The sequence below is a fragment of the Microcaecilia unicolor genome, chromosome 11 (genome assembly GCF_901765095.1).
Source record: "Microcaecilia unicolor chromosome 11, aMicUni1.1, whole genome shotgun sequence".
Lineage (NCBI taxonomy): Eukaryota > Metazoa > Chordata > Amphibia > Gymnophiona > Siphonopidae > Microcaecilia > Microcaecilia unicolor.
Window position 1 is genome coordinate 123,021,968 of NC_044041.1, and position 249,962 is coordinate 123,271,929.

The 249,962-nt window shown below is 44.4% G+C and overlaps 2 protein-coding genes across 8 annotated transcripts; one reads left to right on the top strand and one right to left on the bottom strand.

The window, feature by feature from the left end:
* Positions 1–39,284: 39,284 nt before the first annotated feature.
* On the top strand, positions 39,285–102,355 carry LOC115480516 (inositol-trisphosphate 3-kinase B-like). 5 transcript variants are annotated; one of them, XM_030219249.1, is made up of 9 exons: positions 39,285–39,358; positions 43,684–44,470; positions 72,688–72,772; positions 73,820–74,033; positions 83,712–83,916; positions 85,876–85,977; positions 97,084–97,155; positions 97,463–97,707; positions 101,803–102,355. In XM_030219249.1, exons 2-8 carry the CDS (start codon positions 44,021–44,023, stop codon positions 97,700–97,702), a joined length of 1,368 nt encoding a protein of 455 aa, XP_030075109.1. In that variant the 5' UTR covers positions 39,285–39,358; positions 43,684–44,020; the 3' UTR covers positions 97,703–97,707; positions 101,803–102,355. The 5 variants fall into 5 exon arrangements, with proteins under 5 accessions (XP_030075109.1, XP_030075110.1, XP_030075108.1 ...); XM_030219250.1 differs by lacking the exon at positions 101,803–102,355 and adding an exon at positions 100,821–101,786; XM_030219248.1 differs by lacking the exon at positions 101,803–102,355 and having other exon boundaries at positions 97,463–99,159.
* A 16,531-nt stretch (positions 102,356–118,886) lies between these two features.
* On the bottom strand, positions 118,887–233,434 carry ATG2A (autophagy related 2A). Of its 3 annotated transcripts, none has more exons than XM_030217736.1 (42): positions 233,185–233,434; positions 224,251–224,413; positions 222,381–222,536; positions 221,078–221,180; positions 218,640–218,808; positions 218,090–218,263; positions 217,286–217,382; positions 215,753–215,914; positions 215,009–215,151; positions 214,541–214,628; positions 213,890–214,142; positions 199,678–199,822; positions 199,409–199,507; positions 196,846–197,022; positions 195,893–196,157; positions 195,476–195,578; positions 194,989–195,151; positions 185,333–185,475; positions 184,216–184,379; positions 182,416–182,570; positions 182,181–182,331; positions 177,412–177,605; positions 176,973–177,053; positions 175,880–175,986; positions 175,684–175,776; positions 174,979–175,049; positions 174,484–174,560; positions 169,405–169,575; positions 169,105–169,234; positions 168,726–168,937; positions 160,894–161,123; positions 160,110–160,245; positions 159,126–159,335; positions 147,635–147,736; positions 130,927–131,011; positions 130,300–130,489; positions 123,101–123,173; positions 122,663–122,745; positions 122,213–122,334; positions 121,467–121,621; positions 120,372–120,524; positions 118,887–119,900 (listed from the first exon to the last, which is right to left on the bottom strand). In XM_030217736.1, the coding sequence occupies exons 1-42, from the start codon at positions 233,353–233,355 to the stop codon at positions 119,664–119,666; spliced, it is 6,156 nt and encodes a 2,051-aa protein (XP_030073596.1). In that variant the 5' UTR covers positions 233,356–233,434; the 3' UTR covers positions 118,887–119,663. The 3 variants fall into 3 exon arrangements, with proteins under 3 accessions (XP_030073596.1, XP_030073597.1, XP_030073595.1); XM_030217737.1 differs by having other exon boundaries at positions 168,726–168,886; positions 215,009–215,154; XM_030217735.1 differs by having other exon boundaries at positions 215,009–215,154.
* Between the last annotated feature and the right edge of the window lie 16,528 nt (positions 233,435–249,962).

Consider the following 249,962-nt stretch of genomic DNA (forward strand, 5'->3'; position numbering starts at 1 on the left):
CCCCCACACACACCTGCTTTGGTCCGGCATCTGCTTACCTCCATTCCCCTCCCCCCAGTCCTCCAAATACTGGTGGGTTGCAACAGAGGCAGTGCTGAAGGCTGCTCTCTGGCAGAGCCTTGCCTCTGCCATGTCATGTCCTACCCAGTGGTGTGTTGCCACAGAGGGGCCTGGGCACCTGATTGAATGACTAGCGAGAAAGCCAAGCTCCGCCAGCTAAAGAAGTCTCCTCCACGAGTCCCGTCTGTGCTGTCTGAGCAGCACGTAAGTCAGCAAGTGCACTTCGGCCTCCGATGCCAGCTCTCTTGTGTATGTTCAGGTCAGCACCCGAACTGGGCATGCGTGGAGTGCCAGCATTGGTGGCTGAAATGCACTGCCTCCTCTGCCAGCACGGGTGAGACTCACAGATGAGACTTCTTCAACAAAGGTATGCTGTGGTTGAGAGCAGCCTGCAGTGGACTGGGGGGGGGGGGGTGGTATCGAGATAGGCAGACTCCGGACCCATGTGGGTGCTAATGCAGTGGAGATGCTGGACCTTGGTGCATGGGGGGGGGGGGGGAGAGGAGAAAGAGCCTGGGTCAAAGGAGAAGGGGAAGAGAGGGAGAGAGATGCTGGCCCTGGGGTGGGGTGGGGTGGGGGCTGAGGGAAGAGAGAGAGGGAGAAACCTGGAGCAAAGGGGAGGGGGAAGAGAGGGGCAGATGTTGCACTGATGGGGAGCAGAGGGAAGAGAGAGAGAGGCAGAGATTAGAATGGGGGAGATACATTGGCCCAATTGGAGGGAGAGAGAGAGATGCTAAACTACTGAAGGTGGGTGGGGTGGGGGGGGGGAGTCGGGGGATCAAGGGATTCAGGAAGAAGGGAAGAGAGAGGAGAGATGCTGGACATGAGATAAGGGAAAAAGAAGATGCTGGCACTGGAGGGAGCATAGGGATACAGATACAGACACAGAAGGGAGCCACTGGATAAATGGATAGAGACACATAAGAAAGATGGATGGTGGACACGGAGAAGAAATGTCAAAAGGCAAGAGACCCTGGAGAGAGTTAAGAAAAAAAGCAGAAGAGAGACACTAGGACCAAAGCAACGCTCAGACAAGAAAAGTAAAGCATTTTTTCTGAATATATTCATTGTAATATGAAATGTATATCCTTCCCCCCTCCCCCCTCAGTCCCCACTACCTTGGGAATGATGGTGTTATAGGAAGGCCCCATCTCAATTTTTCCACCCAGGGCCAATTCAGTCCTAGCTATGTCACTGCCCTACATGTGTGTAATATGCAGTATGGCAAGAACATCATACATGCATGCCAGTGTGTTACAGCACTACAGGCACACACATATACTAAGGCATACATGTTTTATGCATCACTTTAGTGCACATTCTGCATGCATACTACTACATACAGAAATAAGCAGCATATACCCACCGTCAGCATGTTGTTCACTTTCAGCACCGCAGAAGCACGCTTTCTTGTACTGTATAAATATTTTTAGTTCAAGTATTTTTAATACAAATAAAAGAAAAACACCATAAACCAACTATAGAGCACAATAGAAGTCAGTAGAAGTAGGGAGATGAGATCGTGGATGCCTGTCAAAGTGCCTTGTTCAGACAAATGGTGACGGAACCCATGTGGGAAGGGTTGACGCTGGATCTAGTGCTCACAAATGGAGGCAGTGTTTCCAATGTCCGGGTGGGGGCCCACCTAGGCAATAGCAATCATCACACGATATGGTTTGATATAAGAGCAAAAGCGGAGTGCAGCTGCACAAAATCCAAAGTACTGGATTTCAGATGTGCCGATTTTGATAAAATGGGGTAATACCTGAAGGAGGAGCTGATGGCATGGGTAGGCATAGGTGAAGTGGAAGCGCAGTGGTCCAAGCTGAAAGCTGCTATACGTATGGCAACTGATCTTTACACAAGGAAAGTAAACAAAGACAAGAGAAATAGGAAGCCTATATGGTTCTCCAAACAGGTGGCTGAAAAAATAAGGGCAAAAGAGGCTTCGCTCAAGAAATACAGAAGAATACACTCAAAGAAGCCAAGCGGGAAATACAACTAGCGAAAGTGCAGGCAGAAGAAAAAATGGCTAAAAATGTAAAGAGAGGTGACAAGACCTTTTTCATATATATTGGGGAAAGGGGCAAAGATAGGAGTGGAATTGTAAGTCTGAAAGATGCTGAGAATGGCTTTGTGGAAAGTGATAAGAATAAAGCAAACGTGTTGATCAAATACTTCTGTCTTCACAGAGGAGAACACTGGAGAAGGACCACGGTTAGCTTCCGAAAGTATATCTGGGAATGGAGTGGATATTGCACTGTTCACGGAAGAAAGCATTCATAAGCAGCTTGAAAATCTAGCAGCGGACAAAGCTATGGGGTCAGATGGGATACATCCCAGGATACTGAAGGAGCTCAGAGAAGTCCTGGTGGGATCTCATAAGGATTATTTAATAGATCTTTAGAGACAGGAGAAGTTCCTCTGGACTGGACATGAGCTGATGTGGTCTCTCTTCACAAAAGCGGGAACAGAGAAGAAGTGGGAAACTACAGGTCGGTAAGCCTCATGTCGGTGATAGAAAAAATAATGGAGTCACTGCTGAAGGAAAGGATAACTTTCTGGAAGCCAATGGATTGCAGGATCCGAGGCAACATAGCTTTACTAAAGGAAAATCTTGCCAAATGAATCTAATTGACTTCTTTGACTGGGTGACCAAAGAATTGGATAAAGGACATGTGCTAGATGTAATCTACTTGGATTTCAGCCAAGCCTTTGATACTCTCCCTCACAGAAGAGTCATGAATAAGCTGAGAGGGCTGAACTTAGGACCCAAAGAGGGGCATAATCGAACGGGGATGACCATCTCTAAGGGTGCCCATCTCGAAGGACATCCCGGGAAGGGGCGGGGAAACCGCTATTATCGAAATAAGAAGGACGTCCATCTTTCGTTTTGTTTGTGCTTTTCGTGCCACGCCTCCAGAGTCTCTAATCACGGCTGGGCACTACTCACACAAATACAATCCCCTCGACCGGTACCTTAAAAGGACCAGACAGCTGGTAGCACTATTTTAGACTGCAACCAAGACAAAAAGAGACCAAGGAAACGCTTCCTGGGGTTAACACAGGTTTATTTAATTATCCAGAGATTAGGATAAAAAAATAAGAAAATATTCAAGTATAGTCTAGTATAGAAAAGAGGAGAAAAAACATGAAAGGACAATGGAAATGGTCAGGTCAGGCTCTCCATCCCCTGGCATGGGGCAGAGTGCACTAGACACTGACCAACTTCTTATCTGACAAAGACATAATATATAGAACTTTCTTTCCCTTACAGTACAAAAGAGCAAGAGAGAGGAGAGGGCTTCCCACAGTTAGTCAGGATCTCCCGTCAATAAAGAAATACATAGCATCTGTTTTGAGGAAAACATTTGGTCTGTTTGTCCATCTTTACAGCTTTTCTCACACAAGGATATATTTCTCAGAACCTATGATCTTTTATCTTAGTATTTCCCCTTATTCTAAAAGAGGAGACAAAAGTTAACTACTGCTTCCTTATAGAGGTAGGTGTTAGATTTCTTTCTTGCCAGTTTATGTCATGTTGCTGCCTGTCATAAAACCACTACCACTTGGTTCCACAGTGTTTGTTTCTCAGAGAGAGACACAGTGTTTGATCTCTTCTGCAAGGTGTTTACCTGCTATGTCTCCACATAGTTGAAAAGAAGGTAGTTCTCTCCTGGATTGAAGAAGCCTTACTTCCAAGGGGCATGGGAAAAGAATTCTGTCACCTGAATTTCCCTGAGACCGGTCACACTTAATGAGTGAGATTGGGGGCAATTCAGATTTACAATTCACCTGGCTTGGCAAGAGGGGGGAGGTAAACTGTGTAATTGCTATTCCAGCAAGCTCTGTTTCTCATGATTTGGAAGGAGAGAAGCCTTCATTCCTCTCTGTCCAATATGAGAAAATTAATTCTGTATATTAAATATTTGGAGGCCTTCCACCTCTATATTAAATATTTGGAGGCCTTCCACCTCCTACAACAATCCTACAACAGTTTCGATAATACGGTCGGGGACGCCCAAATCTCAACATTTAGGTCGTCCTTAGAGATGGTCGTCCCCGGTTTTCAGCAATAATGGAAACTGAGGAAGCCCATCTCAAAAATGACCAAATCCAAGGCATTTGGTCATGGGAGGAGCCAGCATTCGTAGTGCACTGGTCCCCATCACATGCCAGGACACCAACCGGGCACCCTAGGGGGCACTGCAGTGGACTTCACAAATTGCTCCCAGGTGCATAGCTCCCTTACCTTCGGTACTGAGCCCCCCAACCCCCCTAAAAGCCACTCCCCACAACTGTACACCACTACCATAGCACTAAGGGGTGAAGGGGGGCACTTACATGTGGGTACAGTGGGTTTGTGGTGGGTTTTGAAGGGCTCACATTTATCAGCACAAGTGTAACAGGTGGGGGTGGGGGTGGGCCTGGGTCCGCCTGCCTGAAGTGCATTCCATCCACTAAAACTGCTCCAGGGACCTGCATACTGCTGTCATGGAGCTGGGTATGACATTTGAGGCTGACATAGAGGCTGGCAAAAGATTAAAACAAAATTTTGTTGAGGGTGGGAGGGGGTTAGTGACCACTGGGGGAGTAAGGGGAGGTCATTCCTGATTCCCTCCAGTGGTCATCTGGTCAGTTTGGGCACCTTTTTGAGGCTTGGTCGTGAAAAAAAATGGACCAAGTAAAGTCGACCAAATGCTTGTCAGGGATGCCCTTCTTTTTTCCATTATCGGTCGAGGTCGCCCATGTGTTAGACACGCCCCAGTCCTGCCTTTGCTATGCTTCCGACACGCCCCAGTGAACTTTGGTCATCCCCGCAACAGACTGCAGTTGAGGACGCCCAAAATCGCTTTCGATTATGCCAATTTGGGCGACCCTGAGAGAAGGACGTCCATCTCCCGATTTGTGTCGGAAGATGGGCGCTCTTCTCTTTCGAAAATGCCCCTGAAAGTGGTGAAATGGATTGGAAACTGGTTGGTAGTGGGGTGGTAGACTTAGGAGTAATGTCAGGAAATTCTTTTTCACAGAGAGGGTGGTCGATGCCTGGAATGCCCTCCAGAGGGAGGTGGTAGAAACAAAAACAGTGATGGAATTCAAAAAGGTGTGGGATGAACACAGAGGAACCCTATTTAGAAAATAGATGGTAGAAAACATGTGGAGAGTAATTTTATAAAAGGTTGCCTAGGTTTGAAGCTGGAGAAGGCACCTATATTTAGCCTGTTTTATTTAGGCATATAGGACTAGATTCAGTAAATCATGCAAAAAAATTAGCGCAGACAAAATTATGCATCAAGCACTATTCTATAAAGGGTATCTGAACTTTATAGGATAGCACCTAATCTGCGCCTAACTTAAGGCACTTGCTGAAACTAGGTGTAAATGCCAGCACCTAAATTAGACTCGGATCAAGCATATTCTATAAAAATGCACATAACTCATAGGAACACCCCCTAAACATGCCTCCTTGAAATTACGTGCTATAAGAGTTATGTGCACATTGTTGTAGAATACGATGTGTGCACCACTCCCAATTAAGTCCAATTAACACATAATTAATTGATTTAGAAGTCAATTATTGGTGCTGATTGGCTCATCAGCTCTGCATTCTGACATGTGCACATAACTTTAGTCACCATATACAGAACCTGCGGGATAGTGGCCCTTTTCCAAAGCTGCAGCAAAAAGTGACCTTAGCGCTCCCTTACGTGGGTCTTTCCCATGCGCTAAGGTCACTTTCTGCCACAGCCAGAAAATGGCCGCTTTGATGTTTTCCTCAAAAATGGTCAAGCACCAATGTTGCCATTTGCGCGTGGCCAATAGCGCATGGGACTAACAGCCATTTTGTAGGCAGTGAGGACTCAAGCATCAATCATGTGCTAATCAGTTGGGGGCCCTTTTACTAAGGTGTGCTAATGGATTTAGCACGCACTAATGATTAGCGCACACTAAATAATAACAGGCCTATTGTATTCCTATGGGTGCCATCATTTAGCATGTACTAATCATTAGCACACCTTAGTAAAAGAACCCCTTAGCTCAGACACACCCACTCTCCAGCCCCCCAGACACGCCCCCTCAGCCAAAATGTTTTTATTTTTTAGCACATGGGTAGTGCGTACACATCGGGATTTTACCTCAGGATACGTTAGCGTACCCCACAGTAAGAACTTATAATCTGTCATGGGATAGGAGGCAATGATCTGCTGTGGATTAGGAATTGGTTATTGGACAGAAAAGAGAGGGTAGGGTTAAATGGTCATTTCTCTCAATGGAGGAGGGTGAACAGTGGAGTGCCGCAGGGATCAGTACTGGGACCAGTGCTATTTTAACATATTTATAAATGATCTGTAAAACGGAATGACGAGTGAGGTGATTAAATTTGCAGAAGACACAGAACTATTCAAAGTTGTCAAAATACATGCAGATTGTGAAAAATTGCAGGAAGCCCTTAGGAAACTGGAAGACTGGGCATCCATATGGCAGATTAAATTTAATGTGGACAAATGCAAAGTGATGCACATTGGGAAGAATAATCTGAATCAGAGTTATCTGATGCTAGGGTTCACCTTATGAGTCAGCATTCAAGAAAAAGATCTAGGTGGTGTTGTAGACAATATGCTGAAATTTTCTGTGTGGTGTGCGGCGGCAGCCAAAAAAGCTAACAGGATGCTAGGAATTATTAGCAAAGGGATGCAAAAAAAGACCAAGAATATTATAATAGCTCTGTATTGCTCCATGGAGCGACCTCACCTTGAGTATTGTGTTCAGTTCTGGCCGCCAAATCTCAAAAAAGATATAACAGAATTAGAGAAGGTTCAAAGAAGAGCCACCAAAATGATAAAGGGGATGGACCTCCTCCCGTATGAGGAAAGGCTAAAGAGGTTAGGGCTTTTCAGCTTGGAAAAGAGAAGGCTGAGGGAAATATGATTGAGGTCTATAAAATCCTGAGTGGTGTAGAATGGGTAGAAGTGAATTGATTTTTCACTCTTTCAAAAAGTACAAAGACTAGGGGACATTCGATGAAATTATATGGAAATAATTTTAAAACAAATAGGAGGAAATATTTTTTCACTCAAAGAAAAATTAAGCTCTGGAACTCGCTGCTGGAGGATGCAGTAACAGCAGTTAGCATATCTGGGTTTAAAAAAGGTTTGGACAGGTTCCTGGAGGAAAAGTCCATAGTCTGTTATTGAGATGGACATGGGGGAAGCCACTGCTTGTCCTGGGATTGGTAGCATGGAATGTTGCTACTAATTGGGTTTCTGCCAGGTACTTGTGATCTGGATTGGTCACTGTTGTGAGCAGGATACTGCGCTAGATGGACCATTGGTCTGACCCAGTATGGCTATTCTTATGTTCTTTTTTCACGGAGAGAGTGGTGTATGCTTGGAATGCCCTCCCACGGGACACACCCACTCTCCACCCCCCCAGAGGAAAACAGTAACGGAATTTAAACATGCGTGGGATAAACATAAAGGAATCCTGCTCAGAAGGAAGGGATCCCCAGAAGCTTAGCCGGTGGTGGGTGGCAGGGCTGGTGGTTGGGAGGTGGGGATAGTGCTGGGCAGACTTATACGGTCTGTGCCCTGAAATAGACAAGTACAAATCAAGGTAAGGTATACACAAAAAATGGCACATGTGAGTTTATCTTGATGGGCAGACTGGGTGGACCGTGCAGGTCTTTTTCTGCCGTCATCTATTATGTTACTATGTTAACCATTGTCATGTTGAGTCAAACTGAAGGTCCATCAAGCCCAGTATCCTGTTTCCAAAAGTGACCAATCCATGTCAAAAGTACAAGACAAGATCCCAAAAGAGTAAAAACAGATTTTATGTTGATTATCCCAGGGATTTCTTCACTCAACGTGTAATTAAACTCTGGAATTTGTTGCCAGAGAATGGGTAAAAGCAATTAGCTTAGCGGGGCTTTAAAAAGGTTTGATAACTTCCTAAAAGAAAAACCCATAAACCATTATTAAGATGGGCTTGGGAAAATGCACTGCTTATTTCTAGGATAAGCAGCATAAAATCTGTTTTACTGTTCTGGGATCTTGTTAGGTACTTGTGACCTGGATTGGCCACTGTTGGAAACAAGATACTGGGCTTGATGGACCTTCTGTCTGTCCCAGTATGGCAACGCTTATGTTCTTACAGTATGTTCTCCCTGAATGCCCCCTTTACCCATCGGTCATCTAACAGTCCAACTGATTCTTTTACCAGTTTCTTGCTTCTGATATACCTAAAAAATTCTTATTATGTGGTTTTGCCTCCAAGGCAATCTTCTTTTCCAAAAAGAAAACCATAAGAAAATAATAGTATATATATATTTTTTATTATTTCTTTATTCATATATTTCAATATATCATCACAATACGTGAGTATGCAATCGGCATTTATACAAGAGGCAAAAAAAAAAGAAATAAAAGGAAATATCATTAACAGCCTTTCTGTCCACAAGTTAACAGTAGTATATTTTTAATGACATCAAATAAGAACATAAGAGTTGCCATACTGGGATAGACTGAAGGTCCATGAAATCCAATTATTGGTGCTAATTAGCTTGTTATTCAATTAAATTGCATGCCCAAATTTGAGCACACAATTTTTGGCAGCTTGCATGCCCAACATGTTTCAGTGTGATGTCTGCTTCAGGGGCCTCATGGAGACTAGGTGCTACAATGACGTCAGGGCAGTATATTATGGGGCTCATTTTCAAAGCAATTAGACTTATGTGGAGGGGCATAATCGAATGTTGCTGGCGAAATAGGTCGCCAGCGATCTATTTTGGTGGTGGCGCAACAGCTGGCAGGAACCGTATTTTCGAAAAAGATGGCCGGATATCTTTTTTTTTTCGATAATATGGTTTAGCCCAGCCAAATGCCAGAGTTCGCCAGGTTTGAGATCGCCGGTTTTGTTTTTCAGCAATAATGGAAAAAAATGCCGGCCATCTCAAACCCGGTGAAATCCAAGGCATTTGGTCATGGGAGGAGCCAACATTTGTAATGCACTGGTCCCCCTGACATGCCAGGACACCAACCGGGCACCCTAGGGGGCACTTCTAAAAATGTTTAAAAAATACACAAATAGCTCCCAGGTGTATAGCTCCCTTACCTTGGGTGCTGAGCAGTGGCGTAGCCACAGGTGGGCCTGGGTGGGCCAGGGCCCACCCACTTTAGACTCAGGCCCACCCAAAATTGTGACACTCTTGCTATGGCTGGTGGGTATTCCCAAACCTTGCCAGCTGAAGATTTTCTGTCCTTGGGCAGCCAGTGCTCTTCCAAATGTCAGCCAGCAGCACTTGCCTTGAGCTGATGCTAAGACCGCCTCTTCTGCACATGCTCAGTTTTCATACATGCAAAAGCACTGAGCATGCATGGCCTGCTGGCAGCAGCATCAGTTTGAGGCAAGTGTTGCTGGCTGCCATTCGGAAGAGTGCTGGCTGCTCAAGTAGTAGGAGGAAATCTTCAGCTGGCAGAGTTTAGGAACCCCCACCAGCTCAAGTATTTAATATTTGGGGTTTGTGGGCAGGAAGGGGTGGAGAGAAGAGCAAACTGGAGGGGCCCGGGGGGGGGGTGAAGTCCATGCCCACCCACATTGGGCTCAGGCCCACCCAAAATTGGCTATCTGGCTACGCCCCTGGTGCTGAGCCCCCCAAATCCCCTCCAAACCCACTCTCCACAACTCTACACCCTTACCATAGCCCTTATGGGTGAAAGGGGGCACCTACATGTGGGTACAGTGGGTTTTGGGTGTGTGTGGAGGGCTCAACACTTAGCACCACATGTGTAACAGGTAGGGGGGGGGGATGGACCTGGGTCTGCCTGCCTGAAGTGCACTGCACCCATTAAAAACTGCTCCAGGGACTTGCATACTGCTGTCAGGGAGCTGGGTATGACATTTGAGGCTGGCATAGAGATTGGCAAAACAGTGTTTTATTTTAATTTTTTTAGTGTGGGAGGGGGTTGGTGACCACTGGGGGAGTATGGGGAGGTCATCCCCCATTCCCTCCAGTGGCCATCTGGTCAATTGGGGCACCTTTTTGAGGCTTGGTCGTGAAAATTAAAGGACCAAGTAAACCCGATGAAATACTGATGAACTCCGCTTTTTTTTCCATTATCCGCAAAAGCCGGCCATCTGGTAGCCACGCCCATGCCCGCCCATGTCTCACCTTCGCTTCACCGCCAACACGGCCCCTTGAACCTTTGCTGGTGCGGCGATGGGAAAGCAGTGATGCTGTCAAAAATGCCACTTTCGATTATACCGATTTCACCGCTTTTGCGAGATCGCCGGCCATCTCCCGATTTATGTCAGAAGATGGCCAGCAATCACTTTCGAAAATAAACCTGAAAGTGTCCTAGGTTGCAATGCAACTTTATAAGTGCATTAAAAGTACGCCTCTATGTATCGGAAAGGGCAAGGGGACCTTCTAAATCCAATCATGAATAAACTAGTATCACAACCACATATGCAAGAAATTTCTCAGCTGCAGTTCAATAAGGTCTCCAGCCAAGCTCAGTATTGATAATGTTCCTAGATAAAATTAACGACTGCTTCATGGAATCTGCAATGGGGAACCCACAAGAGGAGGAACCAGGGGCGTAGCCAGACCTTGGCGGGAGGGGGGTCCAGATCCCGAGGTGAGGGGGCACATTTTAGCCCCCCCTGGCGCCGCAAACCCCCCCACCAATTTTTTGACCCCGCCCACCGCTGCTATGTAGCGTGCAGGACGTCAGGAGTGTACTGCTATGGATCTATAGCCTGTCTCACTGACACAAACTACTCAATAATTACCGTGGATTCTTTTGGATTCGTATTAGATACTTGAAACCTTTATTAGAGGTGCTAAATTCTACAATGATTAAGGTATATACAGTGGGGGAAATAAGTATTTGATCCCTTGCTGATTTTGTAAGTTTGCCCACTGACAAAGACATGAGCAGCCCATAATTGAAGGGTAGGTTATTGGTAACAGTGAGAGATAGCACATCACAAATTAAATCCGGAAAATCACATTGTGGAAAGTATATGAATTTATTTGCATTCTGCAGAGGGAAATAAGTATTTGATCCCCCACCAACCAGTAAGAGATCTGGCCCCTACAGACCAGGTAGATGCTCCAAATCAACTCGTTACCTGCATGACAGACAGCTGTCGGCAATGGTCACCTGTATGAAAGACACCTGTCCACAGACTCAGTGAATCAGTCAGACTCTAACCTCTACAAAATGGCTAAGAGCAAGGAGCTGTCTAAGGATGTCAGGGACAAGATCATACACCTGCACAAGGCTGGAATGGGCTACAAAACCATCAGTAAGACGCTGGGCGAGAAGGAGACAACTGTTGGTGCCATAGTAAGAAAATGGAAGAAGTACAAAATGACTGTCAATCGACAAAGATCTGGGGCTCCACGCAAAATCTCACCTCGTGGGGTATCCTTGATCATGAGGAAGGTTAGAAATCAGCCTACAACTACAAGGGGGGAACTTGTCAATGATCTCAAGGCAGCTGGGACCACTGTCACCACGAAAACCATTGGTAACACATTACGACATAACGGATTGCAATCCTGCAGTGCCCGCAAGGTCCCCCTGCTCCGGAAGGCACATGTGACGGCCCGTCTGAAGTTTGCCAGTGAACACCTGGATGATGCCGAGAGTGATTGGGAGAAGGTGCTGTGGTCAGATGAGACAAAAATTGAGCTCTTTGGCATGAACTCAACTCGCCGTGTTTGGAGGAAGAGAAATGCTGCCTATGACCCAAAGAACACCGTCCCCACTGTCAAGCATGGAGGTGGAAATGTTATGTTTTGGGGGTGTTTCTCTGCTAAGGGCACAGGACTACTTCACCGCATCAATGGGAGAATGGATGGGGCCATGTACCGTACAATTCTGAGTGACAACCTCCTTCCCTCCGCCAGGGCCTTAAAAATGGGTCGTGGCTGGGTCTTCCAGCACGACAATGACCCAAAACATACAGCCAAGGCAACAAAGGAGTGGCTCAGGAAGAAGCACATTAGGGTCATGGAGTGGCCTAGCCAGTCACCAGACCTTAATCCCATTGAAAACTTATGGAGGGAGCTGAAGCTGCGAGTTGCCAAGCGACAGCCCAGAACTCTTAATGATTTAGAGATGATCTGCAAAGAGGAGTGGACCAAAATTCCTCCTGACATGTGTGCAAACCTCATCATCAACTACAGAAGACGTCTGACCGCTGTGCTTGCCAACAAGGGTTTTGCCACCAAGTATTAGGTCTTGTTTGCCAGAGGGATTAAATACTTATTTCCCTCTGCAGAATGCAAATAAATTCATATACTTTCCACAATGTGATTTTCCGGATTTAATTTGTGATGTGCTATCTCTCACTGTTACCAATAACCTACCCTTCAATTATGGGCTGCTCATGTCTTTGTCAGTGGGCAAACTTACAAAATCAGCAAGGGATCAAATACTTATTTCCCCCACTGTACAATGATTAGCTATATAAACACAATGATTAGCTATATAAACAATCATTACATCACTGGTCTCTACATCTAAGCAATGCTAAGAGTTCTTAGACCAGGAAAAGAAGCAATAATACACTATACATACAATCATCACTGGTCCTTACATCATCCAGGCTCTTACATCATCCCAGCTGGGGGGGGGGGGCGTTACAGCGAAAGCCAGGAGCTTTTTAGACCAGGAACAAGTCCTCTGCGCAGTACGTACGTTCCTCACAGATGAGCTCCCGATTTCACTGAAAGAAACTCCCCTTTTTATTAGGCTCAGAACTCATGTTCAGAGCTAAGGAAAATTACAGAATGCTTCTCTGTTTAGGTAAACAAGCCATACTGTGGGAACGTGGTCACATGCTTTCCAAGTCTAGGTGGCCAGGCTGAACTTCCGAAAACAAGAACCATCCTACCAAATTAATTAGAGCTGTGTCTTATCTTCCACATTCCAACTTCATTATTGATCAAAGCAGGGTTGAAAAGCAATCCTTTACATCTTCCATTACAAGGAGTCAAGTCTCACAGAAACAGATCAGCGAACGCGCTGGAGACCGGCGCTGAAGAGGACTTCATCTGGCAGGGGTTGGGGACCCCCACCAGCAGAGGTACCTGGCAGCGGTGGCGGGGGAGGGGCGGCAGTGGCGGGAGGGGGGGGGTTGAAAGTGATGGGAGAGGGGCAGCGGTGAAGGGGTTGAAAGTAGAGGGTGCCAGGGCTAAATCTGTAGGCCATGCCCCCGTGGCCCTACTTAGCTACGCCCCTGGGAGGAGCTATTATAGATCTTGTCCTCAGGGTGGTGCAGGACTTGGTGCAACAGGTAATGATACTGAGGCCACTTGACAATAGTGATCATAACAGGATCAATTGTGACTTAATAACTGGAATGAGGACACTAAAGAGATGTAGTTCAATAGCATTTAACTTTCAAAGAGAAACTATGATAAAATGAGAAACATAGTTTAAAACAAAATAAAAGCAGCAACTGAAAAGCTTAAGAGTTCACATAAGGTGATGCAGGTAATTCCGATGAAACATGGCCGTGCTTCTTTATAAAAGTTTTGTTTGTTTAAGGTCTATTTTCATGATTATGTCATTTTTCTGTTAGTTCATGGATGTTTGCTGTAGAGCTTGCGTTTTTTCTGAATAAACACCTGTTTTCACAGTCGTCTGTGTATCTCACTCAACCATGGTAATGCCTTCACTGTTTTGTTTGCTTTTGTCTTTCTGTAGGCACTGTGCCTTTTCTGTTTGCATTTCTTCAGTCTACACCATCCGTAAGATGTAGTGCCAAGCTGCCACCAATTTGGTCTACCCTGTCACTTTGGTACCATTTGTACCCTGCTTTCACGGTGTCTCACTGGTTATTCTCCTTCTACCAGCTGTCTGAGAAGCCTGTTATGGAAATGTCTTAATTTAATGCCATTCTTTCTAACTCTCACATTTTGTTTTTACTTTTGGGCATTTACATACAGACGGTTAAAACTATGTTACCTGCCCTAGGGTTCATATATTTTGGATGATATTTGGATGACAATTGTGTAACTCTTTTCTTCAATTTCTATACCAGCATTTTCCAACCAGTGTGCCGTGGCATATTGGTGTGCCGCAGCTGATCCCCAGGTGTGCCGCAGAAGTTGGGCCAGCTTAATTTGCGCTAGAATGGAGTAATATTTCTTGTCTCTAGTGGTTTGTGGCAGGGATCAGTGATTCATACAGCCTGCTCGCACCAATCGCCTTCTGTCTGACACTTCCTACTTATGTAGAAGCAAGAAGTTACATCAGAGAGAAGGTTCTGGCATTGGTGCAAGCAGGCTGTATAAATCTCTGCTCCCTGCCACAGACCGCTAGAGACAAGAAAACTTTTAAAAGGTACATGGCAGGGTGGGGGGGGGGGGGGGGGACAAGGGGAGATGCCTGGTTGCTGGGGAGAAGGGGACAGGAGGGAGAGATGCTGAACTATTTTTGTGAGGGTGGGGGGAGGAGGGAAGGTAAAATGCTGGACTTTTTTTGAGGGGGTGTGCCTTGACAATTTTAGTGCCGTGTAAGTGTGCCATGAGATGAAAAAGGTTGAAAATCTCTGCCCTACATCCTCACTGTCAGATATTGTTTTTCACTCAGAACTCACAGTCTTGCAACTACCGCCTCCTATCAGGAGATTACTAGACATTTTTATTTCTATGGTTCTGCAACAAATTCTGGGTGATTGAAAGCATTCTGGAGAACTCAGAGCCGTTTTTTGGTGGAACATAGTTTTGCTACATTATACATATGAAAGATCAGCTGCATGTAAATTGAATTATTTGCGATCTGTGGAAAAGATACAGCAAGCAACTGAAAGCTTCTTAGCAACATCGTCTCCTTAACTGTTCTTTGATCTGGGCTTGTGACTTGGTTTAGATAGTTTTATAATGACCAACATATCATTTTTTTTGTAAGTCTCTCAAAGTTGTCTGTACAATCAGATCAATGCTGTTTTTTGTAGAAACCACTGTTTAAAACAAATGTGGTGGAATCATTCTCTATTTGGATCAGAGATGTTTTACCTTCAGTCCAGAGAAGTGTTTTAACTCGTGAGTTGTGTGCAACATATTGGTGGAATGCTCTTCTTCCCACCGTGATTAGAGTTTTTTCATGGAATGATTGTATCTCTTATGACTCATTTGCCATTGCCAATAAATGCCACCTGGCACAATGTGGATCAGAACATTCAGTGCCAAACTCACCTTAGGACCAATTGAATGTGTTAGATGTTGGGGTGTCTTGGAATGCTACCAAGTACAGTAATTTATTAAGGGAAAAGGCAGCGTTCCAGTTGTTCAAGGTTTTGACTTGTAGCCCAATATATAATATAATGTGCATTTGACATGTGCAGGGTAGATCTATTGCCTCATAAGTGTAATTATCCACCTTCACATTTCTTACGCCCCGGGCGCAGGCTTCCATCAAATTGGTCTGTTCAGGACCCCTCCCCAATTGCTAAGGCTGGCTCTACTTGAGAAAACGGGGGTGGGGGGGGAGGCTTTGGCTGGGCCTAGATTCTGGATTTCCATTTCCTAAAGGGGTAAATTTGGCTTCCAGAAACTCTCTACTGCACTTTCCCATGTTTTTGCTATCCACATGTACCACAAAATACAAAAATTCACTCCTGCTGTATGCTCTGTAGGTTGATGCAAAACCATGAACAATATTATATAATATATATAGAAATCAAGTAGCCTCAATAGCCCAGGGAACCTTAAATTAGGACTCCACTGAATTGGCCAGCATCATAGGCTCCTCCTCCCTTCCGAAAAAAACCCACAAGTGCCAAAAAAACTCCCTATCTTGGGGAGAAAAAGGCCCTGTGAACCAAAAAACGGAAAGTGGAGTATTTCAGTTAATTATTAAGAAGTCCAGATAAATGCTCAACACTACAGAGAATACTAAATGGAAGAAAAGAACTTATATAATTACTTCAAAAACCTCTTAATAGTGTGAAAGAAATTTTTTAAATGGAAACACATTTGAATAATGGACTCATCTAATAGAATCCACTCTAGTATTCAAAAACAAACACTTATCTTGAAACGTGGATACTTTTGTCTCTTCTGTGTCTAAGATGTCCTGATTCCACGTTGTCAACAAGTGAGAAGTTCAGTTCATATGTTCAATGTTTTAAATCACACGTAACTCCGGTTGTAAAGTTGAATAATTTCAAAGTGGGCAATACTGAAAGGTATTGCTCTCACTCGCTTTATCTTGCTAGATTTCCCTCACTCGCTTTATCTTGCTAGATTTCCCGACAGCAAGGGACCCACTGTTTCGCAATCTTCGTCAGGAGAAATGTTGAAAAACAAAAACAAAAAGTATGTTTCCTTTCAATCCATCGCGATGGATTGAAAGGAAACATACTTTTTGTTTTTGTTTTTCAACATTTCTCCTGACGAAGATTGCGAAACAGTGGGTCCCTTGCTGTCGGGAAATCTAGCAAGATAAAGCGAGTGAGGGAAATCTAGCAAGATAAAGCGAGTGAGAGCAATACCTTTCAGTATTGCCCACTTTGAAATTATTCAACTTTACAACCGGAGTTACGTGTGATTTAAAACATTGAACATATGAACTGAACTTCTCACTTGTTGACAACGTGGAATCAGGACATCTTAGACACAGAAGAGACAAAAGTATCCACGTTTCAAGATAAGTGTTTGTTTTTGAATACTAGAGTGGATTCTATTAGATGAGTCCATTATTCAAATGTGTTTCCATTTAAAAATTTCTTTCACACTATTAAGAGGTTTTTGAAGTAATTATATAAGTTCTTTTCTTCCATTTAGTATTCTCTGTAGTGTTGAGCATTTATCTGGACTTCTTAATAATTAACTGAAATACTCCACTTTCCGTTTTTTGGTTCACAGGGCCTTTTTCTCCCCAAGATAGGGAGTTTTTTTGGCACTTGTGGGTTTTTTTCGGAAGGGAGGAGGAGCCTATGATGCTGGCCAATTCAGTGGAGTCCTAATTTAAGGTTCCCTGGGCTATTGAGGCTACTTGATTTCTATATATATTATATAATATTGTTCATGGTTTTGCATCAACCTACAGAGCATACAGCAGGAGTGAATTTTTGTATTTTGTTGTATATTATTGCACTCCAGACAATTGAAAAAAATTTTTGACTATCCACATGTACCACCACAGCTCCTTCCCAGAGTTTTCTAAACTCCTGTCTAGGGGAAGCATGATGTCTGCTACGTTTGCACAAGGCAGACAAGTTATGTTCATGTACATTTATGTTTATTTAAAATCTGATATACTACCTTTCAAATAAAATCAAAGCGATTCACAATTAAAATAACTTTGGCAACAGTTTGAAAAGAACCACAATGTCAACAGGTCAGATATAGAAGAGGTAGAAAGCCAAACAAAGTCAAGAGTTTAAAAAAACAAGCCAAAAGAGAAGGAAGCCTAAAACTGGAATTATATTTAGGGTCTAGTGAGTATATTTCATGTATGTAAGGTTTTTGTCATGTTGTGATATGATATATTTTTATTGTTTTTTATTATATTTTACTATGTATGTTGATTTGTTCACTGCCAAGTACTTTTGGATTGTGCAGGTAATAAATATTTTAAATAAAAATAAATAATGATCTGCTAGTAAGGCAACTCCCAACCCCCTCAGGGAATGCTAGGGTAAAAACAAGGGTCTTTTATAGGGTTCTAAATTTAGAGTATGTCTGGAATGAATATCTGAAGGCAAAGAGTTCCAAAGTGATGGGGCAATAGAAAGAAATGCAGAGTGGCAAGTTGATTCTAATCTCGAGTAATAAATAGATGGAGGTGTAAGATGATGAGCAGATGAGGAACATAATGAGCAGAATGGAATATAAGGAGTAATGAGGGAGGAAAGATAGGAGGGAGCACTCGTATGTAAAACCTTATGAACTAGTATATTTTATGTTGAATACAGTAAATGATAGTAACCACTGATGTGGCTTAAAGAACAGAATAATATCGTTATATTTCTGGCATGACTGAGAACTCATACTGTGATATTTTTAATTTAATAGTCTGGAATCCTTTTAGGGAAGTTGCTGGTAAACTGTATAAACAATATTGCAATCATCCAGTTTTCAGACAACAAAAGAATTAGGAGAGTAGTGCAATATTTGTCACCTAAGCAAGAACGCAGTGAATGGATAAGTCAAAGGGACTGAAAGCGAGGCCTAGTAATTTGAGAATCAAAGGTTAAGGAAGAATCAAGATTTACTCCAAGATATTTTAAAGAACTGACCAGTATCAAAGTGGACCCCAGAAGGGTAAGGGCCACAGTGGGGGATAAAGAGTGGCCTGCGATCCAAAGTGCTACAGTCATTTGATGGTTAATAACCAGCTAATCGGCTACTGAGTTTAGACATAATGGAAAACTATGGAAATCTGGATTATAAGGATCCTATTCAGAAATTAGGAGGATATCATCTGCATATATGTGGACCTTGGTGATGAATTCTGGAATAAGAGTGTCTAGTTGGCTCAGAAATGGATTAAGCAGAAGAAGAGAAAGAACAGAGCCTTACGGAACACCACAGGAAGGTGGGAAAGGATCAGGTGCAATCAGATAAGAAAGAGGAAAACCAATGAAAAACCTGACCTGAGATCCCAAAGGAGGCAACAGTAGAGTGTAAAAGGGAGTGATTCACTAAATCAAAAACAGCAGTAAGATCCCAAAAAATAAGAACAACTCCATTACCCCACTCCAACGCTGAATGAATATCATTAAGAAGAAAGGAAAAGATTGTCTCAATAGAATGACCTGACCTAAAACCTGACTGATAAAGGTGAAGACAACATGTTGTGTCAGTCAGGTGAAAACAATGCATTCTGTGAATTTGGCCAAAAATGGTAGGTATAGTTAACAAGATTAGAAGGATCAGCAGAACAGTTTTTTCAAAATTGATATATTAGTGGCAGATTTCGAAAGGGAGGAGACCCACTGGTGGTAAGGCTGGAATTGAACATTGTCATAACCAGAGGAAGGTGATCATGGATTGAGATTGGTAACTAGGATGATGGAATGGGATCAAGGGGGCATGTGGTCTTCTTACATGAACTAACCACCTTACTGAAAGTGGTCCAGGAGGAAATGTTGAATCTAGACCAGGAACCTGAAACAGGTCCCGAAGAATCTTCTCGGTGAACAGAAGAGGGTGAATCAGGAAGGGTGGGAATAATAGAGGGTGGTCTAGAGGATTCTATGGGTGATAAGGAAAAATAAGCCTGTTATCCCAAAATCTTCAAAGAGAAAAAGTCAACAAAATCAGTGGCAGAAATATCATCAGGTAACAAAAGGCAAATGAGAAAACAAGGAGAATAATTGTTTTGGATGGTTTGTAGCATTATTAATAGAATCAGTATAGTATTGGTGTCTAAGATGCCTAAGTTGAGAGCAAAAGAAAGAGAGAAGTTGGTGATAATGTTCAAGATAAATAGGTGATTTGGATCTTTGCCATAGGCGATCAGTGTGGTGTAATTGCCTTTTAAGTATTCGAAGATCTCCTTTAAACCAGGGTTTTCTGAAGCAACATGAGACTCCTTGGTGTAGAGAGACAAAATCATCTACAGTAGAGCAGAGGACAGAATTCCAAATAGGAACTTGGGTGGATAGAGGCATAGAAACAAAGTCAGCAGGGAAGCAGGAAAGAAGATGAAAGCATAGAGGGATCAGTTGAGACAAAGTCTTGAAAAAAGGAAACCTAAGATGAGGTATATTGAACTGGAGTAGGAGGAGTTAGCAAAAAAGCTGTCAGATGGTGGTCAGTCCAAGAGAGAGTGGTGGATGTAAAGTTTGAGAGTGTAAGTGGATCAGTTCGACGAGTGAATGCTAAATCTAAAGAATGACCAGCTGCGTGTGTCAAGAAGGAAATATGTTGCATAAAATCCAATGCGGAGAAAAGTGACAGAAGACACTTATCAAAAGACCAGGACAGATTATCAAAGTGAATATTAAAATCGCCAAGGATGATTAGATTAGAAAATTGAATCGCTGCATCAGAAATACACTGCCTGCAAGACAGGTCAGGAAAAGGAGGGTCATAAAACAAAAAAAGTGACTAGAACAGGGAAGATTTAAGTGAAGGAAAAGGGACTCCAGAAAACTAGAGAAATTTGTGGTTACATCAGTACAGAGTAAATTCGATGGGGCCAAGAGAGCCACCCTGACCCTCTCTTGTTAGAGAAGTGAGTGATAGAAAAACAGAGTAATGTGCTGTAAGGCATTGAGAAAGAAGAGGAATGAGTGAATGCAAGATCATGGATAAGTGAGGTCTTAGAGCGCAGCGACATGAATGAATTAGCAGGAGGGAAAGAAGGGAAGCACAGCCGGACTGGGGGAAATCAAAGGGGGAATAGTGATGGGCATAGTTTGGGAAGAAGAAGGGGCATAATGGACAAGGGTTTGGGGCCTAGGAGCAATATAAGCCTGAGGGAGGCAGTGACCCCAGAAACCTGGAATAGAGCCCATAAGCAAAAAAAAAAAAAAGAGGTACCTAGAACAGAAACGCGAGGGGAAAGAGGAAACAAAGAGGGAACATGGAGCAATGACTGCATATGGAGTGTGCTGAAGCCACCCAAGAGTTTCTCCAAGGAGCTCATCCAAGGAGCACGTTCTGCACATTGTATGTGCTCCTTTGGTGCAGACGCTGCTACTGAGGTCGAAAAAATATTAGCGGGTGACCTCATGCTCACCAGTCATTCACTGCAAACTCCTTCATGCACACCCCTAGACAACCTACACACTTCCCACACCCCTCATATATACTTTGTACAAACTCTCACAACCACCACTGCCACGTATACACCCTTCCCCATCTACCCTCATCCCCACTAAATCACACAGAAAGCCTTCATCCTTGCTTCACCACTACAGAACACTTGTAAGACAGACATATGCATACACAGAAGATGTTTAAAACTCATATAGTCAAAAAACATGCTTCTGAAAGTAGCTATGCAATCCTAAGTATTTTTTAAAATTAGGCAGGGACAGACTTCCTTCTTGCCCCTTGTGGCTGCCTGCAGAAAATAGCAGCCACGACCTCTCGCAGCAGCCTTGCAGTAGTACAGAAGACCAGCAATCAGAAAATGGTTATCAAAGTTTGCATGGAAAGCATCATCAAAGTGAAAGAGAAGAAAAATGCATACAGAACTGAACAACTGGAAACCTGTTTAGCTAAATGGAAATTCAAGGCCTTACATGGACAATATCTTAGAGAAACTGAGAACAACATGGACAGAACCAGGAATTGGCAATGGCTGGGGATAGTTACCCTCGAGAAGGAGAATGAAAGATTAATTTTTGTAGCTCATGAACAAGCTTTACAAACTAACTGCATGAAAGTGAATATTCAACAAATTTCAACTAATAGTAAACGTAGATTATGTAATCAATAAGATGAAAACAAAAAAGAAGAAGAGAAAACTCCTATGAATCACAACACAGCAAAAATGAAAGTAAGGCAAATGGATAGTGCGGTTTAGACATGTTTCAAATAAATAAATTTAAGTCTGTCCCCATACGCTTTATAATGAAGACCACTGACTATTTTAATAGCCGCCCTCTGGACCATCTTGTTTATATTTTTTTGAAGGTACAGTCTCCAGAATTGTACACAATATTCTAAATGAGGTCTCCATTAGCAACTTAATTAAGAAATCACAAATAATAATGTAGGCAGCAATCCAGCAGCGAGATGGGGGCTATCCAGTCTTTGTACTGAGTGTCACATGTTTGATTATCTCCCAGTTGGTGAAAGTCATATGTGTGTACTTGGAACAAAAAGCTCCTAGCACTCAAAGAACGAGTCCGATCTCAGGAGGCTAGAATAGCAGACTTGAAGGAGCTGAGGCAGACAGAGAAGTTTATAGAGTAGGCCTAAAGGGACATAATAGAGAAGTCCCACCTCCAGTCTGGCAACCTCAGTGCTGTCATGGAGGAGAAAGGTCTCCTGAAGGGAGAGCATCATTGTGGAGAGGCAGGAAGTGATCCTGTAGCCAGGACTTGCCCTCTATGGAATGCAATATCCTCTTGCACTGATGATGTGTCTCTAGGGAAGTTGTAGTTAGAGGTTTGATCATTTGGTATGTAGATAGCTGGGTGGCTGATGGATGTGAGGATTGCTTGGTCACTTGCCTGCCTGGTGCAAAGGTGGCGGATCTCACGCAGCACCTAGGTAAGATTTTAGGCAGTACTGGTGAGGAGTCTGCTGTCTTGTTACATGTTGGTACTAATGACATAGGAAAATGTGGGAGGGAGGTTCTGGAAGCCAATTTTAGGCTCTTAGGTAGAAAGCTCAAATCCAGAACCTCCAGGGTTGCATTTTCAGAAGTGTTCCCCATTCCATGCACAGGACTCAATAGACAGGCAAAGCTCCGGAGCCTCAATGCATGGATGAGGTGATGGTGTAGGAAGGAGGGTTTTAGATTTGTTAGAAACTGAGCAACATTCTGGGGAAGGGGGAGCCTATTCCGCAAAGATGGACTCCACCTTAAATAGGGTGGAATCAGGCTGCTGGCATCAACATTTAAAAAGGAGATAGAACAGCTTTTAAACTAGAAATTGGGTGAAGGATGACAATTGCTCAAAAGCACATGGTTTGGAACAAGGTATCTTTAAAAAGATATCACCAAAACAGGGAAGATAGGGCATCCCGATAGCAAGGTTGCAATAGGACCATATTAGACCAGATGTCTTTAAATAAAGAGCAGACAGCTTTTCAAGATTGAAAATTATCACTGACAACTACTGAGCAAGTTGTAAACAGGAACAACAAACAGTGTTTGAAATGTCTGTATGCAAATGCCAGAAGCCTAAGAAATAAGATGGGAGAATTAGAATATATTGCACTAAATGAAAAGATAGATATAATAGGCATCTCTGAAGCCTGGTGGAAGGAAGATAACCAATGACATACCAGGGTACAAACTATATCGCAGTGATAGGGTGGAGGTGTAGCATTATATGTTAAGGAGAGCCTTGAATCAAATAGACTAAAAATTCTGTAGGATACAAAACATATATTGGAATCCCTATGGATAGAAATTCCATGTACAAAGGGGAAAAGGATAGTGATAAGAGTGTACTACCATCCACTTGGCCAAGTTGAACAGAAATTCAGAAATGATGCAGAAATGTTATCAGAAATTAGGGAGGCTAACAAACTGGGGAACACAATAATAATGGATGATTTCAATTACCCTGATAGTGACTGGGTAAATGTAACATGTTACATTTACCCAGACACTAGGGAGATAAAATTCCTTCATGAAATCAAGGACTACTCTATGGAGCAGCTGGTACAGGAGCCAATGAGAGAGGGAACAATTCTAGACCTAGTCCTTGGTGGAAAGATGGGACTTGATAAGTGCCTTTCTGTGGGTACAATCAAAGCAGTTTACATATTGTATGCATGTACTTATTTTGCACCTGGGGCAATGGAGAGTTAAGTGACTTGTCCACAGTCACAAGGAGCTGCAGTTGGAATTGAACCCAGTTCCTCGGTCTGCTGCACTAACCACTAGGCTACTGCTCTGCTCCACATTTGGGATACAGAAGGTAATGGTAATAGGGTCACTTGATAACAGTGATCATAACATGATCAGATTTGATATAATCTCTGGAGTAAGTATACACAGGAAATCTATTTAACTTTCAAAAAGGAGACTATGATAAAATGAGAATGGTAAAAAAAAAACTTAGATGAGCAGCTGCAAAGGTCAAATATTTACATCAGGCATGGATGCTATTCAAAAATACCATCCTGGAAGCCCAGACCAGATATATTCCATATACTAAAAAAGAAAGGAAGGCCAAACGACAACTGGTATGGCTAACAAGTGAGGTGAAGGAAGCTATTAGAGTTAAAAGAAAGTCCTTCAGAAAACGGAAGAAGAATCTGAATGAAAATAATAGAAAACAGCATAAAGAATGGCAAGTCAAATGCAAAGTGCTGATAAGGAAGGCAAAGAGAGACTTTGAAAATTAGAAGCAAAAGCCGGTAAAAGAATCAGTTGGATCACTAGATGACTGAGGGGTAAACATAGCGGAGAGATTAAGGGGTCCTTTTACTAAGGCATGCTAACAGATTTAGAACGTGCTAATGATTAGTGTGCGCTAAATGATATGACTCCCATTATATCATTTAGCGCATGCTAATCATTAGTGCATGCTAAATCTGTTAGCACGCCTTAGTAAAAGGACCCCTTAATCTCTCTGCTATGTTTACCCCTCAGTCATCATAGTAAAAGGATCCTTAAATTAATTCTCTGTAAACCTGAAAGGTGTAATGGGGCAATTAGACAAACTGAAGAGTAGCAAATCGCCTGGACCGGATGGTAATACATCCCAGAGTACTGACAGAATTGAAAAATGAACTTGCAGAGCTATTGTTAATATGTAATTTATCTTTAAAATCAAGCATGGTACTGCCAATTTTTCACAAAGGGTTTGAGAGAGAGACTTCCAGTGGAGCCGCAAGGTAAGATGGCCACATCTCTCTGAGCTCTGTCACGGCTCCCCTCTATATAGGGCTCTCCTGGACAGCCTATTGAGTTTATTTTACTTCTAACAGCACTGCGAAGTTTCACAGAGATTGGGCCATGTGCTTGGATGGTCCTGGAGCGAGGGAGTGGCAATTGTTCCTCGTGCAGAGGGCAGAGGCTGTGTGGAGCAGTGCAGAGGGGAGCGGTGGTGGGCGAGTGGCCCTGGTTGAGAACACCTGCAGAGGAGATATGAAGCAAAGAGAGAGGAGTCACAGAAGCTGGGCAGGCTACACGGCCCATTTGTGTGCTGATGATTGGCCAGGCAGGCCCCCAGCCCAGACAGGACTGTGTGAGGCTGATTGGGCCAGAAATGTTCATGGCTGTGGCCTGGCCTTCCTCCCTGGTATGTGGAAGCTGTTTGAGGACCTGTTATCCCCCCCATGCTGTTTCTCCCTTGGAGAGGCCAGGCCAGGCAACAAGGAGAGGTGCCAGAGAGCTTTGGGAAGGGATTGGCCCCCTAGATTACCATGCAGTGAGAACCTAAACCATACTGCAAGGCGCAGTGAGGATACTCTAGCAGCTCACATATCCCTTTCACCTGGAGCAATACTTGAGGGGCAGGTCTTGGGGAGTGACACAATGAATTTGGATGCCTACTAATTCCTAGTTCTTGGACAACTGTCATTTGACCCAGAAGTGGCATGCTGAGCATCGGTATACGTGGTGGACATCTAGTGCTGGGGTGGCTGCTGTATGTGTTACCTTCAAAAATGCCAAAGCAGCAGAAACTGGAAATTCTGGTATCCTCAATCATGTACCATTATGCAGTTCCTACTCCAAAAGTGGCTGCCAGTTGAGTGTCAGCAGGGGGCGAATCCCCTTCTGGCCCTTCGGTTCGTACTATTGTGGAAACTTCAACCCCCTCCTCAGAACCGATTTTGTACATGGTTCTCAAAAAAGTTCTAAATAAGCAGCCAAGTCTGAGATAGTAGAGTTAGCGGTGGCCAGACAAAGACCACTTTGACTCTATGATTGGCCGTATAGAGGCCCTGGAGGGGAAAATGTTTGAAGTGGAGGAGGGGTGTGATGAGGACTGCAGCGAGTGAGCCTGTTTTCAATTGCACATGGAGGCCCTTCAAGATAAACTTGAAGAAAACCAAAGTAGAAGGGCCAACGTATGGATTCTTGGAATACCTGAGGGGAGAGAGGGTCTGCCCTTGATCCTCTTGGATTTGTACAAAAACTCTTGTGACATTGTTTCCCAGAAACATCAGTTAACCCTCCTTATGAAATTGACAGAGTACATAGGGAGCTGCGTCCCAGAACTGATATAACTTTGCTGCTGAGAGCACTTGTGGTTAAACTGCTGAGATATCAAGAAACTGAAGTAATACTAAAAAAAAAATGCAATAGTCCAAATCATGTCTGTTTGAGGGTCTGGATATAAAGACTTTTCTGGATCTTAGCGTGGAGACTTTGCAGAAACATAAAAAAACTTTTGCCTTTTAAAAAAGAATTACAAGATAAAGGATACAGAGTTGGCATTTGGTTTCCTGCTAAACTGGTAATTACAGTGGATGGCAGACGTAAGTTTCTATCTACTCCTCAGGAAGCCAGATCTTTTCTTCAAGAACTCGCCAAGCCAGCTGTTCAGAAGTCCCCACATCCTAGGAGATCTCTAACTGGAGGGGACTCCATTTACTCCTTTGTAGACTGCTAAAGACAGATAAAGAGGAGGAAAAAAAACAGACTCCAGTTCTAGTCTCAAGGAGATCAGAGTAGAATATCAACTCAGAGATGGGAGTCGGTAAACCTGGAGATTTGGGCTCAATACAGAGAGTCATGGATTTGCCTTTGCCAGAAATGGCGAGCGATCAGCTGACCCCGGGAACATCAGTGCTGAGGGAGAACTTAACTGCCTCTGCTGGAGATGCAGAGTCTGAGATGTTGCCGGAGGCTATCAGGCTTATTTTTGAAAGAGAAGGACGTCCATCTTTCGACAGAAATCGGTTGTCAGGGAAGTATTACAAAATGTGTGGGGTTTGTAGGGCAGGGAATGGTCAGGGAATGCAATATGTGGATGAGAGTGTGGGGAGGGTTGGGAAACCGGGTAGGATGGTGCACTCGGGACTATGGGGCATGTTGAAGACAAGACTTCTTTGCCTTCTGCAACAGCTAGTACTTGCACATGAGGGGAGCTGGAGGCTGGGACGGCTCTTCTGCGTTTCATGTTAGATGATAAGGAGCATTTGCTCTCTTTGATACTTCACTAGTTCCCTGTGCATATACCCGCCACAAGATAATTTCATGGAATGTGGGGGGAATATCCTTGCCTATCCAGAGGCAGAAAAGTTTACAAGCTCTTAATAGACAAAAAACTGATTGAGCTTGTTTGCAGGAGACTCACTTAAGTTCTCAAGAACATTCAAAAACGATGGGTTGCCAGTTTTGCTAAGAAGGCTGGGATAATAATCCTTTTTTAGAAAAGGGCTGCTGATAGAACAGAAAAAAGTTATTACTGATATAGAGGGTCAGTTTGTACTGGTAGAACTTGTAGTGGCATGTCAACCAATGCTGCTTTGGAATATTTATGCCCCTAACAAGGAACATAATTCTTTAATTAAACATATACAATACTTCGCTTCCCTTCCCAGACTCATAGTGGGAGATTTTAATCAGGTAGCAGATTCACAAACTTCAGAATGAGTGCATTGATTGTAGCAAAGGCATTCCTTTATTGTGCGACGTCTTGGACATTTTGGATGTGTGAAGGATGTTGCACCCAATGCAGCGTGACTTCACGCATCTGTCAAGGGCAAATTTCACACATTCTAGAATAGATAACACACTTTTATTGAGAGACTCTTTTGCCAGGGTGGTGAAGGCAGAGATAGGCCCCACGGAGATTTCCAATCATGCGATGGTATGGCTTATGCTTGAGTGGGGTAATGTACCTAAGGAAAGGCCTTTATGGAGATTTCCTCTAGAACTAGTCCATGAAACGAAATTTGGCGAATACCTCCTTCACAAATGGAATGATATTTATAAGTTACACAATAATGCTAATGCGGGGGATCCAGTCTTATATTGGGAACTGGCTAAAGTAGTCCTTCTAGGAGAAATTATAGCATATACAGCCCATTAAAAAATAGCATAGAGACTGAGAGATCCTTAGTTAGACTACATCATTTTAAAACCCTAAGGCAACAGTATGGGACATCCCCTACTCCTCAGAACAAAGTGCAACTGTTAGCTACTCAGACAGCCTGTAATGAATAGCTTCACCAAAGAGCACATAAATCATATCAGTTTTACAAGCACCAGTTGTACCGATTTGGAAATAGAGCAGGTAGCCTAATGACTCAGTTAAATAATGGAGTTTTATTATTAAAAGATAGGGGGGAAAGAAATGGAACTTGATATACTGCCTTTCTGTGTTTTTTTCAACTACATTCAAAGTGGTTTACATTTGTACCTGGGGCAATGGAGAATTAAGTCACTTGCCCAGAGTCACAAGGAGCTGCAGTAGGAACTGAACCCAGTTCCCCATGAATGAAGTCCACTGTACTAACCACTAGGCTATTTCTCCACTGTGGGTAAGTTCATTGGGTCTGAGGTGGAGATAGTAGATACCTTTCAGCATTTTTTCACTGCATTGTATAGGGAAGACACTACTAGTGATCTAGCAAGTGAGACTTATCTTTCCGATTGTGTCTTCCCATCTCTAACCGAAATGCAGCAACAGATGTTGAATGTCCCCATAAAAAGAGAAGAGGTATCATTTGTGATCCAACAGAGTAAATTAGGGAAGACCCCTGGACCCAATGGCTTCAGAGCCGAATTTTATAAACAATTTGGAACTGAGGTAGCAGACCCCCTAATAGCATACTTTAATGCGTTGATAACCCAACAAACTCTAACTGGTGTATTAAATCAGGCCCAGATAATAGTGTTACCAAAACCAGGGAAGGATCCAACGACTCTGAATTCTTATCAGTCTATTTCCCTTCTTTGTTTTTAGACTAAGCTTTTCGCAAAAGTATTGGCCAATCATCTGGCCAGAGTACTGCCTAGACTGGTGGCTGACCCACAGGTGGGGTTCATCCGTTGTCGCCATGCAATTAAGAACAAAAGAGTAATATTGGCTTCTCTGGAAAAGTCCGGCGTTAGTCGAGGCCTTCTCTGCTTGTCAGTTTCGATGCAGAGAAGGCATTCGACAGTGCATCCTGGAAGTTTATGTATGGAGTTCCTGAGAAATATGGCATTCCATATATATCAATCTCCTTTGGCCTTTATAGCTGTGAATGGGGTGTGTAGTGAAGTTTTTCCCATCCAGCGAGGGACTAGACAAGGATGCCCCTTGACACTCTTTGTCATAGATTTGTCCAAGGACCCTTCCTTGCAGTGGAAGTGAGCCCTACTGTAACTATCAGAGTTGGTGGTCAGCAGCCGACAAGCTCCGGGTTCTTCACCTGGACCGACCGCCGTTTCCCTGGTTGAACCTTTAGGTACATGCAGCCATCAGAACTAGCAATCCTCAGACAGGATTCAGAGTAGACAAGATGAATGGCAGGCAGACTGCTGGGCTGGGGTCAGGTCAGGCAGCAATCCAGGGAACATCGGTATCCAGACAGAAGTTAGGTCAGGCAGCAATCCAGGGGATGTTGGTATCCAGACAGAGGTCAGGTCAGGCAGCAATCCAGGGAACGTCGGTATCCAGACAGAGGCCAGGTCAAATAGCAATCCAGATCAGACAATGCTCCTACACAACAGGCAGAACTACAGCAATCAGGATCTGATACTGAGGCCCTATTAGCAGTGGGAGAGACGCTTAAGAAGGGGAGGAAGGATGGTGTCTGACTTTAGGGTTCCGCCTACTGGCATCAGAACTCTGTCCCCAGATGTCCCAAATGCAGGTCTGTGTACAGAAAAATGCTCCTGTACATGTTCCCTAGGGCCGCAAGAGTGAGCGACTGGTGTCATTGCTGGTTGGATGTGGTGTCCTGCGTCCCTCAGAGAAGGAATCGCTAGTGGTGGGAAGTGGCACCTCCCTCTTCCCTCCTCAACTCTCTTTCCCGTGTTTACCTTATTTTATTCTTTTCCAAAAGGCGGCAGCGGGTGGATGAGGTTTATTGTTCGCCCTTAGAGGGTAGGTGGGGAGGAGTGGCATTTCTTATTAGCAAATCTTTGCAATGTACAAGCTAATTATTATTTCAGGATGTGGCAGGTCATTATTTGGGCATTCACTTAAATCTACAGAGTAGGGAGATGGTGTTGGTGGGCATTTATGGTCCTACTCCTTGCCAGGGACATTTTTACTGTGAGCTTATTCAACAGTGCTCCCGATATGCAGAGCTCCCCTTGATAGTGGCAGGGGATATGAATGCAGTGATAGACCCCTCTGTTGATTGATCGATGAGGCTAACATTGAGCCCAGGGAGCACTCAGTCTGCATTCTCTGATTTTTGCTTATCTCTAGAACTTGTTGATGTCTGGAGGGTTCTTCACCCTGAGGAAAAAGACTATATTCGTACCTCCAGACCACATCAGTCTCTTTCCTGCTTAGATTATATTTTTTTGCATAATATATTTTTCCATCATGTGCTCTCCATGTCCAGATCTTGGATCATGCGCAGATTTGGATAGAGCTTGAGTTGGAACCCATTTTTCGTTAGCGCTCTGGTTTGAGGTTTTCCTTTCTATCTTTTTTCTGTGCCTGATTTTGCTACTTACTTTCATAAACAGTGGGATGAGTTTGTTACCCATAACCAAGAGCATATCGATGACCTGGCACTTTTTTGGCCAAGGTGGTGATGAGGTGTGCTATAATCGCTTATGTAACCATGCAAAATAAGCATATTCTGCAAGGTATCATAGACCTAGAATGTAAATTATGGGCAGCATATTTCCTGTCCAACTGTGGCTAATTTTGATACATTAATGGCCATGCACAATGCTTTATATGCCTTGCTTCATGAATGCACCTCTCATATGACCATATAACACAAATATAAATAATTTAAATTCAGTAATAAATTGGGGGCGCAAGTTGGCCCATTTAACTAAAGCTTGGAGGGGCTCTAGGTTTATCCCTGCGATTCAGGACACTAATGGAAAAATGCACACTAAAATGCAGGATATAATGGAGGTGTTCCTCTCCTAGATTACTGCAGCGGGATTTACGCAGGTTGCCATGATTATCTTTTTAAAAAATTACAGACTGCACAAAACACAGCAGCGAGACTAATCCTGGGCAAATCACGTTTTGAGCATGCTCAGCCTCTGCGTTTCCTTCTCCACTGGTTGCCCTTGAGGGAACGTATCTCTTTCAAAATTTGCTCCCTAACTCATAAAATCATTTACGGGCAAGCTCCGGAATATATGCTTCGCCTTATCGACCTCCCACCCAGAAACGCAGTAGCCACCTCGAGGTCGTATCTCAACCTGTACTTCCCAAATTGCAGAGACGTCAAATACAAGAAGAACTGCACTTCGTCTTTCCAATACTCCTGTGCCAAGAATTGGAATGTTTTGCTGAAATACTTAAAACTGCAAATGGATCACCAACTGTTCAAGAGGCTGCTGAAAACCCACCTATTTGGAATGGTCTACTCCCCTTACACTCTTCAAAATCAATAGCCCCACTTACTTACCCCTGAAACTGTTATGCCCCCTTCCCCTTCCTTGCCCAATTTTTATCTCAACATTTCTCTTATTGTATTGTCATTTTTACTTATCCTATGTTAGCCACATTGTGCCTGCATGCGTGGGAAAATGTGGGGTAGAAATGTACTATAAATAAATAAATTTTAAGGAACGTTACAGTGATAGACTGCACACGGCCAACTACCTTGATAAGATCAGGGCATACCTGAATGCTGAATATAGACCCTGATCTTGTCAAGGTAGTTGGCCGTTGGCTTTTAACCAGCCACTTTCTGCTAAAGAACTACAACAGGTCATCCGCACTCTTAAATTGTACTCGGCCCAGATGGTTTCTAGGGGGAATATTACAAGCTGCTACAGGTTCAACTAATAGGCCTGTTACTCTCACATTTTGATGGTGCAGTAGAGACCCAGAGGTTTCATCTCCATAATAACACAGACTTAGTCTCTTGCTTAAGTCTCGTAGACCTGCCACTTTGCCTGGGTCCTATCGCCCGATTTCACTTATTAATGTAGATCATAAAATCCTTTCCCATATTTTGGCAGAACGGTTAGCAAAGTATCTGCTGGGCTTAATTCATGTTGACCAGGCAGGCTTTGTTCAGGGACGCCAATCGGTCATTGATGTCCACAAATTGTTGTTGGCTATGACCTATGGCAGATGGCGGGAAATTCCCCTGCTGTTGACCAGCTTGGACACAGAACGTGCTTGTGACAGAGTACTGTGGACCTTTTTATTTGAGACATTGTCTTATGTAGGGATAGAACAGTGTTTTTACCAGGCAATTCAGATGCTTTATACTGGACCTTCAGCTGTGCCACTGCTGAGTAGAATGAGATTATCTTTAAACAGGGTGAAGTTACAGACTTTTTAGCATGATCACCCAGCTGTTTTTGCGCATTCAAAAATGTTTGCACTGTAAAACTAAAAAAATAATGGGGTACCAGCTTACTGTTAATGATGTCACAGTGCCATAGACGTTTGTCTGTTGGAGGCCTATCACAAGCTCCACCCAAAGCAGCAACAATCACCCAACTCTAGGAAGTGCTGCAGATGATCTGGGACAGCCTGCCACAGGGACTGATTGACACTTCCCAAAGCGGCTGAAGGCCTGTGTTAATTAATTGTATTGTTTGAATAATGTTATTTTACTGTGTTTTAGCGCAAACATTTTTAACACACAAAAATTGCTAGGTAGTAACACTAAAATGTCATTAACATCAACATAGCTTAAGATAATTAAATGTTGTTTGATAGTAATACATAAGTATGATGACTAACCCCCCCCCCTGTTTGAGTCAGCAGAAATGTTGATTCTGACAGCAGCATCAGCAGGGTGCAAAGCACCCCTGAAGAAGCCTGGGAGGTGAAACAGATCCTTGTTGGGATCATTCCTGTTGCTGAAGCTAAATCTTTTCTGCTTTACGTTAAGAATTTATGAAGATACTAGTAAAACATGCCCGTTTCTCACACAAATGAAACGGGCGCTAGGAAGGTTATCCTCCGAGTTCCAGCTTGGCCCCTTCCCTCCCCCCTCTCATCCGAGTTCCAGGCCCCCCTCCTTCTCCTCTGAGTTCCAGGCCCCCCTCTGTCTCCTCTGAGTTCCAGGCCCCCCTCTCCTCCTCCCCCCTCCTCCCCCCTCCTCCCCCTCTCCTCTGAGTTTCAGGCCCCCTCTCATCCGAGTTCCAGGCCCCCTCTTGAGTTCCAGGCCCCCCTCTCCTCCGAGTTCCAGGCCCCTCCCTCCCCCTCCCCGCCTTCCTAGTTCCTGGCCCCCCTCTTCTCCCTCTCATCTGAGTTCCAGGCCCCCTCTCTCTCTTCTCTGAGTTCCAGGCCCCTTCTCCTCCGAGTTCCATGCCCCCGCCCTCCCTCCCTCCCTCTCCTCCGAGTTTCATGCCCCCCTCCCTCTCTCTCTCTCCTCCCCTTCCCACCCCTCTGAGTTCCATGCCCCCTTCTCCTCCGAGTTCCAGACCCCCCGAGCCTCCCTCCCTCTCCTTCTCTCCCCTCCAAGTGGCAGCTCGACTTGCATTGCCTGCCCTCTTCTCCCAGTCCTCTGCCTGCCCCTCGCCTTCCTGCGTGCCGCCCAGAATTTAAAAGTTCTTACCTCAGGGTCCGGCGACAGCAGTGAAAGGCGAGCAGGCACGGCAATTCAGCCTGCCTTCCCTTCTGTCTCAGCTCTGCCTCTGGTCCCGCCCTCATTTCCTGTTTCCGGAAGGGCGGGACCTAATAGGGTGTCCTATTGCGTGTGCGCACACACACATACACACACATATATATCTATATAAATCTCTCTCTCTCTCTCTCAATATATATATATATATATATATATATATATATATATATATATATAAGCAGAAAAGATTTAGCTTCAGCAACAGGAATGATCCCAGCAAGGATCTGTTTCACCTCCCAGGCTTCTTCAGGGGTGCTTTGCACCCTGCTGACGCTGCTAAATCAGGATCAATATTTCTGCTGACTCAAACAGGGGGGGTTAGTCATCATACTTATGTATTACTATCAAACAACATTTAATTATCTTAAGCTATGTTGATGTTAATGACATTTTAGTGTTACTACCTAGCAATTTTTGTTTCGCAAATCCATATATATATATATATATACACACACACACACACATTGATTACAGGTTTCTGGATTTGCGAAACAAGATCTCTGGTCAAACTTTGACTGGAAGAGAATTCCAAAAAGATGATGCAGAGACCTGTAGTTATGCTGTACATTGCCCTGAGCCCTAGAGATGAGTGATTTATAGGGGTGTGCAGAAGGAACACTTTTGGGTTGAGTTGTTTCTTGGAATGTTGTTTTATTTTTCAGGGATTTTTTCTTTTTCATTTTGCTGTCATGGGAGCAATGCTGTTAAGAATGATGGCTCACACATGCATACACTGTTGAGAAAGACCCTTCATGAATATTGTGTACTCCTTGCGAACAGAGTGCACTCTTTCGAAAGAGTGTGTGGTCTTTCAGAAGACTGTATACTATTGATAGCACACTAAAAAGACATTTCATGTTTGTTCTGCTTGTTTTCATTTGCCAAGTACACAAAACAACATGAGCAATGTCGTTGACATTTCCTATGTCGTTTCCAATGAATGTACATCACTAGTGATTTAAAAACCTACAGAAGTGAACAGACAATGGGGCCTTGGTTTTAATCCCAGACTCTGTCACTGCCTCTCAACATATAACTTACAGGTCATTCACTTTACCTCCCTGTATCTCAAGTCTAATTCCTGGCTTGACTTTCAGGGTCAATCACTCTATCTCCTGGGTCTCGCTGTCCCATGTGTGACCTTGGGGGTGGCTACCTTATCTCCATGCTCCTCTTTGGAGTCACTTTATCTCCCTCTGCCTTGACTTTTTGAACTGTAAAGCATAAAAGTCTTAATGTATTCTTTTCATTGTACAGAGCTGGGTTGTGGACCTGGGGAACTGGGTTCAATTCCCTCTACAGCTCCAGGTGACCCTGGGCAAGTCACTTAGCCCACCCATTGCCTTAGGTACAATATATAACTTAGATTGTGAGCCCATTAGGGACAGTGCAAAGTACCAGTAATAGAAATTGTAAATTGCATAGTCACCTCAGGGATCACTTGCGGTATGTCAAGTGCTGAAAATAATAATAATATTAGATAGACTATACTGTTGCCTGGGGTGGCAAAGAGCAGTTGAAGTCAAAGCAAAACAATAGCGAAGTGGAGGAGTGGCCTAGTGGTTAGAGCACCAGTCTTGCAATCCAGAGGTGGCCAGTTCAAATCCCACTGCTACTCCTTGTGATCTTGGGCAAGTCACTTAACCCTCCATTGCCTCAGGTACAAACTTAGATTGTGAGCCCTCCTGGGACAGAGAAATATCCAGAGTACCTGCATGTAACTCACCTTGAGCTACCACTGAAAAAGGTGTGAGCAAAATCTAAATAAATAGCTTCACAGATTCAAAGATCTATCAGCACAAACCTTTATTCATCAGGAAGGGGAATAGTTTTCAAATAGCCTCTTCACACATGTAAATGGCATTTACCTTCATTACACTATGGGTTAGATTCTATATATGACATCCAAAAAAATCGGCACTGAAAAAAATGCACTTAGCGTTATTCTATAAGCTTCGCCTTAACTTAGGCACAGTTTATAAAATACGCGTAGCAGCCATCCTGTGACTAAAATGTAGGCGCAACCATTTAAGTCAACTAAAACCTGGTGCAAATGCTCACACCTTATTGAGGCACAGATCAGGCATGTTCTGTAATTTTCAAGAATGCGCACAACCTGCCCATGCCACCTCCCATGGCCACACCCATTTTGATCCACACATTAAAATTTGCATGCACCACTTTACAGAATACGCTTAGAAAGTTGCACATCTAAATTCGAATTAGTGCCAATTAGTACTGATAATTACTTGTTAGTGGCCAATTATCGACATTGATCAGCTTGGTTTTTTTGTTTTGTTTTGTTTTTTAATCTGCATTTTCAATATAACATCAATATAAACTGAATTAGGATAATGAGCTTTACAGTACAAACATTTTACATGAAATTTTTCATAAGATTAAACAACTATAGAGCTCAACTATAGTCCACTAAAAACAAGAGACAAGATTCCCAATTACTCAGAGGAAGAGGAATTTTTTTAAAGGAAATGACAAAACAAAAGATGTCAACTGGATGAACACCCATTAATTATTACAACTCTCACAAATGAAAGTAACTGAAACCCTACTATCTGTAACATCTTGGCCTTCTAAGAAAAACTGCAGTTGAGATGCTTCATAAAATATATAAGTACAAGCAACAAAGCCCATTTTGTGAAAAATGAAACGGGCCCTAGGAAGGCTCTCGTCTAAGCGATTTCTCCTCTCTCCCCTGTCCTCCTCTCCATGTCCAACAATTCTCCTCTGCCCTGCCATCCCCTCCAATCCATGTCCAGCGATTCTTCTCTGCCCTGCCCTCCCCTCCGTGTCCCACGATTCTGCCCTCCCTGCCATGTCCAGCGATTTTCCCCTCCCATCCCATCCAATCCATGTCCAGCGATTCCTCCTGCCCTGCCCTCCCATCCGTGTTCTGTGTTCTCCCCTCCCCTCCCATCCCATCCATGTTCAGCGATTCTCCTCTGCCCTGCCCTCCCATCCCATCTATGTCCAGCAATTCTCCCCTCCTCTCCCCTGCCCTCTTCTCCTTCCTGCTGCCCTGCCTTTAAGCTGTCCATGTTACCTTAGGTTGCAACAGCGGCAGGCTCGGCTCACGTTGCCTCCAGCCTTCCCTTGCCTTCCCTCTCAGTGTCCCACCCTCCTCTGACATCATTTCATCATTCCGCAAGGGCGGGACACTGAGAGGGAAGGGAGCACTGGAGGCGAGCTGACATCAGCTCATTTGCATGCTGTTACGAACCCAGCCAGCCAGCCATCCAGGGAACCAGAATGATCAATTATTATATAGATGATTATCTACGCGAACTATTCATTGGCAAAGGTATCTCAGCTGAAATTTAGCACCCAAATCTATAGCCTTTTGAAGGAGGCTCAGAAACTACCGTCGTCTGACTCGGGTAGTCTTAGCTACATCAGGAAATATAGAAACTTTGCCTTCAATAAAGTTTAAATTGTCTTGATTGAAAACAAAAGTCACCATCAAAGTTGATCTCGACATAGTCTCCTCCTATGATTTCTCCAATATGTCCGTCAAATTCAGACTGTCTGAAGAAACATCCACCACAGAAGATCTTCTATCAGGAATAGATTGTTTCTTTAGAATTAGGCAAATAATATATTCTATGCAATGGAGGAAGCAACTCAGTTGAATATTTATAGGCATCTTGAAGATAGTTGTAAAAAGTTTCTTTAGGAGTTAATGACATTAATTGAGGAAAGTTAAGCAGGTGAAGGTTTAAAAACCTAGTATAATTTTCAAAGTTCTCAACTTTTCTCTGAAAAAGTAAACGATCCTGTGTAAGAGAAGTTTGAGAAGTTTTCACTTGTACAGCTTGGCCTGCTTACGTCTTCCAGTTTCTTTCCATGTATTTAAAGAGTTTCTTCAAACTGCTGAATCTTCAAAGCATTTTCATTTACAAGTGGGAGAACTGAAGAGCATATGCTGTAAATGGACTCCAAGCCAGACCAGATGGAGTCTAGGCTCACCTCCGCCGATTTAACCAAGGGAGGGATCTTCAACTTCTCCCCAGCAACCTCTTTGTTTCCTCCAGTCTCAGCCAGCACCACAGGCTGACTGGAAGATTTCATTCTCACGGAAGCAGAGGGGGAAGCCTGCCCTCCTATATAGACTGAAAGCGGGCAGTGGAAGTCCCGATGCTGACAGGGTCTCGGGCATCTCCATGCTCCAAAGCGCTGGAGGAATGTGAGAGCCCATCGGGCTAAGCGAAACTTCGCTCTCCAGAGCAGGGCTCTTCCTCCCACCCCACACAACAGATTTGCCCATAGAGGCGTTCGCAGAAGCAAACTGAGTAATCTCCGTCTGCCGCAAGGAAGATACCGGGGCACTGGAGGGAGCCCAGATCTTACCCTTCTACTTAGGCATTTGAAGGAAAGGTAGGTTCTAAAAAGAGAAATGAATGGAGTGGCAACGGAGCTCAGATCACCACGTCCTGTCGGCAGCCATCTTGCCTCTGCTGATTAGCTTGTTAAACAATTAAGCTGCACATGCAAATTGGCTATGTGTGTTGATTTGCACAAGCAACTTTTGTTGCTGTTTATAGAATCTGGGGGGGGGGGTATATGTATATACTGAAAAGTATGGGCTTTGATCTGTCTGTCGGTTGAAGCGGTATATCAAGACATAAATAAATCAATAAATCAATAAATGCAGGTTCATTCTGGGAAGGGTAGTGTTGGATTGCTCATGATTGTTGAGTTTACTTATCAGAACCTTAAAGTGTGTGTAGAGGGAAAGGGGGTCCTACGGGCCTGAAAATTGAGGGGGTGATACAAAGGTGAAGGTCCACTAGGTCAGTGTTTTTAACCATTTCCTGGAGGCATATCTTGCCAGTTAGGTTTCCAGGATTATCACAGTGAATATGCATGACACAGATTTACATATAATGGGATCTCTGCTATTCTAGAAGCCAATGGGTTACAGGATCCAAGGCAACATGGCTTTACCAAAGGAAAATCCTGCCAAACGAATCTTACTGACTTCTTTGACTGGGTGACCAAAGAACTGGATGAAGGACCTGAGCTAGATGTAATCTTCAGCAAAGCCTTTGATGTGGGGGACCCCCCACAGAAGACTCCTGAATAAGCTGAAAGGGTTGAACTTAGGACCGAAAGTGGTGAACTGGATAGGAAACTGGTTGACTGACAGGTGGCAGAGAGTGGTGGTAAATGGAATCCGCTCAGAGGAAAGGAAGGTGAGCAGTGGAGTTCCTCGGGGGTCGGTGCTGGGGCCTATTCTGTTTAATATATTTGTGGGAGATATTGCTGAAGGGTTGGAAGGAAAGGCTTGCTTTTTTGTGGATGACACAAAAATAGCCAATAGAGTGGATACCCTGGAGGGAGTAGAAAGGATGAGAAGGGATCTCCGAACCTTAGAAGAATGGTTGAGGGTCTTGCAGATAAAATTCAATCTATAACCACAGGGGAATATTTCTTAGTATCAGAGTACCATCTAACACATATACACCCAATGTACTCCGATTATGAAATACAACATTTTTTTAAATTACCAATACATGTATCAAAACAACCACAAGTTTTACAGAGCTCACATTTGTCTTACCCACCCCCAAGCATCCCGATAAAAAGCTTATCAAGCATTCAGTCCCAACAACATTGCTAATATTAAGCTGTAATTGATCACCATATAGGTGTCATAACAGTCCAGAATCAAAGTCAAAAGCGCCTGGCCAGTGCAAGTCATGGCTCTATGCATTCTTGGTCAATCCAAAATCATTTTTTCTAGTATCATTATTACAGTAAACCAGAAGAGGGCGCTGAGATCCCGCTTTGGCATTCTTGTGCCATTTAGCTTTGCCCTTCCCTCCTCCAGTTCCCGGGACCTGCATTCACATAGAGGGGAGGTGTTTAAAACCCTGACTGAGCGCAGTCTGGGTGTAGGATCAGATCCTTTGGTGCGACTGCTGCGCTCCCTTCAAGGTAAGCCTAGCCTTCATCACCTCTCAGCAAGATAAGACTCCCTCTAGTTCTTATCTGTTTTTCCTTAGCACTCAGGAAACCTCAGATGATATGAAACACTTCCTCCAATGCAAGAGAGCAGGAAGGGAAATCATTCTATTGCCAGAGCGCCCAGGAAGTTACAGGCAGACGCACATCGGGCTGAATTGTTACCCCTGGCAGGATGGCTCTGTTGGAGGGGAGGAAGGAAGAGAGTGGGGAACTGGAGGCATGCCTGCCAAGATTCTTATGAATGCCAATGCTCTTGTACCTCGTGTCCTCTTTCGATTTGCTTTGAAAGTCTCGTTTCCTTTTTCGTTTAATAGATTTTTGTTATCCTGCTTTAAAATATCTCCATACCAACAGGCTTTTTCTTCTGCTATATTTGTGCTTCATGTGTGTCACTGTGATGCCTACTTGGGACTCCCAGGCAGATCCACTCATCAGCTGGCTGTGCTGTATCCCTGCGAAGCTTATATAAGGCTCCAATAAAGAGCCGCTCTGCAGCTGTCCATGCTGTGTTCATGCTTTATGTATATATTAGCGTGACATCTACTTGGGGCTCTGATAAAGATTCACTCTTCTGCTGTCCATGCTGTGTGCATGCTTTATGTGTATTATCGTGACACTTAGGGGTTCCGATGAAGATCTACTCTTCATGCTGTGTTCATGCTTTATGTGTATTAGTGTGACACCCACTTGGTGCTCAAATGATGATCTGCACTTCAGCTGTCCATGCTGTTTTCATGCTTTATTTATTTATTTATTTATTGCATTTGTATCCCACATTATCCCACCCATTTGCAGGCTCAATGTGGCTTACATAGTTTTGTAATGACATTGTCATTCCAGGATATCAGATACAGTTAGTAGTGTGAAGAGATTAAGTAGGGAAGAAAGAGGAAGTGATTGGGTGGGTGATAGTAGAAGTGGATTTTCATAACTGGTTGGGTTATGCATTAGTGTGATATCTACACAGGACCCAGACAAAGGTCTTCTGTAAAGCAGGGATGGATTAAGGGTATGTATGCCCTGGGCAGTATCCTAGTTTGTAGGACCTCTGCTCCTATTACCCCTTAATCTGACTCTCATGGACTGCCCCCCCCCCCCATCATGGGCCTTGGGCAGTTGTCCCATCAGCTCTCCTCCCTTCAGCTGTCTGTGCTGTCTTCATGCTTTATGTATATCAGTGCAATGCCTACCTGAGGAGGGAGAGCTCAGACAATGAGCAGCACCCCTTTATTTATTCATAACAGTGGGAGTAGGAGCTACTCTTGAATGCATTATGAACACAGATAAGAGTGTGGGAATGAACACCAGCACAGAAATGAAGAGTGGACAGAACAATTTCCAAGGGTACTTACCCAAGTAAACAGGCAAAACTGGAAAGTAGCCTCCTCAAATGCAGCTAAATTATATGTACAGGTATCATGAGGTGTGTGCTTTCAGTAGCAAGTGTTCTTGCTTAGGTGTAAGGAATGCAGATGCTTTTTTAACATCCCTCACACCTGCCAGTCATCAAAGAAAGCCAAGGTGGAGAATTTTCCCTTTGAAAATGCACCTAAAGTACGTGCAGTTTTTTAAAAATTTGTTTTAATAACTGAATTAATAAAATAACCCCCCCACACACACCTGTCCCCACAGAGTGCTTTTCATTAAACTGCTTATTTGACATGCTTAAGAAAGACAGGACAAGAAGTGGAAAATCAGTGAATGATTTCAGTTTTGAGCTGTTGCCTTTTTGTATAGAAGTATCTCTTGTGAACTGCTCTAGTATGTTTCATGGATTTATCCTGCTTAAACATAATTATAGAAAGATGTGTTTTTGAACATATGTGTGATGGAGGATAAAACCACCTGATACTGTCCATATAATTTAGAGGCAGAGGGAGGGCAGGGAGGAGGCAGGCTTTCAAATTATCCAGGTATCAGCAATATTACTTAGTCAAAACAATAATCAAAATCTGAATAGCAGGCCTAAACAAAACTTAGAGCAGCGGCACACTGACTGTATTAAAAAATAATTGCTGAAATTAAATTTGGCATGGTTGCTACCATCACTGAATATTAACCACATGTTATGATATGTTTCTGTTTCCAATACTACAGCCTTCTCGCAGATCTTCCCCTGAACCATCCATTCAGCTATGTGATGTCTCTGCCTCTCTTCCTCCAGGGCCTCCTTTTCTAGAACCTCAAATAAAAAGTCACACTCTAATTGATCAAATGCTTTTAATGCAGCTAACGCTACACATTCCACTTTCTCCTTCCTTTGATGGATATTATCTATTAAATTTAGGGTTCTACGTACATTATCCACCTACCCGTAACAAAACCGGTTTGGTCATGGTGTATGAGACCAGGTAGTACTTTGTCCAGCCTGTTTGAAAGAACATTTGCAAAACATTCATATCTGTGTTCAATATTGTGATGCGATCGTAACTAGTATACAAATGAGGCGTATTTTCAAAGCACTTAGACTTACAAAGTTGCATAGCAACCTATGGAACTTTGTAAGTCTAAGTACTTTGAAAATGAGCCCCTAAATTATTGTCCTTTCCAGGGGCTCCTTTTCCGAAGTCCCTACTTTGGCTCCGCTTCCATGAGCCATCAATAATGAGGTTCCATTGTGTTTGGTTACAACTTTAAAGATTTGTCGTTCTTCCAAAGTATTATGATCAGCTGACAAGTGTCTTCTTGATGCTTCCTTTTTCATCATATTGGGTTGGAAAAATACCTTTCTTTCCTTTTTATAGTTGCAGGTCCTGTTTTGTGAAATGCTTTGCCCTTGGCTTTACGCTCAATACCATCTTCGGCAACCTTCAGAAAGCACCTGAAGAGTCATTTGATCAAACAGGCTTTTTATACCTAGTATTTTGATGCTGTAGTTATGCTGGTGGTCTATGGATGTAGGCAGTCTTGAATCAACTGTGTGAAGTTTCTGATGGGACTTTGTCATTTTTATGCAGAATGTGTATGTAAGTTTCAAGGGCTGCTATGGTTGTGTTTTTACTTCATTATTTTATGTTATTTATAGTTGGATTGTTTTGTTTTTATAATGTTTTTATGTGTTTGTGAATTATGAATTTGCATATGTTTATTTGTTACCAACCTAGACTTCCAGATAGCATAGGTGTCATGAAATGCCTAGCTATCCACCTGGGGCTACCCAGCAGCCACTTAGAGGGTCTATCCCCAGCACAGGTCAGGGTGAGTCTCCTGCTCTCAAATTACCCCCAGTGATTCCTAGGTTACTGGGGCCACAGTTCTTAAAAAGCACCCACAGACCCAACAAACAAACCACCAGGATTCTTAGTCAGTCCAGACAAGCAGAGGCAATAAAGTAAAAATGTTTATTGTCATGAAAAATTAGAACAATGAATAGAAAAGGTGCAATCAGCAAAACGATAACAGGTAACTGAAATATGGATCGATTATAACACTATCTAAATAGTACCTGGGGCGATCAGGACATATAACTACTCACAGGTTATCAAATATAACGGTTCACAGCTCAGCAAAGAGATCTTTCTCTGTCTTCTCCCTGGCTAAGACTGGGGGGGGGAGGGGAAAGCTAGTCACATCCTAGATGAATTGCGCTCCTGGGCCAATCAGAGCCCAGAAAAACAAGTTTTCAAAAGTATATTGTATCTCATGTCCTATCTGTGTTTAGACTAAAGAAAAAAACAGTAATTTCTCTGTAACAGCTTTAAACATAAACATGCACCACCTGTTGGCTAAACTAGGGAAATACACTTTAAGAAATAATAAATACTCTGGCTCATCTGCAAGTGCATTCACTCCGCAGCTCCTCGTGACCTCTCCTCTGGTTTCCCACCCCTCATCAGGAACCCTGCTCCTTGAGTTAGCTACTGTGTCCTTCACTGTATGCCTGGAATAGATTTCCTGAGCTGGTGCGCCATCTTCAGATTTCACCTTTTGGAGGTTACTTTTAATAGATCTTAAACCCTTGCACTTCCTGTTCATAGTCTGGTTGAGTTTAACTCTGTTATTTCATAAATATATTTCCTGAAGCCTCTAACATGTCTGTGTGTCTTGATGAGAGAGCAGGGGCCTTCTCTTATGGTTTCTGTAAAAGTGCTGTGCATATTTGGTAGTGTTTTTGAAATGATTGGTGCTGACAGGAACCAGAGAAGGGGCAGTAAGCAGACAAGAACTGAGGGAAGAGAGAGGGGCAAGTGGGGTAAAGCAGCTCAAAACAAGCAGAGCTATAGGAACTGCTGAAGATGGAAGGAGAGAAGCAAAAGGCACACTTTGACTATTTCTACTTTTTCTTCTTTTCGCAGGCTTATTTCTAAACATCGCATCCCTGGAGAGTATCAAAGAAGCTTCAAACTCATGCGCAGCTGCCACCGATGCACATTTATGGTGACACATGGTATTTTGTTGTCGCAAAAATACAACTTTTTGTCCTGTTTGTTCTCCCTGCTGGCTCAAGTTACATGTGGGGATTTGCGTGTGGGAAGAGTGGCCAGTTAATTTTCCGCAACTGGTCACATAGATGTCTCTTTCAGTGGCCATTTGAAGCGCACCTTTGTCGTTCCCAACAAAATATTTTTAAGAACTGGAGAAGCTGTAAAGCTTTAATCACCAGCCACAAAGACTGTTCCTTACTTTGAGAGAATGGAAGAACTGGACATAAGAGAGAGAACTGAGATTGGAGGCACCGTCAAGTCAACGCATCAGGGATTTGACTTAGAGGAACACAGCAGACCCTCTCCACATGGCACCAGTGATGAGACAAATGTGGAAGCCACATATTTGCCAAGCACGCTGGCAACAGCAGACACTGAGGCCTGTGCCCCGAGCCTGAAGATTCCTGCAAAGCATCAAGAGTTCCTGAGTCAGCATCACCAAAAGAGGGGGGAAGGGTTCCCAGGCAAGGGAGAACCCACAGATCAAATTGAGATGATCTTTAAAGACCTACCGAAGAAGAAGCTGTTCCGATCTTCTGACCGTTCCGTTTCCAGCACCTCCACATGCTCCTCCTTGAACTATTCCTCTCAAGAGTCTGATGAGGTCTTCAGTGATGAAGAGGAGAAAGTCCATAGCAGAAGAAAGGTCCTTCGAAAGGTGAGACAGGACCACTGTGGAGGTGAGGTCTATTGCCACAGTAGCATCTTGAAGGTCATACACAATATACGGTTACCAGATATGTGACCTGTAGCTTCAATGGATTTGTAAGCAGTGTGGGACCTTCATATATACCTGTAGCCTCAAGAAGTGGTGCTGGGGGTGTAGCTGTAGTAGTGGGGAGTATGGGAGGCTCACATAAGGACAAAATAATGGAGAGAATTATGGAAAATGTGGGATCCTCACATAGGGCTGGGCTGTAATACTGAGTAACACTGCAGGGATTTTAGGATCCTCACACACAGTTCTAACATAGGGAGCACTGCACAGAGTTTGGGATCCTCAAATACAGGTTCAGGACTGCAGAGCACTGAAAGGAATATAAGACCCTCACATAGGGCTGTAACTCTTGGGAGTAACATAGTAACATAGTAGATGACGGCAGAAAAAGACCTGCATGGTCCATCCAGTCTGCCCAAGACAAACTCATATGTGTATACCTTACCTTGAATTTGTACCTGTCCTTTTCAGGGCACAGACCATATAAGTCTGCCCAGCAGTATTTCCCGCCTCCCAACCACCAGTCCCGCCTCCCATCACCGGCTCTGGTACAGACCATATAAGTCTGCCCTCCCCTATCCTCGCCTCCCAACCACCACCCCCTCTTCCCCCCAACTGCTCCGCCACCCAATTTCAGCTAAGCTTCTGAGGATCCATTCCTTCTGCACAGGATTCCTCTATGCATATCCCACGCATGTTTGCAGTGAATGCGGGACCCTCACGTAGGGTTATAGTACTGGGGAGCACTGTAGGGAATGTGGGACCTTCATATAGAGCTAGACTATTGGAGAGCACTGCAGTGAGTGTGGGACCCTCACATAGGGCTGTAATACTGGGGGGGGGGGCACTGCAGTGAGTGTGGGACCCTCACAAACAGCTGTAGTACTGGGAAATATTTCAAGGAGGGTGGGAACTTCACATAGGACCAGTGGTGTGCTGGAGCAGACTCTCACAGGCTCGCAAGAGCCAGTTGTTAAGTTTTTAAGAATTTTGGGAGCCGGTTGTTAAAGTAGGGCCCTCCATGGCTACTTTAACAACTGGCTCCCAAAATGTGGGCTTGGGCCCCCTGCTGAATTCTCTTTTACTTTGCTGGTGGGGATGCTGAGCCCTGCCAGCCAAGTAAATAGACTACTGCTGCTCCCCGCTCCTTGTTTCCAATTGCTGCTCAGAGCAAGATGTTGGGAGTGGTGGCAGTCCATTTATTGGCTGCCAGCAAAGTTATGCCTAGCATGCCCGCACGAAGCGAGGGAGGAGAGAGAGGCAAGTGTTGCTCCCCCCCCCCCCCCCCCCCCCCCCCACCCCTGGCCCTTCCAACTGCAGAGCTGGCTATGTCCGGAGAAAGAGCCTGTTGTTAAAAATTTACCAGCACACTCCTGCATAGGACTGTCATATTGGGGAGCAATGAAGGGAATGTGGGACCCTTACATAGGCCTGTAGTAGTAGGGAGCACTGCTGAAGGAGAAAGATGATATATATTTCATGTTTCCAGGACTGTCACACTTGAATTATCCAGTATGCAAAAGTTCCTTTTCTGAGGTTAGCAGGGCCTTGCCTCTACCCCACCCCCAGTTTCTGTGTATGTGGTTAGCTATGGGAACCCTCTCCCTTGCTGACTGCTGCTGCTGCCAACAGGATTTCCCTACAGAGTATGACATCACGGGTAGCTGTGGTCAGGCAAGAGGCCCGGGCAACCTATTGGCAGCTTGCCAGGAGGTCACATGCCTCTCCAACAAGTGAGACCTGTTTTTCACATGTCTGTGATTCTCAGTGTTTTCGCTGTCGCTCCTATGTGATCTCAGACCGGCTCCCATTGTACGCTCTAGGCTTACAGATCTTACCCTCTCTTTGTCCCCTCTACATCTCTTTCTCTCATACCCCCAAACCTCTTTCCCCCTCCACCAAAACAAAACTGGCTCAGAATAACTTGGTTGTTGATACAGTTACTGCACAGATTAAATAGATGATACATTTCAGGCTTTGTTGTTTCTCTAGATCATGTCATAAAAAATTAGGGCTGCCTTAAGAGGTCACCTAATCTGGAACTAGAGGCAACAGGCTCTGTATCTCTTCACCCATCCCCTGAGCTCTCCAGTGTGCATGCGCACACACACACACACACACACACACACACACACACACACACACACACGGAGGAAAGAGCTGTAGATAAGATGGAAAATATTTCAATAATGTAAACAGGCAAGACTGTTATAAAGAGAGGAAGGGAGAGGAAGAAGGATCGGCCTGTGACCCTGAGAGGAAGAAGGCAGGGCAGGGTACGCATGCAGACATACACACACACAGAGTTCTGAGTTCCTCTCCCTGTGGGCCTGTCTTATCCTGGCCTGGCAGGTCTGGGGGTCTCTTCACTTGAAATGGAAACTTGGCTGTACTAGTGAGCTGCAGAAATGCGGTGTAACAGCATAGATAAAAAAGGTTGTGGAAGCCTGCCAAATCTTAATCTCTATCCTACTCCTTCCCACATTCTCAAATACTCCTACCCCTCTCATACACACATTATTCCTCCCCCTCCCCCTCATACTTTCAAATACTCCTCATACACACATTGCTCCTTCCCCCACTCTTATATTCCTAAATACTTCCACTCCTCTCAAACTCTCTCATGCTTTCAAATATTCTTTTCCCTCTCATACACTTATTACTCCTTCCTCTACTCTCCCTTATACTCTTAAATATTTTTACTCTTGTCATACACACAATACTCCTTCTCCCACTCTCTCTCATACTTTCAAATACTCATACTCTTCTACACACATTACTCCTTTCCCTACTCTCTCTTTCTTCCAAATACTTTTACTGCTCTCATACATATGATACTCCTTCCCTTACTATTTGTCATACTTTCAAATACTCCGACTCCTCTTCTACACAAATTACTCCTTCCCCATGCTCCTCATACTCTTAAATACACCCTCCAATACATTAATAGTCCTTTCCCCCTCTATATCATACTCTAAAATACCTCTATCCCTCTAAAATACTCGTACCCCTCACGTACTCACATTACTCCCCCCACTCTCTCGTGTTCTCAAAAACACTTATCTCTCTTATACTCATATGCAGATTACATCTTCCACTACTCTCTCATACTCTCAAATTCCCAATCAAAGAACGCATTGCCTTCAAAATCTGCACCATGGTTCACAAACTTATCTAGGGTGAAGCCCCGGGATACGTGGCAGACTTAATTGACTTACCAACTAGAAACACATCCGAATCAACACAAACATATCTAAACCTGCACTACCCAATCTGCAAAGGACTTAAATACAAATCAACTTATGCATCCAGTTTTTCCTACATAAGCACACAACTACGGAACGCACTACCAAAAGCTTTTAAAACGACATATTACCACCTAAACTTCCGGAAAACACTAAAAACCAACCTGTTTAAAAAGGCATACCCTACCGATCCAACTTAAATCCCGGATCTTTGCAACACAACAAAACTAAAGAACGCCATGGACTTAGCAGAACTCTTCCATTGTTCGATTCCCCAATGTGGCTGTATCACATGAACTTTATCTTACCACAATATCACTATGTATTTGTTCACACCGGAGTCTGCAAATACCTCTCTGGTGCCATGTAAGCCACACTGAGCCTACAAATAGGTGGGAAAATGTGGGATACAAATGTAACAAATAAATACACATATTGGGCTAGATTCAGTAAATGGCACTTTAAAAAAATCAGCGTCGAACCCCCCCCCCCCCCCCCCCCCCCCTTAAGCAGAGTTCTATAAGTTATGCCTAAAGTTTGGCACGGTCTATAGAATAGAGCTTAAGCATTATGGTCATGCGTAAACTTAGACACGACTGCACCAACAAAATCGTGGTGCAAATGCCAGCGCCTAAATTTATGCACTGCACACCCTTATTTTTTATTTTTATTACATTTGTACCCCGCGCTTTCCCACTCATGGCAGGCTCAATGCGGCAGGCAATGGAGGGTTAAGTGACTTGCCCAGAGTCACAAGGAGCTGCCTGTGCCGGGAATCGAACTCAGTTCCTCAGTTCCCCAGGACCAAAGTCCACCACCCTAACCACTAGGCCACTCCTCCACAATTACATATGTAACTTGTCCCCATTTTGCCCTGAAATGCCCATGACTGTCCCCTTTCCACGTCCCCATTTTTGGGCTGTGTGTAAATTTTAGGTCTGGATCCCGTGCCTAACTTTATGCTCATAACACCCAATTGGATCTAATTAGTGCCAATAATTGGCACTAATTGGCTCTTTATTCAATTAAATTTTCTGTGCAAATCGGAAGTATGCCTAAATTTGTGCACGTAATTTTTAGCAACCTTTATATAATCAGGAGGATTATTCCTTCCCCCACTTCTTTTATATTCGCAAATACTTCATCCCCCAATTTCTCTTATACTTCCAAATACTCCTTTTCCTCTCATAGAAATATTATTCCTTCTCCATTTTCTCAAGTACTCTTACTCTGATTACTCCCCTCTCATATTCCTTCTCTCTTACTCTCAAATACTCCTACCCCTCTTCTACACACATTACTCCTTCCCCCACTCTTTCATGCCCCCTCATACATTTATTATTCCTTCCCCCACTCTCTCATACTCTTATGTAAATGATGTCTTCCACCATTGTCTCTCATGCTGTCAGATACTCTGACCCTTTCGTAGTCTTGCACGCATTATTCCTTCCCTTACTCTATTTCATGTCCCAGGTACTCCTCCAGATTCAGATGTGCCCTCTAGTTGAACCAATTTCTGGCAAACACAAAATAAGAGATTCCCTCCCATGGTTCCTTTGGCATCATACAGGAGTGGTTTGCCATTCAAATTCTCCTACCCCTCTTTTATTCCTATTACTTTCTCCATTCTTTCATGGTCTGTAATATTCCCACCCCCCTCATAAACACTCCTCTCCCTTATTCACATTATTATTATTATTATTATTTATTGCATTTGTATCCCACATTCCCCCACCTATTTGCAGGCTCAATGTGGCTTACATAGATTTGATAACATTGTCATAACAGGATATCGGATACAATTAGTAATGTGTAGCGCTTAGGAAGGGAAGAGGGAAGAGAGTTGTTAGGATAATTACAGGAGGTGTGTGCTCATAGTCCTTTCTATCCCGTCCTTTGTCTCACGTATACTCCTGAAATACCCTTATACTCACTGTCTCATACTCTCAAGGGCTTCTTATTCCCTCTAATTTATAGTCCCAAATTTCTTCTGTTTCTTCTTCTCCTCACCATACCTTTAGATTTCTCTGGCTATAGGAGACTCTCTCCCCCTTTCCCGATATTCAATGCTATTTAACCAGTCAGAAATGGCTGCTGCCCGGTTAAATAGCATTGTTGCAGCTAACTGCGAATAGTCAGCAGGAGATAAGTTATCTCCTGCTGAATATTCGCGGTTAGCACCTACTGCTTAACCGGCTATGTTGTGCGACTTATCTGGTTAGGTGTGAATATTCAGCGCCAGACTGGATAAGATTAGCAGTTAAATCAGACCACATAAATGGCAGTCCTGTCTTTAACTACTGTAACTTAGCCAGTCAGCCGCTGAATATCAGCTTAACTGGTTAAGTGTTTAGCGGCCAAAAAAACTCCTGGATATTCAATGCCGGTCATTGAATATTTGGATTTGCCAGTCAAAGTGCTGGCTGCAGTGGCTGAATATGGGGGGGGGGGGGGGGGGGGGGGAAGGACAGTGTCTACACAGCACTCAAGCTTCTAAGGAAGGGTGGTGGTGCTGGAAAAAAGGTCATTTTTAAACATCGCCTCAGATCTTTTCTTTGCTTCAGATCTTTCTCCAAACATGCTTTCCTCAGAGCCTCTTCCAGTAGAAAAGAAAATCTGCAGGTTGTTCATGTACCCATATTATTCCTAATTGTATTTTGTGCTTGTGAAGGTTAAGAACTTTACCACCACCCATTGTAAAAGACCCCTCCCCACTCCGTGCCGTGTAAAAGAAAGGAGATGTTAAGTCACTGAGGGCTAGATGCACTGACCCCACGTATAGAGCCCTTTCCTTACCGATCCCTTAGCGAATCGGTAAGGAAAGGGCATGCATGAAGGAAATCGCATGCAAATGAGCTGCTCGCTGGTAGCTCATTTGCACGCGATTTCCTTGGAAGCCAGTCGGCCAGCTGGACATGCGCAGAGCAGCCAATCATTATACTGGCTGCTCTGCGCATACCAAAGACGGCTTCACGTGAAAAAAAAAAAAGGTCGTCCCTGACGGGACTTTTTTTTTTTCCTACAGATTTTTTGATAGGCATCCTTCTTGAATGCGTTTTTCTTATGACCACTGCTGGAGAGAATCGGGACATGGGAGGACTATTTGGACGTCCCTTTCGATTATGCCCCTCCTCCAGGTCTCTCTCAGCCAATCACAGCACGTTTAGCTGTCACTGGTGTCAGCTAAACGCGCTGTGATTGGCTGAGAGGCCGTGGGGGGGGGGGGGGGGGCTCACAATCGTCCATTAGCCCTCTCAAGGAACTTCAGCTGGCAATGAGGAAGGGGGACAAATCTAAGCTCCTTCGTTCAACTTTTAAAGCAATGATTAAAATAAGTAGTAGCCTTTCACTTGGAGAAAGCTGCAAACATCCAAGTGCTTGTCAGGGATGTCCTTTTTTGTTTTTGTGAGTGAAGGACGTCCATGTTAGGCACTTTAGAAGGAGGTCCTTGACGAGCACTTGGACGTTTTTTTTTTCCAGATTGTCGTCCTTCTCAGACATTTCTGAAGCTCGCTATAGGTGTTGTTCAGCTCTGCAAGAATTTTCTGGGGAGGTTTGAGCAGGAAAATAGCCAAAAAAAAAAGACAGCTGTAAGGTTTGTACTTTTTTTTTCCTTCCGATTCCCTCACAGCAGCCCCAACGAGAGGTGCAGACCTCCCGTTAGGTTTTCCACGGTAAGGAGATCGGAAAATGGTAGTGCATTGCATCGCATACACATTATAATACTAATTTGCTCATCTGCATTCCGTTTTCATTAGCTGCTACCGTGACACGACAATGCCCTTTTGTGCATGTCCCGGTTTACTACTTGCACGTTAAACTGGCTAGAACCAGTTTAAAACCCACGTTGCTGGCTTGTTAAGTTTAGTGCATCTAGCCCTGAGACTGAAGTTTTTCTTTCCCTCGTGGGATGTATAATGCTGAAATATAGGTCATGCATCCATAGCAGGAGGCTGGAGCTTTTAATACAACGGGTGATTTGTCTGTCAGTTTTGGAATTTGTTCTGATTACCTCAGCGGTCAGTTTTCAAATGGATCTAGCAAACCAAGTAAGGAATATACCAGCTAGATAAAAGGCATTGGAAAGTTTCACCTATTGAATGAATACATTTAGTCAATCAAAAATGGGGCAGACTGGAGGTATGGTTGAGGCAGACTTGAGATTTAACAGGCTTCAAAGAACTTTGGAGACACCAGGAGGGAGAGAGCCATGGATTGGGCAAGCTGGCTTTTCACAATTCAGGATTACTGTGAGGGAGGGAACATGTGGATTGAGGGCATATGCTTTCAAAGTGTTTGGAAATATCAGATGAGGGCGTGCAGGTTGGCTTGTCACACATCAGGGATACGCAGAAACACAGAAATCTAAAATGACAACAGATAAAGACCATTCAGCCCACTCATTCTGCCCATCTACATCAGCTGTTAAACTGTACAATCCCTTCCTCTTTTTGAGAGATTCCCTGTACCTGTCCTGTGCTTTCTTGAATTCAGATGCAATCATTATCTCCACCCACTTTCATTCCACCTATCCACTATCTTTTCCGTGAAGAAGTACTTCCTTCGATTACTCCTGAACCTATCCACTTTCCCCTTTGTCCTCTATGCCCTCATTCCAGAGTTTCCTTTCATCTGAAAGAGACCTGCCTCCTGTGTATTTATACCTTGGCAGTATTTAAATGTCTTTATCATGTGTTATGCCTTTGCTCTGGTCCGAACACTGACACTGAGAAATCTTTCTTCACTCAACGTGTAATTAAACTCTGAAATTCGTTGCCAGAGAATGTGGTAAAGGCGGTTAGCTTAGCGGGGTTTAAAAAGGGTCTGGACGACTTCCTAAAGGAAAAGTCCATAGACCATTATTAAATTGACTTGGGAAAATCCACTGCTTATTTCTGGAATAAGCATCATAAAATGTATTGAGCTTTTCTGGGATCTTGCCAGGTATTTGTGACCTGGATTGGCCACTGTTGGAAACAGTACTGGGCTTGATGGACCTTTGGTCTGTCCCAGTGTGGCAATACTTATGTACTTACTTATGTACTTATGTACTTCCTCTGCTCGGGGTAGAAGCTCAGCAGGCATTCCCTGTGCCCGCCACAGCCTTCCCTCACATCGGGGCTGCCGCTTTAGTGGTGCCGCCTTCCTCTTGTGTGCATGTGCTGGGCATGTACCCTCCCTCCTTACTTCCCAATGCTCATCGCTACAGTGTGCATAAAATTTGCATGCCATTAGTGCTGAGCATTGGGAAGTTCTTTTCTCATGTTATAGCGGTGGTATTTTCCAGTGCTGCTTTGTACAACGCTGGTGTTTTGAGCATCAGCATCTGAGATTATACTCCACATGCCCTGGCTTAGGTGTGAGGTTTATTCCTGTCATGGTATGTGCAAAACAAACCAATCTGTTGAAATTGCCCCAAGAGAAGCACCTATTAACTTCTAATATATTCTGTAAGAGAAATCCCTCACAGAGCCTATTAACTATATCTCATACAGTATTAATGTCAACTAACACTTTTATTGTGTATCATAAGAGCTGTCCCTCACATCATCTATTATCAATAATAAGAGGCATCCCTCCCATCACCTGTTAACTTCTATTATACACAATAAGAGACCTCCCTCACAACACCTATTAACTTCTATTATACATAATGAGAGATTCTTTTATATATAATGAGAGACATCCCTCACAACACCTATTAACTTCTATTATCCAAAAGAGACATCCCTCCCATCACCTATTAACTTCTATTATACACAATAAGAGACGTCCCTCACAACACCTATTAACTTCTATTCTTCTCACTAAAGACATTAAAAAAAACCTGGGTTAGAGGAAAGTGACAGAAACGGTACAGGGTGTGAACTGCATAACATAATGGAATAGACTGGAAGATTTGAATATGTATACCCTAGAGAAAAGGAGGGTCAGCAGAGATATAATGCAGATCTTTAAATAATTGAAAAATATTAATGCACAGACAAATCTTTTCCAGAGACGGGTAAGTAATAAAACTAGAGGACATGAACTGAGGTTGCAGGGTGGTAGACTTAGTAGTAACATGAAAACCTTTTCACAAAGAAGATGGTAGATGCCTGAAATGCCCTCCTGGGGAATATGTTGGGGGGGGGGGGGGGGGAATAGCAACGAAAATCAAAAACATATGGGATAAACACAGAGGATCCCTATATAGAAAGAGGATGAACACAAAGCAAAACTTAAATTATACCTTCACACTTTAAACAGCGTATAGAGGGGTGTAACATGCACCGAGCGATAGGTACAGCTTTGGTCACTTTATTGGGTCGACTGGATGGACTATACAAGTCTTTACCTGCCATTCTTTACTATGTTACTATTATATTCCATAAGAGACATCTGACACAGCACCTATTAATATCTATTTACACTATAAGAGGCATCCCCTAGTGTGTCTGTTAACTTATAATATACACCGTAAGAGACATCACTCCCAGTATTTAACAAAACTTGTATCTATAAGAGACATTTTCACAGTGTGTATTAACTTCTTGTGAGAGACATCCCTCACACCACCTATTAACTGTGCTTAACTGCTTAAACAGAGGTTCTGTAGGATAAAGACAGAAAGCAAAAAATCCTAAAAAGGGTGTGTGTGTGTGTTGGGTGGGGGGGTTGATACTGGCAGCAGTGCTGTCTGGGGTCATTCAAGCATTTCTGTGTTTGTTAAGAATTAAAATCTTCTTTAAACTTTAGCTGCTAGAGATGTGAAAGGGTGCAGTCAGCGGTTGCCTCAGGCCTTTTCAGTGGGGATTTTCCATCTGTCAGCAAGCCACACACACTGCCAGAATTAGCATGCTTTGAGTTAAACCTCCTGCCCTCCTCCCTTCTGGGGGCGTCTCCAAATGGGTTGGTTTTGTGCATACCATGACAGAAGTGAACCTCACTCTTAACCTAAGCCAGGTCACCAGAACCCACAGGGTCTCCAGCAGTGTTGTGTGCCGTGGCATGCAGAGACTGAAGGACAGGCACAGGGCAGGCTTAACTATTAGGACCCTAGACTTTGTGAGCAGCAAAGCATAAACAGTCAAAGCAAAACCAATGTAAAGAACCATCAGCGTATACTTTTTGCCATAGGGTAGGTGGGAAATGTTGAAATGGCCCATTTATTTATTTATTGGGATTTATTACCATAACCGCCTTTTTGAAGAGATTTATGCAGATAAACAGCCGTTTATCTGGTATACTGGTGGAATGGAGGAAGGGCCTAATGGTTAGAGCAGCAGGGAATTGGGAAGTTAGGGTTCAAATCCCATTGCTTCTCCTTGTGACCTTACATAGACCACTAAGAGGCCCTTCTACTAAACCTTGGTAACTTTGTCACTTACTGCATGTGACACAAAAATTACCATGTGATAAGTTCAAAGGCTGTGCAGTAAATGCAGGGAGTGTGGCTACCATTTGCCCTGCATTTATCTCACAGGGTAGAGGGTTACTGCAGAGGCACTGCGTTACATTCATTGCCTGATAGTACTGGGGTCTCCTGTGCTATCAGGCACTGCATATAACGCGGTGCAGGCCAGTAGCTGAAATAAATAAATAAATTAGAAACACCAGGTTTTGGCGGCACTCCCAACCCCCTCCCCACGTTCAGTATCCTCCTCCGGTCGGGCCCCCCCCACCTCGACCCCAAGCCCTGACACAATTAGCACCCTCCCCAAGCCAGAACCCTAAACCAGCAACTAATACCCAGCCCCCCTAATTGAAGCACCCCGACCCTTCCCTTACAAATTCAAGGTCCTTCAAGTTCCCAGTGACAGTTCTCTCAGTGACATTCCTCCAAACCCCCCTGTCCAATTTCATCCCTCGCACAGAAAGTCGCAAGAGGTTTGTGAAAAATTACGAGACTGGGAGACTGGGCATTTTAATGGCAGATGACGTTTAATGTGAGTAAGTGCAAAGTGATGCACGTGGGAAAGAGGAACCCGAATTATAGCTACATCATGCAAGGTTCCACATTAGGAGTCACGGACCAAGAAAGGGATCTAGGTGTCGTTGTTGATGATACGTTGAAACCTTCTGCTCAGTGTGTGGCAGCGGCGGCTAACAAAGCGAATAGAATGTTAGGTATTATTAGGAAAGGAATGGAAAACAAAAATCAGGACTTTATAATGCCTGTGTATCGCTCCATGGTGCAACTGCACCTCAAATATTGTGCGCAATTCTGGTCACCGCATCTCAAAAAAGATATAGTGGAATTAGAAAAGGAACAGAGAAGGGTGACGAAAATGATAAAGGGAATGGTATGACTTCCCTATGAGGAAAGGCTAAAGCGGCAACGGCTCTTGAACTTGGAGAAAATAAGGCTGAGGGGAGATATGATAGAGGTCTATAAAATAATGAGTGGAGTGGAACGGGTAGACATGAATCGCTTGTTTACTCTTTCCAAAAATACTAGGACTAGGGCAGGGGCGTAGCTACGGGTGGGCCTGGACGGGCCCAGGCCCACCCACTTTTGCTCTAGGCCCGCCCCAACCCAACAACATCGCTGCCGGGAGTGTTGCCTGCCTGAAATTCTTCTCCCCGCTGCTGCATCGGTCCCTGCAGCATTCTTTTTTTCGCCCGTCACCAGCAGTGCTACGATTCACAGAGGTCGCTCCGCTCCCCACTGCAGCGTCCATTCGGCCCTATGAAAACAGGAAGTGCATCAGAGAGGGCCGGATGGACGCTGCAGGGGGGAGCGGAGAGGCCTCTGTGAATCGTAGCGCTGCCGGCGACGGGCGAAAAAGAAGAATGCTGCAGGGACCGGGAAAGGACCACAAGTGTAACAGGTAGACCTCTTTGTTTGCTTGGAATCATTCTGAATAGCCAGTGGCTCCCAAAAGCCAGTCAAGAAATGTATTAATTTGAAGGTTTCACTATCTAATACGTTTTTGTTGTTATCCTTCACTTCCGTGCATGCAGCTGGACTAACACAGCATCCACATTGCTTCTTCCAGTTTAATAAGCGTAAAGATGCCTGAAATCACCTTGCTTCTCCCTTCAAAATAAGTCAAATAAAATCAGGGCACTGTAAATGTTCCAGAAAATTGAAAAGCGATCTGATACCTGCGGCATCAGGAGAAACCTCTTCAGATCCAAACCTGTCATTCTGAGGATTTTAATGAGCTGAGACTTCTAGAAATAGCAAACTGGAGGCGCAGGATAGGAAAGGAAACTGAGCTCATTTATGTCGGGAAGTCACAAAAGTGTCACACTGCAAGAACTGCTTTTAAGATGAGGACCTATACTGTGATAGCACACCAGCAGCGGGGAGAAGAATTTCAGGCAGAAGTTCTTTGAGAGTTGCTGCACAGGGGGGTAAGGAGTGAGGGAGAAAGTTGGACATGGGATGGGAGGGAGAGATGCAGAAGAGAGAGGGAGAGAGAGAGAGAAAAAAAATGTTGGACATAGAAGTAGGAGAGAGGGTGACATGTGGGAGTAGGACGGGGCAGAAAAAAATGTTGTGCCCATCCAATTTGGGCTCAGGCCCACCCAAAATTGGCTGTCTAGCTACGCCACTGGACTAGGGAGCACGCATTGAAGCTTGAAAGTAGTAAATTTAAAATAAATTGGAGAAAATATTTCTTCACTCAACGTGTAATTAAACTCTGGAATTCGTTGCCAGAAAATGTAGCAGTTAGCTTAGCGGGGTTTAAAAAAGGTTTGGATAGCTTCCTAAAAGAAAAGTCCATAAGTCATTATTAAAATGGACTTGAGGAAAATCCACTGCTTATTTCTAGGATAGGCAGCATTAAAAGTACTGTTTTGGGATCTTGCCAGGTACTTGTAATCTGAATTGGCCACTGTTGAAAAGAAGATGCTGGGCTTGACAGACCTTCAGCCTGTCCCAGTATAGCAATACTTATGCATTTATATACCCCTGTAAACTCAATTCATGTCCTCAGACACCCCACCTCCTGCCACAGAAACCTGTCCCCCTTCTCTGCCCTCCTTCCACTCCTCAGCCCCGCTGTGCCCTACCAAAGGAAGTCCGCAGAATTTTTAGGTCATACAGGGCGGCAGTGGTCCCTCTTTGCTACCACCCAACTCGGCGCCTTCTCCAAAATGGCGCCTGACCCCTAGCAGGTGGCAGTGGAGGGGTAACTTTGCGGACCCCCCAGTAGGGCATGGGGGATTGGGAAGGGCAGGCAAGGGAAGGGGAAGCCAAGTTTCTTTGGCAGGGGGCAGAGTTTCTGAGGGGCATAGGCAGGTTTCCTTTGCAAGGGGCGGGATTAGACAGGGGGTACTTTGGGAGACCGTCGCTGGAGGCTCAGAGGGCCCTGAATTTATAGAGGGGGCTTTGGGGTGCTTGAGTGCAGAGGGGCTGGGGTTCTGGCTATGGGGAGGGTGCTTATTGTGTCCGGGCTCGGGGTTGAGGTGAGGGGGCTGACTGGAGGGGTATTGGGAGAGGGATACTGAGTGTTGCGGGGTTGGGAGTACCACCACGTTAAGTGTAGCAGCTGCACTTACCACCTCCTCTCGAGGTGTTGTTAAGTTTAGCTGCATTTTGGGCATTCCTGAAAGCTAGCACTAGTCATTCCTCCTGCTGCCCATGTCCCACCCAGATCCTGGCCTCTTCTGATTTTGAGCAGCTAACATGGGGATTTTACCACAGAAGCTGCCTTTTTAACGCAGGAAAGAATAGCAAGGGTCTGCACTATTATCTACCCCATGGTAAACCCTGCAGCTAAACACAGCTTAGTAGAAGGACACCTAAACTCTCTATTGCCTCAGGTACAAGCTCATATTGTGAGCACTCCAGAGAGAATGAAAATACCCACTGCACCAGAATGTAACTCACCTTGAGCAACTAGTGAAAATGGTGTAAACTAAATCCTTTCCCCTATGCATGTATATTTAAGGACAATTTCTGTTTTTATACATGGAAAAAGCTTTATATAATTATTCCTATATATACAAAACAGAGTTTAATATTTAAATGTATGGTGTCCTGACAGATCATTCTGGGAAGGCTGATGCTGGAAAATCATAATTGTTGAGTTTAATTATCACACTTTTGGGGGGCAGTGTGCTTAGCAATCTGAAACATATTTGGAGGGGGGAGGAGACACAAGGCTGAAGGTTTGTCTAGGGTATTCAGGCATGGGACAGGGAGCCCAGCAGATCGGGGTGGGAGTCATTGTGGGCATGTGTCTGTTGTGGGGTAGGGTGTGCAACATTCACAGGACGAGACCCACATGAATCTCCTCATTCATATTATCTCATGTGCTGAGAGTGCAGGGGCTGAAAACCCTGGAGGAGACGAGGCCATCAAAATGCAGAAAACACAGGGTTGAAAATACCAAAGGAGACTTAGTCAAAATATAGCGAGTGCAGGAGCCAGAAGTACCAGAGGAAACACCAGCAAGATGCAGGGAGCGCTTGGCACAGAAGCTAAAAATACGGGGAGGGAGATTCTGTGAAAATGCAGAGGTATCTTGTGCAGTTCAAGTTCCATTTCCAGGGCCACTGATAAAATAAACTTTCCTCCCACACACATCCTCCCGCCTCTGTGCTTTGAGGTAGTCAAATGGTGAGGCTGTGGTTTCGGCAGAACAAGGGTGTTTGTAGGTCTCCGATGACTGAGCAAGTTTTGTTTTGCAATCACCCTGCTTCTGTTTAATAAATTTCAATATAGTACATAAAGGGCAGACTCGACACAAAAATAAGGGGCACAGACAATAAATCCAGTTAACATAAGAGGACATTTTAAGGAAAGAGTTGACATTTCTTGTACACACTTAGGGTTCTTAGAAGGTTGCATGGGGTGTATACTACTAAAAAGTAAGCATACATCATGTCCACAATCTACACAAAAGAGACGTAGGGGGTAGACCAAATGTGTATCTAAACATCAGGTTTATTTTCACATTTATTATTAGGATTTATTTACCGCCTTTTTGAAGGAATTCACTCAAGGCGGTGTATAGTAAGAATAGATCAAACATGAGCAATAGACAATTACAGCAGTAAAAAATATTCAAATAACAATACAAAATATGGCATGGAGGGGCATAATCGAAAGGGGCACCCAAGTTTTCCTGAGGACGTCCTCGCAGGATGTCCCGGTGAAGGGGCGGGGAAACCCGTATTATCGAAACAAGATGGGCGTCCATCTTTCATTTCGATAATACGGTCGGGGATGCCCAAATCGCAAAATTTAGGTCGACTTTAGAGATGGTCATCCTTAGAGATGGTCGTTCCCAATTTTCGGCGATAATGGAAACCGAGGACGCCCATTTCAGAAATGACCAAATACAAGCCCTTTGGTCATGGGAGGAGCCAGCATTCATAGTGCACTGGTCCCCCTGACATGCCAAGACACCAACCAGGCACCCTAGGGGGCACTGCAGTGGACTTCAGAAATTGCTCCCAGGTGCACAGCTCCCTTACCTTGTGTGCTGAGCCCCCCCAAAACCCACTACCCACAACTGTATACCAGTACCATAGCCTTAGGGGTGAAGGGGGGGGCACCTAGATGTGGGTACGGTGGGTTTCTGGTGGGTTTTGAGGGGCTCACATTTACCACCACCAGTGTAACAGGTGTGGGGGGGATGGGCCTGGGTCTGCCTGCCTGAAGTGCACTGCACCCACTAAAACTGCTCCAGGGACCTTCATACTGCTGTCATGGAGCTGGGTGTGACATTTGAGGCTGGCATAGAGGCTGGTAAAAAAATATTTAAAAAGTTGTTTTTTTAGGGTGGGAGGGGGTTGGTGACCACTGGGGGAGTAAGAGGAGGTCATCCCCGATTCCCTCCGGTGGTCATCTGGTCAGTTTGGGCACCTTTTTGAGGCTTGGTCGTAACAAAAAATGGACCAAGTTGCCCAAGTGCTCATCAGGGACGCCCTTCTTTTCTCCATTATTGGTCGAGGATGCCCATGTGTTATTCACACCCCAGTCCCGCCTTCGCTACGCTTCCGACATGCCCCCCCCCCCCGTGAACTTTGGTCGTCCCCGCGACGGAAAGCAGTTGAGTATGCCCAAAATCAGCTTTCGATTATGCCGATTTGGGCGAGCCTGGGAGAAGGACGCCCATCTCCCAATTTGTGTCGAAAGATCCCTTCTCTTTCGAAAATAAGCCTGATAGTATACTACTAACAATGTCAACACAATACGTAATAGAACATTATAATTGATAGTGAAGCGTAAAGCAAAGATGTAACATATGGATAGGTAAGAAAGTAGGAAGAGTTAGAAAGTAAGGTGACTGATTTAAAGAAAGTTGCACATGAGGTCAGAGAGATGGTTAAATATTATCTCAGCTAGGGTAGGAGTGGATAAAAGACTCGACACAGTCCTGCATTTCGGCACATACTGTGCCTTCCTCAGGAGTCAACGTCAGTTGTCTCAGTCACTGATGATAATAACACATTAACGGGCTTGAGAATCCAATAATACAGCATTCAATGGAGTATTCATTGAATGCTGTATTATTGGATTCTCAAGCCCATTTATGTGTTGTTATCTTATTTATGTGGCTGAGACAATTGATAGTGACTCCTGAGGCAGGTGCGTTATGCGCTGAAACGCAGGACTGCGTCGAGTTGTGAACCTTCACAATTGGGGGTTGGATTTAAAGTGTTATATTCTCATGTTGATATGTTTGGAAGACTATTTTGACTTATCTAGTTTCCTTTCCCAGCTCCAGCACAGTGCTGGGCAGACTTATACGGTCTGTGCCAGGGCTGGTGGTTGGGAGGCGGAAATAATGCTGGGCAGCAGTGGCGTAGCCAGACTGCCAATTTTGGATGGGCCTGAACCCAAAGTGGGTGGGCACAAAATTTTCTCTCTACCCCCCTCCCCCAGCAAAATTTAGTCACGCTAATCAGATGCATTTGTCACATAGGGTAAAGTGCTGCTTTTCAGTGCATCAGATTTCAGAAAATTTATTTAATAGCCTAACACCCTTTTCAGTGAGCTTTCAGAGGCCAAAACCTCCTGCCTCAAGTCAGTATAATGCTGTTACGGTATCCTCTCCTGACATACATAAGTACATAAGTAATGCCATACTGGGAAAAGACCAAGGGTCCATCGAGCCCAGCATCTTGTCCACGACAGCAGCCAATCCAGGCCAAGGGCACCTGGCAAGCTTCCCAAACGTACAAACATTCTATACATGTTATTCCTGGGATTTTGGACCTAAGGAAGGAAGTATTGGTCTCTGAAACTTTATTAACAGAAGTACCATATTACTTTATCCTAAATTAAAAATAAAATTGTTTTCTTTACCTTTGTTGTATGGCCATTTACTTTTTCTCATTGTGTTGCTCCCAGTCTCTAGATTCTGCTTTCCTTCGTTTTCGCTTAACTCTTCTGCCACGGTTTCCTGGCCATTTCTCATTTTTCTCTCCTTTTTCTTTGCTTTCTTCAATATTTTTCTGCCTCCCTCTCTCTGTCCAGATTTAATTCATTCTTACTATCCATTCTTTAATTTCCTTCATCTACTTATGGCTTTTCATCTTTTTCTCACCCTTGTTCTCCCCATGCCCCTTCCTCTTATTCTCCAGTCTTTCACTACTCCCCTTTTCTATCCAGCAGCTCTCCTCTTTCTCTCCCCATCCTTCCATCTCCCCTCTTTCTTTCTGCATCCTTCCGTCCAGTGTCACCTCTTTCTCCCAACCCTTCCATCCAGCGTCTTCCCTCTTTCTCTCCCCATCCTTCCATCCTTCTACCCTCTCTCCTGATCCTTCCATCTAATGTCTCTCTCTCCCTCTTTCTAACCAGTGTCTCTGTATCACTCTACCCTTTTCTGTTCAGTGTCCCTTCTCTCTCCACATCCTTCCAGTCTCTCCCCTTTCTCTCTGCATCCTTTCATCCATCTCCCCTCTTTCTCTCCCCATCCTTCCATCCAGAGTCTCTCTCCCCATCCATCCTTTTCCCTCTTTCTCTCCCCATCCTTCCATCTGTTTCCCTCTTTCTCTGCCATCCTTCCATCTGTTTTCCCTCTTTTCTCCCCATCCTTGCATCTGTTTTCCCTCTTTCTCCCCATCCTTCCATGTTTTCCCTCTTTCTCCCCATCCGTCCATGTTTTCCCTCATTCTCTGCCATCCTTCCATGTTTTCCCTCATTCTCTGCCATCCTTCCATCTGTTTTCCCTTTCTCTGTCATCCTTCCATCTGTTTTCCCTCTTTTTCTCCCCATCTTTCCATGTTTTCCCTCTTTTCTCTTTTCCTCGAGGCCCACCCTGCATGCCAGCACCAGCCCCAGCTCCCATTGCCGGCCACTGCTGCTTTTCCTGTTGAGCAGCAGGGCCGGCGCTACAAAAAGAAGAAGCGCTAAGGACGAAAAATGTTTTTTTTAAAAACGCGGCACCGGCAGGCACTGTCTAGGCAGCCTTGAGGCATTGGCTGCTGGCTCGCAAGCTCCTCCCGTCTCCTACGTCACTGCCCCTGGAGCGATGCAGGGGCAGTAACGTAAGAGACGGGAGGAGCCTGCAGAGCTAGCAGCCAATGCCTCAAGGCTGCCTAGACAGTGCCTGCCGGTGCCGCGTTTTTAAAAAAAACATTTTTCGTCCTTAGCGCTTCTTCTTTTTGTAGCGCCGGCCCTGCTGCTCAACAGGAAAAGCAGCAGTGGCCGGCAATGGGAGCTGGGGCTGGTGCTGGCGCTGGGCGGGCCTGGGCTGAAATTGGGTGGGCCTGGGCAGATTTATACGGTCTGTACCAGAGGTGGTGGTTCTGGAGGTGGGGATAGTGCTAGGCAGACTTATATGGTCTGTACCAGAGCTGGTGGTGGGAGGCGTGGCTGGTGGTTAGGAGGCGGGGATAGTGCTGGGCAGACTTGTACGGTCTGTGCCCTGAAAAAGTAGTACATATGAGTTTATCTTGTTGGGCAGACTGGATGGACCGTGCAGGTCTTTTTCTGCCGTCATCAACTATGAGTCTTCGGATTTTTATGTGTGAATAAACTTGCTGTTTGGATACCCATTTGGTCTACCCCTACGTCTCTTTTTTTGTATATTGTGTGATTTGTGGTTAGGGGGACACTTCTTTTTGTTCTGTTTTGTTTGTTCTTGTATTGAAAAATACATCTTGTCCACCCATCTCCCAGTTTTGGAAAGATGTTTGGCTTTATTTGGGCAGCCTCTGTAGTAGGCGATGGGAGGCAACCCCTGCGCATTATTTGTTGGATGATATAACTGACCTTGTGGAAGGCATTCGAGTCTCTGGTCTGTTTTTACGCAAGGCCTCTGTGATGGGGAAGCGTTGTTTGCTATTACAGTGGATTCAAGCTGTAATAAATTGTATTTTTTAGCATGAGGGTAGTGCGTGCATATCGGGATTTTACTGCAGGATGCTTTAGGGCCCCCCTCCCCCCCCCCCCCGTGGTAAGCCCTTTTAAGCTGCACTAAGCACGCATCAGTGCTTTACTACAGCTTGGTAATAGGACCCTTTAGAAAAACATATAAACTTAAAATAGAAATAAAAACCAGTTATAGTTTTAAAAACTTCGAAGCAGGTGTAAATTTGTGCATGGACATTTGTGAGCTGATGGGGTTGGTTCTGGGAGTCTATTTGATAAAGGCAGCATAGCCGCCTGTGTTATCTTTAGAAAATAGGTGCATTTTCCGAATGTTGACATAGATGTCTAATTAGGAAACTGAAATGCTTGATACAAGCTTCTTGAGGGTCACTGGGTCCACCAGCTGGCTGGCAAACTTGTCCATATACCAGACATTGGCCTCGAAAAATCTAGCCAGGACAAACAGGAGCAGGAAATAGAAGTAAGAAAAACAACTTCATCCACATGCCCTGAGCAGCATGTGCTATGGATGCACCTCCACAGCGTTTCACTTCTACACACGGCTTTCATACATGCAGCTTTTATGTGCGTGTATGAAAGCTGTGTGTAGCTTTTTTTCATGAGACGATGTACATTTTAAACTGGATTCTGTGCATCAACATGAGTTCATTTTGGAAGTCTGGGCTGTGATTGTTAGCTGAGAAGAAAAAAAGAATGCTCTATTTCATTAAAAGCACTGTTCTGCCGAGATGCCACTGTCATGCTATGACAGCTCCTGACCTCCCATAAAAATTTCCTCTTGCATCGCTCGGAAACAGCTGTGCTTTGCTTGGAATGCACATTTAAATGCTAATCAACTACTTGTAAAAGATTTGCATATGATTCTCGTAGTCTGCTACCTCAAACCGTAAAAAGCACGCAGAGCCCCTTTGTGCATTTCTCGTGGAATACCGTGCTCGCTAAACCGGTTCTAACCAGTCAAGATTGAGGTTCAAGTGTGTTCAGTTCCTGTTCTCATTAATCTTTTTCAGCAAGGAGATTTAATTTAATTTAAAATGTATGTATTTTAAAACTTATTTTCTGCCTTTTCAGTTTTGGGTTATACAAAGTGGATTACAGCAAGCAAAAATCAACATAAAATAAAACTATATCAATAACTCAATAACAATGAACAATACAAAAAATAATTAAAATGACAAAATATTAAAAGAAAACCTATGTCAAAGATAAAGACTCAAAAATTAAAAGAAATAAAACGGATAGAAGCCTCTTGGTCAGTGCTAAAAGTGTTAAATAGCCATGTTTAAATCTTTTGATGAAACTGTAACTAATTCTTCCACAGTTTTCATCTCTACTGGCAGCCAATTCTAAATACTTGGAACTAATCCAGATAAGGTCCTAGTTCTTGTTTTAACTAGAATTTACCTAACGTAGGAAGAGAAAAATGTTGTGACTGACTGGAATGCTATTTTAATGTGGGTTTCTGCTTTACCACCGTGTCCCTCAAATATAAAGGGCCCACGTCACAGTAAACGCCAAAGATGAACACAGCCACTTGAACATAATGCCTAAGTCCACTGATTACCAATGTAGAGATTACAAAGTGGGGTGAGGGGGATCCTGTTGCACCATAAACTATGGATTACCATCTTAGTTGCTAAATTTTGAATTCTTTGCAACTTAAGGACTGTTTTTTTTAAATAGAATATTATATATGTGGCATTATGATTATCAAGAAAACTCAGAACAGCTGTTTGCATCACTGTGTGGAAGTCCTAATGTCCTTTATAATATGCTGAAGCTGACAAAGAAGCCTCAATCTCCTGAAGGTCATTTTATTTATGTATTTTTTGTGGGTGTATTTCACACCTTTTCAGTAGTAGCTCAAGAGGCAAGTTCCATTCAGGTATGGTCTCTCAAAGTACTTAATCTGCCCCTTGAGATTCCAAGGTTAATGCCAAGTCAAGTATGACTCTCAGATTTTATGTTTATCCACTGGTAGAAAAGAATTACCCTATTAAAAGTAATTAAATCTGGAAAAAGCAGGTGGCACCAGTGAGCAATCATCCGAAAGGATCTCTTTCTTGTCCATATTAAGCTTAAGATATTGCTTCTCCCTGTCTCAGGTCTGTAACAAGAACTTAAATAACAAAAAGCAAAATCTCAAGTACTCCTGAGACGGATAGAAGAGGGTGGTGGTAAGGAAAGAAGATTATTATCAGCAGCCGATCTAAGGCAACATAAAGGAGAGTAGGGAATAAGATACCTATTCAGATAGAGAGGGACAAAAGGGGACCTAGATTTCTATACCAACAGTAGAGTCTTGAATTTTATTTGGGAGGAAATAGGAAGCCAATGTTCAGAAATCAGAAGAGGAATGACATGATCAAAACATTGTGCATTTTGAAGTAATTTGACTGCTGTTGACTGTATAAGTTGTAAACATGTTATATTCTGTAAAGGTAGGCCTGCAAGAACGGAGTTACAGTAGTCCAAATGAGAAATAACCAGTGCATGTATAAGTGGACATAAAAAAGTGGCAGGAAGAATGGAGTGGACAGACCAAAGATGACAAAGAGCAAAAAAAGAAGCACGAAGAATCAAATCTATGTAGGTTTGAAGGATAGGGCTGAGTCGAATGTGACACCCAGAATCTTGACTGAGTCCTTGAAAGCTAAGGTAGTGCCTTCTAACAGAGGGGCAGGTACTGATGAATGGTGGGTGGGAGAGAAAAGAATCGATTCATACTTATCAGTATTAAGAAACAGTGCACTCCACTGTCTAGAATTTTTCCTCCTCTTTTTGGCTCCTGTACCAGCTGCTCCATAAAGCAGTCCTTGATTTCGTCAAGGAATTTTACCTCCCTAGCATGCCCTGATGTTACATTTACCCAGTCAATATCAGGGTAATTGAAATCACCCATTATTATTGAGTTCCTCAGTTTGTTAGCCTCCCTAATTTCTGATAACATTTCTACATCCGTCTGTTCATCCTGGCCAGGTGGACAATAGTACACTCCTGTCACTATCCTTTTCCCCTTTACACATGGAATTTCAATCCATAGGGATTCCAAGATGTGTTTTATTTCCTGCAGAATTTTCAATCTATTTGATTCAAGGTGCTCCTTAACATACAATGCTACCCCTCCACCTATTCGATCCACTCTATCACTATGATGTAATTTGTACCCTGGTATGACAGTATCCCACTGGTTATCCTCCTTCCTCTGTTGTAAGCCCTCTGGGGACAGGAAAATACCTATTGTATCTGAATCTAACTCACTTTGAACTATTAAGAATGGTGTGAGCAAAATTCAAAATCCCCTTCCCCCACCTGTCTGGGATAGGTTAGAGACAGTGGATCTTGACTGGAGGCAGGAGGCTATGTGCTTTTCCCCCTGCAAGATTACTTCCATAACTTGTGATGGCCTCCTTAGGTCCCTTTCCCTCTCTCCTTCTTGAAATCTATAATTTAACAAGTATAGGGGGAGACTTGTGGGCATCTCTGGGTCCAGGGTCCGATCTGGCTGGACTCCCCCATGGGCAGACTCCGTCGATTCCTTGAACATTTGGCGCCTGGTGCCTCCACCTGGGGCAGAAAAGTGTTAGCTGGTGGGATTACCCTCTTCTCCCCCCCCCCCCCCCCAGGAAACCCAAAAATGACCTCTGTGAACAAGGTTGTCAACCAAAAGTTGAACAGTTTTATTGAACTCTGCACAGGTTTTACTATACAGACATATGAAAGTGTTGAAAGATTTAACAGTGATTAAGCTTTGTTTTGAGATTACCTCTGAAATGCATAGAAGTCCAAAAATCTTATATCACACAGTCTAATACCAACACTTTTGATCAATTACTTCTCTTATAGCCAGTACTCTTTTAACCAATTAGTTCAACACTCTTTGAATCCATTAGTCCTTTTGCCTAAGCAGCAACTCCTGGTTCCTTGCTGTCACTCTAGGCTGAGTCTTTGTGTGGGTATGGAAGAGTGGCCTGTGTCCTACCCCTTACTCCTTCCTTATGTCCTTCCCTGGTCCTCCCCCCACCCAGTCCCTAAGTCTCACCCTCCTGGTTTTGGCCAATCCTGGCTGCCAAGCTCCGGGCACCAATTGTGCTTCCTGGAGCTACCTCCTCCGCTGGGCTCCTGTTGCCAATCCGCATCCCGTGAGCCACTGCTCCGTTCCCAGTGCCAACCCCACTCCTGAAGCTTTCCAGCACTGGACCTTGGGCACCCCCTCGTGCCTCCAAAAGCCTTGCCCTGAGTTGACTCCCAGGGGCTAATATGCCCCGAGACCCCACTGGGTACTTGTGATCTGGATTGGCCACTGTTGGAAACAGTATGTTGGGCTTGATGGACATTCGGTCTGTCCCAGTATGGCAACACTTGTGTATTTTCTAATTCCGCTATATCTTTTTTGATATGCAGTGACCAGAATTGCACACAGTGTTTGAGGTGCGGTCACACCATGGAGTGATGCAAAGGCATTATAACATTCTCATTTATGTTTTCCATTCGTTCTCATTTTTGTTTTGTATTCCATTCCTAATAATTTCTAACATTCTATTTGCTTTCTTTGCCGCCACTGCACACTGAGCAGAGGGTTTCAATCTATCATCAACTGTGACACCTAGATCCTTTTCCTGGGCGATGACTCCTAATGTGGAACCTTGCATCACGTAGCTTATAGTTTAGGTTCCTCTTTCCAACATGCACCACTTAGCACTTGCTTACATTAAACATCATCTGCCATTTGGATGCCCAGTCTCCCACTCTCGTGAGGTCCTTTTACAATTCTTCAAAATCTTCTTGCGATTTAACAACTTTGAATAACTTTGTGTCATCAGCAAATATAATTACCTCACTAGTTATTCCTATCTCTAGATCATTTATAAATATATTAAAAAGCAGTGGACCCAACACAGACCCCTGGAAACCCCCACTATCTACTCTTTTCCATTGAGAATACTTAATAGGGCTTCCTCAATAGAGGGTAAACCTCCCCATGATAGAATACTTTTCCCTGCTGTGGCCCAGATTACCTGTTGAAAACAGAGATCTGTGACTAACAGTTCCGGGGCTTCCCCAATAGAGAGTGTCCTCCTGGTTCAGCCAAAAAGCCAAGCACAGAATCTCTGAGTAAAAGAGACCTGAAGATCCAGATTTCCTTTCTCAGTCACCAGGTCACTGTCCGTATGTTACTTTCTTTCATTATGGTGAGTAAATTCTCTGACCTCTCCCCCCCCCCCCCCCCCGTGTCCTTACATTACCAAACCCTTTGTACTTTTACCCCCTTTAGTGGATAATATCCCCCAAAGTGTATATAATTGTAGCTCCATCAGCCTGCCTGTCTTTCCTTCAATGTAATTAACATGAGTTGCATGAGGTGTTGCTTATCTCCTTCTCTGTTTACCACTACTACTACTACTTCTATTTAGCATTTCTATAGCGCTACAAGGCATACGCAGCGCTGCACAAACATAGAAGAAAGACAGTCCCTGCTCAAAAGAGCTTACAATCTAATAGACAAAAAATAAAGTAAGCAAATCAAATCAATGTGTACAGGAAGGAGGAGAGGAGGGTAGGTGGAGGCGAGTGGTTACAAGTGGTTACGAGTCAAAAGCAATGTTAAAGAGGTGGGCTTTCAGTCTAGATTTAAAGGTGGCCAAGGATGGGGCAAGATGTAGGGGCTCAGGAAGTTTATTCCAGGCGTAGGGTGCAGCGAGACAGAAGGCACAAAGTCTGGAGTTGGCAGTAGTGGAGAAGGGAACAGATAAGAAGGATTTATCCATGGAGCGGAGTGCACGTGAAGGGGTGTAGGGAAGGACGAGTGTGGAGAGATACTGGGGAGCAGCAGAGTGAGTACATTTATAGGTTAGTAGAAGAAGTTTGAACAGGATGCGAAAACGGATAGGGAGCCAGTGAAGCGACTTGAGGAGAGGGGTAGTATGAGTAAAGCGACCCTGGCGGAAGACGAGACTGGCAGCAGAGTTTTGAACCGATTGGAGAGGGGAGAGGTGACTAAGTGGGAGGCCAGCAAGAAGCAGATTGCAGTCGTCTAAGCGAGAGGTGACAAGGGTGTGGATGAGGGTTTTGGTAGAGTGCTTGGAAAGAAAGGGGCGGATTTTACGGATGTTATAAACGACAGGTCTTGGCGATCTGCTGGATATGAGCAGAGAAGGAGAGAGAAGAGTCAAAGATGACCCCCAAGGTTTCGAGCTGAGGAGATAGGGAGAATGAGAGAGCCATCAACAGAAATAGAAAACGGGGGGAGTGGGGAGGTGGGTTTGGGGGGAAAAATGAGAAGTTCGGTTTACTACAGCCATGTAACATTTTACAAAACTGATACAGTTCTGCCACAGTGTTGCTGTTCAGGCAAAATGACAGAAATCTCTTGTATTTTCTCAAAGCAATAGAGACGGAAAATATCAGCTTTTGAAACTTACTGTGACCAAAGGTCTCTCTTGTCTCACCAATTTCTCATTAAACCTTCCCCTTGTGTGGGCGGGGGTTAGGATTCATGCATATAATGGAAGGGACAAATAGCAGAAGTTCATGTTACCTCCAAGATTTCCACCAGTGCTGAAAGCAGAAGCATGCAGGTACCAAGTTGACACAGTTGCTCGCACCTTCTTTTTTTGTTGGACAGGCACACTTTAGCTGCATTAAGAGGTGTCTTATTTTAGACAGCCCAATAAACATGGGTACAGTGCTTTTTGCATCCATTAATCTGTCATGACTATTTTACTCAAATAAAAACTGGCAGAACTGTTGAGCGGTATTGCATGCTGAGTCTGTGCTACATTGAAAAAAATGAAATTAAGCAGCTGGTGTGGACTGCCAAATGCTTTTATGTTTGCTAAAAAAAAAAACATGGACAGGACTTCAAATATGTACTCTTCTCTGAAAAACATTTTTATTAGACAGTGTGTGTATCTTGCTCCATTGCTGGCCGTGTTCAAGCCTGCTTAAAAGTCCAAGCTCTTTCAAATTATTTTAAAATCCAAAAACCCCTGAGGACCTTGGCCCTCTCTCATTAAACATGGCCCGTGTATACTTTGGAAGAAAGGCAGGAGAAATGTAAATACCTCTGTGGTGTAAAGGCACAGGAGGGGGCCTCTGAGTTGAAAGGAAGCTCTGGAATGAAGGAGCATACGATGAAGGTGAAAGGGGCAGACTCAGGAGTAATTTAAGGAAATATTTCTTTATGGAAAAGGTGCTGGATGCATGAAACAGCCACCTGGCATAGCTGGTGGAAATGAGGATTGCATCTGAATTCAAGAAAGCATGGGACAAGCACAGAGGGTCTCTGGGGGAGAGGAAGGGATTGTAGAGCTTAGTAGTTGGTATAGATCTGCAGGCTGGTAGGCCATATGGTCGTTATGTGCCATTGTTTTCTATCTCTCTATATAAAAGGCACCACCAACGTTCTAAATGAAGCCTCCAGCCGGAAGTGTGAAGGGGGAGAGATATCCGGTTTCCCCATGAGTGTCTGCCCCGCTCTCGCTCTCTCTGTAACACAAACAGTGAAGGAAAACACAGCAAAGCATGAAATCAAATTGCTCTCTCTGTAACAGTGAAGGACTCAGAGGGGGGAGGGGAGAGAGGGCAGAAGCCCTCACTATTTCTGTAACACAAACACAGCACAGCAAGAAACTTAACACTGAAGGACTCGACTCCGAGGGGGGAGGGGGGAGACAGCACAGGGGAAGGGAGAGAGGGTAGAGGGCAGGGACACACACACTCCCACATGCACACAGAAGAAAACCTTGCTAGCCCCCGTTTCATTTGCATCAGAAACGGGGCTTTTTTACTAGTGTTTTTATGTTTCTATGTCTTGTTTGTGTGTGGATTGTAAGTTCCTTGGAGCAGACTATCTTTGTTTTATGTATGTATGTATTTATTTATTTGTTACATTTGTATCCCACATATTCCCACCTATTTGCAGGCTCAATGTGGCTTACATAGTACCGTAAAGGCAGTCGCCAATTCCGGTATGAACAAATACAAAGTGAAGTTGTGGAGAAGTGAAGTTTGTGTATAACAGACCCATTAGGGAATCATAGGGGGAAGAGTTTAGTTATGTCCAGTAGTACTGTGTAGGCTGTAGCTCTATAGCAGCAGTCATGGTAATATTTCTTGCTACTGGCTCTTCTAGATGTGAGAAGGTGTAGGGCAGCTGAGCCTGACTCAGACCCACCAAGACTCGGTTCCAGCCCTGAAACTGTCAGGGATTTCCACTTCTTTTTTGCAGAGATGCCTAATTGTTTGTTTGTTTTTTTAAGCAAAAAATTCAAATAAAGTATGAGAGGCAGAATTAAGCAACTGCCAAGCTCCTGGCCCGGGAGGTAGAAGACACAGAGGGTCAAGAGTCTCAGAATTCTGTCCAGAACCCAACAGTGAACCTCTCCTCTGGATCCAGCTGACCACTCCTGCCTCTAGGTCACTAGCCACAGGGAAGCCTCTGGAACACTTTGCGAAAGAAGTAAAGAAGCAGGTCTGGTCCACCTGGTCACTCTGCTCCAAGTTAGGGTTTTTAAGGTGGCAGAGAGAACTTGTTTCAGTTTTGAATGCTGAAAGAGTGTCTTTTCTTTGCCCATTTATGCTTTGTGCCCATATTGATGTTATTGTTGTTCTGTGTTCATTCTTAGACCAAATCTTGGAAAACATTCTTCACAATGGTTCATTGGTCCCTGAAGAGACATAATTCCTGGGTGCAGCTTGCAGGCCATGAAGGTGAGAAGGTGGTCATTTCCTGGCACAAAAGGTGGACTGTGGTAGAGATTTTTAAATACCTGAAAAATATGAATGCAATTAGAGAAAGGGTGGTAGATGCCTGGAATGGCTTCCCAGAATGCATGATAGAGGCTAAAATCATAATGGTCTTCAAAGAGCTATGGGATAAACACAGAGGATCCTGGCTTGCAAAAAACAAAGGGGATACTGGAAGCAGGACCTAGAGATACCACTGACTGTGAGGGAAGCCAAGAACTAACTTGCATAGAGTCGTTACTACCCTACCAAAATGGTAAGACTGCAGAGGGCCTCCACAAAAGCACTGGGGGTAATCTGCCTGGGCTGATCATGGTTAAATTTCACTGGGCATGTGGAGGTTGCATATTTTGGTTAATTGCGTTTTTGGTTTTAGTAGCTATATGGGTATTAGAAAACTTGGTAATAAGACATGGAAAGGAACCTAGAAAGAGGAGAAGACCTGACACAGTCTACCAGTGGAGCCAGTGGAGGCCAGAGCTTTAACAGATTGTGGCCATTCTTGGGGCTGAAATGGAGGGCAGTGGTGGAAAAGGGGTTGGAGGTTTGTGTAGAAGACAGAAAGGCAGGGGAATGGAACCTGTGTTGGGTCAAGTAAAGGAATCTATATGCTTTTCTACCCAATGTGGAAGAATCACAGCTGGGCAAAATGGGGTGGCTCAATTTGTAATTTTTCTTTTGGTGTTTGTTGTGTCACTATGATAGCTATCCCTGCAATGGCACCTAGTCATGGCAGAATATCGGGCCCTCCTTTCCATAGCAGTGACTGAATGAACGGCTCAGGGTGAGGATGGAGACCCTTAGCCAGCCTTTTATTTCAGGCTGGGACTTGTAGTTCACATTTACCATAACAGGAACTACAGGCCCCTTCAGGTATTGGGGCTTAAAACCATGACCATCTCAGGCCATCCTGTAGGATCTGGAATTGCTTAGAATTGCTTAACAACTTGAGGAGGATCCAAGAGCGTTCATTTGAAGTAATGGTTCCTGTTGTCCCTTATTCCTCCCCAGGGAACTTTAAGCCAAGTGAGAGAGGCCAGATCCTGAAGAAGTTCAGCCAGGTGGAGAACAGCTGCCTGGAAGCTCTGATGCAAGATGTCCTGAGGCCCTATGTCCCAACCTACTATGGTGTGGTGGAAAAGGAGCAGGAGAAGTACATCAGGATGGAAGACCTCCTGCAGGGGCTGGAGCGTCCCAGCATCATGGACTGCAAGATAGGCGTCAGGTGAGAATCATGACTCCTCCCTTCCACTCATCCAAACAATGTCAACTGCTTGATGATTTCTCTTCAATGGCTGCAGCTGTGGCCTGTGCCCTCTGGATTCCCTATAAAACAAAATGGATCATAAAGATTGGAGGGGAAGTTGCTAGTATATCTCAAAGTCTTTTCTTGGGTATTAGTGAATAGAAAGGAGGCAACTGTAGTTATGAAGAAGGACCAAAGTGCATTGGTGGGCTTCCACAAGGCACAAGAAAGCAGTGATATCCACAATAGCAACAACTCAAGGAAAAAGGGTGATACTATTGAGTTGGAAGGAGGAAGGCCTAGAGCAACATGTTGAGTGGCAGGAAAGGTGAGAGCAACCAAAACTAGCTCAGTACCAGTATAGGGAAGGGAGAGAAGTAACATCAGATCCGGTGATATCTGCTGGGTGATACAGCTGGAAGGGAGCAGCTGGGAAAGCCAAACAGCCCTTATTCCCGATAACTAGCAGGTTATGATGGTGGAGCTCTAGGATTTATTTTATTTATTTATTTGAACAATTTGGTATATTGCATATTTGGGAACCTTCATGGTGGTTCAAGAGATAGGAAATACTTACATACACAAACATTCAGCATTTAAAGTCAGGGGAGGGACTAGTGGAGCAAAATAAAAAAAGAAAAAAGTACGTGATGACCAAATCAGAACATGTATAACATAGAAAGTGACGGCAGATAAAGACCTGTACGGTCCATCCAGTCTGCCCAACAAGATAAACTAATTTTACTTGATATGCGATACTTTATATATATACTAGCCGTTAAGCCCGTTAAAACGGGCGAGTATTGATATGGGGGTTTTCCAGACTCCCCCCGCCGCTGCAGGGCCCCCTGCCCTCCCTCCCAGTTCCAAGGCCCCATTCCCTCCCAGCTCCAAAGGCCCCCCTCCGTTCCTTCTCCCCATCCCAGCTCCAAGGGCCCCCCTCCGTCCCTCCCCCCTCCCAGCTCCAAGGCCCCCTGCTTGCCCTCCCAGTTCCAAGGCCCCATGCCATCCCAGCTCCAAGGGCCCCCCTCCATCCCTCCCTCCCGGCCAGCTCGAAGACCCCCTTCTGTCCCTCCCTCCCAGCTCCAAGGCCCCCCTCCTTCCCTGCCTGTGTCCCGCCCTCGCCGACGTTACCTCCCATGCCAAGCATTTCTGCTGCCCTCCCCTCCCCCCCGAGGTCACCGCCGCCCTTCCCCCCCGAGGTCACCACTACCGGTCACCCCCCCTGGAGTTGCCGCCGCGCCACTCCACCCGGCCCGGGCCCTCTCTTCGCTATTGAACTTACATCACCGAAAACGCAGCAGGGCAGATCAGCTGAGCTGCCGTCGGCCTTCCTTCTCTGCCTGTGTCCTGCCCTCGTGTGACGTAACGTCGGCGAGGGCGGGACACAGGCAGGGAAGGAAGGCCGATGGGAGCTCAGCTGATCTGCCCTGCTGCGTTTTCAGCGATGTAAGTTCAATAGTGAAGAGAATGCCTGGGCCAGGTGGAGGGGGGGGGTGGGGGGTCGATGGCGACTCCAGGTGGGGGGAGCGGTAGCGGCAACCTCGGAGGGGGGGAATGGTTCCCTCCCTCCCCTTCGCGCAGTTTCCCTCTCTGTCCTGCCCTCGTCATCACGTATTGACGCTGGGGCGGGACAGAGAGGGAAATCTCTACTGCGCATTTGCGGGTGAGTACAGTCACTCGCATTTTATATGTTTGATACCCGAGTTTGATTTAAAGGGAAGGAAATAATCCAAACATCAGAGATGAACTGTCCAGGCAGTCTTAGTCAAGGGAAATAGAAATATGTCTTAGCTTTATAAGAGGATGTATACATGTGTCCTTAGACTAACTCTGCCTAAGTCAAAAATAGTCCAAAAACCAAACGCAAACTGTCCAGATAGGCTTAGTCAAGGGAGATAGAAATATGTCCTAGGCAGATTTAGTCTAAGGAGACAAGGATGCATCTTCCTATAAAGATCGGTCAGGGAAGACTTGATGGAACATCCAATTTTTAAAAGCACTTTTACATTTTTTTTGTAGAGACAATATGGAGGTCCATAGGATGAGTGCTAAGCAACAAAAGGCTGCATCTCATGAAGAGGCCAAAGTTAGTTTTCTAAGCGAGGGAATAACTAGTAGGTTTGTACCTGAAGAATACAAAGATCTTGATAGTTTATGTGGAATAAGTAAGCAATAGTGATAAGGTTCTTCATACTGGGCTGCCTCATTATGTATGATAAACAGAATTTTAAACTGAATTCTATATTGACTACATAACCAGTGTTGTCATACAGGAGAGGCGTGGCATGGTCATATTTCTGGGCATTGCAGATAAGTTTAACCGCTGTGTTCTGTATAAGCAGTAATTTTTTCAAAGAATAAAATGGAACATCAACGAGCAATGCATTACAGTCAACTAGTCAGTTAAGAACGAGACCCTGCATAGCTATAAAATTGGGTTCAATTGCATAGATTTCCTACAAGGGGATGAGCCTCAGTCCCTGGCCATATCCTGGCCTCCTCCTCCTTGGAATCAATGGCGTAGCTATGTGGGGCCACGGGAGCCTGGGCCCCCCCAAATTTACTCTGGGCCCCTAGTTTGGCTGGGGGGGGGGTCCCTAACCCCCAAAAACTGATGTCTTTGTCCAGCGCTGGTCTCCAGTGCCACCGTATTGCCTGTCCTGCTCTCTCTTCCCCTCACATCCGGCATGCTCCTTTTAGTGAAATTGAGCATGGTTTCACTAAAAGCAGCATGCTGAACGTGAGGGGAAGAGAGAGCATGGCAGGCAATGCGGCAGCGCCGGAGACCAGCGCTGGATGAAGGTTTCAGCTGGTGGGGGTTGGGAACCCCCACCAACCAAGATGTACAGCAGCGGCAGTGGGTGGGGAGCAGCAGGGCAAAGAGGCGGCGGAGGGGGGCGGTGAGGCGGTGGACCAAAATATGCCCCCCCCCACCTTGGGCTCTGGCCCCCTCCCACCTCGATGTCTGGCTACACCCCTGCTCGGAATCGGGAGTCATGATGGTCAGAGGGGGAATTTTCATACTGTCTGCACTGGGACAAAGATTGCGTACACATTTTATCTACAGGCTTTGCACTAGAACTTTTGTTTTGAAAATTGCTTGCAGGTACCAAGCCCATACAGCTGCTCAGACCTGCCTTTTCTGCAGGTACAATTCTTGCTGAAAAGTGCACACAAAGATTTGAAAATACCATCTATGTGCACACATTTCCCTCCCCATTGAAGGAAACACACCCGGGAGGAGGGGGTGATTTTATAATCAACTTCAATATGCTGAACATGCTCACGTACAATTATCTGACATGTTCACGCATACACGTATTATGCACTCCACTTAGCTGACACATGGCTTGGAGCAGGCAAGCACATTTTAAACATAAATGCAGAAAACCTAGTACATGTCGTTAATAAAGCATATGATATATGCATAGTCCCAGTTCACCCGGAAGAGGGGAGCATTGCAGCGGGATGTAAAGAGGTTGTTTTTGTAAACTAGAAGATGTCGGAAAATAATGCCTGATTTCCAGAGTGTATTGTTGTAAAACTGGGGGGGGGGGGGGGGGGGGGGCATTCCATAAACATGCTTTTTCTAAGCTTTTCTTGAGAAGGGATGGACGGTGGGAGCCAGGAAGAGGCAGAAGCCCATGACATAATAACATTTCCAATTCTTAACAAATAAATCAAGTGATTAACTAGTGTGCCTGAAGAAGGATTCCACAACAGAGCAAAACCACAAGGCAGGAATCCAAGTTTTTCATTTGTATTGCATACACAGAGAGAGGGAGCATGTCCAAGCCTTCTGTTCACCAGCCTCGTTATGCCAGTGGCAAGTTGGAAAGCCTTGTGACTGTTGCTTGATATTTCTGATAGCTATAATGCTCAAGTGTTACTCAGTTGTCTGCCCTTAAGGCACTGTGTTTGCTGAGCTGTGTGGCTCAGTGGAGTAGCTACGGGTGGGCCTGGGTGGGTACAGGCCCACCCATTCTTGGCTCAGGCCCACCCAGCGGCAGTGCCACACTGCTCTCTTCCCCCCTCTCCTCCATGGCTTCCCGACATCTGCGCTTTGGTCTCTGAACCCCCTTTCCTCCTTGGTTTCGGTACAGGTGTCCTTGGCACCCGCAGTGATTCATTCTCACTGCTTGCACCGGCCTCGCAGGCTTCCATCTGCCACATTCCACCAGACAGGAAACAGGCAATGATATCAGTGAGGGCAGGACATGGCACGTGGAAGCCTGTAGGGCTGACGCAAGCAGCGAGAATGAATTGCTGCAGGCGCCGAGGACGCCTGTACCGACACCGGGGAGAGACGGAGTTCAGAGACAGGAGTGCAGATGCTGGGATGGAGATGGAGGAGATGTGGGGTAGGTGAAAAAAAATCTGTGTTTTAAAAAAATATCTTGGGGAAGATATTTGTTGTGTGGTGTGGTGTGGTGGGGGCTGGGGCGGGGGCAGGGGCAGGGGCAGGGGCGGCATATGCCAGTTTACCTCTGAGCCCAACCAAAATACTGAGTCTGGTGTGGCTAAGTCATTGGGGATGCTGACCCCAAGCAAGCAGATGTTCCTGAGCCTCTCAGTGCTGTGTTATGCTCAGTAGCTAGGGTGTGCACAGGGACACTGGTAAGCGGAATAAGAGATGCATGGAGATGTGGTGACCCTTCCTAAAGGAAACACACCAGAAGTGACACAGGCAAAAGGCTGGACGAGTTAGTCTTATTATTGGAGCAAGGCAGGATTTTGAAAATGGGTTAGTTTTACATATCACACAATATAACAAAAGCAGAATTGTAGTAACAATCTAATAAGCAAAGCCAATCAAAAACTCTTGTTATTCAAGACCCCACAATTTTCCCTGAAGAGAAACATTATTACACACTATAAGATGGCGAAAAAGCCCCAGACTTAAGTAACAGCAACTTTATGAATAACATAAAGCTGTCATCAGTACTATCATTGGCAAAAAAAAACCTCCATCCCGCACAATTAAACAGCATAAACCCACTCATAGGCTAAAACTGAGGATCAAGCACCAGGAAACATAATAAAATGCACTTATCTGCTTCATTACATAAGTACATAAGTAGTGCCATACTGGGAAAGACCAAAGGTCCATCTAGCCCAGCATCCTGTCACCGACAGTGGCCAATCCAGGTCAAGGGCACCTGGCACGCTCCCCAAACGTAAAAACATTCCAGACAAGTTATACCTAAAAATGAGGAATTTTTCCAGTCCATTTAATAGCGGTCTATGGACTTGTCCTTTAGGAATCTATCTAACCCCTTTTTAAACTCCGTCAAGCTAACCGCCCGTACCACGTTCTCCGGCAATGAATTCCAGAGTCTAATTACACGTTGGGTGAAGAAAAATTTTCTCCGATTCGTTTTAAATTTACCACACTGTAGCTTCAACTCATGCCCTCTAGTCCTAGTATTTTTGGATAGCGTGAACAGTCGCTTCACATCCACCCGATCCATTCCACTCATTATTTTATACACTTCTATCATATCTCCCCTCAGCCGTCTCTTCTCCAAGCTGAAAAGCCCTAGCCTTCTCAGCCTCTCTTCATAGGAAAGTCGTCCCATCCCCACTATCATTTTCGTCGCCCTTCGCTGTACCTTTTCCAATTCTACTATATCTTTTTTGAGATACGGAGACCAGTACTGAACACAATACTCCAGGTGCGGTCGCACCATGGAGCGATACAACGGCATTATAACATCCGCACACCTGGACTCCATACCCTTCCTAATAACACCCAACATTCTATTCGCTTTCCTAGCCGCAGCAGCACACTGAGCAGAAGGTTTCAGCGTATCATCGACGACGACACCCAGATCCCTTTCTTGATCCGTAACTCCTAACGCGGAACCTTGCAAGACGTAGCTATAATTCGGGTTCCTCTTACCCACATGCATCACTTTGCACTTGTCAACATTGAACTTCATCTGCCACTTGCACGCCCATTCTCCCAGTCTCGCAAGGTCCTCCTGTAATCGTTCACATTCCTCCTGCGACTTGACGACCCTGAATAATTTTGTGTCATCGGCGAATTTAATTACCTCACTAGTTATTCCCATCTCTAGGTCATTTATAAATACATTAAAAAGCAACGGACCCAGCACAGACCCCTGCGGGACCCCACTAACTACCCTCCTCCACTGAGAATACTGGCCACGCAATCCTACTCTCTGCTTCCTATCTTTCAACCAGTTCTTAATCCATAATAATACCCTACCTCCGATTCCATGACTCTGCAATTTCTTCAGGAGTCTTTCGTGCGGCACTTTGTCAAACGCCTTCTGAAAATCCAGATATACAATATCAACCGGCTCCCCATTGTCTACATGTTTGCTTACCCCCTCAAATCCAATGTACAGCATAACTTCCTCACAATAATCGCCAAAGCGAGCACTTTTTAAATGGAAGCAAATTCAGTTGGTATTGATGACAGCTTTACATTATTCATAAAGTGACTGTTACTTAAGTTTAAGGCTTTTTCTCAGTGTTTCTCCTCAAGGGGCATTGTGGGGTCTTGGTATTTTACATATGCCATGACAGGAATGAACCTTTCTCCTGAGCCAGGGAATGTGGAATATCATCTCAAGGGTCAATATTCAGCCATTGGCGGTGAGTGTTTTGCTCACTGCTGAAGGCATTATTCCCAGATATTGAAATCCAGGACCTGTGCGGCTTTGAATATCCGGTTAGTTTTAAGCCGGCTAACACATAGTTGCTTAAGTTGATATTCATCAGTTAAGCAGCCATGGGTTACTGCATAAAAATAGGACAAACTTTTATATGGTCTCATTTATATGGCAAACGTGGCCGCTTAGTGGGGGAGATTCTATATATGGTGCCTAAAAAATCTGCACGGGAAACATTTCCGACTAAGCGTATTCTATATGCGGCACCTAGATTTAGGTGCGGCATATAGAATGTGCTTAGTTGATATCCCAGCGCCTAAAACTATGTGCTTCCACTTATACCAAGGAAAACATGGCGTACATCCCGACTTGTACATTTAGGCACACTGGGCCATATTCTATAACTATGCGAGTAAATTTTGGAATGCCCACGAAACACCCATGTCCCCGTCCATAACCACGCCCCTTTTGCTTGAGCGCATTAGAACTTATGCACACTGCATTACAGAATGCGCTTAGCAAATTGTGCACATAAATTCTAATTATTGCCAATTAGTTTTCATTATTGCTTGTTAAATGCTGATTGGCTTGTTAAATGCGCATTGTTACGGAATATGCTCAGATTTCGGCATGGATCTCTAGGCGCGCTATATAGGTCCAGGGGTTAAGGGCTCAATATCAGCACTTAAGCAGCCAAATGCTGACTCCACCCCCGGAATGCCTCCAATGTATCTGGCTTTGTGTTCGGCGCTAACTGCAATATTCAGCGGCACTTAGCCGGTTAAGTGTCCCTGAATATAAGTGGCTAGCCCCAGGGGCGTAGCCAGACCTCGAGGTGTGAGGGGGCCAGAGCCCAAGGTGGGGGGCACATTTTGGTCCGCTGCCCTGCTCCCGCCTCCCCCTCCGCCGCCTTGCTGCCCTACCGCTCCCTACCCACTGTACATCTTGGCTGGTGGAGGTTCCCAACCCCCGTCAGCTGAAGCACTGCCGCTGCAAATACCATGGCTGGCTGGGGTCCCCAACCCCCGCCAGCTGAAGCCTTCGTCCAGCGCTGGTCTCTGGCGCTGTTGCATTGCCTGCCCTGCTCTGTCTTCCCCTCACATCCGGCACACTCCTTTTAGTGAAGCCATGCTCAATTTCACTAAAAGGAGCGTGCTGGATGTGAGGGGAAGAGAGAGCAGGGCAGGCAATGCGGCGGCGCCGGAGACCAGCGCTGGACAAAGGCTTCAGCTGGCGGGGGTTGGGGACCCCTGTCAGCCAAACCAGGGGCCCAGAGCAAATTTGGGGGGCTCAGGCCCCCATGGCCCCACGTAACTACACCACTGGCTAGCCCTAACCAAGGGATTTAATCGATCAGTGGTTGGCTAAATTGCTTTGAATATTGGGCCCTCAGTCTCTCAAATTTTACTGCTAAAAGTCACCATAAAACTTGCATTGTGCCAAAGAGAGTGTCCCTCTGGAGTTCGTTTCTCATTGAGTCAAATTGAGACGGTTTACAACTGAGTCAGAATGAGATGGTTTACAATATAGAAGTTGGATACAGGAAAGGAACGCCGTAATGTAAAAGAAAAGCAGTCAGTCACTCAAGACAAAGATAGACAATATAATCAGACGTCCAGAACCATCAAATATAGAAAAGAGACAGAGCATATCAGTATATACACACAACCTTAAAAACAATAATTTCTAAAAACCCAATAATTAAAGCCTATGGTTCTTTCCCCCGTCCCAGAGAACCTCACCGAAACAACCTTCAAAAGCCAGTTTAAAGAAGTATGTTTTTAGGGAAGGTCGAAAGGCAGGAATAGAGCTTTCAAGCCTAACTGTTTTGGGAGCGAGTTCCAAAGAGCGAGAACGAGAAAGAACAAAGCGGAGGAACACATGGATTCCCAGTGTGCCTTGGAGGGATGAGGCAGAACAAGCCTATTGTCATTCACAGACTGAAGGGAACGAGTGGGTGTATAGGGGATAGTCAGAGAGGTAAGATAAGAAGGGGTGGTAGTATGGAAGACCTTATACGTTAGCGTGAGAACTTTAAATTTAATTCGGAATTCAATAGGAAGTCAGTGGAGACATTGCAATAAAGGTGAAAGATGATCATAATGTTTACCAACCTATCCAGTGTGTTTGGAAATTCTTTTTGAAGCCTGTGGCACCCAACACGATGGTGACACTTCTTAAAGGAAACACACCAGAAGTGGCACTGGCAAAAGGCTGGATGGGTTTTATTATTGGATCAGGGCAGGACTCTGATAGTGGTTCCAGCAGGAAGTCAGTCATGGGGTGGCTTGGACTAGTATGTATAGTAATGAGATGTTAGACAGCGGCACCTCCATCAGTAGGCAACACATATTACTATGAAAGCAGCAGCACATTTTAGTATACAAAGAACAGAGGCTATCACAGGTGGCTAAGCAGATAGAAAAGGCAATGATTAAAGCCAGAAGGATGCTCGGGTTTATAGGGAGAGGAATGACCAGCAGGAAAAAGGAGGTGATAGTGCCCTTGTGTAAGTCTCTGGTGAGGTCCCGTTTAGAATACTGTGTGCAATTCTGGAGACCACAACTACGAAAAGATATAAACAGGATGGAGTTAGTCTATGGGGCATCTATAAAATTGGTCAGTGGTCTCTTTCATAAAGCGTATGGGGACAGATTTATAGTCTTCAATATGTATTCTCTAGAAGAAAGGTGGGAGAAAGGGGATATGGTAGAGACATTTAAATACCTCTGTGGCATTAATGTACAGGAGGTGAGCCTTTCTCAAATGAAGGAAAATTCTGGAATGAGTGGGCATAAGATGAAGTCTCCTGGTGGAGGTGGTGGAGACAAGGACAATATCTGAATTCAAGAAAGTATGGGGCAGGCACATGGGATCGTTTAGGCAGAGGAGGAGATAGTTGACGCTGTGGATGGGCAGACTGGAAGGGCCATTTGGCCTCTGTCTGCCATCATGTTTCTATGTTTCTATCACACTGTAACTGCACTTCTAAAGGTTTTGCCTTGCCCTTCAGGACTTACCTGGAGGAGGAACTGGCCAAAGCCCTTCAGAAACCTACACCAAGGAAAGACATGTACCAAAAAATGGTGAAAGTGGACCCAGAGGCCCCCACCGCAGAGGAGCGTGCACAGCAAGCCATCACCAAGCCCCGTTACATGCAGTGGAGGGAGTCCATCAGCTCCACAGCCACCATGGGCTTCAGAATTGAGGGCATTACGGTGAGTAACTTCCTCTGCAAATTGTTTGTGGTCAGTATGCTGCACAAGTCTGGCTTCCTATGGTCTTCAGATCACCAACAGCCAACATTTATCTTAAAGGTGGCCAACCTTTCAAACACCAAGAACCAAGGAACCAAGAGACTTATTATCAAGGGAGGCTCCCACTTCAGGATGAGGGGGTCCCCAGTGGTTCCTGCCCTCAGCATGTCTGCTCCTAATACTCCCACTCCCCATGAGAAAAACTTTTAGAACTCAATTCATCATATCTCCCACATTTTAACAAGAACAACTGGTTCTCCACTTTTTCCCCAACCCCCATTGCTCTTACATTTGTGTCTCTCTCAAACCCTTCCCCCTCCCCACTTCACCATCTCTTGCTATTTCTCACCCGTCTACTCCCATCACACTGTTGAGTCTCATTCTTTAGCAGCTGCCCTTATCAGGAGTAGCCTAATGATTAGAGCAGGAGGCTGAGAATCAGGGAAACCTGGTGCAAATCCCACATCTGATCCTTGTCATCTTGGAGAAGACACTTCCAATGCCTCAGGTACAAACAGATTGTGAGCCCTCCAGGGACAGGGAAATACCTACTGTATCTAAGTTTAACTCCCCTCGAACTACCGAAAAAATCTAAATCCAAATCTCCGTGATCACTTCTGATTCTGTTACTTCCCCTCTCCCTCTCTACCACCTCTGGCTCTCTCTAAACCACCCCCCCTCCCCCCCATTCACTAGCTATGGCTGTTTATCACTCATCCCCCCCTTAACCACTTCTGACACTTGTTAACCTCCTTCCTTCTTCATTATCTGTAGCTGACTTACCCACACTTTTCCCAGCACCATTTGTGGCTTTTTCAGCACCCCTTCCCCTATCACCACCTCTGGTCTTCAGTGGAGGAGAGGGGGGTTGGGCCTGGGTCCTCCCACTTTTGGCTCAGACACGCCCAAATTGCAGCATCTTCTGCTGCTATGGCGAGCAGGGGTCCCAAAACCTCGCCAGTGGAAGCAGTCCTCCACTGGTGGCCTGGCAATCAATGTCACTTTTTATGGGCTGCTGCTACTGCTCGGCCCCCCCCCCCCACCTTGTGCGTGCTTGGTTTTCACTAAACTGTGCAAACACATACTTAGTTTATGCATATGCATGAAAACTAAGCATGCACATGGGGGGGGGGGGCATCGCGGGGTGGCGGACCATGGAAAGTGCCGCCAACTGCAAGGTCACTGGTGGAGGACCACATCTGCTGGCAGGGCTTGGAGATTCCCATCAGCTCAGGTATTTGGAGGTCCTGGGGGGGCATGGAGAGCAGGGCATGGAGAGCAGGGCATGGAGAGCAGGGCAGGGGCAGAGAGCGGAGGAAGCTGGGCAAAAGTTTGTGCCCCCCTACTTTTGGGCTCAGACCCCCCTCCCAAAATTTAAGGTCTGACTACGTGACTGGTTCTCACACTGCTTTTCTCCTAGCTGTTTCAAATCTTGTGTACTCTATCCCTAGCTTTATTGCACCCCCACCATTCCCTCACACTGTTTCACATTCAGCCTCCCCCCCACACACACATACATGTGGCTATCCAGCAAATCTCTATTATAGCCCTTTCTCACTCCCTCTATCCTACTTCTGACCCCCTCACACCTGCTGCAGAACAAGACCATCCTGAAGGCTGTGTGAATGGTGTGGCCGCACAGGGTGTATAAGAGAGGAGGCCACAATGTAAAAACCGTTCCTTGTCTATTGTCTCTCCTGCAGTGACTGTGGTGCAGTGAGTAGGGCAGGGAAAGAGGAGAAAGAACAAAGGAGGGAATGAGGCAAGAAAGAGACAGAAGACCAGAATGCTTTATAAATCTTAAGTCCTCATACAAGGAGGCACACTTAGTCCTGTCAGTTTCATTTTTCTGCACATAGCATTAGGGGCTCCCTGGACCCTGGAGCCCTGAAGTGAAATGCTATCCATTTCTGTCTGCAGATGGAAGGGGGGACAGTTCAACGGGACTTCAAACAGATCCGGACCAAGGAGCAGATCATGGAGACCTTCCTTAGCTTCACACGGCGGCGGAAAGACATCCTAGTGAGTAGAGTGTGACACACGATAGGTGCTGCACCTGTGGCAGAAAGGAAGCCAGGGTTGCAAAGCTAGGCACAAGCATGCATGCATGTGGATGTAAAGACTTGCGTGCATGTGTCTGATATGGATCTTTGCACGGGTGAATCCTGGAACAGCCTGTCCACTGCTTGTCATTTCATACTGTGTAATCAAATAGAACTTTCCGTGCTGGGCTCACACATGACAGCCAATACCCACCTCTGCCAGGCTCTAATTACTGCTCATATCTCTTAACAGCTGCTAGAATAAAGCTTTCCTCTCCTCAGGGAACCTGGTACAGCTTATTATACCAAGATCCAGGAGGCTGATCCTGAGGATAATAGGGGCACCAGTGTATAGAATGATGAACCGAAATAGGGGAGGGAAATGTGACAATGAATCTAAAAACATAGAATTATAAAAAACGCAAAGTTCACTATCTCCCACACTGCAATGGAGTCTCTTTCATTCCGCCCCTGCCTCCCCCTCCTCACTACTGCTGCCCTCACAAAATGCAATAGAGTCTTTCTCATTCTCCCTCCTCCTGAGGCTATGATCGAGTTTCCCTCATTCTTAACACCATTAAACTCACACAGTCTTTTAGTTCCTGCACAGTTGCCTCTCATACTGGCCTAGAGTCTCCCTCATTCCTCTCATCACTGACCTCTGTCACCACAGTGACCACTATGGTCAGACATAAGGAAATGTCTTTGCTTAGAAGAGGCTGGTCTTGGGCATTCTTAATGCTGCTTCTGAAAGCCCCAGCAGGGCTTGGAATGCTGAAGAACCAGTTTCACCTCTCAGTGAGGTTAGCTGTAACCACAAAACCTGTTCCCAGAGGGAATCCTGGTCAACACAGGGGAGAACCCTTCCTCACCCTTGGCAAACATGAGTTGTGGCATACATATGCATTCCTTCCAGGGTTTAAGAACATAAGCACATAAGCGCTGCCATACTGGGACAGATCGAAGGTCCATCAAGCCCAGTATTGTGTTTCCAACAGTGGCCAATGCAGGCCACAAGTACCTGGCAAGATCCCAGAACAGTAAAACAGATTTTATCACCTCATGCTTAGACTACTGCAACTTGCTTCTCACAGGTCTCCCACTAAGCCATCTGTCTCCCCTTTAATCCATTCAAAAGTCAGCTGCACGACTTATATTCCACCAGTGTCACTAGACTCATATTAGCTCTCTCCTTAAGTCACTTCATTGGCTCCCTTTCTGTTTACGCATACAATGTAAACTCTTCTTACTAACTTGCAAGTGCATTCACTCTGCAACTCCTCAGTACCTCTCCACTCTTATCTCTCCCTACTCTCTTCCCAGCGAACTCCACTCATCAGGTAAATCTTTCTTATCTGTGCCCTTCTTCTCCACTGCCAACTCCAGACAGTTCCTTTTATCTTGCTGCACTGTACGCCTGGAATAGATTTCTTGAGTCAGTACATCAAGGTCCAGCTCTGGCCATCTTGAAATCTAGTCTAAAAGCCCACCTTTTTGAAGCTGCTTTTAACTCCTATTCACTTTTTCAGTACCCATGTCTGTTTTATAATTCTCACCTTAAGCTTATCCCTTATTTGACCTGTTTGTCTGTCGAGCAGGGACAGTCTCTTACGTTTTCAGTGTACAGCGCCATTGCATACATCTAGTAACACTATAGAAATGTTAAGTATTAGTAATAGTATGTTGCTTAACCTAGAAAAAAAGCAGTGGGTTTTCCCAAGTCCATCTTATAAATGGCTTCTGGACTTTTCTTTCAAGAAATTATCCAAACCTTTTTTACACCCTGCTAAGCTAAAATTCTCTGGCAATGAATTCCCGAGTTTAATTACACATAGAGTAAAGAAATATTTTCTCCAGTTTGTTTTAAATTTACTACTTAGTGACTTCATTGCATGCCCCCTAGTCCAAGTATTTTTGGAAAGAGTAAACAAGCGATTCATATCTACCTGTTCCACTCCACTCATGGGCAGATGATCAAAAGCCCTGTGCTGTTCCAAACAGCACTCTAAAAATAGCACTGGAACAGCGGGGTTAGACGGTTTCCTAAAGGACAAGTCCATAAACCACTACTAAATGGACTTGGGAAAAATCCACAATTCCAGGAATAACATGTATAGAATGTTTGTACATTTGGGAAGCTTGCCAGGTGCCCTTGGCCTGGATTGGCCACTGTTGTGGACAGGATGCTGGGCTCGATGGACCCTTGGTCTTTTCCCAGTCTGGCATTACTTATGTACTTATTTTCTTATGATCAGAGATCAATCTTCCCGCACTTGTTTGACAGGTCTGGGCTGTAAGAAGCCGACCTGTCAAACACAGGGGCTGGAGGTCCATGGGACCACCCCAACTACCCCGGCCCCGAGCCAAGCAAAATGGGGGCTGGAGGTCCGGCAGACCTCTGGTCCCCCCGACCCCCCCTGACATAAGTTCGGGGGGGGCTGGAGATCCGGTGGGTCTCCAGCCCCCCTATCTCCTCCCCAGCATCCCTCAGATGTCTCTGGTGGCCCAGTGGGCCGCGGGTCAGTCCCTACCCCTCTACCTTCAGTTGTAGGAGGTGCACTAAGCAGGGCTGGGCACCGCCATTTTTGAGGCGGCGTCAGTGGAAGAGGAGAGAGGCCACCTCCCTCCTCTAACTGAAGGTAGGGGGGTGGGGAAGGGCCGCTAGACCACCAGGTGGGGGGAATTCACCCGCAGCCCACTGGGCCACCAGGGACATCTGAGGGATGCTGGGGGGGGGCTGGAGAACCACTGGATCTCCAGCCCCCCCCCCCCCGAGCCTGTGTCGGGGAGACTGGAGGTCTGCTGTCGCTGGGGGGAGGGGGTCAGGTCAGGGTTCCTGTGGAGGGCTGCTGTATTGGGGGGAATGAGGGCCTGCTAGCATGCTGGACAGGGCTCACCATTCCTCCCCAATGGTATGCAAACCCTAATGCCAGCTGAGAGCTGGCGTAGGGTTTGCCACGACTAGCAAGCCAGTCTTTGGCTCGCTGTTCGCTGATCATTGGGGATGAATAGGTTTAGCATGCATTTGCATGCTACTTGTGCTAAGAGCCCTGTTCTGCATGCATTTGCATGCTAGTTGCATTCAGAGCCTGCAAGTGCGTTGTTTCACACACTCTGGGGCTTTGATCATGGGGCGGTAGCAAACGCAGGCACTAGTATGGCGCTAACAGCCTCTAGCGCCTGCGTTTGCTTCTGATCATCGGCCCATCAGTATTTTATAGACCTCTATCATATCTCCCCTCAGCCATCTCTTCTCCAAGCTGAAGAGCCCTCGCCACTTTAGCCTTTCCTCATAGGGAAATTATCCCATCCCCTTAATCATTTTCATTGCCCTTCTCTGTACCTGGAGCGATACAAAGGCATTATAACATCCTCATTTTTGTTTTCCATTCCTTTCCTAATAATTCCTAACATTCTATTTGTATTCTTAGCCACCGCTGCACACTTCATGCTGTCCAGAGGAGGAGGATGAGATAGGCTGGTTCAGAAGCAGGAGTTGCAAACAGAATATGTTCTCAGGACAGTGTGCACTGGTTCTTTGGGGAAGGTACATGCAATGCAGAGTTTTTGACTGGGAATCCTGTTATTCTTAGAAAGTAACCAGCTACATTATGGAGGTAGTTGCCAACACCTTGTGGCAGGGTATTGTATTGGTTGACAATAGCAGTGCCCCTTTTTCCATGGAACTCATGACAACAGGCATCTCAGATGTGTCCTGCTGGACTGATGCCCATCATTTGTTAGTTCTGTATGTTCACTGGAATCTCCTTTGGCACTTACAACCCAAATAATGTTTACAAAACAATCCCTCATGTCTCTACCATTATTCTCTCTGTTCCAAAGTCCTTTCCTGTCCCAGCTCACTTCCCATTATCACCCCCTTCTTCCCTCCTTTCCTTCATCTCCGTCCCCCATTCTCTTCCCTTCATTCGTTATTTTTTCTACACTTAATCAATGAAAACATGTGATTTCAACTGGCTGCAGATATAACAGCATAATTCCAATTCCAAAATCAACAATGTTCTATATCAGGCTTCTCCAACCTTTTTTTTTTATAGCGGGCCACATTTAGGGCTCTGTTTACTAATGTGTGTTACTGTTTTCAATGGTTAATGCACGTTAAAAACGTTAACGTGCCTATAACGCAGCTTAGTAAACAGGGCCCTTAATATTTCATAACATTCACAGGACCAAGACGTGTGTGTGTGTGTGCGTGACTGCACTCACACTCTCTCTTTTTCTCCCATGCCCCCCTGCCTTCACCCATTCTCTATTTCTCTCTCTCTCTCATATATACCCTCTGCCTTCAACCATTCTCTCTCTCATGTATCCACCTGCCTTCTCCCATTTTATTTCTCTCTCTCTCTCTCATATATACCCCCTAGCTTCACCCATTTTCTGTCTCTCTTTCCCCTGCCTTCACCCATCTGTCTCTCTCATAAAAACCCTGCCTTCAATCATTCTCTCTATCTGTCATATAAACCTTGCCTTCATCTATTCTCTTTCTCTCATATGTACCCCTCTGCCTTCTCCTATTCTTTCTCTATAATATATTCTCCCTGCCATCACCCATTTGCTCTTTCTCTCTCATATGTGCCCTCTGCCTTCACCCATTCACTCTCTCTCTATCTCTGTGTACCCCCCTCTCCTGCCTTCACACGCAGAGCCCAAGTTAGAATTAGCAGCACTGACTTCTTTTAAAGTATATTATTATTTATTTAGATTTTGCTCACACCTTTTTCAGTAGTAGCTCAAGGTGAGTTACATTCAGGTACTCTGGATATTTCTCTGTCCCAGGAGGGCTCACAATCTAAGTTTGTACCTGAGGCAATGGAGGGTTAAGTGACTTGCCCAAGATCACAAGGGGCAGCAATGGGATTTGAACCGGCCACCTCTGTATTGCAAGACTGGTGCTCTAACCACTAGGCCACTCCTCGCAGTTATGTTCCTGGGGGGAATAGATGCTAGATAGGGGGTGTAATAGAGTGAACTAAAACACTCTCTCTTACACATCCCTGCTGTCGCTGGTGTAAATAAAATATTTTCTGGAATGGCCTTGGGATCGAGGTGTGCCAGGGGCTGGAGCCATGAGGTAGAGAAGGAGGGGCCAAGGCAGAGTGGGGAAGGGCTGCGGTGTTATTAAAATCTCCCTTTCAAAAATTGGGACCCCTTGAGAATGGCCTTGGGATCGAGGTGTGCCAGGGGCCGGAGCCATGATGTAGAGTGGGAGGGGCCATATTAGATTTTTTTTTATAATGTTGATGTACACAGAAAAGAGCAAAGTGCTGAACACACCACTAATGAAAAATAGAAAAGCAATTAATTGAAAAGAGATAACTACACTTACAACTGCTTTAGCACTAATGCAGGCTTGTTTCTGATGTGTCCTTTTTCTCCCCCCCCCCCACCCCCCGCCTTCACTGGACGGAATAGGAAAAAAAAATCTTAAGAAAGTGGGGAAAAAGCTGAAAAAATGTCCAGTGCCACGCCTCACCTGACTTCAGCTGTAAATTCCTCCAGCGGGATCCCTTCTTCCTTCTTGCGACTCTTCTAACTATGAACTTAAGCCACACGGCATCGGAAGTACAGGCTGGTCTCGCGGTATCAAGTCTTGCGCAGGGCTTCCTTTGAGGGGTTACTTGGGGGTACTGAGTACCGACACCTTTTCCATTGTCTGCTAAAATTGATCCATGGTCCCCAAGTTTTAATGAAAGAGCTCAGGCTCTACATACCAATTCTGCCTTTGTGATAGATTCTGTGACTGGTTGCAGGGGACCGGGCTATTGTGGGATGAGTCCCTCAGTGATAACCCTGTCCCTGAAGGGTGGCCTACATTTGAGTACTGGCACCTTTTTTGCTAGAAAAAAATGCACTGGTCTTGTGAGACTTGAAACCATAGGACCAACCCGAACGTCCAGTGCCACGTGGCATCATGGTAGGAAAGCAAGGATTCCACTGGAGGAATCTGTGTTTCCACCAAGCTTCTGATGGCCAGAAAAATGACGTTGGCAAGCCTGATTTTGACCTGCGGGCTGTGGGTTGGACAAGCCTGTTCTATATAAACAAATATTAAAACCTCAAACACAAATATTAAAAAGAAAACCAACATATTAATATACCTTACCTCTCTCATTCTTTGGACTGTGGCAGTAACTGCATGCTGATTGCTACAGTGGAATTATTAGCTTCCCTGGTGTAATCCTCCGTTTTGTCCGAGTCTGCTCTGATGTTTTTAGTCCCTGCCCTCTTCATTTTTTCTGGGATAATGCGCCACGACAGCACAAAACTGCTGTCATCACACATGACTGGGTGAGGACTGGGGCCTACTCTTCTCTTATTATACTAGAATTACTGAGGGACAGGCAGATCCATTTCTGATTTTGTTCTCATTTCTTCCTTATCACATTCTGAGATTTGAAGTCATGATTCCCCTAAAAAGTGATACCTTTAACCAGTGCTTTTTTTGTAGAAAAAAAGGTGCTGGTACTCATTATGGGCGGGGTCACCACATATGACTCCACCCCTATTATAGCCACACCCACATTAGCCACACCCCTTATACCAGCCATGCGCATATAAACAGACATCATTGAAAATATTATACTAGTATAGGAGAAAAAAAAAATAACGTGATTTTTTTTCATTATAAATAATTTCTGTAAGCTGTTACAGCTCCAGTATACCCAGTGCAAAATAAGACAGCAGATGTACATTCTCAAATTCGACATATTCCAGACACTATAATGAAAATAAAATGATTTTTTTCTACCTTTGTTGTCTGGTGACTTTCTTTTTCTATCCATATTACCTGAGCCCCCTACCATGCTGTTTGAGCAGTATGGAAGTCAGCGACCTGCGTCAGCTTCAAATACCGGAACTTCCACCTATGTTCATCAGGGGCGTATCTGAACTGCGGCGGTAGGGGGGGGCCAGGGCCAGAGTGAGGGGGCACATTATAGCCCCCCCCAGCCGCCGCCGCCGCCATTGCCGATCCCCCTCCCCCCAGCTGCTGCCATTGCCAATCTCCCCCCTCCGTTGTTGTCGCCTACCTTCGCTGGCGGGGGACCCCAACCCCCTCCAGCCGAGGTCCGCGTCATCCTGCCGCTGCCGGCTGCCGTTAAAAGAATTCCGTCAGCTGGCGGGGGACCCCCAACCCCCGCCAGCCAAGCCGAGGTCCTTTCATTTCTTCTTCCAGTAAAGCTGGTGCCAAAAGTTTCTTCTGAGTCTGACGTCGCTGCACGTTGTACGTGCAGGACGTCAGACTCAGAAACAGAATGAAGCTCATTCTGTTTCTGAGTCTGACGTCCTGCACGTACAACGTGCAGCGACGTCAGACTCAGAAGAAACTTTCGGCGCCAGCTTTACTGGAAGAAGAAATGAAAGGATTTGTCGCAGAGGGGGGGGGGGGGGGGGGGACAGGGGCACAGCAGCACAAACGGGTGCCCCACTACCGGTGCTCAGCTGTACGCTGCTTCTTGCAGGCGTTTTTACGACTTTGGAGCTCAGCACAGTTGTGCTGGTGAGCAGTTGTTGACGGCGTCGGTTCTTCTCTGTCCCGCATGATTCGAGGCAGGCAGGAGCAGGACCTGGCTTCATAACACGAACGCGCCATTGCTCAGGTGACCTCTTCGTTGCTGTCGGGTGCGTGCTGTTGCTGGGCCTGCCTGCCGAAGCTGATATGGTAAGGGGTTGGTGACGTAACAAACTTCATCCGCCGCCACAGTGGAGCCGCTCAGCAGGAGACTCCGACTTCTGCGAAGCAGCGAGAGAGTTCTGTCAGCCTGTCAGTTCCGCGAACCAGCGAGAGAGTTCTGTCAGCCTGAGAAAAAAGGTGCTGGTATGCCGTACCGGCGCATGCCAGCACAAAAAAAGCTCTGCCTTTAACCCCTAGCACCATCTGTCTGAGATCTGGAGCATGTCACTTAGACCATATATGTTCCTGACAGCTCTGTATGCCAGAGTCTCCTCTGGTGTTTTCAGCTTCCCCATACTCTCTTCAGATTTGCCAGCATCTGCTCTGGTATTTTCAGTCTCTGCCTTCTCTGCTTTTTGCCTGTCTGCTCTAGTGGCTTCAGTTCCCCATGCTCTTTGTATTTTGCTGGTGTCTGCTCTTGTATTTTCAGCCCTTGTGCTCTCTGTAATGTGCCAGCATCTGCTCTGGTGATTTCCAGACCTGCCAAGTCATCTCCCACATTCCCGCCAAAGCGGGAAAGTCTCCCGCTGAGACACACTGTGTGCCAGGGGATTCACTGCCGCCGCTGCTACTTCTCTTGATGAGCAGCAGCAGCCGTGGCAAAACAAGAAAAGCAAGCGCGGGGCAGCAACAGCCTTGCTTTTCTTGTTTTACCGTGGCCGCTGCTGCTCATTGGGAGAAGCAGCAGTGGCCAGGAAACACTGCGTACTGGGTGGAAAGGGAAGGGGAAGAATGGGAAGCAGGAAAGGGCATGAAGAGGGAGGCAGGAGGTTCTAAATAGAGAGATCCGAGGGGAGAAAATGAAAGAAGAGTGGGTGATGGAAGAGAGGTACTGAGAGAGGGATGAGTGGAAAGATAGGAGAGAAAAAGGAGACATGGAAAAGGGTGGGAGAGAGAGAAGCTGCTGGGGAGAAGAATGGGGAGAAAAGGGGGAGACCCTGGCTGGTCAGATGGAGAGAGAAAGAGGAGAAATGCTGGGTGATAGGAGGGAGAGAAAGATTGAAAATGCTGGAAGAAGGGGGCAGAAAGAAGAAAGACACTGAATGGAAGGGTAGGGTAGGGAGAGAAAGAGGGGGATCCTGGATGGAAGGATGCAGAGAGAAAGAGGAGGAGACACTGGAAGGGTAGGGAGAGAAAGATGGGAGCTCCTAGATGGAAAGGCAGAGAGGATAGAGTTAGTGAAAGACTGGAGAATAAAGAGAAAGTGGCATGAGGCGAACAAGGGTGAGGAAAAGATGAAAAGCCATAGGTAGATGAAGTAAAAAGGGGGAAATTAAAGACTGGATAGTAAGAATGAACTAAATCTGGACAGAGAGAGGGGCAGAAAAATAATTTGAAGAAAACACAGAAAAAGAGAAAAATGACAAATGGACAGGAAACCCTGGCAAGAGAGTTAAGAGAAGACGAAGAAAAGCAGAATCAAGAGACAGGGACAAACACAATTAGAAAAAGTAAACGGCCAGACAACAAAGGTACAGAAAATAATTTTATTTTTAATTTAGGATAAAATAATGTGGTAGCTGGGTTAATAAATGCAAATAAAACACAAATAGGAAATAAGGTGATACCTTTATATTGCACTGATTTTAATACATTTTTGATTAGCCTTCAGAGACCAACCCTTCCTCAGGTCAGGAGAGGATATCATAACAGCAGTAGGGTAGCGAGAGAGAGAACTGTTCTGACCTGACCTGAGGCAGGAGGGTTTGGCCTCTGAAAGCTAACTGAAAAGGTAGGCTAGTACAATAAAAAGGTATCATCTTATTTTCCATTTTCATGTACCTGAACTGAGCATATGCGGGAGGGCCGGCATCTGTGGCTGAAGCACGCTGCCAACTGCAGCACTGCTCAAACAGCACGGTAGGAGGCTCATGCAGAGGACCTTTTCAACTAGCAGGGCTTGGACAGCTCCGCCAGAAATTCAACCAGTGCCACAATTTTGGAGTGAGCTTAAGCTTAAAGTGGGAGGGGGCAAGGACCCCTCGCGGTTATGTTCCTGGGGGGAATAGATGCTAGATAGGGGGTGTAATAGAGTGAACTGAAACACTCTGTCTTACACATCCCTGCTGCCACTGGTGTAAATAAAATATTTTCTGGAATGGCCGTGGGATCGAGGTGTGCCAGGGGCTGGAGCCATGAGGTAGAGAGGGAGGGGCCAAGGCAAAATGGGGAAGGGTTGGGGCATGTATTAAAATCTCCCTTTCAAAAATCGGAACCCCTTGGGAATAGCTGTGGGATTGAGGTGTGCCAGGGACTGGAGCCCTGAGGTAGTGGGAAAGGCCAAGGTAGAATGGGGAAGGGCTGGGGTGTGTATTAAAATCTCCCTTTCAAAAATTGGGACCCATTGGTAGCTCTGGATTTCAGTTTCCCTGGTCTGTATTTTACTGGTGTCTGCTTTGGTATTTTCAGTTCCACATTAATTTTGCCCAATTGTGCTCTAGTGGTTCAGTTCCCCATGCTCTCTGCATTTTGTCCAAGTCTGCTCTGGTATTTTCAGACCCTACCCTCTCTTCATTTTGCCTGAATCTGCTCCGATGGATTCAGTTCTCTTTGCTCTCTTTTTTTTGTCAGTCTCTGCTCTGTCTTCATTCCCCATGCTCTCTGCAGTTGCTGGTATCTCCTTTTGTATTTTCAGTTCCCTGTGCTCTCTTCAAATTGCCCAAGGCTGCTTTGATGGTTCCAGTTCCCTGTGCTCCAGCAAAGCCAAGATGCCCAGTTCCAGGCTGGAGATTTTGGGACAGTCCTGGATTTCTGAGCACCTAATACTGGTGCATTATGGGCAGGATCAGGCACTACAAATCCCACACTGCTCTGGGATGTAAGTTCAAAACCAGGAGTGTCTAAAAATCTTCAGCCTGGAACTGGGTAACTTGGCATCTCTCTGGTGCTTTCTGTATTTTGCTAGTGTCTGCTCTGGTATTTTCAGCCCTTGTGCTGTCTTCGTTTTGTTGGCGTCTGCTCTCATATCTTGTGCTGTCTGCATTTGCTGGTTTCTTCTCTGGTTTTATCAGCTCCTCATGCTCTCTTATTTTGCTGTTCTATCTTCAGTCCCTGCCTTCTCTGCAATTTGCTGAGTGTCCACTGATACTAGCAAGCCTCCCTCACAGGCAGAGCTGCCAAGTTACCCATTCCAGGAGGGAGACTTTTTGGCCAGTCCTGGATTTCTGCCAACTTCATCCTGGTGCATTATGGGACCTACAGCACTGATTTCAATGGCTAGAATCATGGACTACAATTACTACACTGCTTTGGGATGTAAGTTTAAAATCAGGACTGGCCAAAAAGTCTCCCTCCTGGAATGGGTAACTTGGCAGCTATGCACAGGTCAGGGTGCTATAAGAGAGTGAAACCTTCATTTAAGCTTTGCTGCTTTCTCACATTCCTCTCTTCCAGGCTGCATACCAAAGCCGTCTGGAGAGCATGAAGGTGGCATTACAAGAATCTGCTTTCTTCAAGACACATGAGGTGAGCAACAGGAAAGACAAGCGTTCAGAATAAAAGTACAGGTCTAAGAACTGAAACAGCAGGGGCTGCTGCAGGGCAGGAGTGAGGTGCTTTGGCAGAGCTAGAGGTTGGATCTCCATATGGGAATAGCAGGAAATGCTACAGGAAAGGACTGGGGTGCAGGAGGGAACTTTGTATGTATGTGCCAGCATATGAGTCTGTAATGCAGCTCACCCTCTCTACACTAACAGTCAGAAGCTCTGCAGCGAGGGGCAACCTCCACGTTCATGTAGTTGACTTGAAATTCTCCTCTTTCCTCTCCTCCCAGGTCATTGGCAGCTCCCTTCTTTTTGTCCATGACACAAAAGGTCATGCCAACGTGTGGATGATCGACTTTGGGAAGACACTGGCAGCACCGTCACACATGTCACTGAGACACGATGTGCCCTGGCAGGTGGGCAACCATGAGGACGGCTACCTGCTAGGTCTGGGGAACCTGGCTGAGACAATAAAGAGCACAATTCACCAGCTGGAAGAAGATCAGGAGACCATGGATCTGGACCAATGAAAGAGGTCTGGTATTTTATTCTGTCTGTCATGCATGATTGCAGGACTCAGGGTTCTCCGGATCTCATTTAGGCTCCTGTTATTGAGTCCTAACCATAGCTAATGGAGAATAAACACTACAGCCTGCTCTCCAAAAGACATGATGTGAAAGAAGGACCCTACAGGCACAAAAGCTCTAGAACTGCCGAATCTGGGCCTAGAGCATACGTCAGTGCAATATCACCAACCTGAACTGGGCTGGGCCAGAATCCTGGCTACTGCGCTAGAGGCAGGTAGTTTGTCCCCAGGCAAACTGCCAGACTCTTTCCTGTTTGCTTATTTTTATGTTTTTCAAAGTTACAAGATTTTTTTTTGGGGGGGGGGGGGGGGGGGGGGGGTTGTTTCTGCATTCAGCCATTTTGGGAAGAAAGACATTTTGGATCCGGTTCACAGAAGGGAGGGCAATGGTAAAAAAAAAAATCATTCAACTGTTGTACCACTTCAGAATAGAGCAACCTTTTGCTTAAGGCTTGAATTTTAGAGCTGCCACATGGCCCAGCGACAGGAGGGAGATTTTATGCCAGCCTTGGATTTCTGACAACCTTATCCTGCTGCATTGTAGGACTTGCAGCACTGATTCAGTGGATAGAATCAGGGACTACACATTTCACACTGCTTTTGAGATATAAGTTCAAAAGCAGAACTGGCCAAAACGTCTTCCTGCTGAAACTGGATAACTAGGCAGCTCCGTAATTTCAGAGAGCTTCTAGAAAAGAAAAAAACAAAAAGACCATATTTGGAGGGAAGGCTATTAAAAAACCACTGGTAGAACTCTGCTAAAACAGTACTAGAACTTATGGTTAAGTTTGCAGTGAGCTGTACTTTCTTGGAGTTCTAGCCGCTAGCAGGTGGACACTTTTAAGGAGCTGAGGAAGGGGCTCTAATGACATCACATACAGCACTAATCCTATTGGCCCCAACCACTGACTCTCACAGCTACCATAGACCACTTTGGATCTTGAGTAAATGTATGATGTCTTTCCTATCCTCTTTTTTAAAATGGCTGCTCCCAGGGGTCTGAGGCCAATAGTGCAGGGGTTCTCAACCCAGTCCAAGACACACCCAGCAAGTTGGGTTTTCAAGATATCCACAGTGAATATGCATGTCAAGGAGGCATTGAATGCATATCTATCGCATGCACATTCATTGTAAATATCCTGAATAGCCAACTGGTTGGGTGTGCCCTGAGGACTGATTTGAGAAGCACTGCAATGGGTGGTGGAGGAGAATAATAGCCTAAAAAATAAAAATAACATTCCCCTTCCTATAACTTTTTCCAGTTCACATACTGCTCACACTACTTGCTCAGTACCATATCCTCCATTGTGGCAAGTTAAGGAAGGTTGTTGGCAACTGCAAATGCCCCTTCCACCAACAAACTTTCAACTTCAACAATAAAATTTTGTATTTAAATGTTCATATCCTCCTATCCCCAATTACGTGATGAAATTAGAACAACCTGACAATGCTATGGTCAAGTTTTACATCACTGCATCAGACTGGCAGCTGCCATGATCTCAGTCCATGGTTTGCAGTCTAACAGATGACCAAAATGGGGGAAAGGTGGTGCCTGTTGCAACCAGTGGCATACACCCCATTTCAACAGCAAACAGCTGAGTTTCTGGCACAGAAATTTTATCACTGATGGCTGTAACATGCCAGCACTTCTACCCTCTTCTTCACAGCTCATGCCAACATACCTCGTAGTTTAAGAAGGCCTACTCTTTCCAATTCAGGGTTTGTCCATTGGGGTGACCAACTGGGATCAAATCTCATCGGGCCCAGGCCAAGCTATTCCTAGTGTTAAGCCCCTCCCTCCAATTAATGAGGCAGAAACTACAGGTTGTACAGACACACCAGCACACCAGGCAAGAAGAGTATAATCGTTGCTAGTCACTTGAGCATCCATCATTTTAGCGTGCAACAGTTAAGGCTGCATCACTTGAGCAACTGCGTCATTTAAGTGAGCGCTATTTGAGCATGTTATTTCTTTCATTTCTTGTATCTGCTGAAAACTGTTTACAAGTCATCAAAAGGAAGGGATAAAATCCATCTGAATGGCTATTCATCGTTTTTCCAAGAACAATAAACTGGAAATGTGATCAAGAACATTGTAATGAGGGTTTAACCACTTCTACTGATTACAGTGCAACCAATGCCCATTTTAGAGAACTGAGTGGCCATAACCGTCCACCAGATCCTGCTGCCAAGGTGCTAAAGGTTAAGTTACAAAGAATGGCTGATGATGGGCGTCTAAATCGTGTTCCCTGTAGGTGCATGATCAGTTCTGCATTGGCATCATTTACTGAAGAAGCTCCATTGAAAATGCCTGTAAAATATCAAATTGCTGTTCATTCAGGCAGCATTATGCATTTTCTTCTTATTGCAAAAATATTGCTCTATACGCAGATAATCCAAATATAAAACCCATCATAGTATATGCTAATGATGCTATGTTGGATCTTTTAAGTTCTGCCAAAGTCTGGACGTGTGATGGGACGTTTACTGGACTTCTCATGTTTGGAAAGCATTACTTTATGAGCAAGATTTCCGTTTTGAATGAGGTTCGTGTTAGCCCTGAAGCAGCTTGTTTTAAACAAAATGCTGGTGTCGTCTGGACTTCATCAGTTTGGACGCTGTGTTATAGATCCCGTATAAGGGCTGAAGATGTTCCTTTTTTCTAAGCTCTACAAAAGTTTTTTTTCTTTAAATGAAATTCAGTCAAACCAAACCTTATATACTGCTAAAATCCGCTTTTCAGGGTACAGTGCGATTTACATCCTAAGTGGACTTGACATAGACTGATTAGAGTATTATAAATGTAATAAAGGTACATTATGAAAGTCTTGTAGACGGAAGAGGTTAAAACCTTTTCTCTTTCCAAAAACTGTTATATAACAAACCATTACTACTGTTGTATCCTTTTCCGTCTACAAGCTGAAGTAGGTATTATCTGACCTAATAGTAGTAAGTAAAGAATTCCATAGTGAGACTCCTACTACAGGGAAGAGAGAGCTAAAAATCTTCTGAGACCAGATTCCCTTGTAAAGCAGCGACACTAACATCAGTTGTTCTTTCAGTCTGTTACAGTAAACCAAACATAATGATGAGACATTAATCAACAATTCAGATGTGAAGCCACGTAACAGTTGGAAAACTAGACAAGCAGCTTTAAACCTGATTGTTTCGGCTACGGGAAGCCAATGCAGTTTGACAAGATATGATGAAACACTAGTGTATCTATTCAGTTTGAAAATCAGTCTAGCAGCCGTGTTCTATATAATTTTGCAATTTTTTCTGATATTGACACTTAAAACTGAAAAATAAGACATTACAATAATCCATGTGTGGTAGGACCAGCATTTGGATGAACAGTGCAAAGGCTTTTTGGTCAAAAAATGACCTGACTAGACGTAGCTGTCTCATATTAAACAGGTTTTTTATTTTTTAACATAGTTGATTAATATGGGAGGAATATGTTAGGGAGGAGTCAAGCAAGACCCCAAGCACCCTGGTTTCAGATTCGACTACAAAAGTTTTATCATTAAACAGTGTTATTGAAGTTGGAACCATAACACCTTGATTCTGGAACCACAGGGTCTTAGTTTTTGCGCATTCAGTTTTGGCTTATTTGCCAATGCCCACAAGTTGAACAGTATTCATCCCGGTTGTAACAGACTGGATTGGGTCTCGACATGAAGAGGTTTAATGGTAGGAGAAGCAGGATGAAAGGCTTTGAGGACTAATTAACCATATTTGAATTGATGCTACTTAAGGATTATATTTCTCTTTGCACTGTTTACTAAGGAGGTTTTTATGCCGATGAGGTGGCTCATACCAGTTTGTGAGAGCAATTGAGCTCCGAACTGAGCTCTGTGAATTTTCTTTCTTTTCTGTGGAACAGTTACCCTTTCTGTGAATCCGTCTGAAAGAAGTTTCAACTGTTCAATTAGCTTTTAGTGTTCTTTGGTGTTCTGGGACATTGACAGTTCCCACATTATTCTGCCAGCTGTTCACTATCCAGGCTGTTTGTAGTACAGATGCTTACCCTTGTGTTTACAGACAAACCATGGGTGTGGAAAGAACACAAGAATCCCATGGGAAGCACATAGCAGGAAAATAGGAGTGGGAAATGGATCAAGGCTCTTCCATCAAAAGCCAAGGAACACCCAATATGAAAATGAAGCTTTTATTGGTGATTCTTAATGTGGCTCTTCAACGTGAAGATGGACATCAATATGCGTTGTCTACAAGAGTTTCTGGAGGCCGTTCAGACTGTCAAAAGTTGAAGAAATACAAAAGCCTAAATGTGCAAGCTATTAAGCCAATTGAAGATTATTCTGTGAGCAATATCGACCACAAAATGTTTTTAGCGCGAGATGCTTATGAAATTCATTTGAATATGTGAAATTAATCAACGTATCATAATATTTTCAACGTGCAGTTTTTGAAATAACATTTTACACATATAGTAGAAGCGACGTGGGTTATTCTGAATATTTTGGGATGGGTTTTCTTTGCTATACATTAAGCGTGTGCAAGTTTGGCATGTGATATCTGTAGCCTCAGCTAAGTCTATACAGTACACAATATAATATCTATAATATTAGCAAAATTCGCCCCTTCCTTTCTGAATACGCTGCCAGAACCCTTATCCACACCCTTGTCACCTCTCGCTTGGACTATTGCAATTTACTTCTCACTGGTCTTCCGCTCAGCCATCTCTCTCCTCTCCAATCTGTCCAAAATTCTGCGGCATGACTTATTTTCCACCAGAGTCGTTATACCCACACTAGCCCACTCCTCAAGTCACTTCACTGGCTCCCTGTCCGCTTCCGCATTCAGTTTAAACTTCTCGTACTGACCTTTAAATACATCCACTCTGCAGCCCCCCATTACCTCTCCACTCTCATCTCTCCCTATATTCCTCCTCGTGAACTCCGCTCACTGGACAAATCTCTCGTCAACCCCCTTCTCCTCCACTGCTAACTCCAGGCTTCACTCCTTTTCTCTTGCAGCACCTTATGCCTGGAATAGACTTCCTGGACCTATACGGCTAGTTCCATCTCTACCTGTTTTCATATCTATGCTGAAAACCCACCTTTTCACTGCTGCTTTTTAGCTCCTAGCCACTACTCAGTTGCCCTCCCCTTGTCCCTTCCTTCCTTCTCACCCATTACTTCTCTCACCTGTAACTGTCTTGTTTGTCTGTATTATTTAGATTGTAAGCTCTTTCGAGCAGGGACTGTCTCTTTGTATCAGGTGTTCAGCGCTACGTGCGTCTGGTAGCGCTATACAAATGCTAATAATAATAATGCACAGTAAATGAGACACACATTTAACTGATGGTATTGCCGAAGTGACGCATGCTGAAATGGTGCAGTTGTTTAAGTAACACCCGCTTAAATGTCGCACACTGGAAGCTTAAGGGTCTCCCTTAACCTGTCCCTGATGGAGAAAAAGAAGGGTTTTTCAATTGGCTCATGCCTTTATTTCAGTTGTAGTTTAAAGGAAGTTACATTCTTAAGTTTGTATCTGCAGCACTAGAGAGGTAAGTGACAAATTGGGCTTCCCTGGTTCTCAGGCTGCTGCTCTAACCATTAGACTCCTGACCTGGGATCTCATCTGATCAACCTGTGCCTGGAAGTGAGTCACTCTAAAGATTAAGCAGTGGCTCAACAATACTCCACTTCCCCATGAATCAGAGCACTGTTACTTTAGAAGACCAGAATTGGCCATCCACGCATAGTTGGGTCAATATTCAAAGGGGTTTAACCAGGCAGGAGAGTTTCCTGGTTAAACACCACCAAGCTGGCTGGCTGCTGATACTCAGTAGCATTTTAACCAGGTCCTTGTGCTGAATTTCAGCTCTAACCAGCCACTGTGAAACCAGCTGAGTTAGGGGGCGGTGTGGGGACGGAACTGTTACTTAAGTGGTTTGTGGTGATATTCAGTCCACTAACCGACTAGGTTATTGTATGAAGTTAGGATAGCAAGAAAGGCTGTCCTAACTTTATCCACGAAGTTAACCAGCCACTGGTCTCAATATTGGCAGGTGCTCAGTTAGCGTCTGGGTGCCACACTAACTCAGATATCCAATGTTGGAGGCCAAATATGTCCCAGCATTAAATATCCAGGTTAATTCAGCCTGTGCCTATGAGCATCTTACAAGGCATTTACTGCTGTGGGCTGAATATCAAGCCCAGTAATGTCAAGAAATCAAAACAGGCGGAATTCCTTCTAGACCCTTCTCCCACGGATGCTTTTAGCACTCTCAACTTCTGTTACTGGACTTTTGGTCTGAGGCAGTTTGGCTTCTCTTAGTACAGAGCAATGACTAGTAATGGGGAGATAAAAAGAAACAGTTTCGTAGAGACCCTCGGTGCAGTATGGATAAAAAAAAGACAAATTCATACCAGCCACAAGAAATATTCTTGAGCTGTAGCTCCATAGAATAGCTCCAGTTTTGAAGATAATTTACATACTAGCTTAAAACCCAACCATTGGTTTTAATAGGCCATGGATGTGCTGTGAATTAAACATTGCATAGATTCAGCCTAGAGACAGGGCTAGTTTCCTTTCCACCTGGCAGATACCAAGTACAGCTGAAGGACAAGGCCAGTCTTCTTTAAAACAAAGCTCACAATTTCTGGCCCAGGATAAAAAGGCAGATTACTTTAAAGCTGACAGTGGCCTTACAAAGTATTAGGATGACTGGTGCAGAAACAACATATGCCACATGCTAATGCATATAAGCTCTTCCCAAACTATGTATCTTTCACTCTGGAATGGTGATCGCCATGACGGATCAATGTAAGCCACATTGAGCCTGCAAATAGGTGGGAAAATGTGGGATACAAATGCAACAAATAAATAAATGTATACATTATGGAAGGTAACAGGGCACATAAGCCTACACAGCTCAGAGAATAGGTGCAGGGATACAGTCTATCACCTCTAGTACTGAAGGGCTCAGAAGGCTGAAGCAGGATAGAATCCATATCAAGGGCACAGAGTGAATGCACAAAGTCACAGTTTCTCTCTTGCCCTCTGAAGCAGGACCGAGCTCAAACTGCTGATGGTTATTGGGTGCGGGAAGGAAGGATCAGAAGATATGTGGGGACAAAGTCTTGCATGCATGGGCGCCTAAAGGCAAGACCAGATGGCAGATCCCTAGGACATGTGTGTTAGAAATCCCAAAGATTGGAGAGCCAGACCATAGCGTCACAGTTGCACCCCTTTGAATCAGGAACAGGCCTTGTTTTGGCCTGGGTATTTGGCTCCTCTAGAATCTGGTGGCCATTACCTGTTGGTAATCCTAACTCAGGATCTGCATGCAAGAACAGAAGCATGGAACAGGCAGAAAAATATATGAAACATATTAAACGGTGTGACAGCTGGTTCCAGTCCTGTGCTAATATGTCACACACTTCAATATGTAAAACTAATTCTGGGAATGTACCGCTTTAGTACAGAGGCCTGCTTGTTCTAACCTAGTCTATGTGCGCAGCTCACCTTCTCACCAACTCTTCCTCTGCCCCTTGGATTCCATGTTGCTCAGCTTGGCCTTCTAGAAGGGGGTGGTGAAGGCTTCTGGGAGGAGGGGGGGGCACTCTAGGTAGCAACCAAGTAGTAGAAGCCAAGTTAGGGGAAGAGAGGTGAGCCTAAGCCAAAGAGATAAGAAGGTATCATAGCCTCACCACAGTCATAGTAACATAGTAGATGATGGCAGAGAAAGACCTGTATGGTCCATCCAGTCTGCCCAGCAAGATAAACTCATATGTGCTACTTTATATGTATACCTGACCTTGATTTGTATCTGCCCCACCTCCCAACCACTGGTGCTGCCACCCAATCTCTGCTAAGCTTCTGAGGATCCATTCCTTCTGAACAGGATTCCTTTATGTTTATCCCATGCATTTTTGAATTCCATTACTGTTTTCATCTCCACCACCTCCCATGGGAGGGCATTCCAAGTATCCACCACTCTCTCCGTGAGTAAATACTTCCTGAGTATAATAAATACTTTCTTGAGTCTGCCCCCCTTCAGCCTCATTTCACGTCCTCTAGTTCTACTGCCTTCCCGTCTCCGGAAAAGGTTTGTTTGCGGATTAATGCCTTTCAAATATTTAAACATCTGTATCATATCACCCCTGTTTCTCCTTTCCTCCAGAGTATACATGTTGAGGTCAGCAAGTCTCTCCTCATACGTCTTGTAACGCAAATCCCATACCATTTTTGTAGCTTTTCTTTGCACTGCTTCAATTCTTTTTACATCCTTAGCAAGATATGGCCTCCAAAACTGAACACAATACTCCAGGTGGGGCCTCACCAACGACTTGTACAGGGGCATCAACACCTCCTTTCTTCTGCTGGTCACACCTCTCTCTATACAGCCTAGCAACCTTCTGGCTATGGCCACCGCTTGGTCACACTATTTCATCGCCTTCAGATCCTCAGATACTATCACCCCAATATCTCTCTCCCTGTCTGTACATATCAGACTCTCACTGCCTAACACATACATTTCCCGTGGATTTCTACTCCCTAAGTGCATCACTTTGCATTTCTTTGCACTGAATTTTAATTGCCAAACATTAGATCATTCTTCTAGCTTCTGCAATTCATTTTTCATGTTTTCCACTCCCTCCGGGGTGTCCACTCTGTTAAAAATCTTGGTATCATCCACAAAAAGGCAAACTTTACCTTCTAACCCTTCAGCAATGTCACTCACAAATATATTGAACAGAATTGGCCCCAGCACCGATCCCTGAGGCACTCCACTACTCACCTTTCCTTCATCCGAGTGAATTCCATTAACCACCACCCTCTGGCGTCTGTCCGTCAACCAGTTCCTAATCCATTTCACCACCTTGGGTCCTATCTTCAGCCTGTCCAGTTTATTTAAGAGCCTCCTGTGGGGAACTGTGTCAGCTCATTCAGGAAAGGCAAGGATGAAATGATACCACAACCACACACTCTCCTGTACAGAGCTACTACAGATAAACCTCACAGCTACAACAGACCCTTTGTAATAAAGTTTAGCTCCCAGAATGTGTATATTATTCAGACTTAGAGAAAGGAGGTGGAGGTGAAGAGAGATAGTCAAGGGTTCATTTTTAACAGCAAGAAAAGGGGAGGGAGAAGAGACAGCTTCTGGAAAATAGGGATGGGCTGTCAGTGCACGTTAAATGAAAACGAGCAGAAAAGACAGCATAATGTGTTTTTCATTTGGTTGGTCTTCATTTTCTTTGCAGGGGTAATGTTAAGAGGCTGTCCTCTTTCAAAAGAGTGCATCCTCTTAACAACATTGCCACCGAAACAAAAATGAAGACTAACCAACACAAAACAAACAATACTGCAAATGGTATAGGAAACGGAACAAAATTTTGGGAGCTGGACAGAGCTAGATACAAACAGACACAGATGGCCAATCAGCCTATATAAAAATGACTGTGAATGGGTGCTCTGGGAGCAGTGGCGTAGCCCCCGGTCCACCCAATTTATGCTCAGGCTCACCCAAAATTGTGTAACTCTTGCTGTGGTTGGTGGGAAGCCCTGAACCCTGCCAGCTAAAGATTTCCTCCTCTGTCAGCCAGCAGCTCATGCCTCAAGCTGACGTAGACACCGGCCTCTGTGCACATGCTCAGTTTTCGCAAATGCACAAGCAGTAAGTATGAGCAGCCTGACGGCAGCATCAATATCAGCTGGAGGCAAGTGCTGGCGCCTGCCATTTGGAAGAGTGCTGGCAGCCCAAGGAGGAAAACGTTAGTTGGCAGGATTTGGAGATCTTTGTCGGCTCAGGTATTTTATATTTTGGGTTGGCAGGCGGGAAAAAGCAGAGAACAGAGTCGGGGGGGGGGGGGGGGGGACTTCTGTGCCTACCCATCTTGGGCTGAGGCCCACCAAAAATTGGCTGTCTGGCTATATCCCTGTCTGGGAGAAGAGTGCTAATTCTTTAAACTCCTCAGGTAGGTTTAAGGTTATGGTTAATTAAACTTCATAAACCACTTTTATGTGCCGTGGGGTGGGGAGTTTAGGGACTCTTCAGTCAGTCTGCTGTTGTGTTAACTCCCACTAATTCACAGAGGACAGAGAAAACCATTACACACACTGGCCAGGTATGGCAGTGGGATGCCTAAAGGCAAAGGTCAGCCTAGACGACCTAGGGTTGCCAGCTAGATCCAGATTCGCCCGACAGGGTTGATTCAGTCTTGAGCTTACCCCAATGCATGCAGGGACTTGTAGCCTTGCTTTTCTTAGGGAATCCAATGGGTAAACAGAACCATAAGTTCTTGCATGCAATCAGATAAGGCCAGGACTGGTTCAACCCTGTCGGGCAAATGTGGATCTAGTTGGCAACCCTATCAGACGACCCCATGTCTAAAAACCTGCGTAATCAACCATCCTGCACCTCATCCCTTCTCTTTGGTTTCATGTTGGAGATTACTATTAATTTATCACTCAAAAAGGACAGTTTTTCAGTCTTTGTAAGGTTACTGTGGAAACTGAAGGAAAAACAACCAGGCAAACGTCCTCAGTGAAGCTTGGACCTGGGCCACAACTGACAGCTGGAAAACGCCTGCTTTTGGACAGCAGTTGGGCTCTTAATACTCCCCTAATTTCCAGGAAGATTCTGCACAACACTGAGGAAGAGGAGGCTGAAAATGGAAGGAACTGCATCTATGGGGATGGCCCACCAGTGCTGGCCTCACCTTGGGCAGCTGCTTCTAAGGGCATTAAAGATCAGCTACAGTAAAAGAAAAACAATGGAACCTGATAGCCACAGAAACTCAACGCACCATCAATGCATACCTTTAACTGCAGGACAGGTGGGCAAGTTTGGAATAGACTGGGTAGATTGATTTTGGAAACCGCTCTCCTTATTTGTGTCTATGTAACACACACACACACACACAAAATATTTTAAAGCATACTATTTTGGAGGGAGGAGGCAGATTAGGGGCTTGAAAAGGGTAAAAGAGAGAGAGAGAAAGAGTGAGTGAGAGTGTGTGTGTGTGTGTGTGTGTGGGGGGGGGGGGGGGGGTCAGAGACTGAAGGTTTGTCTAGGGCAGCGTTTCTCAACCCAGTCCTTCAGGCACCCCTTGCCCCATCAGGGTTTTAGGAGAGCCACAATGAATATGCCTGATATAGTGATATAGATTTGCATGCACTGCCTCCATGGTATGTAAATCTTCTCTCGTGCATATTCACTGTGGATATCCTAATGACATGATGGGACTAAAGGCCCAGATGCACAAAGGTCCCTGTAAAGAATCATTCTGTATTTCCACCTTGATAAAAATTACCGATTTGCCAATACAGAGTGATTGCCAAAATGAATCACAAGCAGCTCGATTGGGGGGGGGGGGGGGGGGGGGGTGGAGCCAGTTGGTCAGCTGAGCATGTGCAGAACAGTCAGTCGCTAAGTGTGACTGCTCTGCTCATTCTCAAAGCGGTGCAAAGAAGCTGCATGTATGAAAGCTGGCATACCTTCTTTTTTCCCAGAACTGCTGTGGGCTATCCAATACTTCACTGCTATGGTCAATGATCAAATGATCAAAGGCCGAGATGGATTTGAATCTGTAGATTTGTGGGTTGTTGATAATATTTGGTGATGGGTGGGTGCCAGCAGGGCTGCTCCGGCACATCTTGTTTCTCCCCACGGGTCTTTCTCCTCTTGTAGGAGTGGCAAAGGACCTCTGGAGTGGCTTTGGAGTACCTGCTACATGAAGAACTGTCAGGACTGGCAGCTCCAGACCTCCCATTAAATTTTCCTTTTGAAAGGTAGGGTATGCTTCCACGCATCGCTTTGCATGCACATTTGTATAGTAATTAACTCATTATAACAATTTTTCATACAATTTTCATTAGCTGCTACCATGACAGGAAAAGAGCTCACAGAACCCTTTTGTGTATGTCTCGCTGAACTGGCAAGAACCAGTGTGTGCCTCAAGGACTGGGTTGAAAGGCACTGGTCTAGGGTGCCCAAAACACTTGCACTGGCCTTGCTCCCATTATACTCATTGTGCAGGCATAGCACTGGGTTACAAACAGAAGCTTCTGCTGATAAACTGCATTGCAGCACCCTCCCCATGACATCCACAAAGTCCAAAGTAATTACCCAGTCCTTCAGCACCAAGCCAGTCTGTTTTTTGAAATATCCACAATGAATATGAATGAGGTAAATTTGTATGCACTGCCTCCATTGTATGTAAATATAGCTCATGCATATCATTGTGGGTAGCCTGAAACCTTACTGGTTATATATGTGTCCCAAGGAACACACATATAGCCAGTGCTCTAATCAAACCTCTGATGAGAGATAACCACACTGAATCAAAATATATCCTTTACATCCAAGTTACTTATTCCACAAAAATCTTGCTGTGACAGTTGAGGGCTTCCTTGCATGCCTTGCTCACTTCAGGTCTTGACACAGCATCAGAATACATTTAGGCCATCCAAAACATGAAGGGATCGATATGCACTGCCTCCATTGTATGTAAATCTATCTCCTGCATATTTAGGGCTGCCAAGAGACTGAGCCGGGCCCAAGGCAAGGCCGTCGCTGGGCCCTCCCAGGATTTGCTGCCCCACCCTCCCTGGTCATCATTGCTGCTGCCGCCCGCCCTAAGTACTTTGGCTGGCAGGGATCCCAAGGCACCACCAGTAGAAGAGTCCCCTCCCCCCCTCTTGGCAGCCCTGTGCATATTTATTGTGGGTAGCCTGAAAGCTGTGTGGCTAGGTGTATCCCAAGCAACCCCTGCTCTAATCTAACCCCTGATGAGAGAATTGTAACCACACTGAATAAATATATCCTTTACATCCAACTTATTCAACAATAAGGATTCCTTGTATAAAAACTTATGTAAATCCTTCATTCAGTATCTGCTGATACCTCTTAAGTAGCAATAATTTCAATTAAGCATTTTCTTAAGGGTTGGATGTTTCATGCTGCCCTTTAGGAATTCTGGCCCATTCTTCTGTATGGAAGATTTTCAGCTCTGCTACATTTGAGGGCTTCCTTGCATGCACTGCTCACTTCAGGTCTTGACACAGCATCACCATAGAGTTGGTCATCCAAAACATGAAGGGATCGATATTCCTAACTGCTCTTACCCAGACATGCCACTCACCTCCTTGGCACTATCCATTGTTACGTAACTATCCAGGTAAGTTAGGACACCAAAATAGCTGTCTTGTCTGGTTAGGTTTCTGGGTTCTGGCCCCAGATAGTGGTAGAACCTAGATAACAACTGACAGCTGCCTCATACTCAAAGATTCAGTACTTATTATCCAGTTATAACCACTGCATGTCTGGGTATATATTTAAATGCCACAGTAAGGATTTGAAGTTTACAGTAGTCTTTCTGGCTGACCCACTTTCAGTTTAGGTTCAAGCTCACAGACAGATGGCCTGTCATGCTCATCTAGAAGTTTATGACATAGACTGCACTTCGTGTTTCCATGTGTCTGTTCTATTTTAGTGGAATCCCATTTCACCTTCCTTTATTTATGTTTTTATTGTAAACCAACTGGCCCTGTTCATCTGAAAATGCAGTATATCAAGCTTTTACTAAACAAAGAGAGCAGAATTCATGAATAATGGTGACTTGTCCAGGTCCAGAGGCAGCCCCACACCACAATACTGCTCCCAGCAGCTGAGGTTCTTACATTAGAGAAAACTAAATACCACCTCCCAAACATTTATTGATACAAACCCAAAAACTGTGCGTCAACACACTACTCTTTATCAAACCAGTTATAGGCAGAAATATTATTGTTTAGAGTATGGTGGGGGTTCCTAGTCTTCTTTCAATTATCACCATTTTCATTCAGACTTTTCCTGAGGCTGATGCTTGAACCCTATTCTCAACCACAGCGAGACATCCCTAAAGAGCTTTAGGTGTTAGGCTGAGGTGCCTTATGATGTTGTAGTGGAGGAGTGGCCTAGTGGTTAGAGCACCAGCCTTGCAATCCAGAGGTAGCCGGTTCAAATCCAGCTGCTGCACCTTGTGATCTTGGGCAAGTCACTTAACCCTCCATTACCTCAGGTACAAACTTAGATTGTGAGCCCTCCTGGGACAGAGAACTATCCAGTGTACCTGAATGTAACTCACCTTGAGCTACTACTGAAAAAAGTGTGAGCAAAATCTAAATAAATAAACCATGCCCAAAAGCAGTTGATATAGTCATCAGCTTTTTCCACTTGAAGGCTGACAGCAGATGGATGGAATGTTGCCGGTGTAGACTTAGCAGGTCCTCTGACAAGTTTGGAGCAAATGTAGGAGGAGTTCCTACTCCCTTCATACCAAACATAAAACTCAGAACAATTTGAACCATTATGTAGAACAGGAGGCCTACACTGAATCATGCAGTTTCACTCTGAAGGATGATTTACTTGTTACCCAGTTTGAAGCACTAGATTCTAAGCAGTCAATTAATTGTGCTAGGGAAACCAGTGAATCACTTATTATTTCACACATCCTGATTCTGAATTAGTCTTATCTAGGTCACCATTTACAAACCCTGCAGTCAGCATGTTTTATTAACTATATTGGAACCACAAACAAACCAAACCAGAGCTGGAAGAGGACAAAATCCAAACAACCCACAGCTGAGCAGGAATGTCAAAACAAGATTTATTTGGGTCCTAATGGCAATATTCTGTGCCACTATCCAAATAATGTATAATAACACTCCTTGGTCTGGAACATATGAAAAGCCATCTAGAGCCCAGTAACTGTTTCCAGCAGTGGCCAAACCAGGTTACAAGTACCTGGCAGAAACGCTAATAGTAGCAGCAGTCCATGCTACCAAGCCCAGGGCAAGAAGTGCCTGCCCCATGTCTGTCTCAATAGCAGACTATGGACTTTTCCACTAGGAACTTGTCCAAACCTCTTTTAAACCCAGATAAGCTCTGGAACTCATTGCCAGAGGATGTAGTAACAGTGGTTAGCATAAGTATTCATTGAGTGAAAACATATTTTCTTCTGTTTTAAAAGTATGTCCATGTAACTTCACTGAGTGTCCCCTAGTTTTTGTACTTTTTGAAAGAATGTAAAAAAAACAACATTTTTTTTGATTCACTGCTACTCTTTTTACACCACTCAGGATGTTGTAGACCTCAATTGTAGCTCTGCCATCTCTTTTCAAAGTTAAAGAATCCTAACCTCTTTATCTTTTCCTCATACTTTTCTTTGGACGTTTTCTAATTCCACTCTATCTTTCTGAGATGCGGTGATCAGAAATGAACACAATACCAAGGTGAGGTCGTACCATGGAGCAAGACAGAGGCATTATGGTATGTTTGGTCTTATTTTGCAGGGACAAAATAGCAACAAGAATCAAAAATGTGGGATGAACAAGGGAAGATCCCTATATAGAAAGAGGATGAACACAAAGCAAAATTTAAATAATACCTTCACACTTTAAACAGTGCATAGAGGGGTGTAACGTGCACCGAGTGACAGGTACAGCTTTGGCCACTTTATTGGGCTGACTGGATGGACTATACAAGTCTTTATCTGCCACTCTTTACTATGTTCCTAGCATCCTGTTTGCTTTTTTGGCCGCTACCACACATTGGGCAGAAGATTTCAGCATAGTGTCTACGACGACACCTAGACCTTTTTCTTGGGTGCTGACCCCCAAGGTGGACCCTAGCATAACTATGATTCAGATTATTCTTCCCAAAGTGCATCTGCCATTCGGATGCCCAGTCTTCCAATTTCCTAAGACTTCCCTTCAACTTTTAACAGATCACATAATTTAACAACCTTGTATCATCTGCAAATTTAATCTCTGCACTTGTCGTTAAAATTTCCAGATCATTTATAAATATGTTAAATAGCACCGGTCCCAGTACAGATCCCTGGGGCACTCCACTATTCACCCTCCTCCATTGAGGAAAATGGTCATTTAACCTTACCTTCTGTTTTCTGTCCAATAACCTATTCCTAGTCCACAACAGACCATTACTTCCTATCCCATGACTTTTTAATTTTCTCTCATGAGGAACTTTGTCATAAGCTTTCTGAAAATCTAGATACACTAGAACTGGCTCACCTTTATCCATGTTGTTTATTCATGCCTTCAAAGAAATGAAGCAAATTGGTGAAGCAAGACTACCCTTCGTTGAATCCATGCTGACTCTGGCCCATTAAACCATGTTTATCTATGGGTTCCGTAATTTGATTCTTTATAATAGTTTCCACTATTTTGCTTGGCACTGACGTCAGGCTTATCAGTCTGTAATTTCACAGATCACCCCTGTAACCCTTAAAAAAAAAAATCAATAGCATAGTTATCCAGACAGCAGAAAAGAATATTGTCATGATCTGGATAATTACCTGCTCTCCCCTCCCTCCCTCCACCCACAGACTGTCCTGGCATTATTTGACAGCACTAGGGCACAAGCACTTACCCAGTTGGCAGCCTGAGATGATTTTCAGGGCATTATCCAGATAATTTTAAGCAGCATTAACAGATGATCACAGGCAGCAGAACTTTATCCTGGTAGCAGGTGCTGCCAATTGGTAAGTGCTTTTGAAGATCAGACCAATCATTCCTACTTTGTCCATTATTGTCTCTTACAAGAAACACAATTGTTTAATTTATCCCCTTTTTCCTGCATAAGAACAGACTGGTTTCAATTAAACCAGGTTATCATAAGAACTTGTAATTCTGTTTATTATACTTGGGGTTCACAAGCTCTCAGCACTGTAACTTGCAAAAAGCTCACAAGTATTTAGCCAAGATATCTTCCCCCACCCCGCACCACAGAAAGGATGTAAGATTGAAGTCCACCCTTCTGGGATTCTCAAAAGCACTGTTTAGAAGAAACATAGCTGCTTAAAAGGAACACAACCTGCTTAACACCGCAACAAATAAGCACCTCTAGTTCACCCCCAACTACCTTCTTGCACTGCACACCCTACTTGATCTCCAACCACCTCTCTTCCCTCATCCTCCGCCTTCCATTTCTGTTCCAAGCTTAAATTCCATGCAGTATCAGTTCCCACCACTTCTGCTAGGAGGTTACTCCAGGAAGCCATCACTCTCCTAATCAAATTGTATTTCAGCATATCTCCTGACCTGACACCATGACCCTTTATCCTTTGCTCCTGAAGACATTACAGGAGGCCACCTTAATATGTAGATTAGGTGGCTGCCTAAGGGGGGGAAGACTGCAAAGAGCAGCTACAGTTATTGCAATACAGAGGTCCTGGCAGCCACCCAATTTGTTAATAGACCCAGTTACTTGGGTAAACATTTTAGAAATTGTTATATACATATATATTTGGGTTGTACACCGATTAAAAGTTTCAACCGCATGATTGTGATTAAAATTTTCAATCGTGTGGTTAATCGCATAAAGTGTCTGCCCTCAAATTTCCTCCTGTACAGTGCACTATATATAGAGCAGATATAAATTCTCAAAACTGACATATTCCAATTATTGAACTAAAAATAGAATAATAATTTATCTTACCCTTGTTGTCTGGTGATTTTCTTTTCAATCATCTCATTCCCTGGCTCTGGTTCTGCATCTCTGAACTCTGTTTCCAGGGCCTCCTGTTTATTCACTATTTCTTTTTTTTCTCCACTTTCTCATCCTGCCTTATATTCATCGTTCGCATTCAGCTTTCATCCATTTATTTTTTTTTTTTACTCCTTTTCAAATCTGTCTAGTTTCAATCTCTTCCTTTCCCCTCCAATTATGGGCCCCATCTCCTCTGTTCTCTCTTCTCTCCCCTCCCCTTCCATGGGCACCTCCTCCCCTCTCCTTCCATGGCATGCACTTCTCTCCCTTCCCTCCCATCTCCATTGGCACAATCTCCTCCTGTCTCTCCCTTCCCCTTCATTGGCACATTCTCCTCCTGTATCTGTTCTCTCACTTTCCCTTCCCTTCCATGGGCAGTCTCCTCCTGTCTTCTCTCCCTTTCCTTCCCCTCCATGGGCACAGTCTCCTGTCTTTTCTCCCGTTTCCCTCTCCCTCCCGATCACCGCCTCCCCATTTTTTTTCTCTTCTCTCCCCTTCCTATTCATTGGCACAGTCTCCTTTTGTCTTCCCTTCCATAAACACCATCTCCTCCTGCCTCTCTTCTCTGCAGGTCCCTTCCCCTCCTGCTGCGGCTCGGAAAGCGAATAGAATGTTGGGAATTATTAGGAAAGGTATGGAAAACAGGTGTGAGGATGTTATAATGCCGTTATATCGCTCCATGGTGCAACCGCACCTTGAGTATTGTGTTCAATTCTGGTCGCCACATCTCAAGAAAGATATAATGGAATTGGAAAAGGTGCAGCGAAGGGCGACTAAAATGATAGCAGGGATGGGATGACTTCCCTATGAAGAAAGAATAAGGAGGCTAGGGCTATTCAGCTTGGAGAAGAGACGGCTGAGGGGAGACATGATAGAGGTATATAAAATAATGAGTGGAGTGGAACAGGTGGATGTGAAGCGTCTGTTCACGCTTTCCAAAAATACTAGGACTAGGGGGCATGCGATGAAACTACAGTGTAGTAAATTTAAAACAAATTGGAGAAACATTTTCTTCACCCAACACGTAATTAAACTCTGGAATTCGTTGCCGGAGAACGTGGTGAAGGCGGTTAGCTTAGCAGAGTTTAAAAAGGGGTTGGACGGTTTCCTAAAGGCCAAGTCCATAAACCGCTACTAAAAGGACTTGGGAAAAATCCACAATTCCGGGAACAACATGTGTAGTATGTTTGTACGTTTGGGAAGCTTGCCAGGTGCCCTTGGCCTGGATTGGCCGCTGTCGTGGACAGAATGCTGGGCTCGATGGACCCTTGGTCTTTTCCCAGTGTGGCATGACTTATGTACTTATTTCTCCCCTTCCCGATCACAGTCTCCTCCTCTTTTCCCTTTACTTCCCCTCCATGGGCACTAGCTCGCCCCTGCCCTCCATGATCACCATTTCTCCCTTCCACTCCATGACCACAGTCTCCCTTGTTTTTTTTCCATCCCCTATTTCCAGCATTTGTCCCTCTCAAACATTTCTCTCTCTGCCCTTCTTCTACCAGCAAAATTTCCTGCTCTCCTGAATCCTCCCCCCTCCCCGTGGTCCCCTTTCTCTCTCTCTGTTCACTCCTGAACCCTCATTCCTCCCCCCCAGTCCACGTTCTCTCTCTTCTTATAACTGCTCCTCTCAGCCCTCAGACTTCGTCTTTAGTACTGCAGGCATGCTTCTCCTTTCAATCGCCCAAAACCTCTGTAGCGTCCTGCCCGGAAAGAGGAAGTTCTGTCAGAAGAGGCAGGACGCTAGAGAGGCTTCGAGCAGCTGAAAGGAACAGCATGCCTTCATAGCTGCAGAGCTAAAGGCAAAAATCAGAGGGCTGACGGGAGCAAGTATAAGGAGAGAGAACCACTGCTGCTGCCTACAGCCTCTCCAGTCTAGCACCGGACCCAGTGGTTACTTCTGGGAAGTGAGACGTTAAAGTGCGTTAAAAGTTTTAATGCACGTAAACATTTAACACGTTAATCGTGTTATTAACAAGTTAAATGTACAGTATATGTGTGTGTGTGTATACACGCACACACACACACACACACACACATATACATACATATATATATACATTCACACACACACACTTACTTTATACCCTTGAATAGGGACCTGGTAGACATTGATGATGGAATAGGATAAGCCATAGGCCACTGTTTGACGAATATTTTGCCCAACACAGCAACAAGAACTAGACAGCTTAGGGATGGGACTGGATATTAGTATGCTTGTCCCCCTCCAAACCAGATATTCTCTTGCCCTTGTTGGTAGGGGTGGGGCCTGAAAGATAATTGAAGGGGGCACAAGAATAGAAGGTTGCCCAGGATACCAAATACCTGAATCACACTGGCCCCGACACCACAGCACAAAAAGCTTTCCCCCCCCATTCATAGGGATCAAAGGTGGACAGCTAGGCATGTGAAAAAGCAGGAGAACAAAACAGTCAATAGTCATTTCTGCTCTGCAGATTAGCTAAGAATTTTCAGGAACAGCTAATCACAAGCCATGTGTTCAAGAGATCACAGCCTTAACTCACCATTACAGAAGGAAAAAAAAACCTAAACACTGCAGTTGCTTGAAATTATGACAGTGTTGCTCATTTCCCATATTTAAATACTGGCCAGGCTCCTTCTAAAACACAGGAGACGGTCTAACTTTACTCCTGCTGGCTCCAGGATATAAAAACGTGCACAGAAAAATGATATTTTCCCGAGGTCTCCCACCTCAGTCTTTTGGCATCCTCTAGCGTCAGGAAAGCATTTGTAAAACTCCAGATGGATTAGCTCACTTCCTGCCCAAGGTTTTGCAGGACGCATGCACTGTTGCTCATGTACATACTTGAACAAGGTTAGAGTGCACTGCACAGTGCACATTAATACCAATGTAAGCAACAAAATATTAAAGCCAGATGGAAGGGGATTTGTAAGCTAACTCCAGTATTATATGTGGATACAAAACTAATCCACGCCTGGGGCGATTTGCTGAAGCTCTTCTCACAATCTCTGTCCATGGGAGAGAAAAAAAAATGAAGCTTAGAAAATTAAATCTAAAGTCTGCTGTTTCCAACTGTGTGAACAGAAAAGTGGGGGTAAGTACAGGGCCAGTGGAGCACAGTAAGCCTGGTAAGCATAGCAGAAGGGCACAGATATTGGGAGCAGGGGTGGGCAGTGAATACCATGCTTACCTGGCCTACCAAGGTGCTAGGCCTATACTCCAGTACTGTATGTCTAGCCCCTTCATACAGGAAGTCTTCAGAGGGGGCAGGAAACAACAAACCTAAAGTGTGGGGTCTGTGGAAAAAGGCCCCAGATCAGGACTGCAGCGGGCCTGGGGGGATGCAACTATGGTAGCAGCAGCAGAAAGGGCAGTGGTGGGGGCTGAGGGAGGTGGTAGTGGTGGGTGGGGGGCACTGGTAACCTTAGATTTATCCCTGGGAAAGCAGGCCCTGGAATATCTGCACTTTTTTTCTTTTTGATAATTGACTACCCAGACTCCTCACATTCACCTCACATGGCAGTCCTGTTGATAAATCACAAGGCATACCAAACACAAAACAGAACCAGCACAGCCACTGGCGGGCACGCCACAGCAAATACAGGATCGCTCTTGGCATAAAAAACAATAGCTCTCTTTAATAGTCACATATTTCCCACCCCCAGCCCTCATTTTTGTTTTTACAAAAAGATGGCAGGGAGAGGTGGAGGCAGGCTCTTTCAAATCCATACACAATCCAAAGGGGAAAAAAAATTAAATGAAAAAAAAAATGATATCAACATAACAGCAGCTATTACAGCGAATAAGAGTTAGCTGTAGTCTTTAAGTACTGTGCTTATTTTTTCACCATCAAGAAGCGAAGGAAGTGAATAGGCAAGGAGGGATGAAGAGTTTTTAAGTCTGTATGGACTTCTTCATGAATCTTCTGAGAGCAGCAACAAACCTCTGGGATGGTTTGGAGGGCTGGCTGATTACTTTTACAAAACTGACAGTCCAAGCTCAGTTTCTAGCACACAGCCATAAAACCCCATCCAAGCATTCCCACCTCATCCCCAGGGGGCTAGTATGGCAGCTGTCAAAACGCACAAAATAAAAAGCTACAAGAAATCCTTGGCTTGTAAATCATTCACAAAAATCAGTCTAAGACAAATACAAAATGATTGAATTAGCAAGGAACACATGTAAAAGCGGATTTTTAAATAAACGTATTTAAGATGCATGTGTGTATTTAAAACTTACACAGATAATACACACACACATGAATTGTATATATGTATATTTTATATACACTTTTATATCTATAGAGTTCACTGGCGCAGGTCTGTGGCACTTTATTTGGAAGTCCTAAGCGTGGTAAGAGATTGATCAGCTCCTGCCCTGCCATGCATCTAGTCCTCACTCCTGACTTTCCTCTATCCTCCACTTCAAATACTCCTCCTTGCGGGCGTCGGGCTTGATCTGGTTACGCATACCTCCCAGCAGGTTGGAGGTGGCCTCTGTGGCTACGATCAGGGGCTTGACCACAGTGGGTGGGATCTGACGTAGGACACCACCCACAGCGCCTGTAAGGCCTTTTCGCTCATGGCCCCTGGCTGCCACATCACAAAGGGTCTGTGCTGTGTCAATGACCCCCTGGAAAGAGAGAGAGAGACAGAGAGGAGGTGAAGAGCTGGTAAAAGGGTGACCAAGAGTGTTGTAACATCCTTCCTCCCCCCCCCCCCCCCCAAAAAAAGTACCAGTTAGAAAATCAAGCTGTGCCTCATTTTTCAAAACCCTTTCGTATCTGCTCCTAAGCCTTGTAGAGGCAGTCAATTTTCGAATCATGTCACAAGTGGCCTTACACATGCTAGCATTCAGTTGGCTCATGGTGTGTACACCTGTGTTTTGAGTGTGGGCTTATATGTGAAGGTCATATTTCACAGCTCCCCACAGATGCTCATCCTCCTTCCAGTGCACCAGAAGGAAACCCGATTCCAGGAAGTTCTCCTAATATGAAGCAGATTTTCTCATTCCCCCCCCTCCCAATTGACACAGTTTTAAGTCATACAGTTTCATCTCTATGGGCATATCACATAAAATGCTATCCTGGTGGAAGCGACTCACTTCTCGGACAGTGTCATAAGCCTTAGCCACACCCTCTCGCAGGTCAGCTGGCTGTTGTCCTTTCTTCAGCTTCCGGGCGTACTTTTTGTCCATCACAGTTCTTGGCACAGGGGAGGTGGGAGACAGGATGTCATATACAGTTTCCGCCGTGGCCTGAGAGGGGATGGAAACGTCTTGCTTAGATTAAGAGTAAGCCATAAAAGCATGCCCCACTAGCTTACAATCATCTGCTCCCACAGCATAATCTTATCAAGCAAATTTTCATTACCCATGACCTGCATGGGCAGGGCACCTGCTGGACTTTTATTCTAGAAAAGTGGACCCAGTCAAATATAAGGGCAATGTTTGCGAGTTGTGAATTAGGACCTCTGCTAGTGAACCTGCTGTGTTTTTTATATGGTCGTCAGTATTGGTCTGGTGAAATCACTGTGCTTTATCAAATTTTGTTGTATTTCACAGGCAAGACTCCAAGCACAACCTGGGAGTGATCCACAGACCAGACCCAGGAGAACCTTACGGCCCACAGGATTCGACCAGCAGGATCCCGGCCATAGCTTGGATCTGTAAGAGCTAAGCCAAACAAAAAACAAGGAACAGCTGCACCAATCCAACCTACACCATCTGCTGGAGGTAGAGAAATACAGGCTGCATCTGCTGTTATACCACTGATATAATCAGAACTGGTCTGTTTTTCTCTACCTCAATCTGCTGGTCAAGAGTGGACTGGTCTAACTGCACAACAAGGAACATGTGCTTTGTGTCTTAAATTCCTATTACAAATCATCCATATATTTCACTGGGTCCACTTTTCCTGGTACGTTTTTGTGTTCTATGGACTTTATTGCCTCTTGTTTCTTCTGGATTTTTGCCCTATCATTTCTTGTATTACAGAGCCCATACAATCCTCTATGAAAGAGAGATAATTACTGCCTTTTCATACCTAAACAGTGAGGAGGAGTGACTGCTTCTGATGGTCCGCCTCTTTACTATTTGGTTCTTGTTCACATTCCCCTTCCCTCAGCATTTATAGAGCAGGTAAAGCATCTGTTGGCCCCATCCAGATGCTGGGGACACCCACACCTGCCTCTTGTATACCTGTATCGCCTGTACTAGCCGGTTACTGAGCTCTAGGGCTGCAGATGCAGTGGAGGTCCCAAAGGAAGCTGCACCCCGCTGCAATCCTCTTATGATGCGACCATCCTTCCGGTACTGCTCAATGGGCATCCAGAACAGGTCCCTCAAGCCATGGACTGGCAGAGACAGATAAAAATCAATGGTTAGTGGGTCCCCCATTACACACATTGCCAATCCAGCCCAAATGGCTTTACAGATGGCAAGATGCATGTATATAACTATATGTAAAGGCAGAATCCAAAGTGTCAAACTGGCAGCACAGACTATTCCACAACATATAAAAATCTCTTTTCTTCCTTAACTACAACTTGTTTCCTGGGGCTTGCCCCATCATATTATTTATAGTATGTTCATAACCTTCCCACTACTTAAGGTAAACAAACAAATCAAGACAAAAAAAAACACACAAACCATACAACCCCTGCGATGGAATATGGAAGATTATACTCAGTTATCACCATATCCAAGACAAAAAGAAACTGAATGATTCCTGGTTCTCCAAATCACATGGAAGGGCGGGGCGGGGGGGGGGGGGGGGGGGGAGAAGAAAATGGAAGACAGAGACACCATAAGAACACTGGAAAGAAAGAAGATGGGGTGTGTGTAGGGGGATATACAGAGAAAAAAAGTGCCCTGAAGAAAAATGAATGATGGTGTGGGGTATGGGGAAGAAAGTGAGATGGGGGTTGGGAGAGGTTTGTGCTTACAGAGCTGGACAACTGAATGCATGGGCCCCACGCCTCCCAGAATCCCTGGCAGCTGGTTCTTCCTGATGTCTGTCAGCCACTCGTTCAGTGCGTAGCTCATCACCTTGTCCACGCCCAGCAGCCTGGAGAGCAGAAGGAAAGCCCGCTCACAACCAGTGAACAAAAGTCAGAATGCAGTGAATCTCTCCTCCACTGCAGGATAGTGGTATCAGGTTCTGGTCCCTCTAGAGACTTATTTAAGCAAACACCCACAACTTTACAGGCACCACTTGAAAAATATGGGATGAAGAAACTCCAAGGGGGAGAGAATTGCCATAGTAGTGCGGTGGTACACACCCCTATCATGAATTAGGCTTGTTTGCTTTTTTAAGTGAGAAGTGGGTAGAGGGACCTCAGTAGTGGAGTCTCTGGAGACAGAGCTGCCCCTCCCCCCATCCAGGCATCTCTTACCCATGTCGGCAGCAGAGACGCTTCAGTTTTAGCTCTGAGCAGTTCAGCTGGGCCAGGCCAATGAGGATCCCTGCGAAGGTCCCCTGCAGATGGATATGACATGACAGTAAGGGCTGTTTTGTCAATGACATTATACTCACAGACCCGAGTTCCAGTTCCTTTTGCTGTAACTAGTGGGGTATACAAGAGGTTTATAGGAAGAGGATGATGGGGCCAGACAGTCACCTCCACTGGGTATGTATGGCACAAGCAGCAATGGGCTGAGATAGCAGGGGAGGCGAAGCAGGTTTGGCACAGTGTATATTGCTTGGAGGCAGGAGATGGGCCGATGACTCTCAAGGTTCCTTCATTCCCTCTTTCTGCCACTCCAGAGGTCTTTCCCACTTTCTTGCTAGTATTTTAAGAGTAAGGGAAAAGAACTTGGGAATTATTACTCACAACCTGGTCCATTGTGACGTGTTTGCCATGGTAGTCCAACCAAATCGGCACTTCAGAAGTAAATCGGAACTCCCTATCGGAAAGTAACGTAAAAAATTATAGGGTGGGGGTCATTTCATAACAGGGTGCCTAAAAACTCTTTATAAAATATACTCCCAAAGCTATACCCAAAGTGCACAAATTTACATCTCTTCCAAGGTCAATCTAATGCACATATTTTATTAAAGCATACCTGTTACGTCTAAACTATGCCCTGGGAACAACTACATGGAGATCATGTAAAAATAACCGTATCTTTTGGTATGCTACTTATACAGTAAGCATGTTTTACACATAGAAACTGGCTAACATGCCCCCCCCCCCCCCCAAAAAAAAAGCTTCAGAACTCTGTCCTCTTTAAGATGAAGACAGGCATGCTTTTATTTATTTAAAAAGCTAGGCAGATTACAACTAACACACACAATATAAAAACAAAAATCATATAAGCATACAAAACAATTAAAAAAAAGCAATAGAACACAACTACCTGCAAAAAGAAACTGGTGTTGCAAAACATGCATATGAAATTACAAGGGAAATGTTTAGTGGCTAGCTGACTATGAAGAAATTATGTCTTAGCTGATCAATTTTTTTCCCTGTAGCCCTACCAACCAGACCAGAACCTGTGGGTTATGCCTCTTGACCAGTGGATGGAAACAGAAAAGAAAGTAGTTCTGAGTGATTCACACTATTAGGGCACCGTGCAGCATCAGAATTGCTCAGTATACTGAATGACCAAGAAAGGTGAACAGGAGATGCCATATTATCAAGTTCATGAAAATATGAAATATGATTCTCTATTTATCCTTTCTGAATTCTTCCCTCTTCCTACCCTCATTATACATCCTTCCTCAAGTAACAACGCACTATCCCAATATACACCCTCTTCCCTCTCCCTTCTTCTACCATCCTCCTTACCCACATCTAATTGTTCACCTCTTTATACACTATATTATAGCTGTTTATCCATTCCATGTTATCTTGTAAACCTGTTATATTATGTAAGCCGCATTGAACCTGCTAATAAGTGGGAAAGCACGGGGTATAAGTATTACAAATAAATAAATACATAAATAAATAAATAAATAAATAAATAAAATGCTGTCCCCTCCCCCCAAAAAACAAAACAACACAACACACAAACAAAAACCAGACAACTCTTATATGGTAGGATGCACTGGGCATAGTGCCACCATTTTGGAGGCGGCACTGGAAGAGGAAGGTGCTACTCTCTCTTCCTTCACACAAGGAGGTATGGAATGGGGGAGGGGGCTGCTAGACCACCAGGGTGGGGTATGTAGCCTACTGGGCCATCAGAGATATTTTTTTGGGTGTCGGGGTTAGGGGGCTGGAGATCCATTGTGTTGGGGGGGGGGGGAGATTTGGGGGGCGGCCCAGGGGTCCCATAGACCTCCTGCGTTTCACAAGTCAGACCTGTCAAACAAGTGCAGGAGGATTGCGCCTGAGCGCATGCCCAGGAACAATCCTCCCGCACGTTTCACACAATGATCAACACTAATGACGTGACTAAATTATTAGTGTTGATCATTGGGGACATTCCCCACACTGCTCCAGTCCTTTTTTTAAGGCGCTGTTTTGGAACAGCATGGGGAATTGATCATTGGGGCCTAAATGAAAAGAAATTCAGGTTAGACAATTTTTCCTTCCTTAGCATCCATACCAATCCAGGACCTGTGAGAGGTAGCAAAGCAGTCCTTAAATAGGGTGGGACTGTGAAATCCAAAAACACAGAATCTGTGTTTTAAAAAGTGCCCACAGTTTGGAGTTCGTCAACCCTGTAGCGTTTAACAAAGGTGTGCAGCAAAGACCACGCTGCTGCTTCTACCCACAAGGCAGAATTTCCCCTTGTTGAATGAGCCCAAAGCCCTAAGGAGGATATATTTACCTTTCAAAATATATGCTGAAGACAAGTCTCTTTAAGCCAGCAGGTGATGGTAGCTTTAGTCTGTCAGACTTCCAGATATTATCTGACACCTCAAGATATTAAATAGGAATATGGTGGACATCTAGCAAACGCAAGGGCTTACTTTCCAGACCGCAGTCCTTTTTTGAAAAGGAAGGAAGCTCAATAACCTGATTCAAATGAAAGAAAGAAACCACTTTCAGAAGGAAAAAATGATCTGTCCTATCAAGACATCCTTATTCCTGTAAAATGGGGAAGTGATCCCTGCAGGACAAGACCTGCAATTCCAAAATCCTGCAGGCAGAGACAACAATCAACAAAAATGCTTGAGACTTAGGTCTTTAAGGGTCTTGTTCTTCAAAGATTCAAACGGAGAGAACACTAAGGCCTTTAGAACCAAATTTAAAATTTCATTCCATAAAGCTCTTACAAAACAGGAGGATGAATAGGGAAAGCTCATCTAAGAAAAACTATATCTGGATGAATTGCAACTGACAGCTGCTGCACTCTCTCTCTCTAAAGCATGCCAATGCAGCTACTTGTACTTTTAAAGAGCCCAACAGGAAGACCTTTACAAAAACCCTTTTCTGTATAAAAGGTGAGAATATGAGATAGGCAGAGAAAGGAGAAACTGCAGAAGCAGAGCACCACAATTCAAAAATTTTACATACTCTTGCATACACTTTGGAAGTGGAATGATTTCTAGCTTGAAGTGGAGAGTACTTGATCAGAATATCCCTTTTTCTTCAGGTGCAACCTTTCATGAGCCAGACCATAAGACAAAATGCTGTGGGATCGTCCATTACAACTGGGCCCTGCATCTCTTTTGGGGGCATGAAGAGGGTTGTCCATCTAAACAGAAATGAGGTCCACAAACCATGGTCTACAAGGTCAGTGTGGAACTACTAAGATCACCGGCCCGGGATGTGAAGCAATCCTGTGGAAAACTACACAACATCAGGGATGGTAAAAATACACAGAGAAGATGGCATGCTTCCCAAGGCTGAAGAAGAGCATCTAGGCCTCCAGGACTCTCACATTGCTTCTGGCTGCCAATAAATCCATCTGAGGAATTATATGAAAGGCTTCCGTAGAGAGTTCCCACTCTCCTGGGTCCAGAGTATGCTTGCTGAGAAAATCCGCTTGGGAATTCTGACCCCAGCTACGTGCACTGCTGATAGACAACAAAGACTGACTTCCACCTAACGGAAAAGAAATGTTGCTTCTTTGGCCAACTGTAAGCTCTTGGGGCTTCTTTGTCTGTTGATGCAGACCACAGCTGTGGCATTGTCCAAAAGAAAACTTGTATTGCCTAATGTTGGATGGAAGAAATGAATGTCTAGAATGACAGATGAACTGTTCCGAGTTCCAAGTGATCAATGGACCAGATTGCCTCTTGTAGTATCCAAGTACCTTTAGCCACCTGCTCACTGTAATGAGCTCACCAACCAAAGAAACTTGCATCCGTTGTTACAATGATCCAGTTTGGTGCAAACAGGTGCATCCTTTGGCTCGAGGTGTCCAGGGAAGGCAAACCTCTAAGTCCAATATTGTGGTGACCAGCGTGAGAGGAGACTGTATTGCAAGGGACCAGGACTACTGTCGTTTCAATGGACCTCAATACCTGTATGTAACTCCAAACTGATGGCAAACGAATCTTGAGTATCCACCAAATGTGGGACTGCAGTTTGAGAGCTCTGTGCTCTGGAAGGGAAGCAATACCTAACATGGGGGTCACTCCCAAGTACATGAGCTCCTGGGAAAGAGTCAGCTTGGTCTTGGACAAATCCTAGAGATCCTTGCACTCCTGAAAAGTAGGGGCTTATATTAACCAGTCATTTAAGTAAGGATGAATCCTGATCCTGGCCCGAAGAAGACAAGTAGCCACTATTACCATCACTTTGGAATAGGTTCCGAGTGCTGTGGCTAGGCCAAAAAGTATGGCCCAAAACTGAAAATGGTTGTCAAGAAATCTCAAATCTCAAGAATCTTTGATGTGGAGGCCAAATTAGAATATGAAAATAAACTTCCTTGAATCTAATGAGGGACCGCTGCTATTACGGATCATAAAGTCTCCCATCCTGATGTGTTTTGACTTGTAAGGCCCGATTTACTCCTTTGAGATCCAGGATTTGTCAAAAATTGCCCTCCTTCTATGGAACCACAAAATAAATGGAATACCTGCTGGTTCTCTACTTGTGAGATGGTACAGGTATCTCCTAGGTCCAAGAGAGTTGGAAAGGTATCTTGCACAGCCAACATTTTAGATGGAGCCTTGCAAGGAGAGAACAGGAAAGCATTTGAAGGAGGGCAAGTAAATTCTATCTTGATCCCTGACTAATCCCATCCAAGATCCATTGGTCTGAAGCGATTTGGGTCCATTCCTCCAGAAACAGTCAAAGTCCTCCTCCTCGCTGATTCCCTGAGAAATGGACCCACAATGGCTCATTGAGAAGAATGGGAATTTCCAGTGGAACAGTGTCCCCTGTTGAGTTCCTCATATACCTGCAAAAGATCAGATCAGACTTAGGAGAATCCCCTATTCAAACAGTAAAATCTGGATAATATACTGCATTGGAAAGGCTTTGGAAGTCTTCTTAGAACCCACCAAAATAGGATTACCAGACTTGGGAACATCTTGAGCTTGAGAAAGAAATGTCCAAAATGTCCAGGTTTTTAGAATCAACAGCATAGGTCATTTTTAAGAAACGGATGGGACTGCTGAGGTGGGTCACCCACTCTTCAACAGGGAACTCTCCATCTTGTAGTTGATCATATATACATAGAATCCTGAGACAAGGATGCTGGATGCTGAGAAAGGGAAGCAGATATTCTGGAGGGGCTGTCTTTCCTATCTAGAGGTTCAGATGTCTGGTCAGAAACAGAAACAACACTGCCTACATGAGAAGGATGAGAGCCCCTTTATGAGGTAAAAGCACAAATTAAGATGAAAACAATTGCCCTACTCCTCCAGAATCCAAATTAGTACTAGAAAAACCAAGAAGAGGAGGAGAAGACTAAATGGAAATATTATGGGATTGCTCTGAAAGGCAGTTCGCCTGTGGCAGAACCTCTGTGGAGCCCTGCTGAAAAATGGCTGTTTCCCAAGTGTTGAAGAAACACAAGTTGGTACAGCACAGTGTTCTGAAGACTCTCCCTGCCCCAATGCGGCTTTTTTTCTTTGCCAGGCTGCCTCCGTAATCTTGAGAGGTAACAGAAGTGCTGGCACATGAGGAACAAGTTTCCTGTGAGTTCAGCAGCCCTGCACAGAACAGTGCTTAATGTACTCTTCCAGGGCTTCTATTGCTGTGGCAGTGAAGTTATGTCACATGCACAGCAGCAAAGTAAATTGAGGCTGGTGCTTCAGACTACCTAAATCAGAGGGAGGGCTCGACATGACAGCGAGTCTGCCATTTGGGAAGACCCAAAGAATTAGTCCTCTCAGCGACCTCAGCATTTAAAATAAAGCAGTCACAGAGTACATTACCAATGAAGACTTCAGAAGTGGCAGAGTTCTGTTTTACCAGCAAACAAGTTAGGCAGCCAGGTCATTAGGGAGGGCGGGATCTCAGACTCCTCTGAGATATACCCTAATAATCTCTTTAAATTTAGAGCTTACTGATAATTTAGGACCCCCTGCTGAACTGATATCAGGTCCTCCGATTTGGTCAGGAGACATAGGACCTGTTCAAGAGCTGCACAGTCTGCCCATTACCATCTGCTGGACACAGAGAAATACTGAGCATTCTGATGCTGCATGGTGCTTTAATAAGGTGAATCTCAGCACTGAACTGCTCTCTTTGCCTATCTGCTGACTGACAGGCATAATAACCCACAGGTCCTGGACTGGTCTGGTATGGACGCCAAGGAAATAACTTACAACATTAAATGGATCATTTTATTAGTTTAATGATGGTGCTGCTGAAAATCCATGTTTGCCTTTAAACTTTACAAAGTTATACCTGCTACTGATGTGTTTATATATAAATGCTTAAGTTATTTATTCAGTGGTTGAATTCCACCACTGAGTAAATAACTTTCATGCTGTCCCTGGCCTGCCCCTAAGCCTGCTCTTTTTCCAAAAATACATTAAGCTGCTACACAGCCAAAGTTATTTGTATAAATGTCTGGATTTGTGTTCTTCATTTAACAAGGTCTTTTATTGAAAAACTCTTCATAATACAAACTAAGAAAACAACATCAAGACCTGCTGGAAAACTAGAATATGCATTACCCTTACTAAATAGTATATGATAAGAACACAAATGCACCCCACCTTCTATAATAGCCCCTCAAAAGTTCAAATGTAAGGCAGAGATTTAAAAGGCACTTTATTGTTATTGCCATCTGCATACGTGGTTCTATCGACTTCACCATGTCCACATTCCCTCAAGCTATCTACTGTTCCCATAAAACTATTCAACACTGCAAAGTAGTCCTCAACATTTGGGGATCGATATTCAGTGTGGTGTAAGCAGGCAGGAGAAGCTCCTTGCTGGTTAGAGCATGCTGAGCTGGCTGTCTGCTAAATTCAGCATTTAACCAGGCAGTGCTGCTGAATATCGGCTCTAGCTGCCCAAACACAGTGCTAGGCAAGTCTGGGGATGGAATCATGGGAGGGCTGGGAGCTATGTGGGCACCCACATTATTCAGTGCTGATGCCTACATACCTAAATGGTAGGTTGGAATGCAGAAATGGCAGTCCTAGCTTTGCCCATTTAGGTATATGGGTATGGCACTGAATCAGCTGTACTCATGTAACTTCCGGGTACTGCCGTGGACCAGGATATTGATCCAGGCATGGCCCAGCATTGAATAGCTGGGTCTATTTTAGCCAGCGGCAGTCAGTGCTTAAAAACCCCCAAAACAAAACACACACACTGCCAGCTGATAAGAATGTGCCATACTGGGTCAGACAAATGGTCCATCTAGCCTAGTATCTTGTTTCCAACAGTTGCCAAACCAGGCCACAAGTATCAGTTTAACTGTGGGACGTAACCATAGGCAGCATTTTGAGGTTGCCTTCAAGACACTACTTTTGATGATGTCCATTAAAAAAAACAAACAACCCCCCCCCCCCCCACAATGCTTGGAATGCGTTTTCACTCACAAATTTATGTTTTTAGTCCCTGATATTAGCCTGAGCTTTGTAATCTGCTTTCCTGCTGCAGTAGCCCAGTGCAATTCAATTTTTAAAAGCAGAGGAGGGGAAGGCAGAAACACTTTGATGATATACCTGAAGTAGATTGGCTGTTCTGCGGAAGATGATGAGACATTGGATGAAGAGCTGTTGTCACTGATGGTGGTCTCCAGAGAGCCCATTGGGTCATCCCCTGGAGTGAGTGGGCCCAGCCCAGTTTCTGTCTCCTTGCTTGACACTTCTGCATCCAGCATACTGCTGAGGCGGTGGCTGGAATCTGGTCGGGCTGTGCCAAGCAAAGAGAGATACTAAGGAAAGAGGTCCATGTTTATCTTTCTACTGCAAGACAAGAAGGTGTTTAACCCATCCCAGCACACCTCAGATGAGTCTTCTGCAGCACCCAGAATAAAGGTTGAGATAGGACTGCTGCAAAAGGAGCACTCAAAAGCCCCCTCTATTAGGGGGCTGATCGACAACTGTGGATGGTCAAAGATCAGTACTGGCAGGAAAAAGGACTTCAAGAGGAGACCCTGAATAAAAACCAACCAGAGAGGCATAAGGAGAGCTCCCTCACAGCAGGAGGATCCATGATGAAGGGCAAATGGGAAGGATTAAGATGAGTTGCTTCACTCCATTCATAAACTTTACATTACTTAAATATCCCCCTTTCCACCTGATTTTTTCTTGACGATATCCCATTATGTCCCATAACACCCTCTTTACCTTCTGTTGTGGTTTCTACGGGGATGACAGGGTTAATTCCAGCAGCCAAGCTCGTGAAGAAATCTTTCAGGAAAAAGAGGGCATCCTGGAGGGGGTGAAAAGGGATACAAAAGAAAGAGAATCAAGATGGCGGGTCAGGAATGTCCTGTTGATGGCATGAACCAGACTGCCCTTGTTAGCTTGTATTTGCGAAATCACAGAGCTGATAACCCAAAAGACCTGTATGAAAGGTCCTCTCAACCCTCCTGTGCTAAGACCAGAAAATATTCAGTTGGTCGAGCTCACTGTTTTGTTGCTGGCTAACTTGTGCATGGATACTTAGTGCCAGGCCCTATACAGGTACCAGATTGAATATCAAGGCCTAAGGAAGCCTTTTTGCTGTCCTAAGTTAACCAGTTAGTCAGCTGGGAACTGCCACCGAATATCAATGCCAGGGTAAACCCCAGCTCTTCTTACACTGCACCCTGGCATTAACTGGTTATGTGCCGCTTAAAATCTGGGTATAACCTGGTCAGTGCAATTTAACCAGGTAGAAGCAGCTTCTACCCAGTTAAGTAGTGCTGAATATTGCAACCACTGGTTCCCTCTCCCTTCCTCTTGGAGGCATAGGTGAATTTCAGGTTGGAACCCTCAGCGTCTCTTTGCACACTGAATTCTCTCCTCAAGCTGCCTTTACCTCCAACTCCCCCTTCACTTTCTCCCCAGACTCTGGCTGAATACTTTCATGATAAGGTTCACAAGATTAACCTTGAATTCTCAACCAAGTCACCTCTACCTCAGTCCATTCTTTCAACCCTTGCCTCCTTCTCTTCCTTTTCTAAAATCACTGTAGAGGAAACTGCACATTTTCTTTCCCCCTCCAAACTAACTACCTGTTCCTCTGATACTGTTCCTACCCATCTACTTAGCACTATCTCTCCTACTGTCATCCTTTCTACCTGCCATCTTCTTGATCTTTCACTTTCCAGTGCAACTGTTCCTGATGCCTTCAAACACGCCGCAGTTACACTACTCCTCAAAAATCTTCACTGGACCAAACCTGTCCTTGTAACTGCTGCCCTATCTCCCTCCTCCCTTTCCTATCCAAGATACTGGAATGTGCTGTTCACCAACATTGTGCTAACATTCTTTCATCTCAAGCTAGTCTTGATCCACTTCAAGCTGGCTTTCACCCTCTTCACTCAACTGAAACAGCCCTTGCTAAAGTCTCCAATGAGCTGTTCTTGGCCACATCCAAAGGTCTCTAGTCTATCTTCATCCTTCTTGATCTATCTGCTGCTTTTGCCACTGTTGATCACCGCCTACTCCTCAATACACTGTCCTCACTTGGATTTCAGGGCTCTGTTCTTTCCTGGTTTTCTTCTTATCTCTCCCATTGCACTTTTAGTGAATACAGTGGTGGATCCTCCTTCACTTCTATCCCACTATTAGCTGGTATACTTCAGGGCTCTGTCTTGGGACCTCTTCTTTTTTCCATCTATACTTCTTCCCTTGGTGCTCCGATCTTATCCCATGATTTTCAGTATTACCTTTATGCTGATGACTCTTAGATCTACCTCTCTACATCACAAATCTCAGCAGGAACCCAGGCCCAAGTCTCAGCCTGCCTGTCTGACATTGCTGCCTGGATGTCGCACCACCATCTGAAACTAAACATGACCAAGACTGAGTTTCTTATCTTTCCCCCTAAACCCACCTCTCCTCTTCCACCATTCTCTACCTCTGTGGATAACACTCTCATCCTCCCTGTCTCATCAGTTCATAACCTTGGAGTTATCTCTGACTCCTCTCTCTTTTTCTCTGCACATATCCAACAGACTGCTAAAAACGGTTTCTTTCTCTATAATATCACCAAAATTCATCCTTTCCTTTCTGAACACACTACCAAAACCCTTATCCACACTCTTATCACCTCTTGCTTAGACTATTGCAACTTGCTTCTCATAGGTCTCCAACTAAGCCATCTTTCTCCCCTTCAAGCTGTTCAAAATTCTGCTGCACAACATATTTCATCAGTGTCGCTACGCTCATATTAGCCCTCTCCTCAAGTCACTTCATTGGCTCCCTATCCGTTTCCACATACAGTTCAAACTCCTCTTATTGAATTACAATTGCATTCACTCTGCAGCTCCTCAGTACCTTTCCACTCTTCTCTCTCCCTACACTCTTACCCAATGATCTCTCTTATCTGTACCCTTCTTTTCCATTGCCAACTCCAGACTCTATTCCTTTTATCTTGCTGAACCATATGCCTGGAATAGCAAATCTAGGCTAAAAGTCCACCTTTTTGATGCTGCTTTTAACTCCTAATCCCTATTCACTTGTATAGTATCCCTGTATGTTTTATCTTTCCCACCTTATTACTTCCCTTATCTTTTTTCTGTCCTGTCTGTCTGTCCTAATTAGATTGTAAGCTCTTTCAAGCAGGAACAGTCACTTCATGTTCAAGTGTACAGCGCTGTGTACATCTAATAGCACTACAGAAATAAGTAGTAGTAGTAGGAACCAAACCAGGGGGAAAAATGACACACAAACAATGGATTTAGCAGTAACCATTTTTTAAAAACTGGAAATTCCCACATATGCTTTTGAAAGGCTGCAAGGTTTTCTTTCAAACAGCAAAACAGAAGAATCAATCCTCACAAACCAATTCAATGTTGAACAGACATAGTGAAGATGACAATGGAACCACACAAAGTCAGTAATGGAGTTGTAGAACTTTAATTAAAATACGGCACGACACGGGCCTGTGTTTCGGCCACCTGGCTTATATTAGGAGTCTATAAAAACATAAGGTCTATAAACATCTATATGTTGACAAACATATTTAAAACACATATAAAATTTCTTTAAAAACAAAAATACCTAAAATATGGATAGTGGAGCATACGAATGAAAAACTACTGGAAAGCAAAAACTGGAATTTATTCATAAGACCTAAACACAAACACTGGTAAACAAATATAACAACCCATTCAATCTCTTATTCTATCCAAAAAATACATATGTTTTGAACATTTAAATTTAACTAAGGCACTTAAAGCCATATATTACTACAACAAGTAATGTCATATAAAAAAAAATAATAAGAACAATGATTGAAAGGTACTGTAGCCTTTACATCATCCAGTAAAGTGGTTACAGAACCCTAAACAGTAATGTAGTGTGTGATATAAAAAACTGTCAATGACAGTACAGTGCTTCCATATGGTGAATCTGAACAGACAATGCTAAAATGCTAAGTCAAATATATGAAAAATCACACAAAAGAAGGTATTGCTAGTCAGAAGATTGGATTACATACCTAATGCTGTAATGTTATAAGTCAAAAACTGTTAGTGATCTTGCTATAGGTTCACTTTTCACAGCTGTTTGCCAGACAAACTAAGATCCAACCAAATGAGATCTCTGGGCACTGCTGTGTCCATATAAATAAATAAACAAATAAATAAATAAATAAATAAATAAATAAAAAAGAGCTCAATAAGAAGACTTAACAAATCTAATCAACTTCCAAGTATAAATAAAATCACAAGTATTGCACTCAGAACCCAAACCTTCAAAGATTTTTTTAAGCTATGGTGGATTCTGAATTCAATACATTTGGTTTTGATGTAAGCAGTATGGTGTCTGTGAGAATACATAGGAAGAATATTGAACGGCATTCTGGTTTCATCTAAGTTTTATTTAGTTTATTAAATTTTTATTTACACTTGGAAGTTGATTAGATTTATTTAGTCTTTTATTGAGCTCTCTTTTTTATATGGACACAGCAGTGCCCAGAGATCTCGTTTGGTTGGATTTTAGTTTCTTTTTAATATTTTTATCTATAAAAAGTGAACCTATAGCAAGATCACTAACATTTTTTCCCCTATATCGTTAATGGTGTATGGAACATTGTATTCAACACCATCTGTGGCATTGGACACGTGATCCATTCTTCTGACTAGCAATACCTTCTTTTGTGTGATTTTTCATATATTTGACTTAGCATTTTAGCATTGTCTGTTCAGATTCACCATATAGAAGCACTGTACTGTCATTGACAGTTTTTATATCACACACTACATTACTATTTGGGGTTTTCTTTTTTTTTTTTTTTAAATTATTTATTGGGGTATTCTAACCACTTTACTGGATGACATAAGGGTTACAGTACCTTTCAATCTTCTTCTTACTTTTTACAGGACGTTACTTGCTCTAGTAATATATGGCTTTAAGTGCCTTAGTTAAATATTGATGTTCAAAATGTATCTATATCTATCTATCTACACACACGCACTCATATATATATATATATATATATATATATATATATATATATATACACACACACACACACACACATAGTAACATAGTAGATGACGGCAGAAAAAGACCTGCACGGTCCATCCAGTCTGCCCAACAAGATAAACTCATATGTGCTACTTTTTGTGTATACCTTACCTTGATTTGTACCTGTCCTTTTCAGGGCACAGACCATATAAGTCTGCCCAGCACTATCCCCGCCTCCCAACCACCAGTTCTGCCTCCCACCACCGGCTCTGGCACAGACCGTATAAGTCTGCCCAGCACCATCCCCGCCTCCCGCCACCAGCTCTGCCACCCAATCTCGGCTAAGCTCCTTAGGATCCATTCCTTCTGAACAGGATTCCTTTATGTTTATCCCACGCATGTTTGAATTCCGTTACCGTTTTCATCTCCACCACCTCCCGTGGGAGGGCATTCCAAGCATCCACTACTCTCTCCATGAAAAAATACTTCCTGACATTTTTCTTGAGTCTGCCCCCCTTCAATCTCATTTCATGTCCTCTCGTTCTACCGCCTTCGCGCACACAGACACAGTGCAATCCATTTAAGTGCACGTCGCATAAGCGCATGCTCTGTTTAACTGCATGCCGTACTTTGGTCCCGTTTTTGGCGCCATCAATTTCTATGGGGACAAACTTTGGTTAACGCACCACTGATAAGTGCAAGATTCACTTATATGAATGGTTTAAGACCGCTCCTCTGCAGGAAAGACTCCGCATAAGAGCATGCACGGAATATGGAAGCCGATTGGCGCGTGACAACCAACGAGATTTCAAATTTACCGCCCCTTTAACTGCCACAGGCAGAATAAGCGAAAGAATGTTGTTAGAGTGTACACTGGGGTTGTCGTCGCGGAACTGTAAGACTTTAACACTGGCTGAACGAATAGAAGTTCTTAAAAAATTAGAAAACAAAGTCAAGCATCTATTGCTAAAGAATATGGTGTCAATCCCAGTCAAATTTCACGTGTCTTGAAGCAGAAAGACCAGCTTCTGGAAGACTGGCAAAACAATACAAATCCACAACAGAAACGAAAACGGGTGGGAAAAGCTGAGGAGGTAGAAGATGCTATTCTTTGGTGGTTTTCTCAAGTCATGAGCAGACAGTTTCCTGTCAGTGGTCCACTGCTTATGGAGAAAGCTAACCAGCTAGCTGAAAGTCTTGGACTAACTGAATTCAAAGCCACTGTTGGATGGTTGGAAAGATGGAAGGAGAGGAACAACATAAAATTCAAGAAACAGCATGGTGAGAAACAAGACACTGATGACTTTGGTGCTGAAAATTGGGTTGTTTCAGTTCTTCCTACCATCTTGAACGAGTTTGCACCTCGTGACATTTTCAATGCTGACGAAAACGGTCTCTACTGGCGAGCGATTCCTGATGGAACACTTGCATTCAAACATGCCGAAACTACTGGAGGTAAAACGTCGAAGGACCCACTGACGATCCTCCTTTGCTGCAATATGGATAGGAGTGAGAAGTTGGAACCCCTCGTCATTGGAAAGAGCAAACAGCCCCGTTATTTCAAGAAAGTTAAGAGACTTCCTGTGTCATATGAGGCTAACACAAATTCATGGATGACTGGGGAAATTTGGAAGCAGTGGCTAAAGAAGTTAGACACTAGAATGCAGGCACAAAAGCGTCATATTTTGTTGCTTCGTGATAATTGTGCTGCACACAAGGGATGATATCAGGCTGTCTAACGTCAAGGTGGTCTTCCTACCACCAAACACTACCTCTCTGATACTTATATGGATCAGGGCATAATAGCCAATTTCAAACAACATTATCGGGCTCTTGTGCTACGTCGTCTGATGAGCGTTATGGGTGACCAGACTGGCATGGATAAACGTGCTGTTGAACTGGCTCGTAATCTATCACTGTTGGATTCCCTACATATGCAGAAAGAAGCCTCAAATCATGTTACTCAGGCAACCATTGTGAACTGCTACAAGCGGGCAAGCTTTGTTAAGGATGTGGAGAGGGACAAAACAGATGCAGCTGTTGCAAACGTGTCAGATAAACAGGGTATTTTCATCCCAGCCGGTGTTACTGAAGAGGAGTTTCATCACTATGTAGCTGTTGATTATGATCTACAAACAGCTGACGACAGCACTGATGTTGAGATATGCGCCTACATGCAGGCAACAACGGCTGATGATGAAGCAGATGATGAAATGAGCAGCGAGGCACATGCTGATGAAATTCAACAACCTCCTCCTTTCACTTTTGCAAGAGCGCTGGAGAGTCTTGACACCTTGCGGGCCTATCTGGAGGCCACTGGATGTCAGTGCAATGACAGTTTTTACCGTCTGGCAGACGTAGTCTATGGAACTCACAGACCCAATAGTGTACAGAGGACTATAACTGATTACTTCAAGTACGCCTAGCGTCAGTTAACGGAGACTGTATGTATAATAATAAACAGTACTGTACATATGTTTATCAGATGTCAAGCTTCTTTGGGTCAAAATGGTTAAGTGCAGGCTCCGGTTAACTGCATGCATTTCTTTGCTCCCAGACCCTTGCACTTAAGTGGACTGCACTGTATATATATATATTTTTTTTTTTCTTTTTTGATAGAACAGAGATTGAATGTGTTGTTGTTATGTTTGTTTACCAATGTTTGTGTTTAGTCTTATGAATAAATTCCAATGTTTGCTTTCCAGTAATTTTTCATATGTATGCTCCACTATCCATATCTGAGGTATTTTTGTTTAAGAAATTTGATGTATGTTTTAAATATTTGCCAACATATAGATGTTTATGAACCTTAAAGACTCCAGATGCAGGCCACATGGCCGAAACACAAGACTGTGTAGAGTTGTGCCTTATTTTGATTAAAGTTCTACAGCACCATTACTGACTTTGTGAGGTTTTCTTTCAAAACAGGCCTGGGGGGGGGGGGGGGGGGGAGTGCAGATCATTAAACCTAAGTGCTTCAGGTTGTAATAAACAGAGACAACAAAGGAGCTGCAAAGTGTAAGAAGGAAAATCACAGGCAGCCAAGTTTTGTGCTTGGATTTTGCTTCCTGTCCACTCATTCACACCTAGTTCCTGTTCATTTATATTTCCAGTTGCACTCTAACCTTGCTCACTTTTTAAAAATCTGTTATTTATACACAAGTATACCATCATTCTTCCTTCTCCTTCATATTATTCTTTCCAATTTTTCTCCCTACCATAAATCCTTGCAACCAGCAAAGCTACTGTCTGCATTTTCCAGCTCACCAGTCAGTCCATCTTCTATCCTGTCTACTATGCTTGTGCGCCAACATTTTCTCACTATCTTTGATCTTTTTTCCTGAGAATATCTCAGGCTTGTCACCTTCATTACATCTCCATTTCTTGTTCTCCTCTTTTCAGCTAAAGACACCAGTCCAAGAACTGATTCTTCAGGGCAGGGGTTGCCCTCTCTATGTACTGCAATCCATTAGCCCTCTGACCTTCCCTCCCCTTCTCTTGCTATCTGTTGAGGGCCTGCTGTTTCCAATAAGCTTGCCTACATTTTATGACGTCTCTCTCTCTCTCTCACTCTGTCTGCCATCTTGCTTTGAGATTGCGATTTGGCTTTCCCCTGAGGATTCTACTTCTATTGCTGCTGTTATGGTCATTTTTATTTATCTCAAGATTTTTCACCTCACTCAGATTATCTTTCACCCTTAAAACCCTTCCCCCCAGTCTTGACCAAGCACCATCAGCACTTTTAGGGAAATTCAGGCCACAGACCTTTGCATCCTCTCCAATAACACATCTTCTGTCCTTTACTCACCAGCCTCAGTTTGTTAATGAAGCAATTTCATCTTGTAACACTATACTCTCCTGTGCTTTGGGTGTTCCTGCCCTGCTCTTAACCCTATCATTTAAGGTATATCAAACTCATCTACAGAGTTTTTTTTCTACATTCCTCATTCAGCTCTGCAGAATGCCTCTGGCTGAAATCTTGCTCCCAGGTTGCCTTTATACCATTTCAAATTCATGCTCACCTTTTTTTTTCAATGTCCTTTAAATTCTCCAAGAAAGATCATATCCACCTGACACATTTACCTCCAACCACACTAGCTTATTACCACACTTACCTCCAAAATCCTTTCACCTCCTTCACTTTCTACCCAGACTGACTGACTTTTTCCATAACTAGATTTATTACATTTAATTTGGACATTAAAAAAAAAAATTTAGCCCTTTTCAGTTGCAGCTCCAGGTGAGCTGCAGTCAGATACACTAGGTATGTCCCTGTCTCTGAGAGGCTTACAATCTAAGGGCCTCTCATCAAGCCTTGCTATTGGTTCCCACGAGACACTGCTCACCGAGCCCATTCAAAGTTAATGGGCTTTGTCGGCATTACCGCACTGGGAGCCGCTAGCAAGGCTTGATAAAAGAGGCCCCAAGATTGTACCTAAAGTAATGGAGGGTTAAGTGACTTATGCATTATCACAAGTAGCTGAAGTTAGATTTAAAATACTGACTTCCCTGGTATGCAGCTTGCTTTTGTAACCATTAGGCCACTCCTCCACTCCCAATTTTGACTACTTATAAGGCCACTTAATCAACCAAAATTCAAGGAGCTTACAATATGTTTGGAGAGAGGAGTGGCCTAATGGGGAACCAGGTTCAATTCCCTCTGCAGCTCCGTGTGACCTTGGGCAAGTCACTTATCCCTCCATTGCCCCAGGTACAATATGATACTAGATTGTGAGCCCATTAGGGACAGTACTAGCACCTGAAAAAAATGGGAAAAAAAAGAAAAATTGTAAACTGCTTAAGTCTAGGCAGTATATAAATACTGAAAAAAAAAAATCATAAAACACAATCAATTAAAAAAAAATTCAGTAAAGACATACACAAACAGAAAACAAACTAAATCACACCCAGCCCTACCCTTATGCAATCATTACCAGTGGCAAAAACACAACTAGTACAAGATCTGATACAAATATAACCAACCTGTCTTCATAAATATTTTTGAAAGACCCACGTTTTCAAGATCCATCTAAACACCATATAATTTAAATGGTACAAATGGAATCCAGAAGTTCATTAAGCCTTGTAACGTTAGATCTTAGCATGATGACTCATGTGATTAATCACGAATTCACCAGATCATAGCCTCCTTCCCCTGGCTCTGCTATACTTTGCTCCTTTTCTGAAATCATAGATAAGGAAACTGTCCATTCTCTCTTTCTAAATTCATTATTTGTGGGAGGAGGGAGGGAGAGGTATTCTAGGGGCGCTGCCACCTCCAGCTCAATACCCTCCCACTAATCTCTGGAATAAGGATAGCCTAGGAAAACAGATGCAAATACATTTGCAATCAACAGACGGCACCCCAGGTCTTTTAATGAAAGGTTGCTAGGCACCCAAAGAAAGGAAAAGAAAGTTCAGGAAAAATCCTGCTTACCCAGACCAATGGTGTGGGGATTTCCTAAGAAGGGGGAGGATTTTAAAACTCTTAGCACCTGGGACTGGGAGATGGAGGAGAAGGAACAATTTTCCCCAGCCCATGGAAGTAGAAATCACTAGTGCTGCAGTTGAGGTCAGGGAAAAGCCCATGGAGGTTGAGAACTCAGTCCCTATACCACCTGAAGTAGGCGAGGAGATGGAAATAGAAACAGACATTTAAAAAGCCTCTGGGAAAAGTCAGGAATTAATCCAGCAGTTACCTTAAAGGGTTTTCTTTTGTTTTGCTAGCAGATTGGTGGTGGGGGGGGGCATAATGGAGATCAGGCCTCTCCATTATGAGTGATTATGCGGGGGATCCGCTAGCCGTTTCAGCTCTAGGCTTGTTAGCGGGGCCAAACGCAAAACATGAGAGAGGTATTTTTCGGGTGCTGGGTAGCTGTGTTAGCACCAGAGTTTTCTCTTTAAATAAGACTGTTTGGGGGACGGGGAATTTTTGAGGGCTCTCCCTCACGCCTAAAGAATGAACCATAGCCTGCTGGCTGAGTAAAACTTTGTTTTAACAGAAGGAAGAGGCATTAGGTTTAAGCAAAAGAAGGACAATTGTTTACCAGCAGTAATAGGAACTGTCACAAAGGAGCTCACTTACATAAAGCTCTCCTGGTCCTTGGCTGGATCTATTTTTCCTTTTCTTTTGAGGACAATATACAGCAAATTAAACTGAAACCTAAATACTGCGAAAAGATATAAATGGCCACCAAGCTGTGTGTTTATTTCTTTTGATTTGTAATGTTTGGACTACATGCTTTTATTTCACCCTGACTTAAAAAGGGAGTTCAAAATACTGTCCCTGGTGAGAGGAAATGTCCTTATACTTTGGACCTCTCTACTTACTTCTTGTTGTGGAGAGTTTTTCTTATCTCTGTGACCTCCTGCTGGGAGGGGCTACATCACACTTATCTCTCTACCTCATTCCCACTCAGCTCCTCAGTTATATCTCTTCTTCAATCAAATATTCCATCTGCTATATCTCCAATCAACTACTCACCACGGCAATTGTTCCCCTTTCCTTTTTTGAACCCAACTAGTCCTACTAACTATCATCCCATCTCCTTCCTCCATTTCATATCCAAATTAATGCCCTCCCCTTTTCATCTTTCCATCTTCAAGTTGCATTCATCCTCTACATTCCAAAGGAACTGCTCTTGTCAAAGTCTGCAGTGAACATAGCGAATGCTACATACCTGTAGAAGGTATTCTCCGAGGACAGCAGGCTGATTGTTCTCACTGATGGGTGACGTCCACGGCAGCCCCCTCCAATCGGAAACTTCACTAGCAAAGGCCTTTGCTAGCCCTCGCGCGCCGATGCACACCGCGCATGTGCGGACGTCTTCCCGCCCGAACCGGCTCGTGTTCGTCAGTCCCGTATGTAGCAAGACAAAGACAAGGGAAGACACAACTCCAAAGGGGAGGCGGGTGGGTTTGTGAGAACAATCAGCCTGCTGTCCTCAGAGAATACCTTCTACAGGTATGTAGCATTCGCTTTCTCCGAGGACAAGCAGGCTGCTTGTTCTCACTGATGGGGTATCCCTAGCCCCCAGGCTCACTCAAAACAACAATCATGGTCAATTGGGCCTCGCAACGGTGAGGACATAACTGAGATTGACCTAACAACTTATCCAACTAATTGAGAGTGTAGCCTGGAACAGAATAAACATGGGCCTAGGGGGGTGGAGTTGGATTCTAAACCCCGAACAGATTCTGAAGCACTGACTGCCCGAACCGACTGTCGCGTCGGGTATCCTGCTGCAGGCAGTAATGAGATGTGAATGTGTGGACAGATAACCACGTCGCAGCTTTGCAGATCTCATCAATAGTGGCTGACTTCAAGTAGGCCACTGACGCAGCCATGGCTCTGACATTGTGAGCCGTGACATGACCCTCAAGAGCCAGCCCAGCCTGGGCGTAAGTGAAGGAAATGCAATCTGCTAGCCAATTGGATATGGTGCGTTTCCCCACAGCCACTCCCCTCCTGTTGGGATCAAAAGAAACAAACAATTGGGCGGACTGTCTGTTGGGCTGTGTCCGCTCCAGATAGAAGGCCAATGCTCTTTTGCAGTCCAATGTGTGCAGCTGACGTTCAGCAGGGCAGGAATGCGGATGGGGAAAGAATGTTGGCAAGACAATTGACTGGTTCAGATGGAACTCCGACATTACCTTCGGCAAGAACTTAGGGTGAGTGCGGAGGACTACTCTATTATGATGAAATCTGGTGTAAGGGGCCTGGGCTACCAGGGCCTGAAGCTCACTGACTCTACGAGCTGAAGTAACTGCCACCAAGAAAATGACCTTCCAGGTCAAGTACTTCAGATGGCAGGAGTTCAGTGGCTCAAAAGGAGGTTTCATCAGCTGGGTGAGAACGACATTGAGATCCCATGACACTGTAGGAGGTTTGACGGGGGGCTTTGACAAAAGCAAACCTCTCATGAAGCGAACAACTAAAGGCTGTCCTGAGATCAGCTTACCTTCCACACGGTAATGGTATGCACTGATTGCGCTAAGGTGAACCCTTACAGAGTTGGTCTTGAGACCAGACTCAGACAGGTGCAGAAGGTATTCAAGCAGGGTCTGTGTAGGACAGGAGCGAGGATCTAAGGCCTTGCTGTCACACCAGATGGCAAACCTCCTCCATAAAAAGAAGTAACTCCTCTTAGTGGAATCTTTCCTGGAAGCAAACAAGACACGGGAGACACCCTCCGACAGACCCAAAGAGGCAAAGTCTATGCTCTCAACATCCAGGCCGTGAGAGCCAGAGACCGGAGGTTGGGATGCAGAAGCGCCCCTTCGTTCTGGGTGATGAGGGTCGGAAAACACTCCAATCTCCACGGTTCTTCGGAGGACAACTCCAGAAGAAGAGGGAACCAGATCTGACGCAGCCAAAAAGGAGCAATCAGAATCATGGTGCCTCGGTCTTGCTTGAGTTTCAACAAAGTCTTTCCCACCAGAGATATGGGAGGATAAGCAAACAGCAGGCCTTCCCCCCAATCCAGGAGGAAGGCATCCGATGCCAGTCGGTCGTGGGCCTGAAGTCTGGAACAGAACTGAGGGACCTTGTGGTTGGCTCGAGATGCAAAGAGATCTACCAAGGGGGTGCCCCACACCTGGAAGATCCGGCGCATTACTCTGGAGTTGAGCGACCACTCGTGAGGTTGCATAATCCTGCTCAACCTGTCGGCCAGACTGTTGTTTACGCCTGCCAGATATGTGGCTTGGAGCAACATGCCTTGAGGCGAGCCCACAGCCACATGCTGACGGCTTCCTGACACAGGGGGCGAGATCCGGTGCCCCCCTGCTTGTTGATATAATACATGGCAACCTGGTTGTCCGTCTGAATTTGGATAATTTGATGGGACAGCCGATCTCTGAAAGCCTTCAGAGCGTTCCAGACCGCTCCTAACTCCAGGAGATTAATCTGCAGATCGCGTTCCTGGAGGGACCAGCTTCCCTGGGTGTATGAGCTCCCCACCCCAGGAGAGACGCATCCGTAGTCAGCACATTTTGTTGCTGAGGAATTTGGAAAGGGCATCCCAGAGTCAAATTGGACCGAATCGTCCACCAGTACAGGGATTTGAGAAAACTCGTGGACAGGTGGATCATGTCCTCTAGATCCCCAGCAGCCTGAAACCACTGGGAAGCTAGGGTCCATTGAGCAGATCGCATGTGAAGACGAGCCATGGGAGTCACATGAACTGTGGAGGCCATGTGGCCCAGCAATCTCAACATCTGCCAAGCTGTGATCTGCTGGGACACTCGTACCTGGGAGACGAGGGACAGCAGATTGTTGGCACTTGTCTCCGGAAGATAGGCACGAGCCGTCCGAGAATCCAGCAGAGCTCCTATGAATTTGAGTCTCTGCACTGGGAGAAGATGGGACTTTGGGTAATCACAAACCCCAGTAGCTCCAGGAGTTGAATAGTCATCTGCATGGACTGTAGAGCTCCTGCCTCGGATGTGTTCTTTACCAGCCAATCGTCGAGATAAGGGAAAACGTGCACTCCCAGCCTGCGAAGCGCTGCTGCTACTACAGCCAGGCACTTCGTGAACACTCTGGGCGCAGAGGCGAGCCCAAAGGGTAGCACACAGTACTGGAAGTGACGTGTGCCCAGCTGAAATCGCAGATACTGCCTGTGAGCTGGCAATATCGGGATGTGCATGTAGGCTGGTGGAGCTGTTCTATCACCTGTTCGACTTTTTCTCCAAAAATGTTGTCCGCTCGGCATGGGGAGTCCGCAATCTGCTGCTGGATCCTATTCTCCAGGTCGGAGGCACGCAGCCATGAGAGTCTGCGCATCACCACACCTTGAGCAGCAGCCCTGGACGCAACATCAAAGGTATCATATACCCCTCTGGCCAGGAATTTTCTGCACGCCTTCAGCTGCCTGACCACCTCCTGAAATGGCTTGGCTTGCTCAGGAGGGAGCTTGTCCACCAAGCCCGCCAACTGCCGCACATTGTTCCGCATATGGATGCTCATGTAGAGCTGGTAGGACTGAATCTTGGCCATGAGCATAGAGGAATGATAGGCCTTCCTCCCAAAGGACTCTAAGGTTCTGGAGTCTTTGCCCGGGGGTGCCGAAGCATGCTCTCTAGAACTCTTAGCCTTCTTTAGGGCCAGATCCACCACACCAGAGTCGTGAGGCAACTGAGTGCGCATCAGCTCTGGGTCCCCATGGATCCAATACTGGGATTCGATCTTCTTGGGAATGTGGGGATTAGTTAGTGGCTTGGTCCAGTTCGCCAGCAATGTCTTTTTTTAGGACATGATGCATGGGTCCTGTGGACGCTTCCTTAGGTGGAGAAGGATAGTCCAAGAGCTCAAACATTTCAGCCCTGGGCTCATCCTCCACAACCACCGGGAAGGGGATGGCCGTAGACATCTCCCGGACAAAGGCAGTGAAAGACAGACTCTCGGGAGGAGAAAGCTGCCTTTCAGGGGAGGGAGTGGGATCAGAAGGAAGGCCATCAGACTCCTCGTCAGAGAAATATCTGATGTCCTCCTCCTCCTCCCACGAGGCCTCACCATCGGTATCAGACACAAGTTCACGAACCTGTGTCTGAAGCCGTGCCCGACTCGACTCCATGGAAACACGGCCACGGTAGGAGCGTCGAGAGGTGGACTCCCTCGCCAGCACCGGCGAAGCTCCCTCCGCCGACGTCGTCGAGGAGTCTGCCTGGGAGGCGGCCGTAGCCGGTACCCGATACTGGAGACCTCACCTCGGGCAAGGGGCCAGACGTCGCCTCACTCGACGGTACCGGTGGCGCAAGCACCCCCGGTACCGGAGGAGAAGGGCGCAACAGCTCTCCCAGAATCTCTGGAAGAACGGCCTGGAGACTCTCGTGCAGAGCGGCTGTGGAGAAAGACTGGGAAGCCGATGCAGGGAAGACTGAGAAGCCGATGCAGGCGTCGAGGTCAGAGTCTGTTCCGGGCGTGGAGGCGGTTCCGGGCTGTCCAAGGGGGAGCGCATCGACACCTCCTGAACAGAGGGTGAGCGGTCCTCCCGGTGCCGATGCCTAGGCGACCCAGAGCTCTTGGTACCGAGACGGGAAGGAGACCGGTGACGATGCTTCTTTGACTTCTTCAAGCAAAGCATGTCACCGGAGCTTCCCTGTACCGACGAGTAGGACGTAGAATCCAACCGTCGCTTCCTCGGGGCCGAGGCCGAAGAGGGTCATCTCGGGGGGGGGGGGGGGGGGGGGGGGGGGGGCTGTACCGCAGGAGCCCTCAGGGCAGGGGGAGACCCACCCGAAGGCTCACCGCCACCAGCAGGGGAATGGACAGCCCTCACCTGCACTCCAGACGAAGCACCACCGTCCAACGACATCAGCAATAGCGGAGGTCCCGGTACCACCGACGTCGACACAGCCTTTCGATGCCTCGGTACCGACGATGCAGGAGGTAGAGGCCTCGATGCAGTCGATGCCAAAGGCCTCGATGCAGTCGACGTCGATGCACTCGATGCATCCCATGCTGTTGTCGTCGAAGAGCCCGAGAACAACACGTTCCACTGGGCCAATCTCGCTACCTGAGTCTTATTTTTCAAAAGAGCACAAAGACTGCAGACCTGCGGGCGGTGCCCAGCCCCCAGACACTGAAGACACGAAGCGTGCCTATCAGTGAGCGAGATTACCCGGGCGTACTGGGTGCACTTCTTTAAGCCGCTGGAAGACTTCGATGACATGGGCGGAAAAATCACGCTGGCGAAATCAAAATTCGCAATGATGACGAAAGGCACCAAAAAGAAGGGAGAAAAAACCCGTATCGAGGCCAAATAGGCCGGTCCCGAAAGCGAAAGGAAACTTACGCGGGGAAAAAGCTGGAAACATGGGAAAGGGGTAAAGACCGGAAAGGTCTCCTCTTTTTTTTTTTTTTTTTTTGCGAAAATCGCGAAGACGCGCGAGGTCAACTTGAGGGGCACGAAACGGCGGCAAAACACGACCGTCCCGAGCGCGGACAAAAGAAGACTGACGAACACGAGCCGGTTCGGGCGGGAAGACGGCCGCGCATGCGCGATGCGCATCGGCGCGCGAGGGCTAGCAAAAGCCTTTGCTAGTGAAGTTTCCGATTGGAGGGGGCTGCCGTGGACGTCACCCATCAGTGAGAACAAGCAGCCTGCTTGTCCTCGAAGAAATATATATATATACATATACACACACACATATATGTTAATGTTTATATTTATACATGGATATGTTTCTAAAATAATGGTCTTTAAGCTCTGTGGACTCTCTCTTATGTGTGTCAGTACAGTTCTGTATACACCAGGTAGCACTTTAGAAATTATTAGAATTAGTAGTAGTATATGTACCAATAACTCTGCTTACTATAACAACCACAGCGATATAGAGGTGAAAAAAATTCCTGAATTCTGTAGCAATTCTTCTATTCCCAGGCCCTTAGACAAAGACTTGGTGGCCACGGAAAGGCTAACATGCTTACCTGGTCAATATTAAGACGTAGTGGCATCAGGGAGACCCTAAGGCAACACTCTGGGCCACCTAGCCCAGCCTCGGGACACACATGGAGGGCCTTGATCGATAGCTGGAAAAGACAGAAGGACACGTTTTAGACAAAGCTTCTTAGCCTCAGTACCAGACCTGTCCAGAAACTAGTGTGTTATGTGTCCATTGACCAGCAGAGCGTGATAGAAAGGTCAGAATTGTGCTGTGCAGCTCAAACAATTTAGTATTCTAGTCCTTTTTGGCTCATGGACTGGTTGGTGACATTGGAGCTCGGGGAAGGATTTATTTTAACTGGATTTGTATTCATCCTGGGGTAATAGCTGGTGGTGCCAGGTCTCTCCCTCCCACCCCCTTTCCGTTTCTGTTGTTTATTTCTGGGCAGCTTCTGGTAAGCAAGCGAGGTAGAATATTTTTGTAAGCCTTCTGTGGGGATAAGTCTTAAATTTTCCTACATTTCCCTATTGGGGAAACAGCTGTTAGAATACAGGTACAGTTGCAGACCAATGAATCAGATTTCTTCTTTATGGCAGGTGTTTCCTCAGGTTTTTTCACCTAAATTATTTTCTCTCTGCAGCAGGCTTATTTGCTAAAGAAAAATCACTCATCCTTCAACTCACTTTGTTTCAAATTTTCCTGATGCTGCCTCTTCTAAAAGAGTCAGGTTGGAACAGGAAGAATTTGATACTGAATCCCTACATTATTTGGGTTTTTCTTATCATTCTTGTTCTTTAGCTTCCAGATCTATTCTTCAAGATCCTCTTGGGAAAGGAGAAATTCCCCCCGACGATGGAGATGACCCAAAATTCTTTGTTTCAAAAAGAGGAGCTTCCACATTTAATTACTAAGGGGTCCTTTTACAAAGGCGCGCACTAATGATTAGCGAGCACTAAACTCTAGAGACACCCTTAGAAATATCTGGGTGTCTGTAACGTTTAGTACATGCTTATTTTTAGCACACGCTAAAAACAATAGCGCGTCTTTGTAAAAAGACCTCTAAACTTCCAGAAGTCTTTAATATTTCTGTTCCTTCTCTCAATCTGACTCACAAGGTGATTTATTTTGAGGGGACTTAAAAGACTTCCTAAAACTTTTCCTATTTGTGAAGATATTCTAGAATGGGATCTTCCTGATACAGATCTCAAAGTTGGGAAAGCAATGTCTTGTCTATATTGTTTATTTGCTTTGGAGGAAGAATGACCACAGCATCTACCTTAGGCTGTTGAAACCTAAGCAGTCACTGAAGAAAATTACTATGCCGGTGGAAGGAGGTATCGCCCTCGAGGATTTGCAAGATAGGAAAGCTGAGTCTGTTCTAAAACATCTTGAGATTTGGTCTTCAGGCTTCTATATCTGGTTCTTATTTGGCAGGTGCTTCTCTTTATTAGATACTGCAGAATTCTGATAATGACCAACATCAAGTTTCTGATTCTCAGGACCATTTCTCTTGTCTGGAAGTATGTTTGGCATATTTGGCTGATACTCTTATGTTTGATTAGGGTTTTTCCTGTCCTATGGCTCTGTTACTGCATCCAATGTCTGTGCAATAAGTTATACATAGGACACACTTCATGAAAATTAATGACCTGCTTGACGGAACATAAAAGCAGTATCAATATGAAGAAAGCAGGTGCCCTGCTGGCCATGCACTGCGAAGAAAAACAACACGACTCTGCAAGCCTTAACTGCATTGTTCTACAGCAACTTGCTCTGACTGGCAGAGGTGGAGACAGTAAAAGACGATTGGCCCAACTGGAGCAGAGATGGATTTTCCGATTGAGGACAGTTTGCCCAACAGGTTTAAATCTCAGATTGGAGTGGAATCACTTTTTTTTAGTTTGCCTTTAACTAAGTTTGTCTCAGAAATTCTGCTGTCAAATCTACCTCCTGCCTCATTTGTATAGAAGATGTGACTGGCTACAGCTCAGTGTATGCATCTGACGTCAACAGGATAAATAAGGGCGCCATATTTAAAGAAGGTTATCTGAGGGAGCTGCAGCAACGAAGCTCGGGTCGTCAGAACAGTGATGTGAGTAAATGTGGTTTACAGCAGGGTTGTGAGATTAGCGAACCTAGATCATGGTTTGAGAGTCTGAAGGGCTGTTTTTTTGCTTTGTAGAGAGAAGTGCCACGGACCCTGAGGAAGGATCAAAACTTTGGCCATAGTCGGCCGTGGCCCTCTAGACTGCACTATACAGCTAACCTAGATAAGTACAAAAAAGAAAAAAAGAAAGAACAATTGAAAAAATAGTAAAAATAGAAAAAAAACCAGAAGGAGGTGGAGGTGTAGAGCCGGTGATGAGAGTGAATGCCCCAGCTGGTGTGGTAAAGTCACAAGTTAAAAAAAAAGGGGTGCACTGTTGAGGCTTCTTTAAACTCCTTAAAATCCTCCCCGGTTTTTGTCTATTTGGGTGATATGACTGTTGGTAACTGCTGTAAACTATAACTAAGAGGAGTATTATTAGATTCATAGTACCTATCTGCAGGGGTGTGCTGGTAAATTTTTAACAACGGGCTCTCTCTCTCTCTGGGCATAGCCAGCCCTGCAATTGGGGGGGGGGGGCATGGGTGGACTGGGGGGACTACGCATGCCCCTCTCTCTCCACCTCATATAGGCATGCTATGGACTGCCACCACACTCCACTGCTTGTTTCTGGTTATGAGCAGCAAGCTGGGACTTCTTGCACATGCAGAGGAAGTCCCAGCCTGCTGCTCAGAGCTGGAAATCAGGAGCGGGGAGCAGCAGCAGTCTATTCACTTGGCTGGTGAAACTCAGCATCTCCACCAGCAAAGTAAAAGAGAATTGAGGTGGGGGCCCGAGCCCACATTTTGGGAGCCAGTGGTTAAAGTAGCCATGGAGGGCCTACTTTAACAACCGGCTCCCAAAATTCTTCAAAATTTAACAAACGGCTCTCGCGAGCCCGTGAGAGCCTGCTCCAGCACACTACTGCCTATCTGTTACAGCTCATCAGTTTCAGTTTTTGTGGTTGAGGAACTGGTCAACAGATAGAACTTCTAAATCATATGTCAGAAAGCTTCCTTTTAAAGATAAATTACTGCTTTGTAAAGAACCTGACAAAATAGCCAAGGATTTGGAAGCACTCAAGCCTCATAAGCCTCCTGCGGATAAGCGTAAGTCACTTCCAAGTCTTCTTTCAGCAGACTAAGTTTAGAGGTATCAAGTACTTTAAAGCAGGACACTGGTTACTCTTAGTGACCTCTAATCTGATCTACTCTCAAGCTTTTGCTGACCGCTTAAATCCCTTCATAGGTACTGAGTAGTTCACAATCAAGAAAACTAATAAGACTATTAGGAAATTACAGAAATTAAATGATACAAAAATCAATTTATCATCGAATTCAAATATTTTCCTAAGAGAAATGTTTTTAAATGCTTCTGAAATAGGAGTAAACTATTCCAAATATAAACAGCCTGAAAGAAAAATGGTCTATCTAGAACTCATTTACAGTATAAATCCTTTACAGAGAGAAAGCTCAGTAAACTGTGGTCACAAACCCAAAATGTTTTATTAGATTGAAATAATCCAGTCAAGTTTACCAAAAATACTGATGTTTAACAGGATAGAATTAGAAACACTAAGTATTCCACCTCACAAATGACCAGAGTTGGATTGGAAGTCAATTCCCAGGTTTATTTGCCAACTAGCATTCTGCTAGGATGTGGAGAGATCACCAGTTGAGAAAACGTTAAAAGTTATTTTTAGAGGTGATCCTAGACAGTTCATTTAACACTGGAGACTCAGATTAATAATCTGTTTAGAAAAGTTTATTTTAAACTAAAATTTTAAGTTGGTGAGATCATATTTGTAAGAGGATTATTATGCTTTATTAGTTCATAAGAACATAAGTATAGCCATACTGGGTCAGAACAATGGTCCACCTAGCCCAGTATCCTGCTTCCAACAGTGGCCAATCCAGGTCACAAGTACCTGGCAGAAACCCAAATAGTTGTAACATTCCATGCTACCAATCCCAGGGAAAGAAGTAGCTTCCCCCATTTATCTCCATCAGGGACGTAGCCAGATAGCAGATTTTGGGTGGGCCTAGGCAAGAAGTGGGTGGGCACCAAGTGTTCTCCCCCTTCCCTCCCAAAAAATATGGGGGGAAAATGCTTCTCTCTACCTTGGCAGTCTGCAGCAGGCATGCGCTGAAGCATTCACAAGTGTCAGTAACGTGGAGCACATCATTTTCATTACCATCAGGGGGAAGTCTTCAGCTGGTAGAGCTTGGAATCCCCATCAGCTACTGCTAAACATGTGCTACTGTTGGGTGGGCCTGAGCCCTAAGTGGGTGGGCCCCGGCCCACCTGTGGCTATACCACTGATCTCAATTCTTGATACTTTCCCAGATAAATTGAATTACAATAATCTATTGTGGAATTTTCACTAAACTGCACAAGAAACTTCAATTATTACAAGATCTCTCTGCTAAAACAATATTCAGAATGAAGAAATATGATAGATTAATGCCTTTCTTAATAAAACTCTATTACTTTAATAAAACTCCATTACTGACCCAAATAACTTTAATCTTATTGGTATTCTTCAACTTCAGCAAACGAGTGATATCCCATTTTCTTATCCTACCTATACAATTAGAAAATCTTACTATAGGTAGCACTTAGATCACTAAGAACCGGAACATGAACAAAAATATCTGCATATGAATACAGAAATTCTCCTTGATTTAAATGACCAGTCCCTAGAGAACTCAGATGTTAAACAAAACAGGTGACCATGGAGAAGCCAGAGGCACTCCACACAAAGGTCACCAAGTAGATGACTTAAGTACATAAGTGTTGCCATACTGGGACAGACCAAAGGTCCACCAAGCTCAGTATCCAGTTTCCAACAGTGGCCAATCAAGGTCACAAGTACCTGGTAAGATCCCAAAACAGTACATTTTATGCTGCTTATCCTAGAAATAAGCAGAGGATTTTCCCAAGTCCATTTGAATAATGGATTATGGGCTTTTCTTTTAGGAAGCTATCCAAACCTTTTTTAAACCCCTCTAAGCTAACTGATTTTACCACATTCTCTGGCAACAAATTCCAGAGTTTAATTACACGTTGAGTGAATAAATATTTTCTCCAATTCATTTTAAATTTACTACTTTGTAGCTTCATTGCGGGCCCCCTAGTCCTAGTATTTTTGGAAAGAGTAAAACAAGTGAGTCATGTGTAGACATGGTAGCCGTTCCATTCAGTATTTTATATACCTCCATCATATCCGTCTTTTCTCCAAGCTGAAAAGCCCTAGCCGCTTCAGCCTTTCCTCATAGGGAAGTCATCCCATCCCCTTTATCATTTTCGTCACCGTTCTCTGTACCTTTTCTAATTTCGCTATATCATTTTTGAGATACGGTGACCAGAATTGCACACAGTATTCAAGGTGCGGTCGCAACATGGAATGATACAAAGGCATTACAACATCCTCGTTTTTATTTTCCATTCCTTTCCTAATACCACCTAACAATGTATTTGCTTTTGTTTGCCGCTGCAGCAGAGGGACTCAAAGTATTCTCAACGATGACTCCTAGATCCATTTCCTGGTCGGTGACTCCCAACACGGAACCTTGCATCACGTAGCTATAGTTTAGGTTCCTCTTTCCCACATGCATCACTCTGCACTTGCTCACATTAAACATCATCTGCCATTTGGCTGTCCAGTCTCCCAGTTTCATAAGGTTGTCTTGCAATTTATCACAATCTTCTTGAGATTTAACAACTTTGAATAACTTTGTGTCATCAGCAAATTTAATTATCTCACTAGTTATTACCATATCTAGATCATTTATAAATATGTTTAAAAGCAGTGGTCCCAACACAGACCCCTGCGGAACTCCACTATCTACCCTTCTCCACTGAGAATACTGACCATTTAATCCTACTCTCTGTTTCCTAACCACAATAGAACACTACCTTCTTTCCCACGACTTTTCCAATTTCCTCTGGAGTCTTTCATGAGGTGCTTTGTCAAATGCCTTTTGAAAATCCACGTTTGGTCACCCCTTCAGAGAAATGTAGCAGATTGGTGAGGCACGTTTTCCCTTCACTAAATCCATGTTGGCTTTGTCTCATTAATCCATGCTTTTGAATATGCTCTGTAATTTTGTTCTTTATAAAGTCTCTACCATTTTGCCTGGCACTGACGTCAGGCTCACCAGTCTGTAATTTCCTGGATCACCTCTGGAACCCTTTTAAAAAATCAGCGTTACATTGGCCACCCTCCAATCTTCCAGTAAATTAGACATTACTAATACTAATTCTGCAAGTTCATTTTTCAATTCTATCAATACTCTGGGATAAATACCATCCGGTCCTGGCGATTGCCACTCTTCAATTTGTCAAATTGCCCCATTACATCTTCCAGGTTTACAGAGATTTGATTCAGTTTCTGTGACTCGTCAGCACTGAATATTATTTCTGGCACCGGTATCTCTCCCACATCTTCCTTGGTGAAGACCGAAGCAAAGAATTCATTTAATCTCTCTGTTATGGCCTTGTCTTCCATGAATGCCCCCTTTACCCCTCGGTCATCTAGCGGTCCGATTCTTTTCCCAGCTTCTTGCTTTTAATATACCTAAGAAAGTTTTTACTATATATTTTTGCCTCCAACACAATTTTCTTTCCAAAGTCTCTCTCTGCCTTTCCCTATCAGCGCTTTGCATTTGACTTGCCATTCTTTATGCAGTTTCCTATTATTTTCAGTCAGATCCTTCTTCTGAAGGATTCTCTTTGAGCTCTAATAGCTTCCTTCACCTCAAGTTTTAACCATGCTGGCTGTCGTTTGGTCTTCCTTCCTCCTTTTTAAATACATGGGATATATTTGACCTGGGCTCCAAGATGGTATTTTTGAACAGCATCCACGCCTGATGTAAAGTTTTGACCTTCACAGCTGTTCCTGTAAGTTTTTTTTTTTCACTGTTCTTCTCATTTTATCATAGTCTCCTGTTTGAAAATTAAATGCCAACGTATTGGATTTCCTGTGTGTACTTACTCCAGAGCTTATATCAAATCTGATCATGTTATGATCACCGTTATCTAGAGGCCCCAGTACCATTACCTCCTGCACCAGGTCTAGAATTGTTCCTCCTCTTGTTGGCTCCTGAACCAGCTGCTCCATAAAGCAGTCCTTGATTCAGTCAAGGAATTTCACCTCTCTAGCATGCATTGATGTTACACTTATCCAGACAATATTGGGCTAATTAAAATCACCCATTATCATGTTCCCCAGTTTGTTAGCTTCCCTAATTTCTGAAAACATTTCTACATCTGTCTCTTCATCCTGGCCAGGATCCTTTTTCTCCTACCACTATCCTTTTTTCCTTTACACATGGAATTTCAATCCATAGGGATTCCAAGATGTGTTTCATGTCCTATAGAATTTTCAGTCTATTCAAGGCCCTCCTTAACATACAATGCTACCCCTCCACCAATTCGATCAACCCTATCACTACAATATAAAATTGTATCCTGGTATGACAGTGTCCCACTGGTTATCCCCTGTCCACCTGGTCTTAGAAATGCCTGTTATATCTATTTTTTCATTTAGTACAATATATTCTAACTCTCCCATTTTATTTTTAGGCTTCTGGCATTGGCATATAGACATTTCAAACTATGTTTGTTGTTCCTATTTACATCTTGCTGAGCAGTTGACAGTGATAATGTGCAATTTTGAAAATCTGTCTTTTTATCTAAAGACACCTGAAGGCATATTTTCAAAGCACTTTGGGAGGCTAAGTTCCATAGGTTTCTATGGAACTTTGGGAGGCTAAGTGCTTTGAAAATGAGCCCGCTGGTCTACCTATGCTCTCTACTGCAACCTTACTATCAGAATGCCCCATCTTCTCTGTTTTGGTAATACCTTTGAAAGATACCTTATTCCGAACCATGCGCTTTTGAGCGCCTGTCAGCCTTTCCCAGTTTCTAGTTTAAAAGTTGCTCTATCTCCTTTTAAAATGCCAATGCCAGCAGCCTGGTTCCACCCTGGTTAAGGTGGAGCCCATCCTTTCAAAACAGGCTCCCCCTTCCCCAGAATGCTGCCCAGTTCCTAACAAATCTAAAACCCTCCTCCCTTAACCAGTGTCTGATCCACGCGTTGAAATTCCTTTGCTCTGCCTATCTCTTGGGCCCTGTGCATGAACAGGGAGCATTTCTGAAAATGCTACCCTGGAGGATCTGGACTTCAGCTTTCTACCTAGGAGCCTAAATTTGGCTTCCAGAACCTCCCTCCCACATTTTCCTACGTCATTGGTACCTACATGTACCAAGACAGCCGGTTCCTCCCCAGCACTATTTAAAATCCTATCTAGGTGACGTGTGAGGTCCACCACCTTCAACCAGGCAGGCAAATCACCAGGTGATCCTCACATCCACCAGCCACCCAGCTATCTGCACGCCTAATAATCGAATCACCAACTACAACAGCTGTCCTAACCCTTCCCCTCCTGGGTACAAGCTCTTGGAGACACATCCTCGGTATGACAGGATATTGCATCCCCTGGTGGGCTGGTCCTGGCTACAGGATTATTTCCAACTTCACCAGGATGATGCTCTCCATTTAGGAGACCTACCTCTTCCAAGGCAGCACAGGGGCTGCCAGACTGGAGGTGGGTCTTCTCTACAACGTCCCTGTAGGCCTCCTCTATGTACCTGTCTCCCTTTTAGCACACAAGAGGTTCAGTTGATTAAAAAATAAAAAAGTCCCTTAACCAACCAAAAACAGTACCTTTTTAATCTATTTCACTCAATTTGTCTAATAGCAGACAGTGATGAACTTATGTCAAATGCAGCCGAAGTATCACACTGCAACAGCACTATCTGACTTAAAGCTCTTTTAACATCATTAATAAGGCCTCAGTATTATGTAAACCAAAAACTGAACTGAGAAGGGTGAAGAGTTGAATGTTTATCTAAATATAAGCCAATATGAGATTCAATTAGCCTGGTGAAAAACGGAAGGTTAGCTAGCAATCTGAAATTAGCTGTTTTTGTTAAGTCTAGACCCTCTGATTTTGGGATTGGTGTCGGAACAATAGCTCCCATTGATGGCCAGAGGCAACCTAGATTCATAGTAACATAGTAGATGACTGCAGATAAAGACCTGTAAGGTCCATCCAGTCTGACCAACAAGATAAAATCATAGCATAAGGTATGATGCGATCTAGATTTGTCCTTGCCACCCCATCACAGATTTTCTTCTTGGAAATCTCTTTGCAAAGATTCCATGAAAAGACAAGCAGTACAGTCCAATTTATTAGCTCTTTAAATTTAGGAGCAGCAGTTCCAATGCCCACCAAGAAGAAAGGTCTATTTTGTTGTCACCAGAAAGGAAGGTACCTTTTGGCCAATTCTAGATGTCAAGGAAGTACATTGTCACTAAGAGTTTTGCATTTCAGAATAGAAACTTTGTGTTCTGTGATAATGACAATTTGTTCAGGAGGTTTTCTTACTGCTCTACATCTCAAAGAGGCTTATTTCTGTATTCTAATTTGGCCTCCACAACAAAGGTTATCAGGCAGGCTTGCAGGTCACAGACAGTGTTGAAATTTACTTCCTTTCTGATTCTGTTTCACAGTCTTTTATGAGACTCCTCAGTTTACCTCCCTATGGGAGAAGTCATTTGGAACCTGAATGACCACCTGCAACATTTCTTTATTATATGTTCACTAACATGAGAATTTCTTTGTCTAATATTATTATAGATTGTTTTGCTGATCCTAAACGTTCTGACCTTGGAAGACAGAATGCTGTAATGTTATCAGGAGTGAAGACGTGCCTCTAATTTCGGAACCCATCACTAAAATTAGGCTGCCACAGTAAACCTTTATCCCAATTATAATTATTTTCTATTTTCTACTGTCCACCAGTTCTATCCAACTTATAAGCCCTGCAGGCCTCCTGCACCTAAGGGCTCAACCCTGGGGGAAAGGTAATCAAAGCAGGTGAACTTTCCATTCTGATCTACAGCCTCAATTCCACTCTGCTAGTTTTGCTTCGATTAACTTCTGGCAAGAGAATGCAACGGAACGCCCGGCCAAGATGACTTCCCCGATTCTACGTCCAAATCATAGCCTTAATTTAGGCCCTCTTTGACAGCAAGTGAATATTCCATAATTTTGACTATTTTTGTGGATCATGTTTTCCAGAACCTGTTCCCTCATCTTGAAGGCTGCTTTCTTACATCTGACAAGTTCCTGCACTGGTGGTGGCAATAAGGAGAAATTAGGTCTTACCTGCTAATTCTCTTTTCTTTAGTCGCACCAGGTCAGTCCAGCTACCTGCCTGAACTTGTATGTACTTGTTTTGGTGTTTCTTACATATTTGTTTTATGCAATTTATTTCAGTTTTTGGACTCTTGCTCATTAAGGCCCCCTTTTACTGCAGCAGGTAAAAGGCTTAAAAAAAGGAAATGGCCGTGTAGCAAGTTAAAACACTTGCCGAGTGGCCGTTTCCTGGGGGAGCCCTTACCACTACCTATTTAGGAAATGGAAAGAGCTCCTGCACTAACCAGATGGTAACTGGGACACCCTAAAAATATTTTTCAAGTGCCGGAAATGGCGTGCGTGGGGGCAGGAACTACCAGACTCCTGCGGTAGCCTGCAAGCCTGCTGTAAGGCTTGCTGCACCTTTGTAAAAGGGCCCCTAAGTACTGGACTATTTCATTGCTATTCCTGGCAAAAAAGAAAAATATTTTAATCTAATTTTGCAGTTGGACATGTTCTTATTGTGTTTTTTTTTTAAATCTAAATACTGAATTGTCTGAGCTGCACAGGTACCTACTAAGGCACAGAAAATTCTGTACTCTGTCTTCACCCACAAGTTCCTTGACTGGTCTGGTGCGACTAAAGGAAAGAAAATTAGCAGGAAAGATCCTTCCTGGCTAAGGCACAGGACTTACTTGTGGCATCCACTAATGCATAACATGAAAATCTAGGCAAACTCCACTTCCTACACCACATTTTATTCACCCTTACCTGCCACATATTCCAATCATTATCAAACAGAAATATGTCACAATGGAAATTTTAGCCTGTCCTGCCTTCCTGGTTTCTACCCCCATGCAGTTTGGAAAAGAAACAACTACCAACTGGCTTTAATGTGAGAGCACTGCATTAGCTGCTGATTCAATACCAAAGTGCATCTTTGGCTTTTTGCTTTTATAAGGGTTGCAACACACAGATATTAAACAGATACTCCTGAAGCAGGCATTTTTATTGCCGAAGCACGGTCCATGTTGAGTCAACATGTACTTTGTTATTTAATAAACTTTGTTGCAATCAAGCTCTGGATATTTGACTTATTGGTTGGCCTATGTCTCTTCCCTACTACCTTGGCTATCTCCAACTGGAATTAGGACCAGGACTGGAGAAAAACTAACACTAACTCAAAATCACAAGGTTTGAGCAGGCCCTGAGAGAGGGATTGATACCGCCCCTAGACTTACCATATTAGAATGGGCTCTGCGGGGCATCTTCTCACTTGTATACAGGTAGAGAAACTTGTTAATCTGGGAGGCTGCTAGGCGGTCTCGCACCTCTAGCTCCTGCACTATGAAGACTTGGCGGGAGACAGGCAGCTCCTCTGATTCCAGCAGGGTGCGCTCTATTGCAGACTTCTCACTGGCGGAGGTGTATGTCTCATGCTGGAAACTCACCTGAAGCAGAAAAAATTAATAACTCTTTCAGTTCTCAAACTATGGTCACTCCCTTTCTTCCAGCCACCAGGATTCTAGGCCTTTATAGAACCTGCTTCCTCCATTTACAATGACGGAACTTCATTCTTCGTGGCTGGGCACCCACCTTGCATGTCCATTCTCCCTCCCACTATTCGCTGTAGCCCAAGAGCAGTCCTCCAAACAAGCTACCCAAGCCCAGTTAGAGCAAGGACCTCACTCCCATTTAAAAAAAAAAAAAAAGACATGCCTCTCTCCCGGGGATGTGGAAGTCATCTCTGCCATTTTACCACTTCCTGAATAAAACAGTTTTACCATGCCCTGGCTCTAAGTGTTGCTTCCTAACTGGCTAAATTTTGTGCATTCCAACTTTAGCTAGGGTTGAGGGGAAGGGAATATTCAAATCTTAGTTTTGGCCAGCTAACTCAAAAGGTTAGCCAAGCAAACCCTTTGAATACAGACCCCATATACTAAAGTGCTAATTTGAAATAAAAATACATTTTTAGTGTTGTACTTGGGACAATAAAAATGCGGCTTCTGTGATTCATTACACATATGTGTTTCTAGGCACACACCGTATTGTGGTTATCTCCAGTAAGCAATGACTGCTTAGGTTTCCATGAACAATTTTCAAGAAAAACCTCTCCAAGCTAGTCCTGTGGTCTTCATAGTGTGCAGAAAAAGAATGGGCCCCTGCAATTGCAACAGAAAGGGAGGAAGGGATTTCATATTTTATGCAAGAGTTTTCCCCCTTACTTTTGTTAGCTGGATCTCCATGAGGACATCGTGGATTCGTCCACTGCCTCCTTGAGACCGCCATGTGTTCTGGGGTCGATTGATGCTGGAAGAGCGGGAAGGGGAGCTTCGGGCATTTGATAAATTGGATTTCATCCTAGCATTGGAGAAAAAGAAAAAGAATGAAACTGAACACTTATTTTTAGTTTAAACTAATTTTCACCCTAATTTCATCATCTACAATAGTTGCATTTTTTCAAACTTGCTATTGTGGCTGCAACTGTGGCCCCAATCACAGACTCTTAATATTCTGGTAGGAAGTGCAGCATTTTCCAGAGGAGCAGAGACGGCAGACTCCCAGCTCCACATGGCTCTTTGACACTTAGAGCTGTGCAGTACCCCAAATCTGGCATTGTTCTTATAACTAACCAGAACCACATGATTATGGGTACAGAATAAGAGCCAGGAGAGTCAGCCAGGAGCAAGCGGTGTGGACTGTGGAGAGTGCCAACAGCACCCTATACAAGCAAAAAAAAAAGAAAGAAACATTCCAGGGGTGACGGGCTCTTCCAGGACACAGTAAATGAAAAGAAACAGTTGATTCAAAGGAAAATTTTATTTGCCCACAGAAATAAACTCCAACATTTCCCTGAAGAAAAAAGAAATCACCGAATTTTTCTTACCTCAGAATAAGCTGTCAAAGTTTAAAACAAAAATCAGGAACAAGAAACACAAAAGCTAGGATGATCAGTGACCCCCCCCCCCCCCCCCCCCCCCCCCCGTGTGAACCTTGGTGTCCCCTTACCTTGGAGACTGGGCATGACCAGAGGAGGGACGACTGGTCCCAAAGTCTTTCCCTCCATAGAGATGCCAGACAGCAGAGATCTCCTGCAAGATGATCCGGGTCTCTGGCACAGGAAAGCGAGCGGGAGCCTTCAACAAGTCTGTGCTTCCCAAAGGCCTAGAGAAGTGGCCATCCTTAACGCAGATGGGGCCCTCCAGCAGCTTGGTAACCACTGGCTCCCCATCCTTCGGCTGGAAAAAAGTCAGTACAAAAAAAAAATCAATGTGTCCATAGTCTATTCAAAACCAGCTGCCATGAGCACCACAGTTCACATAAAAATGTATCTTATACATTGGTACTGTAGGAATCACCAATATATGTATGAAAAACACCCCCACAAAGAACTCAAGAGAGTTCATGATGGGCACAAAAATCTTCAGTGGTGAGGGAGAGAGAGGTAAAGCCTGGGATAAGAACAGAAGATCTTCGGCAACAAATATAGAAGGGGTGAAAAAGCCCTTACCAGGCAGAGTACCTTAGGAGTATCAAATGGTAAAGTCAAATAGGTTCTAGAAAGGAACAGATATGGGATGGGCAGATTTGGAAATCTATTATCTGCAGAAGTGTGCCCTATGATGGACTAGAGATGGAGATGGAAGCTATAAACTACAAGTGCAATGGGAACCAACAATATTTCTCTCATAGCTGCAGGGGATTAAAGCACCTGTTAGTAATCCTTTTATAAGGGAAAGGGAAATGGGACTTGATATACTGCCTTTCTGTGGTTTTTGCAACTACATTCAAAGCGGTTTATACAGTATATTCAGGTATTTATTTGTACCAGGGGCAGTGGAGGGTTAAGTGACTTGCCCAGAGTCACAAGGAGCTGCAGTAGGAATCGAACTCAGTTCCCCAGGATCAAAGTCCACTGCACTAACCACTAGCCTACTCCTCCGCTTAGGTCTGGACCTGATATAGGGAGGGGTTTATATCAACTGGTGGGGCAACGAGATACTCTCCAGTACAGGATTTTTCCTGTGTATGCTGCACCCAGGTTCTGTAGCTGGGAAGCAAAGAGTCCATGTAACACTGGGCAGTTGATAAGTAATGGTAAAATCATGCTGAGCTGTGGATGGAGTACAGGTTTCAATATCTACAACTCCAACATATTAGCACTAGAGATATTAAAGGAGCCCAGTTAGGGACAAGTTAGAGTTGAGGCTTTGTGTACGAGGGCTAGCCATGCTAAGGGGTTAATCTGAAAAGATATATCCTACTGCTAGTCTTTCTTTTTAGTAGAAAACCCCAGGCATATTGTCAAGTGAGAACAGGACTTAGGCATTACACTTGATAAGAATCAATCATGGGGAATATATGAAGTAGCAACAAAGGCCTGATATCAGCTACATTTTATATTGGTGGTATCAGACACCTCCCAGGTTGGGCAAAATATATAAAACAGTTAGGAAGAATTGTTGAAGGGGCTGCAGAAAAGTTCATTTTGCCATAAATGGTACACGTGCCCTAGGTTAGTCTCCTATTGGGAGAATGTGAAGAGAAAGACTAGGGAGATTTTGAAGGCGGATTTAAACTGGGAATCCAAGATGATTTTATAATGAATATATAACAATTGTTAGTTAAATTACTGATAGTAACTAGAATGGAAGTGGTGACCTGTTGACAGAAGGAGGAGGTCCATCCATAAAACGCCTTCCTACAGAGAATTAGTACAGTATTTTTTTTCTGATGGAATAATCTATTGCCTATGTCCAGGTTGTTCTTTCTGTACACCATCTTGACAAGAAATTAATCAAATAAATATGCATATGCATGTTGGACATACTCACTGCTATCCAGTATCTTCCTTTGAGAGGGTATGGGAAACTTATGGGGTTTGGTTGAAGGGGTACTTACAGAACACATAGGAGAGCCTGGAAGTACAACAGTGCCTCTGGTCAAAATGTAGTACTGAAAAGGGGGAACTTAATTATGAGGTTGTGAGAGGAGCTCCAACTGAGTTATACGATTATGCATTTACTCCCTGTGTTCCTGCCCAGGATGATGAATCTGCATAGTGGTACTTTCACATATGTATATGTAGGGATAAGAATTTGGGCCCCGGGAGGTACAGGGGGAGTGGGGTGGGAGAAGAAAAATAATGTTCAGAGCTGTTTGATGCTTTGTTACTGGTGCATGGAAGGAAATAACGGTACACTGGTAAACAAGGAAATGAGATGGCTGTGGAGATTTTCATTATACCAAGGGTCCTTAAACAATAGTCCATGAATTGCATTGGCCCACTGAGCTTGTTTTACAGGCCTGCCTGCCTGCATAGAAACATACATCTGGCGTCATATGAGCTAGGCAATATTTTAAAAGACATGTTCCACCACCAAAGCAGAAGCTGCAGTTCTGTGTAGTGTATCAGTTTAAGGAGTTTCATTTGAGTGCATCAGAGAAGGTCCAACAAGGAATGAATGTCATCTGAAGGGGGACCACCAGGGCCAACACGTCATTGGCAAGCAGATGAGTATAAACATCCTCAGCATCCTCACCAGATCAGTCTAGAATGTGTGGGTTGTTGTGTCCACCAGGGGCGTATCTGCGTGGGGCCTCAGGGGCCTGGGCCCCCGCAGATTTTGCCCTGGACCCCCCTACCGCCATCAACCCTCCCCCGCTGCCGTTCTTACTTTTGCTGGCGGGGGACCCCAACCCCCGCCAGCCGAGGTCTGCTTCCACCTGCCGCTGCCGTAAAAACTTCTTCTTCAGCCGGCGGGGGACCCCAAACCCCCGCCAGCCGCCCCGCGGTGTTTAAAATTCATCTTCGGCCTCCGTGGCCGTGCTGCTGTGATAGGCACTGTTGAAATCCACTTCGGAGTCTGACGTCGTTGTACGTTGTACGTGCTGCGACGTCAGACTCCGAAGTGGATTTCAACAGCGCCTATCACAGCAGCACGGCCACGGAGGCCGAAGATGAATTTTAAACACCGCGGGGTGGCTGGCGAGGGTTTGGGGTCCCCCGCCGGCTGAAGAAGAAGTTTTTACGGCAGCGGCAGGTGGAAGCAGACCTCGGCTGGCGGGGGTTGGGGTCCCCCGCCAGCAAAAGTAAGAACGGCAGCGGGGGAGGGTTGGCGGCGGGAGGGGGGTGGAGAGAGTCATTGGTGGCGGTGGGGGCTCGGCGGCGGGGGGGGGGGGGGCTAAAATGTGCCCCCTCCCCCCTACCGCCGGAGTCCAGATACGCCCCTGGTGTCCACTGACCAGCAGGTGGAGATAGAGAGTATAGAATTGTAAGTTCTATAAGAGCACTGTACAGTTATAACAGGTTAGTATTTTTCTATCTTCAGCAGGTGGTGGATGGTTCTGTGCAGCTTGTGGGCTGGTTGGCTGAGCCTGCTCCTGAATCAGTCAATTATCTGCTTAGCAGTAGAACAAGGAGGTGGCCATCTAAGGTGCCAGAGCTTATAGGAGCATACCCAGAAAAGTCTGGGTCCCTGTCCCTCCCCCTCCTTCCTTCATCGTAGACATCTCTTCCAAATAAAGAGAAAGAGAGAACAGTGAAGATGTATTCAGCAAGAGGAGAATTGTGAACTCTGGCTCTGGAGTCCCGTGGTAAATGTCCTCAATTTGGCTTACCTCCCTCCTCTGTTCCTTCCTGGGGTCCATGGGAATAGGATTTTAGCCTTCAGCTCGCCTCTCTGGGAGTGCCTTTACTTCAGCAGCTGACATTACTTATTTTTTTTCAGCACCTCTCCTCCTCCCTTACTGGTGGCGCTGGCAGAGAAAGTAAAATTGTGTTCCTGCTGTGGTTCATGGTGTGGTGCCTCAGGGCTCTGTGCTACATGCTGCTCTTTCTTTTTAGCACCTCATCTGGAGCAGGAGAAACTGTCAGAGAAAGTGCCAAGGAAGCTAGTGGACAGAAGTCTGGGAGAATTGTCAGAGACCTTAGCACTGACTCGCAGTTCCCTCACAGAAATCACAGGAACGATAGCCATTTTGCTATCTCGCACTTCTAATGCTGCAGTGGGTGTCTTGCCTCAGACATATTGCAACTTCAATCTCCTTAGATTCTGGACTGTCGTAAGTTTCTCTGGCTGGAGGTACTGCAGATTCTTGACAAACTAGCACTCCCTTTTCTCCAGATTTTGTTTCACTCCTGCATCAACTGGGCAGAGTCCTTTGGAAGATTATATCTCACCTGGGCCTGGTGATTCTGGTAGCTCCAGAGTAACTCAAGTGACCTTAATATGCAGAACTGGTAGATCTTCCTCAGCACAAGGGCCTGTTAACCTAAGGTCCTGTGACAGAACAGTATATTTTAAGCCTGTAAACTGCCTAAATTAATTCTGAAGTGTATTTCTCTAGTTTGGCCAGCAGATGGTGCATGCTATGTTTTAAGCTGTTACAAAGAACTGACCTTTCCTTTCTTTAGTTAACACAGATAAAGGAAATGCCTGTAGTGATGTAACCAGCTTTTTTCAAATGTTGTTGTTCTGGACTCTGGCCTGGAGTTTGAAATTTCCCAGCAGTTGATGGCTGTTGCTTCAGTTTCAGCCCGGGAGAAGAGAGAGACAAAGCTCTTTGCTGAATCCAGAGTAGTTATTGGGCTCATTTTCAAAGCACTCAGACTTACAAAGTTCCACAGGTTACTATAGAACTTTGTAAGTCTAAGTGCTTTGAAAATACAACTCTATATGTCCTGACCTCCCCAGTTACTCTTTAGAAAGTAAACAGATATTTTGTTAAGTGTTATAAAGGATCCATATTTCAGTTACCTCTTATTGATTGCACATTTTCTGTCCAAGTTCTGAAAATAAACACATTTGTTTGCTCGCCCTGCCTGTCTGGACTGATAAAGAATCCTGCTGGCCTGTGTATTGTGTGAGTGCTTTCTGAGAACTGTGAGACTACTGATAGTGTGGTTCCAGTAATCTAGAAATCACTGGGGATAATTTGAGAGCGGGAGACTCGCCCAGAGGCGCTTGTGACCCAGTCGGTGGGAGGAGGTGGACCTGAGCTGCACTGGAGATAGACCCTCTAAGTGGCTGCAGGATAACCCCAGGCAGGTGGCTAGGCATTTGACAGGTCACCATTCTCATGAAGATATGTCTTCCTGTGGTCTTATGGCGTGTCTTTTGAGAGGCTGCAATTAAGACAAAAGGGTTTCAAACTTGGTAAATAAGACCAAGAATACTATAATGCCTCTGTATTGCTCCTCATCTTGAGTACTTGAGTTCTGGTCACTGTACCTCAAAAAAGATATAGCAGAAATAGAAAAAGTTCAAAGAGTGACCAAAATAATAAAAAGAGATGGAACTCCTCTCATATGATGAAAGACTAAAGAGGTTAGGGATCTTCAGCTTGGAAAAGAGGCAGCTGAGGGGAAATATGATCGAGGTCTACAAAATCCTGCGTGGTGTAGAACGAATAGAAGTGAATTGATTTTTTTACTCCTTTAAAAGTACAAAGACTAGGGGGTCACTCAATGAAGTTACATGGAAATACTTTTAAAACAAATAGGAGGAAATATTTTTTCACTCAATGAATATTTAAGCTCTGGAACTCATTGCCAGTTCCCGGTGAAGAAGTTCATTAGTCTGCCATCGAGAAAGATATGGGAAAGCTACTGCTTACACTGGGATTGGTAGCACTAAGTGTTGCCATGATTTGGGTTTCTGCCAGGTACTTGTGACCTGGATTGGCCACTATTGTAAACAGGATATTGGGCTAGATGGACCATTGGACTGACCCAGTATGGCTATTCTTATGTTCTTAAACTTGCTACAAAAGCTAGAAAGTGTTCACCTCTGTGGCATACACTAGGGTCCGGAAAGTTTTTGAGAGTTGGTATTCAGAAAGAGCTAGCTCCTTTTTCAGCTTTTATCATTCATATTTTGACCTTTCTTCAGTAGGGTGTTAAGAAAGGATTAGCAGCTGCTTCCTTGAAGTTCTAAGCTGCAGTTCTTACTTGTTTCAAAGGTCATTTAGAGAGCTCTTCCTTGGCTGCACACCCTGATGAGGTTCGTTTCTTCAAAGAGGTCGTTGGTTAACCATCTTCGGCCCCTGGTAGGAGCTCTATGTCAGCAGTACAATCTTAATTTGGTTCTCAAATGTTACAGTAAGCATTGTATGAACCTCTCAAGAGAGCTATGCTTAAAAGATCTCACCTTAATAACAGCCTTCCTAATGGCCACAGAGTCTGCCAGACGAGTTTCGGAGCTGCAGATGCTTTCTTGTAAGGATCCCTTTCTTCGTTTTATTGAAGCTGGAATCTGAATGCTGCCTTCCTTTCTTCCAAAAGTGGTATTTCCATTTCATCTCAGTCAAGCTCTATCCCTTCCTTTGGGAGGAAAGATTATGGTTACAATTCATTGCAATGTCTAGATGTCCAGTGGGTTTTTGATGAGATATGTAGAAGTCTCTAATAACTTTCATACATCTGACAAACTGTTTCTCCTTTTTGGAGGCCACAGGAAGGGAGAAGCTACCTCTAAGGCTACTACTGCTTGCTGGATTAAGGAAACAATTTATTTCAAAAGTTTGTTAATTAAGGGCCGAGTTATACAGAAACTGATATCTGAATTTACTTGTGTTAAATTAAGGATAAATCCATTTGTAAAGTGATCAAAGTTTAGCTTGTTTGTGAATGCTAATGCGTTTTTTTTTTTGGCAGTTTCCAACGTCATTATTTGTTACGGACATTATTGTATTTCCTTGGTATTGTTCATGACTTCCTGTTTGTAACCCACACAGAACCTGATTATGGATGTTGTGGGCTATAAGAACTATAATAATGTAATTTCTTCAGCATACAGTCTTGTGGCAAGTAGGTACCTTCCATCCTGAAAGCCCATTCCACAAGATGGGTAGCTAACTCTTGGGCTGAATTGCAAGCTGTCTCTTCACCAGACATCTATAGAGTGGCACCATGGTCTTCATGTTACAACTTTTCAAAGCACTATAGACTAGATATGGCAGGAACAGTGGATGCTTCCTTTGCAGCTTCAGTACTCACATCAAGGGTTTTGGAATCCTTCCCAACGTAGGACTGCTTTGAATCAAATTCTGGACTGGTCTGGTGAGGAAGCTAAGGAAGGAGAAATTACATTTTACCTGTTAAATTTCTTTCCTTTAGTCCCACCAGACCAGTCCAGGTTCCCACCCTTATTTGCGTAACCATGAGGCATTTTAATTATCTTGCAGTATTCTTTCCTAGTCAGAGTTCAAGTTGATCCTGTTATTTGCTTTTGGAAGTATTTAAGCAACACATAATAAAGGAAAGAATTGGTATGGTTCCAATGTAGCTTTGAAGGCATTCCACTGCTTTATCATCAAAATACTGAACTGTTACTGTTGTACAGTACCCTTATAATGCAGAGCTCACACTTCTGTATTCTCTATCTCCACCTACTGGCCGATGGCCTCAACCCACAAGTTCTGAACTGGTTTGGTGGGATTAAAGGAAAGCAATTAGCAAAGATAGATCCATTTTCTCCTTTCTTCAAAGCATGCAAAGAATGAAAGCAGCAGAGAGACTGGATTGGAGCATCTCTGCATGATGAGTGCCAGCAGAGTATAATGGAAAAGCTAGGAGGAGAGGGAGGCACAGAAAGACAGTGAGATAAGTAACAGAGGTTAAAAAAAAAAAAAAAAAAAAAAAAAAAAAAAAAGAGAGAGACTACCCAAGAATGCAGGAGACAGCAGCAACTGGGTAAGATGAGGATGCCTAGCTATCACTTAGGTGACAGGTACATTCTTAACTATAGCAGTTGCCACTTTGGTAGGAGCAGCTCAGACCTGCCAGCAGGTCCCTGCTGTGATTTCTTCTCATGATCGTGGCCATGCCTCAGCCTTACCGGGATCCCCATGCCAGGGGCGTCCAGGATACAGAAGTCATCATTGTCTGTCAGCTCACTTTCAGCCTCACTGGCATCTGAGATGCAGGCGTCTGAGCCTTCGTCAGGGAGTGGGGAAGGTGGTGGCATGGATGGGACTCTTTCTGGAGCACTGTTCTCTCCTGGAAAGAGATACACAGACACCGGGGAAGCCTGGCGAAGTGGCGCAGAGTCTCCTCAGAGAGAAGAGAGAGAGTGTCCTGGTTAGTTCTTGCCACCCCAGCGATTTAAGTTGGTCCCCAAACAGAAAAAGTCTCAGAAGCCATTGACAACTCTGATCATTCTGTCTCCGTCTTCCTCTGCCCTTGTTGGCCCACCAGCGTGGCAGAACAGCCCTTACCTGTTTCCATGGAAGACACCCTCTGAAAGCTCTTTTCTGTGTCCATCAAGGCATCCGTCAGGTCTCCCTGGTTGATCTCTGCTGTTTCAGCAGGTAGGCAGGGGGGCAGTGAGGCAGGACTCTCAGGCACCTGCAAAATGCGAGACAGACCCTCTTAAACACCATAGGGCAGCAGAAAATTTACCCTTCAAACCTGAGCTTGGTGGATATCTAACCACCAAATTGATAAGGGATAGTAGTCACACCTCTCTGGCGCTGGGTCCTAGGCATGCAAGACAACTCTAGACATCACTCCCTTACCTGCAGCTTCTGGCCAGCAATCTCAGTAGGGCTGTCCTGTTTTGGCGGTGGGTATAAGTCTCCACTGTTCACCACATACTGGATCAGATTGACTAGGGCTGCACAGGAATCTGCACAGGTGTGTAGGTGCAAGAGATTATTGGAGCAGCGAAGCTCAAAGAGGGGCTGGGTCTGACGTCCCAAAGGTAAAAGAGAAAGATGGGAGTATTAGGATGCTTAGAATTAGGCCTGCTGCTATTTACATGGTTTCAGTTCATGGCCTAAACTTAGTCAGCAAGGAGGCAATTCTATAATAGAGTGCCTACAATTAGAAACCTGGAGAATGCCTTGTAAGAGCCTGTCCTATAAATGAATTCAGGCACCTACTTTCCTTTATAGAACACTAGCCTAAATAGGTATTAATACACCCAATATTTAGGCACGATCATCTACTCCAGGAATAGAACTAAAGTAATTGTTAACACCTAAATCCCACAGGTACATGCATAACTTACAGTATTGCATAAGTTTGGGTCCTGGTCGTGCTCTGCCCTTGCGTACACTCCCTTTGCAAATCTGCGTTATGCAAGTTATGTGTGTTGATATAGAATAGCAGTTATGCACACAAATGCCAGCATATCATCTAAGTGCATAGGTATGTGCATAAATGCTAGTATCTTAAACTTTGCACCAATAAATGTTTGTGCCTAGTTTATAGAATTGCCCTGCTAATGCTAAAATTGAGAACAAACCAAGCTAAGTTATAAGCTCACCCCATAAATGTCTCCGAGGCTCTCCCTGTTTTAACTACCTAAATTCAGCCTTTTGGAGATTTGGGAAGTGGTGAGAAGGGGTGAGGGAGGGAAATTTAAAGTACAAAGCAGGGGGCATAGCCAGAAGTCCATTTGGGGTAGGGGGGCCCAAAGGCGAACTGAAGGGGCCAGATATGCTCTCCTTCTCCCCTTCGCTGCATTAAAGCATATCTTTGCTGGTGGGGATGCAAAGCCCGGCCAGCTGAAAAGTGTGCGAATTTCCACACATGCTGCCAGGGCAGCACTCAAGTTGGTGGCATACTTCAGTTGCTGATGTTGGCATTCCTGCGCATGCTCAGTTCAGTTGTTGAACTGAGCATGCATGAGAGAGCCAGCATGAGTGGCTGGCTGAAGTGCACCTGCTGACTTAAGTGCTGCTCAGACAGCACAGGCAGGACTCGAGCAAGAGCAGTGGCGTACCAAGGGGGGGCGGTGGGGGCGGTCCGTGGCGCAGGCCTGCTACTCCGAGTTCGCTAAGCCTAAACTTCGTTTGTTCGCTGCAGCTCCCTCTGCCCCGTTACAGGTTACTTCCTGTTCTGGGGCAGAGGGAGCTGCAGCGAACCAACGAAGTTTAGCGAACTTGGAGGAGCAGGCGCGCGCCGCAGCACCCCCCCCCCCCCCCAGCGGCGTGCACCCGGGGGTGTGTCATCTAGTGGGGGGGGGGGGGGGCGCTGCACCGGGGGAGGGGGGCGCATCGGCGCTCCGCCCCGGGTGCCATCCAGGCTAGGAACGCCACTGAGCAACAGACCTTGTTTGTTTGGCGGGGATTGGCATTCCGTCAGCCATTAAAGCACAGGAGGTCTGAGCCAAAAGTGAAAGGACATAGGCCCCTAATGCCCCCCTCTCCCCATGGTTATGCCACTGGCATAAAGGTAGCTAGTTAAACCTTTTTGAGGCTTGTTTATTTTAATCATTCCCATAATAAAAAAAACTCCCTAATCCCTTATTTGTCCTGTTTGTTTCTGTGATAGAGCTTACAATCTACTAAAGATACAAATAGAAACAGAGAAAAATGAAGGCAGATAAAGACAATACGGCCTATCCAATCTCCTCACCCATCCATACCATCTACTATCCCTTCCTCTCTCTTAGAAATCCTATAACCTTATCCCAAACTTTCTTGAATTCACATACAGTCTTCGTCTCCACCAGGAGGCTGCTCCACATATTCTTTCCATGAAGAAGTATTTCCTTAGGTTATTCCTAAATCTGTCCCCCTTCACCTTCATCCTATGACCCCTCATTCCAGAACTTGCTTTCAATTGAGATACTCCTTTAGCGCATTTATGCCATGGAGATATTTAAATGCCTGTATCTGAATTCAAGAAAGCTTGGGACAAGTATATAGGATCTCTAAGGGAGAGGAAGGGATAGTAGATTGTATGGATAGACCACATGGTCTTTATCTGCCTTCATTTTTCTATGTTTCAATGTCAACCCTTTTTTCGCTTTTCTTCCAAAGTATACATATTGAGATCTTTAAGTCTGTCCACATGCACTTTACGATGAAGACCACTGACCATTTTAGTAGCTTCCCTCTGGAATAAAGGTACAGTCTCCAGAATTGTACATTGTACTCTAAATGGGATCTCACCGGAGAATAATACAGAGGCATTATCACCTCCTTTTTTCCTGCTGGCCATTCTTCTCCCTATGCACTCAAGCATCCTTCTGGCTTTTGCCATTGCCTTTTCTACCTGTTTGGCCACCTTAAGGTTATCACACACAATCACTACCAACTCCCATTTCTCTTTCATGCGCAAAAGGGTAAAGGGTCACGGATTTGATATACTGTTTTTCTGTGGTAAATACTTCATTCCCTAAACTACAACTCTCAGGTTTTTTGCAGCACAACTTCATGACCCTGTATTTTTTAGCACTAAATCTTAAGCTGCCAAATTCTGGATGATGCATGAAGCTTCGCTAGGTCCCTCCTCATGTTGTTCACACCATCAGGAGTGTCTACCCTATTGCAGATGTTGATACCACGCTCAGAAGAGGAAAACCTTACACAGTGTTTCTGTAATATCCCTCACAAAAATGTTAAAGAGAACTAGGCTAAAGACAGATCCTTGCAGCACACCACTTGTAACATCTTTTTCCTCAGAGTGAGCTCCATTTACTACTACTCTTTGTTGCCTTTCACTCAACCCACTTCCTAACTCAGTCAGTCATACTGACGGCACTCAGTCTTCTTGTAAGTTGTCTATGCTGAATCGTGTCAAAAACTTTGCTAAAATCTAAGAACACATAATCTAGCGCTCTCCCTTGATCCAACTGTCTGGTCACCCAGTCAAAGAAATTGAGAAGATTTGTTTGACAAGACCTGCCTCAGAAACCTCACTCCTTTCTGTTTTAGAAGCATTTCCATTAATTTATTTACCACAGAGGTCAGAGCAACCAGCCTGTAGTTCCTAACCTCCTCCTGACTTCTGTTTTGTGGATCTGGACCACATCTGCCCTTCCTCTGAAACCACTCCCAATTCTAGAGAAGCACTGAAAAGGTCACACAGCAAAGCCGCTAGAACTGCCCTGTTCCTTCAGAATCATCGGATGCTTAACATCCAGCACCATCACTTTGTCCACCTTTACTCAGCGCGTAGTTAGACTCTGGAACTCATTGCCGGAGAAGGTAGTGACGGCAGCTGGCCTTGCTGAGTTTAAAGGGGGTCTGGACAGATTCCTGAAGGAAAAGTCCATTGATCATTATTAAATTTTGGGTTTTTGCCAGGTTCTTGGGGCCTGGATTGGCTGCTGTCGGAGACAGAGTGCTGGGCTTGATGGACTTTGGTCTTTTCCCAGCGTGGCAGTGTTTATGTACTTATGTACTAACTAGCTTCTTACGAACACAGTCCTCTGAGGATTATTCAGTATCTACCACACTTACATATCTATTTGTGTTCTGCACTTCTATTCCCAGCCCTTCACACCTGTCAACAAGGAACGGAAATTTTTTGAGCAATTTCACCTTGTCTTTATCAGCTTCTATGTATGCCCTCCCCCCCCCCCCCCCCCCACCTTTGCCCTTGAGACTCACAATGACACTTTTGCACTGCTTCCTTTCACTAACATATTGAAAAAATTCCTTGGCCCCTCCATTTTATTGTATTGGCTAGATTTCTTCCATTTGCATCTTTGCTTTCTTGACTACTTTACCAGCTACTTTTAGCTTTTCCAGACATTCTGCAGTTTCTTGTAGTTTATGAAGGCTAGCCTCTTTTTCCTTACCTTTTGAGAACAAAAGCAGCCTTCATATTCTCTCTTTATAAAAAGGTCTGTTGCCCTTAAAATAGCTCCTTCTAGAAAAGACACCGCTTTTCTTCTTCTCCCAGATGTTCCCATCCAGCTAACAACTCCTTGAGGTATTTATTCTCCTATCCCAACATAGTTGATTTTTAAAAAAATCTAGAATAACTATTGAATGAACCCTCTCCACACCTGTCTTAATACTGAACCACACCATCCACGGACAGTCTCTTATGTGTTTTGTGTACAGTGTTGCACACATCTAGTAGCACTATGGAAATGATAAGTAGCAGTAATAGTAAACCCTTTGAAATGTCTTCCATAGTAGATGGCAGAAAGACATCATCCAGTCTTTCCTGTCCAGCTGCCAACCACAGAGTATGATCACTTGTGGGCTCATTCTTCAGCCAGGATGGCTTTTATCTTCCTCACTGGCACTCCTCCATTAACAGGGAAGTATCACTACATAAAAATCACAGTATTCCCAAAATCTGGTATGTCGGTGAGCAGGAGCAGACACACAAAACAGAAGAGAAGCTTCCTGACCTTCTCCTTTACACTTCCACCGCAGTTAGAACTAGGGCTGGGGATCTTGATTTGTAATACCATTATAATGGGCCCCGTGTCTGGCCACTAGGGGTCACCTTAAACAAGGACCCTTTCTCCTTCCTACCATCCCTAAAGGCAGTGAACAGCCACTCCTCAGCACCCCCAGCCCTGGCTGACCTAGTGATCAAATTGGGGGATCCTCCACATAGCACTGCACAGTACTCACTATGTGAGCCCACCACAACAGCCAACATAGCTTCACTTTAAGAAATAGACTGTTTGGCAATCCTTATTTTCATGGGATCTTTCTTATTAAATTTCCCTACAAAGACTCTTACACTTCTCTTTTCACATGTCATTTTAAAACAATTTGGTTGTGTGGCTGCTTGCTATATTCCTGTGGTTCTTAAAAACCGGGGCACTCCTCTGGAGTTTTGAAAGGGTGGGAGGGGAACGCGGAAAGATGTGGATGTGGAGAACTGGACATGCTTACCAGCTTCCCAGCTGGATTTCCCTTCCAGGTCGTGATAGCCAATTCGAGCAGATCCACATCCAAGACACAGACATAATCTGGAACCGGAACACAGGGTCAAGAAGAGACGAAAACCCAAAAAACAATGACACAAAAATACAACTTTAAAATCTTTGCTTTCTGTGCCAGCACAGTGAGTTTGATTCCCAGCTCAGGATCCTGTAAGCAACAGCATTTACAAACTGAGGGTATCATGACCATCACTCAATGATGCAATCTAGAAGATACCCAGAGTAATAAAGCGTGGGTAAACTCCCTGAGCTCAGAACTCAGCTTCAGAATCTCACAGTATGCATTCTCTCAGCCACAGGATGGCATAGCCGTGCAGGGGTAACGGTTTAAAATCCATGCATGCATTTGGAGCGGGTAAAGCAGGTATAAATCTTGTGCAAAAGATCGTGAACCAAAAACAGGGATACAGCATATGCCTCCAAGGTTCTTGGCAGCTCAGTTTACCTTTCTGGAGGTTGACAGCTGCAGCATCGCATCTGTTAGACAGATAGACGGCAGAGTCGTCCAAAATAAACCTTAAAAAAAAAAAGTTTGCAAAGTATAAGGCATAGAAGAGCTGTCCACATTTTCTGTTGTGTCTTCCTGTCTTGCTTTATGTCTGCTTCTCTTCTCCAGAGCCCACCCTCAGCCACTGTCCACTATATAACACATTTAGAGGAGGGGGAAAGGGAGCAATTTACTGGATCTGGAGTATATACATTTAAATAAAAAATAAATGCAGAAATTTAGCGATCAGTGCTCTGCAGAGGGTTAAGTTTAAATTCTTGGCCTCCAAACAACATTTTGCTTGGGCGACCTCCACAGCAGGAGGTGGGGAGACTTCCTTACTCCTCGTCAAAACCTTTACACATGTCTCTTGATATTAAAAAATTGAGCATCCTTTGTCCCTATCCACACCTGAAATGGGGATGGTTGGATTAAGCTAAGCATTGCCCCTACAGTGGCCCCAAATCAGCAGTACAAGTGATTGACTAGGAAGCTGCAATATCTTCAAAGTTAGAGGGCTGCTGCATAATGCTTGTATATAAGGGACACTTCAAATGGTGCAGTGCTGATATGATTTTTAAAATTTGTAACTGAGAGAGAATGGAATCGAAGGTTCATGAAAGCTGCTGTAGAGCTTGCGCCTCGGTGACACTGGGGATATACCTGAGGAGGAAGGTTGAGGTGTCCACGATGATGTTACTGGAAAGAGTGAAAGTCTCTGCGGTGATCACCGCACGGACTGGCAAGTAGAGTGGCCTGGAGAGGGAGGAACAGGAAAACGAGGGTTATGCAGTAAAGTCTCCAATACAGTGAGCAGGGAAAGCAAACTGGAATTATGTGATGGTTGTGGGGATGTTACCTGTAATCCACAGCACAGCTAAAGAGATGGGTATGAAGCACAGTGATCACTGTCGGAGGGAGGTATCCAAGGACTGGGTCATCAATGACATCCAGGAAATCCAGCAGCTACAAGGGGGGGGGGGGGGGGGGGGGGAGAGAGAAGGAGACAAAAAGAGCTTGAAGGGTTTTTTTTTTCTTGTTTTAAATATCTACGGTTCTCAACCCAGTCCTCTGGACAAACCCAGGCACTCAGGTTTTCAGGGTACCCACAATGAATATGCACAAGAAAGATTTGCATATAATGGAGACTGGGCATGTAAATCTCTTTCATGCATATTCAATGTGGATACTGAAAACCTGACTGGCTGGGTATGTCCCAAGGACTGGGTTGAGCACCCCCATTATAATCAGCAAAGCCATCACATAATGTCCCGAAACCTGTGGTCACCTGCATGTTATAAGTAGATTGTAAGCTCTATAGATCAGGAATGTTCTTTTATATAAATCTTTAGAAACATGTATATCCAGCAGTGCTGAGAGATACTACTGTGATACCAGTCTGGTGCCTTACTCAGATTGCTTAGAGCAGAGAAAAAGAAATCCCCAGCTCTCTGGGTGAACTGTTCTCTCCCTCTGCCTGAGCTCAAGTGCTTTGCTTAGTCATCAACTCTACGTATGCTACATCAATGAAAATCTTACTATTGTACTATCTCAGCTCAAATCCCTGACTCTCTTTCTCTCTATGGCCTCAAAGTTAAGTCACTTTGGAGGTCATTTGCTAATGGTTAACGCAAGCTACCTAGTGCAGGGCCCATAGGAATAAAATGGGCCCTCTGGCAGAAAGCACATGTGAACCATGAATAAAATAACCCATTTTATCTCTCTATGTCCTTATTTTAACAAGCTGTAACACAGCAATCATAAGTGCCCTTGTGAAGTGATGTACATAAAACAACTTCCATGTCTACTGTGACTCCAGAGGTACCTAACATTGCACTGTCTTTAAATTGTTGCAACTGAGCTATGTTGTAGTTAGATAAAAAAGTGAACCTAATTGATTAGTAACCCATCTCCCTCCATGTGCATGGCAGGGAACTCTTTTGTTTGCTTACCTGACTATACCAGCTCTGGTTAGTGAGTGCCATATGGTGCCTCATTGTTGCCCCATCAAGCCTCAGGGCCACCAAGAATTCCTAAATAAAGTTAAAAAAGACAAAATCTAAGAATTAGCACTTTAGCAAAAGAATTTTCTCCACAGACATTCTAAGCCACTCAACAAAAGAACAGGGTAAGATGAAACAAAGTGTGAGCTTCCTGATCCACAGCCATTTAACCCCTCTCACAAGACTAAGCTCAGGGTGTATTCTCCAGAGGCAAAGACAATATAACCAGGGGCATGACTTTATGAAGTGCTGTGTACATTGATAATACAGTATAACATATGAAGCCCACCCTTCTGCATCTGTCATTATCCCTGACTGTAGTGTCATTCCTACATTTCTCAGTACAGGATCCTCATACATCCCATGCCACAACAGCACAATGCCACACCTTGACATTTCTTTGGAAGTCCAGGTTGATCTTGATGGCCGCAGACAGCATCTTCAGAGACTGATCTTTCCTTCCCGCAGACTGTTTGCTCACCACCCCTTCTTCTGAGGGGTAGATTGTGGTGTCCAGCTTATCCGGTGGACAGAAAGATGGGATTTCCAGTTTTTCAGGTAAGAAATAGTCCTCAACAACAGCTGGAACAGACAAAACAGATGCTCTTACAAACAGGTTCAAGCATTTTCTCAAAGACATCAAGAAGGAAGGAATCTAATTTGAGCACACCCTTCTTAAGAGGACACTTGAAGAGTCCTCTCAGCAAACCCTCCCATGGAAGGAATCTGTTATCAGCATGACAAATGCACACAGTCAGTGTATGGGTGTGTGCACATGCGAGCATGCAAGCCCTGGGCTCTCAGATATGCCCAAGGCTGAAAGTGGCACAGGCTGCCAGCGGGCTTTGGGAACCTTCTCCCCAATTTTTCTCATGTTATTCACATCTTCCAGCGTACGAATCTATTGCAGATTTTATCACATGCAAAAAGGCAAACCATCTGCAAAAGACATATAAGGTCAGTGCCAGAGCCAGTGGTGGGAGGCAGGGATAGCGCTGGGCAGACTTATACGGTCTGTGCCAGAGCCGATGGTGGGAGGCGGGGATAGTGCTGGGCAGACTTATACGGTCTGTGCCCTGAGGAGCACAGGTACAAATCGAAGTAGGGTATACACAAAAGTAGCACACATGAGTTGTCTTGTTGGGCAGACTGGATGGACCGTGCAGGTCTTTTTCTGCCGTCATCTACTATGTTACTATGTTTCTCCTTTAAATGGGAAGCTTACTAAGACGGGACTTAGAAGCCTAATTTGTTGACCAAGTTCTCAACCAGAGAAAACAACAAGCTGTCACAGAAAGAGCCCTACTATGAGCTAGGACCCTAATTAAATCATGAAAAGCATCCACTAAGTAAGCTAAATCTGCTTCCATCCCTGGCAGAATTTCTTGTTGACTGTTTGCTCTTGTTCCAGATTAGTAAATTGTTGAATCCAACAGAGACAGGCTCTTGTAACATAAAAGGAGCAAATAGAAGACTGGCAACCAAGGGCATTCACCTCAAATGAGTATTTAAGTGCTACTTCTTACAGTACTGCACACAGGAGATATAGCTCTTAATCATTTTTTTGTTACAGCCATAAAAAGAGCATCTTATAAAGTGAAACTTTTCCTCCTCAGCAGGGAGCAGAGGATACAGCTGTCAATTTTTATGTTTCAACAATTTTTATTGATGACAAGTTAATGCAAGCAAATCCATCAGCCAATAAACAGATTCCAATAACCAAAGCAAACACAGTACAGATATAACAGCACATTTTTAACAAATACTTCCCCCCCCCGCCCCCCCCCCCTACCCACTATGATACAATTTTTATGTTCCACAATTGTATTGTTGACTATTAACAGACAACCAAGATTCAAATAAACCTAACTGCAACTTCCAGAACTTTTACCCAAATATACCAGCACAGCTGTCAATCTTTAAACCAGAATCAGGAAAGTCCTTCTCTGCTGATAGATCTTGAATAGCTTAATGTATAAGACAAACTTTAGGAGGCCTTTCAAGCACTCTCATAACTCGATTTGCTTGATGAGAAGGCGGCCACGAGGAAAATGAAATATTAAGAGCAACCTTGTAATCAGTAAAAAAAGGAAGCTCACCCTTCTCAAACAGCTGTCTTTTGTACGAATTTATCCCTCTTCCAGAGGGTCTCTAACAAATGAAGACCTAGACACCAGTGAAAGAGCTTATCAGAAACAGTAGAATGCAAAAAATAAAATAAAATAAATTTGAGTCCAAGGAATCCTGCTGCTCTACCCTAACTCTATAAAGCAGCAAAATCCTGTAGAGAATAATTAGGATGAAAAGAATTCTGTGCTTGATTCCTTTTCAACCATTATGCTTAGATTTAGATTTATTATTTATAACCAGCCCTTACCCAGGGCGGGGAACAAAAACAAAAACATACATAATACACAGTACAAACCACAAAAATACATACATAACCATAACATACTCAAACGACAACTCAAAGAGAACAATCTATACACTCACATCCTATTAAAGTTCCTTGCCCCTTAAAGAGGGAGAACATGCATCCCAAGGAGTAAATCATGTGTGCTCAGGCGAGGCAACATAAGCCAAACACATTAAATGGGCTTTCAAGTTACCTTTAAATGACACTAGATTAGTCTCATTTTTTAGTACTTGATGCAAAGATAAAATAAAATCAGTGAAGCCACTGACTGAAATTCAGCAGGAGAAATTAATACCGCTGAAGAAACTGGCACTGACTGGTCACAAATGTGTTTCTAAAATAGCTGCCATTCCTGCAGCTTCTGTTGAGAAACCTAGGGATGGCTCTGCAGCAGCTCCAAATTCAAAGGAGAGGCTCCCGATGCAAAGTTTCCAAAGGACCCTCTCTGGAATAATTCACACTTTGTTCGACCTGCAGACTGGCAAAGCAGAGACCAGATCCTGAATGGTACACACCACAATGGAAGCACCTTTTAACAGCTTCAGCTGGAGCCACCATCAGCTGTAATAAATACTAAGCTATGCACCAGGGATAAATAAAGCAGATCTTACCAGGGAAATGCAGAAAGTCAGGAAATTCTTACCAATGTAGACTTAGAATCAAGTGTCAAACCCTCCTTACCAAGTCACAGAATAAGGAAGAAAATGTGGGCAGGAGAATATGAAGGAAAGAGGTTGGGGAGGTGGGACTTAGGGACCCAAGCAGCACCAAGTGTACCCCAAAAGACTTAGGCTCGTCAGAAAATAAAGGTCCTTCCCCTCAGCTATTGAAGCACCAGGTCACCAACTGGTCCAAGGGCTAGTAAAATTTGTCATAGTAGAGCTGCACAGCTGACCATCTACTGGAGACGGAATACTGAATTGTTAGAGCTGCACAGGTTCCTTATAAACAGTGTTTCTCAACTTCAAGTCAAGTACCTCCTGTTGAACAAGTTTCAACAGAGTACCCCCGAGCTCCAATCAGCAGATAATTTTGAAATGAACATTCCAAAAACTGACATATTCTAATCACGAAATTGAAAATAAAATGACTTTTTCCACCTTTGTTGTCTAGTCATTTTGTGTTTCTAATTGTGTTGGTCCGAGCTCTGGTTTCTACTTTCTTCCATCTTCTCTTAACTCATCATTTTTCTCTTCCTTTTCCTTTCAGTTTTCTTCAATTCATTTTTCTGCCTCTGTCCATATTCATTCTTACTATCCAGTTTTCAATTTCCCTCTTCTTATTGTGTCTACCTACAGCTTTCATCTCTTTTCCCTCACCCTGGCTCTCCTATTTCCCAGTCTTTCACTAACTCTATCCTCTTCCATTCCTTCCATCCAGCCTCTCCCCTCTTTCTCTCCCCCCCCCCCCCCCGCCCCCATATCTACCCTTGCATCTTTGTCCCCCCAGACTACTGGTGCTGCTCCTTCTCCAGACCAGCAGTGGCAAAACCACCAAAAGCAGCCTTGGGGCCGCAGTCTCCATGCACGCACTGTCAGCTCTACTGGTCCCTTGTCCCCATCTATTCTGGAGGGCAAAACTGACCGTACAGGCATGGAGGATGCAGCCCCAAGACTGCTTCAGGTTGTTTTGTCGCTGCTGCTGGTCTGGAGACAGTGGCAGGAGAGAGGAGAGGAGAGGAAGGTCTGTTGCGTACCCCATTCTGAGGTCTTGCATACCCTTTGAGTTATATATACTGCATGTTTCAGAACCTTTGTTTGAGAAGGCACAACACAATTCTGTACTCTATCTTCACCTGCTGGTCGATGGTCACAAAACCCCCACAAATTTCTGGACTGGTCTGCTGCTGATACTAAGGAATGTATCCATATAAAAAATAACAAATAACATTACTACAAAATATGAATAAACAATTTTAAAAACTTCTCTTAATACTGGCCAACAGACTGAAAACCCACATTCCATTATCGATTGTCAAGGATCAAGTGGGCTTTGTTAAAGACAGGCAATCAGGGTTGAATTTTATAAATTACTTTTGGCCATGATGAGAAGTCAACAAGATGACTGCACTGCTGTAGCAGTGGGAGATATCAAATGGAATGTGCATGGTTTGTACAGGCCGAAAATTTGTGAGTGTTTTCCAGCTTACAACAGGGAATAGATGTACATTCAACCAAACTTTCACCATTGGGTTTTGCACCAGCTCAGAAGCATACATAGATTTTTTTTTAAGTACTTGTTTTGACCAGGGCTTTACAGGAGGGATTAATTGTCCTTTCCCCATTTTTATTTATTTTTTTAAATTTCCACCTCCATATGTCAGCAAAGTAAAACTCATTGCTTCATTAGTTAATTGGTGGACTTTATAAGTATGGAAATTGCATAACTGCTGCTTCCATACAAGTGCTGGCACTTCTATGTGGACGCTGCAGAGCTGATTCCACTTTTTTATGCATGTGTACATCTGCAAAATGGCTGCACCAGCTGTATATTCCAGTAAATTCACGTTCAGCAGAATTTCTTGTAAAATACAGAAGGAACTGAGCATATCTCAGTCTGGATGGCACAATTATGATCTCACTGACCTATGGAAATAGGCCTTCATGTATGGCTGAAAATTTGCATAAAGAGAAATGGCTAAGTCATCTGTTTATCCTCATGTGATTGCTGTTCCACTGAATGTTTATCACCTTGTTTCTAATGCTAATTTTGTGTTGTGCTGGTCCACTGTAAGTATATACCTTTATGGTACAGAACTATTTTCTCAGACTCCAGGCAGAGGTAGCCAAGGTCCTCCTGACCCTTGTGTTTGGAGACGCTGAAAATTGTTCCATTGTGCACATCTAAGACGATTTCTCCATGGGAGCCGTCCAGCCTCTTGCCATTTTCCCCCTGAAGAAATGAAAATGATATGGCTCAGATGACGATCTGTAAGAGTGTCCTTGACCTCCCACCTGAGTGCACTGGGTAGCTCACCTTGGCTTCACACAGTGCTGTGAGACGTCCCTTCCCAATGTTCACCACAGCACAGAAGAAGCTCTGAGCTTGCTGGCAGCGCTGCTCTGCCTTCTTTCGTGCCTTAGCCTCATTAACGGAATAAAAGTGTGAATCGTCGTCCTCAGAGTCAGAGTCTACAAAGGAAAAAAAGTGTAAAAAAGTCATAATGTAGAAGTAGGAAGGAGTGGATGCAAACATTAAATGCTTTTAATTTTTGTACCATTTTTGGTACCTGTTGTACATTGCTTTAAATTAGATTGCAAGATCAAGAAACACATTAAAGAGCGGGCATTAGGGGCAGAAGGACAAGGACTCAGAACACATCAAAGAAGGTTTTGTAGGGGTCAGTGCTGCCTAAGCAACCAAAATCACTAGCTTTCAATTCTGAACATGGATTTGGATTTAGTTACTCACCTTTCAAAATCCAAGTTCAAGGTGAATTACAAGCTTGGGTAGACAAGGAAAGTTACTCACCAATAGCAGGTGGCTCTCCTAGGATAACAGGATGAATATTGTTACAGCTGGGCGATGTCAGCAAATAGAGCCCAGTAGGGTAAGCACTCCCCAGCATTCTTTCTAGAAGCATTTGGGAGCATCCCATCCCATCACGCATGCATGCATCTTTCCACCCACCATCGTCATGAAGGACCAGCTCAGTCTAACATGACAGCTGACAGAATTCAACTCCAAGGGGGAGGTGGGCAAGGAAATAAGACTATTCGTCCTGCTATACTCAAAGAACACCTGCTACAGGTGAGTAATTCGCATTGTATGGTCAGTTTTGACTTTGAACTGTTCCTGTTTCGTTTACTTAAGCCACATTGGTGAAGCATAGTGAATGAAAGAGTCATGCAGTCCACCAAATCCAACGTGGAAGATAAAACCAGGAGGCAGACCTTGTGAAGAACAGTGTTCATTAATAAATTAAAAGCTCCCAGGAGTTTAACATTCAGTGTCTGACATGGTTTCACCAGAGATACAGATGCATTAGGGGCAACAGTTACTGTGTTTGGATTGGCATTTCACTGTTGACTTCGGAATCTCCTTCCTTCCTCAGAGAAGCATTCCAACTAGTGAAACATGTCAGTTGACTCAGATGATATCACAGCACGCACACTATTGAAGGGTTTCCTGGCTGCACAGGTTCTGAAGTCAGTGAAACGCCAATCCAAACGCAGTAACCATTGCCCCTTACACAGCCTGTTATCTCTGGCAAAACATGGCCATGTCAGGCACTGAATAAGGAACCCCTGGGAGCTTTTATTAATAAAGGCTGTGTGCTTCACAAGGTTTGCCTCCTGGTTTTCTCTTCCGCACCATACATAAGAACATAAAACTAGCCATACTGGGTCAGAGCAATGGTCCCTTTAGTATTGGAGGATACACATACAGAAGACCTTTCCTCCAATTTAAGAACAAGAAATCCAAAGTTAGTCTGCCATGTGACGCCAATCTGGGTCAGACCTGAGGGACTTTGATATTGAGGAGAGTGGTGAAAAGATCAAACAACAGGGTGCTTAAAAGATCTTCTAGGCAATGCCCATATTCAAGGGTCACTTGTGCATCCTCATGACCTGACTCAGTCTGCCACCAGATAATTGTTTTTCACTGCCAGGTAAATGGCTTGGCCCATCTCTCACTGGCTTACCTGGTTCTCAGCCTCCTGCTCCCTGGCTATTCTACTACCAGCAACACACCTGGCATACTCTAAACTGAAGGCCTTGTGGCCTGTCCCACTATTTCTTCTCTGAACAAAGCTCCAGGCCTGCACTCTCTTACCTAGCTTAAAGGCAGACTTGCACATCTGGAAATTCTCCTGCTGGTAAGTGGATCCAAACAGCTTGCCAGGGAAGAAGGTGTTGACTGGCACTGTGCCAGAGAAAGAGACCGTGTTACCAGAGAAAGGGCGGGCAGGCTCCCACATCAAGAGGTCATTGTTTATCCTGTAAGAAGAAAGAGGGTGTCAGAGAACAGGGAGTGGGGGAGCTCTACACTGATAAAGATGGGTGGTACTGGTGATTGTGCAAATATACTGGAGCTGCAAGTACACTGGTGGGGGGGAGGGGGCAACAGGATGGGAGGCTGTTTACTTCTGTAGCTGGGAGTAATGAAGGCACTGGCAAAGGGAAAACTGAGGGGGAAGGAGCACTGATGCACTGTGCATGGCAGGACAGCAACAATATAACATGCAGTCACTGTCAGCATTGCTTTTGTAGCTGCATGATAACTGGGTGGAAATGGTGGGGGGGGGGGGGGGGGGGCAGGGTACTGGTAAACTAAGGGAAATGGGACTTGATATACTGTCTTTCTGTGTTTTTTGCAACTACAGTCAAAGTGGTTTACACAGTATATATATTTGTACCTAGGGCAATGGAAGTGACTTGCCTAGAGTCACAAGGAGCTGAAGTGGGAATCAAACCCAGTTTCCCAGGATCAAAGTCTGCTGCACTGGCTACTCCTCTACTCCTAATGGAGGAATTCGGTCCTACAAAGAGAAGAGGGGGAAGATGCTGGACACCTGCGGGTGGGGGTGAGGGAGAGAAACTGTGCCCTCCTCTCCCCCACCTAGGTTGCAGTGGTGGTACTATGTATGCACCAATACAAAAGGTGAGAAGTGAGATGGGGGGGGGGGGGGGGTTAATACACATACACTTGTGTAGCAAGGGTTGCTGAAGGGTAGGAGTGAGGTACACTGGCAGAGATATTGTACACATATCGTCTGCTGCAGGGGAGGTACACTGGCAGCTGGTCTGGTGTGTATTTGCGAACATATGCACATGTGCAGCATGGGGCACTGCAGGGCCTAAGTGAGGTACACTGGCAGAGGGACAGGGATGTTGTATGTGTGTGTTCTGCTACAGGGGATTTTGCTGGGCAGACTCGCACTGCTCATTACCTATTATAGATGCTCTCATAGAACTCCTTGCTAGGAAGGAAGATGTGTGCGCAGGGAAAGGTCACCTCTAGTGTGTACTGAGACATGGCCACTGTGGCTGCCTGGAATTCAGCCATCTCTTCAGGGTCTCCTGGGATCACCATCTGGAAGAAACAGAGTAGAAAATATGTGAAAAGAGAGACCCTGACATTGCACGCAGTAGCCATGAAAGAAAACCCTTGCCAGTAGAAGTAAATACCTGACCCTGCTAATCCACACCAGTTCCTTCCATTCCCAACTCTGAAAGGACTTTCAAGAATTTATAAAAAGAAAAAAAAATGGGAACATAGAAATTAGTTTTCACATTCTTGGCAAGTTAGAGTTATCTATGTATAGCATTCTACTTCTTGGGGTCACCTACATCCACTCACACTGTCTTTGCTGTTAACTGAAGGGGGTGGCAGGAGTGGGCCAGGAAAAAGGTGAAATTTATTCATACCTATTAAATTTCCTAAGTCCCATTAGACCAGTCCACACCAGTGGGTTGTATTCCCCCGACCAGCAGATGGAAAAAGAATAAGAACAGATAAATTCTGGCGACATCACCGGTAAAGCAGATGCAGCCTTGAGCTAGTCAGTATATTTGCAACCAAGTCTAAGCAGAACTAAGACTCCCTTCAAGAAGATCCTCTGAAAACTCACAAAATGAATTATTGCAACAATTAAGACATTGCCGTCACTCTTCATAAAGGACTGCTGAACTCTAATAGTCTGCAGGAAATCGCCGGGAGGGAACTGGACTGGTCTAACAGGACTCAAGAAAAGGAAATTAACAAGAAAGAATAAACTTCACCTCACTTTTCATCCAGCAAGATTGCCAGATGGGAAAAATTTTCCCCGCCCAAAATCAGCCCTAAACCAGCCCGTCAAACCCCGCCTCCCACATCACCAGCCCCGTCCCGACGTCACCCCTGACGTTGTTAACCCCGCCCCTGACGTCGACCACACCCCTCAAAAGTTTCTATTGGACCACATCGGACCAATAGAAGCCCCGGGAAAGCTTTTATTGGACCAAATTGGACCAATAGAAGCCCTGGAAAAGCTTCTATTGGACCAAATTGGACCAATAGAAGCCCTGGAAAAAAGCACACAGCGGCCACAGGAGAAGAGCCCAAACCCGCACCCCGCAGCCGCCGAAATTTTGCCGCAGCTGCTCAAAGAAACCCCGCCCAGTGTTGCGGGAAGACCGCAACCCTGGCAACAATGAGCAAGACCAGTTAACACCAGTGGGATGTACCAAAGCTTATACATCTGAACACAGGGAAGACAACTCTCCCTGTATCTCTGCCCTGTTGAAGGCACTGTCGCCTTTAGCCCATAAATCCAGTTTGTAGTGCTTCACAAGAGAGTGCAGCGAGGACCAAGTTACCACCTGAAAATGTGCTCTGGAGAAATGGCTTGAGTCTCCACCGAGGAAGTGGCCTGGGCTCTAGTTGAGTGGGCCCGCTGTAGCCATCTAATTTGCCAGAATGTAAGCAGCTTTGATGGCTGCCTCGATCAACCAAGCAATGGAGGCCTTAAATGCTGCATTCTTCTTGCATGAACCACAAAACAAAATGAACAAATGATCCAACTCCAGAACTCATTAGTAACCACAGATACTTTAACAGCACCCTGAATGCATCCAATTCACCCCCAGCATAGAATCCCAAGGAAAAGAAGGTAACGATACACCTGATTCAAATAAAAAGGAGAGACCACCTGAAGGAAGGAATCATTTGCAAGGAAACAGCATCATCTGAGAAGGACAAATAAGGATCCTGACTAGAAAGAGCCTGCAGCTCAGAAATTCTGAGCTCAGCAAATGGCTACAAGAAAGGCTGTCTTTAGGGTAAGATCTTTCAAGAAAGCCACCAGGAGAGGCTCAAAGGGTGCCCCCCTGCCAATGCAAGTAACAGAAGGATGAGGTCCCATTGGGGTAAAATCAAATAAAGCAAAGGCTGAAGCTGTTTGACCTGCTGCAAAAACCAAACAACATCCAGCTTAGAAGCCGAGAAGTGCCCTAGGGCTGCCACATGAACATGAAGTGAATTCAGGGTCAGACCCAGATAAAAGCCATCCTGCAAGAATGAGAGTACGAGAGATATTTCACCTTGCAGGGGGAAAGAGACTACTTGTCACATCAAGCTTCAAGCTTGTTGACATAGGCTACCACTGTCACATTGTCCAAGAAAACCCAAACTGCCTTCCCTGAAGAAGGGGGAGGAAGCCCTGCAGAACCAAATTTATTGTCCTGGCCTCAAGTGGATTAATGGAGCAAGAGGTGTCCCACTACGTCCACATGCCCTGGAACATGTGGGACTGACAATGGGCTCCCTAGGGACTTTATAAGAGATTTTTTGCTGGTTCATTTGCATATTTGGTAGCCAGTAACTGTAATGATCTACCTATAGAAATTCAAATGCAATCTAACCATGCAGCATTTTGAAAACTGATGAACATTTGTTTTAGAAAATATTTCAGATTGAATTAATTAGCTTTTATCGGTTGTTTGTTTTTAATGATCTGTACCTGTTCCTGGAATTGGCCCAGTTTATTGTTTAATAGTACGTATGGGATACAAATGTCATGTAATATAATGTAATCAACCAATTGTCCAAGTAAGGTTGCACCCATACCCCCTCTCTGTGGAGGAAGCCAGCTACTACCACCATTACTTTGGAAAAGGTTCAAGATACTGTGGTCAGACTAAAGGATAAGGCCTGGAGCTAAAAATGTTTGCCCAACAAACAGAAGCGGTGATACCCCTTGTACTCCTGCTGAATGAGGATGTGAAAATAGGCCTCAGCCAAGTCCAGAGAGGTCAGAAATTCCCCTGGGTGAACAGACATGATCACCGATCAAAGGGTCTTCATGGGAAACCAAGGAACCCGCAACGCTGCACTAACATCTCTGAGGTCCAAGACAGGCCGAAAGGACCCGCCTTTCTTAGGGACCACAAAATAGAGGCGTATTGGCCATGACCCTGTAGCACTGGTGAACTTCCTCTACAGAATCCAGTTAGATTAGACATGCCAATATGTTCTAAACAGCCTGCCTCTTGAGAGGAGAACCGCAGAGGGAGACCATAAGGGTGATGTAAACTGGGGAGGCAAAGTCCAAAAACAAACTTTGTGAATCACATCCTATTTGTTCTAGTGTGGGAGAGAACCCCTGACCTTGATTGGATCAATTTTTAGAGTGCAGAAAAGGAGAAAGAGGTCCCCCCATCTTTTCTAACACCACAGAAGGCCTTCCCTTTCTCATCCTTAGGGCTGGGGGCCTCCCAATGTCTTCCTAGAGTGGTAACAGCCCCAATCTTAGAGCTTGTACTGAACCCCAGACACTCTGGGTCCCCTAAACTTATCTTTAGGCAGCTGATAGGGCTTTGCATTAGTGAGGTTCATCACCGACTTCTCTAGATTCTCGCCAAACAGTAGCCGACCCCTAGAGGGCAACCTACTGAGGCAGTCTTTAGACGCTGGAACCTCTGCCCAATTGCAGAGCCAAAGCCGGTATAGCCTATTCTAGAGGCAATAACTTGAAGGACATATTAAGTCCAACGGAATTGAAAGTTGTACAAAAAACGAGAACATTAACAGGACATTACAGGTGTGGCACCTGTTCAATATGCTGCTACACTCTACAAACAAAGAGTTTCTACAATAAAGCAACAGAGTGCTTGAACTCAACCACTTTACAAACTGTCTATCTGAATATGTCATTTACTCTATAATATGTCCGTGCCAAAAAGTATATATAGGGATTACCATGAGGGCTCTGAGAATTAGGCTATCAGAGCATAAATCTAACATCAAGCGGAAGGTCCTAAAAGAGCCACTTGTAGAGCATTGTGTAGAAAAGAAACACTCTTTTGATGACTTGAAATGTTGTGCAGTCGATAAAGTGGAGCAATTAAGTAGAGGGGGCAACAGAAAGCTGTTGTTACAAAGAAAGGAAGTACAATGGATTTTTGAGTTAAAATCGGTAGAACTATCGGGCCTCAATAGCTCGATTGACTGGCATGTCTTTTACTGAAATGTCCATCCATGTGTCAGTTTACCTTTAAAAAATTACAGAAGGAGGGGTATATATACAGAGAGGACTGCTGGCGTGTGACGTCATGGACGCCATTTTGAACAGATTCCTGTGACTAAAAGCAAGTGTAACAAGGGTTGATGCTTTAGCCAGTACAGCTTTATATGTAATTTTTCTTGCAAATTTCATCGTTATGATGTCTTCAAGATATCGGATATTCGCCAGCGAGTTCCTGAAGAAGCCGTCATTGAGTGAAACAGTGGCCCCGTCAAACTTTATATTACATGCTGGATCCGCAATCCTGAAATTCCCAAGCTAAGTGTTTCTTTGGGACATTGATGAAATTCTAGTAAATTCTTTAGGAGATTTTCAATGAGTAAATGATTAGGAGTTTTTTGCCCTATGATAGAATCTGAGCACTGGATACATTGTGACAAATTCAGTAGCAGAGTTCAAAACTTCAGACTAAGTGTCTAAGGTTTCTGAGGGCTTTTTCTCCTGTATCAATGAATCTTCAGGCAGTACGAGAGCTACTGTAAATGAATGAAGCTAGAGCTTGCAACTTTTGTACTAGGTTACCAATTGCTTTAGCTGCTGCCGAATTAGAGTACCTTGAAGGAGGTCCCTCGTGGTCCGAAGCCACATGGCACCGAGAGGACCAGGGGCCAGCACTAGGTCAAAGTGAGAAATCCCAGCAAGAAACAGCGGAGGAAAACCCGAGTCTACCTGCGGACCACCTCGAGTGCACCAGGGGCCAGAACGGGCATCACACTGGCACATCCCCAGGTAACCCCTACAAGCAAACTGAGAACAGGAAACAGAATCGCCACAGAGACTGACTCTGGTGCCTGGAAAATCCCAGGACCGCAAGACAGGACCGTGAAGGAGATCCCCTCATGGCCCAATGACAAGAGACGGAGCGCAACCAGAGCCAAGAGGACCAGGGGAACATTGGACACCGGCTGCCATGAGACACTGAAGGAGAGCCAGACACGCAGGAGAGGTCTCTTCCGCTGGACCCAGCGACAGGTGATGGAGCACGCAGGGCACAGATGCGGCAGTGCGGCAGGCGAGTAACAGATGCTGCCAAGGTAGGAACCGGTGCCCAAGATAGTCACAAGGGACGATACCCCACTGCATAATGAAGCCGCAGGCTGAAAGCCTGCAAAAAGTTGGGAAAATATGGGATACAAATGCAACAAATAAATAAAAGCACAGACCCAACCAGAAAAAACACACGACCTTGTCAGTGGACTTGAGAAAAGCTACAAGAACATACACAAAAAAACCAAAGAAAGCGAAACTATACACTGGTCTTCTTGGTAACCCCTGTGACTAGAGTCAACTGTAAGGAAAGGGAAAAATCAATCAGCCTCTTCCCAGGGAAGGGGGTAGGGCTGTCCCATAAGCCTGGTCCCATGAAGGATGGAACATGGGTTTTCCCATTTCTGACAGAGCCCAATGGAGAGGGAAGGTCTTGGCTGGCAAGAATGTGATGACCTCCCCGGTCTCCTCCTGGGGTGCCACAGAGTGCTGGAGCACTTCAAAAAGCTGGTCTATGAGAGCGGGGAGCTTCTGCCCCATAAACAGCTGCACCAGAGACTCTGCCCTTCTCTGGTGGCACCTCCCTAAACTCCAGGGAGTCAGAGCAAGTAGAAGAAGCAGAACAGGTCAGTGTATCCTCCTCCCATCTGAGAAAAGTCATCTGATCCCCCACTGGCCACCTGGACGTGCTTCTTGTGTGTGTGTGGGTGGGGTGGAGCAAGGAGGAGGAAAGGAGGCCGAGGGCTGGAAGAGATATGGTTCAAGAACCCTCTGGAGAAAAAATGGCCAGGTCAGGCCCTCTCCAGGCAGCCAGGTTCCTACCCAGCCCATCAGAAAGGCCACTGCCAGCACAGTTTCCTTTCTAGGTCCCTCTCCTACCTGCTCCTATCATGGTGGATCCAATGGTATGTCCCCTGCACCTCCCAAGGAAGCCCCCCCCCTGAACTAACAGATTCCCAAGAGCCCTGCAGCCAACATCCAGTATGGCCACTGCTCCCACAAAAAGTGTGTGTCAGCAGTATTTTGGCCCGAGCTCAAAAAGTGCTCCACCTCAGCCTGCAGAAACAGCTGCAGCGCCGTGCAGGCAGGCAAGCTCTCTGACTCGCATTGGCTGCAGCTGCACAGAGGGCAGGGAAACCCTCACCGGAACTGCCCCAAGAGCTTCAGATCCAACTGTGCCCTTACTCTAGAACATAAGAATAGCCTTACCAGGTCAGACCAATGGTCCATCTAGCCCAGTATCCAGTTTCCAATAGTGGCCAAGCCAGGTCACTACCTGGCAGAAGCCCGAACTGTGGCAACATTCCATGCTACAAATCCCAGGGCAAGCAGTTGCTTCCCCAAGTCTATCTCAATAACAGACTGTGGACTTTCCCAAACCTCTGGCAGAGAGTTCCAGAGCTTAACTATTCGTTGAGTAAAAAAAATATTCCTCCTATTTTGTTTTAAAAGTATTTCCATGTAACTTCCTTGAGTGTCCCCTAGTCTTTGTACTTTTGGAATGAGTAAAAAAAAAAATCAATTCACTTCTACTCCTTCTACACCACTCAGGATTTTGTAGACCTCACTCACCCGTTTCTTTTCCAAGTCGAAGAGCCCTAACCTCTTTAGCCTTTCATCATATGAGAGGAGTTCCATCCCCTTTATCATTTTGGTCGCTCTTCTTTGAACCTTTTCTAATTCCGCTATATCTTTTTTGAGATATGGCGACCAGAACAATGCAATACTCAAGGGACGGTCGCACCACAGAGCAAAACAGAGGAATGATAGAATTTTCGGTCTTATTCACCATCCCCTTCCTAATAATTCCTAGCATCCTGTTTGCTTTTTTGGCTGCTGCCACACACTGAACAGATTTCTGCGTATTATTTACGACGACACCTAGATCTTTTTCTTGAGTGCTGAGCGCCAAGGTGGACCCCAGCATCAAGTAACTATTTCAGATTATTCTTTCCAATGTGCATCACCTTGCATTTGTCCACCTTAAATTTCATCTGCCATTTGGATGCCCAGTCTTCATGCAATATTTCACAGTCCACACTTGCTTTAGCAACCTTGAATAGTTTTGTGTCATCTGCAAATTTAATCACCTCACTGATCATTCCGATTATAAACATGTTAAACAGCAGCGGTCCCACTTATTTCATTATTAGCTCAACACTGGTAGTTTTCTGATAGATGGTTCTGACTTTACACTGACATGACTATAAATTGGGGGTATATGTGCTAACTACCAGTTAATTAATAATATGCAAAACATAGCAGCGCATTGCTACATTGAAGATAATGCAGCCATATTATCATGCTGCACTCTGTATATTAGGTTGTCCCACATACATGCTTTCTGGGCTCTGCCCATGAATCTTCCCATTGTCCATCAGAACAGTCCTCTGGACATGCAAAGCTCTTTACCACCCCTTAGATATTCTTGGACTAGAAGCTAGTTTGTCAGCTGTGTTCAAATCTTTTTGATGCTGCTTTTAACTCTTAACCCTTACTCATTTGTTCAGTACTCATATTTTATCATTCCCACCTTAGTAATTCCCTTATCTCTTATTTGTCCTAATTAGATTGTAAGTCCTGTCGAGGAGGGACTGTCGCTTCATGTTCAAGTGTACAGCGCTGCGTATGTCTAGTAGTGCTATAGAAATGATAAGTAGTAGTACTGATCCCTGCAGCACTCCACTGTTCACCCTCCTCCACTGACAGAAATGACCGTTTAATCCTACCCTCCAATAACCAATTACTAATCCACACCAGAACCTTGCCTCCTATCCCATGACTCTCTAATTTTCGCAGGAGTATCTCATGAGGAACTTTTTCAAAAGCTTCCTGAAAATCTAGATATACTACATCAACCGGCTCGGGAGGAGGAGAGTAAGACTGGCTTTCTTTGTTGTATTTATCTCCTTCTTTCTTTTTTATTATGAAACTATAGGCAGCTGAAAACAAAGCTGCAGCAGCAGCCATCTCCTTCTCCTGAACATTGTTTGTTTGTAAGACTGTAGAAGGGGAGGTGAAGGTGGGGGACAGGGACCCAAGCTCTAATGACAGGGGCCCCCTTGGGACCCGTGCCAGTAAACGAAATGGGGACCAGAAACAATGGGAGGTGCAAAGCAGGCTAAAATCATCCGGAGATGGATCATGGCCCAAACCCTGTGGGGGGAAAAGAGAAAGCCACAGAATTCAACGAGCCAGTCACCAGTCATAGCCAGGTGCTGTGGGAGTCAGGCCATATCAAAAATTTAAAAAAAAAAAACAAAAACCCAGCTGCACCAGTCCAACCTGCATCATCTGCTGGAGGTACAGAAATACTGACTAGCTCCTGGGTGCACCTGCTGTTATACTGGTGATGTCACTGGAATTTGTCTGTTCTTTCTCCGTCTCCATCTGATGGTCGGGGAATATAACCCACTGGTGTGGACTGGTCTAGCTGGACAAAGAGGAAAATTCAACTAACTTATCTGTAATGGGGTTAAAATTAAATGTCAGCATAGAGGTAAAGGACATATATATCTTTTTCATCAATATACATTTACAAAGTAGCCACCCTATCTGTACCTCCACTCTGGAAGTATATATAGACATTTACATCTGCTCTGAGGCAGGCACAAATAATCTGCTTAAGTTTCTGTGGATACACGCCTTATGTTGCAACTCCATCTCAAGAAAGCCTAGGTGTATATTGTGGGAAAGAGCAAAGTTACTTACCTGCAGCAGGTGCTCTCCAAAGTCAGCAGGTCAATCATTCTCACAACTGGGTGATGTCATCCAACTGAGCCCAGTGTGGATGTTGCCCAGTGCCAAGTCTGTAAGAGGCCTTTGGTAGCATCCCACTACGCACGTACAGATGCCTTCCCACCCGACTCCATGCTTGATGCAACCTGGCTACAGCTTGGGCCTAAGGGAGCACATGGAACTGAAAAATAAAGGAAACTTAAAAACAGGACAAAATGACTAGGGACTCTAAGGGGAGCAAAAAAGTGAAAATAACAAAGAAAACGATTGAAGAAAAGTGACAAAAACCCTGCAGGGAAGGCACCAAGAGAAAAAGTTAAACTGAATGAGCTGAGGAGAGATAAAAACTGTGACCTCTTCTCAGTGGGAAAACAAAGATTGCTGGTGCTGCGCTTACACGTCAGGTGGGAAGGCACTCACACATGAACAATGGGATGCTGCCAAAGGCCTCTTAAAGAGACAGAGCGCTGGGCAACATCTGCTCCGGCTCTATTGGATGATGTCACCCAGTTGAGATATGGCCTGCTTGTCCTTAGAGAATATATGCTATACATTTTGAGCATGTACTTTTAGACATGTATATCCCTGGTTAATTTTAAAAGCACCTGTATGTAAAACACTGTTTGAAACCATATCCCCAAAGGACACAACTGAAAAGCCATTCCGGGAACAGGGGCATTGTAATTAAAGGGATCCTTTTAGACTGCTCCTTTAAGTTGGCTGGAGACGCAGTGTGTGCCATAAGGTAGGTCACTGGCTTCCTGCCAGCAGAAGCTGGGCCCTGGTTTTGCTTGTGAGGGGTGAAGGGGGTTTCCAACCTCTTCTGTCTCGTACATGGTCCTCTTGGAGGAGAAGGGGGAAGGTTCCAGCTGTTTCAGCTCACAGGGGCTCTCCACAGAGGACAGCTCCATCTCCTGACTCTTCTCCAGCATCGTATCCCAGGGAGAAGTGCTGTGCGGAGGCTGGAAGGTCACCGTAATTCTGCCAGAGCACAAAGAAAGCAAGAAGAAAACAGTGAAAAACCTCTCTACTACTGAACCAGTTCAGCATGGGCAGTAGCAGTGCAAGCTTCCCTCATATACACTCTGGCTCACCACAGGACAGGCATGGTAAGAGAACAGTATAAGCTCCCCATAGGCAATGACAGTGCAAAGACCCTTAACATGCAGATGCAGTCACAAACAACAGCTATACTATAGGCATCAGCAGTGTAAGCTTCTCACCCCCCATCCCCCACATACATTCTCCCCCTCTGCAGAACAGGACAGCACTGTGCTAACCAATAGTACTTCTCAGACAACTTACTTTGGAAATAAATATTTCTTCCCCGCTCCTTTGTGCGAAGGGTCAAGGGCTTTGCTGACATGAATACAAGGGACTGCAGCCTTCTCGCCATCCTCATAAACACCTGGAAGATAACAGTAAGATTTTAAGAGCTGCTTTAGCCTCTGAAACAGGCAGTGAGAACACCATCACTTCTCCCCAGCCCCAAGATCTGGTCAAAATTCATTGTTTCCCATCAAGGCCCTGCCCCTGCAAGATATCTCCTCTTCTCTCTCATCCAGGCCCTGCCTTCCCACATGGTTTCCTCCCTAACTGGCCTTCATTTAGGTCCTCCTTCTGCAAGGCCTCGAGCTGTTTGTCTAAGATCTGGAGCGGGAGAAGGGATCCTAGGTGTCTGTATAGAAGAACACAACCTCTACCAGCCCTCCAGTTTCCTACCATGCAAGTCACTGAAGGTGAAGTCCAGCTTGGTAGGATTGATGTGTGTTGCCACAGAGGCAGCAGCACTGCTACAGAATCCAGTCTGGAACTCAGCATCGGTGAAGTCCAGTCTCATGCATTCCCTGCGGACAGCCTTCTCTGCCCAGGGCCTGCGCTCTACATCAGGCCGCAAGTCTGGTATTGGAAACTGAAGCCGCAAATGAGCCTTGGGCGATGTGACCCTGAGTGTGCTTTGGTGCTCTGTAGCAGATGGCAAATCCACCTGTAACAGATATGGACAAAACATGAAAAAAATATAAATCAACCCCCACTCTAATGTATTCTGCCCACCAGGCTCTACATACAAAAACTTACTGGTAAGTTCATTAGTGACACCTTCCTACTGAATACAGTGTGTAAAGATTTTTTTTGGCTACCTGCATGTGGATGCTGTGTGGAACTTCCCATCTTCTCAGAGGCTGATATTCAAAAGATTTGTCCATATGTCAATTACATTGATAATCTTGGCCAGCCCCACTGATCAGAAATTTCATCAGGCCCACTCTGAAAAGCCACCTGCGCACATACTACAGGTGGTTTTGTACCCACGTATCTTGTGCCTGCATGGGAGCAGGTAGACAATACACACTGAAAAATGTAAATCTTTGTGCCTACTTTCACAACTCCAATCTACCACCACTCTTTCATGCTGGTACATATACGTACACTGTTAAACAGAATACTTCCCCCCCCCACACACACACACAGAAGAGGGAGCAATCTTCAAACTGGTTTTACAAACAGAAAATAGATATTCATCTGCACAGAATTATTCAAACATTGTCCTTTAAATAAAATACCAATTGATTCTAACATCCTTTTAGGTCCTGTCATATCACACATATCAGGCTTAGCAAGCCCCAAGGACTTAGCCAGCTTGAAAAATGGAAAGCTACTGCCCGCCTGCTCACCAGTGGCAGAGATGTGCTGGTCTTTGCACTGAAAGACCGTTCCCAGTCTACGGCTGATGGCAGGTGAAAGATAGGTCCTAGCCGGTCCACAACCCCCAGCTCCACATCTGCATAGAACTCTGCCAGCTCCACAGACATTTCCACACTGCGCTTGGCTGTAGTCTTCTTCCGGCTGCTCTGCGGACAAAACATAATAAATCAAAAGAGCGACCGCTGAGAGTTCTACCCACTGGACCATGTGAACAGTGAACACACTGGCTCTCAACAGCCTAAACTAAAAATGCATACTTTATCTATTTAGCACTCATTAAAACGGATAACTCAGCTCTGTTGAACAGATAATTTCTAACATGCCTCTAACCCTAAGCCAGTGCCTCTATTTATTTTTTTAAACGAAACTTTATTATATATTTGAACATCCAGCAGCATACACCAACGACATTAGATACACAGTGGTTTCTTCAGTGTATCTAGCTAATACATTTATAAATTAACTACCTAACAGCAACCCCCTACCCTCTCCCCCAAACACTGTAGACATCAAACTTTCACCACCAGTACACAAGATCAAGCAGTAGCTATTAAAGGTTCAAAGCTTTGCTTCCATTGATTGTATAGAGACCAGTGTTTTTCAAAAGAAAGCACCTTAAAATGGCAGAGCGCTGTCAAGCGATACATGTTATACCACTGGTCCAGCTTGCACACTACTGCCTGGTGATAGGGAATCTGAGGCAATTTCCATATGGCAGCAATCACCACCCAAGTAGCGGTGAGACCAAGCAGTAAAATAAGATCAGCACCTTCATCCAAATGGGGCAATGGCTTGTTCAGGAATGCCAATTCAATATTTACTTCTATGTCCTCCTGCAAAATCTGTGATAACATGGTAAATACCTTAATCCAATAAGGTTGCATTAAGGGGCAGTCCCACCACATATGATAATAAGTCCCCTAACCCCTGCAACCCCTCCAACAGAACTCCTCCCAACTAAGACCCATTTTTGCAAGTCTAACGGGAATAAGGTAACAACAAAATAAGACCTTATAGCCATTCTCCACTATTACTGAAGAGATACCCAGGGATGTTGTCCGTTGATAAACCAGTGTTCCAATCTTCAAGACTAAGTTCCTTTCCCAAGTCCTCCTCCCACTGCAACATATAAGAAAGTTTTGTAGACCCCCGCTGATTCAAGCATTGGTATATTTGAGAGATGGCTCCCTTTTGCACCACAGGCCCCAATAGTTTTTCAAATTGTCCTTTCTCTGCACCCAAGAACCTCAACACTCTTGATCCCTAAAGATAATGTTTGACTTGCAATATCCCCGGGGACAAACCATACTTCTTTTGCAGATCTCCAAATGTATACAACCCCTCCCCCGACTGGGTCAAACAATTGTCCCATTCATACTAACCCCAACCTTTCCCATCTATTAAACAGGGCTGGGCCCCTACCAGGTGCAAATTCTTCATTGTACAATATTGGCGTGTACCAGGAATAACATTTCCCACCCAACAGGCGTGGTTGCACAATCCGCCAAATACACATAGTTATTGCACAGAAAGAGCCCCCCTTCCCCTTATGGGACCCCACTGGTAACCAGGGAAGATGGGATAGAGGTACATCTTTCTCCACTTCCTGTTCTAACTCCGCCCACTGTTTTACCTCACACGTCTACCAAGCAACAAGTGCTTGAAGCTGGCAAGCATAGTAATATTTATGCAAATCCAGCATCGCCAATCCCCTATCTTTTTTTACCAAGATATAAGATGTATCGAGCCACTCTTGAGCGCCTCCTAGCCCAGAAGAATCTGTAGAACATATTTTCTATAGACTCCAGTTCCTGGGGTGTAATCCAGATCAGTAAAGCCATAAACAAATACAATAGGCGAGGCAAAATCATCATTTTCAGCGCTTCAATATGTCCCCAACCAGGACACAGTCAGCCTAGTCCAACTCTTCATCACCAATTGATGAATTAGAGGTTTATAATTTAAAATCGTACAACTGACTTCCCTCCCTCCCTAAATAGATACCCAAATATCACAAAGAAACTCACACCCAGCAAAATGGGAACTGGGCATGTAACGTCAGTATCCACTCACGAAGCAAACTAATGTACAGAAATACCCATATTAACTCAAAACACGGCCACTTTTCCAAAGCTCTCTAACTCTGTAATAAACTTCCTTCAAGGAAGTCTCCGTACCCGCAAGTAAGAAAAGCATCATCCGCAAATAAATTAACTTTATGTTGGGTCCCTTGCATCTCAACACCAGATATAGAGCCACTAACATGCAGTTTATATGCCAGTGGCTCCACTGCTAAACACTCACATATTATTCTTTGGCCTCACCACGGTATCTTATCAGACCATGGTCGTCTCTTACAGGTATAATTATGGAGACATCTTCTTCCATACCAGCCACCCCAACCCTGCCTGATCTCTTCACAGTGCAGCATTCATCAGTCATCTTGCACTCATTGCTCAAAATAAGGATTTGACATCCCTCCACCCACATGGGATGACTGCAAATGAAGTTTGTGCTGTGGGGGGCTCTTACTCTTGAGGGGACTGTCTCCGTCTGCTTGTAGTGAATCTGGGCACAGGGTTTAGAAGAGGAGCTGTAGGTAAAGGCACTGCGGTTCTTGAATAACAGGAGCTGTGGAGGAAAATGATCAATTAAGGACTTTAAAATTAACTATCGGTACAGATACAAAGAAGGCTTTTCTCCCTGCACCGCATTCTTCTGAAGTATTATACAGATGCACGCTCTTGCTTTTTCTGCAAGGCTGTCCCTCCTTCCCCCCCCCCCCCCCCTCCTCCCCTTACCTCCGTGTACTCTGGCTCTGGGATTCCCTCGGTATACAGGCTCTCCAGAACTTCCAGCATTCCGAAGGACAGGTCTGTATTTAAGGTCTGTATGCTGCGGCCTGAATTCCGTTCACAAACAACCTGCACAGCTGCACCTGTTACCCTACAGTGGAGAATGAAGTGCAAATCATAAAAATGTTATCAGTATACCTGCAACATTTAAAGGGTTTAGTCCGATTATGTATTCAACAAATGTCTCTTCCAGTTCTGCCAGCAAAAAGGTCAGTATACCATGGACCAAGCAGTGGCTAGTTTTCAAAATATAAATACCAGTCCCAAATTGTAGCAAGTAATCAATTTGACTCAATGGGATCAGGCAGAAGTCTATTTAGGCAAATTTATTCAAAAACTTTTTTTAGGTTTTCTAGTTATTTTGCATTCAAAACATTCACGTTTCAAACCAAAAGTTAATATTTTCAGGATTGCTCAAGTATGGTGACCTCAGCGGTGCTCACTGCCAAAGATGTAGATATGGTAATGTAACTAGCACCACTTCATCAGCACACCCAATTAGATTTTATTATCTCTCTTATCTATTGGTTTTACTTATCTTTTCTCTTTTTAATGTCAGACCAAGGGGTTCAGCTGCCCAACATGTTTCGCTCAGCCATGAGCTGTATCAAGGACATTCCCCTATAGCCTCTCCTAGCACCAGCTCTACTATTATTTAGCAGGATCACCCCTCTTTGAAAAGGGGTGGCCTAGTGGTTAGGATGGTGGACTTTGGTCCTGGGGAACTGAGGAACTGAGTTCGATTCACACCTCAGGCACAGGCAGCTCCTTGTGACTCTGGGCAAGTCACTTAACCCTCCATTGCCCCATGTAAGCCGCATTGAGCCTGCCATGAGTGGGAAAGCGCAGGGTACAAAGGTAACAAAAAAAAATGTGAATGTTTTGAAAGCAAAATAACTAGAAAACCTAAAAAAGTTTTTGAATAAATTTGCCTGAATAGACTTCTGCCTGATCCCATTGAGTCAAATTGCTTACAGTATATCATGGAGCCATCCTGGTTCCTACAGCAGTGCTCATAATTTGTGAATAGATGTCTTTATTGAAACAGAAGTAGTTGTGAATCAGGATGTTTCCCATGTATATTGGTGATCCAGAGTAGATGCCCTCAGAAAGGCTATTCTGTGGGTCAGCACTTTTCAGGACCACAGCACTGCATCAATAAGTTTATGGCCAGAATACTAAGAGGAACTTTTAAAACAATCCAGGAACATAAGATCTTTGAAGTGAAAAAGATGAAACACCAACAAGACAGGACTTAAAGATATGGGCAGGGCTGATTTTGGAAATTCTGGGGCCCAGGGCAGAAAATGAGGGAACACCCCTCTGATCCCTCTTCTCTGTGTCCCCCCCCCCCCCCAATCCCCCCAACTGCTATTACTACCACACATAATACAACTTTAAATCACTTTTATTTGGTAAATATAAATTGGAACAGATTTCTTCAACAGTATAAAACATCAGAATTTTGAACAAATTCACTTTGGGGTAAAGTGGGTCTTCTTTGCTTTTGCAGAGGGAACATCTTCAATTTTAGAGAAGTCTAGCTTGCAATAAATTTCTTGCTCAACTGAGATCTCAGCCAGACCATTCGGATGATGTAACAACGTTGAACACAAATAGTTCTTCAATAACTTTAAACATGAAAAGCTTCTCTCTCCTGAGACCACGGTTACAGGTACAGTCAAAAGCAGCTGCGATGTAACGCTTAAGTTCAGGTATAGCGATCAAATAAACCATATCTATGCTGGAAAAAGTTAAGAAACCTCAGCTGGCCTGGCAAGGCATTTACAGCTAAGCATCTCGCAACATTCAAGCCTTCTGCATCAATGTTACCCATTTCTTGAGCCAAATGTCTGCAACTTCCCCATCTCTTTGGCAGAGAAAATATAGTCGAACAAATGATTTAAAAAAAGCTAGTTCAAGCTAGTAACTGCTGCATTGACAAGCGGGGGTGGGAAGGGGGAAATCTTGGCTTCAACTTTTCCTCTGCACTAAATGTCACCGTTGTCATTCACACATTCATAATTCATAATTGTCATTCAGACAAACATCCGTTTCCTCTTTTGGCTTCTCTTTTCAGGAAAAGCGAGTTCAATCCCAATCTGCTCTTACATATCCTTTCCAGAGATATATGATGAGGTAAGCGCATTTTGTCTGAAAATTTTCAGACGTCACAAGTACCAATTCCAACAGTGGGGCTCTGAAGTTTACTTGTGTTATATGAAACGCATCATATTATACAACTAAATTATAAAGTGCCCTTAACTGATCTTTTGCGCAAGGCTCTGCGTTTCTGAGCCTGTCATACAATTTTGTTTCTGAACTGCATGATCTACTAGTGCTTCAAGAACATATCGAAGCACCTTTACACTTTACCCAGCAGTTTGAATCAGGGGCACTGTCTCCAAATAGGTTAGATTTGCACATGAAGAGAAAAACCAAGGAGTAGGGTAGATCAGCTCTTCCAAAAACCCAAGGGAGATGATAGTTCAAACAGGTGATCTTTATTGGAACAGTTCAAAAGACTTGACACAGCTGCTGTGTTTCGGCATCTACAACGCCTGCTTCGGGAGTCTCGTGATGTTTTGTAGTTCAGATATGAGCAAAATATTCTGGGATCACATACAAACTTTAAGTGAATGATATGGATCTAAAGTCCATAAGAGTGCACAAAAACTTCCATCAGCTAAACTCTTATGGACTTTGGATCCGTATCATTCACAAAGTTTGTATGTGATCCCAGAATATTTTGCTCATATCTGAAATGAACATCATGAGACTCCTGAAGCAGGTGTTTTAGACGCCGAAACACAACAGCTGTGTTGAGTCTTTTGAACTGCTCCAATAAAGATCACCTCTTTGAACTATCGTCTCCCTTGGTTTTTTGGAAGAGCCGATCTACCCCACTCCTTGTTTTTTCTCTTGCTGACACAAGTACGGAACGATTGTTCCTCCATTTTAGATTTGCACATACCAGGACAGGATAGCATAATAGTAGCAGTACATTATCTCCTTTTTATCTTCAAGAGTTCACATAAGAGTTTTTCCATTAGTTTCTGTGGTTTATTTCCTGCTGCAATGGGTCAAAGAAAAAGTTCAACATAACATCCCTCATGCAGGTATAGGTTTATCTTCTCCTGAAGGTTTTATACTATCTCTACCACAATCATTAGTCCTAGCACATAAGCCAGAGGTGGGCACCTTTTTATCCAGGGTGCTGTGCGGCCAGTACATATCCTTTTTCCTTCCCATCATACTTATATATTAGTGGCCTTACTGCAGGACTACTCAAATGGCAGACTGCAGTCTGCAATCTGGATCACCGAGCCTTCCCATGTGGACCATGCAAAGGTCCAGGAAATCATTGTACTGGTTTGTAGTGGCATCTTACCCTCTCCTTTTGCCCTAGGCACAGTGATTCAAGCAGGTGGCTTCTGGCAGGATCCCGGGCATTCTAGGGATCCTCTTCCGATGCAACTTGACCGAGGAAAGGTCCCGGATCCAGCTAGAAGCCACCTGCTTGAATCACTGTGGCTGCCAATCACTAGTCAAAGTACATTTCAGGACCCGGGGGGGGGGGGGGGGGGGGGGGGGGGAGAGGAAGGTGAGTGTGAATGAAGAGAAGAAGCAGAGCCAAGTGCGAGTGCAATGGAGATGGGAAGGGAAGAGCTAGGTGACTGTGTACTATGGGGGAGAAGTAGAAGCAACCATGGGTATTAAGCATATTATTAAAAAAGAAAAAAAAAAGCCCCTACACTACATGAGATATGATGTGCACGCACCAACCCCCCCCCCCCCCCACTCCCCCCCCCTCCCAAAAAAAAAACACCTTGGAATTAAAATATATATATATATATATTTTAAAAAAAAACCCATCAGTTCTGCGGTAGTTTGTAGTCCCCAGTTTCAAACTTATACAACAGGGTCATCACATGAAGGTACTCAGCATGACTTGAGGAGAAAACATATTCCCTCCCCCAAATGGGCTGCCCTAGTCTCTAGTCTGTTGATTGACCAGGTTGCTTCCAACTGGGACCACCGACCCTGAGCTATGTATTTCCTAGACAATGTGCACCCCAGCCCATCAGACTAGCGTCTGTGGTAACCAGAATCCGCTCTGGAGGCTCGAGAAGCATCACATAGTGCAGGAGATCCTTCACCAGCCCAGACACTCTCTTGCTGCCCGCGCTAAGGAAAGGTGCACCTGAATATCCTGAAACTGGAATGGTATGGATGGGTGGGGAGACTGGATAGGCCATATGGTCTTTACCTGCCTTCATTTTTCTCTGTTTCTATGATAGAACCTTTGGTGCAGTTAATAGAGTCCATGCAGGGATAATGAGTGTCACCAGGCAGAAGATTCTACTTTTTGTGGACGATATTTTACTTACCCTGACCAACCCTTGTACCACTCTGGCTCAGGTTACTACACTTTTATGCTCAGGTCTCAGGCTTTAAAATCAAATATGCATAAATCAAAGATTCTGAATATTACAGTTGATCAGTCAGAGGCTGTCCTTTTGAAACAGTAATTCCCTTTCGTTAGGTCACTCATCAGATTTATTATTTGGAAGTTAATCTTACGAAAACCCTTGCTGGTCTTTATGAAGCTAATTTTCCTCCCAAATTACATGAACGTTTTACAGACAATGCCAATACAGCTTTTGTTACTCGCTATATCCCCTAATAAGGGTTCAATGCGGTTTACAAATTCAGATCATCATCATAAAAGTTCCATTCTCTGAATATTCACACAAAATAATAAAGTATCCCTCCTCCAACATACAACAGGTAATAATATACATGGGATAATTAATAATCAAAGAGTACTATGAAAATAAGAATTTAAGAATTCCTGAACAAAAAGGTTAACTTTTTATGGAACAATAAATAATTCACTTCAACTAATACTGCTCAGCAAGGAATTCCAAAATGATACCACAGCTAGGGAAAATGAAGAGTTATCCAGCCTAGTAAAATGGACTCTTTAAAAGAAGGGGGGGGGGGGGGTCAAAGCAACAACAATTTCCGTAGACAAAAAGAAAACTGTAAAAAAATACATACAGAATCAAATCAACATTGCAGACGCATTTCCATATAGAATTTGAAAAAGTCAGACAAGCTGATTTAAACAGAACACGCTCACTAACAGGGAGCATGCGAACTAGCAATGTGAGAAGAAACACTACTAAGCTTGCTTAACCTAAAAATTACTGTATTTCCTCAATTCTACGAAGCACTTTTTTGCCGGTTTTGACATGCATGGAAAATAGGTGCAGCTTACATTCAATGACATCTTAGAATCAAAGCCCAAAAACTCCACAACTGGTACCTGTACCATACCATATCTGTTGAAAGGCTGGCAGGAAACAGAACCTTGCGGTACACGCTCCACATCCAGATTCATGCTGCTGCATGCTTTTCTGGCTGACTCAAAGCCCTTATCTTGTCCACTCTTTTTTTTTTTTGCCCACCATGCCTCTCTGGTGTCGACTGCCTTCCGTGAGGTATGTGATCTTCGAGCAGCCAAATCCCAGTGCTGTCCTAGCAAAGAAGTCGATGGCCTGCCCCCCAGCCTAACACTGGCACTTCTCACACACGTTCAATTCGCGTATGAACTGAGCATGTGCAAGAAGCACTGGTGTGGACTGCTGGGAGAGAGGCCGCCCACTTTCCCACTGAGGTAACACCAGGATTCAACCACTTGAAGACCACAAACATACTCCAGGGCATTTCTCTCCAACAACAGCAAAATTACTGGCAAGGTATTAATGAAGAGGGCAGGGGAGAATAGAGAGGAAAACATTGCCCACCCCTGGAAGTGAATACTGGCTACACCCCTGCCTGATGGGGGATTCTGTTTTCCTGGAGTAGGCATCATCAGTGATCAAATAAAGAAGCCGCAAGGTATGCAAAGACCTTTTAAATGTCTACAAGAAGAGTGCATTACAATGCAAAAATAAAAAGGTAATTTTACATGCTGAACAGAATGGGAATAGGGCTGCGGGGGAAAAACAACAACAACCTGATATTAGTGAAGCAAATAGTCGCCGATGGCGAAAACGTCAAAATTTAATTTTTGCATGTAAAGCTACAACAACATGCCTTACAAGTCCAAAAAAAAGGATGACATTCCAAAATTGATGAAGTAGTTTTACAGGTCGTAACTGATGCACGATCCAAAGGTCTACCAATCACATGCCAAATGATTCATCTTAAGGCAATGGAAGCTACAAATTCACTTGGAATAAACAATTTTAAAGCTTGAAGTGGTTGGTGTCATCGATTTATGCTTAGGGAAGGATTTGCATTAAGGTGACGAATGTCAATCTGCCAAAAACTTCCTGCAGAGTTTGAAGAAAAAAAAGAAACCACTCACAAGCTTTCAGAGTTACGTTATTCAATTACAAACGAAAGAAAGATACAAATTATAGGTAATGCTGATGAAACCCCTATGTTTTTTGATATGCCATGTAATTATACCGTTAATCCACAAGGGTCTAAAGAAGTCAAAATAAAAACTACAAGTTACGAAAAACAGCATATCACTGTTATGTTATCTATTAACAGCTGACGGCTGAAAGCTTCCTCCTTATTGGATTCTTCACAGGAAAACCATTCCAAAAAAATGAAACTTTCCCAACAGACGTAATTGTAAGTGCACCAAAAAAAAAAAAAAAAAAAGAAAGCTTGAAGGCTGAAATGATGAAAGATTGGTTGAATGCTGTCTGGAATAGGTGGCCAGGGGCTCTTCACAAACCACATAGTATACTTGTTGATGCATTCAGAGGACGCCCGACAAAGAAGAGCCTGAAAGAAAACAATTGTGATTTGGTACTTATTCCAAGAGGTATGACAAGTCAGCTTCAGCCACTTGATGTTTCAGTGAAAAAGCCATTTGAAGTCTTTAAGAGGAAAATATGAGACCTGGTTATTTTCTGATAAACCTCCTTTGACGCCTTCTGGGAACATCAAGAGAGCACTTTCTTCAAAAACTGCAGAGTTGGCGTCAGCTGCATGGAAAGAAGTTCCAGTAGTGCGGCACTCATTTAAGAAGTGTTATACAATAACCGATGGTACAGAAGATGGATCTGATATAGGAAGACCATGATTCCAAGAGTGATAAGTCTTCAAGATCTACAATGATGCCTCAACTTGTGAGTAAATCAGCTGGTCCTAATGATAGCGATTAGAAGGATATACAGTACTGCATATCAAACTGTAACTGAATACTAGCACCATAATTTTGTCTTTCAAACGTTTGTGTTTTTCCTTCTGCATATGTTTGTCAGCTGTCTACTATATGCTTTTACCATCGGTATACAATATATTTTATGTTCATTTACCCTCGTCAATCCATTTTATTTCATTCTTCATTTTTTAATTTTTACCCTTTTACTTTCCAGCTAGACCCTCTTTGTTTTGAGGATTGTCTTCATCAATAGCTCCCAAGGTATATGATAACAAGGTTAGTTCCACCATACTTATATTTCACACGTCTATATTCATTTATTCCACTTCATGCACAATCATTTTAATGAATCTGCCATTTATTGATCTCCTTCACTACTCCTTTTAAAAATTATAAGTAATTTTTAAATACCGTTTTATTTTATTATTTTGATTTTCCAATACAAATATCACTCATATATGCTCTGTACTCTTCATGTTTGTGTAAGGCATCAAGACAAAAAAATACAAATTTATATATTATTCATTTTTAAATTATATATGCACACCAATTCTTTTATCTTTGAAAATCATTTTAAATATATGCGGTCGCCTTATTACATGTTGTATATATTGCAATACCTTAATTCCAAATTTAGCCACTTGTGCACATTCATTTTTAAATGTTTTTTATTGGATTTTATCATGTTTATTCATTTTGTTATCTATATTTAAAACATATAAGTGTAGTCCAATTAAAATTTAACATTTTTTAAAATGTTTTTAATATTTCAGTGTGTGTGTATATATATATATATATATATATATATATATATATATGCTATGTATACATTGTTTTTCAATTTGTGTTTTTAAATTAGATTATAGACTCCTGATGCAGGCCTAATGGCCGAAACACAACGTTGTGTCGAGTCCTTATACCTTAATAAAATTCTTTCATTATTATACATCTTCCCACTTTTATTTCATTGTGTTGTTGTCCGTAGGGTGTTTGAGTTCTCCGTCCTTTGACAGATCTCTTTCCTATTTAGTTTTGTTCCCACTGCAGCTCCTTGTGACTCTGGGCAATGGAGGGTTAATTGAATTGCCCAGAGTCAAAAGGAGCTGCAGTGGGGTAAAACATAAAATATACTTTCAATCATGTGATTAAAATTCTAATCGAAATGCATCCTTATTTACACCATTGCAATATTACATCTCTACTTCAGCAGACACAATAGCAATTGGCAGTTTGGATCCTCCAGCCGCTTCCCTTAATTGGAAGAATCAACCTTTTTTGTATAACCTTATTTCCTAATTGGTTGTATGTAAAACATGTTCCACTATGAGTTCTGCGTAAAGATTTACACCTTTTGAAAGAACTAGAGAAAGAGACCTGAGTAAGATGTGTGTTCAAGCTCTCCGAGGCCCTCGCACCCCTAAAGCTTGCAAAAGCTGAACCTTTTACATTCAGAATCACAAGACTGGTCCCTTAGTGGACGCTTACTGGATGGACAAATACTTAGCAACTTCACCAAGAGGAACGGTAGGCAAAGGAATCGAAAAAAGAGAAAGAGCAGCCACGAGCGGTGGACAGCATGATGGACGGAAAGTCACTGCAGGGAGGACAGCCCTTTTTGGCGGAGCAACTACTTCAACTGACAGCAGCAATAGAATAAGCTTTAGAGCCTAAAGTAAGGCATTATCTGACCAGTTTTCGCACTTCGAGACCTTCTAATCAGACATGAATAACAGAACGGGAGAGCTTAAGTAGAGGCTTTCGACCTTAGAAGATGCAGCCCCCACCCCCACCTACGGAGGCCTTGGGCAAACTTACTGCAACAGTGCGGGACTCGACTGTACAAGGCAGAGAAGTATTGATGGGTGGAGGTTTACGTGCCAGTCACCTTTGACAAAACTTTTTATCCCCGGCTGCTATCTTGCTGTCAGCGATATTCCAGCTTGCCAGTGATAATGGCTGGAGATATGAACCTAGTGTTTGATCCTAGCATAGATAGGTCCAGCCCTTTCGGGGTGAGGCAGCCTCCAGGTCCCTGAGTGCTAGAATCCTTCTGCTCTGCTTTGAGATTAGTAGACCCGTGGAGGTTGCTGCCCCCAAATGACAAAGATTTCACTCATGTTTCACGGACACATCAAACACATTCGCGTCTTGATTATATATTTATATCACAACAAATGCTATCTCAAGTAATTTCTGCCAAGATCATGCTTAATTTGGGTGGACCTGGAGGCAGCACCTTACTTTCAACAAACCCCGGGTTGGCGCTTTCCGGCATATTTGTTTCCCTCCGAAGATTTTATTAAATATTTACAAAATAAATGGCAAGAGTTGGTCTCCTCGAACCACCAGCACATGGATAGTCTACAGCTAAAGCTGTGCTTCGGGAAGACATCATTGCGTATGTCAGTGCAAGGAATCGTCGCATTGCGCAGGGTATTGTAGCCCTGGAACGCAGGGTGAGGACTCAAACGCTGCTATGCTTGAAACTCAACTTCCTCTTTGCTAGATTCTCTTACAGCAACCAAAGCAGTTTTGAATAGTCTTTTACATGAACTTGTGACAAGAACATTAATCTACGAAAATATGATCTATATAAACATGGGGAGAGAGCGGGGCGATTTTTAGCAAGTATCGTCAAAGGAACTACAAAATCTCATTTTATACCGGCCCTGCGAAGCCCTAAGGGACACATATATACTAAACTTGAGGAAATAACGGACATTTTTCACAAACATTTTGCTACTTTATATGAATCAGAGGTACCATCGGTAGATTTAACTACAACCATACAAAAATATCTTCAAATCTCAGGAATGCCCAGCCTCTCTGTAGAGGACTCGCGGTCCCTAAAATCAACCATTGACGGCTAAAGAATTACAAAAAGCTATTAGAGAGTTAAAATTATTTTCTGCTCCTGGTTCCGACGGGTTTACAGGCAAGTTTTATAAACACTTACAGAGTCAAATCATGGGCTCGTTATTAGACTTTTACAACACAGTGATAGAAAAAAGGAAGCTCTCTTTTACATGCTAACACTACTCTGATTAGTCTCATATCGAAGCCGGAATGCGAGTCCGTCCAACCTGGCTCTTACCAGCCAACTTCTTTGATAAATGTGGACATAAAATTGCTGTCTCGGGTCTTGGCGGTTTGTCTGGCCCCCCTACTGCCTGGCTTGATAATGGATGATCAGGTTGGCTTTGTGCAAGGGCGCCAGTCGGTGGTTAATGTCCGCAGGCTTATACTGGCCATGTTGGGGGGGCCGCAAGGTGGCAGCTTATGTAGTGGCGAGCCTTTGACCATGTTTTGTGGCCCTTTGTGTTTGCCATCCTGCACTGGGTGGCCTCCAAGGCTGGTTCCTGCGAGCGGATCAAACATTATATTCTTGCCCTTGGGCTGCACTTTTAGTGAATGGAATTAGAACAGCAGACTTTGCCATTGGTCGGGGAACCAGGCAGGGATGCCCTCTGTCGCCACTGCTATTTCTCCTTTCAATAGAACCACTTTTGTGCATGATTCGAGCAAACCCTAATATACGGGGAGTAAAAATCCAACACCACTGTGTAAAAGTTCTAGCCTATGCAGATGATTTACTTCTCATTTTCAGCGAGCCTCAACATTCTCTTACTCATTTACTTCAGATGGTGGAATGCTAGGGGACAATCTTTGGTTTTCAATTGAATTTATCTAAATCCCTAGCCCTGCCATTACCCTTCGATACACAACTTCATTGGAGAGGGCAATTTCATTTACAGTGGGCTGCCCGTCATTTCAAATATTTAGGAGTCACTTTTCCGTATGACTTGACTAGGCTATATGGTAAGAATGTACTCTCTTTATTGGCAGACACTAAGACTTTGTTACAACTCTGAGACACCTATCCCCTTTCCTTACTGGGACGTATCTCTTTGATTAATATGATGTAACAAAAAATTAAAATTGGTTATATATGTTTCAGATGTTACCATTATTTCTGAAAAGAAAGGAAGAACGCCTGTTGAACAAAATGATTCAAGGCTTTCTATGGAGGGGAAGGCGACCCAGACTTCCGCTTTCGATACTACAAAAACCTAAAGCACATGGGGGTCTAGGGCTCCTAAATATACGGTACTTGAAAGTATCATGTTCCATGAGACATATACGAGACTGGTTAACGGATATGCAAACTTTCTCAGCTACTGCTATAGAGTCTATATCGTCTCCCACAGCACATATCAGTTGGCTGCTACATACGATTCCTGGTAAAACAGACCCGGTGTTGAGTCATAACCCAATTTTTCTTTCAGCGAGAGCAGCCTGGAGATGGCTGTGCAGGCACCATAACTTTTCAGCGGTGGCTACACCTTATATGACACTAGTTTGAAACCCCGATTTCCCGACGGGCACGTCCTCTCCGGCGTTCCATCGCTGGAGGAGCTTGGGGATTCACTACTTGTTTCAACGCCTTAATGAGGACGGGAAGGTAAAATCCTTTGCAGAGTTACAACAAGTCTTTGCATTACTGCCTTCAGACTTCTTTGCCTATATGTAACTACAGCACTATGTTGCAACTCTAAACTGGATTAATCTCTGTGAAGATGTACACGATACCTTTAACACTGCTCTCATATTAGGATCACAAAATGAACTACCCCTGATATACCATCATAGATATTTGCTGGATTCTACTGAGGATCTAGATTACAAGATGTTTTTGAGAAAATGGGTGGATGAACTTCCCGCAGATCTGACTGAGGTACAATTCAGACAGCATGTTTTGAGTCTCTTGAGCAGTTCCCCTTTTGCACGTTACCGGGAACTGAATTTAAGTTTGCATTATGCTTGTACATCTCTCCTGTTCGAGCCTATAGAGCAATATTTGGCTCATCCGGGGCGTGCCCAAAGTGACAGGGAGATGCAGCTACACTTAGCTATATGTTTTTGACCTGCTTTCAGATTCTACAATTTTGGCTACAACTACTAATGGCACTACACATCTATGAAGGCCGCAGAGTGGAACTGTACCCTTTGATTCTGTTTGATATATGTAAATATTCTAAACCTGCTCATCCAGGCTTCCGACATTGTCTCCAAAGAGGTGTCCTAATGGGGAAAAAAGTAATTTTGCTGTGTTGGCAAGAGACCTTTGCTCCGACAGTGAGTATGTGGCGTACACACAATAGACCTATTAAAACTGGAGCGTTGTGGAATTATAGATATCTCTTCCAGAGAAGGTAGGCATTTTCAACAGACTTGGGAGCAATTTTGGGACACATTACAGCCTGTGGCATGTAGCAGACTTTTGAATCAATAGAACTGAGCTTTCCTCACAGTGATCCACTTATTGTTTCAGTTTCTAAAACATAAAGAGTGTGGGGGTGGGGGTGAAGGGGTGTTGATAATCATCTATTACTGTTTCAGATGTTCTTTGGTGATAATAATAAAAATGATTTCAACATAAAGAACTAGAAGTTTTATTGGGGGGGAGTCTAAAGTAAAGCTGGAATATCTCTTTGGGAATTGGGAAAGGGGAGATCTTGGACTTCCCAATTCTTTATAATTTAACTAGTCTATTATGACAAAACAGAGACTGGGTGTTTACAGGATTATACACTACGGGGGATGGAAAACAAACTATTCACACCAATACACCCACACTATTTACTACAGGCTCCCTCTGGTAAGATTTCACACATCTTTCAACAACGTTCTTTTAAGGCCGCCAAGGGATGACTGGAGGGTGCTTATGGTATAGACAGGTATCTCCCACAGATTTTAATTTTTTTTAACCAATTAGTGGGAATTTGGACTCCCCAGTCTAGATGGCGAGACTTTTAGATAGGATATATGATATGTTTATGTCTTTTCTTTTTTGAAGGCCAATGGAAAAATGCAACCTTTTACAAATTTGATCTTGGACCCGATGCGTTGGTCCAAGATCTCTTTACTTACATGCAAATGGCCCATTACATACAAGCATTATAATAGGGACAGTTTATTATGATTGTAAAGTATAAGCTTCATTTTTTTGGTTAATGACATAGATAATTGTATGTTTGCCTCCTCCTTACATAGATCACTCTGTAAGATTGATCCAAGCAAAAAACTCATGTTGATTTAGTTCATAAATGGAATACCAAACTAGGGGATTTGACTGCAACCCATTGATATGGCTAGAGCGATAAAACAGACTCCCACAATGATACACAGTGCTCGTTACAGAAATGTCAATTCCATATTTTAAGTAGAGCCTTCCCCCCCCCCCCCCCCCCCCCCCCCAAGTGCAAGCATATCATGCTGGATGACCTCTTTCTACTATTTGTATTAAATGTGGGGCTGTTGAAATACTTCATCTCATGCATTTTTGGCTATGTAGATTTTCTCTATTTTGGGAAAGTATACTGGTTGCATTTTACATACATAAATCTACTGTACCTTCTGGTAAACTGACAGATTGTGGTCCGTTAGGCAAGGAAGGTTAGGTCTTGTTATGCAAAGGCAGTATAGTAGGGAAGAAATGTCTTCTACAATACTGGTTAAAGGAACACCATCATATTGGCATTGGAGTAATGCCTTTCATAATCTTTTCATATTGGAAGCTAGAGACACTTGCCTCAGAGAAAAGGAAGAAACGATTTTGGACCATATAGGATTATATTCAAGATCTTTCACCTAAAGCACAGTCTGGTCCTTAATGAGCTTCATTTATGAACAATTTTTTGACTTATGACTCATAATCGCTTCTGCATTATAATATTCAGTAACAAGAGAAGTATGAGAATTGGGAGGGGGGGCATGGGGAGGGGATGGATCCTGAATGTCTCCGCAGAACATTCTGATTGATATACCTCTGAACTCTTTATGTATCTCATTTGCTACCGAATTAACAAACAGATTGAAATATAAATGCTCAAGGCCTGACTCTAATATGTGTGTGGTCTTGAACAAACTTTCGAGCTTCTACGGGCATAAGCCATAGTCTCATACCTGATGTGGCTGAGCGGACAGGCCTTCTGGAACCGCTGCCGCAAGTGCTCAAAGTCTCTGCCACTGAAGGCTGAGTCCTTGAAGTAGGTGAGTTCGGTGAAAAAATGCTGGTTGAGTTCTGCTGATGGTAGCTTGGAGGGGCCGGCAAAGGGGCAAAGGTGCAATACAGTCAGAGTGAGACCACCTAGAGTGATCTTCAGCAGCATCTCTGGTCGTAGAGTCTCTAGCGGTGGTGAAGGCTGGGATGCTTTTCCTGAAACAGACAATTGTGGTTTACATAAAAGGAACTATATTTCCTCCAATGAACTATGAAGAGGGGGGAGGGATTTCAGATTTAGTGTATGCCTTTTTCGTCAGTAGCTCAAGGTGAGTTACATTCAGGTACAGTAAGTATTATCCTGTCCTCAGAGGGTTTACAATCTAAATTTGTGTCTGCGGCAATGGCGGGTTAAGTGACTCGTGCAAGATCACAATGAGGAGCAGCAGCAGCAGGATTTGAACCCTTGCTTCCGTGTTTCTTCGCCCACAGCTCTAACCCTTTAGGCTACTTCACTTTCCTACTACCTGATATTGTTCATGAAACTGCACAAGAGGTTTGTTGCCTGGGATTGGGACATGCCCCTGGAGGTCAGTTTAGATCACATCACCTACCTTCCTTCATATTCTGCAGGTTTGGGTGGGCAGTTGCAAAATAGGGTCTGCTGTGCCGCCAGGGGGCGCTCAAAGGTAGCCGAGGTATCTGAGAGAGAAAGATGAGCAATTCAGTCAAACAGAATTACTTTTTTTTAGAATATTTAACCTACTGCCATTAACAAAAGTATCAAAGCGATTTATAAAGAAAAAAAAGAACCAAACCAAGGGCAGGTTGCATTTTCTGCAAGCAGAAACAGGGGGCCAAATAAAGGGAAGACCTATTACAAAAACAGCTCTCTTGATTGGCTGCCTGGCTGCAGCTAGAAACATATTCTTTAGCACTCCCACCATAGAGATGTGCCAAATCTGTAGGATAATCACAGCTCCCCCCTCCTTTTGTACACAGCAGTCCCTCACAGTCCCCCTTCCTCTACATTCTGCAAAAAAAAAAAGGGGGGGGGGGGGAAGAGTGCATGGCAGGCTTACCCCGGGGGCCAAGGAAGATGGCTGCAGTTGGCCAGTGCTGTTGTCACTATAGATAGAGGTGTTTGGGTCAACGTCAGATAGATCACTGAGGGAGCGGACAGAGGTTACACTGCTCGTCATGGGTGCCATGGAGAAGAACATCTCTACTGAAGGGGGGAGGGAGGGATATTAGGAAAGAAAGGGAGAGAAAAAGGCATCACAAACTGCAAAAAGACATGACATCTCCTGCAATCAAATCTGCGTACATCGGAGCATCTAAAACATTGGCAGAATCTTTGACTGAAGTTTTTTTGGTTCCATTTGTTTGATTTTTTTTTTTTTTTGGGGGGGGGGGTAATTTAGCTTCAGCCACAATACATATTACTGACCCACCATTGTTTCTTCAGTAAGTCTGAACTGTTTTACAACATACACCCCAACTCTCTGTCCTCCCCCCCCCCCCAACCCATCAACCTTAAGGAACCCACCTGTTCTCTCTATCATAATCCCTTCTCCTTTTATTGCACATCTTATAAGAATTCCATATTTTCTCATATTGCATTAGCCTCTTATTCTTAGGTGCCCTTTCTTATCTGTCCTCTTATATTTCAAAATACTGTCAGAACAAAGAACATACAGATTTTACCTAATCGTAAGCAGTCTCATCATGATTACATGCATCAGAGTAATTCTACTTATCAGTACAGCAGCCCCTCCCTCCAACTTAACTATCCTCTGATGTAAGGATATTGATTAGCTGTGCACCTCCATTCTCTAGGCCCGATAGCGTCTGCAGTTCATAATCATCTGTCAGGTTCCGATCAGGCCCCATGTATAACTGCTGGCTCAAGTCCTGCTCAATCAGCTTCAGGTCCTCAGAGTGCAGGGGTCGGCTCTTATTAATCGCTTCCTTCAGTCCATGCACTTCTGTAAGGAAAAATCCGGATGCTCACAGTAATGTCAAAGATCTGGTTCACCACAGTCATCCATACCACACAATACCACAGGTCAATTTTCAAGACAACCCTTGAGCAGCCAAGAAAACCAAATTCAAGGTTTTAACCACTTGTTAGGTTCAGCTGAAAATTTTCTTAGATCTAGCTGGTCAAACTTTGACCAGTGAAATTTAGAGCAGCTCAATGCAGGTGGGGATACTCGGTCAAAACTTAGTTGCTCAGCGCTGATCAGTGCCAAACAGTCCTTTTTAAAGAGGACATACAACAAAAATAAATAAATTCCAGCGGATTCCTCTCCTTCAAACTGTAGTGGTGTTGTTAATCCTAAGGAGAAGCAGCAGTATCAGGACAACAATGAAGCCAAACAGGAAAGAGCATGTCCATTGGCTGGCTCATTTGGAAACTTGTGAAGAGTGCCAGCTGAGGATTAGGGAAGTATAATAGAGATCTAGTTCAGATGATAGCCTTCTCCCATCCTACTCTGACAAACTGGGAGGAATGGAGAGTGATCTGGGTGAAGTTAGGGGGGCAGCACCGAAAATTAATGCTAGCTGCCTAATTTAAATCACCCAGAACCTGTGGGTAAAACTTTAGCACTCAGGGAAAAGATCAATGGTTAAATCTAGCTGTTCATCCAGACCTTGATGGCAGGGAAAAAAATTTGTTTATGCAAATCTAGATGCCTAAATCCTTTACCTAGATCTATTGTGACACATAAGGAGAGCCTTACTGAAAAGAACAAAAGTCAGGACAGAATTCAGCTGTGCCTTATTAAACTTCGTAAAAGCTGAACCAGATACATGCACTACATAGTGGGGAGTCCTAAAATATCCCCTACTTACTGGTCATTGAAGGAAATGAGCAAAATTGAATTTTCACAGCTCAGAACAAACCACTAGCAAAATCCATGCACTTATAGCAGTAGAGCTGGTGAGATTGGTCAAAATATCCCACTTGTATACCTTTTGGCTTTATTGATGCCTTTTTGATTTTACTGTGAAGTGCCCTTTCTGTTCCAGTATTTTTTTCTTACATTGGTACATTTTAAAACTCCTTCCTCCCCATGTCCACTCTTCAGCTGGTGTGGATTAACACCACTACTATATAATGTGCCTCTGCCACCACAGACCCCAATGCACAATTCACTAAACAGCAGTGTGTAAAGGTTTCTTGCAAGACCATCAGTTTAAAACTCAATATTCTCTTTGTAAGAAAGAGATTTCTAGTGGGGGTCATTGACTGTTAAGCAAAGCCCTGAAAAAAAAAAAAAGCTCATCTGGTCTTGTCCAAGGTGGTGTACGGACATGCACTGGAAGATCGAAGGGTCTATGCCTGAACTCACCTGAAATACAGAGGGCGCTGAGCAGGTCCTGCAGGTAGACCATCTGTTTCAGAGACAGCAGCAAGTGTAAGGATCCCATCTTCCCATCTACCTCCAGCTGCCAAGGTCAGAAGAAGGACAAAAAGTCAGAGATTACTTAAAGGTCATACCATGAGCCAAAAAGAGAGAAAGAGCAGAGGCATCACTGGACTGTGGAGCGAGACAGAATGGTGCAGGAATAAACTAATGGCTAGTGCAGTGAGCTGAGATCCTGGAGAACTGGGTTCGATTCTCACTGCAGCTTCTTGTGACTCTGGGCAAAAGTCACTTAATCCTCCATTGCTCCAGGTACAAAAACAGATTGTGAGCCCACTAGCAACAGAAGTACCTGCATATAGTTTGTATCTAGTAGCACTACAGAAATACTAAGTAGTATTAGTAGTATCTACTTAAAACTCCCTCCTCCCCCCCCCCCCCCCCCCACCACCACCATACACACAAAGGGGCTAGCAAATCAGGGAAGATGCAGGTTAACATTGTATTCCTAAATCTCCTTCCTCCTATTCAGCTGGTACTTACTCTCTGAGGCAGGGCTTTGCCCACATCTAGCAACAGTGCCATGAAAACTGCAACCTAAGCCAGTAAACTAAACTATCATAGGATGGCTGGCTGAAATCTACCCTCCCTGCTGCCATTCAGTAGTTGGAGGCCTGTCCAGCAGCCAGCTTTTCACAGTCAGTGATGCGACTCCTGGACTCAGGTGCTAAATGAACACACAAAATTAAGCCCACTGGATGGCTTCTACAGTTCCCTCATTGCTCCAACCTTCGGTCCTGGGAATGCTTCATTTTGCTTCAGTTTTACTGTCATTTCCATATGGCCAGAGCAGCTTCCAATCTGCAGCAGCTGAGAGGGGGAAGGGGTCTCCTCAGGCTGGCTGGGAGACTCTATATGTACAGAAGGACATTCACTGGCAGAGCAGGAGGACATCTCCATTTCCTAGAAGACAGACGAAGTGAACATTGATGATTTAAGGAACAGCGCATGAGATCTCAGTGCCTGCTTGCTCTGGTACAGGACCCCACAGATCACCCCCCCCCCCCCCCCCCCCCCCACACACACACACACACACTGCACAGGGCAGCTCAAGAGGCAGGACGCAGACTGTCCTCTCTAACAAAGATGATTCAGCGTATGAAATTCAAGAACTCAGGGCCTGCTGCTGCCCCCACCCCTCCCCAGCACAGGGTGGTTTTACCCTCCATCCTCAGGGGACAGAGTACTTCAGCCCCAGATGATGCCAGTTCAGATTTCACTCAATTCGTTTATTTAATTTTTGCTCTGATGGCACAATTGCTCAAGCCTGTGTGCTTACCTGAGGGACAGGAGAAGAGGAGGGAGTAGGCCGCTTGTCAGGGAACTGTTCGTAAAACAGCGAGACCCCGCTCAGCTGCAGCACTTTGTGGACGAAGGCAGGCAGCTGGTGGATGTCCACTGGGAAGACCTGGTTTGAGTCTTTCACTGCCTCATCACAGTAATCCAACCTATGATCCAAAGACAGGAACAAGATCAGGTCTTCATCTGGACCTCCCTTTGAAGTGGTTCATTCCCATTAAGCCAGGTTTGTCTGTTGGTCAGTAAATTTGTTCCTCAACAGCTTCCAGAATTTATAAATATGCAGGTAAACTGTAGACAGTTAGTTTGAAGATTTTTATCTGACCCCTTTGTAATAATATAATTGAATAACCTTTCAACACTTTGTTAGAGACTGCTAAGGAACTTTATCCACTGGTGGACAGATCACCTGTAAGGGGAGCATCACCTGGTGTGGCAGAAGCAATTCTGTAGTTAGAGTCAACCTTCCAGTGGTGAAATGCAGTGGACACTGCTGGCTTTGAAAAAAATAAAGGATATGAACAAGTTCCTCAGAGGAAGTCCAAGCTTGAGAAAGCCACCGCTTCCCCGAGTGAGCATCAATAAACATGGAGTGGAGGAGTAACCTAATGATTAGTGCAGTGGATTGAGAATCTGAGGAGGAACTGAGTTCAATTCCCACTGTGGCTCCTTGTGACCCCGGGCAAGTCACTTAACCCTCAATTATCCCTGTACAAAAGAAAAACAAACCTTAGTTTGCGAGTCCACTAGGGACTTATGTAACGGTTTATGGATTTGTCCTTTAGGAAACCGTCCAACCCCTTTTTAAACTCTGCTAAGCTAACCGCCTTCACCACATTTTCCGGCAATGAATTCCAGAGTTTAATTACACGTTGGGTGAAGAAACATTTTCTCCGATTTGTTTTGAATTTACTACACTGTAGTTTAATCGCATGCCCCCTAGTCCTAGTATTTTTGGAAAGCGTGAACAGACGCTTCACATCCACCTGTTCCACTCCACTCATTATTTTATATACCTCTATCATGTCTCCCCTCAGCCGTCTCTTCTCCAAGCTGAATAGCCCTAGCCTCCTTAGTCTTTCTTCATAGGGAAGTCGTCCCATCCCCGCTATCATTTTAGTCGCCCTTCGCTGCACCTTTTCCAATTCTACTATATCTTTCTTGAGATGCGGCGACCAGAATTGAACACAATACTCAAGGTGCGGTCGCACCATGGAGCAATACAACGGCATTATAACATCCTCACACCTGTTTTCCATACCTTTCCTAATAATACCCAACATTCTATTCGCTTTCCTAGCCACAGCAGCACACTGAGCAGAAGGTTTCAGTGTGTTATCGACGACGATACCCAGATCTCTTTCTTGGTCTGTAACTCCCAACGTGGAACCTTGCATGACGTAGCTATAATTCGGGTTCTTTTTTCCCACATGCATCACCTTGCACTTGCTCACATTAAACATCATCTGCCATTTAGCCGCCAAGTCTCCCAGTCTCGTAAGGTCCTCTTGTAATTTTTCACAATCCTGTCGCGAGTTAACGACTTTGAATAACTTTGTGTCATCAGCAAATTTAATTACCTCGCTAGTTACTCCCATCTCTAAATCATTTATAAATATATTAAAAAGCAGCAGTCCTAGCACAGACCCCCGAGGAACCCCACTAACTACCCTTCTCCATTGTGAATACTGCCCATTTAACCCCACTCTCTGTTTCCTATCCTTCAACCAGTTTTTAATCCACAATAGGACATTTCCTCCTATCCCATGACCCTCCAATTTCCTCTGTAGCCTTTCATGAGGTACCTTGTCAAACGCCTTTTGAAAATCCAGATACACAATATCAACCGGCTCCCCTTTGTCCACATGTTTGTTTTTATTCCTTCAAAGAATTTAAGTAAATTGGTCAGGCACGATTTCCCCACACAAAAGCCGTGCTGACTTGGTCTCAGTAATCCATGTCCTCGGATGTGCTCTGTAATTTTGTTTTTGATAATAGTCTCTACCATTTTCCCCGGCACCGACGTCAGACTCACCGGTCTATAATTTCCCGGATCTCCCCTGGAGCCTTTTTTAAAAATGGGTGTTACATTGGCCACCCTCCAATCTTCCGGTACCACGCTCGATTTTAAGGATAAGTTGCATATCACTAGCAGTAGCTCCGCAAGCTCATTTTTCAGTTCTATCAGTACTCTAGGGTGAATACCATTCGGTCCAGGAGATTTGCTACTCTTCAGTTTGCCGAACTGCCCCATTACGTCCTCCAGGTTTACCGTGAAGTCAGTAAGTTTCTCCGACTCGTCCGCTTGAAATACCATTTCCGACACCGGTATCCCACCCAAATCTTCCTCGGTGAAGACTGAAGCAAAGCAGAAGAGAACTGCTAGGTCAAACTAAAATACACTACCAAAAATCTGACCTTTTAATGTGCACTTCTAGGGCGAGCCCATTCTGACAGCCATCTGGTGTGTGCTCCACTCGGATGATGGTGTCCAGGAAGGTCACGCGGATTCTTCGTAGCACTACAGAAGCAAAGATACAAGGTGAGTTATTTTCAGTAATCCTGCCTACATTCTCTCTCATATCAAGACTTGATTTTCTGCTATGACTCTGCTTCAGGTGCTTCCCTCAGTCATAGAGGTTTTCCTTCCTCCCGCACTCCATGCGTGCTAGGCCAGAGGTGGTGCTGGACTGCTGATCTCCCTCACCTGTAGGCTTCAGCCCCTTTTCCCACTTTAGTCCCACTCGTTTACTTCCTTTGGGGTCCTCTCCATCCACCTACTTTCCCCACTCCACCTCCAGGTAGCTGTAATTCTTCATCTACTTGATAAATCCTCCCCATTTTTCTCAACAATTTCAACTCCTAGTTTTCCTTTCTTTCTTGAACCATCTTTCCCCTTCTTTTCTTCATTCTTAGGGACATTAATTTCCTTGCTGGTGTCTCATCTGACTCATGCTTCAGAGCTCCTCACCTTAAACTTTGACTCTACACTACTGCCCCTCTGTATCAATACAACCTTTCCTCCAAATGCTGCTTCTCAGACTTCTGCATCTCACTTCTTCCTCATCTGACCATCATGCAATAACTGCATAACCTCTCCCTCCCCCCCCCCCCCCACCCACCACCACACCACACCACAGACTCATGCAGTCACTACCAACACCTTCTGGAAATTTTCATGCTGTTGACCTTTAGATCATCTCCATGCCTGTTTCACCTCTCCTCTTCTCCATTATGTTGCAAAGAGTCTGCTGACAAAGCAGCTTCTTCTTATGAAACACTATACTCTCCTCTGCTTTGGACACCCTTACTTCTCCCCTTCCCTGTCCTGTAAAAACATACCAACCCCAGCCTTGGCTCACCTCCAGAATCCTCTTCCTAGGTTCCCGTGCCTGCTCTGTGGAGCATTTCTGGCTAAAATCCCAAGCCCATGCTGACTTCATATATTTCAAATAAATGCTGACCTCCTTCCAGCCTGCTATGGCTCACACCAAGCAAGCCTGCTATACTCAACTGATACGTTTGCTTGCTTTCCAACTCTCTACATCTCTGGGAGACTCGCATTCTTAGTCACCCTGTGCACCTTTATACTAGAACTCCTGCCTTGGCTCCATACAAGAACAGTTTGAACAAAGTACAAGGAAGGATGGTGGAACATGAACAGAAGAACAGGCAGCACTAAAAAGTAGTCACAACAAAGTGCTTTAGAAAATAGGCTCACCAGTCTCAATGGTTTGTGCAAACATTTCCAGCCCTTCCAGGGGCTGCGGGGGCTCCTCCTCAGGCCCTTCCGACTGCTCCTTCAGGCACTCCTGTGCTAGCTGCATGCTAGTGGTCATGCACGAAGACCAGCTCTGGGACTCTATACCTTGGACATCTGGCAAAACAGTCACCAGTCAAGGGCAGCACATGAAAAGAAGAGCAAAGCGTAGCATTTTAACCACCAATCCAGCACACATGAAGGTGACAATATTGACTAATGGGTGAGGACACTGCAGACACAAATAGAAGCAGTTCACTTGTTATTCCTACTTACACAGCTACCTTGGAGATGTAACGCATGCTGTTATATTATTTCAGTGGGCTTATGAGAAATGTGAGGACCCACAACAAATTCAAACAGAAAATTTGGAAAAGAAAGCTCTTTTTCTGTTTTTTCTCTAAGGTAAGAAACGAAGACATGTTGGAAAAACTGAAAAAAGTAACGAGGACTCACAAAAGTTATTTTTATCTTCTTATTTAGATAATGCCGACTACAAGAATTTCTAGTATCAGTTAATAAAAGTTACCCCTTAAAATTTACTACAGCACCACTAGTTCCTATTTTCAACTCCACTCCCTAATTTCCACTGAAAATGTCTCAGACCTGTTCAGCAGGTCAATCTTTACCACTGACTATACTTGTACACTTATGAAATGTAAAAGTAAAAATGCCTTATGTTTTACATTAAAGAAACTTTTGTGATAAGTGTACATGGTTAATGCTGTGTCTTGATAACAGAAAAGGTTAAAACATTTACATCTGCAATAGTGGATGAAGGGACAGGCTGTCTACTACCACTGGATGGTACGCTCCTATGCCCCCTTATTCTCCCCTCCCCCCTCCAAGCATGCACATGGACCTGGAAGCATTCCTTAAAAAAAAGGAAAGCCAAACAGTAGAGCCATGAGAGCTCAATGAGCCGCAGCACCCCAAACTATTTGGATTACAGAAAGGGCTGCAGTGTAAGCACTCAGCAGGGGCTGGGAAGGCAAGCAAAGAGAAAGCGAAGTTGGGTGGGGGTGGGAGTGGGAGGAGAGAAGACAAAAGGGAATGAGCAGAAGACTCTAAATTGGGGCAAACAATGAAGCCACTGCAAATGTTTTGTGGGTACCATCCAATTATACACAAACTAGCACTATGTATATTTCCATTCTTTGAAACTCTTGTAGTGCTCATAATGACATAATTCATTTTACTTGATATACTGCCTGTCAACAAATATCAACACAGCTTACAATACACACACACACATAAGATCAGGGGGTGGAAACCGTTTGAGAACACTGATAAAGCAAGTATCTGAGAACTGAGCACATTTCCTGTCATTTGTTATTCAGTGGCAGAGATATGCAAACTGAAGCAGCAGGATTGGCCCCTTCCATTGTGCTGATTTCTTTCTAAATCTTGGGTGCTTCCTCTTGCATATCTTTGCACTGCACCAGCAGTTGCCAAAACTTATAGAAGTTAAAAATCTCATTGCAGACAGCAGGAGGCCCAAATTTTGAGCCTTGAGGGCTGCAGATAGGTCTAGTTTTAGGGTTATTTGCTTGATTGCAGCAAATGACAAAAAGATACCGATTGTGGATTTGTTTGCTCTTGTATGTCTGTGTACTATCCTATTTATGAACTAGTATTCTTTTCTTTACATGTTATTTTTATTGTACACCACCTGGATCTTCTCATCAGATAAGGTGGTATATCAAATATAATAAAACGACTATGGTCAATTTACATATTTCAGTTTTTCTAGAAGCCAGGCTCATCCGTGGCCCTCAAAGACCAAGATTTCAGAAGTTTTTTCTGTAGTAGGGCTCAGTGTTGTACTCACAGCCACGGTATTTTGGCCGGCATGTAACCTGCAGCCCGGAGATCTCCACAGCACAGTTCTCTGTGACCAGAGCGGACCAGGGAATGGCGACAGAGATGCTGCCAATGAAGCCATCCACGATTTCCAACGGTGCATTCACTGCATCCAGCTGTTCATTCACAGACTGCAGGACAGAGATAGAGAGACATAAGAACAAGTCCACAATGTGGGAGAAGGTGAACCCAAGAACCACAGCAGGAAGGGGTGCTTGCTGACTGGATAGCCAAGTGAAAGTGTGTGAATGGGAGCTCTGTCTCCTTCTAGACATGCCCTAAACCTACACAATCCCCCAGACTGGCCTACCCTGCCAAGGTATCATTGTATACAATCATCACTCTTCTCAGAAATCCTCCCTCTCTCCCCATTAAGTCTGGTACAGGGGATGGCAAAGGCAGGCTCTGCTGATCTCGAAGGGGATTCACCCCCCCCCCCCCCCCCCCCATACAAACATATCAATTTTACAGAGGACATTAGTTATAGGGTTGGAAAGAAACAAAGTGGTTTCAGTTGCTGGCTCCTTTAAACATTTGAGCCAACTCCAAGATTCAGTGAAAAATTTGTCAAGGCCTGGTTTACCACATCATCTAATTCGAAGAGGAACCTTTGCTTTTGATTATTCAGAAGTAGGAGGAAAACTAGCTTATTCCAGAGAACAATGGCATAAAATTATCAGACAAATGGGTTTTCAGAATCAAACTCCATTACAAAACAAAATTTGTTTTACCCCTCCCCCCCCCCCACACATGTCAACACTTGCCTCCTATAGCTGAGGAAGTTCAAGTGCTGCTCATAGTGGGAGCCATAGAGCATATAGCTTACAAATAAAACCAAGGATTTTATTCCTGGTAATTTCTAACCCCCAAAAACCGTTCAGGGAACTAAACTTCCTTGAGTGCAAAGAAAGGCTCAAGATGAACTCTCTATCCACAATTCTGCTACTTTTAAAGATAAAATCATTAGCTAGCCTCCCTAGATCTCAAGAAGCATACATTCACATTTCCATTGATCCAAGCCATTATCTACACCTCATGTTTATCTTTCAAAACCAGCATTACCAATACAAGGTGCTTGCCTGTTAGTCCGTCATCAGCCACCCCAGGATATTTACAAAGTGTCTAGCTGCTGCTACTACTTATCATTTCTATGCCTAACTGCATATCTCCACAAAATGGGAATATTTGTATTCCTATACCTCAACAACCTGCTAATCAAATCTCCACGAAGAAATTCAGCATGCTAAATTTCACAAGCTCTAGGTTTCTTAATCTCAAAATCATATCTTCAACCAACTAAGATCATTCAGTTCACTGGAGCTCACATAGATACAATCAAAGGGCAAACTTTTCCTCCCAGGCCCTCAAATACAATCCATTACCACAACAAAGACTCAATTTCTCCTTGATCACATCAGCCAGAAATCCACCTAGACTTTTAGGTCACATGGCTGCAGTTGTCTCTGTTCTACCATTAGTGCACCTTCATAGGGGCCTCTTTAGTGGCTTGATGGAACCAGAGGCAATAACCATTATCCACAAAACTTGCAGTAGATTAGCCAATCCCTCTTGCTGTTCAGTGGTGGTGAAACCCATTGAATCTAGTTCACAAAACCCTAGTCCAATTCCCTTATTTAAAAGCTGCAATGACAACAGACACCTCTGTTAGGGGATGGGGAGCTTACTTGTACATGTTCAAATGAAAGGTCTTTAGTCAAAAAGGGATCAGTCTCTAATAAATCTCCTTGAGCTTTATGCCCTTCAGGTCTTCAAAGATCGAGTCAGCAACCCAACTATCCTCATCAGGCCAGCCAGCCAAATAGCAATGTTTTACATAAACGAAGTGGTTCAAGATCCCTCAAACGTTGCCAAGAATCTCTAAGGACCTGTAAGGACAATCAACTTGCCAACACTTTAAGCAGAAGGCTAGACCCTTACAAGTAGTCACTCAAGGATTTGGTAGCATTACAACTCTTTGGGCACTGGGGGATCTTCAGCAACAGATCTTTTTGCAATAGAATGCAACAAAAACATACCCATCCAAGCATTTGATAACCCCTGGATTCAGATAAGTGGCTCAGTTGTGGGACAAGTGCTTTTTAAAGGAAGTTTTGGTTAAACGAATAATACAGAGAGACTTCTACGGTCCATATTCATTTATAACGTAACTCTGTCAGGTATTGTTACTGTTTGAATCTGAGGCTAGCTCAACCAGTAACTAGGCATAGTATAGGATGGATATAAAGGCATATTGTTTGTATGTTAACTTCACATAACACTGTATGGTTAAGCTATGGGCAGACTATACGGACCACACAGGTCTTCATCTGCTGTCATTTACTACGCTGAGGACAGCCAGATAGATGGGAGTCAGGAGAAAGACCTTGTCAGAACAAAGGGGGAGGGGATGATAACCAGAAGAGAACAGAACACCAAAAGTATGGACAAACACCTCTGCATGATGAGTTGATTTAAAGACTCCTCACAGTTGGTACATTGCAGATGCTTCGTGCAGCTGTCTGCCTGAGTTTACTGCTGATAACACAAGGAGGTGGGGGATGTAAGCTCTCCAGGCAGAACAGTTTCTGCTTTCATTCCTTTGCTTCACACACGGGTTCCCAGGGAGCACACACTGTGTGTCAGTCATGTAGACAACAGGTGGTGAAAAGAGGACTTCAGTAGCTGGAAAAGTAACCCGAGGTCTTCAAACTGGCAAAACAGAGGGAGTGGAAGCCAAGACTTCCTGAAAAAGCCAGACAGAGGCTGTCATGTACACTCACATGTGCCCTCTATCTGGGAGGGATGCATTCCTTCCTGGAAATGCAACTTCATAAGACTGGCGCTCCCAAACCAGAGCTGACACATTAACTTTATGGCTGAAACAAGAGAGAGCATTGTGTCATCGTTAGCTTGACTCCATTTCTACCACTGGTCGTAAAAAACCTCCTTAATATTTTAATAATCTACAAGCACAAAAAACGTATGTTCAAACCATCATCTTATTTTCATCTTAGCATATAGTTTATTAAACTTTACTATACCGATCAAACTGAAATCAGAGCAAAGCGGTTTACAAATCTAACGTACAGCAAGAAAGGAACTCCATAAATTATAGGACAGAAATCCTCCTACTTCTGAATAATCAAAACAAGCACTAACAAGGGTTAATAATTCAGGGTAAGGTACAAAAGATAATAAAGAGGGCAGGAGAAATGGGTCAATGTCAGACAGTTCTAGAAGCCAATCAGGAGTACTACAGGCTTCTTTGAATAGCCATGTTTTGAGGTCAGCTGAGTTAGCACGAAGAGAAAGGGGTAGGTTGTTCCAGGTAAAAGGAGCCAGAAAATAAAAACCTGTGCGTCGAGGAGTTATAACGAGCTGCTTTTGGATTCAGCACTACATGACGGTGGTCATTAAGGAACCGTAAGACTATTAGGAGAGTAAAGTATAGTAAGATTAGACAAGTAATCAGGAATCCCTGTCCAGAAAGCTTTAAAGGTGAGTAATGCAACTTTATAGACAGTCCTTTGCTCTACAGGCAGCCAATGGTGGGTTTTAAGCAAATGAGTTATGTGATTGGAACGATGGGCATGACAAAAGTCCCAATAGAACTGTTCTGAACTGTTTGGAGCTTTTTTAAGGAATACCGGGGCAAACCAGCGTAAACAATATAATGAATGAGAGTATTAAAGTGTGGAAGTCATTGTGACTGAAGAGATGTCAAATACTACGCAACTGACGGAAGGCACAGAAACATGATTTTACCAAATTAGAAATTCGTGGAGAATATGATAAAGCAGAATCCCAAATAATTCCAAGGTAGCGGAAGGTTGATACAGGACTCACTACGGAATCAAAAAGCTTCACTGTAATAGTGGGCTATGGCATGGTGCCATTGAACCACCAGGCAACAGTTGGCAGCAGGCACTTAGCTTGAATATAAAAGGTCCTGACTGGGATTTCCATTTCACTTATATCAAGCTTCTTCAGAAGAACTAAGTGTGATAACCAGAAAAGACTGTAAATCAGCAGGCCACCACATATTTTAAAACTTGGTGTTTTTCCTGCTTAAAGATGGCATCTTCCACTATCCCAGCATCTAGGCTAGTAGAAGACGCCATCTTTAAACAAAAAAACGCCAAGATTTAAAAAACATATGGTGGCCTGCTGATTTACAGTCTTTTATCGCACTTAGTTTCCCTGAAGAAGCCCAATATAAGTGAAACAGAGATCCCTGCTAGGAGCTTTATATTCAAGCTAAGTGTCTGCTTTTTTTGTATATGCTAAGATGAAAATAAGGTGATGCTTTGAACATATGTTTTTTGGTTTATGTTGGTTTTTATGACCAATGATAGAAATGGAGTCAAGCTAATGCTGACACAAATCTATAAATAAGGTGTCATGGCAGACTTTTGAGGTCTTTTTCCTCCTTATTTATATTTTTAATACTTTGAATATTTTGCTGTCAGATATAATTACAACTTTCAGCTTGATTTTGGTATTGTGGTCACAATAATTCTTTTGCTGAAATTTCCCCGTTTTTGTTTTTTGAGTTAAACAAGAAAACCAGCTTAGGGACGCCTGCGTTCCAGGTACAGTTCTGCCATTAAGCTTAATATCCATGCAAGGATAGCGGCAAAATTACTAGCTTTTTATTTTGGGACTATACTTATGGCCTTCCCTAACCCTAAACTGGAGAACAGAAGACTCCTTGATAAGCTAAAGGGTTCCATCTGGGCCTGTAAGAACCAGAACACAAAATGTTCTGCCACTTGTAACATTATGGAGGGCCTATGAGAGAAAGCGTGCAAAAGCCTTGTAAAATCATTTAGCCAAATGACCTTCTCCTTGAGACATACATCTATTTTCCACATGACTCCTCCAGCTCCTTGACATGCAAAAGGGTCACTTTCGCCATTCCTACTCTGCTGAACAGCAAGAAGCAAATGAAAATACCACACCATAAATCCAGATTAAGTGCTGATCCCCCATCAGGATTCCATGCATAAACCCTGATCAGATCTAGTTTTCCTTGAAACAGCCCCATGCTATGTGGTAATAAAGGGAGATCCTATTATCTATTATCAATCAATGCATTTCCCAGGGGTGTCTATCAAAAGCACAAGACAGACCCTCAACAAAATTTCACAAAGATGATTTATCATGGCCAGCCTGCACTGCCATGTGGATGAACCTGGGTTCACTTCCGAGGCGGCACTCATTCCCCAGGGAAGCGTCCCTGTCATCCCACAATGGCAACACCTGAAGAGTAATTCTATAACTGGGTACTCGCATTTATGCATCGCTTGAATGTGTAAATATACAGAATACTAGCACTTTCAGGGGTAAGTGTATGCTTACGTGTATAACTGGCAGCAGGGCAACTAAATGGAGTTGAGAAGTAGCCTAATGCAGTGGTTCCCAAACCTGGTCCCGGAGGCACCCTAGCCAGTCAGGTTTTCAGGATATCCACAATGAATATTCATGAACAGGTCTGCATGCAGATCTCTCTCATGGATATTCATTAAGGCCATCCTGAAAACCTGACTGGTTGGGATGCCCCCAGGACCAGGTTTAGGAACCACTGGCCTAATGATTAATGCAGTGAGCTGAGATCCTGGAGAACTGGGTTTGATTTCCACAGCAGGTCCTTGTGACTTTGCACTTAACCCTCTATTTCCTCAGGTACGAAAACAGACTACGAGCCTAGTAGCTATTATAGAAATAAGTAGAAAGTGCTATTCTGTAAGAGCGTGCAAAAGTGACATAGCATGTATATGCAAGTGAAGCATGGAAGGGGCTGCCACTTAATGTCACTAACATGCGCCCCGTCACATTTATGCGACTGCAGCTACATCAGGTCTAGGACTGTAGTTGTGCCAATGCCGGGTTATGCTAGTATTCTACAACCAAATCTGGGCATCCAGATGCTGTTAGGGAATAGGTTCTCACTACGAGGCATCAGAGAGACTAAAAGAAGGCACCCACTTATACAATTACCCCCTCTCCTCCAATGGCTAGGCTCAGGGTCCACGACTACAAGGTTCCAGAAGGAGTCGATGCAGGGCCCGACTGAGGATCATCATTCTACTGACAACACTAAAGTGAACTGGCCTATAAAATGGGGGTGGGAGGAATTCTCAGGTGGTTGCAAAGTGAACCCAGCTCCACCTCTGGAAACCAAAAAGAGCAAGAAGAAAGTGCCAGACCCTGCTCTCCCCCCCCCCCCCCCCAAAAAAAAAAAAAAACCCAAACAAACCAAAACTGTAATAATGGATTTAGGCAACAGCTAAAAGCCATACACACTCTCTTTCCCAAAACCTACTGGGGAAAAAAATGAAGGTTTGGACTCCCCACCACCCAATGGGTCACACTTGGTGTCACCATAAACTGAAAACTAAAGGAAATGGAAACAAGTGGCCAAACCAGTTATCGAGGTTTCCACTAATTGCAGGAGGATCTCTCACACATGAAATAAAAATGTTGTTTATACTCCAGGCAACCACAAGCTGCTCTCTGCAAACACTCAAAGCTCAATCTCTGGTCCTGTGGCTCTTGTGGACATTTAAAAAAATAATAATTCAGATAGACCAGTCAAGCTGAGAATTAATCAAGCTCTACTTGCTGCCAATTTTGGCACTGTGATGAAGGCTCCAGGGCAGAAAGATGCCTCGATAACAAAAACTAATTCAAATGGCATTTCACTTAAGCAGGAACCTCTCATCAAGAGAGGGAAGGGCAGCACAGGTCAGAAACAAGGATGTTCCTGGTCCCGATGACACCTTTCCTCTCTGCGGCTCTTCCTCAGCACTAGAATGTGCTCACTGCATGCAGATGCATTCCATGCCTGTTCATCACAGTGCAATCATTTACAGGGCAGAAAATGAGCCCTTCCAGCTACTCTATGGCTCTCTACTAACACCTGCTCTATTTGTTAGGTAAAAATACCTTTTTTTTTTTTTGCTTTGTTTCAAACTCAGTTCCTCCACAGTAGTTATAGATCCCAAAGCTTAGGATGTGTTTGACCCTAAGCTATCCTTTTTCCCTAGATCTGAAAGTCAAGAGAAGCTGCAGGAGTGGCCTAGTGGTTAGAGAACCGGTTTTGCAATCCAGAGGTGGCCGGTTCAAATCCCACTGCTGCTCCTTGTGATCTTGGGCAAGTCACTTAACCCGCCATTGTCTCAGGTACAAACTTAGATTGTGAGCCCTCCTGGGACACAGAACTATCCAGTGTACCTGAATGTAACTCACCTTGAGCTACTACTGAAAAAGGTGTGTGCAAAATCTAAATAAATAATAATAATAAAGAAGTCAGAGCTGCAGGCAGCTTAGGTAGACTTAATGGGCCCTGTTCATCTCTATAATCTATTTATGGTTTACATTCACTGGTCAACCTGTCTGAATATTTCTGCCACACTGCATAGGCAATTCCACAAAAGTTTAAGTGTATGTAAGAACCACAGCCTGAGGAATCACACCACTCTCACACAAATACAGGTTAATATTGCAGAACAATGTGTCACAGCTAAGCTACAAAACAAATTGTGCAAACCTACTCTACCCCCACCTGAAATCTGCAGGTGCCCTACCAAAAACATACACTTCATTTCTTCCCTGTGTTGCTACACATCTAGTTAGGTGTCTGATTTTATTTACCTAAGTAATCCATATCCCCTACTCTTAGGGCATTCTGAGACCTGGGGAATCCAGTGGGATTCCTGGTTAATAAGAGAAGCAGACTCCATCTTGCCGTTAATCCTGCCCCACAGACACGATCATCTCTCATTCACGTTGAGCCAAGAATCAACTGTATTATTGCCCTTAAGTACATACCTGGGGGAAGCTCAGCAACCTCTATTTACAGCTGTATTCCACCCCAGATGCCCCTGTCACACTTTTCCGAGGATCATCATCAAAGGAAACTGTTACACCATACGCATGTAACAGAACTACTGCATTGTGGACAAATAATATATTGAAAGGCATGAAGAAAGGGTCTGAAGATACTCAAGCAGATATCGCCTCCTCTCTCCGTTTCTCTCCTCTCCTACTTATCCATGTGAATCCAACATATTCCTCCTTTTTTCTTCCTCCTGCCTTCACCAGATATCTGGGTGGATCTACCTCCAGTTCCCTCATCCCACCCATAAATCAAAGAGTAATTATCCAGTTCTGTCTCTCACATAAACACAGAGGTCTATACCCCCCTTATTTCTCATCCCCGATCTCCCCTTTCACCTCAATATTAAGGATTGCTGTCCCCTCCAGACCTCTCCTCTTTTGACCAGATCCATATCCCCCTCTCTCTCCCCCAAGCCTCTCTCTTCTCCCCATCCTGACCTCTCCCCCATTTACCAGGTCCATATCTCCCTTCTCTCTCTCCCCCAGGCCTCTCTCGTCTCCCCTCCTTTCTCTGTCCATCCTGACCTCTCCCCCATTTACCAGGTCCATAACCCCCTTCTCTCTCATCTCACCTCTACTCTCCTCCAAGCCTCTCTCTTCTCCCCTCCTTTTCCCCATTTACCAAGTCCATGGCCCCTTTCTCTCTTGTCCCGCCTCTACTCTCCCCCAAGCCTCTCTCTGTCCCGTCCTGACCTCTCCTCCATTTACCAGGTCCATATCCCCCTTCTCTTTCTTCCCCAAGCCTCTGTCTTCTCCCCTCCTTTTTGTGTCCTAAACTCTCCCCCATTTACCAAGTCCATATCTCCCTTCTCTATGCTCTCCCCCCCTTCTTTCTCTGTCCCAGCCTGACCTCTCTCCCATTGTCCAGGTCCCCCTCTCCCCCATTGTCCTGGTCCCCATCTTCCCCCCTTCTTTCTCTGTCCCATCCTGACCTCTCCCTTATTGTCCAGGTCCCCCCTCTTTTCTCTCCCCCATTGACCAGGTCTCCCCTTCTCCTCACCCAGATGTCCAAGTGGATGTCCCTGATGCTGCCACTGCCCCGATATAAGTCCAGGCTGAGCTGCTCCAGGCCTAAGCGTTCCTGCAGGAAGTGGCCCAAGTAGTGCTGCAGAAGGTAGCGGCAGGCCCGCTTCTTAATAGAGCTCGACCAGGGCGCGAACCAGCGCGACATGGCGCAGGAAAAGGCCCCGCAAGCTCCCCTGGACAGGGCAGCACTGCCAGCACCTTCGCTGTTTCTTCTTTCACTGTTTATCCGCCGCCGGGGCAGCGAAGGAGATGCATCAGCTGACTGATACAACGTCATCACAGAGCGCCCAGACCTGGGGAACGTCAGAGAAATGCTCACGGCCGCAGATGTGGCTACCGCAGGCGCAGGCCATGCTGTTGTGCGCCAGATAAATCTGCTATTATCACAGCGTTCTTGTCCTGACTTGAATAATATTAGAAAAATCCACCCTCCCCCAACTTAGCAGTATCGTCCTTCGCGCCAAGTTAAGTATCAAGACTAACTACTCATCACCAGTGATCGCAGAATGCCTGTCCGGAGAGCATCAGAAAGATCCCTTGCCACTTCGGTAAGGTATTCGCTGCGCCAGATAAGTTCCCCTCTTCCCCGGGACTGAGGCGTTCCATGCTTGAGCTGCTTAGCAGCAGGGGCGAAATGTTAAGGAAGGCATACGAATAAAATGGGCCCAGTGGCAGATAGCACACGCTAATCATTACTAAGGAATTACTGTTTACTTTGTACTGTACACTTTTTGTTTGTATGTTTGTGTTTTAATTGTATTTTACAATGTAAACCGTTCTGTTTTGCAAAGTGCAATAAGTAACGATATAGTAAATAAATAAAACGATATAATTAAAATTTGCACCGCATTCCTTTTTAAGACTGCAGAGAGTTGTTTGTGAACTTGAATCTTCAAAATAATTGTGTGCAATAACGAATGGAAGATTATAGCAGTTTTGTCAAGGTGGATTGGAGAGTTGATAGGATTGAACACTCGCATTCATTAACATCGTGACAGATGAACAGCATCGCTTAAGATTACTACTACTATAAATCATTTCTATAGCGCTACCAGTCGAACGCAGCACTTCACAAATGAACATGAAGAAAAGACAGTCCATGCTCAAAAGAGCTTACAACAATCTAAATTAGGACAGATAAGACAGAAGGACACATAGGGAAAGGGACTATTGAAGAGAGATGACAATAAAGGTTATGAGTAAGTGACAAGTTAGGAGTCAAAAGCAGCATCAAACAGGTAGGACTTAGGCCGGGATTTGGAGGTGGCCAGGGATGGAGCTAGTCGTAACGACTCAGGAAGTCCATTCCAGGCATAAGGTGCGGCGAGACAAAAGGAACGGAGTCTGGAGTTAACGATGGAGGAGAAGGGTGCAATTAGGAGAGATTTGCCTAGTGAACGGAGTTCCTGGGAGGGAGTGTAGGGAGAGATGAGGGTGGAGAGGTAGTAAGGGGCTGCAGAGTGAATGCACTTGTAAGTCAATAAGAGGAGCTTGAATTTTATACGAAAATGGATAGGGAGCCAGTGAAGTGACTTCAGGAATAGGAGAGTAATACTGAATGAGATATTTGAACAAATTAAGTAATCATGGCACTGTTAGATTCATATGTTTAAGAAGCCTGTTTGAATTTCATGGTCTAAAAGATAAGTTGCAGCACTTAGTATTTAGCTTTGACTGGATTGCGAGCGACCCTTAAGGATGATCGAGGTTGGACAATCCTGGTTTAATGGGACACTCAACATGGATTCAGCCAAGTGAAGTCTTGCCTTCCCAGTTTGCTATGTTTTTATGAAGGTGTGAATAAATATGCGGATAAAGGTGAACCAGCTGATGTAGTATAGCTAGATTTTCAGAAAGCTTTTCACAAAGGCCCTCATGAGAGACTCCTGAGAAAATTAAAAAGCCATGGAATAGGAGTTGATGTTCTGTTGCGGATTGGAAACTGATATAATTTATATTCTGCTAAATTTGTGACTGCTGAGTCTGAATAGGGGGAAGGGGAAATGGGACTTCATATACCGCCTTTCTGAGGTTTTTGCAACTACATTCAAAGCGGTTTACATATATTCAGGTACTTATTTTGTACCAGGGACAATGGAGGGTTAAGTGACTTGCCCAGAGTCACAAGGAGCTGCAGTGGGAATCGAACTCAGTTCTCCAGGATCAAAGTCCGCTGCACTAACCACTAGGCTACTCCTCCACTCATTGAATAGAATAAGAAACTGGAATTTTATTGTTTATTAAAGCCTAGTGAGATGGATTTTGAAATGAATTTGAAAAGAAATGGGATTTCAGTAATTTACAGAATTGTAGGTAATCTGAATAAGATCTGATAGATTTAGGAATAGAGTTCCAACATTTGGTTCCGATATAAGTGAAATCAATAGAACAGATTTGCATGTTATGTTTTTAAAATTTGGTGGACGGAGTAAAAGGGAGTCTTTGGCATCAAGTAAGGCTTTACGCGAAGATATCTCTATTAAATTTTTGTTTTATTAAAACTTGCTATACTGCTCAACTACCAAGGCAGACCAGAGCGGTTTACATAAAAATTATAGCATAATTTTTAAAAAAGGAAAGGAACACCATACAAAAAAAAATAGAAAAGCAGTTCATTCATACTTAGAGAGTAGGACAGCAGAAAGCTGGTCGCTCTGTCACCCCATGTCTCCAAAGGCCTGTTTAAAAAGATAAGTTTTTAAGTTAGCCTTAAAAGAGGTTAAGGAAGATTCACTGCGGAGGTGAATAGGAAGAGAGTTCCAGATGGAAGGAGAAAGAAAAAAAAAATGCATCATTTCTGGTCGATTTGTAGTGTGCATTTTTTGGGCTGGGGAGAACAAGTAGGTGATCGTTGATAGAATGGAGAAGCCAGGGAGGAGCATAGGGGATAGTTAGACGTGAGACATAGTCTGGGAGACCAAGTCTTAGGGCTTTTAAAGCGAGAAGGGCAATCTTGTATGTAATTCGTTAATCAACCGGTAACCAGTGATGACGTTTGAGTAATGGAATTATATGATCCGAGCGTTTGGCATGATAAAGCAATTTGATTGCAGTGTTCTGAAGGGATTGCAGTCTTTTCATGGCAAATTGGGGTAAGCCTGTATGTACGATATTGCAATAGTCAATTCGACTAGTCAACAGCGAGAGGATAAGGACATGAAAGTGTTGGGAGTCAAATAGGTGACGAACAGTACACAATTGGCGAAAGAGAAAAAAGAATCTTTAGACAGCTGAGAGATCTGAGGAGGAAAAGAAAGCCGAATCTGAAGTGATAGCTAAATAGTGAAAAATGGACACTGGAGTAATTGCTGAACCAAAATGTGAAATAGGAGTTGCAGGAGGGGAACAAGAGCCAGTAAGCCAACAAGCAACTGTTCTATCAGTATTCAGAACAAGATGGTGTTTTATTAACCAATTAGCCACTTCATGGCTTGTAATGGCGCAATAGAAGGACATGGTAAAGGCTAAAGGGAGTGGAGGAGTGGCCTAGTGGTTAGGGTGGTGGACTTTGGTCCTGGGGAACTGAGGAACTGAGTTTGATTCCCACTTCAGGCACAGGCAGCTCCTTGTGACTCTGGGCAAGTCACTTAACCCTCCATTGCCCCATGTAAGCCGCATTGATCCTGCCATGAGTGGGAAAGCGCGGGGTACAAATGTAACAAAAAAAAATGAAAAGTATGTCGTCTGCATAGTAGTATGCCGAGATGCCAAGGATTGGATAAGCGTGGCCAGAGGGCTAAGAAATGGGTTGAATAGCAGAGAGGAGAGTATAGAACCCTGGGGAACCCCACAGTGAATAGGTTTGATACCTGAGGTAGAACACCTAGTGGAAACTTTAAAGGAGCGGTTAGAGAGAAACAAAGCAAACCAAGACAGAACTAAACCAGAGATGCCCAAATTAGAGAGATGGGAAAGAAGTAAGAAGTGATCAACTAAATCAAACGCAGCAGAATGGTCAAGGGAGACAGCGAGTACAATCTTGTGTTGATCGAGAAAGGAGTGAATATCACTAAGGAGTGTTGTTGTGACTGTCTCTGTCATCGGAAGCCGGATTGCCAGGAGTGAAGAGCTAGAACTTTATCGCTGAATACGGTCAATATTAGCCTCGCTCTGGTGCCCTGCTGTGTTTCTCAATGTGTTCCAAGCCTCATTACAAGTTGTGACATCATCAGTATGTACCTTTATAAGAAATCTTGGGACTTTCATGCTTTGCCTTCGCAAGAGGTCTTTTAGCCTTGTCTTTGTGCTCCTGTATTGTTCCAGTTCCTGCTTGCCAAGTTCCTGCCTAATTCCTGCTCCAGCTTTGCCAAGTTCCTGTCTTGTTCCTGAAGTTTTGCTCCTGTGAGTCTTGCTCCTGAAGCCTTTGCTCCTGTCTGTGTATTCTGTTCCTGGTTTCTGCTACAGCCATGCCCTGATTCTGATTCCAGCTACCGTCAAGTTCTGTTTCTGATTCCAGCTACCGTCAAGTTCCGTTCCTGGTTCCTGCTACAGCCAAGCTCCGTTCCTGGTTCCTGCTACAGCCAAGCTCTGTTCCTGCTTTGTCCTCTAGCCTTGCTTCTGTTTGTTCCTGTAGCCTTTCCTTGTCTTGTCAGTCCTGTCCGGATCCGTTCCATGTCTTGCCTTGTTCTGCTTGGGTTCCAGTTCTAGCCTTTGCCTTGCTTTTCTTGCCTCGGCTGGATCTGGTCCTTGTTTTGTCTTTGGTACCTTGCTATTTCTGCCCTGTTTTGTTTTGCCTTGCCTTGCCTTGCCCTGTTTTGTTTTGCCTTGCCTTGCCTTGCCTAGCCCAGCCTTGTCTTGCCTGGTTTATTCTAGCTTTGTCTTGTTTAGTCTTGTCTTGCACTGCCTAGTCTTGTCTTGGTTCTTGTTCTGACTCCTGCCCTGTTCCAGCCCAGGGGATTTGTCTGCCGTAGCTCCGGCTGCGGATTAAGGGCTCACCTACCTTGAATTTGTGACACTGTCACATACATTAGAATGACCTGTTGCAAAATCAGCGTCACGCATAGCATTTGGGAGTATTTTAACATGGTCTCGGTATGCGACTTTTGAGGGACCACCCTCCTCAGGGATAATCTTAAGATTGCTACCGCCAGGATAATTTACTTTATCAACTTATGTGTACTTTTTCCTCCCATAGGTCCTGTATTTTGTGCCGACCTGCAAACCTCTGGACCTTGAGTAACACTTGGTCTCCTTTTTTCAGCAAAGCCCCTCTGGCTTATCTGTCATGAGTGTCTTTTCCGCATGTGACCTTTCTTTATATCAGTTCTACCAGCCACCTCCCATGCCAGGGACATTTTTTCATGATGTTTTTTTCACAAATTCATTTAAGGTACTTATGTTACAGTCACTCTATTGTACATATCTGTTAACAACCGAGGATCTCTTCCAAACATTAAGTGAAAAGGAGCATAACCTGTGGACTGATGTATTTGTCTATTATAAGCAAGCATTAGTTCAGGCAGACAATTTTTCCAGTGTCTCCTTTAATGAGAAGGCAGAGCTCTTAACATTTCATGTGACATTCTATTAAATGTTCATATTGTTCATTGCTCTGCGGGTGGTAGGGAGTAGTGGGACTCTTTCGGAACCATATATTTTGTAAAGATTTTTGATTAATTCAGACTAAAATGCTTGCCCTTGGTCTGAATGCAAGTGCTTTGGTGCTCCATAATGGACTATCCAACCATTCGCTAAAGTTTTTGCAGTTGACAAAGTTATCTGATCTTTTGTGTGAATAGCTACTGTGTACCAGGTAAACATGTTGGTGATGACCAGAATACTTTGAATGCCCCCACTTTCTGGTTCTGAAACAATTTAGAGGAGTTTTTTCTTTTGGTGACCATCTCTAGCCAGCAGACAATGAGTACATGTCTTGGCCCAATGTTTTACATCTCTGCTCATTTGCACCCAATAGTATTTTCTTTGGATAACTTTTGTAACACTTTCTCCTCCCCACTGTCCCATTTCATCGTAGTAGTTTGAAAGGATTTCATTCTTTACGCAATTAGAAATTACTGTACAAAAGGCCATTCGTGAGAGTCAGCCTTTTTCTTCCTTTCTAGTAGTTTTAAGTGGTTTCAGACCAGATCTACTGTAGAACCTAGAAGAGTTTCAGTTATGGGTTGAAGGTTGTTATCTTTTCTTTCTAACCTTTTGATTGCCCCTTCAGTCAGTTACTGACTTCTCGGATTGCACCCCTGAAATCTCTTTTGTATCTCTTTGGCACCTATTCACCAGGAATCTGTGTGGTCTGCCTCAACGTCTGCTTCATACAGACAGGACAGTATGTTGCATTTGTATTTAATCTCCCTGGCTTTGTACTGCACCTCAAAATTGAATTCCGCCAACTGTGCTAGCCAACGCTGTTTTACTGCTGAAACTTTGGCGGTGTTCAGGTATCTAAGAGGGTTATGGTTTGTCATCACAATAAATTTCTTATACATTAGGTAGTCTTGGAATTTTTCTGTGATGGCCCATTTTAGCGCCAACAACTCCAGTTTGAATGGGCTTTAGTTTTTATCATTTTGCTCACTTTTATGAAGATCACAGCTGGCATATGTAGTGACTTGCTCCACTCCTGCGTGAGTATAGCTCCTAGATCGCTCTGGCTAGCATCAGTTGTGAGTATAACAGGTTTGCTGAAGTGTGGATATATCAATACAGGTGGAGATATTAATTTCTCTTTCAACAAATCAAATCATTCTGGTGTCCAGACAAAAGCTATTGCATCTGATTTCTTGGACTTGCTCATCAATAGGTGTAGCAGTTTAGCTATCTGTGCAAACCCTGGTACAAAGCTTCAAAAGTAGCTAGTAAAACCCACAAACTTCCATACATCTTTGGTATTCTTGGGTACTGGCTACTCTTTTAGGACTCTTGTTTTTTCCTCATCCACCTGGACTCCCTTCTCGGACACCACATGCCCAAGGAATTTCATTTTTTTTCCCATCAGCCGACATTTGGATGGCTTTCAACTTCAAGCCACATTCTTTCAACCACACAAAGACTTTTTCGAAATGCACTAGGTGTCCTTCAAATGTGGCAGAGAAGATTAGGATATCATCCAGATACAGCAGCAGGATATTAAAAACATAATCTTTGAAAACTATCTCTATGAGCCTGGAAAAGGTTGCAGGTGTGTTGGTTAGCCTGAAAGCATTCAGTTCCATTCAAGCAACCCGAATGGGGTTGTTACTGTTGTCTTAGCTTTATCTTCCTCAGCCATGGCCACCTAGAAATAGCCAGAACTTAAATCTAGTGAAGAGAAATATTGAGCTTGGCCTAATGCATTAAGAGAGTCCTTGATTCAAGGTATCTAGGCATCTTTCACCATGGCTTGGTTCACCTTTCAATAATCTACACAGAATCATATTCCTCCTTCTCTCTTTTGAACAATAACAGCTAGAGAGGACAGGGACAATGACAGCACTATAAGATGTTCCGAGTCACCAGAATTTATACAGTATGTGTTTGAACTCCTTGTAAATGTGGAGTGAGACACTGCGATAAGGCATCTTTATAGGTGCAATATTCCCTGTGTTGATACTAAGCTTAATCAAGGTAGTAAACCCTATCCAGCTTATAATCGAACGAGAAAAACGCCCAAGTTCCGACCTAAATCGGGAGATGGGCGTTTATCTCACAAAAACGAATAAAGCGGTATAATCGAAAGCCGATTTTGGACGTTTTCAACTGCACTCCGTCGCGGATGCGGACAAAGTTGATGGGGGCGTGTCAGAGGTGTGGCGAAGGCGGAACTGGGGCGTGGTTATCTGCCGAACAGAGATGGGCGCATTTCACAGATAATGGGACAAAAGTATGCGTTTTTAGCTAGAATTTAGGGCACTTTTCCTGGACCCTGTTTTTTCACGAATAAGGCCCCAAAAAGTGCCCTAAATGACCAGATGACCACTGGAGGGAATCGGGGATGACCTCCCCTGACTCCCCCAGTGGTCATAAACCCCCTCCCACCTCAAAAAATGATGTTTCACAACTTTTTATTTTGACCCTCAAATGTCATACCCACCTCCCTGGCAGCAGTATGCAGGTCCCTGGAGCAGTTGTTAGGGGGTGCAGTGGACTTCAGGCAGGTGGACCCAGGCCCATCCCCCCCCTACCTGTTACAATTGTGCTGCTTAATGCTTAGTCGTCCAACCCCCCCCCCCCCCCCCGAACCCACTGTACCCACATGTAGGTGCCCCCCTTCACTCCTTAGGGCTATAGTAATGGTGTAGACTTGTGGGCAGTGGGTTTTGAGGGGGATTTGGGGGGCTCTACACACAAGGGAAGGGTGCTATGCACCTGGGAGCTCTTTTACCTTTTGTTCTGTTTTTGTAAAAGTGCCCCCTAGGGTGCCTGGTTGGTGTCCTGGCATGTTAGGGGGACCAGTGCACTACGACTCCTGGCCCCTCCCACGAACAAATGCTTTGGATTTATTCGTTTTTGAGCTGGGCGATTTCATTGTCCATTATCGCTGAAAAGCAAAAACGCCCAGCTCACAACTTGGCGAATAAAACATGGACGTCTAATTTTTTCGAAAATACGCTTGGGTCCGCCCCTTCACGGACCCGTTCTCGGAGATAAACGCCCATGGAGATAGGCGTTTCTGTTCGATTATGCCCCTCTATGTCACTTTCATCTTTAGAAAACGCTGTTTGATGCTTTATCAGCAGTTCTCTTAACTCGTCTGCCTGCAGAACTGAAAGCTTCTCCCACTCCACCTTTAACTTGGGAATAGGGTTGTAAATTCCTCTTCCTTCACGGGCATCACCACAATTTCACTTGACTTCACAGTTTCCAAAGCTGCTAATTTTCCACCACCCGGGTCTTGGACGTAATTGAACAGTTTGCCACTCAAATTCAACATTCGAATGGGCACAATACCCTTTTCAGCTCTCACCAGAACTTTTGCCATTAATAATTCTCAGGTGAAGAGGTGGTGGGCATATGCTCCATCAACATGTCACGATGGTGACTGTTTCCTTGTCTGTGCTCGCCTCACCCTTTGGTGGCCAGAACCGGTGGCTGCTATGAACTGTCACCCGTTCCAGACTTCAGCCCAGTCCGGTCCGGATCTTCCGGGCTGCCAGACTTGCTTCTCTTGTTTGTGCCTGAACAGCACCCGTAGCTGCCTTGTGATTCCTGCAGCTAAACTTCAGCAGCTGATGGGCTTTATTAATCACCTGGAAACTTCTGTGTTTGCCTTTGCATCGTCTAAGGTCCCTGGTTTGTTGGTGCTTTGTTGCACTTCTGCCTAGTCTGGTTTCTTGTTTGAGGTTCTTGTCCGGTTCTAGTTAGTCTGTGTGTAGTTTAGCTTAGGTTTTTATTTTATTTATTTTTATTTATTGCATTTGTATCCCACATTCCCCCACCTATTTGCAGGCTTAATGTGGCTTACATAGATTTGTTAACTTTGTTGCTTATTTCTTAGTCTTGTTTCTGGTTTGTATTCCTGGTCTAGTTTCTGTTTGTCTGTGTCTCTCTGTTAGTGGCTGCTTGGCAGCTTTCAGTTCCTGTCCTTTAGCTTGTCCATTTCCTGCCTTGTGTAGTATTGTCTGTCTGTGAGTCCTAGCCCAGTCTCCTGCCTTACTGCCCATGTATATTCCTTTCCCCTCTGACCCTTAGTCCCTGTTCAGCCTAGTTGATATCCAGTTCCTGCCCTGTCCGGTAAGTCCTGCCGGCCGCCTGCACCCAGGGGCTCAACGCCTGGGGAAGGGCAGTCAAGTGCAGGTGAAGTCTAGCTGTTTCTGTCAGAGTTCTGCCTTGTCTCTGGTGTGGGGTGGTTTTGCCTGCCACTGCCGCTCCCCGGCAGTGGTCCAAGGGCTCACGAACCTAGTTTCTGCCTTGAAAACCTAACACAACACTTGACACGATGGTAAGGACTGAATTTGATGACAAATACCCTGTACAGTTCTTTCAGTGAATAAATAACTAGTCTTCTACTCCCCAACAGTTTTATATACTCAATGGATCCTTTAAAGATTTCATAAACAGGGCAACCATAGCAGCAAAGAAGGTAATACTACTGGAGTGGCTGTCAAGGACCGCCCCAACACTGCAACAGTGGAGAGCACAAATGATTCATTTACTGCGAATGGAGAGACTGGAAATTACAAAATTGGACACAAAGAGAGGTCAACAATTCCAGCAGAGGTGGTCTGCATTTTGGCAGACTCTATCGCCTACAGCAAGGGGACATTTATTGAACATTTAAAATCGCTGACGGGAGAGAGAAAACACTATTTAATTGTGGATTATGTCCAGGGAGGGTTGGGATGGTAATTAGGATGATCATCTGTTAAGAGTTCTATACAAGATATTTGCAGAACCAATGTAATCTTTACTAATATAACTTGAACTCAAATTTAATTAAGGATGGGGGGTGGGTGGGAGAAAATATAAATCGTTGATGATGCAGCTGATTGATGTGCATCTAAGTGAATAAGGTAGGCTGTTTACATGATGCGAATAGCAATGTTATGGTTTTGGTTACACTGTTGATCATCAATAAAAATTATTGGAAATAAATAAATACTCAATGGATCCTTCTCCCGATTTGGAGTAAGTATGCCCAGTGTGGGCAACAATTCTGGAGACCTTATCCTGACTTCTTTTTCAAAAAGATTGACACCTGGATTTGCAGTATGTTTGTGCCTATTAGGCCAAGAACTTCCTCTTTCAAGGAAACATCCCTAGTAACAAATACATAAACATCACTGATGGTTTAGCTAAAACACTGTACGTTCACCACCAAACACCCAATAACAGGAATCTCCAGGCCATTTACCACAATCAATTTTATTCAAGTGGCATCACTTAACTTTCACCCTGACTTCATGTGGTTGTAAAAAAAACTTGCTGTAACAGTCGAAACTTCAGACCCAGTGTCGATCAAGCAATCAGCTGGAAACTCCACAGTCAGTACCTCAGTAACAGGTCTTGAACCAACTGGTTTCTTTCTGCGCTTCAGCACAGTATAACCTGCTTTCATATTTGGTCACTCTTCCGTCTCCACACAGCGTGGAAGACACCAGTGAGCTGCTTCTCGGTAGTTCTGCATCTCCTTTTTTCATGGAGGACTCCTTGTTTTTCTTTCCACCATTCTCCTTCTCTACTGATTTCTTCTGGTCTCCAAACTCTGATAATTCTTACTGATATGCGATTTCTTTTGAATTATGTTCTTCTGCCTTGATAAGGATCTCTGGTCCTTTTTTAACAGTTTTCAGCATGTTTTGCAACATTTCCTGCTGACTCTGTTGTTCTTGCTCCAAATCCTGGGATTTTTGATCTAAGGAGACGAGCCTCTTGGTTACAACTCTCAGCTGCTGAGCTGCTTAAGCCAGTGGATCTGGTTCTCCAGTTGCTGCCTTCACACCTGCTTCATTCCTGCATGTCAGGATTCTCACATTCTTCTCCTTCTGCCACTACCAAATTTTCCTCTTCTTCGGACCTCACGATCAGCAAGGTGAGCAGCTCCTCATATGGCAAGGTTTCCAGTTCTTTCATTGTTCTTTTGGCCCCCCCCCCCCCCCCCTTCTCAGGCCATCATCCCTCAGCCCGATTATTAACTGTTCCCGTAGAACCTCCTCCACATCAGTTACAGCAGTCGGTTTCCTATTCAGAATCTTGTTTGTTTTTTCAAGCAGACAGCAACCAAAAGTTCACATTGTCTCACCTAGTGTTACGGTCATTGACATCCATGCCTTGCTCGTCAGTGCCTTGCTCTATCTAAACCCATTAGATTTATCTTCAGTTCTTGCCTGTGACCTGTGGGGTCACTGTGGGGTGGTGGAAGCTAAGCTGGTGATGTCATCAGTGCTGAGCCCTTCTTAAGTTGGCCTCTGTGTGCACTCAGTGTTCTGGCAATAACCCTTCATTGAGCTCAGGCCTGCCTGAGGCTCTGCTAATTCCATCTGCGGTTTCATTGTCAGGCCGTGGCCTGAAGCATTGCTGAAGCTTTCTCCTTGCTCTGTTCCAGTAAAGCCTGCTTCCAAGCCTTGAAGTCCCGAGAGCTACTTGCTCTTCAGCTTAGTCCCCAGTCGTCCACAGTGTATCCCGGTTGCTGGCTGCAGTGAGTAGGCTCTGTGCTGAGTTTTGGACTGTGTGTGCTAGTAGCGTGGAGGGATCCACGTGGGCTGTTCCTGTTTGCTGCGCTGTGCCTGTGTGTGTCTTTTGCCCTGGGAGCATTGGCTCGGGCATTGCTTTGCTTAAACCTGGTTACCCTGGGAGCATTTGGCCCCGGCGCCTCTGTGACTGTTTTCTTCTTTGCCTTCAGTGAGTGGAGTGAACCGGTCAAGTTCCCTATCCACGGGTCGGGTATACAAGAGACTATTTTTCCTTTGCACTGCTGCTGCTCATCTCCGGCTTCTGAGAAAGCTTGCCTCGGCTTACATGAGAGACCTGACAGAATGAACCTTTATCTGACTGCCAGCGGTCTCGCCGCTTCCAGCTAACTGCTACTGTTTTCCGTTGCCCGCCAGGGTGGGTCTTTTAGTCTCTTGTGCTCTTGTGTTTGCTTTCCTTGTACAGCTAGGCTGTCTTACTATTTGCCAATATTGTATGCTTAATGTTTTTCTTTGCTTTAGCTAGTGTTAGGATATGCAGCTAGGCTGCTTATTGTCCTCTCTTCGCTTACGTTATTGCTGAGCCGTTTGTTTTCCCTTTGCCTTGTGTTTCTTTTGCTGCCATTAAAGCTACCTTAGTTCACCTCCATTTGCAATCCAGTTCAGTTCTTTGGATACTCTTGTCTCTATGGGACTCTGTCTACCCAGAGGTGGTTGAGTGATTCTCACGCAGCCACCCCTGGGCCAAGGGCTCACAAACGTCATACCTGGCAGCTGTTTTGTAGCATAAAATTCTTTCTTTTGCATGTTCAGCAAACCCTTGTCCCCAAATTCTTTTTCTAGTCATTAGAACAGCTCTTCTACATCACTCTTATCCTGCAGTTAATGCAGCTGCATTATCTCATATGTGGATCCCTTTCCTTCAGATGATCCATTTTCATGTCCCACTGATCCTTCCAGTGGAACTCTTAATGCCTTCAGTGCCAATTTCACCTTTTCTAACCAACAGACAGATCTCCAGCTGATGTCCATCCAAATCAGGGATACGCTTGTCTCTCAGAATATACAAAGCTGGGGCTTGCTATAAAGACTGCTGGGCAGGCTGCTGTTGAGGTGTTTCGCTAAAATTTTCTATGCTAGTGTGGGGAAGTCTGAAAGATTCTTGCTGTCATTCTCTCTCTCTCTCTGTCCATCACAGCGGCTTGATGGAGATGTATTTTTTCTGAGAGTGTCAATCTTCTTTCTCCACTCCAGGAGCTCCATCTTCGGTGCGGCAATGAGGTTACCAAGACGAGAAGCTCAGAGATCATCACAGGACCTTTCTGACCAAATTTGATGATGCCAGTGTCACTGACCTTTTCCTTTAGTCTGGCTGCTGCAAGTACAGTTCATTCTCCAGGTACCTCAAAGCCTCCTTTCCTCCATGCAGGCAGGGGCTCTGGCAGCTACACTGTCTGTCTGCCACTGAAGCTAGAACTTCCCTCTGCCCCAGCCTATCTCTGTGGAAGAAGGAAGTTACATCAGAAGGGGGGCAGGCTATGGCAGAGAGAAGTTCCGGCGACAGATGGCCAGTGCCCCTGCCTGTATGGAGGAAAGGGGGGTAGGAGGAAGAGGAAGTGTCCTGGACCTGAAGATGGAGGGGAGAGAGGGATGTCAGGCAAGTGGGAGGGAAATACTGGGCCCCCTACTGCCCTGGGCCCTTGGGCACTGCCCAGTTGCCTATATGGTCAGTCTGCCCCTGTGTATAGCTTTCTAGAACTACTGGCATCACTATCTGGAATGCAAACTGCTCTTTCCATTGTATATGATGCAAAGCTTTCTTGACAATACCAACATAGTGCAGTAATATTCATATCATAGCAGATTAGGAATTCCCAAGACAAAGGAGGCAAGAATGGTAGGATAGGATTTGTGGGAGCAATGTAGTCTAAGATGATCAGATTATTATTGTGGCAGCAATGCATGAAGGTTGGTGGGGGGGGAGGGGGGTGCATTGAGAACACTCTGATACACTTGGTTTACAGTTCAGGGGCATATCCATTACCAGATGTTGAAACACATGGGGGACGGGGGTATGAAGAGAGGGTTGGGTGATGAGAAAAATAAGACATAAAAGAGTGACCACAGCCATGATGCACATATGCAGTTTGGTGGGCATGCATTGAGAGCACTCTGATGCACTTGGTTTACAGTACGGGGATATCCAGTACCAGATGTTGAAAGACATGGGGGGGGGGTGGGGCATGGAGGTGAGGGATGAGTGGTGAGGAAGAAAAGTGAGCACAGCCGAGATGTACATATGCAGTTTTGGATGTATCACAGACAGTCTTACCTCCTCGTCTGTGTGCAGTGTCACATTTACTGACTACAGCAATGGTGACAGGGTCACAGGTGATCAGAGTTATGGTACATCTGAATCCATCACATTGCCAGCAACTCCTTTTTGAGGTCTCCGGCATGCAGCTTGCTCCATTTCTTTTTCAAGACTTCCACATCGCAGTTTTGGTTGAAGATGCCATTGAGGCATCGGCAGATGCCATGCCACAGTGCTGTTTTTTTGTTTGACGCTGACTCTAGTGCCAGCAGCCTCATACCATACATTGTGGTAGTGGTGCACCTCCCGTACCAGGAGCCTTAGTTCTTCTGGTACAAAATTGGGTAAACCTTTGGTGCGTAATTGAACAGAATAAGATGCACATTTGGATGCTCCTTTAATTTTGCGACCAAATTTGATAGTAATGAATGCCAAGAGTCAATAAGGTTTAGGCACCATGTTATTGAAATGGGTGAACATTCGCATGCTGTTTCACTCTTGATAGTGATTGAGTCAAGGGCATATTGGTATCCAGCAGCAGGCAAGCTTCTCTACTGATCAGTATAAGTGTTAGGCAGGTCACCTGCTGTTCAGTGTCCCTCCATATTATAGGCTAATCATATTAATTTGGCCCACCACATGTCTCTATGGTCCTTTGAACCATGCTTCCCCAGATTGAAGGGTACGTTCTAGTAAAACCTGTGCTGGCACTCTTTAATAGAGCTTAAATAACCTTGGACACAACCAGTCCTATTTAAGGGATCAAGTTGGGCCTTTGCCCCCTTCCTAAGGTGAACCCTGTAGACTTCCTTTGCTACAAAGAACACAATGCTGGCTCTGAAGTAGTGCTACTAGATTGGTATGGCAGTGCCCCTGCCTCAGTGCAACATCCTGTTCACTGTGGGTTTGTTCTGACTGGCTCTCCTGCATCCTTGGTGAGTTTTTAGTAAACCTGATTTTCCAGCATTGCTGCTTTTTGGGGAATGTTGTTTAGCTATAGCCCATGAGATTAATTTCACACTCCAGTGTGGTATACAGCCTGTTCACCCAGATTCCCAAATACCATGCTGCAGTAGTTCTGTTTCCATATGTGGCCTGTCCTGGTTTTGATCTTCCATCCTAAAGTTATGTGGTATACGTTTTGCCAAAGAAGTGCACCTGCACTTAACCGGTTAGTACTGAATATTGGCTTAACCGGTTAAGTGGCCGCTGACAAACCTAAAACCAGATATTCAAGGCCAGTCGTCAGAATACAGCCCGGCATTGAACATTCAGGGTCAGCGCTTGCAGCAGCAGCAGCTAGCCACACTTCCTGCTGCTGGCTGAATAGTGGGGAGTGGGGGCAGTATCTACACGGTGTCTGGAAAAAAGGGGACCCCCCCCCCCCCAACATTTTTCCAAATAACCCAAAAACATCCTATTGCAAAATTCTAGACATTTCTGAGTACTTTCTTTTTCAACAGGATGGAGCTCCAGCACATCGAGCTGGCAAAACAGTTGAGCTCTTAATGAAATCCCAGAATTCATTGAGCCAGCAGCTCAGTGGCGTTGAAGACTTTTTGAATGTGTCAAGGTTGAAGGAGGACCCTTTGAACACAAATTATAAAATAACGAAGAAAAAAAAACACTATACCAATGAATTTCAAAGGTCATACTTAATGTTTAAACAATTGCAAAGTATTTTGAAACTATGTAAGGGGTCCTATTTTTTTCTGGATACTGTGTATAGGTCCAGAAGGTACTAGATCCAATTTTCAGCAATTTGGTGGGCAAAATACTAGTAATAAGCTGAAAAAATGCTTTAACTATCGCAGTCTTATTCAATTGCGATATCAAGAAAATAAACTACACTTTTTTTCTTATTGAAAGTGGAGAGAGCAACCTCAGTAATCAAAGCATGACAACAATACAATATTTATATTCAATGCCAGCATTAACTTGATTCCGTTCTTATCATTGGTCTGAAAACTCCACTTGCGTGCAGGTAAAGGCTCTAAATGGGAGTTATATGTAACCCATTGAGGTAATCTTAGACAATTGCTTGAATAATAATGTTACTTAGCTTTAACAACTTCGCCCAACGGAGCTGACAGTTTCACTATTGCGATTAGCTTCACTTCCGGTATCTTGGAAACCATGGACATCAACGCTTAAGGCAGTGTGACTTGCTGATAGTTACTTGGCCCCCTGAGGAAGCTAATCGCAATAGTGAAATGATTTTGGGATGGAAATATGAACCAAAGGTCTGGGAAAAGATTTTTAAGAACTTATTAAAAGTGTGTATAGCAAGTAATATGGTGGAGAATGGATATAAAATGTTATACCACTGGTACCTCATCCTGGCTCGATTGAATTATATATATATATATATATATA

Excerpts from the sequence above, each read along its gene's own strand:
- LOC115480516 (XM_030219249.1), top strand. The coding sequence starts at position 44,021 with ATGGAAGAACTGGACATAAGAGAGAGAACTGAGATTGGAGGCACCGTC. Across the intron at positions 72,773-73,819 it reads GCAGCTTGCAGGCCATGAAG|GGAACTTTAAGCCAAGTGAG; the intron begins GTGAGAAGGTGG and ends ATTCCTCCCCAG. Across the intron at positions 74,034-83,711 it reads GACTGCAAGATAGGCGTCAG|GACTTACCTGGAGGAGGAAC; the intron begins GTGAGAATCATG and ends CTTGCCCTTCAG.
- ATG2A (XM_030217735.1), bottom strand. The coding sequence starts at position 233,355 with ATGTCGCGCTGGTTCGCGCCCTGGTCGAGCTCTATTAAGAAGCGGGCC. Across the intron at positions 177,606-182,180 it reads AATAGTTCTGTACCATAAAG|CTGTTGTTGAGGACTATTTC; the intron begins GTATATACTTAC and ends TGTCTGTTCCAG. Across the intron at positions 120,525-121,466 it reads GGCTAGTACAGGCGATACAG|GCCACGGCGGAAACTGTATA; the intron begins GTATACAAGAGG and ends ATCCCCTCTCAG.